The following is a 241,202-nucleotide window of genomic DNA, read 5'->3' on the forward strand; positions in this document are numbered from 1 at the left end:
TCACATTAAGCAGCCATGCATGGCATTGCTGTCCCTTGCTCCCCACCGAGCGCCCTCAGCTCTTCCTCCTGTGGGCAAGAAGCACACAAGAAAACTGCATACCAATTGAGCTTACTTATTTGCTCAGTGCAGTCTGAACCAGTGAATTTAAATGTAAGCTTAATTTAAAGCAGTGGACTGAGAAGTCAACACAACTTAAAGTGAACTCTAGAAGCTGTATGGGTTTCTAATAAATTAGTCAGTCACCAGCAGTCATGGCAGTATTTATGTAAACAATGTCACACTTTTTGATGGAGTTTTCCTTTTCACAAGCATAAAACAGACTCATAGCATACCTGCTAGTTAGAAGATAAACCCAGTAGATAAGAATCTGATCTTGCCTTGCCCCACACTAATCAATATGGTATTATCCTGTCTTCTAATAAATTGGTGAAGAAGTAAGTACAAATGTGAGTATTCTGATCTGGCATATGTTGGGTCTGAAGTGTGAGAAAAAGTGAAAGAACGAACGAAAGAACAAATGAACAGAAAGAGAGGGAAAAGAGAGAGAGGGAAAAGAGAGAGAAAGAGAAAGAGAGAGAAAGAAAAAGAAAGAGAGAAAGAGAAAAAGAAATAGAGAAAGAGAGAGAGAAAGAAATAGAAAGAGAGAGAGAGAAAGAGAGAAAATGAGAGAAAGAGAGAAAACTGGAAGCTGAATTTTTAAGACAGTACTGAAATAGCAATATCTGCAGCCATAATCTATAAGGCTTGCAAGTCGTATGGTTTTGCAGGTTTACTGTAACCTTTGTCCTAGAAAGATTATTTTATCTGCAAGTCAATAGCAACACAAGTTTTTATGAAGCAGGCGACAAAATCTGAGCAAATTCTCCCCTCCCCCAGCCTTACTGCCAACCATGCAACTACGATCTCCAAAGTCACGTTAAGTCCAGAACCATGCTAAATCCCCCCAGAAGTGTGTGAGCAGAGAAGAAAGAGCTGAATGACCAGGAAAGGGGCGTTCCTTGGTTCAAAGAGTCACCGAATCTATTTACAAGGGAGACTGAGAGGTCGGAGCAGGGTCCGTGCAGACATTCAAAATTACCCCGGCCAGAAACAGCCTGCATTGCTTTGCGGTGTGCAAACCTTGTTCTGTCAGTGAAACTATAGTAACTACATGACCACTGAGGATTACTGTGACCCTGGGTCATAAAACTTGATGGCCACAGATTAGCAAAAGATCAGGTCAGAGCTGGACAGGAAGGCTTTTTTCTTTCTTTTAAGGAAAGAGCATCAGAAGCGGGATGCTAATTCTGCTTCGGATCTGCTGTAAAACACACACATGACAAACCAAATGTGTGCTTACAAATATTTTGTCATATTAGATTAAATTATAGCACACAGACTAAACAGAGAAATCTGAAATGCAGGGTCTTATGTTTGGGATATCCTTGGAGCTTTTATACAAAGAAAGAGAGAAGTTTATACTTCGGCATTGCACGGCGCACAGTCATCCCATACCTGCTGCCTAACACAAACACGGCTCGCTGCATGGCAGCAATGTATCTGTCAGGGCAAGAACACAGAGGTTTAACACTCAAAATCCTTCTCCTTGGCTACTAATTTGTGCTGCCCTTCAGCCTTTTGTGGTGCTTCTTGTCCTTTCCAGATAAATAGCAGCCTGCCCTCTCTTCCCCAAGGCTGAGTTTTAGTCCATCTGCCCTTATTTTCACCTTGATTTTGTCTATTTTTATCTCACTTTAGCTCTGCACATACTGCATTGGCCTTGTCTAATAGGTAAGGCAGCCTCCTGCCTTCTCCCTGCTTTGGTCTCTTATGAGTACCACTACTTTTTGAGACCCATCACCTCACCAAGAACATTTGCACTCACTCCTACCAGGCTGGAGTGAGCCAAGGGAAGCCTGTCAGGGCGGGGAGCTGGCAGAGGCAGTGGTACACAAACGAGGTCAGGCAGAGAGCCAGCTCAGCCAGGCAGCAGGCATGGGGAGCCAGGGGCACCCAGGCACCCAGTTCTGCTGGGTGTGCAGTGGAACATCTCCTGGAAGCTGAGATATGGCAGTGCTACCTCTGTCAGGCAGAGGAAACTGCAGGACAGTGATACATTTGAAGTCAACTGGATGTTGGGAGGGGTGGTGGTGTTTAGAATTAGAAAAGAGGTACTAGTCACCATGCTGGTGCCCTGACTTCCTTGTAGGGTTTTGGCCAAAAAAACAAACATACCTTGCTTTTAGAAAAAAACCTCATGAATTTAAGAAAAGGATCTCTCAAATGCAACCTGCCTGCTGAGGCAGGAGTGCCTAGAGTCATTAACCCTGGAGGTCTTTCCCAGTTCTGCATGTCTCTTTTTTCCCCAGAAGCAAGAGGTGAGGAGTAAGGGATCTTGTTGGACTGGTATAGTTTCACAAGATGGAAGGAGGAGGAGACTGCAAAGCAGTGACTGAGCTTCAGGGCTTTTTTTAAGGAGGAAGTTTCAACCTTTTCTTCTCCTTTTTTTGAAAAACCTAATGACCAGCTTTCTGTTCACACTTATCCTGCAAAACAGTATGAACTAAACTCCCAAACAAGCCCTTTGCTCCAACATCTTCTGTTCCTAGGGCTGCTGAAGGATGAAGAAGAGTACAGTGGAGTTCAGTGGTGCCAGCACATCCAAGGAGATAAACTGGGTAGTCACCCAGGCTGACAGAACTGGAGGGGCAGCATTTCTGGGATGCTTTCTTCAGAGCTGCTGACTGGTCAGCATGGCTGACTATGCAAATGTGGAGGGAATAACAACAAAAATTGATTTTGCCAGAACCGCAAAATAATTAGGACAATTCCTGCCCTGCAGAAAAGGTATCTAGGAGAAGTTAATTGCATTGGTGGAGGGTTAAAAGCCTGTGCTAACTGTACCTAGAACAGCATCAGCAAGAGGAGCAGAGCTACACCAGCCAAGCATGTCCAGAAAGGACTCTTCCTCCTCCTGGCTACCCACCACCCAGAACACCCCCTCCTGCCTCCCCTCCACCTCCTCAGTGCCTCCTCCAGGAGGGCACCTCCTTTCCCAGCTGCTGATAAACACAGGCAGGGGTCCCATTCTTCCTCACAGAAAAACACATCTCCGGGCTGATGGTGCAGGGAGGGACAAGGGCAATCAGGAGGTCTCTGGGACTGCAGCACTAATGAGACACTTAACCATTCCCAAGAGGAGAAATAACCCAAAATACATGGGGTATAAGAACTTCCTAGAGGAGGCCCTGGTGGAGTCTCAGCATTTCTTGTCAGCATCCAGCAAGGACATGTGGCCACAGTGCGCACACTCCTTCCTTGACCAAAGGAAGAGCAGTTACCTGGAAATGTTTGTCCCACCACTATGCATCTTTCTCCTTGCCCTCCCTAGCAGCGCTTCTCCAGTCCTCAGTGTCTTCTCTGGTGCCACGCTGCTGTCCCCCTGGCTCAGTGTTTTCAAACCTCCTCCTGCCAGCAGCACCCAACACGGCCACCATTGCTGGGTCTGGGTGCCATGGTCACTGCCTCTATCCCCTCACTACAATTCACAGGAACCAAAGCCCAAAAAATCCCTAAATCTGCCAATCTCCCTCTTCACTTTAAGGCCTCCTGCATGGGTTTGACTTTCGTGGGGCAGATGCCTCCAGCATAAAATACCTTCCCTGCCCCCATCTGCAGAGGTGTGCCGTCCTGAGTGTGTGAAATGGGTCTTCGCTCCCTCCAGCCTTTGCTGCCCACAGCCCCAGGCCCTGAATGCCCACTGAGGAGGGTTTGTGAGACAGCTCAGGCTCCCACCTCAAGGGTACCACGGCAATGCAGACACCCCTGCAGAAATAGCTAATATGAATTGGACCATGCAGTCTCTGGTGTCTGAGAACTTAAAAAAAAAAACCTCTTCCTGATGTCTGTGGTTGAAAAATGTTTGTGCCAAGTGCCATTCACCTGGTAGCTATAGCTACATATATATATTTATATTTAACATGCACTTAATGCCACACGAACTGGCGAGAGTGAGAGGACATTGATCTCCACAGCTTTGCTTCACAACCAAGGCTGTGATGACACAAGACATGGGTGCACCCCAGCATGTCCATGGAGGGCAGTTTGGGCAGAAACAGTTTGTAAACATCAGAAGAAACAGCAAAAAACCATTTGTGCTGTGAAACAGTAACATGTGTCACTAAGAGATGGTTTACTTTTCAGACATGTACAGCGCTCCATATTGTTCCCCTGCTTTTCAAAGGAAATTATTAGTGTTATTAGCACAGCAGTCCCTCCTTTACAAAAGCAACTCTAGGCACAGTTAATGTTTAAGAAGGAATTAAATATTAACTCAAAGGAAAGCACAGAAGTCATGGTTTCAGACCATACATCAGACACGCAAAGAAATATTGCTGTGGAAGCAGGGGGGAAACTAAAAAAAACAACAAAACACCCCAGGTTTGGTTCTCAAAGCTAAAAACAAATTAAAAATAAAATCAGAGTTCTCCTGTTTCATCACCTTCAGGTACCCCAAGATGGAAGGACAGCATTGCTTTTCTGCTTTTCACCTCAGGACAGGTAATTTTCCTCCTGCATTTGGTTTAGCAATGACTCCTTAACAATAGAAGGTGGATCACAGTGACTTAACCTGCTGAGGAGGGCTGCAATTTGATTCTCAGCCTGAGATTTGCAGGTAAGATAAAGTGCAAAGGTGACTAAACATCACAACAAGCAAGGTCTAGCCCCGTGGCTTTGCCTGGAAGGGAAAACGGATTATTATTATTATTATTATTACAGGAGCAAACCTACCAAGATCTGTTCCTTTTCTCCTGTTCCAACTCCAGTACATGAAAATCCTTGCAGCTGTCTGAAGATGGTTTCATAGTGGCAAAATGACTTGTTAAATGAGTTCATAACATGCATTCTGCCATGTTCTACAATAATCCCTTATTCTCTTTCACATCTTTGCATTCACTGCAAACTTATGAGCTGAAAAATATTAATGAATATTAACTAACTGCACCACTATAAATGCACTTTTTAAATATTGCACATTGTGCCGAACTTCCAGAATAATATTCTCATTAATAATTGTGTTTGATCCTAGACTAAGTCTAATGCATACTTTTCATCTTCAAAACTTAAAAAATTTAAAATATATTAACCAATTAATCCACTCAAACCATAATGGAAATACATTGGAAAGGAAACTATCACCATCACGTTGCTGTTAAGTTTTTAGAGGGAAGAGTCAGGGAAATAAAAAAGGAAAAAATATTAAAGAAGAACAAAAGCAGAAAAGGAAAGAAAAGTAGAGGCCAAAGCAGCTTCATAAGGAAAGTGACAAGTCACTGGGACCAACACAACTTCATGAGCTGCCAATTTCAGCCTGGAAAGACACTGGCAAGGACTGGGCATTACCTGAGTGGTGTGTGCTCTTAGTGAGCAAGTGGATGAAAAGTCCCCTTATCTAAGAGATCCAAGAAGTACAAAATGAAATCTCAATCCAGAGGATTTGTTCATTGGAATGGATTTATCTGTGGGCTGGCCCTGAACTCAGAAGGGCTACTAACATGCATAAACAGAAATACTACATATTCAGTTTAAAAGATGGATGAAAAAGCTTCCATGATGCTTGATTGCCCACTAAGTGCATGTCCCTGTGAGGCCCAGAGCCCCTGGAATTTTGCTCTGAGAGGCTTGTTCCTCTTTCACCAGTGAGTTCATGTCACATTTGTCAAGTTTCTTTAATCACTTGTCTTGTAGGCAAACTTAGCAAAACTACAGTTTCTTCCCTACAGTTCACCCTCTGCAAACCAGTACCTGCTGCATCTTGAGGCATGGAAAACTAGGCTAGTCCTTAAAAGCTAATCTTTTAGGAGTCAAAGGCTAAATAAATAATGATTTTCACAGGGAACCACCTATACAGAACCTGGGAATATTTGTCTAGCAAAATAGCACTGAGACACAATTGTTTCTCAGACAGTTGTTGCAAGCTTGAGTAACAGGCACCAAAGTCCAAGCACAGCTTGACATCAATTTTCGCAGCAGGATGCTCTTATATTTTCTCCAAGTGCTTTCTGTGGGCAAGAAAAGCTTTCCAACTACTTTTTTCCCTTGCTGCAGCTCTGTCTAGGAGAACCTTAGCAGCCTAGAAATGCAGGTTTAGTCCCACCACTTGAACAGTTGTAGAATGACAATAACGTGCTATGGGCAGTTTTTCTTTGCCAAGCAAATTGCTGAAACTCAACACCAGCACAGTGGAGTCCACCAATGGAAAACCAAAGTTTGGAACACCACATCATCTGAAAGCATCACTGATCTACAAGGTAAAGCTTAGTGAATTTGGTTTGTTTAGCCAGGAAAAGAGACAGGGTGACCTAATTTGGGGTGACATAATTGCAAAGGGAGCCTACAAGAAAAATGGAGAGGAACTTTTTAGAAGAGCATGTATTGACAGGACAAGGGGTAGAGAACACAAGCTAAAAGAGAGTAGGTTTAGATTAGATATTGTGAAAAAATTCTCTGCTGTGAGCGTGGTGAGGCACTGGAACAGGTTGTCCAGAGAAGTTATGGATGCCTCATAACTGAAGATGTTCGAGGCGGGGTTGGATGGAGCTCTGAGCAACCTGTGAAAAGGCAGGAAAGGGGTGTGACTGTGGGGGTCACAGTGTGGGAAATTACATGATCTTTAAGGTCTCTTTCAACTCAAGCCATGCTATGATTTTATGATCTGTTCACTGCAGACACAATAACAACATCTAACAATTCAATGGATTTCTCAAAATCCAAACAGCAATTTGCAACAATGAGGCAATTCATATGGCTTCAGGTGAAAAGGTCTCCTAGGTCTTTCAGAAATTCTGTGTGCTTCTTTATCTTTTTTCCCTTGGCTTCATTGCATCATGCTTTACAACTGCTCATCAGGTGTTGGCTAACCAGGGTTATTATGACAAGAATATGACATGGCCAGCATTTTAATACATTGCTTCACTATATCTTTCTTAGATATTTTCTGCTCTCAACAGACTGATCCAGCTGCTGTCAGATGATATAATCTTGGGCTTTTTGTTCATTGGAATAACTGTGGGAGACACGCACAACTCCTCCCCTTCGTCTATCCCCTCTTACATGTCTGTCTGCACTGAGTGGCTTGTTCCACAAATCATCCCAGTCACTGCCCACACACTGGCCCATATCTGGCTTGGCTTACTCTCTATCAGGCCAGAGATCTCACAATCTCAGTTGCACAATTTCTTGCTACAACCTCTTTTTACACCAGGTTGGTAATCATACACTCATCAGTCTCTTTTACAGTACTCTGCATTTTGTTTGGAACACTGTTCTCCCCAAAAGTCTTGTGGGATTGCTGTCAGGAGCTTTAGTGACCTGGTTTTTTCTTGTGGCTGATGGTCATTTTTTGCTCAAATGCCTTGGCTCTTTTACTAGAGCTGGGCAGATGAGCAGATCTGCAGCTAGACTCACCAGGGTAGCACCCAGGGCTGCTTCTCGTGCACCTCCCCAACCACAGCAGAAGTGCCAGGCTAAGGCAGGAGAAAGGTACTTCCCAAAAAAGACTTTTTCAGAGAAAGTAGAGTTGTCCAGTTCAGGGAAGACATTTCCATCACTAAAATTCACAGGGCCTAATGTCAAAGTTTCCTGGGGTGCTTACATTTCCTGTCATCATTATGTTTATATTACAATAGACTGCCTTCATATAGATGAATGTAGCATTAGAAAGGGCACAGACAGCTGTCAAAATACAAACGTGAAGATTTAAAAGCCACAGGATACAAATAGTTCAACATCCCTGTACCCAAAATTCACATTTCTGGCCCAAATGCCCTCCCAACTTACTACTAAAACCCCTTTTCAACATGCTTGACTCTTCCCTCTGGTAATCAGAACAGTGTGACACAAAAGCAACTAATTAACTTTTCTCAAGACCATCTCAAGAAGAATCTCCCTGGCACCAAATTTGGTATAATTTCCAGAGGAAACAGCAGGGTCACCAGCACATTTATGTCAGTGATGGTCGTGCCGCTGTCTGTGGGTGGCACAGGTAATTGTATCAGGTGCAGGAAGTCTGGAAAATATCCCATGATACATGTTTGCATCCAGATCTCCAAGTGGCTGCTGAGAAGCTCGGAATAAATACCTCAGGAAGAACCTGAGAAAGGGTAAGAGCTTAAATTGATCAAGGAGGTATAAAATGCCAATTCACTGAGGGTATCTACCATGGCACTGCCACTGCTGAGTCAGGACATCACAAGCTGGAAACTCCATCTTAAACAGATTATTGCAGACAGCCACGGTTTTGTCTTACTTCCATTCTGCCATGGAGTAACATCCCTGTCACTCCAAGGTTAGCTCCAAGGTGAGCTTGAGATTTTGATTTGAAACAGTTTCCACTCCTCTGGAATCAGTTCCTTTGTCAGTCTACAAAAGTATCATTAGCAACAGACCCTGTAAGCTAAAACATCTTACTGGCAGCCCTGTTAACCTTCATTTTACCTTTGATCTTGAATGGCATCCTCAGCTACTTCCATTTACCTGCCAATGGTCAGTGTTTTCTGCATCCAGCAGAAATGCTGGCTATTTCCAGTACCCTCAATTCTCAGTGTCACAGATGGCTGCTTTTCATTTCTGCCATTGGTTCCCCAGTCACTCACACTTTGTAGTGAGTTCCAAGGTGCTCAGCTTCTCAAAATTACAGCTCAGCTGTCTTTCCATGATGGCCATATGTTGATTGCCTGTGTACACTTTACAACTGGCAATGCTACCTTCCCCCCTCCCCCCAATTTTTCTATATCTCACAGTTTTTCCTCCTCATACAGCAATTACTCTCTGGGGCAAGCCTTATAGAAGCTTAATTCTTTAATCTTTTTCCAGGTGCAGAGTGCCTGGAAGAAACCTCAGACTTTCAAAAACATTTTGAAAATCTTTCAGAAGTTTTGATGTAGGGATATCACAATGTATGTCTGCTCAAACTAGATTTTTAGAGATCTTTGTGTCTCTATTATATGAATTACTTGTCTGTCCCACACTGCATGTCACACGTGTTATGAATTTATTGGTATGTAGATGAGTAGCAACACCAGTACTAACTGCACCTCCCCTTGGTGTCTGTCTGGAGTTTTTCATTGGCAAATATTGACTAATACTTGCAGTGCTTGATTATATTTTCACATTCTTCCCTTTAACAGTGCAACGACTTCACTGATAATGCCCCCACCACATGACAGTTCCTGCCTGCATGCAGCTGCCCCGTGCTGGGGTTACATTCAGGTCTACAGCCATTCCACGTTGTTATTGTAGACTTGGAGCACTATCTTGTACAGGCTATTTTTGTCCACTCATGCTTACAAAACTTGTCAATAGTGATAGCATCTGCTACAATCGATGCAGGTGGCACTGCACTTGGAGCATTTTTCACTATAGCAGAATTTCTTCTCCCCAGAACTTCCTTTTCATTTGTTTATCCTTTCCTGCTTTCTTCTATGTGTTTTTTCCTGCAAAAAACTTAGCTTATATTTACTCTTTTCCTCTCTCTGTTTACACTGTGTTTGATGTGAGCTACCTCACTCTCTTGGAACACAAGCTGTCGTGTTTGTCAAGTTGTTTCATTGCCTTCTGTGCAGTCCTGTTCAGAATTACCTCATTTCTGTCCTCATCACTGAAGCACAGTTTGAGATTTGATGCTCACACAAATCATCTGGTTTGCACCAATGATCTTAGTCAAGCACTTCCCAGCAATGGCTGATGGAAGCCTTTTGCATGTGACACTTTCTGAATTTCCTTAGTTTGAAGATGTTTCTGGAGTGCACTTGGAATTTTACAAAGGCTCCTTCAAACTTCCACTCCTTCTGGAATCTATAGCAAGTACTGTGCATCAATGTTCAACAGGATCTGACCCTCCCTTTCTTTTTCCAGCATACTTAGAGCAATGTCAAAGCCTTCCTGGCTCGTACTGTTGGCATTTGGGTTCTTTGCTTGCGTGTATTACAAAGATCCCAAAGCTTCTGATGTCACATATTCACAGGAGGACACTTATTTCTGACACCAAGTTTGAGACTTAATCACGAAGAGATAGGCCAAGGGTGTCCAGCATTTGTTATTCCCTCTGCATGAACTGCCCATAGTCATCAACCTTTTCCTGAAAGTAATTTTCTCTGTTTCTGGACATTGGCCTACATGCAGGGCAACAAGCCACCCTAGCAGTTCTCCAAACACCAAAATACTTATCTCAGCACACTTCAGAGCTGGTCTGCTAGAGAAATCACTTTAATGCTGCAGCTGAGAAATACTGATGTTACAAATTCAAAACTCCTGCTTTGACAAGTCTCATAGTGCAGTCTGTTACATAACAACACATATAGGAGTATCAAAGATATGGCAGAGTGCAAAAGATGTAAGGCAAATTTTAAACAGGTCCTTTTGTAGTAACACAGGATGTCTCTACTCTGCCTTGGGTAACCTGACAGCTTCATGTGTGAAGGCGTGCTGTGAAATGCTGTTTTATTTCCTGCCTGCTTGGACCTGGACCTTGTGTGAGGGGCAGCTGTGCATGAGACCCTGAGCTTGGTCTGGAAAGACCAAAAGCATCATCAAGGAGCTTTCCTGACAACCACAGCATGTATTCCTGTATTCCTGTTTCAATTAATCTAACAGCAGATCTTGTTCATCTGCCTTGAGCAGATAAAGTAAAAGCATTTGAGTAAAAAATGGCCATAAACCACAAGAGAACATGTTGCAAGACTTATTTATAGCACCCCCAAAACTTCTAGAGCGTATTACAAGAGTTGCAAACATACCAGGTCACACATAAGCTCAATGTTTCTTCTACCTGTGCCTGCAGAAGTAACAGACAAAAAGGAAGAGACATGCAAATTTCAAAGTCTTTGCTATCTGATAAGGCCTGTCAGAACGAAAACCAGGAGGTACTGCCAGAATTAAATTATTTCCTCAGGACAAATCCTGCATTTGCAATCAAGCAACACGGGCTGAACAGATAAAGCCCATTTGTATAACATAATAATGGGCAGGCATATATTTCACCAAAATAGTAAATACATACACTCTGTACCAACACAGGGCAAAACCACAGACATGGCAGACAACACTACATCCTTTCTGCTGAGACTTGAACAGCAAGACACAAAGGGAAAGCTAAAAAGCAACTGACTAATAGATATGCATAAACTTTCTGAAAACCCTATGCCTCTAAAAAAATTCAAAAAACAGTCAAAGCTGTCTCCCCTCTCGCAAAAAGGGATTACACTTGCCTCAACATGAAGCTACCTTCAAAGACTACCCAAGAATTTCTAAAATACCAAGGCATGAAATTAAAAAGAAAACAAAAAAACACAATCAAAACCCAAACTAGAAAAAGGAATTTTTTTCAGGTAAATGAGGGCTAGTCAAAACAAACAATTCAAGCATAGAGCATGTTGCATATGTGATGAGACAAATTTTAAGGGACCATAGGTAATATGTAAGCAGCCTTCAGTAATTACATGGAATTTTGCTATCTTGATGGAGACAAAAGGGCTGCTGCAATAGACATCTCTGCAGGAGGGCTTTATGAACAAATAGGGCTGCATGTAGGAACTTGGAGCTCCCATTTCAGAAAATCCCGATAAGGACGGGAGCCTTCCCAGGTACACTGTCTCCACTCAGGAGGGTGGGGCAGGAACCAGGACCCAGGACCCGGCCAAAGGGCTCTCCCAGGCCATCCCCATCACTAAACAAACCAGGGGGGAGGCATTGCTGCCAGACCAGCTCCACACTGCTCTCTGCTTTGGGACAATCACCTATGCTGCAATTCTACTCCTGGTTTGCCAGTCCAGAGAGGTCTTATTTTCAGGGAGCAATGATGTGAAACAGGCAGGATTCACCCTGCTATTTACCCTTCATTTCTCCAAAAGCATCTGAGCTCAATAGCCCAGAGTTCCCCTTGCTCTGCAGTGAAAGTTTAAAGAATGTATTATTTTCAGCTCATGAAAATATATCCTTTCCTGTGATGGGTGATGAAGATCTCATTTTTAAAAGCATGGAGGTGTTGCTTTTCCCAGCTACATGTATATTGGAGGAAACAGTACAGCTGGGGAAAGCAGAAGTATTTACAGATATCTATTCCAGAAACCCCTACAAATTATCAGTGCTCAAGCTTTCTTTTCATAAGCTTACTGCAAACATTCATAACAATTAATTCCATCTTCCAGAAGTTTCACAAACATGGATAACACTGAGTTTCTTGTGCAAGCACATATCCATTCATGAAGATATGCTAAAAAAACTGGCATAACAATTTGCATAGAAAGCATTTGCAGAGCTAATGTAAAAGTTTCTTGTGGCTTGGGAATTCCCAAGGCAGATATCAAAAAATGAAGAGGAAAAAAAGTAGTAAAAAATTACAGCTCATTGCAAGCAACCAACAGAGGTAAAACAAATAACAAATATTCAAATCGAGTACAAGTACTCTCCAGACTCAGCTATGCTCCCTCTAACCATTCACTGAGCAAGATGAAAAGCTGGTTAAAATAAAAAAATAGCTTGCATAATACTGGTAAACAGAAAGGATATATCTGCCAAATACATGTTTGCTGCAGTTAGTTCACCTTTCTTAGCCAGGTTCTTCATTGTTCTGCCTACAAGAACGTCTGCTTATGCTTTAAAGCTCAGCTGCCCACTGGACTCAGCTTTGTTCCAGGTAAATGAAGACAAGGATGGGCTAACAGGGTGGGACCAGCCAATACAGGATGGCAGCATCACCCAGCCTGCAGCACTTCACCCCAGGGTTTGTGTATTCTGGTTCTGACTCGTCAGAAAATGCCACCAGAACACCATGCTTCCAACAGCAAAAGGACAGACAGGAGAAATCCCTGCTGCCTACCCAGACCTTGAGACTTCCTGGGACACCAGGAACCAGGAGCCTTTCCCTCTCTGTGCTGGGGAGGAGAGGTACAGGCCGTGGAGAGAGTTTGCAGCTGCCTTTGCAAACCATCCCAGCCCTGCAGTGGTGGGCCAGCTCCCTCTCTGCATTGCAGGTGCTCTCCCCCTCCTCCTCCTCCTCCTCCCACAGCCCTGGGGGGCTGGGCACGATTTAACTCAGGCTGTCTCTGAGCAGGTCACACCATCAGCACCAGCACACAGCCTGGCACAGCCCGGGGAGCAGCAAAGCCTGACCTGGGACAGGGAGGAGGAGAGCAGGGCTGGGAAATGCTTTCACCCAGGTCCACCACTGAAGCCACCACATAGTACAGCCTCATCCTGCAGGGCTGCAGCAGCTCAAGGATCCTGGAGAAATCATCCTTTGCTGCCAAGACATGTTTCCTTCTAGCAGGGACAGGGAATTCCTATTTCCTGGGAACAAGGGAAGCTCACTAAAAACTGTTGCTTGTGTATGACCTGCTGTCCATTGTAGCTTCTCTAATAAAAGCACCCATTTCAATCAACATTCAAAAGTCAGGGCCTAAAAAATTTATCATTTAACTTGAAATCAGGGATATTTTCCCTGAAAATGTATCAAGAAACCAACTTAGAGCTCTGTGTTTCTCTTTACCTTTAGATTAAACCAAAAGCCAGCCACATCTGTTTAACCTCAGGCTTTGGTGGACTGACATGCCTGAACAGACCTGAACACTGCCAGGGCTGCACATGCTGAGGTAACAGGAGAAGAGCAGAAAGCTCCAGCCTGTTGCTAAGATCAGGCAGCTTCCAAGTCCTAACCATGACCACAACAGACATCCCATTTAAAGGAGGAGCACAAATGAAGGAGAGAGCAGCTGAGTTTATGCTGGATTCTTCAGCAGCACTCCTAAAAGCAAGGAGAAAAAGGAGGGTGGGGAAGGAATGAAGGCAATGGGGTCACAGGGAAAACTCTGGAGAAATTTGATTTTGTTCTTTAGCTGGCAAAAACTTACACAATACACATCTACAGTGACATATGTTGTTAATTGTGCATTGAGATAAAATGGGTTTCAAATACCAAGAATCTAAAATTACAGTGCACAAAAACAATTTGCCCATAATCCTCACAGTTAAGGATTAACAGAGTTAATGGCCTCTTCCTTAAGATGCTAATAGCAATAAAAAAATTGGATTGGGATGGAGTTGTGTGTATTGCAGGAGTGGAAGCAGGACACGTATACAGAGAAAAACATCTGGTTTTCAAAACTTCTGGTTTCTGCCTACACAGGCACCAGTCAGTCCAAAGGCACTTGAAACTGATAGCAAAATTAAAGTTGAGCTATGTTGAAACTGCACCAAGAGGAACTATTTTAGCAGAAAATATCGGTGGGAGGGGAAAGGGGTTCAGCTGAAGGAGCTCCTCACCCCATAGAATTGAAGAAATACACCGTTTGGGTCAAGTGAAATCAAACATTCTTCTCCCACTCAACTAAAACTATGTAAACATTTCAGCCAGATGGAATACCATTTCTCTTTTTTTTAACTCCACAGCCAGCCAGCCCTGCAGCCATGTGCATACATGCACCCCTCCATCCTGTGTTACCAGCTATTCTGTGTAAGACTCTGCCAGAAACCCACAAAAATAAGAAATTGGTGCTGTTTGCTTAAGCTTGGCATTTCTCAGAGCTGAACAGATTACCAGCTCACCAGCTCTCCTGCTGCCCTCCATCTTTTACCTGTACTTAACTCCAGCAGGTATAAAAATATTTACATTTAGAGTGGGAACAAAAATCAAAGCTCATTAGACAAACTGAAGCAGCAGCCTCTGTCCCCAGCCAGTTGGAAAGCTCAGGGAGAGGAAGGAAGCCGGGTGATGCGGAATGGCTCAGGGCAGCTCGGACCAAGCTGCAAACACCTCCAGGGTGCTGAGTCCCCGGGGCCAGCAGCTGCAGCCCTGGGCACACACATGCCCAGCACCCTGCCAGGAGCTCCCCACGCTCCACAGGCATGGCCAGCACCCCTGGATGCGTGCTGAGGGTGATTCACTGCCGAAGCCAAAAGCAGCGCACAATTAAACAGGCGAGCTCCTGTAGCTCAGCAGTAAAATGCCTGCTTGTGAAAGGGCTGGGGCAGGAGGAGCACTAACCTGAGCACTCAGGCAGTGCTGCTGCCCCAGCCTGATTCCTGCTGCATGCCACCCTTCTTGGCCTTCCCTTTGGCTCCCAGGCTGCACCTCAAACTGGGTTATCAGAAGCCTCACTACACCCAGCACAAAACAAACCAGGTCTGAAAAGGGTCAAGGAGGCAGTTGAAATCATCTATCTCTATTAAAATACCAATAACCTCTATGCAGCTTTAGGCCACAGCTACAGTGGGAAAATAACTTGGTTTTTACTGGTCTGTGCTTTGTGAGCAGCAAAATATTGCATATACATTATAACTTTTATCAAAAGGGACTAATTGTATTCAGGAAGGTTTCAAAAATGCATATGCATACTCTCATTGTTTTATATATTGTTTTAGACAGACTGAACGTTTTTAACCAGCATTAACTAAACAAGCCAACCAACATGTTTTAAAAATTCGGTTTCCATGGTCTAAATAAGACCTGCAGGAGAACATGTGTTTAATATGGTTTGTGATGATGGTTAAGCCCTGGCTGAGGTCAAATCTGCTTTAGAAAAAAGATTTTTCCAGGAACTCAGGGAATAGCCACACACCCACCTTAAAGCCCTTTCTTACTGCACAGGAGGTCAGTCACTGCACGAGGGTTTTGCCTCTCCCTTGTAACAATTCTGTAGTTACAAAGGTGGCTCAGCAGGTTCCTCTAATATCATAACTCCTTCCTACTACCTACCCAATTTTCAGCAAGCTTTTCATATGCTAAGTGACAGCAAATCAGATATAATCATCCTTCTAATGTATCCCCTCATCTTCCTATACAAGAGGCATCATCATAGAACATTGTCCTTGTGAAGGAATGCTGGGCTCAGCAGACTGTGCTATCAGATCTTCTTTTCTGCTTTTCTTTCTAAAAGGCATGTTTTGTTTCCCTCCCAGAGCGCTCAGGAACATGGGCCTCTGTGCATTTTTTCATGCTTATTTCTAAGGGCACTTTGAGGCCAGGTGAGCAGCACTGCTGGCACACAGGTCATGCCCACACAGTCCCCACGCTGCTCCCCACTGCAGCAAGAAAGGCGTGTGTTTGTCTCCAGGGAGCTGCTGAACCCGTGTCTCTTAGCGAGCACTGAGTCATGCAGGAAAGGGCTTACCCTGCAACTTCTGCAGTGGTTCCCCAGGTTTCCCTCCCACACCTGCACCAGAGATTTTCACCCTTCCTGCCAGGACAGCTCTCCTGCTCCTGAAATAACAGCTGATCTGCCACAGTTCACAGCCCAAACCATGACAGCAAACCATTACTGGCAAAGGTGCAGCGTCACAGTCCTCACCACAAGCTAAGCTGTCCCCATTTCTCCATCTAAGCCCTCCATGATGTACTGCTTCTTCCAGGGGAGTGGTCACAGAGGGTTACTATGGCTAAAACCTCCTTCCTGACTTAGAAGATACAAATCACAGCTGCAAAACACTGTACCTATGTTCTTTTAACTAAGGAGCTAAGATACAAATCTCTTTTGAGTCACATCACCTAGAGCTCTCTATGTGCCATGCAAGTAAAACAGCATCAGCTGAATTCTCAGTCTTTGCTTATCCCAGGCAGTTAGCCAAAATTGTTTCCATTAAGTGGAAAAATTTATGGCAGAGTCTGTTCTCTCATTGATGCAATAATATTTCTGTAACATAATAATTTCATAGTTTTGCTGTTTTTGAACAAAGACTTGGGAGATAGTTACTTCGCCAAGCTTCAGAGTGAATATTTAGCACATAAACCTTTTTCTGGTTTTTACTTCCTTTAGTGCCATTTAAACAGATTTCAACAGTTATGTCTACCTGGCAATTATTGTTTCCCTCTGGTTGAGTTTCCCCAAGAAAAATCCCACAGAGTTTTAAACTCTGCCCCCCACCCAGGTCCTTCTTAGTTGCTCATACCGGTATCTTAAAGGATAAGTGGCTGGTTTTCATCAGAGTAGAAGCCAGCCTACAAAAACATGCTGCTTTTCATCCTGCTTCCCTACTGCTTCCCTTCAAGGCCTACTTTGTGCTGGCAGTAAGGAAGCACAGGGGTTTATAGCACAGCTCCAGCACTGTCACCCCTGAATGGTCAGAAACGACAAGGTGAGCCCCACAGGACTGTGAATTTACAATGCAATGAAGGCCAGCAACACAGCCAGATGGGCCCTGCTATCTTCTTTCAAACTTTGAAGAGTCCAAACATTAAGCAAGAAAGCGAGTTTGCCATCCAATGGCATGGAAAGGGGCTCTGGCCACTCGGGATCCTCCTCCACACTCTTGGCTTTCAAATGGCAAGCTGAGATCAGGAAAGACACAAGGAAAGGGAAGCTTGGGTTCTTCCTGAAACCCAGGGACATATTTTGCTGACCACCACACAGGACTGAGGTCTCACCAAAACTCCTCCCTCCAGTCTGTTTATGTACATGCAGTGTACAAGATTTTCTCTACTCTCTTTCTAGACTTTTCCCTTCACGTTACTCTCACTCAACTACCCTCTCCTTATAACTGGCTTGAAAAACTGATTTTTTTTCTTTATGGGAAAAAACAGCATTGCTATTAAAAAAAAAAAAAAAGGAAAAAATCAAACACTGCTAATTAACAAATGCATTATTAAAAAGAGCAAAAGTTAAACAGAAATTGAAAGTCCCAGCTAATCAAAATTTCAAAACAGCCTGAATAATATCAAAGACAAAGCTGCAGTAATTTCAAACCTTCAAAGGTAGACTGTAATGTCATGGAAGTGGTTTTCAATCTCTCCTTCTAAATAAGGTTTATTTGAAATTAACACCTTTCGCAAAGGGCTGGATGAATCAGCATTTTCCATTGGAAAAAACCTTCCACCTGAAGATTTTCAGCTCGTTCTACAGCTTTCACTGAACTTGACTTTCCTGCCTTTCCTGCACCATGTTTATTTTAGTATTATTACATCATATTTTGTCTCATTCTTGAAGTTCTCTTTTCTGTTTCTTGCCAGCTTGACAGGATCAATATTTAAATAAGGTTTAGGAAATATAACAGTGAAGGGCTACTAGAAGTAGCAGACAGCAAGGCACAGGGCTCAACACATTCCCCAGTTACATGGGTGTAAATCCCGTAAGAAGAGAGGAATGAGTACAACTGTCCTACTTAAATCATTCACCTTCTGCTGCTAACCAAACACAGTTTGATTGCTTTCCTGAAAACTCCTTCCCCCTGAATTAATTTTATGTATGGGTCGCAGAAATTGACTAGTTCTCTATAGGACAATGAGCACCAGGTGGAATTTCATTTCCTTTCATGTAGCTGTTGAACACATTTAAACGTATGCAGACTGAAGCACCATGTTATGCTAGAGGAAGGAGGAGAAGGGGAGAGCAAAGCAGCAAGGGATAAAAGAGGAGTGATGGTAATCTAGAAAAGAAGCAGGTCTTGTGTATGACAAGCCAGTACCTTCTTCACATAATTATGGATGTTCTTATTCATCTGCTCGCATACAAATGAGCTTCCCTTTCTTTACAGTCTCCTGCTAAAGCCTTGAGGTTTGTGGATTCCTTGTAGCAATAAGATCCCCAGCTTAGTTACATGTCATAACTTGGAATCGACACTAGTCAGCTCTGCCAAGTTCTGTTAAGCCAGAAGTATCAGGCATAGGGAATTTGTAGGGAAGAATGATGATCCTAGAGACCACTCTCGTCACACTCAGGCAGAAAAGGGAACTTCTGTGGCAGGCAGAATATAGTTCTTGCACCTATAATAATTACACTGCAAGATTTGGGACAAAATATGTAAAATATGCAAGTGGCAAAGTGATCTCTGTCTTACAGAAGGCCCTGATTTCACAAGGTCCTTTACAGAGTCCCACTAGAACCAGCAGTTCCTCATGACCCACCAAGGGCTCACACCAGGCAGTGCAGGCCAGCAGCACCGTGGCCTTCAGCCACAACGTGTGCTCCTGGTGAAATCCTGCAGCTGGCCATACTGTGGTCAACACACTCCAGCACATATTAATAATCCAAAGAAATAAATATGTGCAAAAAATTGCAGGTAACACTAGAGAGTGATAAAACATAATAAGCACTAACAAAGACTGATCAATCTAGGGTCTATAGGATAATCTAGGTCTCTCTCCTATGGGGAGAAGCTGAGGGAGCTGAGGATGTTTAGCTTGGAGAAGGAGGCTCAGGGGAGACCTTATTGCCCTCTATATTTCTCTGAAAGTAGTTTGTTGGGGTCAGCCTCTTCTCCCAGGCAACCAGCACCAGGATGAGAAGACAGTCTCAAGCTGCACCAGGGAAGGTTCAGGTTGGACATCAGGAGGCATGGAGGCGATACAGATCTGTAACTTGGCAAAAAACGACAGTGTCTGCAAGCTGAAACAAAAATAGAGCTCAGATTAAAACGGGGCAACAAGCCTTGGACCAGGAAAGAAAGTATCAGTAGAACAGCTTAGCTTGGGCTGTGATAGCACTCCATCACCTGAGCTCCCTTACCATCCAATGCCTTTACAACATTGGAGGCATAATTATTCTCTTACAGAAACAGCCAGTTCCCTTTGGCCTCCCTAATGCAGCAATCCATAGCATGATGTGCCATGATAGCGCCATTAATAATACTAGTGCTAACGGTTCCAAGCAGGAATTACACACGGGATCAGGACAAGCACCCCTAGTGGCACCCTGCTACTACGACTACATTTGATGTTTCAGTCAAAAAGAAGCCCCAAATCAAACAAGGAAAAAAACCATACCAACAAACAAACAAATAATAAAACCAAACAAGTCCGTGACCACCATTTTCCAAGTGTAACCAGCATTTTCCAAAAGCACAAAATGAAAAAAACTCAGCAGATGAATAATAAGCATGGTCAGAACAGCTTTCCAAAAGTCTGATTTGATAAAAGCACAATTTCTTGTTAAAATTCAGCTAATGGTAGGGAAAACCTCATTGGAATAGGTATATAAAATTTACCTGAGGAAATTTAAGGAATGTCATTTAAAATCCTGCTGAATGACCTTTCTTCTTTCTTATTCCTATACTATTGCCTACGACAGGAGCACAGAAGAGCTGAATTAGTTCATGCCTGTGTGTGTTTGTTAGGAATCCTACCATGACTCCAATTCATCTATTGATTGAAATACCATTCCTAGTCTAAGTCAAAATATGAAGTGTTTGGCACTGGAACACCTTGACACTGTCTCAAACATAGATAAGAATTTGGAATTTCGAACCTACGGGAAACGGTGGCAAGGGAGGAGCTCTCAAAAATGTTTCAACTGCAGGGCAGGAACCATTTTCAAGATGTCATGATTCTTCACAAAACTGATATAGAGCTGGCTGGCTCTGCAGGACAGATTTGGTTGGTGTTTTTGCAGGGGGGGGGGTCTGGATGGTTTTTTTTGTGTAGTTAGTTGGTTTGGTTTCTTGGGGTTTTTAAGGGAAAGCTGCCCATTGCAGAGAAAAAGAACATCATTGCCTACTTGATTGGGCTTGAAGAAATATTTGATCCAGTAATGGCTAGCTTATCCCCACTTAGAAAGATAGTTCAGATTCTTCCTCCCACAGAAAAGTCATCTGTGCCCATCCTTTTACAGTCTATATCTATGACTCAACAAGAGAAACAGTGCCTGGTCAAAGGAGTCCTTTCTTATCTTGCATTTTGTGACCTAATCAAAGACCTTTTGTTGAAATAATGCTGAGTGAACTGGCAGACTCAGAAAATTCAGACACATCTCGTGTGCATGCCCAGGAATGCAAAGCTGGTTACTGTCCGACCATAACCACAACCACATAAACACAACTTTCCATTTGAGGGTATGCATGTGCTCTGCTCTCCCTTCTACCTTACTGTGCATGTTGGCAAGATGCTGGGGAGATTGAGCTGCAGATAAAAGCACCAGTCTCACTATTACAAAGGGCCTTGCTGCAGTGTAATAGCACAGATTTCATGGAGGCAGGACCTGACTGAAAACTAGGTCTGGGAGGAGAGACAATCCAGATATGCATGAACAAGGATGGAATAAAGAGAGAGGTGGGTCATCCTCATCAGCATTTGTTTTCATGGTGTACACCCCCAGACTTACTGAAGAACATGAAATAAGTACAGTTTCTTTCATCTATACTATCCCAGAAAATGATCCTCCTAGTACATGGATTACCACAGAGGGGGCAAGAACCGGAGACCTCTCTGCTACACACGCTGTGTCTAATTACAAACCAAAATGGAGCGGGTGACAGCAAACACAGCTTTTCTTGAAACCTCCTAGAATATCAAAACATAGACATTTTGTTATTTATGGCTATGTAAGGGACTTTTTCTCTGTATGTCTGCATGCACGCCTTCCCTTAAATCTCTAACAGACATGTTTATAGAAGGAAGGATAAATATTTTTCCATAGCTTCATGGAAAATTACTATGAGAAACCTTGGAGTAACACAGCTGTGGGGTCCCTCATTACCTCAGCACTAGCAGAGCCTTCTACACACTGAAATTTCATTGTGCTTTGCTGGGCACAGGCCTGCAGTGGCGTGCCCAGCCTTTCCAAACACCTCATCAAAAGGATCGATAATTTTCAGTCGCATTCGTATTTTAGAGGGAACCACCAAGGGACAAAATTGCTTTCTGACCCAGACTGCATACTGCTTCCCAAAACTGTCTGATTTTATAAGTAGGGAAAAGGGATCAGGGAGATGCCATCTCTCAGGTAACACTCAGAGACATTGCACATCCTCCCTATTTTCAGAAACTTTAACAGCCCAGAAATTCACCTCCCAGTGCTCCGTGCTCTGAGTTCAGGCAGATATTTTTGTCATACACTTTGTCCCAAGCTGTAAAAATAACACCTTCTTCCTCAGAGGTGGCTGCGTTTTTGCAACACATTAAAAACTTGTTTGGTGCTTCTCAGTAAATCCACTGAAGGTGTCAGGGATTCTGCAAAGAAGAAGGGCTCTTTATAGAAATAAATTTTTAAAATCCTATAAACAAAGCCATGCAGTAGAGAAAAACCCACACAGAAACTGGACAGTTTTCACTGTCTCTTATCCCTCAGATGAGAGTGACCGAGGCTGGCATGAAGCTGATAGGCAAGCTGTAAAATAAGGAAATGAGAAAAAATAAAACAAAATCTGGATTAAAAAATATTTATCATTACAGGTTTGCTGCCTACTGAACAGTTGCTAACACAGATGAAAAACAGCGTTCACACGAGAGCACACTTGAGCCACTGTTCCTTCACACTGTCCCTGTCAGTGCACACATCCAAACAGCTGACTGAATAACTAGGAGGATATTGAGGTTTATATACTAAAAAATTTATAGTGTGAATATTTTCATTCTGTATAAATATTGGTTTAAGTGGAAAACCGGAAGCTTGAATGCACAAGACAGGCTAGGGATTTTAGGAGTGAATTAGACCTTGATATCTACCTGTAGCCTTCTTTAACAGCTTTGTATGTGTTCACTGACACATCAGCCTCACTCTCTGAAGTGCTGCAACCCTGACTTTGGTAACCTTCCAGTTCTGAGGGGCCCTATGGACAGTGACCTGCTGAACTGGAGATGGATGATAAAAAAAATTGAAAACATTTTTGCCCCACAGATTTCAAATTAATTGGAGATCTGAACAAACTGAACTCCCTTGCATGCTGTCAACATGCCTGAGGGATGGGATGCCATCCAGAGGGACAAGGACAACCCATGGAAATGCCTTTGGGTTTAACAGGGCCAAGAGCAAGGTGCTGCACCCGGACTGGGGAAACCCCCCCACATGGATGCATGCTGTGGAATGAGCAGACTGAGAGCAGCCCTGGGGAGAAGGACTTGGGGGTGCTGCTGGGTGAGAGGCTGGACACGAGCTGGAAATGTGCACTCACAGCCCAGACAGCCAAAGGTGTCCTGGGCTGCAGCCAAAGCAGTGTGGGCAGCAGGGCCAGGGAGGGGATTCTGCCCCTCTGCTCTGCTGAGAGCCCACCTGGAACCCTGCATCCAGCTCTGGGGGCCCAGCACAGGAGACACATGGACCTGCTGGAGAGAGTCCAGAGGAGGAGCACAGAGATGATCAGAGGTGTGGAACAGCTCTCCTTATGAAAACAGGCTGAGAGAGCCAGGGTTGCTCCACCTGGGGAAGAGAAGGCTCTGGGGTGACCTTACTGCATCCTTCCAGTACATAAAGGTGGCTTACAAAAAAGATAGGAAATTTTTAGCAGGCCTGTTGCAACAGGACACAGGTTAGTGCTCTTAAACTACAATAGGGTAGACTCAGACTAGAATTCTTTTACAGTGAGGGTTGTGAAACTGTGCAACAGGTTGGCCAGAGAGGTGGCAGGTGCTCCATTCCTGGAAACATTCACAGTCAGGCCAGACAGGGCTCTGAGCAACCCCATCTAATTGAGGTCCCTGTTCATTGCAGGGAGGTTGGACTAGGTGACCTTTCAACCCAAACCACTCTATGATTCGTCCCCCTCCTGGGTGACTACCTAGAATTCCTATGAACTCTGCTTAAGTCAGAGGGAAGAAGTTGGTGACACTGCATAAACTGATTTGATTTTTTTCCCCTTTGGGACTTTCAAGATGCTCAATTTCAAAAGCCTCTTACTGAAAAAGAAGTTTATAATTACTCCTTTTATTCCTTCCCTTTTAGCTTCTTAAAAGGGAGACAGGACAAAATAATAAATTAGAAATATAAACACACCAAAAAATATCTGTATTTTTTTCATTCCATCATTAAAAGTTTTCTGAAAGAGTAACCATACTTTTGCAAAAACATGCATTCTGTTTTTTAAAAAGATAATTTCTAAAAAGAATGGGTTTTTTACTGACCAAAATTAATTGCAAAGAAAGGATGCTGAACTGGCCATTTGCCCTTCTGCCCACCACAAAAATTAAAAATATTTGTGAAAAAAAATATCCTGGCCCTAAATGGCACAATCCATGAAGTCAACAAGGTTCTTCTGACTTTACTGGAGCTTGGACTAGCTCCTACATGGGAAAAGGAAACGAATTAAGCACACAGATGGTCAGACATATCCCTCCAAGCTCAGCCAAGTTCAGTGATTTGTTTCACCCATTCAAAAGAATGCACTTGACACGTCCCCCCAAATGTAGCTGTACCAGCAGCTGCCTCTCCAGCCTTCCCACCACACAAACCTCAGCAGGTCCCTCCATCTCTCAGTTGCTCTGGGCCTCTCCCAGGGACATCCCTGCACAGCCTGTCCCATTCCCTGACACCAAACCTTCCAGTATCACAGGCACTCCCTGTTCTCCCCTACTCCCACAGGAGCTGGGCAAACTTTTCCATCCTCTTCTCAGCCCCATGGAGGACAACTCCCTCTCCATGCTTCATGCTGCAAAGGCCACCAGCTAGGGGGCTGGCAGAGCCTCTGGCAGTGCTCTGAGAGAAGCCCAGCCTGAGCTGGGCACGGCAGCAGCGATGCTGAGGCCATGGCTGGGCAGGCACGGGGTGCCCACCTGGCCCCTGGTCTTTCCCCTTGGGGGCTCTGCTCCACATCAGAGGAGCACCAGGCAGGGCTGACCCAAGGCCACCAGACCTGATCACCACATGTACACAAGCTGACATCACAGCAAAGGAGCCTTTGCCTGCTGCTATGAGTCACTGCTTCCTCTGCCTCCTCCTCCTCCTGGTCTGCATGCAACTCTGGACCTGCTGCTGAATTTCCTCAGCTTTCATTGCTCTGAGCCTGGGCCTGAATGCTGTCATTCTCTCTTTTCTCTTCCTTCGTGCATAAGTAGCAGGCAGCATTAAAATGATAAGATTGTCAGAGGAAAAAAAAAAAGAAGTTTCCCCTAGAGCCTCCCATTTCAGGCCTGTAATTGAGAAAAGCAAATAGATATTATATTACTTTGATTGGTATTGAGTGAAACAAGCTCTCATCTTCTCTTTCATCTAAGTCTTTTCATGGAAGACTGAAGATAAGCTGTTCTCTGCCTGCAGAATGGGTTGGGGCAGGTTTTCCTATATGCAACTGCTCAGTACACACCTCAATAGAAGGTCAAATAATACAGCAAAAAAAGGGGAAAAAGAGAAAAAAGGGTAAAAATGCTGACACTACTTATCTTTGCTGCTGAGTGCTGCTGTCTTTTTACCTGTAATGCCAAGAGATGGAAATCCTGCCCCTTCCCCTGGCAGAGCCTGGCTTAGGGACACTCTCTTGTCACAGGCATTGGGTTGCCTCGAGCACTTTGATGATCTGGAGCTATAGCTACGGTAACTAAGCAAGTGTTTAAGGCCTGCACTCTGCTAACAAGCTCATTGCTGTAATTTATTACCAGCACAGTCCTATTATAGGCATCAGTGGCAGAAGCTGTTGCTTGTTTGAGGCCCTGGTGCTCACTGTGAAGTGACAGGGTTGCAGAAAGGGGGAAAAAAAAAAGAAAATAAACAAACCAAGCACTGCACGTCTTCCCTTTTCTGCGTGTGCTGATACACATTCACACACCAAACACCCATGAACCAGCATTTAAAATGTCACCCACTCTCTGCTCCCCTTCCTTCCCCCTCTCAGCAGCCCTGGAAAACCAAGTGTGCCGTTGTGCCTGCCTTGCCTCCAAGCCTGGCAGCCCAGCCCGAGCCCAGCTCCTGCAGACGCAGGAGTTTGCTACGCACACTGAGCAGTCAGCTCTGAGATGTTTATGGGGACCTCTCTGACCATTTGGCTGCTTGTTTTATTGCCCTTTGCGTATGCAAAGGCAAGTCCAGCCCCCTCATCTCCTTCAGGGGAAACACCAGGAACGCCTGAGCAGATCCCCCAGTTCTCATTGTGGGGCAAAACAAATTATTTACACAAACATCGGAAAATTCAAGGAATGGCTTTCCACTTTTCTGACCCGCAGGATCTGAAGGAGCCTAAAATTAATGACATGGAATTATTTACTGGCAAAAACAGCCATTTGAACTAGCAATCTTCACCAGCTCGTTTCTTTTCATATTTGAAAGTCTTGTTTTACTAACTAAACAAAAACACTGTATTAATTCAGTTTCCTTAGTCCAAAAGGATAAATTTTTTTTGCCTAACAGGGTATTCTTTTTCTTCCTCTCTGTGGCTACAAAAGTATGGAAGAAAAAGAAAAAAATATACAGCAAAGAAATTATAAAAGGTGTTATATAAAAATAAGAGATAATTAGAAGGTTTTAATTTGTGCATAGAGGTAGATTTCTTCCTGGCATTGCAAATGTGCTGTTCAGTCTAAGCTCTGTGGTATTCAGAGAAGGGGAAAATGCTGAGCATGTCACAGCCCTTGCTGTTTAATTGGGCTGCGGTTGCCACCTCAGCTGAGCTTGGTCTAACAGCCACTGTTGACTAAAGGGACAGCCCTTCCTCCTCACCAATCCTACCACCTCTGCACCAGCCCCCCAGAGCCAGCTCAGCTCACTACACCTGGGGGGGGACACCCAAAAAAAAAAAAAAAATCAAAACCAAAACAAAGCAAAACCCAAAACCCCCAACGTAACTCAGCCCCCTAAAAACAAATATCTTTTTGTTGCTCATCATGTTAACCGAACCAACAGGTGCTAATTCCACTGCAAGGAGGAGAGACCACAACTGCAGGGTGGCAGGGAAGAGGAGGGACATCCCTTTCGGTGGTGAAAAGCCACTGGACTGACACAGTTGTGTCACCACAGAGAAATCCTCTGGCACAACCCCCTGACAAAGTCTGCCTGAGCCACAGCTGCTCGCCCAAGCAGCTGAGATGTATGCACTCATCCTATCCCACCTCCACCTCTACCAGCCTGAAATCTTCAGTGGAAAAGCAGCAACTTCTTCCACTGCCCCATGACCTTTCTTAACCTGCTCGTTTCCTCAAGCACACCAAGGGATCCGTGCCAGGCTTGCTGAACCCATCACTTCAGAGGCATGCTGGACTGCAGAGATGCACTGTGGTGGATCATTTCTGTGCCACTCACAGGTATTTAAGGAAAGTCTTCAGGGGAAAGAGGGAAAAAAATAAACCACAGTTGGCCCTCGCAGTATTTTTACCACTGTTTGCCAGAGGAAGAGGTTTCTGTTGTGTGGTGTTGCACAGGGCCAAGCAGCAGTGCAGGAACAGCAAGTGACACTCACAACTCAAGGCAGGCTTGCCAAGAGGAGCTCTGACATGGGAGACCCAGAGCCATCATTGGCAAGAAGCCCCGAGTCAGAAGCACCACCACCAGCACTTTCTCGAGGCAGAGCTTCTCTTGCTTTCCATGGGGTGCAACGTCAGCCTCAGACTTGAGTGAAATTAAAAAGCTGCCAGCAACACACCCATCAGTGAGGAAAAAAGATGATTTTTTTTTTTTCTTAATATTAAAAACCTGGGGTTTGGTCTCAAAGTGAGCTTCAGGACCACTGTAAGGCCCCATTCCTCTGGGACCATGGAACAATCAGCATCTACACCAGTAGATGCTACAAACAGCATAAACCCAGTTTGGAGCTGCCACATGCCAGCAGCTCTGGCTGATGCTGGCACACCCCACAACAAGCAAGGGCAGAGGGCAGGTGGGGATTTTCCAAGTGCCATTGGACTTGGTGTCAGTAAAGCAGACCCTGATGATACCAGACCACATCTTTTGCTCCAAAAGCTGCCCTGAACTTCATCTGTTCTGCTAATACATAGCCATCTAAAGTTTCTCTGAGATAAAATAAAAATGTGGATGAACACCACATAGAAACAGGAAATGCAAGGTCAGAGACTTCAGTCCTCTGTCTCCTACCCTGGAGCCCAGGAGCCCAGTCTGGAGTCTGTTTGAAAGGAGAGAAGAGATTTCTATGTCTTTCCTTACCAGTTAAACCATTGTGCCTTGCATAAGACAACATTCACCAGGCCAGGGAAAGAGAGCAGGACTGAGACCCACTGCCAGCCCCCATGGCTAAGGTGTGCAGGGAGAAGGGCTGCTGTCCCCTTCCCAAGCCATCCTGCAGCATGATCCTTCCTGGATCAGAAGTGGGACCCAGTACCTTTCCCTGTTGAAATCAGATTAGATGAGAAACTGGGACAAATGCTGTGAGCACTGAGTACAGCACTGCTCTCCCAAAGGGGGCATTGCCCTTCTCCCTCTGGTGTGCCCTGACAGCAGCAGCCACCAAAGCAGCTGTGGCTCACTGCAGGCAGGGCCACCCAGCAGACATGTGCCAGGCACCCAGCTGCCACCACACTGCCACCAAGGAACATCTGGGCACAAACATGACAGAGGAGAGCTCCACGTGCCTGGGGATCCAGAGAGCTTAGGCATCAAGCAAGAAGAAGCTTCCATAATTACAGCTCTGTCTCTCAATCTCCCATCCAGAGTTTCTTCTAGCTCTGACCCAGTCTCCCTAGAGGTTTCTCACTGGCAATTTTTCCCCAGGTATTTTTTGCAAATCCAGGAAAGAGATTGTGTATCTCTGAACAAAACATAACATATTCTAATATCCTAGCAGCTGGCCCTGGGACATAATCTATGGGACTCTGGTTGCTTATGGCCCAGTTTACAGTCAGCTTCCCAGAAACATTTGCATGCTTGGGTAGAGTTGAATACAGCAATTAATCTTCAGTTCCAAGTAATCAGAAACATTTAGTCGGAGGCAAACTTATTGAAAGACAAAAGAGGCTCCAGGACTGTCAACAAAACAGGATAAATTTCTGAAATATCATGCACTTAATATTCTCCATCATTGTTTAATTAAACATGTAAAACAAGAAAAAGCATATTCATTATCAGGAAAAAAGGCCTTGTTTAATTGAGGCCAATACTCCCGAGCACAGAACATTTTCTGGATTGTTGTTATCAGATTATAAAACATTTTCCCAACTATAACTTAATTCCCATTTCACAGCAGCCCTTTGCATTCTAAATAACATTTCTGGATTTCAGAAAGGGAAAAGAGGGATAAATGACCAAGTTTAAAGGTCTGAATCAATTAAAATGGGCCTCCCAGTTTCCCAGGAATAAGTGAAGTCAGAATTAAATTTCCAAGGACTGGTCCTTTCTGACAGCTAAAAGCAGCTGTTTGTCAGGCTGTCTTTGGAACACCAGCAGCACCACCACGATCAAACATTTGGGGAGGAAATTGGCTCTTCTGTAAAGGGTTTGGCCAGGACACAGAGAGCTCAGCTTTGCAAACACTCTTCTCCTCTTTATGATAGCAGCAAGGTGCAAAGCAGATACTGAGGAATTCACAGCTCCTCCAAGTGTGATGGTTCTGACACCTCCCAGATCTGATGCCAGCACTTTATGCATCTATTACCAGATTTTCAGCTCTGCAGTACTAACAGAGAAGCCATAAGAGTAAGACAGAGGGGAAACATCACATTTTCCAAAGCTGTTTGGGCAGCAAGCCCTGTCATGCTGTTGCAGAAACACACCACACTGAATAGCACACCACAGCATGGTGAGAGCTGCATTCTCTGGTGCAGTACATAAGCCAAATGTCTCCTATCAGAGTAGCAATTAGGAAACTTTTACACTGGTTTAAGGGCAGTATTAAGCCTGTGGCTGACACAATATAAGAAACATGACTTTTTGAAGTACAGCTGCTGAAATTTTCCCCTAAGACACAACAGGACAGATTTTTATCTGCCACTAAGTGTGTAGCTCCCACACAAAGCTACACCGATTTATACCAAAAAACAATATATCCCAGTGTCTCCAAATCTGTCCAGATTAGCAAGGTACACCATTTTTCAAAAGCAATTAAATATTACCATAAAAGTGAGAGAATTTTCTCACAGTACAACCAACAACTTTCCTAAAAATTACAACATTGCATGCTTTGCCTTTCTTCCTTTGCAAACTAAAAATGTATCCTGACAGTTTTGCTGTGACAAACATCTTCAGAGGTTTTTTACTGCACCTCTATTCTGTCTCTTTACCATTGCTTTCCTTGAAAGAAAGAAGACAAGCCCACAGACAGATTGCAATTAGCTGCAGTGGAATTTAGGCCAACCTAGATCACCCAGAAGCCTTTTGGCAGTCCTCAGACCTTGTGCCAAAGCCACATGAACTGGAGGAAACTGTAGATAAGGAAAGGATGAGGGCAGGTTACATGGACAGTGTCCACACCCATGTGCAAATTTAAGCAACAGTGATACTCGAGTCTAAAAAGCTGCATGAAACCTTTAAACCAAGATTACAGCCATGATAGCTAATGTCCTACACACCATGGGTTATATTCCTTAATTTCACCCCAGTCTGGCCTTGCCCTTCTGCTGGGCTTCCCTGGAGCCCCTTTGATGAAGTGGAAATGTTGTTAATCTGAGGGTGCAACAACCATCTCCTGTTCAGGGGCTGTGTGAAACCAGCATTGAAACTACTTCATGAGACAGATAACCAAAACTAAAGCAGTCACCTCCCAAAACAGAGGCCACGTGCAGGGCTGGAATAAGAGCAGAGCTGTGCTGAAGGTCTCAGGCTGTTTCTGGAGGGTTTGAGAGCTACTGCTTAGAGCTGCATGTGTGTAAGAGATAAGCAGCAAAAAAATACCACAAGAGCACAGAAAGAAGGCAGCAAGGACACATCAGATATAGCTGGAGAGGCATGTGACTAGGAATACCAAGATGGGACTGATGTTTCCACTAAAAGGTGGAAACAGGGCAGGAACTATGAGAAAAGTCACTTTCCCTGAACACAGTAAGATTCACACAGCAGAAGAAAAAAATTTTAGTAGGGCCCCACAAAAATAATCAGACCCAGAGATACTTGACTAAGTCATCAACAAATGTAACCCACAAAAGCCTCAAATACTGGTTTAAACAAAAAGTGTGACACCTTTTTTACTATCTCTCCCTCCACCACCGCTTTAAATCAGCTTTGTTACTCCAGTAACCATGAGCCTTGTTTGATAAAGAGTGGAGTCCAAGCTGGCAAGGACATGTGGGTTAGATTTTGGTTGGCAGCTTCACAGCTACCTTTATCCTCCAGACTCCTGAAAAGCACATCCAAAAGTACACGGTTACATGTGTGCATCACCACAGACACAGACCAGCCAGGCACTCACAGGTCTGGGTACCACTGCCTAATTCCACTGCAGACCAAGTCAGGAGAAACCTTCCTCATGGAAAGATACTTTCATGAGATTCCTTCATGTAAGCCAGTGCCTGCAAAGAAACAGGAGCCGAGGCACCACAAATAGAACCATCATCCATTCCACTCAGAGTCTCTGCGTAGACACTGGGGTAATGATGACAGGCCAGAGAGAGCTGCCAGAATCAGGGCGAAGCAGCTCTTGCCAGAAGCCGAGGTTCCCATGAGCAGTAGTTCCTTTCAGCAACACCCAGCAGAACAACGTGCAAATTCAGGGCAGCCTCATCCCCACGAGGACCCGGAGAAAGCGAGAAGCCACAGGCAGGATCAGGCTTGCCCAGAGCCCCAGATGGCCTCTGCTGTGTCCTTTGCCTGCCTGCACCCAGAGGAGCTGTCTTAACTCCTTCCCCTTCTCCTCCTCACATCCTGTTGCTTCAGTTCCCACTTTATAAAATTAAAAGCTTAACTTTACTATTTGGGCCCCTCAACCCAGGTGATAACCATAGCCTGACTTCCTTCCAAGGGGCATTCCCCCCTTTTCTGTTAAGGGGGGCACTGCCTGAAGCAGCAAGACAAGTTACTCCTGAGAAGGAAAAACAATTGTCCTGCTGCACTGCAATATCAACAGTGAACTGCAGTACCTCCAGGGTTAAAGGTGGTAGCAAAGCAAAGCTTCGGTCAGCAGACTCTTAAATATATTTATTAAGCATGTGTTTAAGCAATCAGCTAAAACAGGGTCAGAGGTGCCATAGTATCATCTAAGGAAGCTCCTTTTATTTTCCTCTCAATTTGGCCTTTGGAAAAAGCATAGTCATCGCTAGATCTCATATGTTGCACAATAATTGAAATTTTCATAGAGAATTCCAGAGTAAATTGGTAAATTGTTAGCAGACTGTATTGCCACAACCTTGTCAGCATTTCTATTTTCTTTTTTTTTTTTTTAATTCAGTTTAAATTTGTGCTCCATCATCATTTTGTTTCATAATTTGTGTGTCATCAACTCTGGTCATCTTGTGACCCTCTGATTTGAGAAAAGCATTTAAGAAAAGCTATTTCTAAAGCAAACAGGATTTTTCCCCTTCACTATTCCAGGAAACAAATTCTTCCCAAAAGCCATCATTAAGGAAAAGCCAGAAAGAGTTCAGATTTTTATGAGTGAAGCAAATAAGCTGCTACAGTATTAAAAACAACCTGGATTTTAGCTTATGAAGTTCTAGATCTTTTGGTAGAAAAGAAACCACCGACTGATAGTGTTTCCTTCTCAGGAAAACGAACTGTGCTCAAAGCATTCCAAACAGCTTTTGAGCAGATTTTTAGTTAAAGGTATGAAAGCAAGCAGTGCTTGACCTTGCATCTCCACCTGCCATCTGTAATCACCTTTCCCAAAAGCAGATGTCTTTTTCTTGACAATTTTGGTCCTTGTCTGTTCCAAGTGGCGAGAGTCTCCGCCCTTTGGGCCGTGCTGACTCCTCACATGAGCAACCAGGACATGGTAATTTTGCTCTCTGCGGATCAATGCCCAAGTGAGGTCTCCTAAGGAAAATTTGGAGGCGGAATGAGAGCCAGCAGAGGGAGTATCATAATAGCTCCCCTGTGGGAACGTTTCTTGCAGAAGAATCCAGAGACTTCAGTTGGTCTCAGGACCCTATTGTGTTAAGAAACATACATGCCTACGAGTAAGCACGCTTACATTGTTTTGCTACATTTTCCATGCAGGCAATGGATTTTTTGCAAAGGTCATTGGGTCCAAGCCAGTCACCACTGGGAATATAAATTGTGTGTTCTTCACATTGAATCACAGAGAGGGGGTGGGTGGGAGAAGTGAGAGACAGATTTGTAGCTTTCTTCTTTTTCTTATTTAAAATTAATACGGCTATTTCTCTTTATAACACCAATATTCCTGGTTATTCTATAACGCTTGACATCCCCTAGTCTCAAAATATATTAAAAAGAAAGCACTACAGTCCTAGAAAAAAATCTAAGCCCAGAAAAGCACACTGATGTTCATGCACTCCAGCTCATCAAATATGTACCGGGAGGAAGAAGAACTATTTCAAGGATAAAAGGATGATATGCCCTCAAACATCTGAAAACAGCTAAAACTAAGGATAAAACAGTAAAACTAAGGATGCCCATAGGGAGCAATCCAGACCTTCATCAGTGTGGGAACCTGACTTCAGTAGAGTGCCCATTTCACAATGGAGGGAACTACAGTTTACGCTCATCTACCACCTCAGTAACAAGCTTTTCTTTTTTTTTTTTCCAGTAGGTCCACCTATTTTTTGAGTTTCACCTTCCCTCAGAGTTTTGCAGGCACTAACTCCCATTTGATTTCCCTCCCAATGGGAAAGTTAGTGGCTTCAGCTCTGAGACCAAGTTTGTAACTGGGAGAAACTCATCCCTGAGGAGCGCTGCCATGAAGAAGCCTGGCCTGCAATGGGACACAGAATAGCAATTCCACTGCCTATTCAACAAGCTGAAAGCCCAGCTCTTATACATCCATCAAAGTCCATTTTAATTGGGAGCCTAAAGCTATTTTACTCATCAGTAATAAAGGAGCAATTAAGTTCACGGCCAAAAATGAATTAATGAGATACTGCAAACAAGTTAATTAACTCCTTCATGGGTATTCAGATAGAAACCACACAAAAAAAACCCACAGGGTGTGCTAATTACTTCAGGGGTCTGACTAAAACGAAACAAAAATTAGATAACCACAACATTTGGAGCAAAGGCTAGAAGTCTGTCATTAAGCCATCCTCTCTGCCATACAGTGAGCATAGGAAGCTGTGTATGACCCTGCACACACAGAAACGCCCACTTCCCCGTGTACAACTCATCCAGAGCAGCATCAGATTCCCTGACACTAAACCTGAACCCATTTCCTCCATTTGCCTTGGCAAATGCTCCAGGGGGGGCATTCTCTTTACCCTGAGGAGAAGAGTTTGGCAAAAGAGTTGGTCTGTTTAAATACCCTTTAAGGCAAAGTAGAGGTTTAGGAAGGGTGGCCTGGAAAAGACAGCATGAGGTATGTGACGTTGTGCAGTGCCTGGCCGAGGCTGGCTTACGTGGCACAGCTTGAGGAAGAACAAGAGGGTCTCTGTGTATATGTTTAGGAGGTTAAACTGTCATCCTTGACAATTTACATTAACTTTACAATATTTCATTGCCACGAGCTCAGGGATCCATCAAACCATTGGGCCAAATTTGCTCATCCCTGTGTTTTGGTCATTTATGGCCACACAAAAGATGGATAAAATTCTACCAATACAGGCAGAGAAGAGTTTTACTGAGGCTTTTTTGCCCTGGTCCAAACATTACACTTGAAATTTAGAGTAGCAGAAAAACAAGCCCTTTCCACATGGTGGCAAAACACAGCTGCTTTTAAAATCTCGAAACTTGGGCTATTTTTAAGGAAAAAGCTGAAGGTTCCCAGGGCTCACAGTGGAGTGTCAGCCTGCAGAATTCAATAACCAATCCAGGAAACCCATTTTGACATCTAGTTTCAAAGAGGGTATTGTAAACAAAGAGCAAGCCCACAGAACAATATCATTCTTGATCCCCATTTAAGTAGCAGGAACACAGAAAAGCCTCAGAAGTGGAGACATCTGTATTTATGTAGAGTGCTTTCCCTGTCTCTTTGTACTCCATTAAATTGCAAATGGTGAAATGGAATTTCTTTTTTGAGTAGATTAGCCCTTGCATCTTAAACCACCCCAAACACAACAATGCCACTGCTAAAATATGAGAAGGACACTTTCTGCAATCTGCAGAAGCATTACAATATTTGTTTACAGTTAATATCATGGTATTTCAGCCCGGGCTCAGAGCAGCTCTCAGTAGCCACTACTGGCTTTACTGGGGTTTGTTTTAAGTTAGAGAGGAATGAGACCAGAATCAGACCATGAGGACAGCATTCATGCATGACAGTTTGTCCAGAACCTCACTTCAAAAGTATTTTTCTTTATTTGGATTTATTCTGGAGGAAGACTTCTCATTCATATACATGCACACACACTTTTTATTTTTTCCTGTTAGGGTAAGCTAGGGCTAGAGGCTATCACAGAAAGCCAGGTATAACAAACAAAAAGACCATGAGCTGTTATTGACAAGACTGGGAGGAAAAAAAAAGGTTTTCTTTTTTCTCTCTACATGTGCTCAGCTAAACAAAGGCTACCAAGCCTATAAAATAACGTTTTCCAAGAAATAGAGCTTGGGATTCATCTTGTCAAAATGATGGCTAAGTCTTCTGTCTGCCTGTCAGCACAAGAATTACCCATAGATTGAAAGAAAGCACTTGTTAACTAACTTGGTTTTAGTAGAGCAAAAACTATTTATTGCATGCAACCTGCTTTTCTACAGGAAACACGTTAATGCTTATTGTGGTCACTAGACCAACCTGCCTGACACTAAGTAGGTTGGGCTTAGGGACAAAGATGTGATTTTTATTGCTGCAAATCACCTTCATTCCCAGATCAAAATTATTCTGCTTGCTTGTATTTATCTAGTATATTTTGGCTGATTTCAAAGGGAGGTTGGTGAAGTCACCAGCACACCCAAAGCTTATATGTGTTCTGAAAACCAGATTGTGACCCCCCTGTTTGCATGTGTGCATTACTGCAATAACTCTGCACTGTCTCAGTGACTAGTTTGCTGCAGTTTGCCCTGGGGAAGATAAGCAAGAGCATAATCTAGGCACCCTGTAGGTCTTGAGCCTGTTGAAATGCATATGCTATCTTTTGGGGAAGAAAACAAACCACCCCAAAAACACAGGGCTCCAAACTGATCTTCAGCCCTATCAAAACAAAGAAATAGAGGCAAAATAATTATTGACTCCTGTTTTACTATTCTCAAAATTTCTCAGTTAGTGCTACAAGAGGAAAAAAGTGAGTTTTTCTGGCCCATAAAAAAGGATGTGGGACCATTTTTTATTTATTTATGAAGTTGCAAGCCAAATTAATGGCAGCAGGACATTAACTGTAGCAGGACTCTTCTTGGAATCAGGACAGAGGGGTAGGAACTCTTCCCTTCTGCTAAGAGAAATACTCACATGGCTTCCATGCCTGCCTCTTGAGGAGGTGCAGTTATAAAAATATAGCACCACAGTCATGCTAAATAAACACAGCTTAGTGGAAAACCTGTGGAAGTACCAGATGCAGGGGCACGTGGGCTTCACTCCAGTTTGGCCACTGACTTTAGCAGTATGAAGTGACTGCCTCTTTGTCTGCTCCCCTCCCCCACCCTCTAGTAAATAAATTGTTGTCATAACTTCTTATAAATAGCATTTAGGCTGCAGAAATATTACACTGACCTGCAAGCCTACTGTCAGCTCTGACTAACATCTGAAGCACACCCTGAGCAGGGCAAAGTAGGGCTGCTAACAGTCACAAACTGCTGGGCTTTGAGCTGTACTGATATGGCAGTGCTTTGGTCTCAGCTCTGTGTTTTACAGCCGCACTCTTCTGCTCTTATCAAAGTGTGGTCCATAACTGCCAGCCCTGAGGAGTTCCTGTGCACCAGGAGCTCCTGCCAAGCTCGTGCCACATTCCCCACGCAGCATCGCCTCCTGAGCCCTGGCTCTGCACGTAGTACATGGGGCTGACTCTGACAAAGAAAGCACCAAGGGTTGTTTAAAAAGGCTGCAAAAACACTTGCTTTCCTGGCATTCCCTTTGGGCTGAACAGCACTCGCTTCCACTCCCTGAAAGCAGCAAAGATATTCTTTTGAAATTAGTTCCTCCTACTTCTCTGACTAATAAATATACATATTTTCAGATAACTCTCAGGGCTTTCTTATGGAAGGATCTAAAACCTGCGTGGGAATTATAAAGTGTGCTTATCAGTGGTCAGGGAAAATAGGTCTGCTTTTCTCTTGAAGGTGTAGTATTTTAATATTAACACAACATAGACACCCAAAAAGATCTAACCCTAGTCTATTCCCATTAGCAGACCTTCCCAGCATAAGGGCAAAGAGGAACAAAAAAAAAAAAGACAACTTTAAAAAATTAGTAACAGATCAAAGCCCAAGAAGGCTAGCTCTTTTTTTCTTTTCCAAACAAAGCTTTTTTTTTTTTTTTTTCCCCTCTCCAGACCACATAATTCTGAATTTTTCCCTGCTGTGGAAAAAAAAAAAAAAAAGCTTTAAACAAAGTTGGTATTCCAATGGTTTAACATTAAACATCTGAATTTGCATTGCTATACATGCTGATCTTAGGCCATGAGATTAAGGACCTGTACCTAGCATTTCAGTTCTTTCTAGGGATAGGCTTTTGGAGAGGGAGGAAAAAAAACATTGGCACCACAGTTATGTCAAAACTTTGTTAACCTGGCTTATTCAGCATTTTCTCTTCCTGCCTTGCCTCACTCTATCTGCTGTCAAAACCACCACATTTCAGCACCATCCAAGAGAGATCTGCTCCTTCTCACAGCACAGGACCTTTGGTTCTGACATCTCCTAGGAGTATTTTTCACGTTGCAGCAGAGACCTGCGAATCAGCATTGCCTCTCTGCATTCCCTCAGCTGTCTCTTGCTCATAGCAGTTTAAGCAAGATGAATCTCTCTCTGCCTCCCCTGCAGTAATGGTTTATTTACATTGCCTGTCTGACACAATTTAGACTGGATTAAACTGCTGTGCAACCACATCTCAAATTGACTTACACCCCTATGGTGCTGCCACTCCCTGGCATGCTCCTGACCATACAGAAAGCTGTGCCAAGCACCCTGGCCATCAGAAAATTAATTATCAAAATTAAAAACAAAAAATAACTTTTTTTTTTTTTAAGAAAAGCAGCTGGCTTTCTGCTAGCTTAGAGAGCTACATCAGCCCCACACACGGTCGTGGGGCAAGAGGAGGGTGAGGATGAGTGACTGGGGAAGAGCCATGCCAGCCCCCCCCCCCCCGTTAGATCAGCTCCAACAGAAATGGCTCCCTATCCTCAGGTTATTTTGAAAATGGGACTTTGGCTTTAAGTGCATTGTCAGGAGAGGCCAGGGGCACAGACACAAACCAGGTGTTCCTAGCTTAATGAATTACAGCCAGATCATCCATTCAGGCAGAGTCTGCCTGTGCTCTTTGCCCACAGCAAGTACAAGGCAACCTGAGCTATCCTCACCTTCAGGGCTCAGGCTTAACCTTGACACCCGAACACAGGGCTTTAACCCTTCAGCTCCTCCAGCTCAACTCAAGGCACCTCCCACTTGCCAAGGGCAGGCAAAGAGACCTGCTGGCCCCGTGTGCTGTCACACAGCTGCATAACACACCTCAGAATTCCTATTTCAGGAGCAGCAATTATTCAGTGTTCTCTGGCAGACTGGCACCCATCCCTTGAAGCCTCCTGAGCGGGGCAGGAGAGCAGAGACGCTGCACTGGTGCAGCAGGAGCAGGTCTGCAGGGGAGGCACGGACCCACACACAAAGCTCTGTGGCTGAACTTACTTTTCAAAGTTGAATCCAACATTAAATACAGAAATAGAGTATTAAACACACATGCAAAACCTACTTTTGAGCCCTTCCAAGGGATTCTCCGTAAAAATTTAAAGAAACACAATCTAAATATTTGCAAACACACCATTATAAGCAGGAGCTGAATTAATGTAACCATTGAAAGCAGCAGTAGGAAGAGCAGCAGAGGAATAACAGGTTGCACTTGTCATTCTAGAAAGTCTCTCTGCAGTTTATTAAACTAAATCTGAAATACCTCTTTTTTCCAAAACTATTTTGTGATCTCACTGAAGAAACAGACAGTTGCAGTTCAGTATGCTGCTAGAAAAAAAATATATATTTATTTCTCACGTGCTCCATCAGATTATCACAATTAATTCACTTCTAGAGAAGAAAGGAAAGAAATAATTCTTAAGATTATACAAGCTGGTACAGTGCACCACCCTGTAATTTTAAAGACTTTAAAGAAATCCATCCATACTTGAGCTCAAGGTGTCAGAGCTGCCCTCTTCAACAGTTCCCTCACTGTGGCTTGCAGCAAGGAAAAAAAAAATCTTCAAACAAAAATAACCCATATAGCAGCCAACAGATGGGGAAAAGAGAAAGAGGGGGAGCAATATGGAAAGAAAAAAAAAAAAAGAAAAGAAAAACATAACCCAGAGAGCATTACATCAGTTCTCCTCCTAGTTTTATTTAAAACACACGTGCCACCACTCACAGCTCTGTGGTTACTGGAAAATATGACTGTAACTTCCACGGTGTGGGTGTGTGGGTTGTACTGAAGAAAATAAATTAAAAAAAAGAAGACTTTTCTTTGGCACAGCTGACTTTGGCTACTGATGGAAGGAAAAAGGAAAAAGGGTGGCATATTTGTACAAAACCCTTGTGTTTTGGCAGGGAGAACAGTCCTGCATGAGCCACCTAGCTATGTTTTGTTCTTTTGCAGAAGCATACACACCATTTCACTTCAGCACAGAGATTACCACAGAAAGACCACAGCATCAAGCACAGCAGAGAATGTTTCCACCCCATGCAAACAACAATTCCATTAGATTATCAGTGGAAAAAAAAAAACCTTTATGAAATAAATTATTCAGGCCAACATTTGTTTCGGCTTTGACCACCTATGGAGCAAGGATAGGCAGGGTAAAGCTCTCATCCTGAAACCAAAATACCACTGGAGTTTGTGCTCTAAAGATGAGTCAGCAAGCACCCCTCAGACTGTTATGGTACAGGCAAGTTGCTCAAAAGAAGAGCCAAAAAGGAATGAAGAATTTAAAATTCCAGCAAATCCCAGGTGGTACCCCACTTCAGGAAGGACTTGATTTTGTGTGGCACACATAAGAGGAGCAAAGACACAGGGTGAAAGACATCCAGATGATTTTCTGTGCTTATCAACAGCTCGTGGTGAAGCTAATCACCATGTCAGTTGAAGCCTGACTTCAGAGACAAGCATTTTCAGAAGGGCCTGGGCTGACCATTCAAAGTCCTTAGCCAGCTATTTTTGAGAAGGGCTCCAAAATACTCTTGACACTTTAAAAAAACACAAAAAAAAAAAAAAAAAAAAAAAAAAAACCACAAAAAAAACCCAACCAAACAAAAAACCCCACAAACAAACCCCTGTGATTTTCTCCTGCTTGTCTTGCAGAGGTTTAGGGCTTACATTTTCAACTTCTCCAAAGTCAGTGTTTTTAATCAAATGATGAATTTTTTGTCTTCCATCTTTAGAAAAGCACCAGGTAGCAAGAAAAGGCAGCAAGCTGGGCAGCCCTGGGACTCTCCTCACTCCAGCTGCAAGCACAGCACAAACTATCACTGCTCTTGTAGGTTCCCAGGGGCTTTCTATGTCAGGAGTTCAAGCCCAGTTCTGACACCCAAATGAAGTCATACCCACTAACAGCAGCATTTCTGGCCTCTACTCGCCACAGGCTGAGTCACAGTGGTCCATGGAGCATTCCACACTTGCATTTCCAGCACCAGGACTGCATGACACACGGGGGAGAAGGATGGGAAGCAGCTGGCTGCTGCAGAGGGGTACAAGGGTGGATTTCTCCCAGGGGATGCTCTCTTCTGGAGGGCCATGGTGAACCTGCTGAGCTGTCCCCATGCATCTCTAGGGAAGATGGGGGACCAGGTCTTACCTGGCATTCTTCCAGGAATGGCCCTCCTTCTCTGCACCTGTGTTTTGTTTGGTTTTTGGGGTTTTTTTTCAGGCCACAAATTAGGTGATGTAAACACACAGCAAGAGCTGTGGCCTATGATTATCATTTTTCCTCAGTGAGTGGGTAGCAATGATGTCTAATTGAAAGAACAGCTATGAGGAGCAGGGCAGAGTGAAGTCAGCCCTCAACCTCCAAACTCATTAATGCTCTGCACTCTCAGAAACTAATGGAGAGATCACACTAAAGTGACCTTGGCAAAAGGTGTCTCAAGTCAAGTCAGCACTCCTGATGGTGAAGGCTTGGTGCAGGTACTGTCTTCAGCTACAGCTGCTTGCAAGCTGCCCATCGACAGCAGTGGCAGTAAAAACATTTAGCTGCATTAGAACTATGAGGGGAGTTGTCCTGGTGACAAATTTCGTATCTGAAAAAATGGTGGTGCAGGAAAGTGTCATGTGGTTTTAATTCTGTATAGATCTAGGATGCCAGTCTCTTTCACACAACTCTACTGCTGCTTCTTTCACTATTATCCAAGAACACCAGACAAAAACAAGAGACCTATGCATAGGGTTTTTTTTTTTTTAATGGTTGCAACAACCCCCAAAACTTACTGCAAACAGAACACATGAAATGCCAGATCACACACAGCTTTTTAGCTGTGCATTTTCTGAAATGTGATCATGTATTCAGACACGAGTCAAGAAGAACCGTTAATCACAACTGAGCACAGGCTCAGTGAGTTTTAAAACAAATAATGAAAGATAAAATTCCAAGACACAAGGAGGTTTTTCTAGTTGTTTCTTTTTCTTTTTTTTTTTAAGACTTGCCAAAAAAAAAAGCCCGTTCACTCGAGGCGTTCACCACTGGACACTAACCTATTGATGAGCGTCAAGAGGGCAATTATCTCTAAAATAAAGACTTTTGTATATCACGGGTCCTACGTTCTAAATTCAGCCTGAGAAGCAGGAGGAAAAAACGATTCAGACGTCAGGAGTGAATTGGCCAAAGGTCTCAGCGTTACAGATATACCACTGTTCCATTTTACATGGCTTTAGGAAGCGTGGCAGTCATTTGACCCACCAAACAGCGAGCACTTTTGATGCAAAGCCTAATTGTCACTTATACTTTGTCACGCCATTTAGTTTCAATGATTTTCTGAACTCTTCAAGGAACTATGCTAATGCTCTGGTTTTACTTTTGTCAGTATCAATGAGATCCTCGTTAAAAACAAACTCCCAAAATTGTTTTGATGCCGCTTTCCTTGACAACATCTGCTCCCTTTCCCCTGTTGTTTCCTTGACTGTGGGAAATGAGAGAAAAAAATCTTGACAGAAATACCATGACTATATTTTATCTGCAAGAGACATTAATCAGTGGTGGGAATTGAGGTTTGGAGTGCTCTCTTCAAGAGCACAAGTCTTAAATGAGAATTAATAAAATGGTATTCCATAGAGTCCTAATCTAAACTAGATTGCCTCCATGCTGATTGCAAGAAAGGGGAACAGTTTACAAATCATGTCCTCATTCACTCTGTTTAAGGGACCCAGAATATTTTACTTTCAATTCTGTTCCCCATTTTCCCCAAGCAGATTTGGGAAATGGGAAACTGACTTTGCAAACTACTGCCAAAATGCAGTAGAGGTTAACATGCACAGGATGAACTGTTGAGGCTGGGAGGCAAATCTCATCCAGCCAGTGCAGCACAAACACAACAGTCTCAAGGACAGACACACTGCCATTGGGATGGATAACAGCTTGGGCACTTCCAGCTAAATCCACCAGCAGAGGTGAATTGAGCTTCTAAAAAAGGGTGACTGGAAAAAAGGTTTTAGCTATAGTTTGCTATTCCTCTAATGACATTCACCACCATTCATAGGCTTCTACCATCTCTTAACACTGCCTCAAGCTGTGTGAATTTAAGAATGGAACTAAATTTCTCTACATCTCCTAAGAGAAATCAAAATTCATCATTTTTGCAACACCTGATTAATATAACTAAAAATTAAGTCCCTCCAAGAGGGAAAGCTTGTACAGAATCACTGGAAGTTTTCCTGATTGTGACACCCATGAACTCCAGCTTGGAGATGGAGAGAGTAAGAAATTTCATGTATTAGGTGTCAGTCTCTGGTTTCTGTCTTATGTGACAAAGTTGGAAGTCTTTTTGCTAAATTAAAAAATACAAACTAAAAAAAAAAACCAACAAAACAAAACCCACACAATTTTAAGTACAGTTCAGTCACTCGTGGTTTCAATTTGAAGTCTCTTTGTCTAAATGTGAAACAGTACCAGCTTTGAAACAGCACCTTATTCTGTATTTGATTTTTATTGCAGATTTTAAATATGAAACAAAAGGGAGTCTTAAACAGTACTCTTTAATAAGTTAAGCAGAAAGTTTGGCTTAAATGGTTAAATTTCCTAAAAATAATTTTCAAGTCAGTAAATAAAATTTCTTTTTCAAAGGACATTAAATTCAAATGCCTTTTGTTAAAATCCAAAAGCCTAAGTGTTACAGGTGTTCTGGTTTTCAGTGGCCCTCTCCAAAGCAGTATCCAGCCTGATATATCAGCCAGCCTTCTTTTTATACAAAGAGCCTGAAGCTGAAGGTACTTCTCTATTCAAGTCACAGCTTCTGGATTTTTTGTTAATATTCTCAGTTTTCATTTAAAATACAAGCAACATTAACATACTAATCTATATAAGATTTCCAGATAAACCCTAGAAAATTCCAAATGTGCAAACAGGCCAATGACACCCCCATGTCAACCTGCCAAGTTTTTTAACACAGCCTCACGATTTCCAAATGGATCAAATTAGCAATACCAGCTATAACCCTAACCCTTAACCCTGGAGATAGCACCACACCAAACACTGCTGAATCACAAGCCAGCACTCAGCAGAAATTGTTTCCCTGTGTTTTACAACTCCCTTAAACCACTTAGCTCATGTAAGACTACAATACACTAAAAATTCTGATCCTAGTGCTTTCTACAATACTTTTTGCCTAACAACATTAAATTTCTATGCAAATTCAACAGGTCATTCCTGAGGAAAAAAATAAGGACTGTCCTAATGATGGTGCACAGTTGCATGAGCAAACATCTTCAGTGATGCCCCCAGGAGCCCTACAGTGTCTGAGAGGAAACAAGGACAGTGGGATACCCATCACATGGGTGGTGGCCATGAGGAGGTTGAAAATACAGCAGCTTCCTGCCTGGGCTCACTCAGCAGTGCAGAACAGGCTCCAGACTCACAGCAGGGAGGGCTGAGGGAATACCAGGTAGGATGAGCCTTCCAGGGAGCAGCAGAGGCCCCAGTATGCTGTTCTGGTGGAATATGGATTATGCCAGAGGAAGGGTCCCTCCTACTCAATGTGCACAAACTATTAATGCTGCTAAAACATCAGCATTTTGCTACTTTACCTATGTAGAGTCCCAGCTGAAATCATTCTGGCCTCAGCTGGCCCTAGGGGTGCACAATTTGGAAGAGCAGACTGGCATTAAAGTACAAAGGGAGGTGAATAAAAAGGGAACGAAGGGAACCTACACATCACCCAGTCACACACGCAGTGCACAGGCTTTACAGACAGTATGGCCTGTAATTAAGGTCATTAAGGCTTGGCATCATAAAATTCTACCAATTAACAGCTTTGCTAAATTCTTATTGTTTAGGCAGAAGTGCTCCATACCAGGCATCTGCCTTTGGTTGGTATTTCTGTCTTCAAGAGAAAGACAGAAATACCAACTTTGACTCGGACAGCTTAGTGCTAAAAATGTGATTTCAAAAAACTTAATTGTCTCTTTCCTCAGCCTACCATAATCCTTATAGACTTTTTCTTCAAGTAGTACTAAATATCTACAAATTCTGAAGTCAAGAGAATAAACCTGCCTTTGCCTCTTCTCCAGTAGTTCAACCAACTAAAGAAAACAGAAAACAGGAACTTCCCAGAAACCAAACTGAGCTATCCTGCACAGTCATTAAAAGCATATCCTGATTTCCTGGGCAAATAATTCAACATTATGATTCACTTTGCAGAACTGCTGGACACTAAGCTTTACTGAGGTAAAGTTCTGTCCAGTTATGTGTTGGCATTGTCAGTTCTAGCATATAGGGAGCCCAGAGCTAAAGCACTGCTGCAGGGGTTCCCTCAGGAGAGGAAAATAGCAGGCAGGCCAGCCACCCAATTTAGAGGTGTATAACACCCATCTACTCACCTCAGCCTCTGCTTGAGATTATCACCCCTGTTGTGGAAATGAAATAGAGAACAACAGCTTACTTCTTTTTATGCCTCAAATTCAGCCACCTGTAGGTGCCCTGGTAGGATCCACTGCCTCCCTGTCACCCAACACAGCTGCTTGGTTGCACAGAGGGAAGAAAGGGGAGCGTGTTCCCTTCCACCATCATAGGTCACAGATTAGCATCTTTATTCAAACTGCTGGGAGCAGCTGAGATTTGGCCACATGCCATCTTTGTGACACCTCTCCTAGAGGGCAGCAAGCCAGGGCAGAGGAGCAGCTCAGACTGCCAGCAGCAGCACTTGTGGTGCCCTCTCCTATCTAGGCAGCAATTCTGTACCTGCCTGGGGCAGAGGAAAAACCTTGCTCTGGGCCTGCAGACATGCACTTTAACCAGGTGATACACCACAGTGGTGACATGAATGACTTCAGCAAAAGTGTAAACTTCTGCAATGGCCCCTAATGACAAGGAGATTATTTTGCTGTGAAACCAATGGCAGCCAGGAATAACTACAAAACATGGCCATCCCACTCCCTAAGAAAGGAAATGTGCCACTACATGTGCATATATATTCCATATATAGAAAGGTTATAGACACAGGCTCCCTGGCATTTTTTAATTATTTCTTCTCAGTGCCATCACGCTGATTAGACAATGTGTACCATAGGAAAATCATGAACAGAAAAACAAGCCCTTTGAAAATCTCTCAGGATTCATTTCTCCATAATTTTTTTTTTTTATGCATATGGTGCAATTTTGCCTAATTTGGAAATATATCAAGGACAAGTCAAGCATTAAGTCAGCGCTTGCTCCCTCTGGAGTGCCTGAACTTAGCCCAAAGCTCACCTTTGATACCAGGACTGTTCCCTATAGAGCTGGTAGGGAAGCTGAAGGTTCCAACTTTCCAGCAGGGTTCCTGGAAAGTTAGGGAACCTCATTAATTTTGAGCAAGTTATCCACCTCTAAGACCAAGCAATGGTGATGTTTTGATTCAAATTATATTTTGATAGTATTTATTGAATATGCTTTATATTAACATATCTATGCACACATCTATATAATCAAAGAGAAATTTTATTATTTAAATTACAAAGAGTAATTTCTCCAGTATTAACTTAAGATGCAGTTTCTTCTCTTTGGGGATCCTAGAAGTAAAAATTTTTTTAATTTTGAAAAATTAAACCCACCCTCCCCACAAAGCACTGTGGATGCTGGCCAGGAGCTGTCACCTCTCCGGCCAACACAAACATAACTGAAAAGTATTTGTATCTGCTCCTTTATACCTGATTTAAAGTTAATAATGACTCTGCACAAACAGACTGACATAAAGGGCAGTGAAGGTGCATATTTTAGACTCTGGAGATACCTCCCTCCCCCTTGCAATGCTGCCTGCAAGACCTCATACTGCTAAAACATCACCCCCTCCAATCTTACTCAACTGCCTCTACTAAGAGCCACAGATTTTTTTGCTCCAGTACAAAGCTCCACCCTTCAATGTAATTAATGTACAAAATAGAGGAGTCCTAACCCTAACTTGCAACACTTCTAGAGACACTGTCACATTCCCCCACCTCACTGCCATGTTTGGTTTACTTTGAGCATTTCTGACTCTCAGAAGTAAACACCTCCTAAATCTATACAGCAAGATGTTTAGCACCAATTCCATATACACACATCATCCTTTCATCACGCTCACAAAATCCTCTTCCCTGACAGAAACCAGTAACCATTCCCAGACAACACTACTCCACTCATCCATGAGCTAACAGCATGGCATCCACCAGGAATGGATGAACATTCATGGACAAACTCAGCAGGAACATGGTCCAGAACATCTGCCTTTGAGCCACACTTCCAGCAGGACTTCCCAAATGCTGATGAACTTACAGATTTTAAACACTTTGGTGAATCAGCTACAGTTAATGAAGTCACAAACCTTCTAGAAGCATGTCCTAGATTGAATACGTATTGGTACAGAGGAAAATGCAACTTATGAAAACTGCTGCTGTACCCTGGAGGGGAAAAAAAGAAGAAACCCAAGCCCAGGCTCCTGGTTGAAGGTAATGCTCCCACAGGAAGGAAAGCACTTTCTGCAAAGAGAACCATGCACTTGTACAACCAGTGTCATTCCCAGTCCAGACAGGCACTAAGCACCGTGCCACCCAAATACTCACAGCCACAGCGCTGCTGCTGCAGGCTGGCACAGCAGAAATGCAAATGCACTGTTATGTACACAGCCCATGCCAGAACATCAAGGTGTCCCTGCTCAAGTAAGCTTTAAAAACATCCCTACTTCATTATTTGTCTGAAAACAGCGGGCTGACCATTGAAAGGAAGAGGGCAAGGTCATATGCTCAGAGCTTTCCAGCCACATCCCACGTGCACAGGAGCCCCCCCAGGATGGGAACATGAAGGGAAGATTTGCCACCACCCCTCACTGTGCCTGGATGTGCACCCCAGCAGAATGTGCAGCCCTGCAGCAGGGAGCTGGTCCTGGGGCAAGGGGAAGCTGGAGCGTACAGCTGTCTACAGACACATCCCCAGAATATGTGGGGCAGAAACATTGCACAGGTGGCAGAAACATTGCACAGGTGGCAGAAACATTGCACAGGTGGAGGTTTGCTTGGCAGCTTCCACTGGTGGTGAGACACTTGTGATGGGATGTACAAGACTCCCTTATAGCCTTCAGGAGGAGGCAGAGAAGAAACTCCTGGGGAAAAAATTAAAAAATAATCAGGACCCAGATAAAAATCTATTCTACCAACACGTTCAATGACTTTAACACAAATTGCTTTCCAAGGGATGAGACTGATAGATAAGAAAACAAAGGAAGAAGTTTTAGGCACATAAAATGCAAGTGCCTTGTTTATGAAATAGGCATAGGAAGCCCTATATTTCACTTTTCTGCTTACTTTGAGACTTGCAGTGGGGAAAATATATATATGTATAAATGTCCTTTTTTGCATAGTTTGGCTGATTTAGTTACAATCTTACTGCTGCATGAAATTCACATGTGAACAAATGGCATTTGATTTTCAGGGAAGGTAGATCTTCCTACTGGTTCCATTTTCTTAGCATTTCCTATTGATAGCTGAGTTGGAAAACACCTCAATAAGGTTTCTCATGCCCAGGGAAGCTGCTCCACTCAGCCTTTGGCAGTATCCTGCACCCCTTTATTCAAACCACCATGTGAATTACTGATTTCAAAAACTACACACAGGCACTGGCCCAAGCACTTGTGACATAGGTGACAGAGGTACAGGGCCCTTCCTAATCAGGAGTCAGCCTTTCCCAGCTGTACTTGCATCCCGAGATGCCAGAAGACCTCGAAGCAGAGCCAGGCATTGCAAGACCAGCAATAGGGAACGGCACCAACCCAGCTCCACTCACGGTCCCTGCCCCATTCCAACAGGCACTGCAATCCTAATGAGACCCTGGTACCAAAAGTTACTCTGTGTCATCTGTTGGTGACACGGTGCTGCCACCTGCTCTGACACCCACTCCCCCCGAAGAGCAGAGGGCAGGGGAGTGCAAGGAACAGCTCTGTGCTGCACCCCCGGCAGAGCAAAGGGGACACACTCTCTCCAGCAGGGACAGGAGCCACCAGCTGCTGCAGGGACAGTCTATCCCTAGTGGCCTTTTGACATTTTTCTGGGCTGTTTGGTGATCCTGGATACATCTCAGGTAGTGCTGCTCCAACAGCCTTCCCAATCCAAGCCTAAGCCTTCCCTTCCTCTCCAGCCCCACACTGTCACGGGAGACCTGTTCCCACCATGGTCTATTCCCAAAACAACTAGTGCCATTCCAAAACACCATCTTCCATCTCCAGAAGCTTCAGGGTGACCCAGACCTCACTTAAACAAAGCCTTTTAGAATGCCTTTTTCCTCTTTGTACAATGCCTCTTGGAGCACCGGTCCAGAATGGAGATGCCAGCATCTTGCAGGAAGGCAAGCAAACATCTGGGACTGGGCAAGGAAAAGTCTATCAGACACAGACCCTCCCAGCAGCCAGGCAGGAAGACAGAGTGAAAATGGAGAGGGGAGAAGTGTTCATCACCTGGCTGTGCCAAGCTCAGTAAAAAACAATAAGAGGGGGAAAAAAAAAGTTTTAATTGCCCTGGGATTTAGTAAACAAGCAGTTGAGTCTGGGAGTTAATGCCAACACAACAGCTGGCCTTCAGAAGGCATTTACTAATATAGCAACTTGTAATTAACACAAGGTCATCTCTAAAAATTACTAGGCCAATTTGCTGTTAAATAGCTTCCTCCAGGGGACATGTCCCTGCTGGAGGACGAGCTGCTGCATTGTGTCCTGAAGACAGACAGCTGGACAGGAGCCGTGTTTCCCTGAGGAGACAGGGTCACCACACGGGGCTCTCTGTGCTCCCCACGTCAATTCATGCCCAGGCCCCCTCTCCCCTCACTGCCCCACAGACCAAAGCAGCCTTCTGTTCCCGTGCAGAGTGACGTGCTGCGACACCCACAGCATCCGAGCCCACTGGAGGCCTCTGTCAAGGATGACAGCAATGAGCCAACACTTGTAGAATACAATTGTGCAATGGCCTTTGGGCTGGTTCCACCAGCAGTCCCTTGCCCAGGCATCACAGCCATATCGAGAATCATGGAATCACGGAATTGTTAAGGTTGGAAAAGACCTGGAAGATCATGGAGTCCAACAGTTGGCTCAGCACTGCCAAGTCCACCACTAAACCATGTCCCTAAGCACCACATCCAAACATACTTTAAATACCTCCAGGGGTGGTGACTCAAGCACTTCCCTGGGCAGCCTGTTTCAGTCTTTGACAAGCTAAAGAATTTTTCCAGAATGTCACTCCTAAACTTCCACTGGTTCAACTTGAGGTCATTTCCTCTCATGCTATCACTTGTTTCTTGGGAGAAGAGACCAACTTCCACCTCACCACATCCTCCTTTCAGGTAGCTGTAGAGAGTGATATGGCATCCCCTGAACCTCCCTATGTCCAGGCTAAACAACCCCAGCTCCCTCAGCTGCTCCTCCCAAGACCTGTGCTTCAGACCCTATGTGTCCCCGTGGCCATTAGCAGGATGCCCCCACAGGCCATAATGTATTCCTCACACAGCTCCTTCTGCTAGGTCCTTCCCACTGTGGATCAAGGTCTTCCCAAACAACTTCATCTCTGAGTCACTTTATCCTGGAAAACTTCCTCTGGGGTGAAGTCCATGTAAATGGAAGTTCCAAGCAGCCGATGGAGAGGAGCATTTCATTTCTTAGGCAGCAGTTTTTCCGCTTCCTTCAGATACACAAATTTTACCTAATTTTATGCAGAGGGCTGGCATGGCATGTCTAGGAGAGCACTTCCTCTCCCCAAACGTGTCTCTGCTCTTCCTTTGCTGGAGAGAACGTGCCTGCCTCCCTCTCCACATCCTGGCTGCTTGCCTAAACCTTTGCAACCTCACCCCTGGTTTCAATATGCACACTAGAACATCCAATTTGTCAATTATTTTCCAGAATTCAGAAGAACCCTCTTGTGAAGTCAGGCAGCAAAACCAGTCCTTTTTCTGCCCCAAGGACAGAGGCAGCTTGTGCTGCTAAGTGCCTTTTGCCTTTCACAGTCTTTCTTGCACAATTGCTTGAAGGGATGTCCAGCACTCGCTGCCTTTGTGAGAAAGCAATTACAAAGCCACCGCCAGTACCAGGAGGTGGAGAGGTGCTGAGATCCTTGATTGCCATTCCACAGGCAGCAGCAGCATGGAGGCAGGATAAAAGTTTCCACAGGATTTCTAGGTGACTTCTGTTCCTGCTGGAGGACATGGCAGGATCAGTGCCCGCTGCTCGGCCTGACCTGAGAGCAGGATGGCAAAAGAGAGAAGGCAGGAGCAGAGACAGGGCACCTGGGGGGGTTTCACCTCACCCTTGGGGGGTAACTCCCAACTCCAGACTCCTACCTGGACTTTTGCAATAGAAAGGAGCACATTAAAACAGCTATAAATCTAAGCAAATCCAAGACTGGAAATATCATAGGAGAGGAAATCAGAGTCCATCCATTAGTGCCATATGCCAGCAGTCATTGTCCCAGTTATCTTCTCAGCCTTGCCTCATCATCTACCAGTAAACCACATATCAAGGTACAGGTTCATTACCTCTGTACACCCTTATGCTCAGGAGAGCAAATAACAGATGATTTCATATCATTCCAACACCAGCTTTAGTCTTACTCGACTCCTTCCCCTGTGCTTCACTTAGAGGCATTCAAAAAAGGAACAGGACTAGTAGCTCAAAAGATAAAGTTTTCAAAAGTCTTTTATGCTAAAATAATTACCCTATAAATCAGGGTAGGCATGAGGAACTAGACTACTCCAGACCAAACCCTGCCTAGTACCTTTTCTCAAGTAAGTCAGAAGATTTGCAAAGGCCTTTGACTCCAGGGCAGCAGAGTTAAGTATTTTCCAGTTTTGCAACATACTGCACTTTAGGGGTAAATAAACTCCTTTCCAGTTGTCAGTTCAACATGTAAAACACCTCACAGAGATTCTGCTAAGCAGCTCTTTATAGGGCAAGAAAATAAATGATTCTTTTTATCCTGTCTGAAAACTTCATATTCTTGAAACCCTTACAAGTCTGGGAAGGTGGAATTCATTCGTAAATAAAGTCCTGGGAAACACACATGGCAGAACCCCAGCCCTGAATGAGTCCTTTCATTTCCAGCGTGTTTGGTAACTTGGGTTAAAGAGCAAATGGTGGGTTTGATAGAATATTTCTAACACAGAGCTACTAGAGTGCTACAGTCACCTTTCCCTAAAAAAAAAATTAAAAAATCATATAATAATAAATAACTGATTTTTCAAGGCATTCCTCACCGTATCCTCCTAAAGTAAGCAGAGGTGCTACAAAAACACTAACAGCAGTGGCATCATTTAGTTGGGCCAAGTGCAAGGTTGAAAACAAGTGCAGAAAAAAGGAGCTTTGCAGTAGATTAAACAGAACAGAATTCACACAAAGCTGCAAGTGGAAAGGTTCATTCATTTCCTGATTTCTCTCTGTAAATTACCATATATCATTGCTGCTAGGACAAAACTGATGTGCCTACTCGTGAGCTGCACCAAAACCACACAGGTTCATTGATTTATGACCTTTATAATGATTCCCTCTGTACATTTAGAGATAAATCAGGCTACTCCTGGATGCTTGGCTAGAAGAATTCAGTTGTAGCATTGTTGACTGTATTTGGAAAAAAATATAGGAAATACAGAAGGTAATAAAATACTTCAGGCTGCAAATAAAGCTGGCTGATCTCATGTTGTAAAATGTGCTGATGATAAATCCACAGAAGGAACTGCCAGGTCCTGGAGGGTTTGGGGTGTAACACACAGCAAAAACCACTCATCCCCCCAAGTGCCAAATGCCCAATAAAACATTTGCAGATGGGAACTGTGGTGATTCCATCCTTCATTCTGCTTCTTGGAGCATCATTTCAAGATCAGAACCTCACTAATTCAATTGTAGTTCAAAATGAAATCTGAATTTAAAGAACCTGGAAGTGAAGCTCACACACACTAAGAGCTGCAAGTCAAGTGGCCTGCCCTGCAACCTGGAGAGAAAGAAAAAGCAATTCCTGAAAATTATAAGCACAAGCTGCAGCCTGAAGTTTATAAAAATATCAGCATCATGTTAAGGAATGGTCCAGAGATTTTGTTCTTCAGAGGATCATGTTATTTGCTCCTCTTTACAGAATGTTTTTATCCTAGCTTTGACTGTATTTACATATTTTTTTAAAAAAATTATCATTATTATTTAAAGGTATATTTCAGGTCAGCTGTTTGAACTGCCATACATCTAACTAAAGCCTAAACAGGAAGTAAAGGAGAAAAAAATTAACTTTTTCTGGCTAACTTCAAATTATCTCAGGTAATTTTTCCCAGAATGTCAAAGCTGGAGAAGACTATTAATAAATTTAGCACCAATATCCTGTCACAACTGTTTATTCTGGCCAGATAAAACCACATTTAGTGGAAAAAACATTGATTTCCTTTCAGCATCATAGGCTGGAACAGCAAAAGCTTTGTTTATAAAAGCCCAAATAGCTTTTTCTCTCCAACCTGCCCAGTTGGCTTACATATAACAACCCTTGCTGTAGGGGACAGAATGAGCATTTACAGCCTGAATTGCAGACCATCCAATTTCTGCAACTGAATTACACCCCAAAATGCTTGACATGTACTGGATAAAGACTATCAAGGCTTCAGCATCCTTCCCCTTCTAACATGAACTCACTAGATTACTGACTTTAAAAAAAAAATATTACTGTATTTATGGGAAGATGCTTTCCATGAGATACCTCAGATAAACATTTTGTTGCTGTTCAAAAGGCAATCTACATCCAAGAGAGCCACTGGAGTTGGGGCAAGAGCAGCTGCCAGGCATCTGGCAGGTTTGTCAGCATTGGCACACACGCTGGATATCTGGCAGTTGGCTTTTGCATCTGTTCGTCTCAGCCACAGCCATGGCTACATCAAAACCCACAAAGGCATGTCCTGGTTGTTTTTCATGGTGTCTGCATTGATCTAACACATTCTAGGTTCACTGCCCAGGTTTGTTGTTGCTGTTGTTGTTGTCTTTTGGGTTTGGCTTCCTCCTGCCAAAAAAGAAAGTGTGAAAGAAGAGGGAAAGTGCAGGGTGATAGCTGGAAGCAATCCACTATTAGTATACCAGGGCTTTGTACAGAGATGCACATATGTAAATATATATGCTTGTCAAGGTCCTCTAGACAGGGAATGACTGTCTCTCAGAGGCAGTGCTCCACACCACAGTGCCCACCAAAAATAAATGATCCACATTAAAAAAAAAAAGGAACAATTTCCTGGAACGTAATTCCACGTGGTTTAGCTTGTAACATTTTAATTGATTTTGGGCAATGTTATCCTCTATTGGTGTTTAATTAATCTGTAGGCTTAATGTTGTGATGAATGCTGCTGGCTAGCCTAGGGCCAACTAGTGCTCTTCCCTGAATACTGAAAAGGCAAACAGTTCACTAAAAAACAGGAAACCACATTCTAGCAAATCTGAAGTCAGGTTTCAGGAGTATCTTGAGGGCAGTATAAGGCCATACTGATCCTGAATGCACAGTCTGACCTCGTCCAGCTGCTCACCCCACTGCGGGACCAGCACAAACAGCCAGGAGGCCACACAGCAGACCAGAACTGGGAAGATAATCTCAGCAAAAGCAAAGTGTTTGGGCTACATTTGCTGAGCTGGTTTAATTTGGATCAGTTTCCCAAGCTGCCTTCCATGTAGGCCAGTGCCAGGTGTGTCTGTGCACGGGGGCTGCGTTCGGGGTGGGGGCTGCACCTCCGGCACGGTCACAGTCACAGAACAGAAGCACCCGGGGTGGTGAGGGGCACACTGAGCCCTGGGGGTGGCAGAGGTGCTGGGGACCTGGCCCTGCCAGCACCCCCCACCAGCACTTGCTGTGAGCCTGGAGCAGGGCAGTGCCCCTAGTTGTGTCCCAGTCCAACAGGGAGGCAGTGCCAGAACTCAAGCCATGCCAGCAGCACCCTCAGCAGCTGATGGCTCCTCGCTCTCACCAGGGCAAACCCCAAGGTCTGCACTTGTCTGGTGCCCATGCTTGGGCACACTCAGACCAAAAGAGTCCTCACCCTGCAAACGGTGTCAGTGTGAGCAAGCCAGTCTTATCAGGTAGGTCGTGAATTAGCTGAGGCCAAATTGACCTTTGTGCCAAGGCGATGTTCTGCACTTCTTGTCTCTCACACAGCTCCTGCACACAGAAGAGATATCACCAACATACCTGGAGAGAAGCTGGCCCTTTACCTATTCCAGGTGTTTAAAATAGGTGCAATATTTTTAGCTTTCTAGTTAAAGGCTGATTTCTTTCAGAAATACAGACCTTGCTAAGGATACTGCCTCAGCATGAACCAGTGAGGTTCTGGGGATTTTGATCTCTGCCAATATATCCTTGCCACTCATGAATTCTGCAATGCTCTACATTCCCAGAGAAGTTACCTATGGTGGCTATCTAAGGTGATTTGATTACCATGATACTGCATTGCTTGCCATCACTATACTGCAAGGAAGTATTTACAGTCAAATCTATGCTGAGAGAAGTGAAGTTGATTTTCTTTGCTGCAGGATCAATGGGGAACTCATCAGATTTAACACTTGCAAAGAACTTGGAAAACATAGCAAAGACAAAAACAGAAGTATACTAAGCCTGGTAATGCTACAGGATAAGTATAGGTAGGGGAAAACAAACAACCAAACAAGACCTATGCAGGTTTTTTGGGAGTGCTGTTTGATTTTTTATTTGTACTGCAAAGTCAAGAGATCCAGAAGTAGAGCAGATACTCTTTACATTTCTCACCTGCCTCATCTTTTTTTAGCACACTTCTTGTAGCTCCCCAGTCAGTGATCTCTGAGCCACTTCACTCCTGGCACTCTTGGCAGGGACATGAAAGAAACTATTTTTCTACCTTCACTCTTGGCAATCTGAGGCTCTTCAGTCTGTGGATATCTCACCTATTTCTCCCTCTTTACAAGCACCTTCCCAAAAGTTTGGATAATGGTAATGCTCCCTCCAACAACCTCGACCCACTAACAATGCCTGAGCACAGAGGGATGGGGTTTGCCTCATCCTGGTGGTTCTGCCATGCACCTTGACAGGCCTTTGTAAGCCTGGGAATGGGGGGAAAAGCCCTCAAGCCTTAAGTTATACAACAGATAGCATTCAGGGGCAGCTGTTTATACTAGCTAGAGCTCTAGAGCTTCAGGGGAATGAGTCTCAGGCAAGAAAAACAAGGCTTTTAACACTAAGCCACAGTAAGATCACATTCGACAGCTCAGGTTTCAAAACCTGCTCCAGCAAAATTGTGTGCACAGGCACTCGCTGCAGGTGTCCCAGCATTTAACACTTCAAGTGGTGCCACTGGTATCACCTCAAAAACAACCAGCACATTCATCCTGCTCTCAAGCCTGTGGGGGGATTTCTCAAGAAACATCTCCAAAATCTTAGGCACGCCCTCAGAGTCCACTGAGGGAAGCTGACACAACACCAGTTTCCAAGAGACCGTGCTTTCATGGGCAAGCATACACAAGCAATGGCAAACAATGAAGGTAGCTGGGACAAAGTTGATTTACATTTTGCCACTTTTCATCTGTCTCTTCAGTGACCTACAGTGAATCAAACTAACACCCCTTCTCCCTGTGCCACAGGCGCAAGAAAGAAGTAGGCACTGTACATCCTTCCTGCTATTCTCTTGCAAATGGAGCCGCAGCAGAATTCAAAAGTAGTGCACAGAGGCCAAGTGAATTATGCATTTGGCTCCTCTCAAAAGCCAAGGAAAACTTAAATGCCAGATTTTCTTAAAAGCAAAACATCCCGTCAGCAAAACGACACTGACTGTCTGTATTGGGGGCAGTGGGCTTTTTCTTTCCAGAAATAGCATCCATTCATCTGTTGTTGTTTTTTTAATTAGAAAAACTGATAAATACAAAACCAATGGGGGAAAACAAATACAAAAATAACAAAGGCACATTTATCTGCTAAAGCAAAGTGGCAAAGAGCAGCTGTCCTTTAACGATCACCAGGCACGTGAAATTAATCCACATCTTTATTACAAATTTAAACCAACAAAATAAATAAATCTCAAATTAGTCCAGGAACCCAGGTGGGGAAGGAATAAGCAAAGCTCAGTTTACTCCCAGCCTGGCCAGTCATCTCTGCAAAAATAAGTACCTTTGTCTGCTGCCACCACAATTATTCTCTCATCACCCTCGCTGAAGATGAGATAGGAAAGCCACGGCCCCGCTGGAACAACGGCTGCTTTGCGCCAGCCCAGGAGATGAATGGCTCCGATTATTCACAGGAGCTATGGATTCATGCGGCCTAGAAGTTGAATTTTTACATTTCCATGAAATGCATGCTTTTAAATATAGTGTAAGGAACAATAGTGCATTGATCTAGTCCTTCCCCCAAGTCAGCCTTTTCCATTAGTGGGGTCCAATCTGGCACTTGCAAAATTCCCACTGAGTCCGGGGAGATTTGCGTGAGGGAATATTGCATTGTTCAGCTGCACGTTCCCCCGTGCTAGATCCTGCAGGCTGAGGCACCAAACAAGGTCCAAAGCAGAGGAGTGGCTGCTGGGATTAAGGGAAGGAAGAGGACAGCCTTCTCCTCGCTCCCAGTAGCCCTCTCCTGCAGGCAGAAAATTCTTCAGGGAGCACAGGGTGCTCTAGGGTGAGAGCTGCCTCCACATCTCGGCCTCTGCATCTGCAGCCCAGCCTCCCCTCCTGCAGGCACTCATCCATCCAGGATCAGTGTCTTTTTTCCCTAGTGACTGAGGACACTGAATTCACACTTAGCAAAAGCGTATGGGTTGTTTGAGCACCATCCTGCCAAGGCTACTGCACCATTTTATTATTTACGAGTTCCTTAGTTTTTAAACGCTGGCAAAAGAAGCTTACCAAAGTTTTTTTAATGCAGATTCCACTTGTTGGCTACAAGTCAGTAGAACATTTAAAAGTACACTATATACATCTCAATTCAGCATTAGATGTGGTGGGGAAAGGAACAGGATTAGCTTTATTTTGTGAAAAAATTCCAGTGGATTCACGCAAAGAGATGTTTCTGGTCTTTGCCAAAAAAATAGTAAGGTCACTTGTTTCTATAAAAAGGCCTTCAGAATGTACCAGACAAAAGTGTCAGTTCTATAAATCAGTGATTTTAATACACTTTAAAAAAACAAACAAAGAAGACCAACCCAAAATAACCAAACAGTAGATAACTCCTAAAAGCTTTTTTTTTTCCAGTTCTCCTACAGCTTTAGAATCAAGCTCAGAAATTTGTATTTCACTACAAAAGCCTTGACTTTTATTATAGTACAAATGGCAGTTGTAGCTTCCTCTCACTTTTTTTTTTTTTGCATAAGGACACTTCAAGGCAGCAGGACATATTTGTATATGCAGAGTGAATGAACTAATGAGAGGTAGCATTTAGCATCACATGGATCATAAGCTATTCTGGTTACCTCACCATTTTCCTTGAGATGAAAATATCCACTGCCCTCAACACACACTTCTTGTGGAGCAGTACCCCCAGCTTCTACCCAGAGTCAGAATCTCATGCTCAGCAGAGTAGAAGCACAAAAGAACAAAAAACAACAATTAGAAGCTAATCTGTAGTGGTTCTGAAGGGCCTGCAATCTAAATTAAGTTAGAAGACAACAGCATTACTCCATTTAACAAAAGTGGGGCTGAAAACCAGAGAGATTAAGGGTTTTTACACACTAAGGCATTTCACAGTTTTGCTTTCTTCCCTGCTTCGTGTACCCTGTTTATTTAGATTTCAACTCATCAAAACAGGATTATCTCCCGTTTGTGTTTATACCCTGTCTAACACAAAACAGCCATTAATAACTACACAAGAATTGGTTTTCAAGCAGCAACAGCTACAGGTGATTAATAACGACACAACTCCAGGCATGTCTCTGGCAATACGGTGTTTTCTTTTCTGGGTTACAAAGATTAGCACTTGGAGTCATGATCCACTGATACTTGTGTAAACAACCTGCACAGAGAGGGCAGAGGAACACTACAGCCCTGATCCTGGAGCTGGGAGGGCTCACAGCCTGACAGGAGAGGAAAAAAAGAAATAGCTCCGAGGAAGTCTCTTTCTAGGAGAAGAATGTGCTCACCAGCCCTTGCTTCTAGACTTATTCCTCAGGGATATCAGAAAAGGAAGAGCAGAAGGGAAGCTAGTGCAGAGTTAATAAGTGCAAATTAGCAAAGAAACAGAGACAGAGAAGACTGCTGACACCCCATTTCTACAACGCATACTTATATTGTCATCATCAGGGGCTTTTAGCCCCTGTCTTTTACCAGGCTGTTACACTTATTACACATTACCTACACAAAACACCAACATGCAGGCATTCAGTGTCATTTGACCCGCCCTGATGTGTCTGGGGACATTTGCACAGGGCTGACAGATAAGCCCTGAGAGCTGCAGAGGACCCAGCCATTCTGGGGCAGCAGCTGCAAACCAGCTCCTCCAGGTTTGACTGCCCTTACCCCACAACAGGCAAGTAACATTAAATGTCTGCACCTACAAAGCTGCATCACATCCCCACAGAGTTCCTGGGCTTTGGCTGTGCAGCACATGCCAAGGTCTCAGGCAGCCAGCTCCCAGAAAATATAAAGGATGGTCCTGCCAGGATGGTCCATCCAGCCTTGGCCCTGCCCACCCTGCAGGGCCAAGGCTGGATGGAGAAGGCAGCACATCAGGGCAGCACTTCTGACCGTAGAGTCCACACCACTGCCTCCACTGCCAGCCCTGCAACAATCCTAAAGCCCTTGCTTCACTCAAAATGTACAAAAAGGGCTCTCAGAATGAGTGGAATTCTTTCTGCAATGGTCTTCGGGTGCAAAAAAAGCTGTACAAAACAGAAATTATTAATCACATTTAAATGAGTTAAATTTAAATTAGTTCAGGGCACAGAAACATGTATTACACTCCATTAAGTATCTGGATTGAAAACACTGCACCATCATCCCTGCTCAAATTCCCAGTCTTTCCTCACAGAAAGCTTCAAAAGGAGTGAGATAGATATAGATATAGATATAGATATAGATATAAGCACTGAAAATACAGACAAAGAGAATATATTAAAGAATTATATTTCTTATTTACAACCCAGAGTTCATTTACTTTGAAATCAGGACTTGGGGCAGATACTTCAGCATGAGCACAGCCCTGAGGAATGCTGAAATCAGCCATCAATAACTCTTTTCACAAGACAAGCCTCCCGAGGGCAGAGGGATAATACCAAGCTGGGTGGTAGTTTTTAAGCAGCTGGACACAAATTGGGACTTGTCAGTTGTTGTTCCCAGGCACTGCATGTCAAATTGGAATAACCTGTTGTGCTCTTGCTAATTTTTTTCCATGACTGCAGAATGCAGAAGAGGCACCTGTTGACTCCTAAATAAGTTTCCCTTGATGAACAGTTCTTATCAATCATCACTCAACAAAAGATTTCAAAATAATAGTTTCTTCTCATCTTCCCTGCAGCGAGAGACATTCAGTGCACACAGCAACCAAGCTGAAATCTGCTTTTCGGACATCTGAGCTCTGCTGAGGAAGATTCTTCATGGGCTGGTTTTAGGTTGTTGTTGCCATAGCAGGAACCAAGCTCAGGAAGCTGCCTGGAAGCTCAGAGGCCAGCAAAGTGTTTTGTGGGGAGTGCAGCACTCCACATTGTGTGACAAGGCACTGCAGCCAGCAGCTTGGCTCATCTCCCCTGACTCAGGGGTGCCTGTGATTTAAACATTTTGCAGCTAAAGGCTCCCAAGGACACATGGGGACAAGAAGACAACACGAGCTCCAGCACTGCCAACGTGCAGCAACCTCAAGCCACCCAACACACTGGCCAACACTCTCATTTTTAGTTACCTGTGCACTCAGCAACAATGCATCCACTAAAATACAGTGGAAACCAAGCCCAGCACCTTCCTCTGTTCAATTCTTGAGGGTCTTTAATCTAGCAGCCAAGAATGGGATTTTCCTTCCCTCTTTGCAACCAAGATCTGCTTCCAACTTGTTCCCTCTCACTCAAAACCTCCAAGGCTCCTTCACTGAAAATAGGTTCAACATCATCATCTGCTTGAATCTCCCAGCTTGCTCTGAGGAGATCCAACATGGCTCAATAGGCAACTACTAAGTTGATTTTCCCACGTCCAGGGTCAGCAGCTCCTCACTGGTGTGCCAGATATTTGGCATAAATACCTAAACAAATCCTACAGAACACGAATTCCCACAGTAACTTGTGAGGCTGCTTTTAACAATTATCTTTACAACAGACAGGGGCTGTTGCAGCAGAAAACCCTTTCCAGGCCTTGAGCCCCAAGCCTTGAGGATGCTTTGTCAGAGCAATTTACTCCTTTGAGGGGTGGGTGCCCACTCCAGGCTTGGCTTGGTCCAGCTGCTATTTCCCTGCCTACTGCACCTCGGCTCTGCTTTCAAGAGATGCAGGCACAGCCAACCTACTCCAGTATTTAAAGTGAATTTACTCTCCTTGGAAACCATAGCTGGAGAGACTCTCTTGGAAAACTCAAAGGAAGAGTTTTGCTGCAGGAACAACCCACAGATGGAAACTGCCCAGCAGGATAGAGAACATGGACAGCCAGACACTGATGGATATGTGCAGATCAATCTCTTAGCATGAGCAAATACTTCTACTATTTGTGTAGGTGCAATCTATACTGCTTTGACCCTCTAAGTAAGCTCTGTTAGACAAACACTGAGCTGAAATGAGATTAGGCTAAACAGCCCCTTTGGGTTTAGCAAACAGGAGGCAAACAGCCCCTCCCTTTCTTAATCCACCAAAATCCCACATATAAAATATAAGCTCCAATTAACAAAAAGTCAAGGAAGACAAAATATTATTTGAAAGTTTAAAAAGGCCCAAGCACTGATTGCAGCTCACAGTTTGAACACAATTGTTCTGGGTGGTCTGCAAAGCACTGAGCTGGCTGTGCAGAAAAGAGTATTTTAAGAACAAACCGGTGGGGTACTAGAGTGTAGAAAAGAAGAATTCATGATAGAAAAACACTTTGTGAAGTCATACACAGAATGCAAATGTTGAAAAAATAAATAACAGCTTCCCTTACCTATTTATTTTCATTTCTGATGCCAAGGTCATAATTCCTTTTTATGTATTTTGAGGATAAATATTAAGATTAATAGATCATCAACATTACGAAGGCTTAGTCTCTGGGACACAAGGTCATTGGGAAGCTGAGCTCTACAGTCACTGAACAGTGGTAATAAAAGCAGAGAACTCAACAACTTACTTTCATTTCAGACACAAACAAAATGGTTTTGCATCCCAAATGTGCAAAACAGCTTGATCCCTGCCCTAGAGACCCCAGAAGTTTTAAAGACTTTTGCCAAGGCTTTGTAGACTGGGCTTTCTTTCTGCATTAGTGAGTGCATATGTAGATCAAGTTCACCATGTGGAGTGAAAAACAACCAAGAAAAAAACCTGCCTGGATTTTTCTACATCCTTGTCATTGGAGCACAGTCATCACAAATCTAGACAAGGCTTATTCTCCAAAAACTGCCCTACATGCCTTTTCCTCTCACTCACCAGAGCTGTGGCACCGTCCCCAGCAGCAGCAGTGGCTGCTCCAGCCTGGAAATGCAGCTCACAAGGTTCTCGTGGGTTTAAGGGCTGTACAAGTGGATACACAGAATACAGAAGGGTGATTTTCCGTGGCAGAGGTGTTCCTCTGGTCTGTAGCTTTCAAAAGGCTTTGCAAAGCAGCTGTGCATTGGCCCACCTATACTGAGGGGAAATAAACACAAGGAAGGACAAGTCTGTGCAAGGTGACCAAAAAACTAAATATTTAGGAGCCTAGAGTCAGAGTACATGGTATTAAACACCACAGTGCTCTTCAGAAGACATGGAGTATAAGTCCTAAGAAAGTACAGATTTTGACCAGAACTGGCATTAGACATCCTGAGGCAGTACATGAACACATGAGCTATTGTTTTCTCATTCTCACATCAAACCACATCCATTTCTCTTTAAAACAATGCCCACTTCCAACAGAGTCAGCATCAGCAGCTTGGGCAATGTCCCTCATGGCTGCAGACCAAAGGAAACTCCAGGGGCAATTCTCCTCAGAGATGCACCTTGGATGCCAAACTCCAGTTTACATCTACAAGAGTCCATAGTCCCCTAAATACACTAATTGTCCCTGGAAGCAGTAACAGTTTCACAGAAAGGTAAGGCTGGAAGGGAGCACTGGAGGTCCTCAAGTCCCTCCCCAAACAAGTCCCCAGGAAAAAAAGGAGGATTTTTCCTTCAGGTCAGCAGAACAAAGCCCTGTGCACACCACAAGCCATCCAGTTCAAAATGAGACACTGGCACAGAGGCTGCAGATGTGATTAAGTCAGAAAATAGGGCTCCCTCTGGAACATCAAGTTCCCAAGAGCTGAGAGGAAGAGGCAGGCATGATGGTCTCCAGTTAGTTTCTGACATCTGAATATCCTAGCTAAGGACTACTTTCCCAAAACTCAAGCCAGCTGAATAACCTCTTATTAGAGCTGGCATCAATAACAACATCTCTGAGTCCCTCCATGACCAAGAAAATAATCATTGACAAACCACTCAGCAATTACAACCACCAAGTGTTATGGATATAGGAGACACCAAGAACTGAGGAGCCAGGGATGAGTCAGTTTGGGTGGCTGGAAGGGGAGGGAAAGAGGCAAAACTGTGCAACGTCTTCTTGAATTAACCTTGTTTTCAGTACAGCACTTCAGACCGATAGGTGAGTATTTTAACATCACATTCATCTAGAAACTGCCACATAAGAGGCACTGCAATGTCACCTCATCTCAACAATGACAAAGGGATGATTGAATATTAACCATGCCAACCACCACGGCTTCTCCAAACACAAACACACCTAAGTCTAAGCCTACAGCCAGTCCCTCAATTTCTTTCCATAGAGGTCAGTGAAAAGACAGGGATATAGTCTACATGGTGTCTAATAGGAAAACTAGCAAAACAAAAACCCCAAATCCTGCTGTCAAAACTCTGTCCCAATATAAAGCAATACATGAAGCAGCCTTCTTCTCAAAAAGGCCTTGATAAGTACAGAGTAGATTTCAGCATCCCACACCAATGGAAGAAAGAAAAAAGTGAGAACTGAACCACTCAGACTGTGCCAAGCTGAGTCAGAACAGCAAAACAAACAATTGATTCCTTGAGGGCTGCACAATGCAGCACCCAGCACCCCAGGCTAAGTAATTAGTAGATCAGGAAGCTTGTCATTTTGGGGCACAGCACACATAAATTGAACTAGACTAGAAATAAATTACCTCAAGAATGGCAAAGCTGCCACTCTAAACAACGTTTTGATAAATAGTTATAAAAATGCTACAGAGCAGAGTCAGGTGCCTGGTGATTCCCAAATGATTAACATGCCTTCTCTTCTGTTTGAAAACACAGGATATACAAGGCAAGTACACTCTTTTCAGTCATGGAAAGTTTGTTGTGGAACTGCAGAATCTCTTTCCTACTTCTTCACAAACGATACAAGTTCACCTTCAGCAGTGCCTCAGCATCTGCTGGAAGTTCTGCCAGCAGAATAGTGAGAAGTGTCCAGCACTTGTTTTTGTCTCAGTGATGACTCTGAGGGGGGCACAACTGTCACATCCATAAACCTGTCAGACATCGTGCGTATGACTCACCAGCCACACACCCAGGGTGATGAGAGTTCATCAGGCAGCAAAAGTAAAATGCTCTGTTAAAAAAAAAAAAAAAAAAACAAAAAACCCTCCATGACTTGATATCAAACTTTTCAGGAAGAAGAGCTGATGTCCCAGGACACAAAACAGCCACAATTAACTGACCTGTGTGAGTACTGTCAAACAGCACCATGAGCAGCGAGGGGATCTCTCCTCACACAAGGAATTTTGGATACTCTGTGAGTATCCTGTGAGCACGTCATGACCAGCCAAGGTGTCTGTCCATACTGAAGCCAAAAGGATTCTCAAGCTGATATTATTAAAAGCATATACATTATTAACCTACACTAAATAATTATACAGCTGTATTTAAATATAGAAATTATAAATAAATAAGACACATATGCACACGTAAATCTATACAGCCACACATACCACACACCAGCCCAGCTAACACACAGGCACCTCTTTCATTTCTACAATCACAAGACCAATAAACAGCTTTGCACAGCTTGGTACAGGGTGTAGCTCATCCACTACCAAAATCTGCTGTTCCTGCACCTAACAGCAGGCTGCACATTTTCCACGGGGGAATGTGTGAAAAGACAAAAAGTAAGGTTAATGCTGAGAAAAACATGCTGAAGAAGATGATAAATTTTAAATGGGAGGCCAGGCCAATAACCCCATGAACTGCAGCAACTGCACTCAGTTTTTCAGCAACCAGGTCTAAGTCTGGCCTGGGAAATTCAGCCAGCACATGCAAAGACAGACAGCAAACAAGTGCCATTGCACTTATGCATATCTTTGGTCAAATAACGGGGCGGGGGGGAAGCTTCTGCCTTGGTCCTTCAGATATCAGAAGGTAATTTTTAACTGAAGCAGAACATACACAACAGAGATACAAGGCATCCATATTGCTGTCCTATAGCCATAAGCCAGCTAGAAATTGTTAAAGCAATTTTGCTGGAAGGCAGAGGGATTTACAGCACTCTTTGGAGAGCACTTTTTTTTTGAAATATGATACAGGCTCAGTTTGGTGTATTCAATGACAGTGGAAGTGACCAGTGAAGTTGCTGAACATCCAGTTGAAGATACAATTAAACCATTGCCATAACTTTGCCCAGATCAGGGTTCCAAGACAACAATAACAGACATGAAGAGAGCAAACAGCACATGGGAATGAAGGACATTGGCCAGCACAGGACACCTTCAGGCTGTGGGATGGGCAGGTGAGGGGCTTTCCTTTGATTGAAGGAAAACCATGCTGGACTGGCAGCAAGCCACGAGAAGCAGCAGCCAGAGGCTGTACTACTTATTGCAGGATGTGCTGCAGATGAGAGGGGGTGATGCTCATCTCTCCACATTGCTTTGGTGCCACCAGCTTGACCCAAGCCCTGCAGAATGGGGTATTTCTTCCCAGGCCCACCAGAAGGAGTTACAGCTTCCTGAGTGACCACCAGCACAGCCAGAAATGGGACAAGACACATTGGCAATCTCTAAACACAGGCAGTGCCACTGGAATGCTACTAAAAACTGGGGTGGTGGGTGAGAAGGATGAATTCAGCAAAAGAGTTTGCCCACTGAGGGGAATTTATTACTTTTAATTAGGAATTACCCTTTTCCTCCACCTCTCATTCAGAAAGGGAGGTTCTCCAAAGAGCCCAGTGAGACTAGAGAGAAACAGGAGCTCCAACAAACATGGAGAGGTGGGGAGCTCTACCAACAGAGCAGGATCTAGTGTGACCCATTCCACACAGACAGTGTGTGCCTAGGTCATGAGCCAGGATGGACAGCACAGGCTGCAGCCACAGCCACGGGCAAGGAGAGCTGAGTCATGAGGAGCTTTACCTTAGAAGTTTTCACTTTACTCAGCTTTTCCCATTTGTTTCAATTTGGTTAAACAACAAAACAAAAACAAAACCAAACAAAAAACACAACAAAACAAACAACACAACAAAAACTCACAAGGATTAAATTATTCCAGGATTTCCAGAATCTTCCAGATCCCAAACCACCACAGCTCATTTAGGCCACTCCCATCCAGGTACATGGCACACTAGAAATTAAATTTATGTAAAAGTCAACAAGTTTTGGGGGAGGGGGAGTGTGTGTGTTCGGAGACAACAGAGACACCAAAGGCTAAACATGAAAGGTTTGGGCTCTCTCAGGGCAGGGTCTGAGTCCCTGTCAGTGCTCTCAGCAGTGTGCCTGGGGCTTCAACACAACTCCAAGCTCACCCTTGAGAAGGGCTCATTCTTTGAAAGCAGGTTTTCTCTCATTTCACTGAAGCACTTATATTTATCAGGTATCATTATATCATAATATTTACCAACTAAATTAGGACTTTTCTTACTTTTCTTGGCCCTCTCCAAATACCAGCTGCATACCTCTCATCCTGAGTGAAGGCAGAGAGCTCTTTACAAAAGGGCTTCAGGCTGAAGGAGAAAACTTTCTTGCCAACTCAAATCCACCTACAGGAAGCCAGATGTACAGCTGATGTTACAAAACATTGATGGTGGGATAAGAGAGCTCCATCAACAAGGGCACCAGCATTACCCCAAATTCCCCCACTCATCCCAATTAGCACAACAAATTCTTCAGAAAATCAAGACTTCCATTCCTCAAAATTCACAAATTCCCCAGAGAAGATTTTCTAAGAAATCATAAAATGATGGACCATTTGCATCATAAAAGCCAACTATACTAGGAAGTTGTGGGATGCTTAAATGATTTTTTTTTATGTTGGCTGCAGCATGAGAGGAAGAGGAAGTTGCACACAACAGTATTTACATTTTTTTTCTTTTCTCCCCAGAGCCAAGGCAATGCACTGCAGTTTGTAACTCACAAGATGCTGTCCCTCACTTCCGTAAAGCTGGCACAATTAGGACATATTTTCCCATGTTATTGTAATCCTAGCTGGCTGATTTTCACCCTCCCTCTTTTTCCTTTTCTACAACTAGTTATGGAGTTACAGAAAGTGCATTTCCTATAATTTCAAGAAAACTTTTCCAAGGCAGTTAGCATTTGCCTTTCCATCTGGATGGCACTATCTGCTTGGTCTCCATGAATTCCACACAGCTTTAACAACTGCTCTTTCCAGTGAGCTTTCAGAGCTGAAAGGTGACAATATTCCATGTTACAAAGTGCTTTTGGAAGTACTCAAGGCCAGGTTGGATGGAGCTCTGAGCAACCTAATGGAAGGTGTCCCTGCCCCTGGCAGGGAGGCAGAACTGCATGATCTTTAAGGACCTTTTCAATCCAAACTATTCTGTGATTCTATAAATGTTTCTGTGTTCTGAAAAGCTTTGGTAACATGCATTTTAAGAAATAAATCTGTAAATCTCATCTAAACTGCCCATCTCTACAGCTCTTAATAGTGAAACCATTTCTTAATTATCACATTTTATTTGTTCCTACCAACATAACAGCATCTATTCTTTACTAAACTAGAAGGAACTGCTCCCCAGATCAGAATTTTAGTACCCATTAACACACCTATATACCATTGTAAATTCATTATATACACCACTGTCAATGGCACTCCAGTTGCCTCTTTGAGAGCTGGTATTTACCAGTGGTTTGAAAGAACCCCTTTCCAAATCTCTCACCATTATTGCAACAATAGGTTGTACTCACCAGTCAGGCTGCATTTCTGTAATTGCTTTAAGAATAAGGACTTCTTCCATCAAGTCCTACTGATTCCCCAGGTGCTGAGCTTTTAGGACATATTTGTTTTAGTCATAAGAACCCAATTCACACTCATTCCTCACTGTGTGCTCATTTCTGCTGTAGGATGGGAAATTAGAGAGAAACTTTTTAATGAGCTGTTGTTACCTTCTTCTGCAGAGCTGGAGATTTCAGGTGAATCGTCCCTTTCACTTCTTGTGATTGTTCTTTTGTGAAAGTCAAAGAGTTGCATTACTGCAGATATTCACTGTGCTTTGTTCACAGTCATCATTAAACATCTACTGCAAATGAAACAACCCTTAAATGACAGCCTTACATTTTGGCTTGCCTCATATTTGCAGATGGAGATAGACCCCCTGAAAAGAGAAGTTTATTACTTGCTTTGCAATGCTCTTGTAGTGAACACTTTACTCACAACTTTTGTGCTATGAGTTCTAAATTCCATCTCAAATTTTATTTCAAGATACAGGTTAGTATAAGAAATATTTGGAGTAAACAGGAGAGGTCATGACTTGGTGTTTACATAGACCATAGCTGTGTACCATTTCCCAAGGAGTCAGCTCTTCCAAGTTTCTGGGCTTCTCCTTCCTCAACATCATTTCCCCAGCCCCCCTATCCACACGTGCCCAAATGCTGAACAGCAAAACTGAAGTAAAATATTGAGGTTCAGCTCTAGAAAGCTCAACACAGCTCTGCCTCCCCCTGTTCTGTGGATATCATTTGATAAATCCTGGGATTTCAAGTGCATGTGAAGAAACAGCCCCACAGAACACAACTTAGGCTGTGGTTTCACAGGCATTTCAAGTCAATATAAAGTTGCCCTGATGGCGAAAGCAGAGTTCTGAGCCTCACGTAACTCACACACTCCTGCCCTCCATCCTGCTTTTGCTGCACAGCCATAAAGCAATGGGACGAGTCCAGATCAGAGCACTAATCTAGCAGAAAACAAATTCCTGTCTTTTTTGAGTTAGTGCTCATTTGGTTTGGCAAATCACTGCATTCCTCATCTAATCTGACCTTTAGAAAAAGTATCTGTTAACTCTGAATTCATCTCCTAAGATTTATACTGTGCTGCTCAGCACTCTTAACACAGCAGCAGAACCAGCACTCTGGCTGGAACCCTCCCTGTCCGTGCTGCTGTGTCACTTCTGCCACAGAGCCAAGTAGCATCCCGCACAAGGGACAATTTGCCCTCATCCAGGCACAGGCACGGGACAGGCACAAAGTGACCCAGGGCTCTGCTGCCCAAGGAGGAGGTATCTGGGCATACCCTTTGGCAGATGCCCACCCTTCCCACCACACTGCTGGGCAGCAGCAAGGCATCAGCCCAGCTCATGGACACTCCCAGGGCAGGCAGCTGGAAGGGCAAGAGCAAGAGTCCTCTTCTTCCTTCCCCATGCTCCCTCAGCCATGGGAAGAGTAAACCACTGCCCAAAGGCATCAGCAGGAGTACAGACCCTACCCAGAAGAGGAAGCCCAATTTCAGATTTGATGGTATTTAGGAGGTTCAGCACTGCACCTGTATGCCACAGCCAGCCAGAGCTCTGAGATCACTGCAGGGGCCAGAGCTACCTGCCATCCCCACCAGCAAAACAACAATTTTAAAGCAATCAAAAATTAAGGTGAAAAATGTTCATCCACAGAAGACTCAGAAGGTTCACATACATAAGTGAACACAAGAAAGACAAAATAATGACAAAGCCAGTTGTTTGAGCACCCCTACAGTGAGGCAATGGTTTTCACAATGCTATTCAGCTCCCTCTGCATACAGTACAGGGAATCCTTTCCCAACATTTAGGTGCAGTTGAAGGCTAATCAAGATCTCATAAGTTACCAGGCCTCTTACTGTTATTGAATTTCCTTCCATTTCTTATCTTGAGTAGCTATTACGATTCCAGGTATTCAAGTGAACGTCATTCAGAAAAGATAAAGTAATAATCCATTGATATAGGACCCTTGTATTTAGATTTCAGCATACCCAGCTCCCTGTTTATGTTATTAACCATGGTAGAAAAAGGGGGTTTGAATTACCCTGTATTTCCTTCTCAGATGGTGTACAGAATAGAAATTACTCAGCAGATGTCATCTATCCCTCTTCAGCAACAGAGAGGAGATTTGTCAAGGTAATTTTCCCTGGTTTCCTGAGGAATGCAAATTTTGCAGGGTTCACCCCAAAATGCCTCTATTAACACATCCATTATAGCCCTTTGAAAGGAGAGATGAAATGACTCATATAAGTTTGACTAAGCTTTGAAACAAAAAAATTCTTTTTAGACACAAGGCCCTCTAGACCTTAAGGGAAGAACCTCCTTCCTCCATCCTCCTCTCCAATATTAAATTAATTTTAATAAAGGAATTAGACCTATTAACCAATGTTCTTTAGTACATGTGCTGCAAAACTCACACAACCTGCTAAATCTATGTCAGCTGATGACAAGTGTTCCCTTTAACACTGAGACTTCTCAGAAGATGCTGTGTTTTGCCATATAACCATTGCTTGATTTCCAGTAAACCAAACTATTCAGGGATACAGTCACATTAATCATTAATTAAACTCTGTGTTGAAATGAGCCTTCCCTTAAATGCTGGTGTGTGTTCAAATGGCACAAAAAGCACTCAAGGTTCGTGTGAGTGATTTATACCCACCAATATAAAAAAGCAGGTCTAACATGGGCACAGCAAGAATTTCCCAAAGAACTACATGGAAACAATGTTTCTCCCAACAAAACAAATCTATACAGGACAAGGAATAAACCAATTCAGCAGCTTGGTGGGGAGACACCTTGTCCTCCATCCCATCATTCCTGCCTCTGTCCAGGATGTGGGGCTCTTCCTCCTCCTCCTCCTCCTCCCTTGCACCAGCTCTGAAAATCATCAGACTCCTGACCGACCCACTTCAATTCCACTCCAGGAGAAAACATCAGGTTATTTTCTGCCTGGTTAATAAAATGCATCAACACCCAGGCAAATGTGGCAAGCAAGAGAGCTGGCTGGGGGCGAGGGGACATTCTGGTGGCAGTGGACAGAGCACCCAGCCATCCTGGGCCATGTGGTGTGAACAGGGTGCCAGGATGCTCTCCGAGAGCAGCCTGAGCTGGCTCAGGGAATGGGTCAGAAAGGGCCAGGGAGGAACAGAGTGGAGAAACTGCTACATCACCTTGAGTAAGCAACTTTCATCCCAATGCCTCACTTACTTCTTCAGCAGACGAGCACTCAGGTCCCTGGCTGTGGTCATTCAGGATATTCCTGCCCCTCTCTGGACTGGTACCAACCTGCTGCACACTTGGCAAAGGGAAGAGGTAACTGTAGTTCAGATGCAATAAAGAGAGAAGTCCAGTATCTTCACCTTAAAACTGTGAGGATCTGAGTTTAAGCTGAAGGGTCAGAAAATTAGGTTTCAGTTTTCAGAGTTAATGTGCTGCTGAGGTCTGTAGGCTCAGCAGGCAAAACCTGAAATGTCCTGTCTTATTAATGACAGAGCACCACTGCCTGAAGCTCCTTCAAATAATAATCACACTCAAGGTCAGCAAGAAGAGACAGACTACACAGCTGAAAATATATAGTGGAAGTCCTTTAGCTTTAATGCTATAGTAGCAAAAGGAAAAAAATAAAAGCACATTTTGGACATAACTTAAATCTCAATCCTTTGAAAACGAGGTTATCAAATGCACCCTTTCTTTGAAAAAATCACAGCTGCACACCTAATGATGGGATGGGGTGGGGGCAGTAAATGGAAGGAGGGAAATAGCTTCTTTTTCAAAGTAATGCGGAGTTGCACTGGACATTTAAATGATGCTCCAGAAAAAGGCTCCCCTCCCACCTGTGTATTAACCCCTGGTTTGCTGCCTTCAGCAGTACAGCAGAGAGGAGCCAGCTGCCGATCAGCTCCACCTGCGGCCACCAGCTCCTCCTGTGGCCACCAGCTCCTCCCCCCGGCCACCAGCTCCTCCCCTGGCCACCTGCCCTTGTGGACGAGTGACACAGCCCGTTCTGCATGCCCAGGCTCTATGCCTGAAATGAAGGGAACCCTGGGTTTACAGTGGAATCAGCCCATGCTTCAACCAGGATGCAGCTGGTGAGGAGCAGCATCCCTCTGCTCCACGGCACTCTGCTGGGAGTGTGTTTGGTGGTGTGCAATCCCTCCACTCAACAGGAGTCACAGCACTCCACAGGCAAGCTGAGAAAAGCCAAACAAACAAAAAAGCCCCAAGAAACTGAGAGGATCAGGGGTAAAAAAATCAAAACTACTAATTCAATAAATTTGAAAATCCCCTAATGATCATACCAAACCATTTTAAATCAATCCCTATTTCGAGACCTATACCATTACATCAGTTTCTACCAGTTTAAGACTCTGACACAATTCCCTTCAGACTATAAAATAAAACAAACATGCAAGCCTCAGTCCTAACCAATGATTAGTAAAGGCCCCATTTTCCAGACATTTAAAGTAATTTTAAGTGCTCCAACAATTAAGAGAGGTCACAACTCTGATGGGCAACAGCAGAAACCTTAGAGTTCCTTCTTAACACAAAGCTCTTGAAAAAAAAAAAACATTTTATTTTTTACACAGTATTAATCGATTTATTGCAATGTATCAGAAAGTTCTGAATGGCCTGACCAGCTTTACACGCCTTGCTGAATTTTGAAATGAAAGCAAGAGAACATTTGCTTAAGTCAACAACATAAGTCACCAGTTTAAAGGTTAACACTTGATTGTGCAGCACAAGAAACAGACGCTTTATCTTCCCAGTTCAAGGACTCCTGGATTTCTGAACAGCGGAACTGCGAGGGGCCAGGCTGCAGCACACTCTGAGACACACACAGAGCAGGGTGCAGCACAGAGGGCCCCTTGGGCAGGGAGCAGCTTGGGCCCAGCTGTCCCCACTCACTGGCATGCCAGCAGCCAGCTGGGGGACACCGCTGGGCCATCACCCCTCCTGTCCTGGCAGCAACTTTTCAACACACAGAACACTGGCACTGACACCAGCACGGTTGTGATTCATGTGGGGCAGCTGCTCTAAAGCTTCCAGAGCTCCTCTTCCAGCCAGGAGACACCAAAGCCAAGCCCAGCACCCTCACCAAGATGCCGTTCAACCAACAGAAAACCACAGGAAGGTGGAAGTACTGCACTGTTCCCAGATAAGGGAAATATAGAAAATAAATAAGGTCCTTATCTACTGTGGCAAGAAAAAGGCAGGCTCAGGGGAGTGGGTGGGTGAGTGAGAGAAGCAAAAACTGTACCTAGAGAAGAAAGAAAATCTGAAATTAAATGAGGCATGCACTCCTTATATATGCAGTTTTAGTGTGAAAATTAATCTCAAAATCCCAAGAGTGAGTTAAGACATCAGCTTAAGACACCGGTCAAACCAACAGCCACTCTCTGTTCCTCCAAAATACTGGCATGAGCCTGCTCCTTGCAGCCAGAGCATCTGTACCAGGGATGCCTGGGGAAGGACCCATCAATGCTCAGTGCCACTGTGCAGACAGCAACAAAAAGAAGTTTGATCAGAAATCAGTCTAGGAATCAAAGGGAGCAATTCTGAGCCAAAATGTCAGACTGGATCCATTAAAAAAAAGGTGATTGCTGTAGCCGGGCTGTGTTGTCATACATTGCTTACGTTTGTTTTAATTTTAAACTAAGTGTCAGTCCAAGGTTTGTTACACAAACATATGGCACTGGTATTACATTCTATCTTGTATTTATAGAAAGTGCTGTGGAGGCCCAGGCAGCGCAGAAATGCCATAATGTTAACAACATTTATTATTAGTATGACAAAAGAACAAAAATAAGCTGGTAGAAATCGTGACTTAAAAGTTTAAGGGACTGACTGGAATAGGGTGCCAAACTGTGGAGATATTAGCTAAAATTCTTCCAGTATTAATGCTCACACAGTCCCCAGGCTGCCAAGTATTTAGTTATATAAATACAGCCTGGAAAAGGTAATTTGTTTAAAACCCAAGCCCTGAAAACTGATTAGCACATTTAATGCTAGCCCGATTAACACAGATATGCCCTCAGCTGGGTGATGGGAGCATTGAGGCAGAAGTCCGCATTCCTGTGAGTGAAGAGGAACAAAGCTTTTGGGACAAAGGGTAAACCTTAATTATGGCTTTTTATTACCCAAACTGCCATTTCCTCCTTACCCCAAACAAGGCAGGAAGGCTAATGGCACATTCACATAGCCCCATAAGCGATGTGATTGATAAATGCCACTGCTTGATTTTTCCACTCCAGCTGTTACACTAGAAGCAGCAGAGGCTTGATTCTCCATCCTCTTAAAAATAATAATAATTTTTTTAAAAATTAAAAAAAAAAAAAGGGAAAAAAGAAAAGCAAAGCAGGATACAGTACACCGCTGACATTCCCGAACCTTCTGGAAGCATTTATTAACTTTGGCCACCGACCAGCGAGGGCTGCAGGAGCGGCCTGGAGTGGCAGTGCAAACTGGTTAATCTGTAGCCAGACATATCTGTGATTGGGGGGTGGTGGTGTTTAGCAATACTCCTGCCTGGCAGCCAGGGCTTCAGCACTTGGAAGGGTTACTGGGGTTGTTGATTTTTTTTTTTTTCCAAAAAATTTTATTGGGAGAACTACAAAACATTTACAGTACAAAGTTTACAGTCTCACATAATCTGTAGTGAACTGACTCCCGAAAAATATATTACAACTCAAGTTGACTTATCCTTTAGTTACATTCAAAACATACTTCTGTTAAAGTAGTCCAAAAGAGTACATAGTGCTCAATCTGTACCTATGTACAAACAAAACTAAGCTACTGCTCATTCATCCACCGTCCAGGAAACTTTTGGAAAACTCCCAACTTTCTACATAAGGAAAAAAAAAAATTACAGGTTTTGGAATTTAATAAACAAGATATGTTCCTGTATTATAGAAAGTTTCAGATCCAAAGATGGCCTCTGTTCTTATAAAATAGAGTGGTGAAATTTTGCTGTACTTAAAACCCATCCCTACATTCAAATTATCTCAAGCATTAGGAAAAATACTTATTTGGTTGAGAGATATTTAAGGCAAGAGTGGACCCTCGAGAAGGCACTGTGAGACATAATACTGGGACCCCCAATTATTGCTACATACTTTGAGACTATATCACAGTGTGATTCGTGGAGTTAGGCAACAAAAATACTTTTTGGTTATTTTTAACAAGTCTGAATTAGATTTGCCACTTTGAAGTCTGATTGCTAAGTCAGTCTTTTTTCTTCTTTCTCTCGTTTTTCAACTCGGACGGGCTATAACCATTTACATTCTAAAAAAAACCCCATAGAAATTCCGCAAACTACTTCCACAGCATCGAGACCGATTTCTATAAAGAAACCATGCAATCTTTCAGATTTACGTAAACAAAGAAAGAAATTAATGAAATAAATATTACATACCATCTCTTAAATTAAGAATTTTACTCATTTACAATAAAATAACCAAGTGAAAGTTACAAAAAGGCATATATTACTGTGAAAAGAACACACTCCACATTTTGCCGATTAATAATGAAAATCATAATTTAACATAATAAAAGAATATATATCTATTGCTTTTCATCATACCCGATAAATACAGTATGAACAAATTACCAATGTATACTTTTCACAAGATAATAAATAAGTTAAATAGTTTCATATTGAGTTGTGTGCAGTGACTCATACATGCAATCAACTCAAACAGCTAAAAAAAAATTTAAAAAATCAGCAGTTATTCTCCAACAATTACAAACTAAACTCAGTTGAGTGCTTCCAAATAAAGCAACAACAAAAAATTGTTCTAAAAGCCAAACATCCACTAAGTGGTGGCAATGGAACCAATATTAAACTTTGGAATGAAGGTTTTAGCATTTGTTATAATAATAATATATAGATATATATAAAAAAGAAGGTTGTTATCAAGGCATATTCTTGGCAGGATGTTGGATTTTTCTTTTTTTTTTTTTTCCTAAAAAAAAAGCTTATAGGTTTAGTATGTTCTGTGTTTTTATTTGAACTGGATTGAAAGACAAACTAGTTTGTAACTTTTTTTCTGGGTGTCTGCAGGATTGGAGGAGCTGGGCTGGCGAACCGGCGCTCCCCGGATTGTTTGTTGCTTTCTGGTGCTGTCTTTTCTAATGCTGTTTTTTTTTATTTTTCGAACACAGATGGAATGGCTGCTGCTGGTGCGTATCATAACTTGTCTCCAAAGAACGACAACAACAAAAAAACCCCGAAACAAAAATCCCCTTCTTCCAAGGTCTCTCTATAAAAATAGGTTTGTTCAGTTCGTGTCATTTGCCCTTTTTTGCAAAATGCTTTGTTTCTCGTTTTGTTCAGCTCTCGGTGTATAGATAGATAGATATATAAAATAAAACCAACCAAAAATAGAGAGGAAGGAGAGGTTTCGCTTTCTTCGTTCGGTAACTTACTTGCAGGGCCGCCGCGGGGCCCCCCCGGCCGCTGCCCCCTCCTCCCTCAGTCGTCGGAGATGGAGAGGCGGCTGAAGATGGGCAGGCGGCGGCCCGAGTCCAGGCTGGGCGACTCGGAGCCGCTGAGGGAGCCGGAGCTGAGAGAGCCGCTCAGGTAACTCTCCCGGTCGGAGAGCGAGTCCGGCGGGCTGGGCGGCGCGTCAAAGACGGGCGACTCGGAGAGGCGGCGGAGGGGCTGGAAGCTGAAGGGCGGCGAGGCGGGGGGCGGCGGGCAGGCCCCGCCGGGCGGCGGCGGCTGCTGCTGGCAGCGGTAATAGGCGGCGGCGGCCGCGGCCGCGGCGGCGGCAGCGGCGAAGTTCTGGGTGTGGAGGGCGAGGGGGGCGATGAGGCTGCCCAGCTCCTGCCCCGAGAAGGCGAAAGCGTTGTTGGCGCAGGGCGGCGAGAGCAGCTCCTCGCAGTAGGAGGCGGAGGCGGGCGGCGGCGGCGTGCGCGAACCGCCGGGGCTCTCCAGCAGGGCGGCGTCCAGGCGGCCACCGGGCGGCGGCGGCGGCGGGGCGGTGCCGTGGGGGTGCGGGGGGTGATGGTGGTGGTGGTGGGCGGAGAAGCCGGAGAAGCTCAGGCTGTGGTGCAGCTTGGGCCGCTCGCCGCCGCCGCCGCGCGGGTGCCCGAAGCCGCCGCCGCCCAGCGGGTGCTCGCGGGGGGCGAAGGCGCGGAGGTCGCCGGTGCTGCCGGCGGGGTGCGGGGCCGCGTGGTGCGGGTGGTGGTGCGGCCCGGCCGCGGCGGCGGGCGGGGGGGCGGCCGTGCCCCCGCCGGGCGCCGGGCGGCGCTCGTCGGCGTTGTGGATGAAGTGGCAGCGCGGGCCGTAGGGGCAGAAGCCGATGGTGTGGAAGGTGCGGCAGAGCTCGGTCTTGTACTTGGGGTGGCGGGTGAGGCTGCGCAGCTCGTGGAAGCCGTGAGCGAACTGGCACTTCTCGCCGTACTTGCAGGCACCGCTCTCCTCGAAGGGGCGGCACAGCTCCGTCTTGTAGCGCGTCGAGTTGATGGGGGCCCCGCCGCCGCCGGAGCCGCTCCCCTTGCCTGCCGCCTGCTGCTGCTGCTGAAGCTGCTGCATGAGATGCTGGCTGCGCTCGCCGTTCTCGCTGAAGGAGCGGTCCCGGAACTTGTTCTCCTTGTTGAGCAGGGCCGTGGGGCTGCTGCTGCCGCCGCCTCCGCCGGAGCCCGTCTCCTTCAGATTGCCGAACGAGGAGGAGGAGGACGACGACGACGAAGACGAGGATGTGGAAGAAGAGCTGGAGCCGGTAGGGCTGGGGAACTTGGAGCCGCCGGCCAGCGCCGTCAGGTTGCTGGTCGAGTGCCGCCGCAGGAAGCCCGGCGCGAAGCTGGAGCTGGGAGGGGTCACCGGGGTCCCCACGGCTTTCTTGTCCAGCATGCTGCTGAGGTTGGTCAGGGACTTCTCCGTCTGCCGGGGCGGGGAGAGGGGAGGGGGTGGGGGAGACAGCGGGAGAGAGAGAGGGTGTTGCGGGTGACCGCCTGCCCACGGCCACGGCTCCCCACCGCCGCGGGAGTCGAGGCGGGGGTCGCGCCGGCCGACCGCCCCGCAAAGCGGGTCTGCCGGTAGCGCCGGCGGGGCAGGACAGCGCCGGGGAGAAGCCCCCGCGCCAACTCTGCTGCATTCGCAACTTTTTTCAAAAGTTCCTCCTAGCAGCGCAACATGCGGGCAGGGGCTGCAGGGCGGCCCGGCTCCCCCGCGGCTACAGGACCAGCCCTCCCCGAACGCGGCCGTCGGGAGGCCATGGGGCGGCATTCTGGGGCTCGCAGCCTTGCGTCAGCCGCTGTCCCCGGCCGGCTGTCAGACCGTGACCCGCCCGCAGAGCCCGGCCCGGCACGGGCCTCCCGCCCCGCCGCGCTGCCCCGGTAGCCCGGAGCGTCGCTCTGCACATGGCGGCAGCGGCAGACCGCGTCCCGCCCAGCCAAACGCGCTCTTCCCTACCTTGCACAAGAAGTCAATGTCGTAGAAGGCAGATAAAAGTGTCGTCGACATTTCTAGATCCTGTAATGGTCGGATATACAGGAAGGACCGAAAGATCCCGCTCTCCTCGGAGGGTTTGGAAAAGCCACGACTAAATAGGAGAGGGCCGTCTGCTTGAGATCCGAAACGGTCCCGACTCCTTCCCGGCGGGACGGCGGGTGCCGGGCCGAGGCGGCGACGGCGGCTGCACAGCAGCGGGCGAACTGCGGGAACTCGGCGGCTCCCCGCGCAGCTCCCATATAAACGCGGCCGCCGCTGGTCGTGGGGGCGGTGCCGCGCTCCGCCCGCCCCGCTCCAGCTCGCCGGGCCCGCCCTGCTCCAGCCCACCGGCCGGGCCGCCCCGAGTCTTACAGAGGGCGCTGGCAGCGGCGGCGGGGCAGGTTCGTGGGGAGCGCCTGTGCTGCAGTGCGCCCGCAGCGCGGGCGGGACGAGGCGGGGGGAGCGGGGAACCAGCCGAGGCAGCGCTTACGGCGCCCTACGGGCTCGGCCCCTGTGGAGCGCCCCTCGTCTCCCCGACGCCTCCGCGTTGCCGCTGCCCGCGCCCCCGGCCGCGTCCCCGGCCGGGTGGCGGCTGCTACCGAGTGCAGGACGCGCGGGATCGCGGGAGAGGCGCGGCAGCGCCGGGGACACTTCTTCCCCGCGCCCCGCCGAAAATAAACTTTTGCCACGTAATTGCTTGAAACAAAGGTCGGGACCGCGCTGCCCCGGTGCGGCTGGCGGGACGGGGCCGGGCACGGGTTGCGCGCCCGGCCGCTTCTGCCTTCTTTTCGGGGACCTCGGGTTTGGCGCTCACTTTCTTTCTGAAGTTTGAGAGAGGTTGGCGGCCAGGCGAGGAGGCATTATTCTCGCAGCGGCCTGACAGATAAACTACCCCCCACCTAACCCCGTCTGCATCTCCTTCCCGCGCCCCGCACCCCTCCCACGTCTCTCTTCCACGTTCGGCCCCTTCCTTCCTCATCCCCGCCAAGGTCCTGTGAGACCCATCGAGTCCCCCGGCCGCCGCCTTAGGTGCCCGCCCCACCGCCGGGCGGCTGGCGAAGGCAGCGGCCGGTCCCCGCGGCGGGGCGCCCTCCCGGGACCGAGCCGGCCGCCGGCCAAGGCGGGCCGGGAGCCGCCGTGCAAAACACCCCCGCCACCCCCCCGCGCCGATAAGGCCGCGCAAACACGACGTGGGAACGGCGGCGGCGGCTCTTTTGCACCCCTGTCCTCTCCCGCGTTTGCTCGGCCCCGGGACAAATGGAAAGGAGAACAGTGGCGGACGGACGTGTAAAGTTTTATGGCTGCTAAAGCCAGCAGAGGCGTTTGATCCTCTTTAGCTTCCGAGCCGGGATAGCAGTCCCGCGCACTCCAAGGGAGCAAACCCGACCACGTCAGCAGGAGCGCGGCGCTGTGCAAACACATTTGCAAAGGAAAGAAACCTCGGGCTGGGGGGCAGGGGTGTCACAGAGCCCCTCGACACGGGTTTCGCACTCGCCCCCCCGCTGCCCAGCGGCTCACGCGCTCCTTTCCTTCCTCCCCTCGTCCTCCACCTCCCACGCCGCTGCGGGAGGGAAGCCGCGGGCGGGACCCAGGCCGGACCCTGCCACCGCCCGTGAGCCGTCACCCACGGCCGGACGAGCCCGGAAACGGGGATCGAAATCTCCCGGGAAAGACGAGGAGCTTGGCGGTGGAAAGCCCAAACCTCGCTCCCTCCCGTGCCCCGGTAGTCCCCTGGGGCCCGTCCCCCGCTCGGCGAGCGCTGCTGGACTCGGCTGGGCAGGCTCCTGGCCCCGTTCCCGGCCCCGCTCCCGTCCCCGGCCCCTCCCGCTGCCCGCCGGCCGGCGGGGACGTGCCGCCCCCCAGCGGCAGCCGGCTCCTCCGCCCAGCGGTGCCGGGACACATCCCACGTTCCTGCTCCTTCCCCTCCTCCCGCCCTGCCGGGGGCCACAGCTCCCGTCCCGGCGACAGGCGCTACCCCGTATACGGGGAGCCGGCGGAACGCGTATCGCTTCCCATAACCTTCTCCGGGGTCGGTCGGAGTCGCCTCCGCACTGACCCGAGTTCAAACTCTTCCTCCTCCCACACAACTCTGCGATGGAAACATCACCTCGGAGCTGATCCTGCCCGCCAGACAACCGGGGGAAGAGTTTACTGTGACAATCATGCACGGATCAATGTGTCAACGCCATTGGGAGGAATACTTTGATAAATTGACTTTGATCAAACACACGGCCGATAAGTGCTCTGGCATCAGGTTTTGCTAACTCTCTCCTGCAATCGCTCCTCGGGGTCTAAAGGTTCTTCATTGAGTAGTTACACAGTAACCCATGATCAGCACCGTGTGGTGAAATGTATGTGCACTGATATAATTCCTATTTGCTCTCTTATAAACCCAAGCAGGATGACAGAGGTTCCAGTTGTGTCTTAAAACCACAATAAGGAAGACCGAGTTTTCGAGCTGTTTGGTAACTGATTAACCAAGTCCTCAAGGCTTCGCCAATTTTATGGTCACTGTGGGTCTATTACTGTGCTGTCACCTGGCTGCATTTATCGATTTGCCAGTATCAAATATATATGCATATGCATTTTAAATTCTACCCACTTAAAAAAGAAGCCAATGTTACTAGATAGTCTTATGCTACCCACTGACATGAGCAAGGTCTCAAGAACTTTACAGTGATTTTGATATATACAAAGTTCTTTTTGTTTCCTACTACAGAAGCTGTTGCCACACTAGTTCAGAAATGATGGAAAGATGTGGCAGAATCAGCAGCTGTTAATTAATTTTACAGGTCTTGACTATTTTTTTAAGAGTGGCTTCCAGACACAATCCGGGCCATTCTTTCCCCAGGAGCTCAAACCAGATGTATACAAATTAATTTTTATCCTAATTCACAGCATGGCTCATTAAGTTGGATAGCGAGCGTTCTGTGAAACACAATTTCAGATTCCAACATTTCTCTTTTGCCTATTGAAGCCTCAAGTTTCACCACAAATTACTTCTTATATAAGTAACCCTGAATCCTGGAAACTTGTAGCAAATACTAAACATTTAGTCCTAAATGCTGTTTGTTGGGGTTTCTTTAAGTGATGACTCTGCGCAGTGTTCAGATGTCCACTGGACCCAACTCGGCAGCTTAGCTGTATTTACAGCAGAGTATTTAAACTCAAGAGAGCAGCAATGGGCTATGGGGCACCGCAGCGCCCAGCACTGCGAGCAGCGCCGGCCCAAGCCTTACCCTGCCCGGGCTGAGCCCGATCCCGGCACTCCGGGAGCTCGATCCCGACCCCGATCCCCATCCCGATCCCGTCCTGGCTGGAGCGCGGGCCCGGCCCGTGCGCGGCGGTACTGCGGCGCCACCTGGCGGCTGCGCGGCGCACCCGCCGAGCCGGGCCTGGCCGCAGGACGAGCGCTCGGGCAGTACCCGGGCGTCACCGAGATTTGAGGCTAAACTGCGCTCAGACACCATCAGGTGAAGAGGCTGAATGCAACCAGGCGTTCATCGGACGTGTTCTTCTTCCAAGGACACCAAAATGACGGCGTACAGGGCCGCACATCCGTGTTGTGGCGGGCCGAACCACACCACAACCACACGTCCAGTCACAGCCCTCGGCTATGGGAAGGTAACACAACCTTTTCACATTACTATTTATTTTTGATGTCTCATTTTCATACCGAAACCCAATTCCAGTTCGCAGAAAGAAACCATTCGGTGCACAACAAGCTTTTTTGTGCTTTAGACACAGCAAGACCCTAGAGCATTCAGAACAGTCCCTAGAGCTGCCCCGCCTGGTGAGAGAGAGCATTTCCCAGCAGCGAGGGCTGCAGCACAGAAACACCTCTGCAACCCTTCCAGGGGCCCTCCCGCTCCTCGGCTGGACCTCGCTTTCCTGGCCTGCTTGCAGGGCAAGGTATTTGAAGTAAAGATGGAACTGTTTCGTTTGCAGTGGAACAGCTGCTTCATTTTGAACACAGCAAGTCTTCATTTTAGAGCCATTTTATGAAAGCAGTTATTATTTAAAGGAGAAAAGAGGCATGCAGAAATCTAACTAGTGCTGTTTAAAGGTGCAAAACAAGGTTACTACCAAAGTGAAAATCCTTGTCTTCCTCCAGAGGAAAATGCAGTAAATTTTAAAATATACTCTAAAAATTGCCATAAACAAAGAAGTCACGGTTTGTTTTTCTATTAGAAACATAAAGGTTTTTTAAAAAGCATAATAATTTCATAAGTCACATGCTACATCTTGAAATGAGACCAAAAAAATAATTTTTCTAGGTATTAAGATACAGGAGGTAAAAATGTGGAACAAAACATAACAGAACCACAGGTGGCCTGCACCTGGATGAATGGAAAATATTAAGTTTAGCTGCTTTACTTCCTACAGTAGCTGTAATAAACAATGTTCATCTGAATGAAATTAGCAAATGCATTTAAAAGGAAAGTCTTCCACTGCACGTCCCATTTAAAAAAAAAAATCAATGCACAATTAATCAATACAAAAAATGTAGTCCAAGCCTGAATACTGAAGGTACTGCAGGTTTCCTGAAGTCATCACAGCAATCCCTGATTCCTTGAACATTGCTGGAATACAGTCTCCCTGCCCATCCAGTAATCTGTGCAGCTCCCTGAGGATGAAGTTTTAGTAATTTACTTTTCCAGACTTTCATTTTTGCAAGTGTCATCAGGCTTCAGCAGATTTAATATTTTAAGACAGACTGATATTCTCTCCTTTTGAATAGCCAGTCTTGTGAATTCTGGAGTTCTGGAAAACTCTGGAACTGGAGGTAGAGCTCCAAGAAGGTGTTCAATGCAGTGGGCTTGGTCCAGTGCTATTCTTGATAGATGATTAAGTTCCCCATGATCTGGTAAGGTGAGGTGAGTCACTGATACAAGATGTAAAAGGTGCTTACTCAGTTGTCTCACATGAGTCAGCTTCTCTGCCCAAAAATTCACTTCTCCTTTATCAAACAGGGAATCATCTTCTTCCTAAACAAAAAGAAAACCAACAATGATTAGAAAATGACTTGTGGTTTGATAACAACGAGAAAATAATAAAAGATATGAAAAAGGATATATATAGAAGTGATGACTGAGATTGTCATAGAACAGCTTTTTATACTAAAAATCAAGGTAAACATTCATATGCCTTTTCTTAAAGGTTTGGGAAAACACAGTAAAAAGGTTCCTACTTTGCCAAAGAAATTTTACCTTCAAAGATGAGGCAGTTATGGCACAAGTCTTGGGAAATAGTGGAAGTAAATAGCAGCCCTAATCCTTCACATATGCTTGCCTTCCCCTGTGAAACAGTATTATATTTCACAAAGACCTCTGTAAGCATTATGGTAATTTGCTATATCATGGAGCTTTTTGACTGGATTAAACAAAAACTGCATCAGTGAAACATCGGAAATGCACACCTAAACTACAGACTTAAGAAAAGATTCATGACATATTTCATGGGTCATATTAACTGCCAACAAACTTCTCCAGGATGTAGCTGCTCCTGCTCCTTCCGGTTTACCTTCCAGCATTATTTTGACTTTTCCAGTCTTTTCAAGGCAAAAAGAACACAGTGTATTTATACAGTAACAGCTTTCACAGAACCACTGTGGCAAAGCTTTACAGAAACAATCCTGAAGTCAATGACTGATGTAAGCAAGACTGTTTCATGTGTAATGCAGAACCAGTCACATGGATGACGGCATAAAGTTACCAAATATTTAAATGCCATCTCCGGGAAAGCCAGCATTGGTAGAACACTGGTCCTGAATGTCCAGATGTGCCTAGCACCCCCAAGAGCAGTTTAAATTCAAGGGAAGCCATCATCTGCAGCAATACTGAATGTAATTACATTACAGTCTCAGAATGTTTCAGTCGACAATGCCTTGTGAAGTAACTCTTGATTTATTTCAATGTTTGCTTATTGATCTCTTTAATTTTATGCTGGTATTACCAGGAAACAGACATAAAATTCTTTTCATTCTAAATAATATGCATGTGACTTCTTTAAAAGACTGTAAATCAGTTAATACTGCAGTAGCAATTATCAGGTTTCATCAGATGAGACATTTCATTCTATTCCTACCACAAGACTGCAGAACTGTAGTGCTTCTAACATGCTATAGCAACTGCTTGTTAAAATTACCAGGGCAGAAGTCTCCCCATCTCTTTGCAGGTCACTGTCTCCCAAAAGCCACTCCAGAAGGATTGGGACACCAGCATGGATCTCCCCCCACCGCTGGAGCAGCTCACACACTATGCCAAAGGCTAAATCCAGGGCCATTGGAGCATTCACTATCCTAAATACAAACTCTGTTGAGAGAAAATATGTGTAAGAATATAGAGCAAGACCACAAACATTTTCAAATAAAATCAGCACAAAAATGATTTCTTGAAAACAGATGCTGAACTTACACAAACGCATGCAGAATGATAAATCATACTGCAAATAAATTAGATGGGTGTTAACTTCTGTGCCACTTGGGGCCTTCACTCAATTCCAGAATAATACATGAAGCCACTGAAAATGCTGATGCTTTATTTTTTTTCTCTCCTGCCCATGTAGTGACATTTATTAATCTGGGTTTAAATATACATATATGTCTCTTAGAAACATCTCCACACAGTCCTGTCACTATTACATGGTGACTATTTTTGCCAAACAACAGCTATGCCTTAGATCTCATGTAACATTTTCAGTGGAACTCAAAACCTACAACACATGATATGTTTTTAAAGGGCTGGAATATAAAATGAGTAATTATTCAGTGTGTAATCTCTTTATATATAATAAGATATACATATACACACACACATGTAAGAGAGATCAGGCACGAAGACAGGCTTAGAAAAGATGTTTGAGAAGGGAAAGGCAGACACTGTTTATGACCCCCATCACAGAGCTATATTTATACAGGTTTTGGCATCATGCCAGAGCTGTACACAAAGCTATCATCCACACAGTATTTCTTCCCTTAACTTCCTGACTGCTCTCATTTGGGGAGATGCTGATCTAACTCTCTGGGTCCTAGGGCTGCTTTTGATAACAAAGTATATAAAAATGCCACAAGTCCTGTGTTTCCACAGGTAGGAGTTTCTCCACTTGTAATTATAATGCAATTTTTTTTTTCTTTTTAAAAGGGCTGCAGGAAGAGGACCAGAAGAGAAGAGTTAGTGGACAAGCCTCTTTAAAATCCCTATTACTGTAAAAAGGATTTTGGCAAAATTAATCCATGTCCACAGTCACCAGCAAACTGAAAAATGTTCACTGAATAGTCTAAGTAGTGGTACATAAGGACATGCCATTCTTCAAGGCTGTAATCTGGGAGCAGACAACACAGCAGAGTCAGAAGTTGGTAAGAATCTATACAGATATGGAAGGCACACCTTACTTTTTGTGTGTGACTGTATTTAAACATTTCTCCCGAAAGACAACAACCATCTACATGGAAGAAGCACAGCAGTGCAACCAAGACTTCTCCCTCAATCCACATTCAGAGCTAGAGCACGAACCCCTGTGCTGAAACCCCTCCCAAGGCCTCAGGCCAGCTGCAGGTTTTCTGGGGTGCACTGGCACAGCAGAGAAACTCACATTAAAACACCAGGATTAGGCAAATACACATGCCAAAGAGTAAGGAAACATCTAAGGGCATAACAGACCGATGGAAAGATGAGTACATGCACTTGACAGACCAGGCAATGTACTGAGGACATGGGGGAGAATGAATTAGTATTTGAGATGATGAGGACAAAGGACCATAATAAGGAAGGGAGTGAACGAGAAAGAACAGATGGTCCCTTCTTTATCTTGGAGTTAGATGAGGGTAAATGGAAATCTCCTTGAACAAGCAACAGGAAGGCAGGCAGTCAATCTCTTAGTGACACTAATAATGTTACATACACAGTTTGTCTCTGGTAGACAGCAAAATCAAATATTCAAATCTGTGTTCTTCATGTCAGGAATTATCACATTATCAGGACACCCCTGAGTTTCTTCTGTGAGGGAGTGCTTGAGAAGTGCTGTAGTACAACATTTCCATCTCATTTATTTTAGGTATTGGGATTTTTAAGTATTGTTTTTGCTGACACTCCTTTCCAGGAATTTGTTTGGGATTTTTATTTGATTTTTTTTTTGGGGGGGATGTGTTTGTTAGCTTGAGGATTTTTTTTAATTTTTTTTAATTATTTTTTTGTTTATTGAAGAAAAACCTTGCTTTCCCAGTTGCTGTGCCCCATTTGGTACCAGTCTGATACTCTAAATAATGGAAACAGTGGTTGTCTTCTTTGTTTTGGCTTGCTTAGGCTTAGATAGGAAACAGTTTCATTCAAGTGCAATAGGGACACCTCAATAATACTGGTAATCTTCAGAGCTGAAAAAACAGATCAAAACGGAGTGTGGTGTTCTGAGCCTGAAACAAACATCCTGGTTATGAATGCTTACAAAACACAATATTTTAAACTCAGCTCTTTTGAATTCTTATGATATTTTGAGTTTTATGATGATTCCTGAATGCCTAAGATTTTAAGTATTTATATAAGGCCTCTTCTTTATGTCACTTTATTTGTATTGGAATATTTAGCAAATTAAGTGATGCTGGGAGCTAGAAACCAAACATGATACTTCCCACTGCTGAGTTAGCTGTTGCTTTGGAGGACCAATTATAGATAGCACTGCCAGCTCTGGGGCCTTTTTAACATTTAGTCTCCCTAAGTATAAATACATACAGTGATGCTCTCTTTGTGAACGAGAATGCTGAACTGCTGAGAAATGCATCAAGAAATAGATTGGAGCCTCTAATTGTGGTATTGCGTGACCATGCTGAAAACTACCAAGAGGTAGCAAAACAAGTAATGCTGAGGTTCTGCTCAGACTAAACTTGCTTGCTAGCAGTTTTTCAACAGTATGACACAGAAGAAAAGGCAGTTTTGTGGTCACAGAGTATAGCAGTCCAGCAGAGAATCCTACAAGTTGCAACAAAGGAAATGGCGCATCTTTTTTTGTTGCTTTTTTTTTTCCTTCAGAAAAAAAGAGAAAAGAATACAGGAAAACATGCAAAGGACATGTAGCACCCAGGAAAAACTTGGAGGTCCTGAACACGCTGACCACCTTTCTGTGAACTGCAGATGCCATTTAACTGGTCAACAAAACTTGCGTGTCAGTTCTGGTGCTGAGACAAGAGAAAGCAAAGCAACATCACTTTGAAAACACTCTAACTTAAGGGTTCCAAAATCTGGCTAAGAGTCTGCCTACTTTGCAAGGGCTTTGTGTTAGAGAAGCTAGTGTAGCAGCATCTTGGTACTTCAGGTGCTCACAGAGACTCAACAACATACCAATGCCTGCAGATGAAGAATTTTCACTTCCACCCACCCATTCCATCCCACTCCTGCAGAGTATCAGGAATGGCCCCATGATTTCTGGAATGCTCCCTCAGCTGCTGTTACTTACAGAACACCCTGATATTAACTGACTTTGATACCAGTTTACACAAATTTGATGCCAGACTAGTTCAGGATTAGATCTGTGGACTGCCAATGCTACAAGGATAATGAAGAGATGTAGCATATATCCAAAAGGAGTATATTAACTCTCCTAAGCCTGGAGTGCTGAAGTAATGCAAATGGGTAACAGCAAGCAAATTTACATAGGTACCCATGATTTACCAGGTAAAAAACACTTCTACAGGGGGAAAATGCTTTATTGCTTTGATGACCCGCAGCTCTAAAAGTAACTTCCAGGGATGCTGTAAGCATGCACAGAATCTTTGAAGATACCCACAAAATATGTCTGTCTTCTCAAAAGAAATGTACGGTCTTCCCTGTTTACAAGAAGTGCTCCTCACATCATCATCTGCCTGCAAAGGCAGGGCTATTTTCAAGAAGCCACATATTACACATGATGCTGTGTGTGTGACTCATGCTGTGACTTCAGAGAGTGCTCTGAGCAAGATGCAAGTTCACCAGGGGCAAAAAGGGCAGGTGGCTTCCCTTTCACCACAGCCCCCCAGGCCCCTGGGAGCCAGCTCAGGTACTCTGCTGATCACCTGGTAAATTAAGGCTCGGAACAGCACAAAAGGCATTTGTCACACAGCTCTGGCGTGTGGGCTCTTCTGCTTGGCTGGCAAGCTGAGCTGGTTACCCTGCAGTCAGAATTGGTGTAGCTGGGGGCTGGGGAAGGGAAGATCACAGGACAGCAACAGGAAGGAAAGAAGTCAAAGGGAGAGCGAGACCTCCCCGTTCAGCAAGCTGCTAGCCCAGGTCAGCTATCATCCCAAATGTCCCCATCAGAGCCTTGCAAACAAAATGCTGAGGTTATTTAAATGAGTGAGTGTTAATAGCCTTTCATAATGCAACTATTTAAAGTAACTGAATAAAAAAAATTCAAACAGCCAGGGCTCACAGCTGATTACTGCCAGAAGAACTAAACCTGCAAAAACCAAACCTGAAGATGTAGCTAGTGCTATGAACGAAAAATACAGCAGAGCTCCTTCCACAGCAGTTCTAAAGACTGTCAAAACTGTTAAAAATATGAGTTTCTTTAAATTTGAAAATGTGCATATGTTCCAACATGCAAAAACATCATGAGCAAGATAAGCATCTTAGTAAATAAGCCACTACAGGGGTTGAAATACCAAAAAAATTCTCTATGACTTAAAACAAGTAGTTACAAGCAGAATAGTTAATACTACTCATCAAAATGAAAAATAAAGATAAGAATCAGGTACTACATACTTTTTTCATTTTGAGGAATTGAATTTTCATAAAGGGAAAGGGGTTAAGTACTGCAGTGTTTTGGTCTTTGTGAACCCGCCCACATAAAAAATTAGACCTCCCACATACACATTCATATAGTCCAAAAGCTTTGATCATGCCAGATGTAAATATTTCTTCTAGTAGCCTATTACGTGTCCTCCAACTATACAATTGTTCTCTGTTAAAGCCTCGGTGATATTATGGGGAACTGAAAGGATGTATTAAGAGCATATATACACATATTTTATGGACAAATATGATAAAATACAGGCAAAGGAGAAAAGCAGAACATATTCCTTGCCTAACAAAGCATTTTGTAATTTTTATACTAAAAATTGTTAACTGAAGTTCATTCTAGATCAAAGAGCAATCCAATTTTTGTGAACATATATTGTGTTCAGAGGAAACAGAAAGAGAAGTGAATCTGCAAGGAAGCTTTGTATAACAGCTCAGAGATAAAATCTCACCAAGAACAGTGTACCAACAGTAGTCATGTTTTCAAGGAAAATATATAGGGCAAGTTCTTCAACTGAAATTACAGAAAGTATTTTAGGTAGACCATTACCATCTGAACTGGTAAAATATTTTTTACTTTCTTGCACAAAGTGCTGCCCATAAAGTTATAAATATCAGTACATCACTATCATTATGGTACCTCATAACACCCCAGTAAAATGAGGTAGTATTCTTACTTCAGGGGGAAGCTGACAAAGGCATGGACCTTTAAAGCAGCAAATATCACTGAATGATTGCTTGGCAAAACTGGGGATTTAGCTCTTGTTTTCTGATACATCACCGTGAAAGATGATGAGTATCAAGCAAGATATCAGGTTCTCATCCAAATGATGGCAGATTCAGCATCACAGTCACTAATACCTGTAATATTAGATTTGTAAATGGAAAATTTCACCTAAACACTAATCACTTCTTTGTTGTATAAAGATTGTCTTCCTTTTGGTGTTCAGTAATAATCAATCTTATTCTATTCTCAGCATATGAAATATAAGAGAGCTGAGTGAGGCAGTGCTACAGATATATTTTTTACTTAAAATTATATGTTTATGTATGCCTAGACTTCATAAAATTTAAAAAGCCTTTAAATTTAAGAAAGACAAAAATCCCATTGGCCCAACCCAAGAGTTAGAAGAGCTGGTAAATAAAGTAAGGCTAGAAAATGCATTTCCTATGTTGAAATATGTTCTACTTTGAGGTAGGCAGGAATTGTGTAACTCCACAGCAATACAATGCATAAGTGTCACCAGACATGAAATGCTGCCGCTGAAAAAACAGCAGGGAGAATAAAAGTAAGTAAAGGGGTGTTCATACCCACCCAGTCTCCACAATATCACCCTTCTGGGCACTAGGATTAAAGGAAGACAGTTGAGAAGCAAAAAAAAAAAAGAAAAAAAAAAAAAACCAACCAAAAAACTAACCAACCAAAAATAAAAAGGAAGAAAATGCAGAAATGGTAACTGTTGCATCTGGATGGTTGGCAGACGGCTCTTGCAATTGCACTGTGTCAATTTAAGTTACAAACATCAAACTTTCCACTTTTTAAAATGACCATTTATGTAAAATCTAATATATAAGCAGATTCCTTTTCATAGTGTTTCATAAAATCAAAGGCAATTAGATCATTTCTGTCCTCTCGAGAAATACCATTCCCTAGATGACGTACAACTGCTTCATATGTTTTCCATTTCCCTGCCTGAGTCTGTTTTATAGCCATGCTTTTCCAGGATGGCTTTAAAAAGAGACCCTTCCTGACATCATGCAACACGATGTCAAAACACAACACCATTACAAAACAAACTAATCAAAACTAATTTCTTAATAGTTACAGGCCCTGACTAGAGCGGTGGTGATGCTGCTCTCAGCTTTGACTTTGATTATAAACAGATCTGAGTTAATAACATGTCTGATTAGCATGGAAACTTACAGCTCAGGACTGAACAGAAAATTAAAGTCCCTTCTTGTGCAAAAGAGCACACACATACTCATCATCTTTTCAAGCCCTTTTTTGGAATGTGAACCGAACAGTATTTTTCAACTCAGTAACTAGGTTATTTTTCCTTTTTAAATATATATGTATGTATACATAAGATTTTCCCATGTAAGCCATGCTCCTGTACACAAAGGGTTTTATTACAAAACAACCACAGCTCACAGATCTGTCAGAGGAAATGTGCATTTGGACTTTACCTCTTATGTTACCACTTTTGCAAAGCCTCCCCCACTCTGAGCAATTTTCTAATTTAAACAGCAAAAAGACAGTATCCCCTGCCTAAACCCACAGAACTCATGCTTTTCCTTTTTATAAGGTAAAAATATTATTCAGCTAATTTTTAAAACACTGCCAATGAGAACATATTGTTTTTTAAACTGAAATTATGTACTTACTGGAAAAAATGAAGGTAAATACGGCTTCCAAACTAGTATCAATGACTAGAATTAAATTTATAACTGAAGACTTGTTATGCATGTACCAACTATACAGAAGTTTTTGCTTAGCACTGATGAAGGTTACTGAATGTGAACAAGCTGAATGCTACAGCTCTGCTGTAGGAACACAGGAGACACATTTACTTCTGTATCATAGATGGAACTTTAGAGTGACATCTGGGGAATGATGGTAAGAGGCTTATTATTTAAAGGATAAAGGAATAAGGAAAGAAGGGGTAATGAGTACAAAAAACTAAAAAAAATCTTATCATTATTATAATGATGCATATAATTTGGGCAGAGAAAAAAAAAAAAAAAGAAACTATTATAAAAGCAGTAATAGAAAGGCAAATATTGCTATGGAGCCACAGCCATGACCATCACAGCCTGCATGAGAAGTCTACAGTCTATCAAGATCTGTAAGCTGCTGTCCTGTTTACTCACTCACAATTAAAATGCTGATAAGAAAAAGCACATTTAATAGATTATTCACATGAACACTCTGTTTAACATTTACTACTTCCAGACTTCAGCACTGAGTGCATAAAATAATTTTTCATGTATTCTTTCCTAATTTTTCAAGCATGACCTTTACATAACAGTGCCACTGAGTAATTAATAGAGCTAAATGAAGCACTGTCAGTAAATAATCAGTAGCCAGTCTTTGATGGATGAGCTGATTCTAATTCAGTCCATTCACTTTCAACTTTAATTAGAGGCATTGTATTCTAGAAAGCAAACAGTTCCTTCATCCATGTGATGATCTAATGTTGTATAAGTGGGCTGACAACAACTTTTAAGGTGTTGACATAAATTTGGGAATACAAAGTAAAAAAATCACAGTACTTACACATTTTCTATATAATATAATTCTTCAAAAAGATGTAATATAAAGTTCCCCCTGCAAAACCCACTGATTTTAATGAGTTCCAGACACACCAGTAAATCTTGCTAAGACAATTATAAGTCTCAATGCAAAAGTTCTCTCTCCTCCTTCTTTAATTAAGCCAATTCATGTGAATTATTAAGTGTACCTTGGTGAATTTTTTGCAAGACACAAAAACAAGCAAAAAAATGCTATTTATTTCTACATGAGTACTGACACAACACTAAACTTTTTTGGCACTATAACTCTCATTCTAGATGCAAGCTTGACTTAGCTGATGACAACTGCTAAGGAAACTCTGCATTTTTGAATTACTGGAATTTAGAGTAATTTTACATTATTGAAAAATGTTCTGATTTTCAAGGTCTCTTAGGTTACAACATGTTTTGATCTTGTTCTACACTTTCTCCTAAATGTTAGTTTACACTGGTATTTCTCATCCTTCTTCCAGCAGTTCTCTCTAAAGGGTGGAACAAGGCAGATTTGCAGATTCCTGTAAACGGTGGCTATTGAGCACATCTGAGCAGAGAAGACACTTGCTAACTTACCACAACATATCTGATTCAAGTGTATGTGTGACTTACTGAAGGAAGGTATTTTTGAGCAGAATAGCAAAAAAATCCAACTCAGAAACCTCTGTAACTCAGTGTTTGCATCACTTTTGATACCTCCTATAAAATGCTATAAGGGAGACACTGTTAGGATGGTTTATATTTAATTTTTATCTTAGTGTCATATTACTTATTAAAAGAGGGTGACATTCGAAAAGAAGTGGCCATAAAATTGGTCTTACAGAAAGTGCCATAAATCTTTTGTATAATAATGTAAAAAATATTCATAATACAGTCTTAACTTCTTCACTGGCCAATTTTCTAAACCCCTTTCCTCACCATGTAAGAGAATACACTTAAAGAGCAAAATGCCACAGAAACCATTCACTATATGAATGCCTGATGAAAAAAAGCCCAGCCACCCTTACATGAAAAGCTTCCAATACAGTCCAGATTGTCTGCTCTTAGAGAGATGCCATCTAAGGGATGAAATGTGTGTAAAGAACAGCTCACATTATTTTTTGCTTTTTGCTGATATACGGACACAGATACACAATGCTATGAAAATACAACTACATTTGCAAACGTTCTGAAATGTGAGAAGCTACCAGGACCAAAGAACATTCACACTGCAGGTGCTAAGTACAAATGACCAAGAGAATTTTCTTGCTTTTTTTCTGTCAAGATCAAAACGCCTTCCAATGCCAACTTGCAAATTGCTTTCAGTGCAGTATAGCGGGATCCGTTGTACGTTTTCTGACATTCCAACATAAAAAGTCAGCCAGGCTACTGAGCTGCAGTCAAACAGACAGGCAGGTGCTGTTTATCCTATTCAACAACTCAGTGATTACAGGTCACTTAGGGGCAGTGATCTAAGGAGAACTTAGGGACAGTTCCCCTGCAGGTGCATAACAGGTAAACAGCCCCAGGTCTCAATCCTGAATGGAAAATACCTATCTCCAAAGATTTTTTTCAAGAGCATTTTCACTCCATGAGAGAACCACTGGCTCTTTTCAATGGGAAGATGATGCACCAGTGATTTCTCTTGAAAGCAAATTGGTTTTTGCCCTTTCTTTCAGAAATACTTTGAAATGAGATTACACACACATATTCCTCACTCTACTACCACAAGTTTTGATTCACATTAAAGACCTGCTGATCCTAACCATCCTGTTGTGACTGAGGCATTTCTAGAATCAGGCCTCTATGTTTCCTCCCAACATGATGTTCACATTAAAGAAATCCTAAGGAGTGGTTCACACCCTTTTTCCTTCACACAGTTCCTGTCACCTAGGTGACTTCTGGATTTTGCACCTTCGGTGACCCAGGACACTTCTATTTACATGGGCAGGTCTACACCTCTCTGGAAGTCGCATGACTTTCTTGTATCTCTCTGACTGAAATACCTCAGGCTCTGGCATTTCCATACAGCTGTAGTCTGAATGCGTTAACAGCCAGCTCAAGATTTGCTAGGAAACTTCTAGCTGTCATCAGGGCATCCTCTGGCAAGCTCCAAGAGACTTGGATAGTGTATCTCCATCTCAGATATTGGTGGGGTGGCTCCCCGCAACTTCATCTGCATCTTCAGCAGACATGGCATTCCAGAGGCCTTGGCAGGCTCAGGTGGATAAGTAGATTGTAACATAGTCTGTAGTGTTACTTCAAGGACTTTGTCCAAGTAAATTTATGTGAGGAGCAGGAGCTGCTTAGTTTTGCATAAAGTGTAAATATATACACAAATTCTTTGAGTGATAAGTAATATTCAATCAGTAACCAGAGTTCTTCAACAGAAAATCTAACACAGATACCAATATATTTGTCTAATACAGATTTTACATTTTTCTCTTCCATTTCCTTCAAAGTTCTTTGAGGAATTGGTTTGTGCCTCTTCAACTTGAGAAGGAACTAAGTGCTGAGTGCCCTCCCCAATGTGCTGAATGGAAGTGCTCCCCGCACAAGACAAAAATTAAAAACATTTGTGTCTCACATAGTCATGCAGACAGGAACTACGCAACACCAGGGACTTCCCCACCACAGGGAAGAAATCTCTTTCTATTCTCTACACATTTAATACATGGCTTTGAACCTTTCTTATTTAAAATATTCCAAAATATTCTAAATAGGCATGGAAGACAGAATGGCTAAGTAACCTGGGGCTCTCAGTCATTCATCGCGATATGGAGGGCTTCATAAATCACTTACAACCATGTGCATGGAAAGAAGGAATGGCACTATCTATTCTGCAGGAAGAGCAGACAGCCATGCAGATTAAAAAACCTTGACTGGTTTTAGATGTCTGATCTGAGACATTATGACTTGTTTCACTGAGGAGTCAGCACCCCATAATGCTTTAATATTCAAAATACACTTCCCTCTGGCTTCAGCTGTGTGTGCTCTGAACTCCTGCAAATCATGCCTGCAAGGTATCCAGCTCAGCATTCAGCATGGTGACCTCCTTTCCAAACTCTGCTTGGAATGACTTGCTTACCTGCACAAAACAGCTCTCTGGGAGAGGCAGGGACAGAATGCAAAATCACAAGGGCAAAACTAAATAACTTTGGCATGTCCCTTCTTGTGATTCTGGTCTTACTCTCTTTATCACATTCAACTTGCAGCTGAGGTAGTAGTTGAATTTCCTAACTTTTGGATACCAGACCTTGCAATCTTCCAAATATTCTTGGTGTGGGGAAAGGCTGGAGGAGGAAGATGGCAACATATATATATAATTTGCCAAGGTCCAAAAAGAAAAAGAAATCTATACCTTCATAATTTCAAGTATCTAAACACAGTCTGGACCAGAGCTACCTACGGCCACAGTTGCACAATCCTGAGGCAGTGCTCCTGGCACTGAGCATCCTCAGCAGCCCTGGTCAGAATGCAGGTAACCATTTCAGGAGCAGAGACATTTAAGCTGCTCTGTGAACACAAAAATCTTCACAAGTTTTAGCTTTTAGGCTCATTTCAATCTCTATTGAGTGTGTGTGTGTGTGTGTGTGTGTGTGTGTGTGTGTGTGTATATACACACATAAATATATGAAAAGCACAGCATTCTATAGTACTATTTCTCAAATTTATACATATTTTACCAAAAATGCATATCCAAAGCATACATATGTAACAGCATTTAAAGAACAGGCCTTCAATTTTTTTCACAGCCTGCCTAAATATAGTATTTCCTCCTAATTTCCTATGTAGAATCATGTTTAAGTAATAAAACCCAAATAATTAAAGTTTACAAAAAATACTCACAGTATAGAAAAATCTCAGTACCAACTAGTAAGGATTAACACAAGTAGATGGAAACCAGGATTTTATAATGAGGTGTGTTAGGCAACCCTCCTAACAACAGCCCATCAACGCTCCTTATAAAAATATTCAGTTCACACAATTAAATTTACAAAGCAAATCACGAAGAGACAAATGAGAGAGAAAAGCAGAAGGCTGTAAGTTTACAGAGGTCAATTCAAGATATGGTGAAAAGGTGAAAGAACCACGGAGAATGAAATATGAGTGCAGGTAGAGAGGAAGGGAGCACTCGGTGCACAGAAAAAAATAACAGCTCTAGTATATTTTATTAAACCAGACTGGCAATTTGAAAGACTAAAGAGCATCAAAGGGATTTTTTTCCCCCATTTTTAAACAAAATAAGGAAATCATGAGGCATATTTCTGTGTATGTGTTTCCCACTACAACTTGTGAGCCAGTTTCAATCCAGTTTGACAAAAAAGGATACAGGAATATGAAACATTAAGTTTTATTTCTATGAAATAGCCAACTGGGTAAAGAAAAGAGACCCTACTGCAGTCATGCCTATTAAAAGGATGAAACTTCAGTCATCAGACATGAGAAAATCCACTCACCTGCAAGACAAATCCATTAAAAAACCCCACCAAACCTAAGCTTCCTTCACTTCACAGCTCAAGGAACTTTTTACCTATTTTACTTAGTCATGCCATTTGAAGTTACAATCCACACTGTGACTGAAACATGCGTCTTTAACCTAAAGACTTTTTCTGTCCTTAACATCTTATTTTTCCATCTGTAGATTTCAAGTGAGTTTCCTTCAGCAAAGGCCACATTCTACTTAACCTTGCCATGGCACTAGGTGAGCCTTAATCACAAATTGTGACAATCAAGTAAAACCCTTAATTTGGAGAATTTACCCTGTGACAGCCTTTTACAGCGGCACACAGATGTCCATGCTAAAAACCAAAACACATTGCAAAAAAAGGCAGCTAACAAGCAAAGGCTGCCTGTATTGCCTCTATTCCTATGAATTTAAAAAGAAATCACTGTTGAGTTCTACAGACCAGCCCAAAATAATTTGGTCTGTGTGTATGTAAGTAGTACTTCACCCTTGAGATCATTTTATCCCTAGGCTTCTCCCTACACCCACTGTACTTGTACTCCAGGATCTGTGCTGACCTTGCTTTACTCCTAAAGCATGAGGTCACTGACTCCACAGTATCAAATAATCTGTATTTTGGTATATACCCTTAAAGACTATTGCCCACCTGAGTATGATCTTGCCTAATTAAACTGATCTACCCAGCACACGTCCTTCACAGAATCCTCACGGCTGGAAGGGACCTTTGGAGATCATCCAGCCCAACCCCCAAGGAGTTTGCTTTAGGGGATGGAAATCAGTATTTCAAACATCTTTTCTAAAAGGGCCTTCATTAACACAGGTTATGTGATCCTACTGCTGTTAAGCTTCAGAGAACGTGGCACATGCCTGTTTTCCTGATGTTTCTCAGAGGTGGTATGTTAGTATTCTGTATTGCAAAATGGCAGCTGACTGGAATATTTACATTTGGGGAATCAGAATTAAAGAAGAAAGATATTCTGGAAATTCTGTTTTTAGTTGTGCTTCTTAATGCCTGTACATAAGACAGCGAGCTTTCAGTAAGTATGAGAAAATAAAAAAAATTAAAAGATCTTTCTTTAGCTGTTTATAGTAAAGGGAGGTTAAACAGAGCACCTAAATGGAAGAATCTATAGTCTTGAAGATCTACTATAATAATACATAGATTCTGGAATTAGGGAAGGTTAGGTTTGTTTGGGTAGGAACTTTTAAGTACAGCAAGAAGTCTAAAAGTGTAACTGCAGTCTTCAACACAAACATGAAATCAGCCTCTGTGTGTCTGCCCATGAGGGAAAGTAAAAGGGTAATTAACACAGAACATGAAAAAATGAATGGGTTTTACTAGTTCTGGTAACAAGATATTGTAAGTCTAAGCTTCACTGTGATCAAGCAAAGTGTGTAAGTTAATCAAGACCTTCACTGAAGTATTTCTGTTAACACTTTCATCTTACCAGTGGGAATTATTTATAAAACTGTTTTCCACTGGCAGCATGACAAGGTGATCATTAACACAGCACAGACCATGTGAAGGAACCAAATTAAAAACATGCGAAAGTGGCATTACACTGGTACTGTAAGCAGCTGCCATAAATAATTCTGCTCCTCAAGGTAGTTTCAACAGTCTTGCTCTAAATCTAATAAATCAAAAGCCTTTTATAAAAAGTCTAGTTCTAAAAATTTACATTTCTAGGCTTTGCAAGGATGTTTAACTTTACTTTCTCAAGCATGAGAAATCAATTTGTTCAACTAAGCCAGTTCAGAGTTCTCCTTGTAAGTGCTCATTTGGAACTGATTATAGGGGGGGGAAAAAAAAGAGACATTGAGTTTTACACATCTCAGGTTTTGAAGTATGAGCCCATTGTGTCCCACAACTGCTTCCCCCCACCTCCCCTCCACCAACACACCAGGAATTAAAGTAACCAAATCAGTGGGAAGGCTGTGGCACAGGAAATCAGTAATATAATAAAACCAACTTTCATTCTAAGGTGCCGCTTTGACTCTGTCACAGGTAGGAATTACCTTGGTCATTACAAATTTCAAGTGCTGACTTAGGTGAAAACAAGGTGGTGGTTTAGGTTAGTTTGCAAAGGTATTTATATCCTCTACCTCACTCCCACCTACAAACACACAAATGAAATTCTGTGTGCAAAAATCTGCTTGCAGGAATGGATCATCTCCGCACTCTTGTTGAAATACCTCTGGGATCTGACGGGCATTCCAGCTCAGCCTTTACAAGGAACTCCATGTGTGTATGGATGTGCCAGCCCAGGGCTCTCCCAAGTCCTTCCCTGCAGAACTTCTAGCATGCAGTACTTAACTGCACTGTGTGGGAAGTTAATAAGCAAGATCCCAAAAATATCAGAGATGCTGGTCCATGTCGTTTTGGACTCCTGCATTTTAAGCAATGTGAGGAGGAGTGGGGCGGTGACAGGCTGTGGATAACCAAAGCCTTTTTGTGCACTCCCAGTTAGAAAAGCACCCTATTTGTTCTAGCTTTCACCTGTGCCAGGTAAGAAAGGATCAAAAAGCTATCACCAACTTCCATATCCCAGTTTCTAACTATGCCTAACCTCTAGCTGGATGCTCTGAGAAAGTGAGCTCCATTTAAAATGAAACAGTTTTATTTTCATTTGTACACAACTCCCCTTAATTCCTCCAGTATTCTTCTTTTCCTTACTCCCTTTTCTCAATTGCTAACCAATGAACAATTCTTCTTGAAGTAACAAGATTTCTATTGTTGCTTGGCTACTTTTCAATATAATCTAGCTTTAAAAATTACTTTTTAATAGTATCTGTCCTGTATATCAAATTACTCAGGTAGCCATTGTTTTTTCAAAAAGCAATTGATTGGGACATCTTTATCTTTTCTCAGTACCAGTGAAACAGAAGAAGCAGTATCAATAAAAGAACTGCAGCAACCGGTCAGCAAAACAACACAATTTGTGCCCAGACTTCATTTTTACAGATAAAGGACAAGCTACAACCTTGTAAGTGCAAGTTTCATTTCAGTGTTTTTAACTAATAAAACTGGAGTCAATTTATTCAAATAAAACATCTGACCCTTACAAGAGCTGAACACAGTGGCAAAATGCCATAGAGACTACGGGACGGCTGTTGCAAACTTCTTGTATCACAGAACTTCAATTACATCTCTAAATAAATCTGTTGATATAATATTTCACAAGTCTAGATATGATTTTAGAGCTTAACATTTTTCTTGATTATTAGCATGCCCACAATTAGCAATCTAGAATGCCACCTACAAAAAGCAACCAAGAAACCAAAACAGCAAACCCTCACAACTCTTCCTGGCCTAGGTGTATAAAGTAGCCAATGTAGGGTGAATAATACAATTGCTTTTCCCCTGGCCTTCCCTGACAATCTGTCACGCTCTTGTGGAGCAGAGCACGTTTGCTCCAAAGCACTGAGTCTTCTGCACTTCCAGCTTGTTTAGAGAAAGCACAAAATAGCTCTATTCAGAAGAATATCATCAGTCCTTCATTTTTTGTTTACCTCTGCAGAGGCTGATTTCACAGTTTACTGGCCTAGTTTGCAAAATTACTTTTTCAATGAAGATAATTAAGACTGTTGCTTACTTCTTCTATGATTAATCAGGAGAAAAAATCAAAGCAATTTTTGTTAGACTGAAACACCCTATGTCTCTCTCAGAAATAAAGTGAAACGCTTTCAAAGCAGAAGATCATCGTCAATGGTGCTATTTTGCTTATATCAAAAGGGCACACACTTGTTAAGCAAACAGGAACAACACTTTTACACTTTTATCAGAAAACCTGGCTTCATAACCTTAGGAAGTTTCATACAGAACTGCGTCTTCATTAATATTTTACTCACACACAAAGACTCCCAAGTTTAGGAGGTAAGCTGTGGATAACAAACAGCCTTACTCTACACTCGCATCAGAAAGAAAAAAAAAAGGCAGTCAGCAAATTCAGTGATGGGTCCCTGAGCCCAAAAGTAATCACCAAAGAGTTTTCTGAACAAAAACATTTAAGTCATATTTTCAGCCAACTCTTCCTAAGTATCTAAGGAAGATGGTTAAACATTATTCAAGAGTCACCATTAAACCAGGAAGCAATCGTACTACAAATGCAATTTTAAGACCTAATTACTTTCCAGAGAGATCTTCCAAAAGTTTTCATAACAACAGGAGATATTTTAAGGATGCAAAAGTAGAATGCCACACATAACATAAATACTATTACAAAGACACAAAATATACCTATTAGCATAAAAATATTATGCAACCAGGCTATAAGTCAAATCTGTTTCTGAAACAGCCTTGAATTTATTCTAGCAGAAAGACCAGATGAATTCATTTACACTCCCAGACCTCAATTCTTTCATCCTTGCAACTGACATGTAATTGTTACCTTCTTAGAATTACTACAGAAGATGTAAAAAAACCCCAAATTACAGCTTCTAGCCACAGTAAGTGTTTCATAATCTCTACCACGTGTCATTTTTCTCTCTGGAAGAAACTTCTTAAATGAGAGGTCATCACAGTCATCAAGTAGTCACCAAATGGCACAGGTATTTGCCACTTATTTAGTTTGCCAAGATTTAAATGATCATCATTACATATTTGTCTCTCCACATAAATCCTTCTCTATGCAGGTGCATGAGAAGTACTGACCATTAAAAGCTTGGAAAGGATAAAATGATGCAGCCAGAGTCAGGGTCCTTTAAGCAGAAGGTTCAGCACTGAACATTTAAAGGAGAATGCTGTCTTTTTTTCTGTTTGAACCCTATCTACTTATGATCCTACAATTACAGACAGCTTAAGGGTGCCTATCAGTGATGTTCCCTTTCATGGTTTACACTACTCTTCAGTAACATGTGGTGCACTTCACCCTGCAGAGTGTTCTGGTCATTCCAGGCAGCACCCACCGCCTCCTTTGCCAGGGCCCACGTCAGAGCATTCCCAGAATACACACACAGCTGTGTGACCTTCCCCCTGTCCTCAACAGGCCTTATCTAATGGAACTGAAGAGATGTCATCACCTTACAGTGTCTCAATACAAAGTCCTACACCGTGTTTGAACAGAACACTGCAAACTGCTGCCTCTGCTTTACACCTCTCCACTGAGGCCTCAAGACATATTCCTTGTAACAGGGTATCACATAGATTCCCACATAATCTTCTGAAAATAAACCTAAAATTGTAGAAAATCATTCTGCAACAGGAGCAGCTCTGCTTTGCTGTGATTTTTTTCTGCTTTTGACTGTATTGCATCTTGTTCATATTCTCTTCTGCCTGGATGGGTCTTGTCTATGTCTATTCTGCTTTCTACTGCTTAAAGGCCATTTGGATAAATGCCTCCCATTTAAATCCTAACATTCAGCTCAAAAGGCTCCTCTTTCATAGCTTAGAAATTCTGTTTAGTGAGCTGCACATCTAGTTACCAGAATGCAGTTATCAAGAATATTCACAAAGCGGAAGAAATCCTTGAGCTGATTCCAGAAAAAAATTTCATTAACCTTCTTTCCACTTGTCCCCAGTACAGGGAACATAAACATATTTTGGCTAATATGATTAGCAGTTTTCCATTAGTAACCCAGACAACACTGTGAGAACTTCTGGACTGTGCCCAAGAACCCGTGGCATATCACAAGATCTGTCTGGGAGATTTTTCTCACCAACAGGTTCCAAAATTATAAGCAATTCTCAATGCAGCTTGAAAATCATGGAAGACAATAAGTGCATTTTAAACGGTCTTTCCAAAGCGCTGTTTTTACCTACACATGGCATTAGCAAGGGCCTGAAATTCATCCATTTGAAGGAAGCTGTTAACTTTCCACACCATAGCAGCTGTATCACAGCAAGTCACGTGTCTAGAAGGAAAGTGTTCAGTCTTCTGTGTGCAGCTGGAGCCACCCACCCACAGCACTACCAACCACTCCACTCTCAGGCTGGCTAGTGGAAGAGCTCCAGGCAGCAGTATCAGCAAGCTCTTTCTACAGCCAGGTTCTTCTGACTTTATGTTTTTTGTAACCACTCCAGCAAACCTCTAAACAGAGGGAAATCAAATATCAGAATAGAGAAGAAAATGCACAAGTTTGACTTTAATCAAGCAAAGGAAATTTCATCACCCATGACCTTGCCAGTTAATGCATCCTTAAACCAGCCTGCATGCATGCAATTCCCTAGTTTATGTTTGGGCAATTACCACTTATTCCTCAAAGCCAGGCAGCTGCCAGAACTGGTTTTAAGAGCCACAACTAAAGGAGCTGTCTGGGGCCTCAGAGGCCCATTAGCCTAACCTGAACATCAGGGCAAGTCACCTAGTGCATGAGAAAAGTAGAACCCTCCACACTAATCTTTGCCCAGGATCAGAGTAACCTGACATTTGTTTTATTCACCACAGCCCTCCCACCTGCCTCACTGGAAGGTTACACCTACAGCACGGAAGTAGAGCAAAAGGTGGTTAATCTATCCCCTGGCCTGGCAAGAGGATGAACACACAATGACATGAAAAGGAGAGTTCTGAACAGTTTGCTGGCATCTCTTCTTTATATTTCATAGAGGAAGACACAGTGACTTACAACATTTATACTGCACACAGCAGTGGGGCACAGGTTCTAACCCCCAGTCATTTTCCCATCTCCAATCCCACAGCACGGACTTTGCACTTGGCAAGTAAACAGGTCTGGAGAGAGGGGTTAACTTGACATGCTCATGAACTAAATTTAAGAAATCTATATAATGCATTTACTCAATGATACACATGAGCAAGAAAAGCCCCTTTTGCTATGGACAAAGCTGGCACTTACTTTAATGAATAGTATGAACACAGTTTCAAATGCCAACAAGCAAATGAGGCAATGAATAAAGTAAAATATCTTTCTTCACTGTTTCCAATGCAATACGTAGGATGCTTTAATTGTGCAGCTAAACACCACCAATGTTAATGGTATTTTTAGCATTTAACATTACCAAGGTCCATTTAGCATTTTAGGTTTTCCCAGCACTTACTCATAGCTGTTTCACTAGCAACTGGAGTAGATGAAATCTGAGCCACTTGTCCTGAAATGCTTCATAGACTAGTTGTAAAGGACATTTGGGGTACAAGTTTTTGGATCATGCCAGTCACCCATGATTTGCTGATATCACCTGTGGTGTTGATGATGACTGCCAGACCATTGTGCTGCATTAACATCACACAGACTGCTTATCTCTTATCTCTTCCTCAAGTGATTTACTAGATCTTCTAAGGGCACACATGTATGAAACCTTTTGCACAGCTTTAGGTTCAACAAGGAAGATTTTTAGAGGACAGGAACAAGAAACATAAATCCGAGCAGGATTTCTTCTCCCCTTGTTTCTTTCAAATGTTAATATAGCGAGTCTGATTGTCCCTTAACTTCCCCTACCTCTGCTAAGGCTTATTTACACCATCACTGTGCCAAAAAAACCCCCACACATAAACCTTCTTCCACTCACAATCATGACAGCCACACCTACTCTAGGTTCATGAAGATGTTTGGTTTTGGTTGAATTTGCCTTGACTTTTACACTAATGATGTGTGAAAAAGAAAACTGAGGTGCAAGCAACAAGCAGCTTTGCTCTTCTCCATTCTCAGATGACAGCATGGTTCACAGAGAAAGGTTCTACCCAGTCAGATGGTTAGGTCTAAAGTCTTTCTAAGTCTAGAAGAGAATTTAGAGACACCTTGAAAATCTTTAAGCGCTTCAGTCTAATTCAATATTTTTTCTTCCTCCACCACCCCCTCAAGCAGCACATTTTAATTTCTCCCTTTACACACATTTATACTCGCTGGCCAATGAACAAAATAAAGGTTGCTGAAATGCTCCTACATGCCTGAAACAATAAGATAAACCTGAAGTAGTGTGGGCCCCTATAACAGTCAACACCCAGCAGTGAAGACTTCCACAGGAATCTTAACTCCATCTGCTCTGTAGTGCCATCCCCTTCCCAAGAGATGGTGGAAAGTCAGTTCAGAAGGTGGAGTCAGCTTCTTTAAACCAGCCAGCTCATGAATTAATTTTTCCTTGCTGGTAAATCAAAAAACCAGGACACTTGTCACTTTCACTGATCATTTTCCCCAAAGATAAAAAGTAGACTCTATCAAGAAGGGAGCAACCATCAAGAGAAGAAAAGAGAACTTTGTCTTTTGCTCAGAAACTCCTAGCACAGGAGTATCAGCTATTGCTATTTCTTAAGCATGTGAAATGGAACCAAAGAAACTGAGTTAATATATCTGAAATTTTAGCCAGTAGATTAAAGCTGACTACATCGTGCTTAGAATTACTCAAAACCACAGAGATGTAACAATAACATTAGACTGATTTTCAAAGATGCTCCCACTGCACCCAGTGAAGGTGGTGCTCAGAGTGGGCCATTTACCTGCCCTGGGCTGCACAAGCTCTGCTGCAGCCACACTGCTGGGCCCAGGAGCTAATTTGCTCATGTCTGTAAAAAACTGCTATTTCACAACAAAAGTAGCAAAAAGTCCTTGAAGTCCTCCATTATATTTCAGAAGTGTATTTAGGCTGCTAAATCATTCAGGCACTTTCAAAAGATTTCCTCAAGTCTGCAAATCTAATTGCTCATCTAAACTTAATTCAGCTCAATTTTAAAAATCAGCTAAATTGGTGCTAATGCTGATGACACTAAAAATGCCCTTAAACTCATTTAAGGTTAATTTGGTAATTTACCAACATAAAGGTTAAGCTGACTAAAGGTGTTTTTTAATACAGAATTTTATAGGATTTGATTGGCTTGGCTATAATGGTAGAAAAATAGTTCATTCAAACTTCTCTAGTACTGCCAAGCTCGTAACTTTACTTCATATAATTCTTCTCTAGATTAGGAAAAAAGCCATAGAGGAAAAAACACAGTTTTTGTTCTAACACAGATACTTGCATTTTTCAGGATATTTAGCAAAGCGATCACCAGTAGGGAAAAAGCACTCTTGCTTCCCCAACTTAAATCATCTTTCTTTTAAGGAGTAACTCTCTTGTATAAAAAATGCTGCTGTGAATAGGTCTAGACTTTACACAGCCATGGGTCACTAATTTAATTAGATTTCAAAGCAACTATTCTACCTTTACACTGAATACAATACTTCCTGTACCCTCCCTCATACTAAAAGGAATAAAACAATCCGCCAGAGGTTTACACCTCAATGCATGAGGAAACAACAACAAAGTGTACACACAATACCTTGAGTTACAGATGGGGATTATATTGTTCCACTTATTAGGAAACCCTTAACTACCTGCTAAGTTGGTATTTTTAGCAAAGAAAACAGAGGCTTTTCTCCTTTCTGGTGAGACAGGATTCTGTTTGACCTACTCTGCTCAGAAAATGACTTCCATCATCCAACCTCAGTAACTTCCCCTACTGAATATGAACTTTTGCACATACTGAAAACATAAAACAAGCTTCTCTGTATGAATAAAATACATTTTAAAAGTGAACTTTACTGCTAACAGTAGAGGTTCTTGCCTTCTATAAGAAAACAGTAGGGCTGGTAGGGTTTTGCTTGGGGGTAAATAGCAGGGTAGAGTGAGGACAGGGGCCCTGCAGTGTATCAGCGTTTGGTCTTTAGAGCTTTTCTCCTGGGGCTGCAATTTCCACAGGGTTCTTGTATCACATGTGTTATCACACATTTCTGCCTCCACTGCTTACTGCTTTTGTAATTTCAGTGATCCAAAGCTGCATGATTAGTTGCCTGAGGAGACTGGGGGTTTTCCCCTCAACAAAACCATAAGGGAAAAACAAGAAACCAAATTCATATTCTCCTCCAGGAGAGCTCATGTAGCATTTCAAAGAATTACACAAGATAGGAGCTGTTACTGGAAGTGAAAGGACACTGTAACAGACAGGATCATTTGTCTCCAGTTTCACCATCTCTAAATGACATGAAAATATCTATTATTTGACACTATCATCCACGTTTCTGCTGTTATTCAGCAACAGGCATGTAAAGGAGAACCATGCTACAAAAACTCTGTGAACATTCTATGCAAATAACTTTGCTACTGTTAAAAACAATTCAACTCCACCTTACTCTGCTGAACAGGATGATAATTCAGCCTTGGTCTGACTGTAACACACAAGTACATAACCTTTCCCACTCTTCCACATGAAAACAAGATGCCAGCTGGTATTACACAGGAAGGGCAGGGGCAGTTGCCAGGCTATAATCACCAATTCTTCTGGATCTCAATAAAAATGAAGCACTCATGACATTGATTCCCTAAGCTGACAATAAATGCAGATCTGCAGGCAGCTATAGGCTACTCCTCCCTAACATGCTGTGTACACAGTGGGAAAAGGGAATTTTGTGAGGAGTGGATATGAAGATGCTAGCACCAAAATTTCTGGCAAGTCCAGAGCTTGTATTTTGTGAACAGCATTCCTCATCTCTGTATGGCAAATTAACAGCAGAAAAAGATGAAACACACCATAACCCATTCCTACAGTGCAGTATTTCTGGAAATATAATGGCTACTAGGACACAACACTTTTGATGCACAAATGAAGCTGAAATTATAATTGTCTCTTATCTCTCTCCTGTTTCTAGTGGTAATGGTAATGACATAAAAGTGAAACAATTACAGAATGTATGAAAACAGGTTTCTAAACATCCATTCCTATTTCTGATCTCAAGTCATCTTTCTGATCTCATGACAAAACTACTGGGCCACAATACTAATTTATCATTGTATAATGGAAATGAAAAGTCAGTTAATTTACCGTATGCAGTAATTTGTTATAAAGTAAGAATTTTAAAGAGAGCTGTTTCACAGCTTCTATCAATTTCAGTCTGTGGGTTCAGTTATCTTTAAGTCAGTGCTGTGATGAAAAATCAGACTTTCATGGTATGAAAACTTGAAAAAAATAAGCAGATATTTGAATGTAATTTAAAAATTCCCACGACAGAGAGGTCTAGTGATCCATGAAATGTCTAAACCACAGACACAAACACATTGCATACTCTCACACGAACATGAAAAGAAAGGGGGTAAATGAAAGTAAACAAACAACACACAAAGATGAGCTTATTTTAATCTGGTTATAAATAAAAACCACAAGGGCAAAATTGCTCCCCCAAAAGCTTGAAAGGAAATCACAAAAAGTGAAAAGAGTTTAGTGGGGAAAAAAGATCACAGGAAGGAATACCAATGATGAAAAATGGACATGAAAGGAAACTGAATTATCTCTTTTCAAATGCGGCATTCTTTTCTAGTCACAGAAGACAGACATTCATTTCATTGCAAGAAGTTTAAATGAAAAAACAGAAAGGCACAGCTAAGTGTAACTAAGGGGTTAACAGAAGTTTGGAGAGTGGGGTCCCTATCTTTAATTAGGAACATAGCAAATAAAAAACAATTATTATGTTATCTTCTCAATTATGGTCACTTCAGCTTTACAAAGCGGTAAGCTATAAGAGCAAGCACTGAGGTGACCTTAGTATTAATTAGGAGACAGAGGACCGCTCTCATCCAGTTACAGGAAAATATCCCTTGGCACCAGGATACAATAGGGAAGAAGGGAGAAGATACAGGACTCAGAGAGACAATCTAGCACTGTTATTATTCCCAAAGAAAGTACCATCTTGAGATGCTTGAGGATGCCCCCAAAGGCCAGCACTGGGGACCTGAGGCACAGGCACACAGAGCCCCTCGATACTCAAGAGAGCTGTAGCTGGGACTAGAGAAACTGAAAGAGCTGTGGGATTTAACACAAAGATGAAAGCTGTCCATGCCATATTCCTCCTTTTACCTTCTTCTACCCCATAGCTCTGTGCCTGAACAGTCCCAGCTCAAAACCATACCTGCCACATGAGCAGATTCCTGGCTACTTCTATCTATAACAATGGCAAACATCATTTTACTGCCTTTTCTTATTTTTTTTAAACCACAGAGCTGCTTTATCTTCAGCCTAGCAGAAGTTCACATGGAATCTGAGCTGACAGCAGACAAGTTGGTACAGGCATTACTGAGTAGCAAAGACCAGGGACCACCAGAGAGTGATGAGCTTGGTAGTAAACTCTAATTTATTCCCAACACATGGAAGAATGTGTCAGCAAAGACTCTCAAAGTGAAGCACGTTAATTAGTTAAGCCTACTCAAGTTTTGTGGCTATTTTAAAATTAACAGGGTTGAGTAAATTAGGGCAAGCAGACAAAAGGCCCACATCCTTAAAAACACATTGTGGGTATGCTGAGAATTGTCTTTGTTGATCTGGATCTAAATGGATTTCAAGGTCTAATAATGAATCAATGAGTTGAATATTGCTTCCTAGATTCCTATCTGTGAATAGGCTCTCATAACAACGTGGGATTCAAGGAGTATCTTGCACTGCATTATTAGACCAGAGCTGATATTAAAGAACTTTCAAACTGAAATTATGCGAATATTGACTCATCACAGCACAAACCATAAAGCTGAGTCCTGCTGTTGTCTTTTTTACATCGCCACGTAATCATTTGCAAATTAAACCAAGAACAGTAAAAGTAAAATAATAAAGCATGGTGGGCATCAAATTCGGTGTTATCTTTTATGGTACATAATTCTAGGAGATGGATGAAGCACCTTACAGTTAGCAACAAATTTGTGATGAGAAGAGAAACACTTTTGCCTCCAAAACATTTAATAATATTTAAAAGTAATGTTAACGTACCTGTTCCTTCATTGTTTCTTTTTTCTGACTGTGCCACTTGTATCACTTCAGCAGCAGCATCCCTTACTACCAAGTCTTCATTCTGCAGCAGTAGAATCACACATTTCCACAGACCAAGGGTATCAGACAGTCCTATATTTATTTGTGGAGAAAAATTAGAGCTCTATTTCTTATAAGCATTCAAAGAAGTTAGAAAGCTCTGTTTCCACACCTAAACACAAGACATGAAAGGCATTGGCAAACCACCGGGTGAAATACTAGCAATAAAACCAAAGTATTTTCAGCATCTGTGAACCTTATCTAGGTGGCAGACTCAGCTTGGTTTAAACAGTGGGCAACAGATAAGAGAATGGGCCTCTCTATCTGGGTTCAACTTGAGTCATGAGTGCTCTCCATTTTTTACAATTTCTAGGAGTGCAGAATTCCTATTTGGCAACTTCAAAAATTCTGTGGCTGGAGACTGGTCACTCATCAACACCCTGACCATGGATTTGCTGCTGCCATCTGCCTGGAGCAGAGGCTGCCAAACCAAGCTTTCTTCAGATACTGCCAGTGGTGCTGGACAGAAGTGCCATTCCCTCCTGGCAACAGCTACTGACCACACCTTGCAGGGATCTACCTTCACCTCCTTCTCCCACATCCCCAGCACTCACCAGCAGGCCCTGCCAGCCTTACACCCACTCTCTGCTGGAAACCAGTTCAATCTGTGGGGTGATTCCATGTACACAGCTAAGACTGACCAGAGAGAAGTGCCAAGAGGGAGGTGATGAACTGGTAATGCCCAAGCAGGCAGACAGCACACACACACACAACCCCCAGTGCCTCACCTACACCTCACAAGCCATGCTTCCCTTGCAGACCCTCGTGCCATTTACTGCTGTCACACCATGCATGAACAGCTCATGTCACACATCTGTACTCCTAGGTTTGCTGGGGTATTTTTCAGCTGACTTTTCAAGTCTTGTTGAACATCCTGATTAAAGGAATCCACTGGAAGCTCACTTTAAGATGCAGCCAGCTGTGAGATATTACTTTCTGGTGACCACAGACAACACAAGAGTTGTGTTTCACTGCAGGTTTTCCTCTACCATGTTTTCAGCAGATTTGTCAGAGATTTGTATTACAAGGCTAGCCAGACAAATACATAGCTGTATCACTGCTTGGCCAAAGTAAATTGCTCTAGGCTTTACCACACAGGCAGCAGAAGCATTCCTGTATTACCTGTAACTTCCCTATGTGGCAATGGCATGAAGTATAATTACTTCAGAAAGAAGTTGCTTTTTTTTTCTAGCATGACACAGTCAATAATATTATACTGGTACTGCTAGGGCAGAATAATTATTCCCCTAGAGATTCAATATTCAGATTTCCCATCTAAACAAGTTTCTTTTGTATCTCCAGAAGCAGTGGAAGTCTACAAAGGGAATTTGCATAAAGACCTTTTCTGAACCCTCAAGCAGCTTGATGAAGAGATGATGGGGTCACCCAGAATATACAGACTGGCATTCACCCTCTTTCTCTTAGGAACACAGTAATGGAAGCTCTTGGGACTGACTACAACTCCATTTCATACAACCACAGTTTCCTTTAACTCCTGCTTTTTACTATATGTGGTCAAGCAAGTTGATGCAGAAGGCACAGAAGTCGGAGCTGTTTACATGCACACAACCCCTTCAAGGGAATTATCCTGGGTTTATATCACTACAACTAATCACCAGCCCATGCCCTTGATTTGCCAACTCCCCACTGCAGTACTGACAGCTTCACAGTTGTGAAGATCCCAGACTGACAATTCTAGGTACCACGAAGGGTCAGCTCCGCATCTTTCTTCCCCTGCATCAATTTTCAGAGCAAAGAGCTAATTCAGATGGCTTGCCCACTGAGGCCTAGGGGGTCTATTTTCTGGGCTGTTTGGGGAGCATTTATTTTTGTTTACTTGTCTGTTTTCATTTGTTTTGTTAGGATTTTATGCAGGATACAAACTGCTGCTATGTTTTATTTCAGACCTTCACATTAGCCTGACTGGAAAGCATGGAAATCAGCAACTGTTTTGACAAGATCAAAGAGGAAACTGTTGTCCACCATCTATGGACCACATCCAAATAACAACAGATGAGTAGCACAGCATTTGGGAGGTTTTCACTCCAAGACTTCCACTGTCTTCATTTGACATAAAATGGTAATGATGTCTGCATTATGAAGAGCTTTATCTAGATGGTGAAGGTTAAGATTTCCAGAGTTGATACTATAAACATTTAATAGTGCAATGTCTACCTCATATAGATTTAGCTCTGGTGAATGTTATCAATACCTCTTAAAAGGCACATCTCAAAATAATAGCTATTTTTTCCCAAAACCACTATCTACAGATTAAGAAATACGCTGTTTTTGTATAAGAGATATTTGTATCCAGGCCACATGGATGGACCGAAGCTACTTAAACTAAAAACATTTACATAACTACACTGGATTGAAGTATCATGGAGTTAAAAGTATCTAAAACTGTCCTGTTCAGAATGCAAAAGAATTTCTTTATGATCTAGTATTACCCATTCTTGCATATCTCCTGTCCCTTCAGTCACAAAATCCTCCCATTTTCTATTCACAGAAGGCAGGGTGGGGGGGAAGCTAAAAGAAAAACCCCATCTATTCTCCAGAACAAAACAAAGTTTTACTTGGCTCTGTCTCCCAGTCACTATATGTACTGTTGAATAAGGCCATGTAGGCTTTTTTGTTCACCTTCTTTGTTTTCTAAAGAGACAGTCTGTCACTATAGGACACGAAACAACACAAGTGCACACCACTGCTCTCAAGATGAAGAAAAGGGTAAGGTTATTTTCTGACTCCAACATTTATAGTTTCCCAAAAGTGACAGTGGATTGGAGGGTGAAAGTGCCACCTCTCCAATGACACTGGACAAACCAACAGTCCATCAAATTTCTCCTCCTCCTTAAAAGAATGCAAAACAATAAGTTATTTACTGAAAGTGTGTGAGAAAGTCTGCCACAAGAATGCAAACATCAGAAGGCTTGGAAAATCTTAAAAAATCAGGGCGACAACAGTCTAATGTTAACTTCAAACAAAAATCCTTATACCTGGGAGATATAATGTGATCCAATTATTAATTTTTCTTATAGTAGAACGTGTCTCTCATTTCTAGACCGAAAACCTTCATTCCAACATCCAGCCAGCACAGCTTTGCTACGCTCCCAGTGTTAAACTAAACTGTGTCCAGCCCACCAAAAGAGTACTACAGAAAGGTTCAAGTCACAGAACAACTGCAAGCCAGGAATTCTGCACACCAGTGTATAGTGACCTGGAGACATAACAACATCTCATGTGTCCCTTCTGCTGAGTTATTGCCAGAGGCTGGGCACATGTGCTTTTTCTACCAGAATTTAAATAAATCTATTTGTTTAGTAATTAAATCCTATTAAAATTTTAAAAAAACCTGTTTGATGTAATTATGTTTTGACTGTGCATACACATACATTTGAAATCATGTATTAATGGATTTCATCAAAAAAGATCCAGAAAATTACTTTCAAGCTACTTACCAAGAATGAGCTTCTCACTGCTAAGAAGGAATGATGTTATACTTTTAAGAACTTCAGCAGCTGCTAACAGCATCTCTGTCTCTTGCTCATCTCCACAAAAATACATTATCAGCTGAACCCATTTTTCCAAGACTTCTTCTGAAATCTGAAGGCACAGAACATGTGAGAAGTATGCTGCACCTCTTAACCATCACACTGAACCATGGCCTGCCTAAGGGATACTGCTCATTAGTAAATGCCCAGCTTTCCTAAAGTGGTGAAACCCACATGAACATTTAAAAGTTGGGAAATTTTCTTTTAGTTAGAGCAGTATTCACAGGCAAGTCTGACTCTGTCCCTTCACAGCACACTCACCAATTACCACACAAGTCAAAGTGTATTCTTGCATCCTCAGTCCTTCTACACATGCATGCCAAGGACAAATACGCTGGTCCTTGGCTGAATTTCAGAGTGCTCCTCTCTGCCCATCCCTCCAGCCTGTCAAGGTCCTCCTGAAGGGCTGCAGAGCCCTCTGGGGGTATCAACCCCTGCTCCCAGCTTTGTGCTGTCAGTGAACTTGCTGAGGAGGCACCTGCCCTTTCACCCAAGTAGTTGATGAAGAAGTTAAACAACACTGGGCAAAGCACTGACCCTTGGGACACCACAAGTGACAGGGCTCCAGCTACACCCTGTGACACTGCTCATGAGCCTCTGGGATGTGCCATTCAGCCAGCTCTCAACCCACCTCATTAACTGAGGAATAAATGAAACCTCAGTCATACTCTGCCTCATTCTGCCTGGTACAGGGCCATGTACCTGCACTGCACAAAGGGACACAGCCAGAGCGTGTCCTACAGATTCTTTAACAGGTGAAAAAAAAAATTAAAAATCTCCCAAGATGTTACAATGACTCAAATTTCAAGCAGACACATGGATGGACTACACAGAAAAACAGAACTTAACTTTTACCTCATGGAAGAGAAAATCCCTTCCACAGATGTAAATACTGAATGCAAGCTCAAAGAAAGAATTTAGATGGAAATCTGATGTACCTGGCCTTTCCCAAAGCCAAAAGCTCTCTCTGTAGGTGTATCTTAGATCTCCCATGATTTATATGCTTATTAGAGAAAGTTGTTGCAGCATTTCTATTTAAGATTTCTACAGCATTTTTCATTAATTCTGCTTTGTTATGTTAGCTTTAAGTACTCACACTATGCCTTTCCTTTAACTAAAAAGATTTAATATCATAGTTCGTGTTCAATTCTTGTGTGCAAATCTGATTTTATATTTTTTATAATGAGACATGGTTATTAGCATATAATAAGAATCCATTCTGCTGCTCATTCTATGAAAAATAATAGCTTCGTGAGGAAAATAATCTTCCTTTTAAAACAGATCATGAGAGTTTTGTTTGTTTTTAAATATCCAGTAAGTGGATTTGAAAATATTTTTTTAAATGTCTAGCACTAAAGCTGCTTTTGCACTGCTCTACACATACATATGTGACATCACAGACTGACAATTTAAAATCAAAAGAAATCTGAGCTGGCTGGGAACTGCACCCAACCACTGCTTCAGCTTCGTGCCTTCCCACCTGATGTGCTCTCCTGTGGGCTCTCCAAAAATCAAGAACCCACAACAAAGCTGCAGCTCAGCAAATGGGCTGGATTCAGAACAAGAATTAAACACCACAGGCATTTCCCCTTCTACATTATAGTGACCATTTTGGATGAGCTCAGAAGCTGAAATTACTCCATCAAAAATATTTATGTATGTATTTAACTTGAAATTACTTTGAGAGGGATATACTGAGATGATATTCATGGCTGTCACTTTAGAACATGGCAGTGTATTCAGAGAGGAAGACATAATGTTGAATGTCAAAAATGATAAATGAACACAAGAAAACACAAGCTTGGGGTCATTATCTAAAAGAAGCCACGTTGCTGCAATCACTAAAAACTCCAAGATTACAAAACTGTTAATCAGCTCCATTTCCCTTACCTGCTGATGGCTCTGCAAAAGGTGGATAATCAATTTGGAGGCAAATTTGAGAGCTATGGTTTGACTTTCAGGGCTGAGGAAAAAAGGTAAAGGACATATCAAAAAGCCAGCTATTTCTGTCATCATTTCATCTCTAGAAGAAAACCAGCCAGCTCTTAATTATTTCTGATGATCACCAATGGATATTTTCCAAGCTGAGCACTGGAAGCTTTTACATTAGAGATCAAGATGTTAGCTAAGTTCTCAGCTGACATGCCAATGAGACATGCCCTTACTTTCACTTCTCCCATGTTTACTTGCTATTTACATCTCATAGAAGAACACATTTGAAAATGGAACCTGAGTCAAATAAACCAGACATTATTTTAAACTGTGAACAAATGCACCTCTTGAAGCTAGTGTTTAGCTGCAGGAATATCTCTTCTACAACTGCTAAGCAGGATCTAAGGATATGCCTCTTGGCACCGTGGCTGCTGAAGCTTATTCCCACCATGGGGAATGGCAACACCTGAGCAGCAAGGCCTGCTATTCCAGCCACTTCCCTCTAACAGCACAGTCAGTGGTATTTTACCACCAGTACCTTACTTCATCCCAGAAATGACCACTCCCATCATCATCATTTGAACTTGAACAATTTAGTGCAAATCAGCAGCAAATATGCACAGCTATAAAATGCAGCTGTACACTCTACACCCTCTGTATTCAATGTTTGTAACACTGGACTGCAATGTTTGCATGGCTTAAAAAATTGTCAGAAACAGGATGTCATACCCTTAGTCTGGACACTGTAAGGCTGTTTGGGATTCCATTATGAATGCATGGGCACAGCTTCTAATTCAGTAGGACCTACAATCCACATTTCCAGTGCTTTCTGCTGACTTTACAGTCTGTATAAGGAGTGCAAACCCTAAGGATTAGGATTAACCATTTCTGCCAATCCAACAAATTTAATGAGATCTGTTGCTCTTTCTACAAACCATCTGCCCACAAACCAGGATAGAAGGGATGGCAGATTCACAGCAAATGAGTGTAAGGCTGGATCATTAAAAGTAATTGTTAATTCTACAGTAAACTGGGTGTTTCCCAATCACCATTCAGGAAGAACTCTGCTCACTGGCTATCACTGGACATCCAAAGTAGCTTCTTGTTTCAAGAAGTGTACAACTGGACATTTACAGGGGGCTAGTATGACTTGCAGGCCTTTTCAGTAATTCAGATGTAGGTCTTACTTCTCTGAAAAATTCTCATGAACCCAACTTTATTCAAATAAGCCACACTCTCTTTTCTGAAACACAGATTTTTAAACGAAAGTGCAGTCCCAAACCAATATATTAACGTTCAACATTGAAAGTTTTTAAAATGTAAGTATTTCAACATGCATGACAGACCATACCTGCTGGAGATATATGCAAGGTTTAAACTCCAGGTTAAGAGCTCATTTGGATTCATTTTTATAGAGCATTCAGTCTTTGGAAGCACATTTCTGAGATCCATATTGTAAAGAATTTCCAGCACCTGCAGACACAATTCACAAACAAAGAATTTACAGACAGTCTCAACAGGGATGTGCACATTTGAGATCAATAAAACACTGACTTAAGCTCCACTCCAAGAACAAAAGGATTCTCTCTGGACAGTTCTAAGAAAGGAAAAAGGAAGTTCTTGCTTTTACACAAGAACATGTGTTACAAAATTACTGCACGGCTCCTGTTCAGTGTAAAAAAACCCAACTACTATTTAAAAAGCATAATTCATGTTTGAAATATATTTTTGAAAATTACAAATAGGATCTAAAAACCAAAAACATTAATTTACTGAAAACATACAAAATGTCAATTAAAAAAAGCACCCTCTTACCTTGCAAAAACACTGGGGATTTGTTTCCTTCAGAGCCATTGTGAGAAGAGTGTCTTCCAAATCAGCGGGTAAACATAATACACCTCCTCTTCCTTCTGCAATCTGCTTGGAATTTCTTTGTTTCAGGCCCAGCAGTATTGCTTCCAATGCCAGCAGACGCACTTCATGGAACCCACAGTGCAGGAGATGAGCCACTGACAGCCAGGGCTTGGCCATTTCCTTTGCAGCAGCTGAACCACAGCTCTGCATGTCAGGACCTGCAGTCACTGACAGCACTGATATTACAAGCTTGGTGATGCTCTGCAGATATTGTATCAGTCCTGGTACAGCAGATGAGTAGGGAATACCAGACACCAATTCAGAATCTGAAATTACTCTCTTCATCTCTTCCCAAAAGTCAAGGAATTGCATTCCTGCAATGAGAGTAACACTTAGTAAAGTGAACAAGTAGATGATGTTGCCATCTGCTCCAGACCGTGAAGCTGACAAATAGCAGGTATGCAAAAGGTATCATAAGGTAAATGAAATGAAAATCAGAGTTCTCCTTCATTTTAAACTGATTCCAAATTGTAAAAAGCTTTGCTAGATATTACATGTATTCATATTTAAATCAAAAGACAAAAGGACACAAAGTTTTCTGAGACCTATGATTGTTGAACACATGAGTTGAAAGTTTCAAACCCCTTTAAAAATGCTACAATTCCTTGCAGATTGCCTGCAATCTTTACCAATTAGATTTGTTTGGTATTTCTTTCAACCAAGCTAGTAATACAATATTATTTTGTACGAGCTTCCCACTTCTACCACTACAGAAAGTGATTAACACAAATAAACTATTAAATATATGTGGAAAAAATGTGGATAGTCAGCTCTAAAATCAGAGATCAGACTGAACAAAGTGCTGTCTGTCAGACTACTCAGCTGCAACTGAAATCAGTAGAAATGATGACAGAGGCCATTCTGATAATGTTGAAAATTTCATGCCTTCATAGTTTTAGTCAGAAAAAATTGCTATTAAGAAGATGATCCTTCGAGATAAACAGATCTGTCCTGTATCAGTCTAAAAAAATTTACTTACTAAAAAACCCAGGACAAGATACTTTTCCTATTCTTATTAATTTTGAACAGCTAACATAGGTAAGAAAACAAAGGAGCTGCACTGTAACCCCTCTTATGTATCAGCCCAGGAACTGTGACACTTCAGCCATTTACACTGGTGCAACCTTGTCCACATGGCCCAGCACAGCCTGAGAACCTTCTTCAGTGCTTGGCCACCTCCCAGAGCAAACAGAGGCCACTGCCATCTGTGATAGCAGAGGGTTTTCAGGCTTTAGCAGAGCTGGCAATGTAGACACAAAATAAAGAAAAAAGTCATCAATGGTCCTATTTCACACCCACATAGACTGAAATACTCATGTGTCTTGAGTTCAACCTTCTCCACCATCAGCAGGAATAAAACATTTTATAATACTGAAACCATCTTGCCCAGTTCAGTGTCTGTATAGCTTGTACTGCAAGAAAATGAACATGCAATACCCCACAAAATTCAAATGCAAATAGGGGAAAATCACAAAAGAGCAGAGAACAGTGCCACTAGTGCTAGGGGATGTAGGAAGTTTAGGATTTTTTAAAGGTAAAAATGCACTAAAGGCAAATACAAAGATTAAACAAACTTATATTTCTCCAGTATGTGTAAGAAGACAATTCACTGCCACGTAACTTTGCTATTTATAATTAAACACTGAGCACTGCTAAAAACCTGTCCAAATAGTCCCACTAAATTCCTGAATTTGCCAAGAATCCACAGCACAAATATAGATTCATTTTGTTGCCCATGAAGACATTTCCCTAAGCCTTCTATTTACAGTTAAATATCCTGCCCTTTCATATTCAGATTCCTCTAAAGCCATCTTAATTTGTTTGACATTTACACAGAAAGTTGACATGGTTGTACACTGTCTAGCACATAAGACAGAACCATTTCTGAGTAATTCTGGACACACTTCAAAGAAATGTAGTATTTGTAAAAAACTGTCAGACCTATTGCCCAACCGCTAGCTCTGTCATTCACATTTTCGCTACAGTTTCTTTCCTGAAGGGACTTGATGCAGTCAGAGGAACTCCAGTATCAGTGCAAAGCCATCTCACAGCATTATCCTCTACATATGACACAGCTGATTTCCGTCTCATAGCAAGGCAAACTTGTATCTTTTCTTTGCTACATTTCTAAACCTCCTCCAAACACGCTGCTTTTACACACTGGCATCACAGCACAAACTAGCATTAACGCCCGTGTCACACGACATGCATCCAACTGCCAGAATTCCTTAATTTCTGAACTGTCTGGTTGCCTTGGAGAGGGATTAGGCCTTCGTCTCAGTTATTACACAGCCTGAGTCCACAGACAGCAGTTTAACAACAGAAATAATCCCAGGCAGCTGAAAGGAAAAGGTTCAAGGTCAAACACCTCAGTTCAAGAAGAGAAACAGCTTCAGTGTCGGAGCACTGCACCCTCTCTGGTTCCTGCCTGCTCCCCTCCTCAGCTGCCTCTCAGCAACACACACACCCACTGGCTCAGCTCTTCAAACCAAGGGGGCATTTGTAAGTATACTGCAAGAGAAATGCTTTCATCTCCTGTCCACACTGCTTTACATTGCTTTGAGGTAAGCTACACGCAAGCAGTAATGGGAAAGCTGGCAGGATGGAAGGGTCAAAGCTCCAGAGCAGGGAAAGGGAGAGTAGTATTAAGTGCACACAGAAAGAGATATAGAGGGAGCAAGAGAGAGAGAAAAAAATTAGGGGAAGGGGGGAGGGTGTCTTCCATTTTGCTGGTGTCAATGCTGCCAACTTTGCAAGAGCCTGCAACTCAACATCAAGAGAGAGTGGTGACCCTCCCATGGACTCCAGGAGCTGGCCATGCACTGACCTTCCAACTCAGCAAACTTCCATTTGTATTTTGCAAGGCCAGCACAAATGATCTTTATGTCTTCATCTTTAAAGGGGAAAACTACTTGCATATAAAAAACATTGCAGAGCTACTAGCTTGCAGAACTACTAGCTTGCAGTGACTGTGATAGAAGAGTCTTAGGCAACAGATCCTCTTTTTCTGTACATATAAAATACTTCTGCTTTGGATGACTTCTTTTTTTCCCATGCAATTGTGAAAGACTGGACACTGTGGCTCATCTATTTTACAGAAAGTCTCTTTAAAAGTGGATGTCTCAATGGCAAGGCCGTCAGCAAAATAAGACTGTCTGAATATTTGCTTAGCCTCAGCACACCAGAAAGCAAATCCTTCTGCATTCATCTTCTGCTCCACATGCTTTCCAACACTCTTTTTTTCACACAAATATGTACAAAAGGAAAGAATGCCCCTGTCTTATTACAATGCAGTGGAAATAGTCCTGCTTTCAACTTCATCATTAAGAAAGTCTTTCCAGGCTTTCATGTAAATGTTTTCTCATCTGCTTAGCTTTAAGTAAACTCTTTCCTTTGGCTTACATCAAAATATCCAAAATAACCAGAAAATCTCACTGGTTCCCAAAGTAACTGTCAGTCTCTGTTGTTTAGATACAGTAACAGCATACTTTTATTTACAAACAAACATCACTGTACAGTTTGAATGACCAGCTGCTGTGAGAAGGGAGAACAAATTTTGGCTGACCACAGAAGGGTCCTGGCAAACAGCAGTCTCTCCAGGACGCTGACAGATGCAAAAGAGCCTTCAAGAATTAAGTGGATTTAATTTTTTTTTCCCCCCTTAAGGACTGCTTCATTTGTGGGACAGGAAGAATTTCAGCCTGCTTCTAGTACAGGAGACATCTTACACAACCACCTGGTTCTCTTCAACACCCCACACAAGCACCCTCAGTCCCCCACACTGATATATGCACACATCATCTATGTCATGGCTGGATTTTTAATCCTATTTGTGATCAACTGATGTTCTGTCATGTATATGAAGTAAAATGGTCTTTCATCATCTGAAAATAAAGAGGAAAGGAAGAGGAGCAAAATGGAGTTAGTAGACTGGATGAATCTCCAGTCATAAACCTCCTCAAAATTTAGCAGCTCCCAAACCTGCATCCTGCCTGTCTCTCTTCTGCTCTCCCCTGCAGTGGCAGGCAGATCTATTTAGTCTGTTCCCAGAGTAAGCAGATACACAGAGCAATGACAGAAAAATGCCCCAGCTCTGGGAGTAACAAACCATCAGCTGATGGACACCTCAGCTGATAATTCATCTCAGAGGCACAACAGCCTGTTTAAAAGTGAGAGAAGTAATCTGAATTCCTTCCATATTTAAAGCTAAGCTTGCTTCACCTCCTTGCAGAGTTGATACATTTCTGAAGGATTTGGTAATTTCACAGGGATTATTTAGCTACTGCCAAATGGACAACTCTCCTGATCATCAGGTATATTATGTGAGGGGCTTCCTTCTGTACATGTGATTAGTATAGCTCTAAGTATTTGGATCTAAATAAATATTGAGATTAAATCCTGTATGCAGGCCCTTGAGCATCCAAACCATCTTCCGTGTTCCTTCCACAGGCTCCAGAAAAAAAGAACAAAGCAGGGGAAAAGGGGGGAAGTTACTACCAGCATCAGAAAACTTACTGACCCTCTGTAAGGACAGACAAAAATTGCAAGACCAGCAATAAAATGCTGCTTTGCCTGCAGTATATTGTTATGGGAAGGGGCTCTGAGCATCAAAAATCTGGATATTCATCATTATTCAACAAGACCTGCAAGAAAGCGCAACTGTTTATGAACTGAGGTTAAAATCCTCTCTCTAACTACCATCCACAGACATCTGAACAGATCATATGAATAGGGAGTAGGCTGAGAGGTAATCAGTGCCAAGAAGAGATTTTCCTAGACAAATACTAAGGAAAAGTATCTTCTTTCGTATTTTTCCTTTTTATTAAAAGTGGATTAGGCAAAGTCACTGCTAAATGGAAATAAAACCACAAAGAGAACAGAAAAGTCTGTTTCATTACACAGCCATATTAAGGTGACTGCTGATGATCATAAAAAGGCATATTTTAAGCAGGATGTTTTCTTTTAAAGACATCTGCAACTTCTTCAACATCAGAGACTAGGCATCAGAACTCACAATACAATTCAAAACTACAAACATGACTGATTACCAGAATCCATGGATAATTTATTGTTGAGGACACAAGCATCCCACTGCATTTTGTACAGCATAAGGGAAAGTTTCCAAAGGAAAAGAGAAGGGGGGAAAAAAACTCCGTTACAACTGGACACTGAAAGAGTTATTTTTATTTACAGGTATTTTTTCTTACAGCTTCTCTCTGGCCCAGCACTGACTTTTCCAGTATTTTGCATTCATATAAATTTTTAAAACCCCACAGAGACAGTGAAAGTCAGTCAGTGGTACATGATGGAATCTAAAGAGAACCTGGTTTTGAAAGGACAAGCAGTCTCTGTCTTCACGTGGGGACAGAATTTTAACTGCTAACATTAATGAACATGACCAATCCCATTTTCCCTTAGTGTCACCTATCTCATGGAACACCTTTCCATATTCCCTGCTCAACACAGCACTCCAGCAGTATCGTGCCTACCCTCCACAGCCCTCCTCTGACCACTGTCTCTGCCATCATGCTAAAAACACTTTCCTCTTCCTCCACCTGTGTCACAAGTTCTGCCTCCAACGTTTCTCTGACAGCTGTAGGTGTTGCACTTATCCATCTCCTTTCTCCAAAAATTTATTCTTTTCAGCTTTGGCCCATTTTGTTGTTCTGTCTCACACTAACTTTTGGTCAGTCTTTGGATCACTTCAACATCCCTGACTTGGTCTGCCTCTGGCATTTTACTGTCCAGGCAACTTCCAGTCACTCCCTGTGTCTCAGACTTCCAACAATGCCACCCTCAATTTATTAATTCTCCTGCCTGCACTGAATTAGAACACAGAGTACCTAAAAATATTTCCTTTGGACTCATCTAATTTAATGTCAGTAGGCACAGGGCATTTAGATCACCCTATAAATATTTTAAATCTTTACCTTTCTTAACTCAACATAAAAACATTTACCCAGTGCCACAGTCAATATACCAGCAAACTTAATATAATTTCTGATATAATAAACAAAAACTGCCTTCAATGTGTTAAGAGTAATTTTAACTATAATCTAATTAGACCAAATAACCAAAACACACATTAACAAGCCGCCAATGTTTTTATTCAAATAATTCTTTGGCCATACTTCTTAAGGATCTAGGAAAAGAAAATTCAAGTATGGCTAAAATAATCAACCTAGTTATCCCTGTCAAATTTTTGTCATTCAAAAATCATGAGTTTGTAAGTTAGCCTGCAGGAAAAACTTGGCTACCATCTAGCTTCTTACCAAAATAAGAAAAGATTAGGAACTATGATACAGAACACAATGTGGCCACGACCTTCAAATGCTATTTAAAAGACCTACAAATGATATAATTCAGGCAAACATTTAAGAGATTCCTATGTAAAGAGCAATTTTTGCTTGCATTGCAAAGCACTGCAAAGCAACCATAAATTTGATAATCCATATTATTTCTATCAATGTATTTTATAACTTCCAATTAAAAAGGACAAATATAACCAAGAGAATGGTATTTGTTCTGTATGTTAATTTAAAAAATATTTTGTTCTATTTGAGGACAAAAGCAGCAGACAGTTGAAATAATACCTCATGTTTCTCATCACATACACGCACACATGTGTAGTGCACAGTATTTTTTGCAACCATTTCTTTAGTTCATGAGCAGAATTTAAGAATCTTAACCTACATCTACAGATTGTTTAGGTATTTGGAAGAAAGCAAGAAAATGGAATTATGTTTTTGCAAAACTCAAGGAAAGAAAATAAGTTAGAGTAGAACACTGGCTACTCCATTTTGGTATCAAAACACTCTATGAACAGGATTAATCATGTAAATACTAAGTAACTGTTCCCACAGTTAACCACAACACTGAAGTTTGGTTAATTTCAAGAATTTTTATAAACTCTTCCACTTCAAATGGAGAAAGGAAAAATGCTCAGTTCGACTACAAGTGGCATCTTTTCCTAAATCACAGATTCAACCTATTTGACATCCTGTTTAAATGTTTTCTCTTTCCCACCAAACGTGAATTTTGAAGACACCATACTTGACAACAGGCCAAACCAGACTGACAGCATATATACAGGATAAAGCAGCAACTTGGCAGGATTATCTTTAGCAAAATTTTCTTTCCTCTTTTCCCTCTTCTGTTCTACATCCTACTTCACTTAGATTGACAGAGCTCTATCAACAAGTGCCATTTTTTGGAACACAACCCTGGCCAAAATGCACTTCTATTAGTGAAGCGCATTATAGAGAGTTGCATCCATTTTCCCCCTCACAAAATGACAAAATACTACAGGAAAACTTTTTCAAGATGTGAGCAAGAAGGAAAGTGTAACCATTCTGTCTTGTGGCATTCTTCATCTGTTACAGACAGCCAGAGCATGGCAGATCTGAGCTTTCACTGCAATTCAACACTGGCTCCTGTGCTAGCAGCACTGCAGATCACAGTAATGCTCTCATCTTGTTGTTTTGCTGCAAACACCAATTTCCAGAAGACTTGAAGGCAGGAATGTCTATGACAGATCCTCTCAGAAGTTCATAGATTCAACAGAAGAATCTTATTTAGTGAAACAGTGTATCACACCAGAGTCCAGTATTCCATCTCTTGCAAAGCCCATCTCTGAGTGCACAGGAGAGTGTGTAGCCTCAGATGCACACATGGATCTGGAGCTCTACAGACCTCTGCTACCAACTCCTCCTGACCAAAACTTGTCAGTTTGCAAATAACCACATACCCAGCTAAGGCTGAACATAAGAATGTTCCACCTGGACTCGAGGTCATTTTCCCCACCCTGATTTGCCTACAAATGCTACTTTATTATTCTGTAACATTTGAAGCAGGGTAGAAGTGCCAGAATATCCTCTGCAAGAGGACGGCATTGTTCTCCCACGAGAATGAAAAGGCCCTGGACATCTGTGATTTCTGATCTATAAAAACAGTTAATGTGGAGAAAATACATCAAAGAGGTCTGCAAGAACAAATTCCCTGGACACTACTAAAAACTATTAATAGTGACAATACACATTAGCTCCTCAAATAATCCTATACCTGGTAAGAACTTTCTTTACTCTCAATAAAGGTAAAAATAGTATCTCTGTATTTTAACTTTTTTCTTTTTTTTTTAAGGCTTGCTTCCAACCACAATTGATAACAGAATAAAAATATTTTAAAGTTTATATAGACTTGGCTATATGTATTGTCTCAGCATATCTGAAAGCCCTCAGACACATCAGGAGCTGAAAAAAAAGTTCTAGATTTTGCCTATCACCTCAAGGAAAGAAAACTGTCTCTTCCCAGTGACATGAATCAGGCAACACTTCCATCCAGCCCAGCAAATAGGAATAACTCTGGGGTTTGGGTTGTTTTGTTTTGTTTAAGATAAATAATCATCATTTAACCAGCAGTAAATTTTAGCTGGACAAGATGCTTTTGGTATCCATTACTCCCTGCCTTCCTTAGCCAACATTTTAAAGCTGATGTTTTTTGAATTTGTGAAGTAAATTCCCTAAGGGCTATCCTGCACTTTAAGAGACAGATTTTATTAATTGAAAACAACAAATCACTTACAGAAAATAATCATAATGTAGGAAAGGCCTAGGCAGAGCTGTTCTCTGAAAACCTCTTTGTAATTGTAGCCTCTTTGGACAGGCATAATCAATTAGAAGTGGTCTGATTTTAACCAGTTGCAGGCTCATTACATTGCATTCCCATTTCTGTTGATGAAAATCAGTTTCAGCCTGTGGCCTGGAACTCATATACAGCACTTCCTGGGGCCTCTTAGATAAACACATCAAGAAACAGTTTTATTTGGATTTATCCCTCACCCTTTATTCACTGAAACAACTTTACAAATCAAGATTAGAACAGAGAAAATTGGCTCATAACCAGAGATATGCATATATGAGTAAGATATTTAATCTCAGAAAAGTATAACGCTTCAATTAATAATCATATCTTTAAAACATTTAAATGGGAGACTCAAAACATTCAGTTTTAACTGGTGAGTTTAGTCTTTCTCTTACTGTGTCATGGGACACTCAGTTTCTATTTAATATAAACACATAACTCCCTCCTTTCAGAAGACCTTCTTGCCTGTGATATTTAAAATTGTCCCAAATGTATCTTTAGGTTTTCAAAACAGTACTTCCAGCCTCAATTTTTACTCTCTGTAGACACTGCCTGAAATATGTAATTTTAAACCTACCTAGGAATGAAACTTTTAAGCAAAACAATACTGATGAACTATACCCAAGCAGAGAGAGTCTGCAAAAATAATTGCTTTCCTTCTGCAGAAATTGTGCCTTACAGCACCCAGGTTTGGTACAGTCCACAAGAGCTTTGAAAAATAAATGAATTCACTACAGTTGGTAACCCAGCCACAGCATGGTGCAGTCCCTCAGGCTCAAAGGGCTATTCACAAGTTAGGGGCATTAAAAAAAAGGAAGGGAGTTTCCTGGTGTGGAGAGCTCCATAAAAGTCTTTGCAAATGTGCAGCAATTGTTTAAAAACCAGAACAGACAAAAACCCCCAAGGATAACTGAAATAGGAAAGAGACCGATAAAGGAAATGCAATGCCCACTAAGTAAGCAAAACCAGGAGCCCTCCCCTGGAGTACTGGCTGTTCCTTCCTAAAAGAAAATACAAAAATAGAGCTGAAGGGCAAGTGACAAGAATAATCAGAAGTTGAAAAAAAAAAATTCAGATGAAGAGAATACAGAAAAACCAGGATGATTCATACCATAAAGGAGCAGATCAGTGGTAGAGGATCATGCTAAAAAAGTGGAAAAATTAATATTCCCAAAAGGTTCTCTCTTTTAAAAAGTAGTATTCAAAGTAAAAGGGTGAGGAGCCCAAATATTGTTGAAGGAGGTTTTGGGGGTTGTTTTTGTTTATTTTGTAGTTGTGATACACAGCTAGACTTTTTAATGTACTGCAAAGGATTATTTCTAAGGCCAATGGCATATGAGGATTTAAAAAGCTTTATTCTGTAGTAATATATATATAAAAAGAAAAAATATATTTTAATATATGAATTATTGTTGGTAGACATAGCTCAGCCTCAGAAAAAACAGTAAATAGCCAGGAAAAAAATTATCCCTAGAGACATGTTATATTGAAACTGCTTTAGATAAAGAGGTTCATTCCACCCGAAAAAGCATGTGGCCCTTGCCCAGTCACTCTGTAGGTCTGTCCTTCTGTTGTAAGGGCTATTTCCGCATCAACCTGTCTGAAGAAGTTGATTTTAGACATGTTCATCACCAATTTGCTTTCCTAAAAACTATCCCTATTTGAACTGTACGTTTACAAGAAATCACACCAATAGCAATTTTAGAATTAGAATGGAACTACATCAACTAAAGGTCTAAGCAAAAAAAGCAAAAGGAATTTGTTTTAAAATTAAGAGTGCCCACAACATGACTCTCTGAAATAAAGAATGGTTCCAGTGACTTAGATGCAGTGTTAAGAATTTTAATAAAATGACAGAACTATTCAATAATTTCCTTCCTGGACTGACAAGGTAATTTATTACTCACTTCTTCATAAAAAATGAACAAAACAGGCCCACAAGGAAGCTACTTACAGCTGACTGAAAGCTGCCTACACACTGGCACGCTTGAAAGGCTGTCCCTTCCTCCACACCTTTGTTTTTCCTTATTGTTCACAGCTTGTTTTGTACTGTTGCTAACTGTAATCTACAACATTAAAACCACTGATAGTTCTCACTGGTCCTTCAAAAAATTCCCATTGATAATGAATCAAAATGAAAAAAGAAATTGAAACAATCTCTCAGAGTTGTTTTTTCTAAAACTTCTAAACATTAGAAAACCCTTTCCCTGAAACTATTTCAGGTGTCTCACGAAAAAACATTTCCGTGGTTTTCTGGAAAGGTTAAAGTTGCAATAGTCCAGGATGTGGATTTTGGATTAAAAAAACATTTTGGAACATGAAGAGGATTTTTTTTTGTTGTTGTTAGCCATTCTAGGACTAGGAATACTGCAAGATCATCACTTCAAGCCTTGACATGGAACTCTATCTCAGTTTTCTCCTCAACAAAACCTAGGACAAGCTCTTGAGAAGGCAGAATAAAGGGCCTTCTTCTACAAGGCAGCTAAAGGATTCCACAAGTCAGTAGAAACCCTGAGCACAAGTAATACACTGTTGTTTCTCCAGATTGAACTTTCTTCCAGAGCTCAGAAACAGATACAAATATTAAATCTAATGTCTAGAACAGTATATTGACTTACCTTGTTTTTGAAACTTCTCCAGGTGAGTACTCAACATCACAAGGACATCAAGATAGGCAGCTCTGGTCACTAAACAAGGATTGAGCCTAAAAAAAAAGAAAATCATGTTTTTAAAGCTTAAATCCTTATAACCTTATTCTCAGAAACAGCAGTAAAACAAACTAGTTTGGCATGTCTGTTTTAATTAATGAAGATAAACTATTGGTCAAATTAGAATGCATATACAAAACAATTAGGCCAAGTGATGTAAGCTTCATTTCCTAGTCCATTCTGAGTGACAGTCTCCCTTGCAGAATGGCAACACCTTCCTCCTCCAGCCATTCCACTGAATGGCATTTGATACATTTCATTATTACTGGATGAACCAGCTCGTTGTAGCACCTACTAGGTCTTTTTGTTCATAGACAATGTGTGTAACTAAATGCATCAGCAAAAAGAAGTCTTCAGTTCTTACTGTTACAGCTCATAAAAGAGTAACTTTCCTTCCAAGGTACCTGCTACACCTTTTTAATGGCCATAGCTCTCTCACTGTTCTGATGAAGACCAGAGGCATTCATGTTTTTAAAATCAGTTATTTCTTTTTCCAAACAAGAATATTTGGGATTTTGTGTATATAATGGAAATAGGTAATAAGCTACTTTCTGCTCTCCCTTTTGAATTTGCAAGTGAGAAACATCTATTTTCTCTCCAATTAGAAAAATAAAATTAGGTTAAAAATTTAATTTTTCTTTGCATTACTATCGCTGAAACATACTTAGCCATAAAAACTTTTTAAAGATATAACTTAAAATGTTAACAAACAGGAAATCTAGTTCAAAACATAGAGATTATTCTGAAGAGCCGAATGGGACTTGTACTAAAACAAAAACTTTCAGAATCTAGCAACACAAGCTTGAGGTGTTACTCAATCTGTTCAGTATTTCATTTTTATTTTATCTGGCACTTTCTTTGTATGCTTATCTTAATGTTTGAAACTCTTTCAAAAATTGTTAATTAAAAATGTTCCAACAAATATTCTGAACTCTAACATCTTTAAAATTCAAGAAAAAAAAAAAGTTTTTTAAACCAAGATAAGTGATCACAACGTAAAAATGAAAAGTTTGAGGCTCTTACATAGTTTGGCCACTGTATTTGCCTATAGAGAGTTAGCCTGTGAACCTATTAAAAAAGACAACTTTAACCAGAAACATTGCTCTCACCTTCAGTAATAAACTCTGCAAGAAGCCTAAAACACTTATGCTTTCTTTTATACAAAATGCTTTCTTTTATACTTTCTTTTATGCCTACAATATTAGGCATCCTCATAACACACAGCAGAATATGCGCTACCAGGATCTCTCTTCAGAAGAGCTTTTTTCTCCTTCTGCATAAAAAGAGACTTTTTGGATACTTTCTTACTAGCGAAGTGGTCTAGGTTCATACTGCCCAAACTTCTTCATGCTTGCCTTCTACCCCTTGCCTTCAAGCTCAAGAGCTACAAGCTGCCTGCTGAGAAGATGTACATCAACAAGAACCAAAGTCTTAAGAAGCCAAACCAATTTTAATATGGCCTATTTTTGGAGAGTCATATTAGGCAGACTTAATTTCTACCCATCCTGGCTAAGCAAAGATCTTTCCTGTATCTTGGGCATTCAGTTGCTGCCTAAGTTTTTCTTAACAAATGTGAATGAAAACACAGCCAAGGAATACTCATGGAGTTGGGAGCTCAACCCATGAGAAAACAGAGGGACTGATCAGTCAAAGGCTCAGAAGAAAAACAAACCACAAGAGGTCTCTCACAAATGGATGAAAGCAGCCACAACAGTTTCCAGTCAATATGAGGAACCCAATGGGTCAATTGCACTTCAGCTCCTTCAAAAAAATGGAAGACTTGCTTATCGTTCCATGTCTTCAGTGGAAAGAAAATGTCCAGCGTACAAACTGTGCCCTGGGCAAAACATGGCTGATGCAACTTTTACTGAAGAAGATGGAACAACAACACTGGCATTTTTTTAATTCTGGTCCACCTTTTAAGCACCTACCACGTCATTTAAAGTAAATGCACATGCATGCTTTGATTTTGAAATGAGACTTTTCCAGCATAAAACATGCCAAACGTTTGTCCTTGGCTGGTTCTGTTGCTCTGGTGATGCTAGTGAATTCTCATCCATATGTGCCAGACGGACACAACAGGAAACTCAGTCTTCCAAAACCAAGTGCTGTTCAGTGTTGCTCAGAATGTAGCAGAAAGCTCAAGTCTTGAAAACAATCAAACTATGATTTACATAACAGATCTGACAGCCAAAAATCACAATGCTGAACATTTCAAATGATGCACTGCACAGTATTTAACACGACCTGTTCGTGCAGAACTTCAGCAACACAAGTGGGAACAGTACAAGATGTTTCCTTTTCAACACCAATACCAATAAAGTGGTGTTCTCATAAACAAGATTTGAGGAAATCTGTCTCCAAACAAGAAAGTCACAGCAGTAGCAAAAGGTGGGAACTCTAGACATCTGGAACACTATTCCTTTTTTCTGTCCAAAACCCAAAAATTGTTTCCTTTCCCTTCCAACCTGGTTATTAATGGAAACAAATATATCATATGCTCACTTCAGATGATAAACTGTACATAACTCTGAACAGGGTAGAGCTGGAGATGGTTAGAGATGGTTACTCATATCTATGGGTATATCCACTCAGAAAAATAAAATAGCTATCAAAACAATATTCCTACTTTTACACATCTGTACTAACAGCAGGCTAGTGATGCCAGGGCACAGATCCATACCTGATTAAAGCAATGCTTTGTCCATGTTAGCCAGCAGTTTAGTGTAACAAGAGCACATCTGGAAGTCAAAGAGCTGGTACCAAAGACCCAACGGCCACCTGACGTACTGTGTCCAGGTGCCTTAAACTATAATTTTCAGAAGTTGAATTTGTTGCTTTGTGTTTGAATATAGAGCTTATAGCCAGCCTGCTCCTGGAATCTTACTGCACTTAAGAGCTTGCCCCACACTTTTTAGTACTTCTTCATAATGCTCTCACTTGGAGCTTGACTGTCCAGGTGGAAATAAAAATCAGGTCACAGCCACCTGCTGCATTAAGTTTCACTAACAGTTACACTAAATGCTGCAGAATGTTTCAACACATCTGACCAAAGAGAGGTCAAAGGCTGTCTGCCCTGAGTAACATGTGAAAGTCAAGGCACAGACTGGACCTGGCAGTCTACTACCAGGACTGGACCTACCAGTCTACTACTTTGGATTCCTACTTAGCAATAACAAGATGTAGAAAAAACATATTTCTACTTTAATAAAGGCGAAAAAAATGACTATGGGAGGAGCTGCTGTGTCCTTACCAGATCATCCTATGAGGATGGGCTAAGAGAATTGGGATTGTTCAGCCTCAAAAATATTGCAGCCTTCCAGTACCTAAAGGGAGCCTGCAAGAGAGAGACTTTACAAGAGCCTGTAGTGACAGGACAAGGGGGAATGGATTCAAACTCAGTGAGAGCAGGCTTAGAATACATATTAAGAGGAAATCCTTTGCTGTGAGGAATAGGGTGCCCAGAGCAGTTGTGGATGCCCCATCTCTGGAGGTGTTCAAGGGCAGGTTGGACGGGGCTCTGAAGAGCCTCTTCTAATAGAAGGTGTCCCAAGCTCACAGGTCATCTTTAAGGTCCCTTTCAACCCAGGTGATTCTATGATTCTACGACCACGGAACTCCACAGAATATACAAGATCACTGAAAGAACATAAGTCAATGAAGTTAAAGGGACTGAAGATTTTAAAGGGTTTACGCTTTTTTTTTTTTTTTTTTTTTTTTTTTTTTTTTTTTTTTTGGTAATTGCCCAAAGCTCTGGTCTAACAGTATCTTCACTATGATGGAAATAAGTGTCTTTTTTTTCTTACTATTTTAGGTAGGCCTAGCTGAACAGTAGAAAATCTGGAAACATAGGTGCCAGTTTGCATATTATTGACACTTCATAGCAGATTTCTGGATTAGATCCTGAAAATTAAAGTCTTCCAAACTTACTCAACTTCTTGTCATTAATGCTGAACAAGTAATTGGGGATAGAAGAGACAGACCTCTTTCCAGTTGCATTTTCAATTCTGGCATGTGAATATAAAATTTAAGAAGAGTTCAAGACACTTGCAGGAGGAAACCTTTTGTTAGCTGTTAGGAGTCCAGGGACATTTTTTTCCCAAAGAAAAAGGTTAATGGAGTTAAAGAGTCCGTTAAAATTCACAGGCTCCCATTCACAGGCCTTTGAAGAGGCCTAGGTTAAGCACTTATAGAATATTATATGACCAGAGTAACAAAGAGCTATTTGTTTTCAACAAGGAACTGCCTGGTAGGTGAATGAGGAAGCATTCCCTGCAGGAGATGTAAATCAGACTGGGCAGGTTCAGAAGCTCCATGTGCAACACTGGGGTTTGCTCCAGCTGGCTTTGGCTACCTACAGTAGCAGTAGGGCTGCTTTGATTTCTGCTCTGCCTTCACCTCCTCTAAGCACCACTGATTGCAGCTTAGGACTATGCAACTGAAATCAATCCTAGACTATCACAGCTTGGAGCTCTACAAATATTATCTTTAAAATGTTTGATTCACCTTTTATAGTTAAGTCATGCTGAATTTGAGGCAGCCATTGGTTTGCTTATTTTGGATGGCAGATCTAATGCAAACCAAACTGGCATTTATTGAAGAAATCAGCAATATGTGGTCACAGACCTCCCATGTATTTGGCACCCACAACTTCATTTCTTCAACTCTATCAGGAACATATGGCTTAACTTTTAAAATTCAGTTTCTCCTGTATTACTGTTTAATTTAAACAAGATCAACATTAATGAATTGTGGAGCAAATTACCTTCTTTTCCAAGAGAAACAACAAGGAGCAAAGAGAGCAAAGAACATGGAAAGCTCACACATTTGGCCTCAATTCTGTCAAACACTGGGAAAAAGACAATCTCTTGCTTCTGTAACCACTAAGGTTTGCAGAGGCCCTTAAACAGCATTTCTTTTTATTAAAGGGCACCATTTATAATCATCCAAATTTCTGTATTGAAGTCAGGATGCCAACACCCCTTTATAGCAAGAACCAAAGAATTTTGATACACAGCTTCTGCAGATTCTCATTATCTTCCCAAACCCCCAGTTTTCAATGACAGTCAGATGACTTAAGAAGCTGACAGCTATTTTATCCTGGATCATTCCTCTTTTTCCACCTCCCTTCAAGATGAGCAACAACAACTGTAACATTAATTTATTGCATTTGTTACATAAATAAGACAGATACAAGCTAGTGATTATGAAATCAAAGCAATTCGTGTTAATGTTTATTACATTAGCTTTTGGTTATTCTAGAAATTCAATGTTTTCCAAAGAGGTCGTTTATTTTGCTCATATTTTTCCTCATTAGGAAACAGATGTTGGAAAACTACCAGCAGCACAAGCACAATTTAATATACAGCAACTTACAATATTTACTAAAAATATAACAACATAAAAATCAAAGCATATTTCCTCAAACTCACAATGAGCACTAAGAAATTTCAAATGCATCCAGACAATTAATGTCTTTCAAATAAAAATCCATAATATTTCTCTTATGGATGAGGTTAGCTACAGGTATCTTGGTGTAGTTAGCTATCTTAGGGATTCCTAAAACCTTTTATAAAAGGTCTCAGAAAAGCTCTTCATTTTGCAGTCTCCAAGCTTTTAGAAATGTCTAAAAAACTGCAGATTTTTTACCCAGTGCTGCCTTATGAATCTTTTTAACTTTTAATCATATTTCTGAAATGGAAATATCACTTTATTAAATAACTAACAAAACAGAATTTTCTCCTAATAATGTAACATGTACATTACACATCTGGTCACATTAAAACAGTAAATAATTAACAGTGCCTGACAATATTTTTTTAAATACAGTGTTTAAGTGGCTCTTAGCAACTTAGATTGGTTAATCTCAGCTCCAAACTTTAAAAACGGATGACAAGATTTGGATAATGAATAATGAATAATGAATTTGGATAATGAATCAAGTTGATGTAGAACTTTAGTCAAAATTATACAACTTACAAGTTGGCTACAAATCCTTGTATTTTGTCCCAAACCATCAAAAAACACCCTCATTAGGGTAAAGACACCAGAGCTGGCAAGATCACAAGGGTAACCCCTTCAAAGGTCAGTTCACAGTTATCTTGTGAAGAAGAGGAGATTCATCTTAATGACTTGCAAGACTGTTTTTATTTAAATTCTCAAAGTGATCAATTAATTAAATAAACTGCCTACTCCCTCTCTGGTCTTCTTACTGTAATGCTGTATGTTTCTGGAGCCTTTAGAAAGGCTGGAAAGGACTTAAGTTCCTGGAAGGAAGACCTGTTCTTATGACTAAATGTATCAATATCATTTTAGAAAAAGTCCCATATTAAAAGAAACACTGTAATTACTAAACACTGCCCTATTCTTCTGTGTAAATAACATGTCATTGTTAAAGAAATTAATATTTTAGCTGGCAGAAAATAGATCAGTTTACTAGTGATGAATTTAAACCCCAAATTCTCCTACTTTCTAGCCACCAGTATTACATACAGTTTTTAATTCTGACAGATCAATAGAATTTGTTTCCTGAACCTCATATTCAAGTTAATGCACAGGATGCAATTGCACAAATTACTGTATTTCTGAACTGTATAAACATTTCTGACAACTCAAAATTTTAGGAACATTAGAGTTGGAATTTCATCTTTAGCACTACATAAACAGAGGAAAGAATTTTTATTAAGTCCAACGTGTCAAAGCTGGTACCTGGGGATGGAATCTGTGCAACCTCCTATTATGAGTTTCCCACTGTGCCTTTGTCTTCCATAATCTCAGCTTTACACACACACTGGCAACTGGCAACTGTGGCTGGCACACTGGCAACTAAATTTTGGGTTTACAGTATATCTTCCCCTCTCAACTCCCAGCATACTCCTTGCTGATGAATGCCCAATCTCCAAAAGTACTCCTCCTTCTAGAGGCCAGATTCTTCTGATATGTGACCTGCCATTCTATCAGCTAAAATATTTTCTCAACACACCAAAAAGTGATGTCTTGAGTCTTAATCTGTGATGTCTTGAGTCTTGGTACAGTCAACTCTACACAATTCTTGAGGGCTGTCCATGGGGAGCTCCATCCTTGGAGGGTTGCTGATGAACCAGGCCAACCTGGTTTTGTACTGACCACATTTTACCTGCAGCATGATCTGGTAAAGGATCAGCTGTCATTTATGGAGGCGACAGAGCTTATGGAAATCACTCCCACACGTACAGCGAGCAGCTGGTTAAAAGATTAAATCTTCTCCTGTTGTTTTGGTTATTAGCTTTCAAATTCTGCAGTATTCTAAAGACTGAGGTTTTTGGGGGTGTATTTGTTTAGAGGGCAGCATTCATATTTTAATCTGTTTTCTCTCAGAGCCCACATCTGTAGCACTGAATCAACATGCATGGCCTTCCTCTCGTCTTCTTAAGGAAACATTAATAATGGATTTAATTATTAAACTTTGTCCATAGCATTTTTAACCATGTAATACAAAACCAGCACATCAATGAACATCACGGCCAACAGACCTACATTTAATGGAAAGCATTTAAAAAAGTAATAATGAAGCCTGCACTACCAAGTAAACCTTGCTGAGTTCCTGGAAGTGCAGGAACACGCGCATAGAAACAGAAATACAAACATTAGTACAAGTGCATCTGCTTGCCTACTTGGTGCTGTTGAGATCTTCTCCAAGTAATTACCATGTGCACAGTCCCCTCACTTGCCCATTCTATAGGGACAGCTCATCCAGCACTACAGCAGGCATTGTCTCCAAAGGGAGTTGCTAGTCTGGTGATTTAAGTTTTTCTGCCACTCTCAAAGCCACACTATTATGTTGTTATTAGTTTCCCTGGTAAAGACAGAAAATTTATTGCTTCAAAAAGAAGCTACACAAATCATTTTTTCATTGTAATACCACCAAGAACATCCTGAGTTTCAGCTATTAAGAAAAACTAATTTGTGCTCCAGCTGTCCTTGGTGAATGATACTGAAAGACTGTGTTTTGTTGGTGTTGTTTTTAGCATACCTGATTGATAAAATAATCCTGGCTGTTCTCCTTTTTGTTCTCTTAATGAGAACCTCATGTGATCCCTGAGCAACATCCTAAAAAACTTAAGAGGTCAAACTAATCCCATGTGCAAATTTAATGAATTTTACACAATTAAATCAAGGGGCTTACTTGTACAGAAAAAGCTAGGAAAACTCTGATGTTTATTTACTGAAAAGCATTTTCAGATATAAGTGAGAATTTATGTCCAAAATCTGTAACTGTACATTGTTTCTGCCTACTCCAAATGTTGCACTAGTGGAGGGAACACCTTAAACAACCTCATCCAAAACTCAGTATTCCTGGAATGTTCCTAGTTAAGTTAGGAATATACCTATGAACCAGAGTCAAACACTACTTTATCTTATGCAAAGTACATCTTAAACTTCAGCCTGAAGTCCAAACATCTCTACTGATACCCAAAGTGGGTGTTCCAAAACAAGCAATCACCAACTGCCCAAATAAACAGTTTGTAGCCATGTTAAGCATACTGTTATCAAAACTGGTGAAAGAGTGGACTTGGAGCAGCACAGAAACCTAAATTAGCCTGTTAAAAGCACGTAAGATTTAAATTAGTGCCTCTAGGAATACACTTATGAACAATGACGTGCTATGACTGTTCTCAAAAACAAAGAAAAATGAGGCTAAACAAGGCCCATGGGTCAGAACATGAAGATTAACAAATTACTGGTGAATCAGCAACAAGCCTGACAGAGTTCAAGAAGAATTTGGACAATGCTCTCAGGCAGATGGTGTGACTCTTGGGGATGGCCTGTGTAGGGCCAGGAGCTGGACTCCATGATCCTTGCAGGTCCCTTCCAACTCAGCATTTTCTGTGATTCTGTGAGCAGTTCATACTGGTACACTTCATTTTCAGCTGGAACAGGACAACAAAAATTTCCCTTCACATTTTGTGTTTACAAGGGTAAACACAGGAATTATTGCCCCAGCTTACAGAAAGTTAAGTTTTTAATTTGAAACCTGGTAAATAAACTTCTGCAGAGAAAGGCTCAATCATTAAAACTATTTTCAACTTTTGAACTTGGCTGTACAAGACATACACAGACCACTAACGAACAAAGATAAATAACTGCACTTCTCAATGTGTAGGTTTTAAAGATAGAAATTAAAAAGCTGAAAAGTCAGAAAACAGGGAGATGTCAAGGGCAGACATGGCCTCAGAAGGACAAGAAGGTTCATCTTGATGTAGTTGAAGAGGCAAGAGTACCAAAACATGAGGAGGACTTCCCTCTCTGCCAGGGAGGATAACCTTACATTCTCCCCACTTCTTGCTGTTTTGAAAGTACAAAAAACCACTTCCAAGTCCCAAATAAGGGCCACTTCAAAGATCACATAAAAGCTGCTTACAAAGCTGCAGAGAGCCATGGGTGTGTTGTACCTCGGTCTAGGTATGCCTGCATGTGCCCCTGTTTTGTCTGTAATAGTCTGCTCACTAGAAGTCACCACTGTCTCTCCTAAGAGCCATATGAGAAAAAAATGCATATTTTGGTTACAGTCTGAGCCATGAAGTCCTGAAACCACAAAGAGACCACATTCTTGTTGTCTACACAGATGGCCTAAATGCACCTCATGTGAAGGTCCTCCTAGGAAGGACCCAAGACTGCTCATCTGCCTGCTGTCACTCACACAGCGCTGCCAAAAGCAGAGGGGGAAAAGGAATACAACAGGCTTGATGGAGTGCCATGGCTATCAAAACTTGGCGAGTTACCATACTCTGTACAGCTATAAAATACTGATGAGATTTTCCTCATTCAAAGCAGTCATAGCTGGATCATTGGAGAATCAGCCGGGGGAAAACCAAGCAGCACACATCTCAGCAAACAGTGAACCTCATTTTGAGCCTGTGCCTAAAATAACTTCTGCGTGTATTCTTTGTGTGAGCTTGAATCTTGTGCAGGACCCATTTGTATTTTTAACAGTGCCAACCATAAAGCAGAGAGCTGTAAGCAGCAGCACTGCAGAGCACGGGTTATTTGGTTTATAAAAACACTGCAGGTGGCCCATTCCAGATAAACCCGCGACTCCTTGCAAAACGCAAAGCCAACTGCTTTTATACACGGTTGTTCCCCACCAGTCAGTTTCAAGAAAGCCACCTTCTTAGAAGTAAACTCTCCCAGTGCAGACAAGCTCTCAGCTAAGAAATGGCACATGGCTAGAGGTTAGCAGAGTATGTTATTTGACTTCTGGCAGAACCTCAAAGTCTTTTCCCCCTCCTGTGGTCTCCAGTAAGTAGGAAGGCGGAAAAAGAAAATCTGACTCAAAATGCTGAAAAGCAGCATCCTCCAGCAAAGCCATTAGATTTCTCAAATTTTCCAATACCAATACTTTGTCATGCCAAAGGCTACAAATTAAACAAGAGAGATATTTCTGGGACTTCTGTACAACACATTACCAAATCCAAAGGCTGCTCTTCTAACATCCTGTATTTATGAAGCAGAAGGCATCTCAAGTTAGTCTTGTAACTCCCTCCCTTGTAACTGTATGCAGTTGAGCTAAAAACCTTTTTTAAAAAAGTTTTTTTAAATTTATTTAAAAGATTTTTCATATGACAGAGCTTTGAACTCTTTCAAAGATTTAGCTTGATAAACTGATCATATTTTAAAGCTTTCATCAGACTAATTTATATCATTTAGTTCCCTCACCTATGTTCTCCAACAAAACAGATTTTATATATTTTTTTAATTTCTGTTCTCAAACACCCTGCATCTCCCACATTTGCAAAAAATGCAGTAAACTAACACTAGTGTGAAAGTTAAGGAAAGCAGTAACATTACTAAACCACTTTAGACTAACTAACAGGTATGTTCAAAACAAAAAAAAAAAAACCCACCAAGTGAAGCATAAACATACAGTTAAAGTGAAAAGACTCAACCATCACCTTGAGAAGTGAATGAAAGGCAGGTCTCATTCAAAACATCAAAAATTAAAATATTGGTTTTGAAATGTTAATATTTTGAAGGTATAAAAAAAAGCCAAGAAGAAAAAGCAACCATGCCCCATCAGTATGAGAAGTCTGCCTTCACAACAGACAGAAAACACCAGCTGAAAAAGTGAGTGTTTCATGAAATTTGATTTGGGGAATATGACCCATTATATTATTCTCTAAAGGAAAATCAGGGTGTAGCATGGAGAAGAAAAAAGAGATTAGTATATTATATGGAATGTGCAACAGAATCTTGAGCTATTCTACACCAATAAATCCTGATGAAAGGAAATAACATTCTGGCCCTGAAAAGGCAAAGAAAACCCTAAAACCAAAACCCAAACAAAAAAACCCCCGCCCAGTTCAGGAAACCATTGAAAACTATAATCTTTCCTCCAAATACATACACATGACAACTGAGCCTCATTTTTAAGAACTACATATGCAATCCAAAGTTTTGTAATTCAAGATTCTCAGAGAAGTTTGTTCCATAGTACAAAGGAAGGACATAGTTGAAAGAACACCAGCAAGAACTTAACAGAACTAGCACAGAAATGTGATTGAAAATTGATGTTTGGAAATAATTCCCCAGATTCACAAACCACTTTCCTGTTATTTTAACTTTTTTTTAGCCACTTAAGATTAACAGTGAGTGCCTCTTATACCCTCTTTTCAAACAGTCTCTGCTCTGCAGTATCAGTGACATGGTAAATTATCTCCTTATGGAAAAGGCAGAAAAGCCAGATGGGGATGCATTAACTTCTCTCTGTGGTGCTCTTTCTCTTTGCCTGAACAGAAAAAAGGTAAGAATGTCTGTACATAACTGAGGGTCCAGCCAGCCATCACCCTCTCAGACAGCAGCAGATGCATACCAAGATGTCTAACAACAGGGCAAGAATAAAGTGCTGGTTTCCTAATAGGCTCTCCCAACAACCAGAACCCCCCCCCCCCCCCCCCCCCCACACACAAAGTTTCACAACTCAGTTTCCAAGCAACCTTCTAAAACTCCTTTAAAACAAACAAACAAACAAACAAACAAACAAAAAAAAAAAAAAAAAAAAAGGAAAAGGGAAAAGCAAGAACAAGACCCTCACACTCCACTGTTGATCACAGAGCAGTTGTTCAACTTTACCCAATTAACTACCAACAGTAAAGCTGCACACTGAGTGTGGAACACTAAAACAACCAGAAAACACCACTTCAAAATCCTTGTTTGTTTGGCTTGCTTCTTGGAGGTTCTTCCCTTTGCTTTTTTTTTTAATGACACCACCACACTGATTACATTTATTTAAAGCAAATGTTAAGGGAATGATGGATGGATGGATGGATGGATGGATGGATGGATGGATGGATGGATGGATGGATGGATGGAGACCTTAGATCAAAGTGCATAAGAATGTAAAGTACATTAGAAATTTGCAAAAATAGTTTCTGTCAGTTAAAATCCCCATGCTTAAAGTGAGTGTTGCAAGGCTGCATGCTCGTAATACAAAATTTTACTATCTGGGGAGAAAGACATTCTAAAATCCTTTATGTATAGCATTTACTGCATTGTTGAGAACTATGACAAGAAGGCTACAACAATTTGACAAAATTAAAATGTGCTGCTGACAGGGAGTTAATATCAGCACATACAGTTGTGACTTTTTACAGGCAAGTGAAAGAGGAAACACTTCTCTTCAGGAGAACACCTTTACTGTGCACAAGAATTTCTTAGAGATGGGCTGAAAAGCTTTCATTTCCAGAAATGATAATAAAATCATAAAAAAAACCTCACTAAAACCTAACCAGTCATCAATACAACTATGTATTAAAAAGAGTGGCTCTGAAAAAAATACTTTGGAAATAGAATTTATTTAAAATCTGTAATGAATGGAGCCCAGCCTTGACGTATTTGCTGCAAGAGAATGAGGTTTGAATTACGTAGCATGAGTATCTTTCTACTGAATTTGGTCTCTAGTGTTTGGGTTTTTACTCTTTATAACAGTACCAGTTATTAACTATTAAAATTAACATTCTCATTTAAACACTTTAAAATGCTTACAGTGATTCAAGTGAAAAGGTCCACCAAATCCACCATGATGTCTCCAGCTGGGGCAGAGAGCAGATGCACAGGAAACGCAAGCACAGCAATAGTGACATTTGCCAAAACCTCTGCCTCAACTCTCAAGGTTGCCGAAGAATTTCTTGAGCCAGCTGTGATGCCTACATACTCAGTAACCTCACTGGACTTTCCTTCCATGACTCCATTAAATTGTTGTTTAAAAATTCAGACAGGTTTAAAACCAAGATTATCTTATATCACAGGGTTCCATAGCCAAATTAAAATTACATTAAAAACTTCATTAGTTGGTTTCTTTTACATCTGCCACCTCGAACAGAATGCTAATTTCCTGTCCCTTTCTATGTGACTCATATTTCACATCCCTCAGTTGTCCTTCTTCCATTATTAAAAAAAAATCTCAGCCTATTTAATCAGTCCCCAAGTAGAAACTGTTCTATGCTTGTTAGTCTTTATACTGCTTCTGATTCCTGGTGTATCTTCTTTGGGATTTACACAATATTTAAATATACAACATAGACTAATACACAACCACAGATGGGGGGTTTTCTGTGTTTTTCTTCATTCTTTTTATGATATTTGCCCCCTCCCCTATTAGGCATTCCCAAGAACAAAGGTAACTTTTTCAAACAAAAAATCTGCTCAGTCAACCACTCTTTCCCCAGGTAAAGTCCAGACTTTGTTCATGAGAACCATTTTCCAATTATTTGCACCAAGTTTTATCTGCCATACCACCACTATCACTCATTGAGGAGACACTTCTATAATTCCCAAAGATCAACTCTATCCTCATTACCCCAACTCAGTTAACACTAATAGATTTCCCCCACCCATTAGACACCCCTCTTCTCCAAACCTCTAAGGATTTTGGTTTTGATGATCAGAAAATGACTCAGGTTTTATCAGAGATCCACACTAGCTGCAATGGTGGCCTCATGCCACAGCGCAAAATCTGGGATATTCCCAGTTATCTATCTATGCAAGGACCAGTGCTCTTGTTCAAAACTGATTCCTTTAGAGTTTTGGGTAGGAATTCTCCTGGGTAGGAATTCTCAAAAGCAATTGCTGAGACAAAGTAGAGAAGGAAAGAGGGAAAGAAAGACAGAAAGAGGAAGAGAGAGAAGAAAAAAAGAGGAAGAGAGAAAAAGCGAAAGAGAGAGCAAGAGAGAGCAAGAGAGAGCAAGAGAGAGCAAGAGAGAGCAAGAGAGAGCAAGAGAGAGCAAGAGAGAGCAAGAGAGAGCAAGAGAGAGCAAGAGAGAGCAAGAGAGAGCAAGAGAGAGCAAGAGAGAGCAAGAGAGAGCAAGAGAGAGCAAGAGAGAGCAAGAGAGAGCAAGAGAGAGCAAGAGAGAGCAAGAGAGAGCAAGAGAGAGCAAGAGAGAGCAAGAGAGAGCAAGAGAGAGCAAGAGAGAGCAAGAGAGAGCAAGAGAGAGCAAGAGAGAGCAAGAGAGAGCAAGAGAGAGCAAGAGAGAGCAAGAGAGAGCAAGAGAGAGCATTAGTTAGTTATACATAGGTCACCTGAAAATGAGCTTATGAAAAATGTTTCCCAATCTATCTTGGATTGTTTGTAGGCAGCTAAACACTTTTAGTTTAAACAACTGCTATGACATTTCGCCACTAATTTTCTGTAAAGGTCAAAGTCAGAAAAAGAGTAACATAAAAACCTCATATATGTGGCATATTTTTCTTAGCCAAGAAGCACCAGTTATCCTCAAAATGTCAACTTCTGCAGGAATGTTCATTCACAGTTTTTTTTTTTTTTTCTTTAATGACTAGACTACAAAGTTTGGAAAAAAAAAACTTGCTTTTGGAAAAAAAATCACCTTGATTAAAAATCAGCAAGCCAATAAGGCACCTAAATTTTACATATTTCAACACAAATATATCTGTCCACTTTGCTAAAATAATAACTCAAAAAATCAACCAAGTCTTCCACACATTAGTAAACTGTTTATAAATCAGGTATTTTGTGTTTTATCTTACCTTTCAGCCAGCCACAGCTTGGCTCGCACACAGGTAATGATGTCATGCAGTCCCTGCTGAAAGTCCAAACTAACAAACTGGTTTGATTCTAGGTATGACTGCAGCAAGTGAAAAACCTAAATTAAGAAAAAAAAAAAAAATCAAATGAAGAGTTTCTAGCCACTGCTTTTCCTTCAAATAACTGTAAGATGAAACAGTTGCCTGCAAAACGAACAACCATTACTCAAGGAAAAACATGTATTCACTTGGCCTCACTGCAGATAGAATCCTTAAATCCTTAAGTTGCCCCATCTTTAAAACCCATTTTTCACACAAAACAACAAAAATTGCTGGAAGATGTTAACCTCCATTAAGTTAACAGAAGGCAGCTGGATGAACACCACTCCTCTGGACTTTTCCAACTTAAACATCCCTCAACTTTCAGCTTTCTTGCTGGGCCATTTGCTCTGCCAGCACAACTGCCTGGGGAGCAGACTGGCAACTTGGCACACTGGATGGAGCAGGGCTGCTGCACTGTACCAAGGAGACAGGGAAGGGAATTACCATCTATAACCTCTCTGAAGTGCTGACAGAAAAGCATCTTTATTCCTCCTCCTGAGAACCTTCATTCCAGGCACTACAGAGCAGGGAGATACTCACACCTTCCCTTTCTGAGGACTGAGCTCCTTCACTGGGGTTCTGCATTTCTCCTCCAGAGTTTCATGTAAAAGCCTAACAGACATGTCCAAGCTTTGATGAAGTAAAGAATTCAAGGTACCCAAACAAAAAGCAAGACTGTAGCTTTCTGGTCAGACAGTTAAAACAAAAAATGTACATTCTCAGAGACCCTCCTTGCTATTTAAAAACAGGTTTTTCCAAGTAACATGGAATATATAGAAAAGTGTCAGGAAAAAAATTTAAAAAAAAAAAAAAGTACAGTCATCTAAGCATGAAAGGAAAATATTGGGTAGTATAAGAAAGCTGATACCAACTGCCCAGTGGAGAGGGGCTCTCCAAGCCCAGCCTCTGTAGTGCCCATCCTGCATGTGGCAGAGGATGAATGACACACACTTGACACCACCCGTATCATCCCACTTGGTTTCAACTTCCCATTCACACGCAAGTGATCAGGAAACACCTGGGTGAGGTAATTTCTAAAGGGGAACTACATGGAAAAGTGTGTTGCACTAGTGAAGCCTAATGCAAAAGATCTTACTCAGCAAAAGGAATTTTGCCTCACAGCCTCAAAATTGGAAATTCTGTTTGCTTACGCGGCTAAGTTACATTTACAGAAAGGGCTTCTATGCAAATTGAAAGAGTACATCCCCCATGATTTACTGAAACTGACCACGTGCAGAATTTAGGAAGCTTAAGAGATATTATCAGACCATTTCTGAAAATACATATTGTGAGCATTTGATATGGAAACACTCTTGATATGTAAGAGTATTAGCACTTCATACTTGCAAAGTGACAATTTAATGACTAATGGATCAAGCTGGGGCCTTCACTTCACTCTGGGAAAAGAAAAACCTTTGTATGCAGACTTTTCAATCTTAGACCGTGATTTCCCACATTCCAGCTGTCACTTGCTCTGGGGTTTCTATTTTTTTGTTTGTTTGCTTGTTTTGGAAACACAAGCACTGCCACATAGCATTAACTTGACACAATTTCATCTGGGCTATTTTTTGTGAAATCATTCAAGTGGAAAAACAGCTGCAGTCATTTCAAATAAGCACAGAAACAGAAGAGATGTCAAGAGACTATCTAATCCATACAAACACTGAGGCAGGGTCTAAACATTCTTCGATGAAACAAATGCCTGACTGTCCTAATCCCGAAAACAACCAAGAAAGCAGATTCCAGAACACCTGTATGCAACTCCTCTAGTCTTTCACCCTCAAAATCCAAGCTCTTGAGATAAGGTGTTCCTGTCTGCTCCTGCCCTCCCGGCAAACAACTGTTCCTGGACACTATTCAGTCAGTCCAGATTTTTTCCTAGTGAGGCACTTATTAAACACAGAGATCCCACTGGGGCCCTTTGACAGGAACAACGAAATAAACTCCTCTCTCTCTTTGTCAGCAGGTGTGCTGTAGGCAAGACACATCCTGAAGAAGTAGCTTGTCTTTTGGTTTTTTTTAAATCTTCTGAAGTCCCCTGAACTGAACATAATTTTGTTGACACCATCTTTCTACGATGGTCTTTCCAAGATCTTTTGAATCTTTATCTTCCAATTCCAAGATCTTTTGAATCTTTGAATCTTTATCTTTTTCAAGAAAACACTTTGCAGAAGTGCAAGCTTGCAAACATTTTGAAGTGTCACCAGAGATGTCTACCTTGTCCTCTCCTTTAGTCTGCTCTTTCCTGTGCAAGTGTTTGCTTATTATGTAAATACCTACTCAATTAACCTTTTCCATCAAAACCAATGCACTAAGCTGCCACTACTAATAGTTTCTCTATATTTTTTGTGACTTGCCCTTAATGCCTGTTAAGTCATAGACGTGACAGAAGAAGAACGAAAATGGAAAATATTTATGCAGAAGCTCTTATTGCTTTTTATATCCTCTGCTAATTGAAGACCATTTGGTGCCTTAACCTTTCCAATTTTATTCTTCCATGCTTGTATTCATTTCCAGGAACGACAGTGGATTTACCTCTAAGCAATAATATAAAATCTGTTACACAATTATGAAGGGGCTATCATATTTTTTCCTAGCAGCTTAAATTAATTTAATCTCTTCAGCTCTGAAAACAACTCTCAAAATGTCTTCTGTGTCATGCAGAAGTAGTTTGATAGTTCAAACTAAAGGTCTTGAAAGAGAAAGAACTGTGTATACTAAGGAGGTAAAATTGGTGGATTTAAATTTGTCCAAGTAGGAAATTCAGTACTCAAAATGCAATCAAAACTCCTCAGGAGTTAATTCTTTGTATGAACCAACCCTTCAATACTATTCAGATGGTAAAAATCACAGGACATGAGCCCTATCTGAACAGCAGAATTAGAAGACGCAACTCGGGAGAGTTTGATGCACACTTGAAAAGTGTTTGCACCCATTAAAGAAAATGTTCAACTACAATTTAGCCTGTTCTGACTTTTTCTGACATACACAGAATCCTGATTTTCTTGTTATTTCACTGCAAGCCCTCCATCTTTTATTTACCATATTTTAGACACCTAAAAAGCTTTTCCCACAAAGAAATTCTTTTCTCAGCATGAGATTTTAGAATGCCTAAGCTAAAGTGGAAATTGTAATTAACAGCAGCATGTTTTATACAAAGCCCTACTTTGTAAGTGAAAACCAGAAGCAACCAAACAAGCAATGTGCAAAAGTTAACCTCAGTAGCTCTTCACTTCCATCACATATGATGTGTCATTCTTTGGCTTCCATGATCTAAGACTACAAGCCAGGCAAGGAGGAGTTTGCCAGTCTGCATAAGAAGGTAGCAAGTTTTATGAGACTGTTTGATACAGCTAATAAAATAGACAGGCTTTCCAGTGCATGGCTCTCCTCAAGTTGAAAATACTACATGATTTAAAACCCTCTGCTGAATTCCTCACACATAAATGCAATGAGGTCATGGTGTTCCTTGTGTATGTGGCATTGGTTTTTTATTACACAAAGGCAATATATTAAAGATTTTTTTTCTTTTTTAAAGGTAGTTTTACCAAAGATTTGTGCTATCTGTGGAGGGTTTATGCTGGCTGACAGTGGTGTATCTTTAATGGATACAACACTTCACTGAGACAAAGTATTGTTTGTAGCTCTGTGGAATCCTGCATTAAAGATGGTGAGTTCATGGATACCCAGAAACCTTTTCCTCCTCTATGCAAGCTGTTCAGGAGCCAGGATATTACACCAACAGGACAGCAGACACTGTCCATCAACCTGGACAAGAGTTGTTTAAACAGTGCAAGCCATGGGAAGTCCAGATTCTTGGATACATGATGGGACACCTGAGACCATTCAGCCCACAAGGTTCTAACTCTGAGTCAGCATGTCCTAAACTGCTGCAGGTAAAACCACCTGGATAGGACAACTACTTAGGGCAAAACAGACAGAAAACACCCAAACAAACTCCCCAGCCAGCCCAGGTGTGACACTATATCCTAATGAGCAAAACCCAAAGACTCAGCATGCCAATGAAGCCATGTTCTTCCATTCAGCCATTCCCAAATTCCAGTACCTTCCTTGGAATTGTCAGTGTTTCACCCTGGTTTTTCAGCTGTAGAAGCCTCAAGAAAAGGTGAAAAAGCAGAGAAGGATGGGGGAAGGAAGAGAAGAAAAGGAACAGCCAGCTTGGTTCCCTTCTGGTCAACCAGCACACGTATCCTTCTGTCCTGTTCACATCCATCCCCCACCCAACAGTGTGCTTTCAAAGGCAACACTCTGTCCTCTTGTCCTGACATGAGAAAGTTGAGTGTTTTCTTTGTACCCAAGCAGGCCTTAAGACATAACATCTGCTATTTTCTAAGTGTTCGCTTTGGATGATTAAGTGAAAAAAAATGCACATTGCTTTTTTAAAAATAAAAACAAATACTTAAATGGTTAGACATCAGCTAAGTCAAAAATGTAAATCAGCAAGAGATTTTTTCCCCCACACTAACTTTGATATGATATGCAGCAAATCATTATCTTTAGCAGCTCTCATATCAGCTTGAATTGCTGGGAAATACACAATTAAAATAATGAAGCAATGGAGTGATGGAGGACAACTTGTATCAAACACAAAATTTACCTAGTGCAAATTTATTTTGGTGGCAAGAGTTCTCCTGCATACATACAGAGACACTGCAAACACAGCACAACCTTTCAATAGCCACAAAGTTGATCTAGCATGACACACTTTCTAACGAATTAAAATTAACATTTCATAGCATTAGCAATAATTTTATAGGAGGAGCTAAGGTTTCCGAAATTTATTATAAACTTTTAATTTCTGACATAAAACAATGATTAGGTGGACACCTGGTGTACATGAACACGTTTGCATTTGAAAGAAAGCACAGCCTTCAGCATGTTGCTGCACCAAGTGCCTTTTTCAAACAATGAGATTTTCCAAAAACAGGAGGTTTTCCAGTTTCACACTTCTCAGTGAAATAGCAACACCGAGCTTTCCTCCCTCCTTAAGATGACCCAAAGCAACAAAAAGTTTTTCATGCATGCCCTCAGCTATGTTAAGTACCCAGTACAAATATTCACATTCCAAAGTGCAAAACTAAAACAATGCTCCCAGTGTTCATTGCAGTGCTTACTGGGGGGGAAAAAAATACAAACCAAAAAACCAAACTGACATCACCCGAAACTTAACATTCTCAACACATATCCTTTAACTCCCTAAAAAAATACAAAGAATACAGATGTTTTAGCAGCTGAAAGAAAACACTGTGTAAATACTCAGCTTTCAAAAACATGCCATTCACCAAGTTATGAAGGTTGAAGTAACATGGGAGGGCAAAAAGAAAAGAAAGGTTTTTGCAAAATGGCAGCAGTAAGAAGATTTACTGAGCTAAATGTAGGTTTTCTGAAAGGTCCCATCAAAAGCTTTCGCCTGAGTATTAACATGCTGGTAAAAAACCCTCAAACATAAATTTTCTTTTCTTCTCTCATTTAAAGGCAGATAAAATTTTATTCTTCTACGATAAATGCAACTGCCAAGTTATCTCTGTATTCTGAAACTTAGGTCCAAGATTTTTTTTACTACAACCACGTAGATAAAAACTGGCAAGCTGCTGTGACAGGTGAAGGCAATTTTTATAAGTATGATAAAAAGTTCAGTTACAATAATTAGCTCTAGGGAAAAACAAGTTTTAAAAATCCCCTTTTTTTCTTAAAGATGAAAAGCGCCAGTGTGTTAATTACAATGGGAGTGAAAAAAACTCATCTATCCCCCCCTGTTTTCCAATAAGTTATCCATACAAAAATAGAAGGGTGAGGTTATAACTATCTGCTTATCACCCTCCTCTGTTAAAATTTGGTATTTGTGGAAAAGAAATAGAATGTTTTATCACCAGAGTATGGTATGAACACAGTGCCTGCAGTCCATGCTGATGTCCCAGACAAAAGCAGCCACGCACATTGCAGAGTTTAAAACGAGTCCAGAACCACGGGGCACAGAAGTGCTGCACCAGGCACTGCTGGAGGCACCCTGCACTCTGTGTCCTCATGACCCAGACTGTCACACTGAGGTTTAGCAACTCAGTGGATAAATCAACCCTATTACAGTCATTAAGGATTATCTTCACCTGAGGTATTTAATTATGAGAGAAGTTTTTATCTAGAGCTTGTGGGAGAGAGTAAATATTCTGAATTTATTTCCCCATTTAAATGGCAATATACTGAAGAGGAATTTCAAATGTTTATCAATTCTCTTGTCACCCACAAACAAATGTGTTAGAAAAAACCATCATTCATCTCACAGTCCTGGATCATTTAGATATACCAAATTATTATAGCATCACCCCCTTTGTTCCTACCATTTCCTTTCTTCAAAGTCTTTCAATACTTAATAGTAGTTTCAGATTATTATTTCTGCCAGAGATACATTATGTGATTTCATGTGGATATTGCTTCCTTAAAGTTGTTTTTGTATGGAGTAATAAATGCAGTCTGAGGTTCAATAATTTCCTTTTGCAAATAATTTTATGAAAACTGTTTAAAATCTTTTTCTTACTTTGAAGCAACAGCTGGCCCACAATTCAATTTTTCCAGAATTTTAGCTTTGTTTTGTCAGCACATTTCATTATCTAATTATCCCTTTTTGCTTTATTATTCATGAGAAATTATGGAACTTGAATCCTTCTTCCAAATATATCCACCAAAATTCATGAAGCTGGGTTTATAGATTAATTAAAAGTAGTTTTGATTAAAATGAAAGGAAGCATGTTTTGATTGAATTAAGAAGTAAAAAAAAAAAGCTTGAAAACATCTAAATTAATGAATACAAAACCAGTTAACTCTGTATAACTCAGCAAGAATAACACAGCTATTTAATAAGCTGAAAATTATGAATGTGGCATAATTAATGAACGTTAGAAGATGCTTAAAAATAGCAAAGTTGCTTTCTTCTCAGTGACAGACATATATCACAAAACATCACTCATTAAAAATGTGTTCTTCACATTTAAGATAAATGCATTTTTGCCTAAAACAAGCCCAACAAAATGTGAAATTCACCAGTCAAAATTCTTGCAATACAATTTTTATTAGGTTTTTCTTCCTATTTCAGTCTGATGAAACTGAATTGCAGCTTAAAATTTGTGTATGTGACTCAAAATTTTCATTAGAAGAAAACAAAACAGAGATAAGTTTGCTGCCAGGAAACAGCAGATTCATTTCACTTGGAAGACCCAGCTGAATCTTCTCTCAGAAGTGCATGGATTGCCTGTTCACACAGAATCCCAGTATGAGGTCTCACTTCATTATTAGAACTTTTTTACCATTAGGATTTAAGCTACTTTTTAAGCTGTCATTCAGCTAAAGGTATGTGTGCTGGGCAGAGAAACCCAACCAGAAGGACTGGCTGATGAGCAAAGAGAAAACCCCAATAAGCAGGCAGGGCTAAGAAAAGGCTAATCTGCCTGATGAGTCAAAGAAAGAAAAGGCAAACCTGAGTGGGTCTCACACACATCCTCCTAAGCAGCCAGCCTGACCAGACATGAAAGAGGCTACTGTGGAGCTGGTGGCATTTCACACTCTGCAAACCTCCCTATTATCTTGCCACAACATGTAACTAAAACCTGTAAGTCTAGAGAAATGAACAAACCAGGCTGGTGGGAGCAGTTTAGAATTGTCCTCAGCCCGCACTTCTAATCAGAACAAACAGCAGCAAGGATACAATGAAGTCTCTTTTTCCAAATCTATACTCTGTCATCCTAAAAACCTAGCCATCATGGTCTTAATCCAGCTGTCCCAAAGGATATAAAGCCACACACATACACACCCCAACTTTCTTTTACCTCTTCCTTTTATTTGCGGGGTGGCAGTGAAACAACTTGAAATTCTTTTTTCCCAGGCTATGTCTTCATAACAGCTCTCCTGTACATACCCACATGAAGAAAACAAATGCAAATACAAGACCAAGGCCCACATTCCTGTTTACTGAGGAAAATTCACAATTAGGAGGAATATTGTCAGCTACCCCACTGACACAAAGAAGCTGACATGGTAAGAGACACAGTATGAACATGTTTATCAAGAGTGCTCAGAAGTACACTGCCACTTGACCCCGCAGCTCTGCTGGTTTCAGCAGAGGTGATCTTCTGGCTCAGGAATGTCTGTATTAACACACAAGCTGAGAAAATAATTAGAAATAAGCTAAATCAATTTGATGCTTTTAGTTCCCAAATTCACATTATAAAATAAAGTGAAATAAAGCTTGCAGCTGTACAAAATTATCTACTTCTATCAACTAATGATTTTAAACTTACAGAGGAGAAAATAAATACACAGGTCTCTCTCAAACATGAGAAAAATATTCAGTATTTTTAAAGTCTGAGGAATAATTTGACACATGAAAAGTCCCAGTGCAGCTTGCTATAGTCACGGTAATAAAATTGTAAAAAAATAGGTGATGTCTTTAAAGGTTGTATTACAACTTCTGAAAGCATTTCCCCATTCATACACTGTCAGTCATAACCTGTGCCTGTACATGTCTCTGTGCAAGAGGCTCAACTCCCACTGCTGCTTATTTACAAGAATTTTGTCACCATTAATAGCTCCATTGGCATCTGAGGAACTCAATATTAGCAACTGTATTCTTTTGTTTGAAATCTAAGCCAACAATTCAAAGCCTACTGAATTTAGGTAAGATTGATTGCTCTTCCAGCAGGGATTGCTGCACCTCTGAGTGCAAACAATAGGGCAAATGCTTCTTCCTTTAAAGAAAATTCTCACCCAGTTAGATGCATGTAACAAGAGGAACATTGGTGGCTACAGCTCTGCAGATCCATCAAACACCACCCACGCTGGTGCCCAGACCCCCAGCTCAAACGCCAAACTCCTCCAACACAAAGCAACACAGCTGACTGCAAGTAAAACTCACAAGAATTTTCCTCTGTCAAAACTATCCCTATAAAAGGGAACATAAACTGAAACATGCAATAAAAGTAACTTTATGTCTAGACAGCATAGCTGATGGGTGGGTTTAACTTGCAGATAAGTTAAATTGAATTCCAAGCATAAATATTAATAATGAGTTCAGCTTTACAAGGTTTGTACAATAAGACAACTGTAAAAAGAAAAGTGGATTTAATGCAAACTGTTTTCCTTTTTTCTTCTTTTATTACAGTAACATCTAAAAATTAATTTGTGTGAGAGGATCCTACTTAGCTGCAACATGTGGGAAAAAAGACAATCCTCAACCCAACAGCCCTCCTGTATTTTCAGTCTCACTGGACTACAAGGCAGCACTGTTCAGCCCAGGTGTGTGTGGATCCAGCCACCTTCCAACAAGGAAGATCACCTGACAGGAAAGAGGACTGGCTCTCTGAGAAACACATCTCTTTACTTATTTTCCATGAATGATGTAGAAATAAAGCTTTTACTTATGTAATCACACATTGTTTCTCAATATGACCCCGCTCTCCCAAAAAAGATTACAGAATAAAGTCTTACAGGCAAGGAAACAGAGATTAAGTGATTTATTTGAAATACACAAAGGATGCATCTCAGAGACAGTCAATTCAGATCCCCTAAGTTCCAGTTCATAGACAGCAGGCATGTGTATGAGAATTTATGCGAGGAAAAAAAAATGCCAAAACTATGTTTTAAGTATACTTTTTTTGGAAGCACTTGGCTCTAAGTGTCAGTACAATATAGATTCTACAATCAAAACTGCACTGAAAATATCAACAGTATTTCCTCAAAGTTCTGTCAGGTTTGGACCACTGATCTTCCTGAAGTTCTTGAAACTACAAAGTTCATAGAAACATAGAAAACTCCCAATGAAGTTTAAACTACAGCAAATACATGAATCATCCTACTGCTGAAGATCAGCAGATTTTTGCCTTACACATATGGACAAGCTATTTATAAATTTTCACTTCCCATCAGGCTCAGCATGATGTCAGCTTACAATAACAAGTTAATGTTAATGTTTTCCAGTAATTTCCACAGTGCCATTTAACTGCAAGTGCCCCAGCCAAGGTAAACTTAAGGGCAAGGAAAGGGCTAACTGCATAATCAGAGAGCAACGTTAATGAATTTTTCATCTCTGCTTTGAACATTTGGAATTGTACCTGCAATGTATTTGCCTTTTGTTCCCAAAGTTTAATCTCACTAGTCAGCTGATTACATCTCCCCCAAAGGGCTCAAGTATTCCTTCTGATTTTAATTAGTGACAGCGCTTCATCGCCTTGTGGATTTTTTTCCCCAGACAAACAAGCATCCTACGCTATTGCAGCAAGTGCCAAACTCAAAGCCAGCAAACATTTTCCAAGCTCTAGTAAGATCAGGCTCTTTGTTTTACAATCAGCAGCACCACAGCAGATGAACGTTGCCTTTGTGAATTCACCAGTAACAGACAATATCCAGAATAAAATGATGAAATTTCCTGGGGGGTCTTCTCTTCAGAGGAATTAGAAGCTGGTCAGAGAGATCTGCTATTTATTGTTATTTTTCCCCCTCCTCTCTTCCACTTGCATGCAACTGATGTGGTTTTGACATAAGGGAATGTCAACAGCAACAGTTTTTATGCCAGAAAAGACTTTTTTGAAAAATAAGTTCTTCCAACACTTTCCCTTACTCAAGGCCACCTTCTCCATTTGCACATGTTTGCCTTTGATTTTTTTATCCCAGAGTACAGCTGTCTCACTGTCTCTAAGAACAGTTTTTTACAGCCACTTAACCCTCTACTCAGCTTTGGATATCGAACTGCACAGAGGTTGCTGCCTTCTGAACACACTGGTGCCAGCAGCAGATGTTAACATGCCCACCACTTTTTTGACACCACATGCTGCTGAAGTTCAACAATTTCAAACATCCTACCCTGGTTTCTGATGAAAGCAAGCTCCCCATTCCCTTCAGTCACATCAATTAGATGAGCAGAGGCCTGATATTGAAATTGGAATATTTAAATTTATTTAACTAACATCCAAATATTTAAATCTTATTTGGTTTTGCTGAAATGGCTCCAAGAGGATCACCAGCTGATCTGTGGCAGCTGGAACACCCAGCAGCCAGAGGACAGTGATGATCAGCTGCATGTGGATTGCTGTGCACAAGCTGTTTGCAGAGCATGAGTCTACACAAATCCTCTGGCATTAGGGCCTCAAAACTGGCAATGAGAACAAGCAGGCACCCATTTTCACTAAAAGCCAGATTGGCTCAAGGCAGCTGAAAACCACACTGCATCAGTAATGGAAGGGACTACTAGGATACTTCATACCCTTTTTCATTCAAATAAACACCAAACACAAGTGGTAAGAGTATCTCAATGAGTTCCTCACTGTGTTATCCCTTTGCAATCAGTACCAATCTGGTCATGCTTGTGTTCACCTCCACCCACCACTCCACAGGCCATGTCCTGTTGCTTCTGCATTTTACCAGCGGCTGCAATTACAAAATCACCCACTAAAATCAACAGTTTCTTAAGTTAACAGATTAAACACTTAATTTTACTACCTTTACATAAACTAAACCAGAATCCAGGGAGAGCTTGTGGTTTCAAGTCACTTCACAGTCTGAATTTGGCAGAACAGAAGTGAGTGGAAGGCCCTGCTACTCTCACTCATAGCTCCATTATTTGTTCATAATCTCTGCTACAAAGCAGCTAAAAGGTGCCACACATTGAATGACTCCTCAGCACACAGATCTTGTGTGCATCTCCCTTATCACCATTTTTAGAGAGGTGCCTCTTCCATACCCTGTCCTCAATCCTGATCACAAAGCTGGTTATCAACAGATTATGCTGGGGATTGATGGTTTATGTTGAAGAATCATTCCATAAAGCTGCATTTTTTTTGGTTTTGTTTTTGTTTTTTGTTTGTTTGTTTGTTTTTAAGCAGTAAAATTTACTACAGAGCTAAAACTACAATCAAGTAGATATAACAGCATGACTGCTTCAAATATAATCAAACACTAAAAGTATTTCAATTTGGCAAAAAAAGACAACAAAATGAATTATCAAGAACTTTGCAGAAGTTAGGGAATCCACAGAAGTAGTTAAAGAGTCTACCGAAATTCTACAAAATTCCATGGTTTAACTGCACTTGGAAAAACAAAATAACTTTATTTGAAACCAAGCTTCTTCTTCCCCTCTCCAAACACCATTATGCATTTTCTGTGCACTTGATCAGGCTAGCTGGCTTTACAATACATTAAAAATTATCAGCCAGCTGCAAAAGGGGAGCCCACCTATTTATAAATTTATTTACTTGATGTTATAAATTTATTTACTTGATCTCTTCTAGTTACAGATAACAACAAAGAAAACAAGTTTTCTTTGCTGAACAAGTTAAAAGGTAAAAATAAAATACTTATTGGTGACATTATAGTTTTAACCATATAGTCTCTTTGAAGAGATACCTTACAGACAGCACTGTTTACAATACAGTAGCAATAATGAGCATGAAAGTTTTGCATTAGAAACCGTGAAAAAAATGAAAAACAATCCTCAAATTTACCACCTTTATTTTAGTTACTGTACAAGCTGTGAAAATTTTGTACTTGTCACCCCCAACAACCCACTTCATTCACAAGAAACCAGTCTAATTAAAGAAAAAGACCCAAGTCAAGTTTGTCTAATTCAGTTCTGTGACACCACCTCCTGCTCACAGCACTGCAATGGAATGGCATTGTCCAGGGACACCTCCCAAGTGCTTCATGCTTCTGTAATTGCAGCACTGCAACTGCTTTGAGGATTTTTGTGGTACATAATCATGGTGCTGTAATTCTATTCAAAGAAGTTGTCTGTGTAAAACCCCAGGGATTTTTTATGTAGATAACCCCATTACAAACTTTGTCCATGACTGAATGCAAAAAATATACAAGTGACTCCCAACCTCTAAACCTTTTTTCCTGTTGTTATATCCAACCTTTATAAATATCACTGATATAAAACTGAATTAAAAGATAACATGTGAATGGAACATTAATTCCTCTGAAAGGAAAAGGCTGATGGAAAACCATTAGCAAGACTCAACTACTCAAAGAGTTGACAAAAAGTTTTAAAGGCTGTGGTGGTTACAAACGTCTCGCTTTCTGAGGAAATCTAATAGTCTACTGCACTCTGAGAGAAAAAAACCAAGAAGTTACTGCTGTAATAATTTGAGAGCTGGACATGATCAGTCTAGGAACATTTGCAACTTGACTTAAGAAATATTTAGGATGAAATCATTTATTTGGACCATGTGATCACAGAACTTCAAAAACTCAACTTTACAGGAAATTAACTTCTTCAACTGTTCACAAAGTACCACATTACACAAGACTGAAAACAGCTTAAAATGTCATTAGAACTATTAACTCTTGTGTCAAATTAAATTAAATGACAATGCTATATATTCAACGTATCTGTCTGAAAGACTAAATTAAATTTTTTTTTTCTCTCTACAATAGGGCTTTTCAGAAAAATGAAAAATTATGAAAATTAAACAACCCAAGGAGCTACATTACTTTGTAGTTATATTTCCTTCTTCAACACTGTGTCTCTATCATTTTTACTAACACTTTCTACTTTTTTAGAGAAAACAATATTCTCCTTTCATTGCTAAAGGCAGTGTGATGTTTCAAAGATAGCACTTTTTTCCTCACCAGTGATCACTGAGAACCAAGAGGCCATACTGTGCATATTTCAAAACTAGTTAAACATAAAAAGCTCATTTTGGCTTTCATAAGCTTTTTTTCACTTCCAACAACTGAAGATGCTTGATACCCCGAGGTGATTACACCAAGTCCCTTCCTTTTGAAATGCTTCAGGATTTTCCATGGGCTGTAGTTTTATGCTGCAAGACAGCATACACACACAAAGCATATGTTTTTTATTAGATGTTACATCAGGAAATAAAGCCTAACAAAAATCTGGCAATAGGGTGTATATGTGAAGTCTTTTAGAGTGTTAATATGTCCATCTCTACATCTTCAGAGCCTTTTTATGGAAGTGGGTAGTATTCACTAGAAGGGAAAAGAGGAGAATCACCAGAGCACACACATATTTCTATGCTGATATTACTAACTTTCCTATTAACATAATAACCCAAAAAGTATTAAGCATGTAGCATGTTTTACATAACATACTGACAACCTGATTTAATATTTCTTCTTTGCCCTGAGTTGGTTTGGGTTCAAAAGTGACTTCATTCCAAAGAGTGAAGGCTCTACCTTATTCCTATTTCTTATGGCACAAAATAATTCAGTAGATACAAAAATCAAGCATGCACTCAAGCATGGCCCCACCTATATTTTCTGGGGGGGGGGGGGGAAGTGAACACTGTGCTCTTTACATTTCCTGTTCTACCTGCCAGCAGTGTCTGCTTCACCAATGAAATAAGATGGACAGAACCTTGGAGGAACAAATGAAAGATCTTCTGCACTTTACAAATGTGAGATGAGCATTTGTAATTTGCGAGATGTGAGTTTGCTATAGAAGTGTTTCATAGGGACTGAGAGAAGTTGGCTTTTCCTACCTTACTCCTTTTTCTCTTTTAAGACTATAAATTTAATACTTTAAAGCTAAACAAACACATGCATTTAGACTGGTGAAAGGAAGAAAAGGTGCTAAGAGAATTCAACCATACTCAAGTAAAACTCAATATGAACTATAAATGCTCAATATCTTCCATTTACCTCAGATGTTTTAGTGTTGAATTCATAAGCAATTTCTCCTAGTGAAAAGGAAAGTTTAATGTTGTTGATGCACTTGCACCAAAAAAGGATGAATCAGATTTTCAAGATGTAAAGTTTTCCCAATATATATCTCTGTCACAAAGACCTTTCTGCAGCTTTGAAAGCACCTCTGTAATTGAGGGAAAAAAATTAATAACTATTGCTTATTTTTCACAATCAAAGCAGGCCAGAATGAACCACAATCTGCAGAGGTTACCTGCCAAATAGAGATTGAGACATTCATTGCAGATGTGAAGATGCACTGAATCTGAAGTTTACACTTCTGAATAAAATCAATACACAGATACATTTGGTCTTCATTTCTGACAGCATTAATTAATGGTGATTACTCCAGTGCAATATGCAACAAAATACCACAACAGCAGCTATTCTGTAAGAGGATGAGGTCCAAAACACAGATAAAAGGGAGCAAACATGTGAAACAAGAGCTGGTGGGAGAGAGTTGATAGTGAGGGTGCCAGAGGAAACAGGGTAGAGATAACAGAGGCATAAGCAACTAGGGAGGGCAGAATAGAAGCACCTGCTGCTTATCGTTCCTTCAGAAGCCTTATTAATTCTTTGGTTGCTTAAAGCTGTGGGGGAGGTTTCCACACTCCCAAACATCAAGGAGACTCTGATGATCCAAAGACAACTGAATCTTGACAGGTGATAAATTTAGAAGCATCCCTCACCCTCTCAGCATCCCTCCTTGCTCTTTTCTGCAGTTAGAGCACACCCATACTGTTTCCAGCACCTAAGGAAGGCTCTGCAGGGTATACCAAGTCTAAGAGCTGCCTGCAGCTCCACTGGAAGCCATATTTTTTCATCACTCAACTTAAAATTCACATTATTATCACTTCTGGCCTTGCACAGGATCATCTCCAAGAGTCACACCATGTGCTTGAGAGCATTGTCCAAATGCTTCCTGAACTCTCTGTCAGACTGCTGCTGTGACCATTCTCTGGGGACTCTGTTCCAGTGCCTGGCCACACTCTCTGCTGTCTTCCTGATATCCAGCTGAAACCTCTCCCAACTCAGCCTCATCCTGTTCCCTTGATTCCTGGTCACACAAGTAAAGAAACCAATACCTGTTCCTCCTCTTCCCCTCACAAGGAAATCGTAACTCTGCAATGAGGTCTCCTCTCAGAGTCCTCTACCCCAGGCTGAACAGACCAAGTGACTCAGCCACTCTCATATGGCTTCCCCTCAAGGCCCTTCATCAACCTCATGGACCTGCTCTGGACACTCCCTAACATCTTTCTTACCTTGTGTCACCCAGAACTACCCCCAGCACTGGAGGTGAGGCTGCCCCAGAGCAGAGCAGGACAACCCCCTCCCTTGCCCAGCTGGCCATGCTGGGCCTGATGTTCCTCAGAACAGGGAGGGCCCTCCTGGCTGCCAGGGCACTGCTGACTCAGGTTCCACTTGCCATTGACCAAGTGGAACATGAGTCAAGGTCCCAAGGTCCCTTTCCATGGAGCTGTTCTCCAACTTCTCATTTCCCAGTCTATACACACAACCAGGGCTGCCCTGTCCCAAGCGCAGAATTGGGCACGTGACACTGTTAAACTTCACAGAGTTGGTGGTTGCCCATCTCTCTCATTTGCTGAGGTCTCTCTGCAGGGTCTCTCTAGCCTCAAGGGAGTTGACAGCTCCTCCCAGTTTAGTGTCACAGGCTTTTCGTTGAGGTTTTTAGCAGAAATGCCCCAGAACTGGAATCATGTAGAACTAGACAGTGGAAAACAAACTGTGCTTCAGTAGAGCTTTGCTCCTCACACTGCCCCTGACCTAAAAGCAAAACATGCGGACAGACCCTTACAAGGAAGGCACCACTCCTACTCCTCCAAATAAACTCTCCACTACTAGGTACAACCATAACACAGCTTCTCCCTGTTAATCACACACCCACATAAACTTTCTGTCCCGTGTACTTTCTTTATGTCTGTGAAACATCTGTACAACCCTTCCTATGCCTGCCTACCCATTTACTGTTCTGGCCTATGCATAAACACCATCGGAGGAACACATTCACAGAGTATGTTCAAGCTCAGATTCAGCCATTTAGAGCCTCAGTAAATAAAAACACACTTTAAGTCAAACAGCCATGTGAAAAAATACTCCAAGAAAACTTTAGCACAACAGTAACTACTTCAAAAATGCTGGTATTTTAAAATACTTAAATATATAAAGGCAAGAAAAAACAGTAGTAAGAAACACTACTGAAAGAAATGGCTGTGACATAGAAACATTTTTAAAAACCAAAGCAATTAACATGCATTAAATTGGTTAAGACAGAGAAAGCACACTATGTGATTAGATGCATTAACACCCTTGATATCTTTTGTCACACACTGGAAAAGTGTCTTCTTGTTTTGGTTTATTTTGTGTCACTTCCTTAGACTTCCAGGTTTTTCCTCCTTTCTTCCTTTCAACTTTTTTGTTCCACTATTCAAGATTCTTGCATCCTGGCCCTCCCTCAACATTGCTAACTCCTTACTGAGTAGCTGCCCACTCACAAACATTTATTCATCTTCATTTGGTTCTCCCACCCAGCATTCTTTAGAAAGCCCATTTTCCCAGCTTTCTCTCCTTTTCATGGAGAATATTCTTCTCTTTTGTAAACAGGCTGAGAGAGCTCCCAAAAAACACAGAAGACACCTTCCCCTATTTCTCACTATAACCTGAACTTCTGAAAACACAGAATAGTAAAAAGGCCTCACTGTATGCAAGAATTTTTCATACATCCTCAAGCAGTCAATACTTATCATGGATGGGCATTTTTAAAAGTATATGTAGAAAGTGTATTCAGGATTGTCTTTCGTTTGGCTCAAAGTTTTAAAGACATGGTTCCTAGATCAAAAGGAAGGGGAAAAAAAATCCTATGTGGATTGGATGGAAAATATGTTTTGGGAGATGAAAAATGAACTCCATGGAGTACTAAATTAATCCACTGCACCACCTAGGAGAATATTATATCTTCAGTAAGCTTTACAAGTTTCAGCTTCTCCCTTCCCAACTGTAAAAACATCCTCTGCCAGTGACAGAGTGATAGGATTGCTTTCCTGACTAATCATGAGGGATACTTATAGATTCATAATACAAAACAGGTGCAAGAAATATGCACAGAATGGAACACTTAAAAATTCAGACTTCACAACAGTTCAACTGTTGTTCTGGGAGGTCTAAATCAAATTACTCAGCCAGTGCCTAGAATAGTTCAACTCTCTTCAGGAAGATTTCAGTAATGAAAAGTAAAACATTGTGCTGAAAGTTGTTTTTCACATGTCCATCATTTAAAGACAAAATAATGTATCCACTGTGAAAACTGTACCTATAAAGAGGATTTATCTTTATTAACACCTAATCAAAGTTGTTTTATATAACCACACTCACAGATAGTGTTTTCAGTCACTGCACTACTATCCACAAACACAGCTAGAGATGCCAGCTTGTATGGATGGCTGTAACTGAGCACCAGGTAGTGTACCTCAAATGGCCACACACACAGAGGCACCCAAAACTTCTGCTAGCAGGGTTGTAGGAGCTTTTATTCATAAAGCAGTGGAACTAGGTGCACTAGAACAGGAGGGCCAAAACGCTTGCAAACCAACTGCTTACCATAAACAGAGTAACAAGTGTCAAAATCTAGGTATGGGAGAGACAGAAGTAGTGCATCCATCAAGGCATCTCTCCCTGCAGAGAGGGGACAAGTGACATGTTCTCCCTGGCACAACCCAGAGTAATCATTACTATAGTTACCTCTTAATCAAAACAGTAGTTGTTTTCACTGACTGATGAATGTTGCTAATCCTGCACTAAACCATGTCTTTTTTTCACTAGAAAGATGTGACCCCACAAGGTTTCAACAACAGAACCTTTGCACATCCTTAGCAGCTGTAAGAGGGAACTCAATTTTGCAGAAACTGAAGAGACCTAATAGATTTGTAAGAGCTGTGTACATCTATGTCCTTTTGAAAAGTGGTGACATGTCTTAGGAAGTCAGAGACAATATTTGGGAGCATTACTAACTGCAGTTAAAGCAACTTCAAAGCCATGTACAACCAGCAGGGCTGCCCAGTCAATCAGATTACGTGTCTTTTTCTCCATTTGTTTTTTTAATTAAAAAAACAGCTGAAAGAAAACCTCTGGCGAAATCTCATCAATGACTCTCTTTCAGAGACTGCCTCCTCCCATTCCTGGAACTCAGCTGCATTTCTGTTGCATTCATAGATACAAATCTCATTCTCAAATGCTCACTGCCTTCTTATATCAGTGTACCCTTATGGAACAGTCAATACAAATTTACAACATAAAGAAATGAGACAACTGTTCTCTTATTGCCAGCTCCATATAAATGATGTTTCCAACCTGACATCAGTATTTCTTCTTTGTTTGTACTAATCTTAAAAGTAAGGCTTATCTTGAACACTAGAAATTGAGATTAGAAGAGAAACAGCTGAAAGGAAGTTTCACTGGAAAACATTTAATTTTAGCAGGTTTATTTCTTTGATCAGTAGACAATGTAAGGCTTGTTTACTACATTGAGTTTTTATAAGCCAACATTGAAATGCTACACTTCAAACTTTACTGCCAAGACAAATAAAATGTAATTCACCATAGACAATGTTCCTAGGCTACTGAATAAAGCTAAGTAAACAACACACTACTTCCGCATGCGTTCCCTCAGAATCTGGAGATCCTCTGTCTTCAAAACAAAACAAGAAAAAACTATGGTCACTGCCAACACTGCTGCTAATTCACATTAAGGATTTTTAGGTGAAACTCATAAATAGTACTCCTCTCTCTTTTACCCAGCAACAAGGACCAGCATCCAAGAATGACCTTCAAAATGTATTTGACTTGTCTCATATTCTCACACCCTACTCACCCGAGTCTGTGGGGTTTTATTACCTATTCAGTCCAATAAAAGGCAGGTTCAGTGACTGCTTGTGAGTTCTCCTTCATGCATCATTCTTCTCAGCTTTATTTTCAAATTATTTAAACTGCATTTAGTCCTCTGAGTAAGTATTCAAGTATTAAACTCATAAAACACAAGAGTGATCACAATCTGAAATACCTAAAGCTTGACCTTCCTTTGGAGCCATTTCAGCTAAAATCCTCCTCCTCAAAGGAAGGAAAGAAGCATCTGCATTCATCAGGCAGACTCTCATTACTTTCATCAAAAACAACCTGGCTTAATACAATTCTGCCTGATAATTAAACTACCTAACATACTGATGCTTTCATCATGAATTGCTGCTTTTCATCAGTACAACCATGTACTGAATTTTTATCTTCCAAAAAGTCATATCCATACATCTCTGGCTCAAAAGTGCTGGAAGCTAAGATAGCACATGCAGATGTTTCTCCAGCTGTTTTATCTGCCTTACTCTTTTTTTTCCTGGGCTTGTGCTATCAGTCCTTGCTGGAGGGAGCACCCTGACTCAGACAAATCTTAACATGACCCAGCATGGCTGTTATAAGGTTGTGTTCTTGTCCCGATTTTCTTGCTGCTCTAATGAAGGCTCCAACCATCCTTTAAATCAATTATTTCATCTTTAAATCCCTTCTTCCAGCTCTCCATTAAGATTTCAAGAATCAGCATACCCAAAGAGTTGATACACATAATTTAAAGTTCTACCATTGCACAAACTCCAGAAATATTTTAAAACAAGGAAATAGTACATGACTTTCATAGTATTCAATGCCAGACTAGATGGGTTTCTGAGCAACCTGGTGTAGGAGAAGGTGCCCCTGCCCAGGGCTGGGGGGTTGGAACCTGATCTTTGAAGTCTCTTCCAACTCAAACTCCATGATTCTATGATAAAAGTCCTGTACAGAAAAACCTACTATGCAACCATGAAAGTGTTTTAATCATATTATTATTTTTTGATACAAGGGCTCTTGATTCTTCCATTTTAAGAATTTTCAGAGATGGCTCTAGTTCTATAAGATGCTGCTACTTCCTGAAAAGTAACTAACTTCTTGACCCAATGAAGTCAGTAGGAAGTTTAATTTTTACAATGAATGTTAAAAAATGTAAAGAGTTATGAAGTCCAATATCTCCTATAAGTCTAATTTCTGTCACATGCAACTGAGTCAATGTGACTCATTCTGTTCTTCAGATTTGAGATGCAAGTGTTGCTTGTTTCAAAAACTAAACAAAAAAGGTTCAAAATCTCAAAACAGCACTCCTTGCACGAGACGTTGCATTCATATGCCTAACAGAACTGTTTGAATTAGTGACCACAAAAAACAAACAAACAAGGAAAAATCAACCTCACACACACACAAACACACACTTCTTTGAACCAGCTGGCTGCTCTGACACCACAGAATTTTGTGGATAAAAATAAATTTTGGAGAAAGTTTGAATATTAAGCATAACAATTTGTGAAGAGCAAATGACTGCTGATTGCTGAAACTCAAAGCAACATTAAGTGATTTTCCATTTTTATCTTCATGAAGTTTTAACCCTCCACCAAAGCATAACAAATTCTCCATTTCATCTGCCAGTTATATTTTGTATGGCTTTAAGAACAGATCCCCAGAGAGAAGGAATACAGTTTTTCTCTCACAATGTAAAACATAGGCATATGCTCAGGGAACAAATCTCAGGATAAATCAGCAGGAGTGACAAAGTAACAGGAATTAGTGGGAAGATGGCAGCAAAGCAAAGAGAAGCTACCAGCCAGGCCTCAGATGAGAAGATAGGGGATAGGCTGAAATGTCCCTAGAGACCACAGCAGAGCAAGCAGAATTTCTGTGACTTTTGAGTTATAGCAGTGACCAAAACCAGTCACAACAGGAAGGATCCACCTGCAAGAACATGCAAGACCAGCAGAGAATTTTTTTTTTAAATTTTATTCTATGTGGTTATTTGACTGCTTGTACAAAGTACCACCAAAAATGTAAATACTCATCAGGACCAAAGCAGATTCAAGACAGAAATTGGTCTTTAATGATATAAGCAGCTGGGAACTTCTATCAAAAGCTTTATTTTGGACCATACAATCCATCTCCTGGTGAAGGCAGTAAATGGAGGCACACAGACAAAGTCATGTTGCTCCCTCTACATATAAGCAGCAAGTGACGAGGGAGAAGTCACTGAATCCTCCTTCCTCCTAATCCATGCTTTAAAAATTCCAAAGAGATTGCAAAAAGCTCTTCAAATAGAATGGCCAAATAATAGAAGCAACCTTCAACATTTCAGAACAAGGCACAGACAAGTTAATGAAAACACAATGTCTCTTTTAATAACTTTCATTGACCTAATCCCCTGCGTTCTGAAAATATGTAACTGTAGGCTTGCCAAAGTGAATGTGAAGATCAAACTGATAAAACATAAGATAATGAGTCAACTGATGTGCAGATTCATTCATATGAAAAACAAATAAACCTTAACAGTAATTATGTCTGCTCATGATTAATGGCAGCTGCCCAATGGATTCTTCTTGATATGACCAGCATGTAAGGGTATATACACTCTCATTGGAGTACAGATTTTTCCAGTATACAAATGTGAAAAAGATTTCTGGAAACTAATGAGTGCAGAACTGTGACTGAAAGCTCCAGTCATACCATTGCTATTCCACTGTACTAAAAACAACTGGATTCTCCATCTATGAACATCACACAGGCTTTGAAATCCAGCATCAATCATGTTAACTGATTCTCTCAAGATAAAAACAAAAGCTGAAGTCTAACATCTGCTTTGCCTGGCAAACCAATCTGAAAGTTTATGCATTTGGGAGGGTTTTTTAATCATCATAAATAACCCACAGCCAGATGAATTAAAGGTGCTGCCTTGTTTTCTGGACAAATCTTTATAGGGTCCCTGTAACTTTTCTTCACTTCTAAGCACTCAAAGGAAGGGTTTAAAGAATTAGAGGAATTAAAAGGTCCATGTGCAGATGCAGTCTGTGATCTTGCTAGCATCACAGAGGGAAGATACAATAGCTGACATGTTGGGGTAAGGCAATGGAGGGATACAGGTCCCTTAGGAAGGACAGCTAGGGGAGATGAGAAGATGGGGGTTGACCTCTGTGTGGCAGAACAGCTGGAATGCATAGAGCTTTGCCTGGGGGTGGGTGATGAGCCAGCTGGGAGCTTACAGCCAAGAACTGAAGTGGGGGTGACACTGCAGGGGGTGTCTGCTACAAGCTGCCAAACAAAGCAGAACAAGTGGACAAGGGCTTCTACAGGAAACAGCCTTGTGCCCCCAGGTCCTGCTCCTCATGGGGGGCTTCAACCACCCTGGCAGCTGCTGGGTGACCAACTCAGCATCATGTAAGCAACCCAGAGGCCTCCAAGAGAGCACTGATGACAACTGATAAAAGCAGCAGAGGAAACAAGGAGAGGAGCTCTGCTGGAACTCAATTACACCCAAAGAATGACTGATTGAGGATGTTAAGGTAAAAGGCAGCCTTGCCTGGCTCATTCTAAATTTCTCCTTTTTTTTTTTTTTTCTGGAAAGATTGAATATATACTGCAGAAATTCCAATCCAAAAGAGGCAGAAGGTCAAAAGAACATTTGATCCTCTGATAAGGAAACCTCACAAACTTCCCAAATATTTGTAAGTTCCTTGGCAACTGCTAAAAGTCAAAGATACACAAGCCTTTAGGCTTCCCTAGTCAAATTTTGATACTCTTCCAGAAGTCCCTACAAAAAGCTCTGGATGAGCTCTTCCTTTCAGCTGATCAGCTAAAAAGCTGAGATCTTAAAACAAAACAAGCCAGAAAGACTTCCTTATTCAAGAAAACTAGTACAAAATGTTTGCATTTTCTTGTGAATTAGAAACTTTATTTCCTTCCCCCAACCCATGCCAATTTGGTTTATGAAGCAAAGCAGAAACTGTACTCATAAAGGAAACATTAAGCATTGAAAAGATTTTTTTGGTTGCCTTATTTAAGTCAGTGCATTTGCCTATGATGCAGAACTGCTTCTTGAAGAATATCATCAGCTCCCCAAGTGTTACAGAAGCACAGCACCCCCTTGCATAATTCTTGAAAAGAATTGTTCTGTAAAATCTGTAATGCATAACATTATTTTATCCTCATGGACATTCCTATTCCTATGCAAACTGAGCCACAGTTAAAACACTATGGGGAAAAAGACATGTTTTCACATAATGCAGAGGTCTCAAGTTAAACACAACACATCTACATCCACGGTCATAAAAGCACTTCTTGGCAATCTCAGCATTTTGAAAACCAAGCCATGTCTGGACAAGCACTACATGCTGAACTGTTTTTGAATGATTTTTCTATAAATTACATAACTCTGAAACATAACTGAAATATACCTTCACAATTTACTACATCTGGCACTGCCACCTAATTCTGAATAATTCCAGCCTTCCTTTTCAGAACTTGACAGTATATGAACACTGAAATAAAAAGCTCAAGCAATGAACCTATTAGCTTCTCATGTGACTGAACAAATCAAATGACTGAATTCCATTTTCATAAGATATTGGCCTTGTATTACTGGAAAAATGTATATTTTTTTGAGTTTTGTACAGACTTGCTCCTTTCAGTAGAAATTTTTGTCTTGGTTTTATATCAAGGAGGATGATCAATCCTCCACTGTGTCATGGAAAAGCAGTGCAAACAGTTTTGAACACCCAGATCACCATCTCTTCAAGTCAGCCTACTGAGAAATAGTGCTTTAACCAATAGTCCCCATAACATATTTCTAAATTTCAATAAGCCCTACCACCAGATTTGCAAGTCCCAATTAACACTGATAAAAAGGAAACTGAAACCAGGCATCCAGCAACCCCCAAAAAGTCACACGTCAGCCATACACTAAATTAAATTAAGCATTAAATAAAGATTTTGAGTACTCTTGATTCATAAGCAGTAGCAGTAAAGCCCAAGACAAATGTGAGAAACCAAACCACTGAACTGTTATGGTAAGACTGACATTTTTGGAAGAATATGATTCTCTGACAGTATGGTCTCTCCTTGCGCAATACAAATTGAAGAAGTAGCTCCTAGCAGCTGCTCAAAACTGATGAAAAATCAGGTTAAAACTCTGGGAATATCTCCCACCTCATAGGTGTGAAAAGCTCCCTACAATATGCATAAGATCACATTAGCAACACTGAATTAAAAACCAGATCATTCTTTCGGCTCTTTCATATCTACCCTCCATTATTATTTTATTTTTTATCATCTTTCTTCTCCAGGTAACTGAAGAGAAGGCAGTTAACTCTATACACTACTGCCAGTCCATACCCTCACGAGTAGTTATAATCATTCTGGATTGAGAAAGCATTTCATTCTCACTGTTGGAACAACCCTCTCTTCCTAACACTTCAGGAGCTGTGACACAGCAGGGTTGCACAGCCAATGTGAGGATGGCAATCCCCCCCTTCCCATCCAGACACGGCATGTATCCCCTGCATGTATCAGGTGCATCAACTGCTTTTCAGAGCAGGAGCCCATCCCACACCCTGCAAAACCCTTCACTGTGACAACCATCATTCAAATCCAGATTCAGCTGCCCAAAACCCTTTAATAGGTAAAGTTGACATGAACAGCCCTAGAGGGACTTCACCCATTTCCCAGATTTTCCTGAAAGTCTTGATTTTAAAGGGAAATAATATGCCTGAAAAGATACAATTAAAAACCAAATAAAAACAACCATACACACCCCAACACAGAGCTTACAGTGGGAACCTGTCCCTAGAAAGCTTGCCAACTAAGACAGACCAACAGAGCTGATCGTGTACAATGTGGCTTTGTTGGAGGGTTGCTTGTGAAAAACAGGCAATAAAAATCAGTAACTTATTACCGTGATAGCTTAAAAATGAAACACAGTGAACTGACTGCCATAAACCAGGGGAATGATATATGGAGAATGAAGAAATTTCTGGTAAGTGAGCTGTTCTTCAGAATGTTTCCAGAAGACAACAGTATAAAGCTTACCATAACTTGTACAGCACACTGACAGAAAGCTGTTGGTGTAGCAGGAAAAGCAAATGGAGTGATAAATAATTATGTGGGTCAGTAGCAAGTCTGAATATATATACAATGCTATTGGTGCATGGAGTTCAGCTTCGCCTCAGATTTGCTCAGTCGTTTTGGGCAAGTCACAGAGATCTCTCTGTAAATACATTCAGATAGGGATATTTGCTCTTAAAGCACTTTAATCTCTGGAGATGAAACATGATATGAAATGCAAATGTTACTACTTACAGCTTACTGCCTTCAAATGACAGCTGAAATGTGCATTCCACATTTATCATCTGACAGAATAAACTCAAAAGCAGTCTCCATGTATGTTTTGACAACGTGTGAACGTTATGCACAACTCATGGTATCTTATGTTATCTGGCTGTCAAGTATGACCAAAAACTTTTTTAAAAACCCCAACAGTAAAAAAAAAAATAAATTAAAACCCTCACAAACAAAACCAAATGAATGCAAACCAAGCCTCCCAAGCTTACTTGCAGCAGGGTTCCATGAACAGAGTTCTGTCTCATGCCAGGAGCGGCAGAGTCTGGGAGCCCCCGCAGCAGGGCCAGCACCGTGTGCGGAATTTCCGTGGCCACAAGGAAGGGAACGAGGGCCCGGCCCGACATCTCCCGGCAGCGGTACACGGGGCTGTGCCCACACCTGCAGAAACCAGACACACCTGTCAGGTGCCATCCTGCAAGCCACCGGGCTGCCCACAACCGGACAAAGGACAGGGCAATGAAACCAAACCATATTTCTCACAAATCCAATACACAGTCTTCTCACAGTGAAAGGTAAGCCACACCAGAGCTATGCCAGAGGATTTGTTGTCATTTACAAGTTCTGGTGTTTACATAAAGGAAAATAAAAAGGAAATAATGCAATTCTTTCCTTTTCTTTCTGGATGTTTATGTTACTTACTAATCACATTTAAATGTATAATGAGTTTGACTTAAACTGTTAGCTCGATGTAGTCAATCAGATGTTTCCATGAGAACACAACATAGTATCTAGTGAATTTTGGGCCAAACGTCCCTCTGGTTTTTAGAATACCTTTAAAGGCAGGAAATAAAAAAACACACTGGAAAATAATTTCCCATTATTTATAATTAGTATTTAAAAGAAAAACACTTTTTATTTAAAATTAACTGCTAAGATGCAAGACTCTATATAAAGCAAATGCCAAAAAGAATCCTCTATCTTTAGTGCTATTAAGGTTTTCATGACTAGCCAAAATTTATGAAAATACATTGAGAATGAGCAAACATTAACACATGAACCAGTCATCTACTACTTCAGTAGCATGTATAATGAATTGGCGTGGAGTCCCTCATCAACTAAGGTTATGCTAAGTCTTTCAAAGCCAGCAATTCTTGCTTGTGTCAACTTTGGTAATGCAGGTACAATTGAGCCACACAGAGAAAACTACCTGTAGGGTTTAGACATGAAAGGCCAAATGTCTTAGGTGATGGAAAATGCAGTATGGCTGAAGTTATGCTCTGCTACCTCCCAGGTGATTGTGATGACTTGAGAGATGGCCTTCTCTACTCCAATACTCCCATCTCTTTGCTCAATTGCTTCCTATGTCTTTTCAGCTTACACAATCCCAGGTAGATGAGCTTATCCCCTGCTAAAATGATTTTGACCTCTGCTGAAGAAAAACCCCAACAAACCCTGCAGTGTCATGCCTACATATTTAAAAATTAAATGACATTAAACGGCATTCTAAATTTTCAAGTATTTGTATCAGATTTAAATCTAAAGTCAAAGCAGAAGTTTACTTTAGTTCAAATAAAAGCAATACAGAGAACAGGTTCCATCCTGAACCAGCAACCAAATTAATAGGGTTTTGAAGACTAAGAAACTAAACAGTCTCAACTGAAATAGATACATTATCCATTGGCAGACCTGAAAGACACAGATCTCCTTCAGAGGAACAAGAGAGAGGAACTACCCCAGAACAACAGGTTTTTGAAGCAATTTTCACTCTTGCAAATATGGTTGTATGTTCTATTATGATTTTTACAAAGACCATCTTTACATTTCCTTTTCCCAGACTGGCCATCCTTCACAACAGGATGCTAAAGGAGAACAGTCTCAATTAGAAGCTCTGCCATAGGGATAATCTTCAATCCTATACTGACAAGGTGCAAGAAGAAATTCAGTTTGGCTATTCCTAAAAGAATGTCCTTTTTTTTTTTAATAACAAAAGCATTTTAATTCTACTTCACAGTAAACTGAAACCTAAGCAGCAATTGTTTGCAACCATTCTTTCAGCTCTGCTGAACCATGTTCTCTTAATTTTGTTTATGACCTTTTACAGATCCCAAGGAATCTGTCATGTTTTCACAGGAGGAATGGAAAATGGGTAAAATTCCAGAGTTTCCTCTAATTTGTGCAAGGGTACTTTCTAACACTACATGCTTCAAGAGGGATTTTTTTCCTCAAACACAATGCAACGAATTACTACATATTTTTAAATAACCTGTCTTTAACTTTTTTGTCTAGTAAAAACATCAAAGACTTATAACACATGCACCTACATAGATGTAGAAAAAGTATTTTTTATGACAAATTTTGTTCCACTCTATTATTTTATCAAATTTATTATGAACATAGAAGAGACTCCTCTGTGTTTAGAAAGAAGAAAATAGTTTCATGTTATAGGCAAAATTTTCTCAGCTGCCTGGAGTCCTCCTGCAGAGCAACCACACAGGTGCCCAGTCATGGAGAGCTCCCCTAGGACACCGTGGGCCCGGCTCTGCAACCTTCTGTGCCTGAGGGAAATTCGATCCCACAGCTCCTACCTGCCCAAAGGGCAAGCCAGCCACCAGCCTGCCACTGTCCTCACACCTGCTGTACATTCATGCACACTTCTCCCACTCCAGGGTGCAGGGACTCACACCTTAGTGGGAGCTCTGAGAACAGCAGGCCTATGAAGTCCGTACTAACAAAAGTTTAGAAACAATAAAGCATCTGCTTTATAGGAACATGAATGGGAACAGATGGAAGGTATTTCATATCAACAAATAGCTTCCCAAATCTGAGAGGGGTTAAAATTTCTACTGTTTCTTCTCATTTATTTAAAATATTTGTTTAAAAATCTAACACTCAAAGAAAACCAATTGCTTTCAATCCCCATCCCCCAGCAAGAAATAGCACTGATAATATTTCAAAAATACTCCTCCTTTCACATGCATATGCCAGATGTCATGCCAAGTCACCACTAGTGACCTATCCCTGAACTTCTGCATACCCTGAAGGCACTTAGGTGAACATCTCTCATGTTTTGAAGGCACTTGGCTTCATTCCTGAATCATGCAAGAAGTTTGCCAGGACAATGTCAAAACCTACACTAGTTTTTCCATCCTCTAGCAGCACCCTAGAACAGAGAGTTTGGATATTTACTGGATCCCACTTACATTTAACCTCTCACCTGTAAATAAAACTAAACAGGATCAATTCTCAAAAAGGGACAGAAAGACTGAATACAAATAAAACAACTGAGCAACAGAAAAATAACATTTCAACCAAATCCAGTAATTTTTTGCTCATTGTTATACCAAGCTCCAAACCATACACTTTAACACTGAGTCCACTACCTGAATTGGTAAAAATTTATTTTACCTTGAATTCAGAAACCATTAAAGGAAGCGGTCTCCCAAACTGTATCAAGAAATATTATTGCACAATTCTGGCAATCACAGTAACTTAGTTGGTATCTGCAGCAAAACCCAGCAACTTAAGAAGCATTTTAAGGCTATGAAACCATTCAGGTTACTCCTCCTGCAGCAGTTTAGCATGCTGCCATCCCTGAGATGAGTCTCATTTACGTGACAGCAGTTGCCTTGAGGGGATACTGGCAGAAAAGGACCTCCAAACACTGCACTTCACCATCCAGACTCTGAGCTTTACCTGGCAAGAGCACAATGCAATTCTGCTGCAGGCTCTTCCTCTCTGCAGGAAATAACAGCAATGGAGTCTTGCATCCATTTGGACAGCATGGATGTGTGTGCAAAGCTGCATTTAAAACTGCTCCATCTTCTCTGATCTAAAAGGTGCTTGGGGGTGGTGGAGGGGAAGTGCTTCAACTACGTGACACTACCTTTTCATGCAGGTCTGATACAAGCAGACTTTAAAATCTAGGAATTATCTAAAATGTTCTCATATGTAAAAACATACATTATTGCCAGCCTTATTTTATTACACTTCAAAGCAGCAACAAGAACGAAACTTGCAGAACCCTCATGTGATATACTTCTATTCAATCCTGAGGGCTATTAACAACTGTAGTATTTCACCTTGAACTCAGTACTGTTTATCTAGGTGCATGAGGCACTGGATGTAAACATGTTTACTTGAAACAGTCCATGATCAAGAACAAAAAGTCAATAAATCTGAGAAGGTTTCGCTTGGTGTAACCGTAGATTCAATTCAATGCATTTCCACTGCTCCGTTCCAGCTTCAACACTCAGATCCTGAACTACCCTCCCAACTGATGTGATTTATGACCAGCTCTCATAAGGCACAAAGATTCCATACTCCTCTGCACACATCAAAGTATCTAATTTATTACTCTGGCTACAAACTACAGAACACTAGCTGTAAATAATATCTTAAGCTTCTTTTGGGAAAAAAAAAAAGAAAAAACAAACCTGCAGGTGTTTCCTATGTCCTTATTTTCCACCCTTATTTCTCCCCAGTAACAGACTTCATATTACCCAAATTAACTATGCAAATAAGGATTACCTTTTAGATAAAGGTCACAGAAACAAGTGAGTAGAATTAATTTGAAAAATTACACCTGTTGCTGAGAATATGTTCATTATACTAAATTCCTACAGTTATAGGAAGGACTAACAAGGAGAGGAATGTCTACTTCCAGGTTTTACTGGCTGTTGTCACACAATCTGTGCATTACTAACAAAGTCATTGCTAATTAATGAAACAGTGAATGTTCTGCACAAGGGGCCTCTGAGCTTCTAAGTCAAACCAAGTATCCTACCATCATCACAAAGAATTTGGGAGAAGCATACAGCATGAGGTAGGAAAGGCTTTGCAATTCAAACCAATCACCTCTGCCTGCAAGTTAAAGCATTTTAACAGCCACCAGGGCTTTTAAAAGATAAAAGTGATTGAAAAATATAAATAAACAAAAGTCACACACATGGGACTCTTTAAATCCTCATAGCTAGCTGTGCCACAAGGTCGTAACAAATGCACGCTAAGAAAAAATGGTGGTAAATCTTCTGTCTGAATCTGTACAGACAGGGTAGATAGTATGAGAGGGAGATTCTGCCTTTCCTCCATGATGCAGCTGTACAGTCCCAGTTATGTCATCAGTTCTAAAGCAAGAATTAAAACCAAGAAATTAGAGCAGGGAAAAACATGGATGCTGGTCAAAGCTCAGAAAGAAAAGTATTTGGCAACAGATTCAGCTCCTATTACAAGGAGCTGGTTATTAAGATTCAAGAGCATTGTATGCATTCCTCATTATTATATACTAGTTCATTTTTTCCCCTTCAAATTATCTCCTAAAGGAATACCTTTAGCAACTTCAAATGCAGTGTGACAGACTTCCAAGCTAAGTGGGGTCCAAAAATAGAATTAAAAGCAACACTCACGCTTCCACACAATTAAGCAACTTGGACTTCTTACTGTAGATGAATCAGCAGGACACTACCTATTTCTTACTGGGAGAGTAAGGTTTCCTGCAATACCAATGATAATTTAGTACACATGTACCTACAGCTTCTTTTGTTCATTTATTGATTCCCTTGGTTTATGTTTTTCTGATGGAAATGCAACGATTTTGCTTTAAAAAAAAAAAAAAAAAAAAAAAACCAGAAAATCCCAAGACTTGATACAACTTCTCATTATTTACCTGAAGAGTAGGAAAATATTACAGAACTACTAGCAGTTTGCTGGAGGTTTTAGATCTACAGTCAACACATACACATAGCTCAGAAAGTGTGTGAACAAAAACCATGGACAGAAACAAGCCAAAATTAATTTCACATTATTTATGCAGTACTAATCCTATAAATTCTTATCTATTTCCTTTAAAGTGAAGTTAATGGTTGCCCAAACTTCTAGTCTCGTTATACCCAGTGTTAAGTATTTTATTCTTCCAACTTGGGCAATTAAGATAAAACCCTATGTTTTTGTAAGGGCAGTATTTTCCACAAGCACTTAATGAAGCAGAGTAGCCATAAATACTGCAGAAGGTATGTAGGCAAAGTACACAGGCTTTTATTTGTGAAAGCTGTCCACAAGCTCTGCCAGGAGCTGTTTCTCCATGTCTCCAAAGGCTTTTTAAGGAAAAATTATAGACATTTCTCTCTTCTTGTCACCAAGGTCCAGGTTAATGTAAACAAGTGGCCAACTGATACCAAGCTGAATCAACATCAGAAACTTGAATTGTTGTGGTTTAGCAAGCCAAAACACCTAGGATCTCTCACATCTGAGTCTATGAAAACTATTACTAATGCTGTGTATAAACTTCAGAGAAACAGAAATATGTTCTTGTCAAATGGAGATTTCCTACAGAACATGCTGACGCAATTTAAATGGCATCTGTTCTTGAAATCCCATCAAGAAATCTCAAAGTATTTGTCTAGGTAGGAAGCCTCTAGTTTTTTTTACTACCATTGAAGTTACATGAGGGTAGAGCCTCCATTTTGGTTCACAGCACTTGAAAAAATAAAACAGCTGCTCTTAATGCAAGATCATGTAAAAGACAATTTCCTTCACAACCATATTTCTATTTGTTAATTTGTGAATAGTTACCATGATGTTTCACAACTGCAGAATAACAGAAAGAAAAACACACCACTTACTATCCAAACAGTTGGGAAAAAAACAAAACAAAGACTACTTTCTGCCTTAGCAACTCTGTCAGTATTTTGAACTCTGTGAAAGGAAAGCTGAATGGAAAAATCAAGTCTCCGCACCTTGCGATGATTTTCAAAGCTTCAGATGATTCTAAGTAAAACTGCAACATGAGCAATTTCAAAAATATATCATCAGACCCATGAAAACATTCAAAGGATCTGGGTTCGCAAAGACACTTCCCCCTTTCAGCCATCCCACCAAAAATATCTAGCCCATTACTAAAAAGCCTTCCCAGTATTGACTCTTCTCAAACTCAGACTGTTCTTTTTAAAGAATATTGGCTTTTTAAAATATCATTATACTTAGTTCCCCGTATCATCATCTGGATAGTTAATGTATTATTTCTCTCCATTTTCTTCATGCAAATACTTTTCCAGAATAAGCTAAATGTTATTTTTTGGAGACTTATCTTGACTAGCAGAGTACTTGCTGGTTAATTTTAAGCATATAAATGAATAATAAAATTACTTCACCAATCACATGCTGACAGTTCAGCACCCCATCATATTTTTTATTGGATCATGTTTCAAGTTACTATACATCAAATTCAACATACATCAAATTTTAACACAGGATCCCAGCCATTGGTCCTCTTCAGGAGTCTACAACACTGGAAAAAGAGAATTACTCTCAGTACTCATGAATGCCTCTCTGCTAAGTGTCACCCTTTATTTCCCATGAATCTGACAGCTCCCTGTAGTTTGTGCATATTTCATAAATTGCTTCAGACAATAATCTGCCAATGACTGATGAACACAGTGAAAACTGGAATAAGAAAAATAATAACAAATACCTAACACTTGTTCTTTCCCATCAACACCACTTGGATATGACACATCTGTCTACAGTTTCAGAGGAAAGACAGGAATACAGTAAAGAATGTACAAGATGAATAAAGACTTTTAGTAGATCAGAAGGTCTTGAGCAGCCTACTGCCAATCCAGCCCTTTGCATTCTTCTCTAGCATGACAATTTGAACTTAATTAAATTGGAAAAAAATACAGCCAGTTTACAATTTGTTATTTAAAACTGCTAAAAGGATTAAAAGGACTGAAACTCTTCTTATTAATAAATATTTACAGTGACCCATAAATATTTTTACAGATCAGAATTAATCACTACGCAATGAGGATTGCACAGAGAACAGACTAACTAGAAATGGGAGACTTCCAAGACAGTCCCAATTCATTAGTGATAAGCTCAGGGGGGAAATGAATTCCTGTACTTCCCTCCTTCTCCTCCAGCTATGCAAAATTTCCACTTTGGATGTCAAGCAAGAGATTAAATGTAATAAAAAGCTAAAAGACAATGTATGCTTTAGGAGTGCACATTGCTTCTTTTTTTCAAATGTCTAGACCAGCCCTTGTTTTGGGAACCTTGCCCAGAATAAAAAGGATATCTGTCTTCATCTTGCAATGACTGGCCAGCCCCACGAGCTTCCTCAAGAAGGACAGGGCATTCCAGTGAGTCAGAGCCTGCTCCCAGTCTCACAGGGATTCCATATAATGCAGTATCTCCAGACAGTTATTTGCAGCTCAGTTATATTACTGAGCAGTTATACTAAAGAAACATTAGGAACTAAAAAAGCCCCAAAACCAATTAAAAAACCAGAGACCAAATACTGAGAAAATGTGCAAGTGAAAAGAGAAGCCAGTGATATGCTTTCATAAACAACTGTAATCAAAAGGAGCTATTGTAATGCAACAAGGCTGCAACACACAGCTTGTTTCATATTTTAATCTGTTATGAAAATACATTCCCACAAAAGCTCTTTCCCTGTCAGACCCCTGGTAAGATTCCCAGTCTTACAGACATGACAGTTGAAACCAGGGAAGTTTTAATATTAATTCTTCTAGTGCTGCCATGCCACACTAAAATACAGGGAAAAGAGGAGAAAGGCAGAGGAAGTACACTTAGTTAGCACAGTCATCTACCTTGTTTGGCCACTTACCAAATGATACCAGTGCTCAGCCTACAGAAAATCAAATGGCTGCTTTCAAGTCAGATTCAGGATGATATACTAAACCCACACACATAAGTGTATATGTGTGAAACAAAACAAACACCAGCAAATCTGCATTTAAACTTACATAAACAGCAATTGCAGCTTATAAAATATATATACATGAATTATTTCCACCAAGCTCTTCTCAAACAAATTGAGGATATCTTGTTACTACAACTTCACCAATTGCCTCTTTCTTGTGCTTCTCTTCCTAAGTGGCCCATATAGAGTTTTTCACAGGGCTACAGTGGAACAGAACCAGTCACCTGACAGACTGGATATAATTTAATATAATCAAAAACAATACAGAGCAATCAAACTTAAAAGCACAAGTCAATAAAGAGTAACTTTCTCAAATAAGCAACCTACATGCAAGTAACATTACTGACTGTTAAAAATTCAAATTCACACTACCTTCTGCAATATTAATACAACTACATCTGAGTCCTTGTCCTTAAGAAGTGAGCTCTCTCACATTTATGAAACAGTGAGACACAACTGGAACTCACAGAGAGCCTCAGAATTCATGGTCAGCTGCTCTGCTTGCTAGGAAGCTAAAATAAACCCGGAATTTTCTCTCTCCTTCCCTAAACACTCTGTTAGGAAAGGCTACAGGTTTTGGGCTTTTTTTAAATTAAAAAATGACAATGCTCCATCCCACAGAAAATTTTTCCTCACCACACAGTTTTGTTTCCCTTGCATCTTAGTGTCCATCATTAACTAACAGTCACAGTGATCGTCCTTGTACATCAATGACAAGCTCTCAAATGCAAAACCAAAACCTATCAGTCCAGAGTGGTGGATGGAGAAGGGCAGAAAGGGAAAGAGGACAGCTGTAAAGTGCTTCCCTCTGCCACCACCCAGGTCCCTGACTGGAAACAACATCAGGGCACTTGGGAATTTAGCTCCTCCCTTTTGCAGAAAGACACATTACAGATTACAAAATTCTGCCCAAGAAAACAGTGTCTATTTCATAACTCTGTTAATTTCATGGGAAGATGTTCACATTTCTTGCAACATAATACACCTACAACCAACACTGCTTTGAAATCTATTTGCTGAAGTTCTAAAGAGGAAACTTCATGAAGAATTAAGTTTTGTCAAGCAGAAACCAAGGCACATCCAATAAGGTTTTAAAACCTTATACTGTTTGACATTTTAAAGCTAATTTTCAAAAAACTTTCTAAAATGTTACAAAGTCACTCTCTTAAATAGAGAGTGACTATTCAATTTTTTTTCCATTAGTGAAAAAGTATTCAAGTTAATAAAGCAATACCCATTTTACTCCTTCAGACCATTTAGCCCAGAACATTTAACAATAAACAAACACACTGTCAGTGCCATGGTACGAGGACATAAGGTAACTCAATTCTAGATCATTCTGAAGAGATTACAGGTCTTTGAAAAAGGGAGAGGGAGGCAAAAGGGAGGTTATGTTTTTGTTTCATACTTAAAACATTACCTCCCGATTACCTCCCTTGTTAATCAAAAACATGCTGTACATTCTTTCATCTTAGAAAGTAACCATTAAAACAGACCTATCTAGCTCTTTAAAAAAAATAAAAAGTGAGGTAATAAGTTGTGAATCAAAGTGTTCCCTTCCAAATAAAACATCTGCAGGGGGAAAAATAGCTTAATAGGACTGCAGATAGGTAATCAAATGCCCTAGTTCAACAGGGAGTAACAACTATGTGCACAGAGACTGAGATTTGTCCTTGCAGCATTTAATCCTGTTCATATTGTGCAATTCATCTCGGCACGGTCAGAGCAACCACAGCTCTACTCCCACTAGATGGAAAATTCCACTCCAGCCTAAGAGAAACTCTCCAAAAGCCCACCTTGAATTCTTTCTGCTCAACCCAGTTTTGTTCACAGAACTCCTCAGTTACTTGAAAACACAATATTCTGTTCATCTTCTCAGTGCAACAAGTGAATGTCACTTCCCTGCAGGCTCAGCCCTGGAAGGGGTATTAAGACCTTGTATGGGTCACATTCACCTTTCCTCTCTCCTCACCACATGGTTGCATCCCTCCCTGACACTGGTACACCATCCTAAACTAACATCTCATGGTAAGGCATGGTATGGCATAGCAATTATGTGTCATCATTGCACTGGACTACCATGCAATTAATTATATGTATATGCAGATGCTATAGAACACAACACTGCACTGAGAAATTCAAAGAAACAGTTTATATACACGATTTAATGAACTGGTACATGGGGCCTTTGGCACCAGACCTTCTCTTTGATCCTCTCTAAGAGGTTACTTCATTACCACCTTCTGAAGAACAACCAAATTAATAGGAAACAATTTTATTTTTGTTCATTTGCTACAACATAATGAAAAATCGAAAGGGAAATAGAAGGGAAAATAGAAACTTATTTGTTTTACCAAGATAAATCAAATGCAGTCAGAATGAACCAAAAACACTCACAGCATCCAAAGAACAAGGGTGTAAGAACTGCAGACAGAAATACAGCCAGTGACAGCACACTGAGCTATATCATACATACATTTACCTATGCAGAATCCTTGGTATTGTCCCCAGGCAACCAGAAAAACTTCAATACTTTGCTAAATAATGAGACAGAAAATGCATATCTGTACACACACCTACAACTTTTTGTCACAACTTTTTGTCATAAATTTTATGCTAGTTTTACACCTGCATCCCCAGCATTTACTACCAAAATCAACGAAAAGGATATGCAGAAAACAATATCTTTGTCAGCCACACTGTCCCTCTTTAGGAACACACTTAAAGGAAAGTAGGTCCAACAGTACAGTAAATACAGATTCTTAGCTCAAAGATTTTATTCGGGTTCTCCCCCCACATCTTCTGAATGAATTTAAATAACCTCAAAACAATAAGCTAGGTAACTGTGAAAAGTTATTTTGCTGGTGTATGTACCTTGCAAAAAGTAGTGATCATAACAGAAACAAAAACAAAACTAAAAAGCTGTAACCAAAAGCTTACCAAAAGTTAATCTATTAGCAATAACCAAAATTATGCTGAAAGATTGCATTTAAAAAAAACCCACAAACAAGCATTCTCCAGTGCATTAATAAAGGCATCAAAACAGAACCAATTACTGATGGGACAAATAGCTTTAAACATTTCCCAAAAAAGCATTTAGGATCCAGCTACAGCAGAAAGCCAAACACATTTTATTGTTAAATACAGTGTATTTAAAAACTCTTACTATGGGTTTTTTCCTTTCAGAAAAAAATGGTAATTATCATTTATTCTTGAAAATTCATAAAAAATCATAAAAGGCAAGAGATACATCACATCTGATGTGAAAAAGAAGCAGACAAAGATGCTATTTTCTATCCAACAGTAGTTTTAAAAAAATTGAAATATCTGACAACAGCCTTTTCTTGTTTAAATACTAGATGAGCAAGATTAAGCATGGAAGTTTCTCACCCTACTGCACTGAAGCTTTCATATAGATAGCAGGAATTTCTCTCAAATACTGGTGGTGCTCATTTCTCCCTACCCACCACAGCTCTGACTCCCTTATGAGGCTCCCAATCCCTAACAGGAGGCATACAGAGTAGCAAAATGTCTGCTGAATATCTTCTTGTAACCACCATATAAATGAAAGTTACACTGTATAAATATTTGAAAAGTCATCTTAGAAGCACATTAGATAAAGGACAGATCCATATCTTAATCTAGCTACATATATTCATGGATGGATATGGAAAGAGATACATACACACATCTACAAATCTATATATTAGACATTACATTAATGTGTTGCAAACAACCATTCTGCAGGACTGAAAAAAAAACATTAGAAGCTTGTATAGAAAATCTTGCATTGCTTAAATCTGTCAAGCTCATCAGTTTTCATCTACCCTCTCAGTGGCAGCAGTGACACCATACAGCATTTGCAGGTGAAGATTTTCAAACAAGTCATACAATGATTTACATAAGTCAATATTCTTTCTAATTCTCCAAAACAATATTAATATAGGAAAGTACAACCAGTGAATACCAATTTTCCTTTAAGGACTAAAAACTGAAGAGAAGCTTAAAAAGGCATTTTATTAAAAAAATCTGAAGATTCTTTCTAAAGAAAGAATTCCCATCACATAAAAAACCACTACAAAATCACCTTACCTTATAATAAAGGGAACAAACGGTGCTATACTGAGAGCTGAGTGAGAGCCATCCATTGGAGATGGATACAGTCTTCCCAGGATTAAGAGCAAAAGAAACAGGCTTGGATGGATTTTCAAGTCTTCAGTTTCACTAAATAAAAAGGTGTAAGAGGCATTTGATGAAAAAAAGCATCCTCCCTCATGCTAGACTTGAGCCTCTTTCCCACAAAATAGCCTTCTCCATCTCTGGTTCAAGGAGTTATCCTAGGCCAATCACTGCATGGGAGTGCAAACCCTGCTGGGATCAAATATGGCATCCAGCTCTTCTGCAGGGGATCCCTCTAATGAAGACACTCGTGGCTGTATTGCCTTCACTTTCCCACATTATTCCAAGCCTCCTTTATTCCCAAATGTGGTGAGCTGCCTTCATTTTTAAATACTATTAAAAACCTGCAGATAAGGTTTCTCTATGAACCAGGAAACAGAGATCTGAGTTACAAAAAGGTAGTTTAAAAAAAGTACTTTGATCAGTTTGAAAGGAAATGTGTGTTTAGTAAATAACATGTTTTACTAAAGAACAGTTCTTGTCATTGACACCGAGGGTGTACTATTCCTATAGTAAAAACAATCAGAAAACCAAGATAAAATTAATACTTTTTGATTTATGTAACAGCTAATAATAAGATACAGGTCTTAATCCACATTGAAAAAGCATTCAAGACCAACATTTCAGACAGCAGTTTTCAATCTTTTTCAACTAAAAAACTTCCCAAAATTTGCCAGTGATGACACTGTCACCTCTTGTAACGTCAGGTAGAGTGGATTGCCGTGCAGAAAATACACAATCTCTTTTCCTAGAGCAGACACTGCAAAACATGGAATGACTGCTGAAACTCCTGCTTCCTAGGCCCATTAAACAGTCAGCTGAACCTCACCCATAAATCAGCTGCTCAACTTCCACAGTTTATATCATAGCATTTTAAGAAAAAAACAAAGCCAGCACTGGTTTACTTTAGAAGTTCGTGAACCTGGAGGTAACAGTGTCATCCCAAATGGTATCATCTGCATTGATCAAATTGTAGCTCTCAGCCACCATTTGTGGAGTCTTTAAAACAAGATCAAGGACCTTCCCCAGAGTCAGGGTGCCACAGGCTGGGAAGTGTTCATGTGGTGTTACTTGAGGCCTATGACCCCGTATCACTTAAACATGCTGGGAAGCCTCATTGTTAAATGTGAGACACTCAAATACCCAGGCTCTGTTTCCCTGAAAAACAGAAGTTCCTTCACATCTGATCCTAAGAACACAGCTACTCTTAATTAGTCAACAGTAGTTCAATCTTCAGAGACTTAATGCAATGTGCCAAAGTTAAAAGAAAAAAAGCCTTAGCGAAAACATTAGAACTGTATCATTTCAAGAAGCACTGACGTATAAAATGGCACTAGGGTGTATATGTGACACAACTCAGTTTAACCTTTTCACTTCACTTTGTATCTCAAAGTTTTCTCAGACATCATCTTACCTGTTCAAAGTGCTGGTTACAACCTCTAACTGCTTGAGAAGGAAAGGATAAAGGCTTGGAAACCGAGAGAAAAACTCCCTTCCTGTCATTCTGCAGAAACAAATGAAGAGGAGTCATAATTAAAATTCTGCAGTAATTAATTACACTCAAAATATCAGTTTATTTGTCATATTTCTGATGCTACAATGAAGCTGGAGAGGCAGAAGACCCACACACACACACAATGAACTCTCAAGTAAGGCATAATGTTTTCATGAAAAATAGTGATAAGAGTGTAGTTTACAAAAGTTAAGTAACTGTCTCTATGTGTGCTCACTGACACTTTGTCAGCTAAACTGATCAGGCCTTTCTGAGAAAAAGGGATCTTAGCCCCTTAATCACACCAAAAAGAAAAAGATACAACAGTTTAAATTCTGACAGTATTTTAACAACATTCTGGTTGAACCAGAGAAGGCACTTGCTTCAGCATGGCTCATGTCCTAACCAGCTAACAGAATACACTTAGTAGACATGTACTAACAGATAGCTTGCTGATACTAAAAAGCACCTCATAATAGTAATTCATGGAAGATTTGTAAAATGCAGTGTCAGAAGAGTCTGAGCTTCCATTAGCCCTCCTTCCACAGTACTGCTTCCAGCACACAGCAGTAGTGACACTGCAGACCACTCTTCTGCTTCCTTAGATGGAGCAACCATGTTCAAAACAGAGCAATGTACAAACACCTCAGGAACTCCCCCCTAGCCAGAACCAGTAAGGTGGCACAGTTAAAGCTGCAACAGCAAATCAATCCAAGCTAAAAAGATGTAAGTAAAAATCTTCTGTATTTGTTTTACAGTCTTTTCATCAGATAAAGGATGGCTTCATGGTTTATATGAACCCACTCAGCATCATCCAAGCAAGAACCACTTGAATGTTACTGTGGGGAAGCTCTAATTAGACATAGATGGTATGCAGATTAAAAAGACTTCCTTTAAAAATAAATAAATGAAAGGCCATCATTTAGAAAAACAAAGCCAACTGCAGAGTTTGCTTGCCACAAGATCAACCAAGATAAATGTTCCATGTTAGCATGACTCCAATGCAAAGCTTCCAATAAGCAGACAGATCTAGGTTTGGAAAAATAACACAATGAGATGGCAAGACTGAATGTGCATAAAAATAAGCAGACAAAAAAAAAAATCATGCACGAGTAAACGAGCACATGGCAAACATCAGCACAGCTCCTTCCAGCACTCAGCTAACATAACATGCCTTAGCCACAGGCCACAGAATAAACACAGCAAAACCAGACTGTTGGGTGGAAACAAATGTTCAAAGAGGGACAGGAAACTTTCCCAAGGCACTTAAGAAAAATTCTGTGAATATATATATATATATATATATATATATATATATATATATATATACACACACACACAATATAGTGAACTGCTAGAACTAAAAGCAAGGAATCTGCAATAGCTGTTATAGCGACAAAGAAGATTTCAGATTAAAAAATTACATGGAAGCATTAAAACTGAATTAATATAAATTGAAGCACTAATGAGGACAGTTTAAAGACATCAATGTTGATAATAACTGGTTATTTAAGCAGAAGACACTCATGCAATTTTTTTTAACAGTGTCCTCAAAACTACTTCAATTTTTTTGCACATAAAGTATGTAGCAAACTGAAGATGCAAAGCCAGAGACAGCACAAAACCTATGATCTATCAGGTCAAACAGCTCATCCTACTGAATTTTCCTATGTAAAACATTAAGAACTCAGTATTTAAAAAGAAAAAGTTCTGTCCAAAAATGCTGTGACCTCCCCATCTCTTGTGCTACAGAGTGCAAAAAGCAAAAGCAGAATTATGGTCAAGTATCCTATGGAATGGATGGCCAATACTTAGAAATTTAGGGGAAGACTACATCCAAGTAGCACCTCACAAGTACTTTTAACCAGGTTCATTTTTAATGTATTAAAAATTCAGCAGCCACATTTGAATCAATATTTAATAACGGAACTGACTATCTTTACAAAGCCTCGAAATTCTTTGCAATAAGCATGGTTTCATAAATCTTTTTGACAGAAAATTTTAACTACTGAAGTGAGTAACGTACACAACCTACATAACCTCCTATTGCTGTACTGCTCCAGAGTTTATTGATAGGAGAAGGCAGCCTAATCAAAACCACTGACTGCAGAGAAGATGTCCACAGGCATTTTCAGAAAAAAGGAGACACAACTGTCTGAGGAGACTGTTAAAGGGCCTCCAGTTCAGAGGGGAAACAAGAAACACTACACATTATCAGAATATCACAATATTAAAAAGTGGGCATTAATTTAAATGTGAATCCACTGCTTGGGGATGCCAAGGCAAGGAGATGCACAACTGGGAATAAGCAGGAAGCAAAACAGCTAGACAGTAAGGAACACAGGAATTCAGTTGTTTCACTTTTTAATGCTGACCATGCTTTTTGCTCCTGGAAACATGTACACACAACTATTTGTGTACTGTAATTGAGACTGGAACAACAAAAAGTATAATGGTTCTGCTCTTCAAAACTGCTCATGACACTAAGCCATATATTTTATATTAATTTCATCAAAAACCATACTCCTTTAAAAAACAAATACTAGCACTTTGAGATATGTCCCATAAATCTATTTCGATCACTAGCATGCATGCATGTACAAATGCACACAGTGTGAGTTAGGTTCACAGGTAATAAGCTATCCATATCTTTAAAAGAAGACAAATCTCTGACGTAGCTATAGAAGAACATATCAAGTAAATGTGGACTAAAACAACCCAAAAGCCACTGCCAACAGTCTTCATGAAACAAACTTTTTCTTCCTATTCTGCGATAGATCTGACAGGGAACAATAGGTTTAAATTAAAAATACAGATAACTACCTTCCCATTAGTCATTGACATAGTTCAAACACAGATTTTTGGCAACAGAGCTACCATAATTAAATTCTTAAACCAAACATTCTGCAGATCACCAGATTTTACATCTACTCCCCCTAAAATGTGTTTATAAGAGAAGTAACTGAGAAGAGCCTTAAGATACTACTATTTTACCCCATGTCCATCTGGAACTATTTTTATATTGCTTCAGAGTTCATCTTCAACAGTATGTTCAACCACAAGACTCGATAATAGCATTTTCTTTTTTCCTTTTAGTAACTCTAAGAAGCACAATTTCACAATCCAGAATTTCTAACAGGATTGCTGAGACCCAAACAATGAACTGGTAGAAGGTTATTTACTGAGAGAGGAAGTAGAGTAATGAGACAGAAAAGTTATCAATGGGCCCATGATGCTTACAATAAAATCCCTCTTCCCAAATGTAAAATGTCATTCAAGTACACAATTAAAATGATGCTTAATGTAGAAAGGCTGAGAGAGAAACTAATGGTAGCACTTATATCCCACTAAATTCACTTGCAAAAATAATTTGAAGAACTGTATACATGCAGACTACTGCAGTACTTAAGAAGATGCAGTATTTATGTCTCACAGAGTTTCCAGTTTAACAATATGATGTTTTTTCATGCAAGCAATTCTGCGCAAAAGCCAGATGACAGAGTACAGCCCATTCACAAAAGGTTTCATTTTAATGGCTAGAAACAGCAGTCATGGTTTAGCACTCAGAAGAGTGACTGAAAAAATAATGTTTATTTAGAGAGACATACAGTAATTTCTTTGCCATTCTCATTCAGTTCTCCCCACCTGAAAAGATGTTCCGTTAACAAGAAACAGTAATACAGAAGTATCTTCTGTACCATGTCATACAGAATCAAGCTACATCCACTACTCCTAACACTTGTCTGTGTGCCCTTGAGTCAAACTCTTCCTCTTAAATAGATTCTGGAGCAGGCAAAAGAGGGGGGGAAGAAAAATCTTCCACCAAATATAGATGTCCCATCAACTGGCAAGAAGTTACTTTGAAGCATGTGATGATAGGAAGGACAGAATTTAACAGCTAGCAATAAGCACTTGGTAAACAACTGAAACTAAGTTAACAAAAAAACCAACTAGTGCTAGGGGTAAAAATTAAAAAAAAAAAACCTCAAAGCAGATTGTAAGTCCGTAAGACTTCAAGGCAAAGTCTGTTTTAAGCATGATACACAGTTTAGAGTGTTGATAACGCTTCTTCAGAAAAGATGCAAAAACTGGTTTTACTTTTTCTGAAGTAACCTAACTCAGAAGCTCTTATACTCTTGAGTGTCAGCAGTTCTTCCATTCATTTAGCACCAGTTCTTTGGCTTTATCACTTTTCAGAACAGAACCTGGAGTGGCTTAAATTAAGGCAAGAATCATGTGCTTTAAAGTTTTCACGAGCTATGTTTGTGGAGATGTCAATAACACCTAACTTCTAGAACCAATTCATAAATGCCTCTAACAACTGACATCTCTAGAGATTAAACATAGTGTTTGTTTCAGCAGCAACGTGATGCTACACAACTCTAGCATCTATGTTTATTTAACTGATGTCTTTCTAACAAAATACTCCACCTTTATACATAACAAATGGGTGGATTGGTTAACTGCATTTTAAAAATACAGTTAAGAATAAAACCATGGATGTTGCAGTGTTCTTTTTTAAACTATGCTGTACACTTAAGAGAACACTCCAGAAGATGGAAATTCTGCTGTGACACTGGGGCATACATATCATTTTACTGTGACGTGTCAGAGATTACCTGCTTCTGTTCTTTCATTTATTTTTCAGACGAATGAAACTTTATAACCTTGTAGGCTGTTTTTAGTAACTGACACATAAAATAACATCTGCAGCAAATATGTTCACATTTGAGTACAGCATAGGTGAGATTTAGAGACAAACTTCTGAGGGCAGCAAAGGTTTCTGGTGCTCTTTTTGAAACACAAATATTGCTAACATCTCATGTCAGCTGACAAATACATGGTCAGATATCTGAGAGTGAAAAATAATACTACATTTCAAAATAAAAAATAGAACTGGAATGTGAAAAAAATATAGACAAGCCACACTTAGATCAGAACCAAGAATATAGTTTTGATGATATTACAGAAATAGTTTTAATAGTCTCCTGTAAAATCTACTTGTGTTGTAACAATCTTTACATTGGAATCATTAGGCCTATGTCAGATGATCCTTTATGTTAAAGAGCAGTAATGCAGAAATAGAACGCAACGTACTCCTGGCACTGCAAGGACAACTGCTGCTGAAAGAACCTGAAAACCAAGACACACTTTGGCAAAACTGTCATTCAAAATGACAGATTTATGTAGACAATATATGTTTTACATATTTGCATCTTCTGACATCGCTGAATTATGAAAAAATCCCACAATGCAACTTAACTAGGCTAACCTGACTAGACTAGCTTTTAGTTGCTCATTTTAACATTTGTGTTCTTTCCCTGACCCCTTATCTTATCACTTATTAAACAGCTGGATGCTGTCTCAAAATGTAGGAAACCTATTTCCCTCCTAACAAAGACATATTTCAGAAGCATAAACTCAAAATAAATGAGACACCTTTAATTTTTTAACTGCAAAGAAAACACCAAGAAAAAATGTATGGCAGATTGATTTATGCTGAGGTTGTGGTAAAGACCAAAGCTAATTTTGGACATGCTTTAAGAATTACATTAATTTTTGCTCCTTTAATAGGATTAAATTATATGACAATCATCTGCATGCCATGACAGGATGAGTAACAGCAATAAAGGTACAGAAAACAGAAAGGTTCTAGCAGAGGAAGCAAAACTCAAAAGATTTTACTATATTTGACTCCAAGGGTAATTTTATCTTGTACTTTAGAACACAACAAAACAGCATAATATAACTACAAAGGCAAATATATAGCATTTGAAATTATTCAAAAGTGGTAGTAAGGAGAATGATTCACAAAACTACAGACTTTGCACCTGGGATGAATAATCCTGAGCATCAGCAGAGGGTGAAAACCAACTGGATCAAAAACCAACAACCCCAAGGGAAAAAATATATGGGTTAGAGTGGATGCCGAGGGCACATCCTCACTGCTCACAGGGCAAACCACACAGGAGAATGTGTTCATTAGAACAAAAGCAGCGGATCAGTGAGGCTGCACATAGAATCCCCATCTCATTCTGGGTTGCCAAGTCCAGAAGAGATGAGAACAGACAAGAGAGGGTCCAGCAAAGAGTTGCTCAGATGGGCATGGCCTACAGAACATGCCCTGTAAGAAGCTGAAGGAGCCAGGTTTGTTCTGTTGGACAAAGAGGAGGTCCAGGGCAGATCTAACAGCAGCCTACTACCACTTGAAGGAATCAAAGAATAGAGAGCTAATAATCTTCTTGCAGTAGCTGCAGAGAGTACAGAAAGGACCAATGGTCACAAATCATAGCCTGGAAGTTTTAAATTGTGCAGGGGAATGAAGCACTGTTACTCAGAATAGTTATTAAATGTCCTTGAAACTCTGGAGGTTTTAACTCATCCAAAGACACCACTGACCTAATGTAGTGCTTCTAGCACTCATACTCTCAATGGGAATCAATTAAATAGGACAAAGAGATCCCTTTACAGTTTGTATGGTTCCACTTAGCTACTTCCCACTCTGCCACCATGACTTTAACATTGCCTTCTTAAAAGATCAATGTTTTTCTTGTCTTCCTGCATTTGCTGACCATCACAAGCCACTGCAAGTGCAGTAAACAATGGATCCTGCTCAGAACAAAATTCATGTTTTTATTAAGTTAGTAACTTAGTCTTCAATTCAGCACAAACTATTATTTTTGCCACATTGTATGATAGTATTTAAAATACTAACTTGATGTAGAAATAAAAATAATCACTTAAAATTTTATTTCAGAAGTATACATTTATGAAAACTCTTGATTAACAGTCCCTCTGGATGACCACCATAAAACCATCACTATTTTTACTCAAAGACAGACAATAGCAGCAGGCAAGTTCCTTTAGAAATAGAGATTATATACAAATTTTAATTTGCCTTAGATAATTTTGTTTAAAGAATATACCTAAGAGTTAAATTCCTGAAATCACATACTGTTTCAGGACTCATGACAAACTGCTTTCCATAAAACATTTCACACGCAAAAGAGAATTTTAATGCTGCCTCAGAAGGCAAAATGGCCATGTAATTTTGTGGGAGGCCACAAAGTAGCCTGGTAAAAAAAAAAAAAAACAAACTGGTGTAATGCATTGGCTAATAAGCCCAAGAGCAAGGATACAGAAGATTATTGCATACTTGTTTTTCTAGACCTAACATGATACAGGACACCTCTTCCGTGACAAAAAGGCACAACATTTCTGTAACTTCATCAAATCAGTTACAGAAAAGAATTCAGATTTCATTTCTACCCCGCATGAAATGGAAAACACTACGAAGGGGAAAGAAGCATCATCATAAAGATGTGGGGTTTGGACCTTTAATAAAGATGTGGTGACTCTGTACCTTCAATAAATCTAACATTTGTTTTGTTAGTAATTAGAAAACACTTAAATCCCAGAACAGTAAGCAAAATAGTTTAAGTTCACTGACTTGAAAAAACATTCTTTTATGCTACACAGACCTAAAATAAATACTTAAAAGGAACTAAGAATATGCCACTATATCTTGGTTTTCATTTTCCTTCAGATAGAAGTGCTAGAATAAACATGCATACTCGTTTACGCTGCTGTGTTTTTATGAGGTTAATAACTGAACTGCCAATCAAAACCTGTATAAATATAGCAGTTAAATACCTTCTGCTTTAGAGGCACTTTTGTTTACAAGAGAGCTAGCCAAGATTTCTAAAGGACTGCATGGTCTGGTTTGCTTTGATCTCTTAAGCACAAGTTTCTTTATACCTCTTGTTTTGCTATTTATTACACTATTTGTGTGATCAGGTATGGAAAGAGCACCTGCATAGAACAAAAAAAAAAAAAAAAAAAAAAAAAATCAGGAAAAGTGTGACTTAAGAGGAATAATTATGCAACACGCAGTTCAATAAAGTAACTTGTGAAGAACACTTCTAAAAGAGCACTTTTGCAGTGATGTTAGATAAAGAAGTATGCATACAATAGGCTCAGAATAAAAGCAGGGGACCAGCACTTTAACCCAACACCCAGATACAACCTGGCACCTATAGCAACACGTTAATCACACTCAACTTTGATACATACAGACAAAAGTACCTTTATATACATGCATGTATATAAAACTGTATTAAAAACTGAGCTGAATTATTTTACATATAATTCCTTTAAACAAACTTTTTTTAGGACATTGAACAGCACATATCAGTATATGTACTTACAAAGGTATGTACACAAAAAAATACAACTAAGATTAAGAGATATGCATATATGTATCTAGAAAGTTTCCAAAAATTCTGTTCAACCACTGTCTATAACACTATTATCTTTAATCCCTTACCACAAATTTAGCTTTGTAAATTTCAGCTCCAATAATCCATACTTTCTCTCTGGCAGTATTCTGTGAGGAGTAGCTGCTTTTTCCTTAGCACAGTTAATGAATAAGGGATATGTATAATATGCACAGATCAAAATAGAATAATTACCACCATTCATACTAATGAAAACTTTTATCACTACAGCAGAAACTAAATTAGCTACTCATGCAACTAGTTTACATTAATTTTTGTTTTATGGAATGCATTTTATTCACTCAGTAGAAACAAACATTAACTTTATGACCCTAATTTATTTAAAACAAATTAATGAACTGGAGTTACCTTGGGCCAGCATATATAGTTTAAAGATGTTTCACTTTGGGTAAACTTTCATTCAGGTCATTTTACCACGTTCATCTTTCTATTTTCTGGTGCTGACTTAAGACAGGATGTTATGAAGATACTCCCTGTTCAGGAGAACAGAGATACACATTTGCACAGCTATGATTTAACAGTGTTTTAGGCCCCAGAAATGTGACTGGGATTTATGTGGGTTATTGCTTTTCTGACTCTGTAAAGACAAGGTAAGATCTTGAAGTAAAAACGGTTCTGTAGATTTTAGGTATTTCATCAAAAAGAGAAAGACACACACAGCGTTCCTAAAACCAGCAGAAATCATAGAGACAGAGTATCTTCAGCCTTGAGAAGAAAAATCCCTATTTCCTGCTATAGAGGATTTGAGAGTTTTAGTTCAGACCTGCAAAACAAACAGAGTAATTAAGGAAATAACACAGAGGGAAACAGATTTGTTGAGGAGCTTGTTTTCAGTTTGTTTCCGTTTCTGCACAAAACTTTCATAAATTTTACCTTCAACTTACAAGTTAATAGTACCTTATCATCATTATTCTTGCTAGAAAGGCACTTAGGGAGCCTGTTCAAAATAATGTTTAAACAAGCATATTGTTATTGAACTATTAATCAGCAAAAGCTGTAACAGTTATCTGAGTCAGCCTGAACTTTTGCATGTTTTCTTGAGACACTTCTAAGATTAAGTCTTCTAAATCTGTCAAAGTCAATAAAAAAAGGAGAGACAGTATTAAAAACAAAAAGTTGAACAAAATTAATGTGGCCTATTTTTGGCACACAGTACAAAAACAACCCCCCCACAAGGCAACGTACTGCAACAAATCCTTAATAACTACTTTGAAAGCATTCACCAGAACAACTGAGGTGCCATGGAGGGAACAGGCTGCAAAAGGTGATACAGAAGGAGCCAGAGGAAAAGCAGCAGAGGCACTGAAATGGCTCAGTCACCTCACGAAACCTCACTGTCACTGACACAGTATTTCAACTGAAGAGCTGCAAGAGGTCAATGCTGCCAGAGAAAATCCACTAGGGAATCACTAAGGAGATCCAAGCTAAGCAATCCCAGGTCTTGCCCAGCAGGCAGGCCAGAGGCACAGAGGCCAGCGAGGCCGGTCCCGTGAATGGAGCCGTACGTGCACATCCCTGCTGGAGCTGGCACAAGAGGCTCAGCCTTCCTGGAGCCACAGCCCTGGTCACCATCCCTCCCACGGAGCTGGACCTCAGCTGGCACACGGGAATTCTGTCACTGGTGTGTCTCCAAGTTGGCACTGAGCATTTAAGGGTGGGAGTCACTGTGAGCATCCCCTCCAGGGCACTCACCAAAGAGCTATCCCATTTTACCACACTGATGTGCCACTACAGCCTGACCACGTTAGTACCACCAATGTTCCTTTTGGCTTACCCCAAAACACTGGCCCACCCCACAAGTCCTACAGAGCTTAGCATGATAAACTGAAAATGTCTAATAAGCTTGCTGTTAAGGTTGACAAAACATCCTTGATGTCAGACAGACTTTTCAGGTGCTAGGTTAGAAATACTGGAAGTGTTAGCCTGCCAGTAGTGGGATCTGTAACAGGAATCATGTACATATGAGGTAGTCTATGTTTTTGAAGCTACAACTCAAAAGGAGCTTAGAGAAAAGGAACATAATATCAGATTAATTTAATTTAGGGATAATGTTATGAAAAGAGAGGTTTGCATGAGAACATTCACTTTTTAGTGTTTTCCTCTAACTTTTCACAGCATTAAATGTGATTCTTTATGGTCTTAAAAACCTTAACATTAAAGAAAAAGCATATAATTTAGAAGAAAAAATAGACCAACTAAAGTGTTTTCAGAAGTTAATTTGATTTCACTCAGTGACCTTCAAGTGTGCAAGCAACCATTTACTGAGAAGTGCTGAACACTCAGCACTAAACACAATAAAAACAAGGAAAGCAGAGGGCAGTCATGCAGGGCATCTTCATAACCTGTTAACATCTACATAGTTTTCATCTTGTAATTAAAAGGTAAGTTTCTCCCTTCCAGAGTTTGAAGCCATTAACATCTACTGACAGCTATAAATTAAAATAAAGACAAGGAGAATGTAGATGGCAAGAAAAGTTTTCTTTCTTTACAAACAGATCTAAACCAATATGGAAAACATGGCAGCATTCATACTCAAATTCCAGGCATCATGAGTATTAACTCCACAGAAAATCTGTGTTGACAACAAAATATTTTCCTGCATATACATTATCCCTTCACTACACTATAAATACATAGGAGCTTCCCTCCTACCAAAATGCAAATATATACATATATATACTAGTTTTGAAACGTAAAAATCATCAGGTTGCAAAGTACCATCTCAGCCTTGCTTAAAACCCTGCTTTTTAATTAATGAATGAAAGCTTTTCCTTCTTGAAACCTCCTCCACCAAAGGTGAGAAGCAGAGGGAATTCTCCCACTTCCCACTCTTTCTTTTAATCCCAGCCTATACCTGAGGCCATTGGTCACGCTTCCCAAGGACTCTGCAACATTTGTATTCCAAACCAAAAAAAGTAATTTTCAAATAAACCAGGATGATCCTTTTTTATTACCATAAAGACTGAAGCTTGTTCTAGGTCAAATGGCAAATTGCCTCAAAGGCAATTCCTGATCATGCTTATCCATTGGGATGGGGGGAGGGGGAAATTAAAAAAAAAAAAAGTCTGGAATACCAAGGATTTGATAAGAAGAGTCTCATCAAATATCTGATGACAAGTGTCTTGTTCACTAACAAGCAGTAAACTGGTATAGTACTACAGACCAAAAAGATATCTGATATATATACATATATATGTGTGTTTGTGTGTGTGTGTGTGTGTGTGTGAAAGTACCACTATTATTACTGTAACTCCTTTGGACAGAAAAGAACTCCTCTATGATGAGAAACTTAATTTCAAAAATCATTTCAGTTAACTGCACATGTAGGTTATTCTCATTTTCATTTTGATTTTCAGGTCTGCATTAATTATCATAATACATATACAGATTCATATCAAGACATCCTAATTTTTTATGTGACAATGGAAACTACTATCAACTACACCAAAAATCTATTTTAGATGATTTGCAATCTGTAACAACACTAAGACAAAAAAAAAAAGACCATGAAAGAAACAGAACTATGAAGCACACACTACTCTCCAGCTTCCTCAAAAGTGCATGGAATGAACAAATCTACACTGCAAATTGACTGCACAAGAAAAAAATTAGTGGCCTACAGAACTCATAGCTGTCCTATTCAATCAATTCACATTAAACCAAGCACAGTACTCAGGTCTTAAATGGGTGGTGCCTCCAAGAGAGCTGCAGAGGAACTTTTTATAAGGGTCTGTAGGGATAGGACAAGAGAGACTGGTTTAAATTGACAGAGGGCAGGATTAGATCCAGTATTAAGAATAAATTCTTCACTGTGAAGCACTGGAACAGGTTGCCTAAAGAATTTACAGATACCCTGTCCCTCAAAGTGTTCAAGGCCAGGTTGGATAGGGCTTGGAGCAATAAGTCTAGTAGAAGGTGTGCTTTTCTATGGCAGGGGCATTGGAACCAGCTGTTCTTTCAGCTCTCTTCCAACTGATGTCATTTTGTGATGTCAGAGCAGCCAGAGGGAGGATGTGCCTGGAAGCTGGGACCCTCTCCTGAGTCACTGCCTGGGTGGAGGGCAGATCCCAGGGCACAGTTGCTGAACAGCAGTGGGGCTGGGGGACAGCTCACAGCTGATTCCACCTTAGCCAGGCAAGCTAGGATGCAGGAGGCACAGCAAGTATGAAGTGTCTGAGCGCAAGCAAACACCTGTGCTGTGAAGGGCTTGAATAAGAGGGGTATTTTCTCTAAAGCACACCATGATGTATCTGTGCAGAACACACTTTCTGTAACCAAATATCAACAGGCACAATGCAAAGACTTCTTTTCAACCTTCCTCAGTACTTCGAATTTACGTGGCTAAAATTTAACTCCAAGTCTCCTAGATTTTAAATTATCATAGCATTTTAAAAAATTGCATTGCCAAATCAAGTATATAAAAGTAAGTGATAACTGGGCCATTTTACAAATGTAGACTCTCTCAAATTCAGAACATTATTTAGCCAAATACACACCCATACAGACATTATCACACACCCTTGCAGCAGCATTAGAAGTTTTGATACAGTCTTTCTCAGAAAGATAAAAGCCAGAGAAGAGTTCTAACTTTATTTTACCTAGAGGAAAAAGCTCAACATGGGTAATTTCATGGACCACTCTAAAGAGCCTTCACAAAACTCCTCTCTCTTCTAATTGCAAGACTGCCACAGCTGTTATTTTTTTCACAAATTAATTTTCCAACTCATCACCTTTTTCATCCATGCTAAAATTAAAAAGATGTATCAATACTTCATGTTCCAGTAAAGCTTCCTTCTGAAAGTCTACACAAACCACCCCAATTCTATCAGTATTATAGGAACTCTTCTTGAAAAATCAGTCAGAAAGGCCATGCTTTTTCAGAGAGATGCCCAGAATAGCCCAGTAATAACCTAACTCCCTGATATGCTTTAACCTCCTAATCTAGATTAGGAAACCTAGGCAGGGTTCTAATGGGAGAGCTGGTCTTTGGGCAGACTGTCCCTTAATGTAAACAGAACATCCTCAAGGCAACAGAACAAGCAGTCTAAAGCCAGGTGACTTTCACAAAAGCTCCTACAGATTCAAGGTGCAAAAAGGCCAGTGCTTTTGAAGTGGGAAAAAAATGACTTGGTTTTAACACATGAATTTTGCTTGAGCAAAACGCTCCTGGATTTAAAGCTCGCGAAGAGAAGCGCCCAAGCGCAGCTGCACCCAGGGATGAGGCTGCAGGGAGCTGTGCAGTAATGGTGACACCTCGTGGTGCCAAACCACAGAAACACAGATCTCTCTCTTCCCAAACACAGCCCACCTTATACCGGCCTGTGGGGCTCTCCTGCAGAGACAGGAGCTACAAATGAAAGCTTTGCCTGCTTCCACACCTCCTGTATCTCACAGACCTGTCTTAAGAAGTGTCTTCCTAATCCCTGTGCAGTTTTGACAAGCACACATGGAAAACAGCAGAAGTGATTTCATGCAATGTTAAATGCACAACCACTAAATGAACTGATGAAGAAAAGAAAGCCAGCCCACCTTTAACATCTTTGGTTAAAATGAGTACAAAGAAATTACGGTAAACAAAGGTTTCAGAGAAGCAAGCCAACAAGGCCAGTTACATAAAAATTAACATTGTCATTAAACTTAATTCATCTACACAAAAGATTTCTTTCCTTCGTTCTGGTATCTCCCATATCTAACAGAAGCCCAAATGCATTACTTTCTGCAGCTTCACAAACAGAAATCTCAGATTCCATAGATCATCACACTGCATGCATTTGAGAAGTGACTTTGCCTCCCCACTTGCCAGAAGTTAGTGCCATGCTTTTCCCAAAAATACAAGTTTAAAAAAGCAGGGTGTCTCTTTCAGTAAGTGTTTTATATAAAAATTAAAGGAAAAAGCAACTTTAAATGCTGTAATAAAACCAAAATAGGAAGGCAAGAAGTGAAAAGCACTTTTTATTGCTCTGCTTGAGCTTCAGGAGGGTTACAGGAGTGAATTTGGAAGTGACTTGAGTATGTGACAAAACAAGAATAATTTCATGCAGAAGAGCAGCTAACATTTCAAATTGTTTTGGGGAAAGAGTTATTTTCTAAGGGAAATCTCCCTCCCATTTCCCACCTGTATTTCTTCCTCATGTTCATACATGCACAGTAACTAAGTTTTTCAAGAGACACCTGAAATCAACTATTTCATACAGCTAAAATGGCATCTATATAGCATCTAAAAGATGACAGACCAGTATCATCCCAAGACATCTAGTTTTTCAAAGTATGCATGAAAAATTTATTCGTTATACGGATCAACAGTAAGGAACCACTATAAAAAGGGTGGAATTTCTGAAGGTAAATTTTAACAATTGCCTTCTTTCAGAAACTGCATGCCTTGCCTGTGATGTGAAAATCCATTAGGAATTTCTGAAATGGTTACCATAATATCCATACCGTGACCACTCTATGGCCCCATGGGCTTACCCAGGAATACTTTGTAATGAGTTTATTCTACATCCAGGGTTATTTTCACATCCCTGCTAGAGCAGAAACCTCAGTTACAGAGCACAGGCCACGGATACGCTTCGTTTGCTGAAAAAGCTAAAGGAAGAGGCCAAAGAAAACATAGGAGTCCTTGTGCAGTAACTGGAGGGTGCAAAGAAACTGGAATGCTCAGGACTGGGGAGTTTTAAGAGTCAGAGGAGAACTGCTTTTACTTCACTTTTATAAAGTGAAATCGTAAGGGATTTGAAGCAGGACTACAGAATCCCAAGGCCAGTATCCCTTAGAAGAGAAATGGCTCTGCAAGCTGCAATTTTTAGAGCCTGGAGGAAAGATATGACAGTGTTCTAGAGCAGGAAGACTAAAGGGGAAAATCAAGTAAGTAGGGGTGAAATTAACTCCAGGCCTGCCCTAGAAGGAAGTGAACATGTGTAACCACTGTACCTCTTCTCTTTGACCCCCTTTCTCTTTGCTCTCAAGAGCAATAGGTCTGTTTTGTGACCATGAGAGCCCTTGGCTTTTGGAAGGGCCATTGGTAGCAAAACTTCCCAGCAACATTCCACTCCTGTGAAACTGCACCTGAGTATAAATTAACTCTATGTTTAACAGATATTTCTGGCCCTACCATTTACCTCTTGGCAGCATGGTTTAAGCACAGCTAGATGTTCTTGTAACATTGGGATTCAAATATATCCATAAAGCAAGCAATATTTTCAAACTGCTGTTGGCTAAGGTCATGTTTTGCAAATTTCTAACTGATACGAAAGGAAGCTTACCTATTTTTTTTGGAATTTTCATCTTTCCCTCTTTTAACTCCAAAAATTCTTGTAATCAGAGCACTAAAAAGAAGTGTCGAGGAATTTCGTACCTAGAGGAAAAAATAAGAACTAAGCTTGAAAAATCCCTTTGAAATGTGCGATTTTTCTTTAAATACAGCCATTAATGTACAGTCAAAAAGAATAACAGCTGAGTGAAAAGCATGCTACAGGTCAGCACATGGAAACTATGAATTCAGAGCATCCTTCCAGTGAAGATGGTACTACTGGAAAGGTCAGGTTCTTTGGACATGTCTACTGTAAGGAATACATCTGGATTTTTAGTGGTTCAGTGCATTCACCCTTGTGCAGAGCAGGTCATGAAGTGTTCTACCTGAACATGTCATATGGGATCTTGAATTCAAGAACTAAGTAACAGTCAGAAGGAATGCAAATGCACTTCTTACTAGCTAAATGCACTGTCTCAATATTTAACAGCCAGAGAGACTTTAAGGTAATCTTTGTCCCTACTTTTTGTGGATATCAGCACTTCACATTAAGAAAAATTACACAAAACCAAAAAAACAAGACCAAAATTATGACTTTTTTGCAGGTCTACATTTTTTTTTACTCTACCTTCAAATACTACATTTCAGAAATTGTGGTACTGCCATTTATAAACATGACCAAATCTTCACTGAACAGGACCACTCTATATCTTGGTAAACTAGAGAAAGAAAAAATTAAGAATTAACTTACTGCCCAGACAGGTGACATAAAGCCTAGAATTGATGCTTTTATTCCATCTGCAACATAGGGCATGATGTTTTCACCTAAACGTGTATCCCTATACAGTGCCCGGAGGATATTTAAAGCATGAACCTGTGGTGGGAGAAGAAATATATGAAAAACATAAATTTATTAGTATATATCTTATATTTCATTTATGTAATTCCAGTGAAGATGTAAATTTTCACATAAATTTCATTTATGTAAAAACAGTGAAGATGCAAAGCAAATAAAATCTATATACACATCTACAGCACTTTATTCCCACATTAAACACAGCACTATTTTAATGCTTAAAAATGCATTAAAATAGTGCTGCAGTAAATACTGTTAACAACAGTTACAGTTTAAAAATATATTCCTCTAACAACCATAACCCAGGCATTGCAAGTGAAGGCCAACATTCTTTTATCCTTAGCTTATCATGGCTGTAAAAATAACTTTTGAAGTGCAGAATGATCTTTTCCAACATTCTTCATAGGCTGTGGATACTGTGAGAAAAAATAAACTACAGCTCACAGGGGTGCAATATTAAGCTAAAACTGACAACCAGGCTTGTTCTACCATGTGGAGCATTTTCTGACATTTCTCTACCCTCTGTAAGGGAAGGTAATACATGTAGCTTCACAGACTTTGACAAGGCTACATAAATTTATACCAGCAAAAAATCTGGCAGACTCATTAGGACATCCTTCTGTGTATGGGGAACAAATTATGGCTTGCACTTACAGAGAGAAAGTAACTGATAACATTTTGAAGATAAAGGTCTTGCCTTTAAAATGAGGTTTCTTAGTATTCCAAATGTAAGTACTTAAGTTTTAGAAGTTACTAAGTATGACTAAAATCAGTTTTCATGTAGTGTTTTACTATGATTCATGCAAAAGTAACTCATTTATTTACTTGTAAGCAAAGCTTGCTTGTTCATTTACAAACTTTTAAAAAGGAAGTTACTTATCTATCTGTTTTAAAATATACTCTAGGCAGTAAATTGCTCATACTTGAATTCAACTGCTGTACTAGAAAAGAACTATGAAATTATACCCAATCCATTTTTTAGTATGTTTTACAGTAACTCTGTAAGCTCTACACATCCAAAGCTTTTAAAATCTAGCTATAGATAGTAAAAACAGAATATCCTCATTAAAAACACACACTCTCCTTAACTGCTTGAAATAGTTTAAACACACTTTTGACATCTGCCTTTTGATGAGAGGCTGAATTTTACCTGTGGAATTACACTTAAAGATTCATTCAAAGGTGCAGCCAGAGATATCAATTCTTTCATTGCCATTTTCAGCAAATCTGTTTTGCCCTTCTTTGGTTCTGATGCCAGCAAAGCCTATAGAAAGGAGAAAAAAAAAAATTGAAAATCAGGTGCTTCTAGCCATTTTTCTGTACTACCAGTTCATCTCTCATTCCTGTATTTACCATATCACAGCCTAGCTTCTGACCATACAGAATGACTAAGAAAAACTTGCAAAAAATGAAGTTTCAGTTTTAACACAGCTTTGCTCAAAGCTTGTCAGTATACAAATCATAGCATTTTGGACAGCAAAAGTATCTGCTGTACTACACACACTTATATTTCCTAGCATGGACTTCTTTTAAGGTTAATAACACCTATATGACATGACAAGGGCTGGCCAAATAATAAATTGTGGTTTGCAACACAGGATAAAACAAACAGCACATTTTTGAAATAAGGGAAGAGATGCATCCCTCTCCAAACAGTATTTCAGTGGATAGGACATCCAGTTGAGATGAAAATACTCTACATTAGTTCTCTAACCTTCAGGACTGAATTTAGAACAGTCTCTCTCTTTTATCTAGTAGCTCTTGTTGAATTTTTCCAAGCTAGGACAAATGGATAATCACAAATCATTTATTACCAATAAAAGATTATCATCTATTTGTGCTTTGGGGCCTAGAGTCTGTTCAGCATCAGTAAGAACCAAATGAATTTCAGAGTTTAGGCAGAAACCCAGGAGTAGTTTCTGTCAGTTTATCAGTATCTTTAATGACAGGAGAAACAGAGAGGGCAGGTGGGGAAAAAAAAAAAAAAAAAAAAAGGTGTTCAAGAAGTATAAAAGAGAGGAGAATGACCTGAAGACAAAAATTTCATAATGTTAAAGCTGGAAATCATATTTTCCCACCCACTAAATGGAGCTGCACCTTTGCAGTAATAACATTCCTATTTTAAAGAGGTCATGGAATGGTTATAACGTTAAAATGTACATATTCTCATTAAAATAGATGTATTTTAGGTTCACAAGAACACAGCACAGGACGTAAATAGCAAAGAGACCCCACTGCAGTAATAAAATAACCTTCTTTTACTGCTTTTAGGATACACATTACAGCTCATATTTTTATAATCTAAATGGTACATGGCATTGAAGGTTCAACTCATTTTATTGAATCTATGGACACATTCAAAACTAGTTCCAAAGAACATTACCACCTCTCTTTACTATAAAACTACAATATGAAAATAGTTCAGACTAATCCCAATGTTAATTTCAAACTTTCCTGTTAATTAACTAAACTCTGTACTCTTCCAGAGCTGTCAAAAAAGAAGCTTCTGACCCTATCCTTTATCCACAAAGCAAGCTTTGCCCTATGGAGTCAGTAGGCCAGCTGCAGACTACACATGCAGTGGGATATCACTGGGTCTACCTAGTCCTCACAGTAACCTAAATTTTTACATAAAAGACTGATTCAAACATGCTGCTTTTTTCCCCACATTGTCAAGATTAAAACTAGATAATATCCATTAGATTCAAACTGTGTGGTGTGAATGGGGAAAGCAGAAAACATGAAATCATCAAATTTCTTCTGCAGACAACTTACTCTTAGAAGTGAGAAAGATAATTTAAGTGCTGAAACTGAACAGGAAAAATGTCTCTAAAACCAGTGCCCTACTTCTGATCTCTGCTGCCTTGCACACACATCTAGCAAAGCCAGGAGCAGGCTGTAACTGACATTAGAGGTCAGACAGAAGCTGGCTGCCTCAACTTTCTCAGGGCAAACTCAGAGTGGAAAACAAGCAAGATGAATTATTCTGGCAGGGAGAGCTTGCTCCCAGCAGTCCCTCAGATCCTTGGAACATGCTTGAAATTGTACTTCAGAGAGTGGAGAAAGTTACAAACCATACTGTTACTCTTGGACTCCTGTCTTAGAAAACTGGTTGAAAATCAAGATCATGGAGGTTAATTTAGGGGAAAGCAAATATGTCTGCTTTAAGGAACAAAGGAATGAAAATAGGTGAGGTATAATCTGCAAAACCAACTCTGCAGTGACTGACCCCACAAGGACGTAGATGAGGTGCTGCATACTAATGTGGGGCACTCAGCAAGAGGTGACACTTCAAGCAGAGACAAAACACTGCCATCCTGCCATCAGTTCTGAACTTGGCAGAAGTCAGAGAGGCTGGGATTAATGGAGAGAAGGTAACACAGGGAGTGGGAATAATGCAGGAGCACGGCCCCACGTTCTCAGACAGAAGTCTTCAGTAATGTACTCCTTCACTGCACTTGAGACTGCCAGTCAACACCAGTCAGTGTGACACTACTGCTTGTGCTTTATTGCTGATGAGTGGCCTTCCCAAGTTCTTTCCAGTCCTTCATAGGCCACCATTTTACAATTCTGTGAAGGCCTGTTCATATTCTACTACTTCACACTGAAGCAGCACATAGTTAACAAAGCCTTACTTAACCTGTGATTAATCTGTGAATTTGCCAGAATTATTACAGTTGTAACACAAAGCCTAAACACAGTCTTTAGAAACGCCACTGAAATCTACCACAAGCCAAAAATCTCAACAGTCAATTGAACTGAGGTGCCAAACATGGCTCAATTACAAACAACTTCTTGGTTGCACAAAGGCAATAAAAATCTCTATTAAAAAACCAAACAATTGTTTGATCAAAAGGGGCTGAAATGGGAAAAATAAATATGTAATTTCCATTTTTTAAATGCCCTTTCTGGAGAATATATTTAAATCAGAGGAAGTGACATTAGTTGGTACCTGTACATAGAATGGAATTCCTGCACTCCGTCGGGTTGCACACAGCGTGGAAGAAGGATCACAAGATTTGATTTCTTTTAACACACAGCTTAGCCAGTGCTCTGGCATCTTGTGCAGACTCTCACTGTTACATCTTCATCAAACAGATACATAAGAAACATGAAACAAGTGAATAAAACAAGGACAAAGTCAAAGAAAGCACTGAGCAACCTGAATAAGTATTTCTTACTGTATGTTAAAATCTCCAAGCACATATACAGATTTTTATTATGAAATCAGTTTAAATTTAAACAAAAGTGTACATTTTTTCCAGCACTGGTACAAATAACATTAACCCTACTTATTAAGTGCCACTAGCAAAATATATTTAACTGATCAGAAAACAAGATTCTGTGCTTTGTTGCAACAAGTCTTTTCTGCCAAAAATTATTACCATGTTCTGGAGAAAAAAAGCAAGGACATATGCACATCAGCCACTGTGTAGGAAGTGAAACTTCACAAATTCATATCTTTGCTGCCACACAGTAGCTGATGTGTGCACCTTTATACTAACTATTGTTGGTGTTTATAAACATACAAACTGAAACTGAAGCCCCTCAAAGTAAGTACACATTATGCAAATAACCCTGCAAAGCTCAGAGCAATGGAAGGAATTAAAAACAAGACATTGTGCACTTTTCAATCCTAAGTCAGTCAAACTTTTCAAAAAGCACCACAATTGCCCTCCTATCATCAAATACTCCTCCTCTGCAGTTATAAAACTCAGCATTGCCTGAAAGCAAACAACTTCCAAGGACACGGAAAAACTCAAGTCTACTTCAATTACTGGTGCTGTTCAGTTCAATAAAATGTGCCACATTCAGTGTGCAACACCACCCCATTAATCTTATGTCAATTTTCCAAAAGGCTCATTCATTGTTACAAAAATTTCTATTAACAGGACATTGTTATTAAAACCTGTCACACTGGTTTGATAGGTGATTCAGAGTAGAAGAAATAATTAATCACTGCGGGCAATACAGCTGCAACTATCTCAACCATGCAGGACTTGCCTTAGCTAAAAATATAAGCTATAATTAAATTCATGATGAGGTAGTGAGACCTACAGTAAGACTGCAATCAAGTTTTCTACCTGGGTGACTGAAATAAAGAATTTAAAAGCAGAGGTAAAAGGCGGCAGGTACTGGTGTGAAAACCAAAATCTAATGGAAGGTCTATATATATTCCCTTCTTCATCCTCCTCTTATTAAAGCAAGAATTTACATTGTCTAAAAAAGCTGATCATGAACAATAAATGAGGCTCTAATCTGCAGTGAAACACTCTTCCTTCTTTTACAAAAAAACACAGAGAAGTAGTAATGCAAAAACCTGAGGTCACAGGAAGTGCCAGACAGGTCAGCAGAAGACACAGGACACTTCTTACTCTTCAGTAATTCCTGCAGGATTCCCACCACATTTCCTACACTGCTGCCAGGCATTCTCCCAATTTTTTAAGGGCAGCACCTCTTCAAAAGGGCAGTCAGAATGCAAAGCACCAGTCCAGACCTCAAGAGGAACCGGATTTCACAAGCGATACCTCACCTCCTACCAGGGCATTAAAGAAAGGCCTTCCTGCCCCAAGCCCATGACAGAAGCAATCAGAGTAACCTGGAAACTCACAGTGAGTTCTCTTCTCCTTAACTACTCCCTTTCTTTTGCTCACAAGTGTTTGTCCTTGCTTACTTTCAGGATGCATTCCTTGGCTCACTTTTGGGTACACAATGAGGATACAACTCTAGGTTTGAGACCACACAAAATTTCTTACAAATCTCCTCCATGAGTCTCAGCAATTAAGACACTACTTTGCAGTTCTCTTCATCCACATCAACACATTCTGCAACATCTGCTCCTTCTGATCATGGAGACACCTGGTCTTACCTCCCTAGCTAAGCAGAATTTAAATGTCTCCATTCAACCACTCAGAGAACAGTGCTCATCTCTCTTCAGTATGTTATCTTAGTATTAACATGAACACCCCATGAGAAATACCTACATCTGCTGGGGTGCAGAGAAGCACAAAGTAAAGCATTAAGGAAATATTTAGAATTTGCTGTGTAGCACACTGAATATTTTATTCTTAAGTAAACTGAGGGATCCTTCTCCTCTCAGTATTAGTAGAAAGAGGAGAAGCATACTCAAGTCAAATAAACTTCAGACTCCCTTAAAGCCATACTGCTTTGATCTTGCCACAAGTAATTCTACCTTGTTCAGTCACCCACCAATGCACTTTTATTTATTAGAAGGTGAAAGAGTTACTGCTGTAGAGTTAGAAACATTAGAGACTATTGACTTTGCAATGGAGATGACTACTCCCTTCCATTTGGCAGCTCTGACTCCTTGTGGTCTGGCAAGAAGAATATTGTCATAAGAAGCAGGTGGCCCTAAATTTTAAGAATAACGAAGCTTTACAATAAAAAAAATTAAGGCCTCAAGATCAAATGTCATTTTCCAGAATTAAACAGTAATTATTTCTACCAGATCAAACAAATATTGTTGAAAAATTGTTGATAATGAAAATGCAACACAGTAAGTTGATACACAAATTACTTAAGATGCAATACATTAAATGTAATCCACAATTTTCTCCCCGTTCATCTGTCAGTTAAAACTATTTCATACATGCCTCAAACCCTTTCTGTGTTCAGTATCAATGAGTACAAAAGCCTGACAATCCTAAATTAAATCTAAACTCCTCTCCCTAAGTCATATATCTGTATTTTCTCCTATCTGAAATAAATGGTGTGTTAACAATGGGTCAATCTTGAATTTGGCCTTCCTAGATGCAAGTGCCTTGTGGCATAAACATCACATGACCAGAAGCATTTTTCTACATGTGTATATCCCGAATTCAGTGATTCCAATCACTGCAAGCAGCTCCTCTTTAGAGAAAAAGTGGGTTTCTTTCACCATTTTTTTTTTCTCTCTCAACAGGCCTGCAGTATTATTCTTTTTCACACAAGTAATGTGATTCCCATTTTTTATAGACACAATACTGCCCCTGGTACTTTTGAGACCAGAATCTAACCTCAAAAACACACTACTATTCAAGTTATAAGTCTGCTTTTAAGAACAACTCCTCTGAAACTACAAAGCCATTCCACTTGCATCCTCCTTTTCATAGCATCTACTCTACAAGAAACAAAGTTTTCTAGATTGTATAGGTGCAGTGAGAAGGGTTTGAGGTTTCTCTATCAGCAAAGCAGAGCAGAGAGAACCTTGGGTGGCTTCAAAATTTTAGACAGCATCATTACCCCATATCTCTCTCATACCAAGGAGGAAAAGAAATAGGAGGGGAAACACAAACAGTGTTAAAAATTAATACATCTTCAACCTGAGAAGTGCCTTATCATTGTGTTTCACGGTTCTTTAAGTCATGTATTGCCTAACACTACAAGCATCTCAATATATAAGAGCAGTGTTTCCTCCCCACTTTCTTTCTCTCCCTTCAACACTCTTTCCTTCACATCTGTGATTATACTTTTGCTAAAACGTTATTTACCATTTTGGTAAGTTTCACTAGAAAGTCCATTAGAGATTTTTCCATTTTACAAGTGTTCCTGGCAGATCATAGCAGGCTGGGAAAGCAAAGAGCAGCAGTCACTTCAGAGCAAAAAAATGAGATAGAAGCAGAGTTTGCTGCTAAGGACTAGCTTTCTCCAAAAGAAATATTACAGAAGACCAGACACTGACTAGGTACAGATAAGTAATTCTCACTGATACTGACAGATTAAACATTTTTAAAATAAAAGCATGATTTTCATCATGCAGTAAATTACAGCTTTCCACAAAACTGTTATGAACCTAACTTACTGCAGCCCCTAAAATAGTGCTCACCACTATTTAAGTTCCAATCAAACATTTGAAAGTGTTCAAAATAAATTATTCCGAAGTAAACACACTGCACTGTATGACATTACTCTTCCCAAACCTTACACTTGCATTCTGCAACTTTAGTGAAGCAAAGCATTACCACCATAAGTATGCAATACCATTTCAGATTTCCAGAAATCTACCTGATCTCTCAGCAAAGAGACCACTGAATGAAAGAAATGCAAAGCAGGCAAAATGTCATTTGGGACAGAGAAATTGCTTCAGTAATAAGGATTACAGGAGATTCAAGTTTTCAAGTTTAAAACAGATTTCTGACTTGCCTGAAAAACCATGTTATCAGACCAAATGAGCATTTTTTAATTTCTCCAGGCCTTTGACAGGAAATACTCTTTTTAAAAACATATTGCTTATTTCATTGATATGAATGTTGCTTGTTATGTAACTGTATGGCTCTTCTGAAGGTGCAGCTGCAGACAACATTAAGCAGGCATGAAAAAGGGAGCAGTACACTCCCAGAAGGAGTATCAACAGGGAAACAGAGAACGGTAACTTGCATATTAGAGCAGACTCAGCAATTTACATCTGAATTTCAAGACAGATCAATTTCATCAGGTTTGTGAGAAATCTCTGCAGAGGAAATATTTTTCTTTCACCACTAACTCAAACAGGTCTGAATACCATCATTCTGTCTAGAAAAAAAGTCTGCTCTTGGTTCTTATAAGGACTGGTGTTTAAGGGTTGTACAGCTAAAAGCAAGGTCAGTTAAAGACACTGCAGCAAAAAGTCTTTAAAAAGGAGCTTGGCTAGAAATAAGTGAAGAACTATGTTCAGCTGGAGTCATTCATAAATGCCTGGCACAGTCTTAGTGACAGATTTTTCACCGTGTTTTACAGAAAGAACAAATTCAAGTGTCAGGGATGCTTCTGCACATCTACAGTTCAATCCTGTTCAACAAGCTATCAGGCAAGGCTGTACATTACCATAAGCCGCCCTCGACAAAAGCTTTCTCCTCTGGCATTTGTGGACACAGCAGTAAATTAATACAGATTCTGACACACATGCTTCAAGACTGCCCACGAGCCTCTCAGCTATGGAGAGAGGCAGGCCAGCTGAGATTCACTTGCAGAATGGAGCCCCCAGCTGCAGCAGGGGACATGGAAAGACTCCATGACAATCAACAGACCTGCAAGGCAGCTGCATTCACTGAGACTTAATTCATCCCTTTTGGAGGAGAGTCTCAAAATATTCCTCATATCCCAGGAGTACCAAATCAAAGAGTCATTTCCTGTTCTGGTATCAGTCTCCTTTCTCCTTTGTTTTAAATACAAATATAAGCCTTGAGACCCGTAGTTCCTGGAAAATATTGTCTTTCGTTGAAACGAATGTACATCCACAGAGCTGCTCTCCAGTTCTTATAAATCTTTTTTCCCAAAGGAACACTTGCTCTGCTTGAAGTATCTTAACTTTAAAAATGCTAGGCAGTATGGATAACAAAAAAAATTGTAACAGACATCTGCTAATTCAAAAGAAGAAACTTCCTTAATTTTGGAGGGCTTTTGTTTTGGATGATACATACATTTCACTTAATATTCGAATAATTTTCAGGCAAGCAGAGCTCTCTTGGGCTTGGCTCTTCATTTTTCAACCTAACATAAGGCTGCTGTTAAGTAGATTGTCCTCCATTAAATACAATGGCAGAAAGCAGGAGAGGCAACAAACACATCACCAACTTTTCCAAAATCTAGGCATATTGCTCTAGTCTATTTGCCTCAGCTTTTAAAAGGAATTTTAAAACTGAAAATCAAAGAAAAATAGTGAGTCTGCTGTAAAATGACTGCATGTTTTATGTTTTCCATTATTCCCTGCTTTTTACTTTGCCTTTGCTACAAGAAAGTCCTGCATATTGACTGAGATCAGACCAGTGGGGCTGTACCTGCTTGGATTACCTCCTTTCTCCTCCCAAACAGACTCATGGTAGTCAAAGGTCTATTTGTTGGTTATTTTTTTTTTAATAAACTGAATTACTCTGATGGCCAGACTTTCTCTTCACATTGATAGGAGAAAACTTACATCACCTTAGAACTTCCTGAACCAAGTTTCCATGGTATAGAAGAACACCCCAATGCAGGGGAATAAGGAAATAAGGAAACAAAATTTTCCAGATTATATAGGTGTACTGAGAAGGGTTTGAGTTTTCTCTATAGGCAAAGCAGAAACAAAAAAAGGAAACAAAGTAAGTGTATATAAAACATATGGACAGGCAAGAAGATAAGCAGTAAGTTTCTTTTTTTCTTTTTGAGAAAACAACCAAGTGTAAAGCAAAGTTGTGTGAGCACTCAAACTCCCCAAGCCAATTTGAAATCCCTCAGATTGCTAACATCTGAAAGAAAATAATTACCGTGGAAAGAGAGATCACCAAGAGAATCATGGCAAACAGTTTAACATCCCACTGGCACACACAGTCAACACCACCACGTGTCAAATACCACTACTGCAGCAGCGCTGGTACACAGATGCAGCAGCCTCACCCAGCCCCCTGTAGCAGAGACCAAGCCTCAGCTCTGTTGGGAAGATTTTCTGAGGGGGCACACGGTGAACCTGATCAGCCAGCCAGCCTGTACTAAAAGCACCAAAACTGTTTCCAGTATCAAGTAAAGGAGAAACAGATCTGCACCTCAAACTGGCTGAGGTGGGGCCAAAGGGGAGCATTGCTACCTTAACCTAGCATTGGTGTGAAAATACAGGTACTTCAAATTGCAACTCTGACTGGTCTCTCACATTAAAAAAAAAAAAATAAACCCAACAACAAAAAAACCCACCAAACTCTACCTAGTCAAGTAGAAATTTAGAAATTTTAGTTTGTCTTATTAAAACGTGGATAGGATATAAACACTGTATACCACAAAGAAACATAACCAGGACTTGAAATCAGTAGCTAAGCATGTAATGGAAATTCCAATGATCTTGCCCAGACCTCAGGACAATTCTGTTCATTTAGTTCTTCTAGGAAACGATAAAGTTACAAGGAGAAAGAAAAAAGCCAGAGTGCATATCACACCCTGTGATGCACTGTCAGGTAGTCTTCCAAATGTCACAATAACCAACTCCATGACAGGTAATAGAAGTTTCCAAGAAAATGTCCTGGCTAAAGCAAAAAGTCTGGCATACATTATCATAAAGGACCAGAAAAGGGGAGTGAAATGGAAGAACTCTACACTCCTACTTTTCTCAAGAGCTTTTAAGAGCTGTTCAGGAAACTAAGATGCCAGAAATGAAGAAAAATGCAGCAAGCATTATATGCCTGTATCATTTTTCAATGCCTAAGCACCATCTCTAACCATAAGTATTGTAGTTCAAGTCACAGACATCATGTAACTGTCATAATCGTGCCTACACCAAACTTAAATAAAATCCACATGAAAGCAAGGATCTGCCTGCACAGCTCAACTTCAGGGTCAATGCCAAAATTGGTTAAAACTTGTATTAAAAACACAGTAAGTTGTCCATCCTCTACCTGGAAAGCATTTCTGTAAGTTGCACGAAGCCAGCATATGCCAATTCAAATGCACCTCTGTGCCTTGATTGCAGCAGATGATGTTTAAAGTAATCACCAATATTTTTAACCTAAAAAAGAAAGAAAAAATTACTAAGCCATTTGAAATTACATACACATCATTTATTTACATATGCAAAATATTTTGCAGTTCAAAGCAACAATCCTCCCCCTGGTGGGAGGGGTCACTGCTACAAGCAAAAAGCAAATAGAAGTCCTATAATAAACATCCACTTACTTTAACAATAACAAATATTATACTTATTTTTTTAGGTTAAGGGGGTAGTTTTGTGTTCTTTCAAAAAGTCCAAAAATATAAAGGACATTAAATTGGTTGTCTGTGATGGACATACTCAGATTTTAAGAGAAGGAAGGGACAACTCTGATTTTCAGGGGAAACAAATGCATATTACTTTATGTTTGCCTACACTCTTGCTAGAAACCCCAAAGAAAATGCCAATTAAGCATGACAGCAGGAAAAAAAAAATCTTAAAAATATTTAAGATATGAAATTCAAATTCCAAAAATTGTACCAAAGGGAAACAAATCTACACTAGATTAGGTAATACATAGATAAATACAAATTTCTAACATTTCAGAATTCTGCATAATTGCTGTTGACTATTAGAAACAATTTTAAAACGAAGATGATGTTGGAATGTGAGCTCTTTTTAAAAGCATTAAAATTCTAAATGTGATATCTAAACTTTCACTTATAGTTTATTTTCTAGAACTCTATTACAACATAGAGTTTTTAAATCTGTTTGGAAGTTTACAGATCCACACAATCTCATTCCACAAAGGATAGGTTGTTTTCTTTGTTGGGTTTTTTTTTTAATTCTCATCAACTTTTAATGTCTAAATCCAACTTCCCACTTAATCTGTTTACAATGCATAGCACATACTTAATGCCCTTATGCAAAATTTACTTCAGGAGTTTTTCCTGGAAGTTCTCCAGTAAAAGTTTCTTTAAACCTTTTATATAAAAATATGCATAAAATCACATCCAGTTGCTTATAAAATTCTGCTTGTTCTGTTACTTATACAATTGCTCTCATACTTTAATAACCTGACAAGTAATTTAGCTGTCAGGGAAGTTAATGTCATATCTACCTTTATGGTTTTTCAACCTCCTGTTAAGTAATGAGATTGCAATAATTAAAAAACAATAAATCTGAGACCATCTACATATTATTTCCTGAAGCTAAAACTTACCTAATTTGAAACACACAATAACTGGAGATATGGAGATATCTAAAAAAGTTATTTCTGAGCAGATTTTAAGGTGGCTTATGTAGCCACAGGGTTTCATTTCAGCTTTCTAGTCCAAAAAAAAAGTGCCCTTTGTTCACAAGGAACTGACCCACAGACAGGGCAATTCTCCAGGTGTGTAAACAAAACCAAATCAAGAAATCCATACACATGTAAATCAATCTCCCAGCCTGTCCCAGCACCATGCTTACACTTCTAGAATTCATATGCTTTTTTTTTTATTTTGGTTGCATGACTTCCAACTTTACTATTTATACTTCTGAGTTTCTTGCAACAGGCACGCTGACTAGAAGCTTGCATCAAACTGAACTCACAGACTAGAAACAGCACTACCCTAACTCAGTTCTTGGTCAGAAATTTAGAATACAACTTTATTAATTCAATAACTTTATTAATTCAACAATCAACAAGGTACAGGGCCACACTTGCTGCTGAGGGCAAGAATCTGGGTATTCAAGATATAAATTCTCTCCAAGATGTTCCAAAAGATTAGTACAAACCATGGGACAACTCAGTCTTTACTTCTGCTTCCTGTTTCTTTTCACTGTGGCACACAGCTCTGGCAAGCTTATCTCTTAAAACTGTCTTAAAACTTCCCAGGTGAGATAAACAGGAGTTTGAGGAAGAGCTAAATGCTCCTCCAGACCTGGAGCATTCATGATTTGCATGTCATATGACAAAAAAAAAAAAAAAACCCCACACAGAGTCTTTATTAGATGTCATTCTGGTGGTTACATGATACTATTTATATTGATTTCTTTAACAGGCACAGTTCTGAGCCTGCCATCTCTGGACTTTTAGGATCAGATTGAAAATTAAAAGTATGCATTTGGATAGAGAGATTCCTCCAGCATTTGGATAGAGATTCATCCAGCTATACTCTGCTCTTCCTATGTCTATTATTTCTTAAGACAAGGCCACCATGTAAAAATAGCTGATGTTTGGAAGACTGCCACATAAGCCAAATCTCCTACTTAAGTGACAAGGAGAGTGCAAACCTGATGTTGTCCCAACTTCCTACAAACAACAACAAAGTATCATGCAGGAGCTGCCTCCCTGCCTACCTCTCCCCCACAGGTACACAGCACAACAGGAGGCATTACTGCTGCAAAGAGTAGCCTCCCAGCACCACACTGCCTGGCAGGAAGCAGCTCTGCTGTGCCATTTCCTAATGCACACCAGCACTGTAGGACACTGTATTCCCATCTGCCTGCTCAATTAAAAAAGCAGGTACAATCAATTAGAAGACTGTGAGCAAACTCAATGCTCCCTGTGACCTTTGGGGTGAGGAAGTTATGACAGCATTGATCCCTAAGGCACAATTCCATACAGTTACTGACCTAGATGTGGAGCATGGTACAAGAGGAAGATTTGCAACAGCATGGCACATGCTGGCCAAGAGGTGCTACCAGATTTTTCTCAACAATTACTTAGCCTGGCTCAAGGCAAGTTGACCAGGGTTTCTCTCAAAAGTTTTCCATCTCTGTATTCTTAAATCTCTTCCAATAGTTCCAAAATTAAGAAAAGAATGGGCAACCTTGAAGAAAAGTTCTACATGTATAAGACTGCAAAATCCAATTTGCTTATTTGTCAACACTGATAAGTGTTTAATAAGTCTGAAGCCCTAGCAGTTATGATATTGACATTTTTTTGTCATTTCTGATGAAACCCTCCTTTTTTCGTACACAACACAGTAATGACCCAAAGTTACAAAAAGTACAGAGAAAATGCCCGCAATTTTCTTTGTATATTTCCTTGCAAGCCTGAGGAAAATCAGGATTTCACACTGACTTCTCATCCAATAACATTCTTCTGTTTTACAGGAAGACATCTGAAGCACTAACAAGCTGAAGAGGTATCAATAGGAAAAAGAAGGTAGCTTTATAGAATCACAGAAAATCCTGAGCTGGAAGGGACCCACAAGGATCATGGAAGTCCAACTTCTTCCTTAATAATGTATTATTTCTGAAAGAGCACCTATCAATGTCTGCTTTCCAAAAACAGAGATGCTGCAGTTAGACCTGACTCATTTTAAAACAATTCCTCTGTGACTTGGTACAGATTAAGGAACATAATGGTGGAAATGCATATCTGTTCTCTCATCTGCCCTCCAGACCCCAGCAACAATGCAAGCACAGCTGTTAACCAGATGAAAACATGAGGACTGGAGACAATGCAAGAATAAAGACACCAACACTATTTCCATGGCACCACAACATTAGATAAGAAATAAAATCTGGAGTACATAATACTGTGTTGTATTTTAAAATGTAAAGTTCTAACACATATGGAAAAACTAAGTAACAGTTTTCTGTTGGAAAGAAAAAGAGGTTAAAAAATAGTTAGTCTTTCATATTTCAATCTTCTATGCAAACTGGTTTTGTTGAAACATATGTAAATGAAAAGGTCATCAATTAAAACAGAAATTTAATAAACACAAAATATTTCCCAAATAAATGCCTGTGGTAATCTAATTTCTTGCAAACACTGAACTCAACATTCTGCAAGAGACCCAGATGGCATATTAACATTTCTGATCTCTCATATTAAAAAAAAAATCAGAGGAAAAAGATAGAAACACAATACACACAAATTATTCATAACAATGGACAGGAGGAAGACAAGACTAGGACTAGTCAGCACGTTTGACTTCCAGAACTCTTGACTCTGATGCTAATTAAAGAAGGGCTTTAAGCAGAATCCCAATATGTAGAGCTCAAAATGAGACAAAAGAGACTTTGAATAGGAAGTCAGTTTAGAAGATTTTTAGCAATTTGATTAGTGACTAATATATCCTGAGAGAAAGAGACAACAGGGAGGGTGGCAGGAAGGCACTGGTATCCCTAAACACATCACACATCTCATAAATAACCCAATACCATTAGGATTAATGAGTTTTTTAGTAATGTATAATAACTTCTTCATTTATCTGTTCTTAGAGATACCACTGGATCTGAATACCACTGGATCAAAACAGGACTGATAACCAAGTACAGCAAAGAAAACCCTTACATTATGGTAATTAAAAGAAATTGAAATGCACTTTTCCCAAATAGAACACAAATTTAAGGAAAAAAATTTCTGAAAACTGCCTTTGCCTCACCTCCACCAAGTTTTATTACAAAAATTATTTCCCTACCTGTTCTACAGTAATCAACCCCTCTGAAGGTTCAGATGTAGTCTGTGAAGGCAAAAGTTTACACAGTGTCCCTAAGAGCAGAGATACTTCCTTCATGCTTCTCCAGCAACACACAAGAACCATTTGAGCTGTGACATCACACACTTGCCTGTCTTTGCCTTAAAAACAAAAAGACAACAAATGCAATAGTGTAACTCAGGGTTCTCAGATCCAGGTGTGTCATTTAAACTTCACTTAGCCCGTCTTACAAAACACAAGTAACTATGAAAAAATTTCTAAAGTTGCCTGCCCAAAAGATAATTTAATCTTCTTGACCCTAATCGCCTGCTCAACAGTTGCTTTACTTTCTTGCACTTGGAAAAGGCAGCAGTATAAACATTTTACCAGAGAAGTGCTATTATAAAAAGAGTAGAGGTCTTTCGGCTACAACTGCTATTTACTCGCACCTCCGTAGGCAGGCGCTCATTCCGCATCCATCGCTCCCCGACGGGCTCCAGGCGCCACCCGAAGGAAGAAGCGTCTGTGACGCGCCGCCGCCACCTGGTGGCCACTGCGGCACTTGCACGTGTTTACCCCTTCTCCTCGTGAAAGAAAACATGCGGGCCCCCCCACACTTCAAACATAAAAGCAACCGGGGAAAGGAAGTTCAAAAATTTGCATAAACTGTTAAATTTTAAAATGTATGGATAGTCTATACATTTATTCTGGCCCACACTAAAGATGCCAAAGTTTACAATTTCTTTATCGCTGTAAGGTTCAGTTTCATAGCTGCTATTCATTAAAACAGACAAATACTACCTAACATTTTACCACTAGAATCTTTCAAGCTAAAGTTTCTGCTTATGTAATTTCATGCAGCAAGTTGTATTGCATGAACATAGTCTCCACGAGCCTCATATACACTGGACAGGAAAATCACAGTAGCACTTCTCAACAAGAAATACATTAGCATTGCTTGATAGAAAAGGTGCTCAGGATTACCTGCCAGCACAGTTAAGGCAAGAGTCTAGGCCAATATCAAAATAACTAATTTTCACTTGTGTCTTAAGAGAGATTAACTCAATCTTCCAGAAGTGAATTAGTCTTTAAAGCCATGACCATGGATAACTAGCTTCTGACAGGTGAGAACTGAAACATTACACAAGCAAGTAATTTCCAACTGATCATCCACATAAAATGACTCTTCTATTAAAATCCCCTTGATTTAACTACTTATACAGCCTTGGATTTACCTCTCATTTCCAAGCAAGTATTTTTCGTTGGCCTCTGCTCAGCCAGGTTTTCAGATTCTTCTTTGCAGTGTTCTTTCAGAATTTTTGCTTGCATAAAATAATCATTTGTGTCCTGTGGTTGTATCTCTTGCAGAATCATCTGCAGGCGATCTGCACTTTCTGCACATTAAAGAAGAGGGATATTTAAGATAGTTTGGTCTTCTACTTCCATTTCTTTATACTGATGTAATTTATTTTGGGTGTATAAGTACAGAAGAAAGCTATAAGCATTAAAAAAGAAAAACCACAAAGTTCTGTGGCGATCAGAGTGATCAAGGAAAAAAAAACTGAATTTACAGCCCCCTGTTTTGAAAGAGATGCAACAATACATTCTGCAAATGTTTGTGGATTTTTTAGTGAAGAAGTCAAGAAAACTTAATCAGAAATTAAAAGAGTGACCAAAAGTTATGACATAAAATGAGAAGCTGAAAGGGAGAGGTGCTTGGTCTAGTTCTGAATGACTGCAAGACCTTCAGGAGCATCAGATTAGAAAATAATTCTCTTGGGATTCTGTTTGGTTCTTTACCTGGATCACTGTCCATTGGAATAAGACCCTCTGGTGATGAGCTCTGTACTACTGGTGATACCACAGCAGAGAGGCTGTATGACATCAGAATGAGCCTGGTCACTATTTCCTTCCATTCAGACACCAGCATCAAGTTACTTAAAGGAAAAAAAAGTCAAAATCACAACCAAAACACAACATGGATTAATAACAATTTTATATTTAAAAGAAAGAACCAAAATTACAAACACTTCTGCAACAATATTTATGAAAACTATAAATAGGGTAGAGATTGAAAGATTTAGGCTGAGTTTCCCACATACAAAGGAAGTATCAAACACTGCAGCAGCCAGCAAGAGTTCTAAAAGCCACAGGTACTGGGTTTCCTTATAAATAATACTGCACTATTTTCTATTCTCCTTAACAGCTCTTCCACTGCACTTAAACATGGAGTTAGAGCTTTCCATTTAGTATGTTTTCCTTAAAATATGGAGTTACAACTTATTTAGAATGTTTCACTTACTTGAAGGGTAATTGCTGCAAAGCCCCAGTTATACAGTGCACTCTCCCATACATGGGGAATGATGCTGCTGCTTGAAGCAGAGACTTCTTGGCTTGGAATATTTCTTCTTCAACATTCACCAACAAAAGCTTGATAACTAAAATATTTTAAAGCACAGATTTACACTGAACATTCATATACTGATTTTCTAAGAAACAAGTCTGCTTTAAGAAACAGAAATGAAACCTGTGTACACAACAATTGAATGGAATTTGCACAGCAATTTCCATTATTATACTCATCCCTCTTTTGTCATTGAAATATATGTTACCATTGATTTTCAGTGACCTAAACTCCAGCAATATTTGTTATAGTCAATTTAATCTGTCTCTCTGAACCACAACCCACATCCTATGCTCAGGGACAATCCCACAGCTCATGATGAAGTCACAAGGAGTTACCTACTCCTTACTGCTAGTCAGACTTCACACCCTTACAGCCACATTAATACAATGATGAGTACAGCAGAATATTAAAGATACAAAGTTCACAATTATACATTTCAACTTCATGTTTTCCACTAAACAACCTGACCAATTTAAGGATACATGTGCCTATTTTATTTCTGTTTATAGCTTGTGACATCTCAGTGCCAGAATCAGAACAAATTACAGATCCTAACAAGGAACCCTGGATCACCACCAGCAGCAGATGCCCCAGAGCAGTGAGACATGAGGTTACCCACACATTTCCTTCACTTATGGCAACAACAACCATGTCTCAAAATTGTTATTTCACTGCATATCAAGAAAGGATTAACAGGCATCTGTAGAGAAGCCAAGAATGGAACAAAAAAGTATAGAATAGTGAGTTTACTGCAAATTATGTAAAATGTTTTATTACAAATAATGAACGTAAGTATTTTAGTTCCACTGAAGATTACTTAAGATAGAGAAAGCTTGGTTAACAAATTTGCCAAATCTGCCAGACCTAGAGCCCTGTCATCTTGCATCAAGGGGCACTAAACCAAACAAAAATATTCTGTAAGTCAATAAAGCCTCATTACTGTGGATGTGTATTCACAGGACTGCAAATCACACAGAAAAATTAGGCCAGGTGAACAGAGCTCCAAGGGGCAGCATTGCAAACATCAAGTACTGAAACAAAGACAGACCAACTACAGCTGCCTTCCTCCTGGGTGAGTGAGCTCTTAGGGGAAGCAGAGGGCTCTTCCCTGCACTTTCTGCACTCAACTTCACCAGGCTCACTGCTTGGGTCTCCACAGCACTTTCAAATGTCACTGGTCAAAATAATGACAAAAGCCATCTTAACAAGAATATTCAACAGCCTCAACACAAACAGGACTAGATGGAGATCTTACTTAAGAACATGGCTTCTTAACAGCCAAATACAATATATTTAAAATCCTGTTAGAAGTAAGCCTCTCTTACTAAGCCTCCTACCAAAAGCCTTATTGAAAAGCAGCAACCTTTCAACAAATATAAAAAAAACTTTCCCCCAAAATCTTACCTGCCAAAGTGTTCTTCTCCACTGTACTCACTGAAGTGTTTTCATCCAGCTGGGGGTTATGCTCAAGCCATTTTCCTAAACAAATGTGCTGCAGTCCTTTGTGATATACTAAAAAGTTCAACAAATATGAAGCAGTGACACAATCATATGGCTTGGTGCTTGTGCTAAGATCAATTGCTGCTTGGAACAGAAGATCTAGATTTTCAGAACCCTGAAAAAAAAACCAAAGCAGTAATATTGCTCATTTAATTGAGTTTCCAGATTGATTTGATTAAGCTTCTTACCACCCTGGAATCTGAGAACCTGCTTTTAATTAAGTTGGTGGGTACATATTTCTTAAGAAACACTTGTTTTGTGCACTGATGACCTTACACTCAAAACATGCATGTGCATGTATTGAGCAAGGATACAATTACAAAGACATTGAGGATGGGGACAGCCATTTATAAAGCAGTGTTCAATTACACTGCACCTCACAGGAAATTTTTTTTTTCAAATTAATGTGTTTTATCTGCTAATGGACATTAAAGAGAAGCACAGTTTATTTGGTAGCAGTATTTGTTCATCTGTACTAATGAATTTTAAAAAGAATCTATACTGTTTGTTTGTGATAACTTGATGAAAATTTAAAGGGCAAAATTTGTGAGAAATCAAAGAAACCAATCAGATAATGAAACCTGAGACCAACCAGAAAGGAAAGGAAACATGGAGCTGAATTTCCTAAAGTACAAGAGTAACCAAGTCAAAATGCCTCAATCATTTAGAAAGAGAAGTCAGAGCTAAGCCAAGAGCTTGCATTAACTGTTTCTCTGATAGTTCAGTCACACCCAAAGAACTTCCCAAACTCCTTCAACCTGTAGTGAAACAAGCCTCCTTAGGTAAGGGCAGAAGCTGTATAAATTATACAGAAGGTATTAGTGATGAACACTGCTGCAGGCAACTTGGACTGGCTTCTAAGGTTCAGGATTCCTGCTGTGTACCTAACGCAAGCACCTGGTGTACTACAGAACATTTATGTTCCACAAAATTACTCCCTCTAAACTCTTCCAAGTTCATACCTGTAAATTCAACGCAACATCACGTAGTTTCATCAGAAGTCTAAATGCCAGAATTTTTACTTCCTCAAAAGTACTGGCAAAACACTGGATCAGAGTTTGGACACGAGCAGAATCCATCTCCTGATCCAACTGGAAAACTTGTGCCTGGCCTGTTCAAAGAAATTAATGCCTTAGATAATTGTGCTGTAACTCTTTCCAGAATAAGCATTCTCTTCACATTCTGCTTTGCTATACTAGAAGAAGCATTAAATTTTAGCCAAATTATTATTATTTCTCTTAATAGGTTTTAAAATACCACATTTACCATTGTTAAGAATAAAAAAGGCTTACCTTATTTTTTAAAATTACTCTTTGTAATACAGAAAATAACTTACTACCAAAAACAGAATCCCATTTACTCTCTTTCAATTCAGCATTAAAAAAATCTTTTAGTTTTGCTTAAAAACTCTTTCTGTAAGTATGTAATATTAGAAAATAATTCCTTTCAAAAAAGAGGTTGAAAGCTTCAGTATGTTTTGGCACTTGGTGTTTTGAGTTATTTTGTCATAGGAATAATCCCTTAAAATGTAAGCCATTACAATTTCTTTTGGTTTTAATTTAGATATAAATGAGTTGTGAATTCTGGTGACTTAATGCTGCAAAGAAAGCAGAAATTTTAGGATGCAAACAACTGCACCATAATTCAGCACAGAATACGACAGCTGAATTGCCTTTATAGAAGTAAAGTCCAATTTATAAAATCCTCAGCTGCTATTATAAACAACTGAGGATAACTTTCTATTTTTAAAAAAAGCAATAATAATATACTACATACTCATAATAATAACATTAATGTGTTCATTTACCAAGGGGTTTTGAAAAATTATTTAACAAGATGGCAATTTTATTCCCTCTCAAAATCAACTTAAATATTAGACAACTAATTTCTTCTTTAAAGAAAAGGTTCGTTTAGGACTGAAACACATTTTTATGTTGATCATGTGATCCAGAGACAACATTTAACAAGAATATCAATACTCCAAAGCCCTAAATACTTATTGAATTAAGACTGCCATAAAATCATTAAGAAAATTTAAAATAACACCAGCACATCATCATTAACTGGACAATAAAACTGTTTTTTATTTAGCATATTTAGCATAGTATCAGGAGGATATACAATATTTTTCAGTCAAGAGTTTTTGTGAATTCAGCATTTTGAGCAATCAAGATATATGTTAAAGGAAAAAGAAGTGAAGTTACCAAATACATGGACACTTGTCCAGAAGTTTTCCTCATAATAAAAAAATAAGCCTTCCTAAAAAACAGGCTATGCAATAAAATCCAAATTTACAGAAGACATGAAACAGGCAAGTATTAGCATTTACTTCAATATTCCTTTTTCCAAAAAAACTTACCATCCTCCCTTGAAGTAAAACAAAAGCAATCCAGAAAATGCCATAGAAATAAAGGACTAAGGATACCCTTTTACTTTGACAGAAACTGACAAGCTGGCATAAAAGACACTTCTTCAATACCTTCCATTCCTACAGTCTATTAAAGTCTATAAATTAGAATTCTTACCTTTTGGAACAGAAAATATTTCTGCTATTGATTCCAAAATACTTAGTGCACAAAACCTGGTTGGGTGTGATGAACCAGGAAACAATACTTCAAAAAGTCTGGCACATACAGATGACATGAAATCCTGGGGAAAAAAAAATTGCAGGAAAAAAATTAAGACTGTTTACTTGCTGCCCTACAAAGAAAAGCCTAAGTAACTGAACTCAGAACATTCTGCTTTACCCCAAAAATTATGACTTTAGAGTTAATTTTAGAAAAACGGGAAGCCAACATTCACAATGAAGACAGTTTCTTGTTTCTTAGAGTACAGTGAAGGCTGGACAATCATTTGGGTTTTTAAATACAACAGTTTCCTTTCCTCAGGCCCACAAAAAGACACCCATTGTATCTAATCCTGAAAATTAGCTGACCAAGAAAAGCAGAACTCAAGGAACAGACTGGCACTAAGATACTGACGATGTGAGCCTTTAAATTGGATAAAAAGGACAAATACAAAAGAAGTCTTCATGCTGAAGCTCTTGTCATTCATTCCCTCACTCACTGATTATTCTGGAGACCTAGAAAAAGACTGAAGCTCAACTGATCTCTATTTTAAGTCCCAGTAACACACATCATTTAAAGCTCACTACTAAATGGCCAACAGATGACAGGACATTTGCCCAATTTTTTTTTCAATTTTTTTTTTTTTTTTTTGGAATGAGGGTACATCTCCAGCTGTTCCTCCATTACTGCTGTATCCATGCACATCACAGAGCAATTCCTCATAAAATATCCTTTACTGGTTTCAAACAAAATTTACCAAGGCACCCTCAAAATACCAATGGGCATTCAGTTCATCAACAACAGCATATTTAGTCAAAATAAACTTGCACAAGTGCATCAGAGTGGACAAGCTCCCCAGCTCTGTTTGGATTTACAGGTTTTTTTCCTTCTGCACTGCATTATTGCCTAACACACACACACACACACACACACACACACACAGAGTGCCTAACTTACCCAGTGGTGTTCAGGAACAATGAACTCTCAGAAATGCTAATCCACCTGTATTAGCTGCATCTCTAGCAGTCTACTTACTTTGTATTGCTGCAAAATCCTCAAAGGAGGTATTTTAGTTGACTTCTCAACTAACTCTTGCTTGGTTTTATTTTGCTCCAATTTATAAAGCACTTGAGAACTTTCTTGTATCCTGCAAAATAACTTTTAAAATTAAAGAAAACATAGGTGAGACAAGAATCATTGACATTGAAATCAGGGAAAGGCAGATTTTCAGCTTGTTTTCCAAATCACACTGCTTGTAATCTTCTGGAAGTTGGCATACAGCATAACAGAACAGATCCTTCCCTCTCCATTCCAAATCCAGGGTTTTGCTTCCCACCTCTCTTGTGACCAATTTCTTCTCTCCTCCCTTTACACCTCCAAAACCTTCTTCCATCTCCCTCCTTAAATTCATGTCAAGCCTTCTCCTCCTGCCTCATTTTCTGTGGAACTGTGTTCATCTATAAAAACAACTCAATACAGATAATTTCTACAGCCTCAGTGTCCCTTAGAGTTTGACTCTCTTCAGAAGTGCTTCCTCCACCTCTTTTACTATCCATAAGTAGTATTTCCTTTCTTATCACACACCCATCTAGCACGACTTTTCCATTTCATGCTCCTCAGTCTGCACCAGGTAAGAAAAGAAAGAGATGGGATTTCTCTTTTGGTTTTGCCAAACTGACTCCCTCATTTTTCTCCCTTCTCAAATTAGTTTTCTCCTTCCACACAGCCTTCTTTTGCCATAAAAATTTTCCAAGATGTTCTTTATACCTACGTGGTTCCTCATTTTATCCCCGTCCTTCTACCATGAGCTATACGTGACCTTGGCAACTTCCACCAGGTAGAGAGACTCATTCACCTGCAGACTGTAATGGCACAGCCACATCATAGTGAATATTCTTCTACTTTGTTTTCCAGGTCAGGTTTCTGAGGGTGATGAAGTGACTGAATTTGCCTGAGGTGTGACAAGTCCATGTAAGAACAGCTTTAGGCCCCAGCAAAGGCAACACAAGCTTCACTGCTGACTCCAGAGCACATTGCTTTGCTACTGGCAAAGTGTGCAGATGAGCTGGCAGGTCAAGCAACACCCACCACCACCTATGAAGTTACCCTGCCTCTGCCACTTAATATTTTGTTTAAGCTATCCTTGCCTGTTGCAACTTAACACCATTCAGTTGGGAAATACATAAAGCATACTCCTGGCCTTAGAGCTTCTACTCTTTCCAATGAGCAGCTTCATAACATACTCACTCTTTTAAAATGGTGTTATAACTAACATAAGAGGCACGTTAGACACTGCTCATAGTTTGAAATTACCTTTCTCAGCAGAGAAACAATCTGTTGTCTTACAGAAGGAGATTGGTTGTTCAAGTTGTACATCATAAAAAATTGAATTAGTTGCATTTCTTCCAGAGACACAATTTCTGTAGTACGATGGGTTTCACAGAGTAAACCTAAAGCATCAATGCAAACCTGAAAGATATTTAAAAGTTCACCACAAAAGAGTTACTGACACCTATGATAACACCTTTAATACAACACTAACACAGTAATCGGGATCAAAGCAATTATTCTAATTTAAAGGATACATAAATGGTTGCCCCTTTACCTGGCTGTGCTGATGAACTAGACCCTGTTTTATATACTCAGTGGATACAAGACCACTGCTCATGATATTTGAAAGTTCCAGATGTCCATGGGCCCTGGCAGTTCTCAAGCATGCCATTAATGCTCCAAGAGCTCCTCTAGTACTGCAAGAGCCTAAAGAAAACGAAAACCAGTAATAATTACTATTTGATTAACACAAGGAATGTACTATTTGCAGTGCTCATCAGAAACTCCCAATACTTTCAACACTTGACCCACCCCCTTTTATTTCTACTCCATATATCCCAAAAGATAGTGCTGCTATAGATTAAAGCAGTTCTAAATCCCAAAAAGCTTAATCTCAAAGGTGTCATATGACAAAAAGACCTTGTGAGGTCTCACAAGCCATTATTTTAGAGTCACACTACTTAAAAACAAGAGAATCATAAATCTTGTATCCACATATCTACAAGAAAAAGCAATGTGTTACTGGACACACCTGTGTAAGAAATAAAAGAAAAGTAGTAGGAGAAAATACAGAAATCTAACAAACCCTGGTAAAGAGAACCATAGGCACCATAAGGCACCTACAGAAGGATTTTGCTCATGGCACGGAGACACTTAAAATTATTATGACTTTCACCTTGAAATACTAATAGCAATAATAAGCAACTGGAATTTTTCTCCCAAATTAATTCTAACAATAATAATAGACCAGAAATCACATGGTTTAAGATTTTTTTTTAATCCAATCATAATTACAAATACAAAGTTTATTTTCTTACCCAGATTAGCATCTGCAGAGGCCTGAAGAATTCTTATCATGTAGCTCAAACTGTCAGGGTTACATTTGAGCAATTTTGGTAAATAGTAATCTATTATATAAGTAGTTTGGTCATGGTTCCCTTCACACAGTATTACAAGAAGAGGAGAAACCCAGACGTTGTGCCACTGGTCAATCCAGGTGCCTTCCTGAAAACTGGAAGTAAAACGGGCCTTGTGATTTGTAAACATGGTTTCCAGAAGATCACTAGCGTAAGGTGCAAGAGACTGATCACTCATCACATCCAGGATTTGCACTGGAATTGTTCTGTCCAACTGCAGTATACTTTCAGTGCCCACACATTCCACCAGAGAGCCAAGAGAAGCATATTTCCCTTTTACATGCCAATCCAAGCTCAGTAAATGCTTTATCAACCTTGCAAAGAATGGATCTGATTTTCCATTGGATCCAGCAATCGTGGTTTGGTGTATCTGAAGAAGATTCTTGAAAATCAATTTGGTTTGGTGTCTGATGGCATCCAGAGGGTGGTCCCAGTGTGTATAAATGTATTCCAGCAGCTTCCCAATTGTATCAGAGTTCCCATTAAGTTTGATTTTTAGATCTGGAGAGCCTGAAACAAGGGCAGCCAGTGCTGAATTAGTCCAAATAACAAGGATTCTAGACAAAGATGTTGCCACACTGGATTCTTTTAACCTTTTAAAAAGAACAAACACAAAAAAAATTCATTACCTTCATTTATCAGTATTTTTAAAAAAATACATTTTGTATTTCAGAATAACTATTCATCAAATGCATTTACCTTACAAGAAAACAGATTAGGAGACCCAACCCATCCTTGGAGGAAAAGGAACGAACACAGAAGTGATCAGCTGGATGTTGCCAAGTACATGCTTAGTTACCTGATGTGCTATTAAGTGGTTGCAGCTAAACCCCCTGACAATAGGGAAAAGAAACCATACAAGCCCCACAACAATAAAACAAAAAAAAAAATACTATACACCTGCTAACATTTGAGCAGCATTACGTTGTTGCATGCTTCTTGAAAATGTAAGGAAAAATTTTCATTGGCATATAAAACCATTAGAACTGAGTATCCTATGTGCCAAAACAAGATCACAAAACTGATCTCCAAGGCACAATCAAAGGTTGAACTGAATACACATTTTAATCTCCAACCCAATAGTGCTGGTGGGCCCTTAGATGCAATCAGCCAGAAAAAAAAACTACTAAAACTCATATTACTTCAAGTATTCCACACACTGGCACAATTTGCTTTCCTCTGAACTTTCAGAAGGAGAGGACATGATGTCCTGAAACTGAAGTTTATTTGTCTGTATAAGAACTGATACTGACACACCTTACCATAAGGGAATTGATAAATTTATCCCATTCATGTTAGAAAACAAAATTTTAGCATGCAGAAAAGACCTGAAACTTAGAACTACACATGCAACATCATTAAATTTTTCAAACTTAGAGTTTTTATGAATACATTAAAAAGATTGCATGATTTGTGACAAAACCCAGTATCATTACACTTAAAACATCAGAGATATTCCACCAGAACCACAGGAGTCATGCAAAAATAGAATTAGAAAGATAAACCTCTTCTCCCAAACATGAGACAATACAGATTAGAACACAAACTTACTCTGAACTCAATGAAAACAAGACTGATGCAATATCTAACAACAGTTTCTCTCCATTTTCACCCATGCTGCCATTTTTCCAATCCAGCATAGCCAGTGCTCCATGACAAATGAAGAGCAGGACCGGGCCCGGGAGCTCTGCCGTGCACAGAACCCCACAGTTTCTCACAAACCACGCTGGCACACCTGAGTGTTCCACTGTCCCAAGGAGCAAGCCACTGATCTGGAACACCAAAACACACCCGTTACAGCACCTCAGCACAGCAGAAAACCTGGTTTGTGCATAGCTTAGAAGATCTGAAAAGATTTCTTGTAAATAGTGTTTGTCAAATTCCAAATCCAAGTCTTACTACTTCACATAGCAAGGAGAGAAGAAAGGATTATACTCCAGCTAAGGACTGATAGAGAGGCTGGCAAGCCCTGGTATCTGCATCAGCAAAGCCTCCAGACAACACTGATAGCACAGGGTAACAGCACCATGATACTGCACAGTCTTCAGCTAAGAAATACACTTACCAATGAAGGTAATTCCTCAACTGGCTCATACATAGCTCTGGTGAAGAGAATAACAGCCAGTCCTGAGGTAGTCTGAACAGTCTGCAGGAGCGTTGCTACACAGCAGAGATATTGTACATTAGAATGCAGCAAACACTGTGGGCTAGAACTGTGTGGCAAAATTACAAAATATGGCATTGAATTTTGCTAGGCTACTTGTAGTTAGTTATATCATCACAAATCTGTAGTGCCCATCTGGATAGCAAATATTAATAACTTTACCCTCCAGTGTAATAAGAAGCTGCTAATATCTTTAACAGAAATCACAGGACTGCCCACTAAGGCAAGGAGGGCTGTGGCAGAGACTACTGACATGTTAAATTCTACTACATAAAAATGTCTGTATGAGAAGAAAACACTATCAGTTATGATGTGCCCATAAATAGTTCTGACAGCATTATTTCATGGAGGTGTAGATATTTCTGGTAGGCACAGACATTTGGTGACTCCCAAAAGCATTTCTGTTAGTTTTTGAATTATTAATAATAGCATTAATCTTGGTATTTGTAGTGGGACAAGTTAAACTGCACACTCTAAAACAGCCATCTACAAATCATAGCTCACCAAAAACCCAACTACTGCTCCTACTCCCATTAATCTCAGTAGTTCAATTTCCATGCAAGCTAAACTAAGTTTTTATACCTACAGGTTGCTTACTACAAAGAACACAAGTTAATGAAAATATTAGAGTTTTAATGTTATTAAACTTACCATCCATTAGGAAGTTTGTGCAACTTTTCAGTAAACTGCTCAAACTTTGCCAAACAAAAGATTCGCTGTGTTTCCAAAGACTTCCCTGGATATTTTCTTGCAATTTCTGTATAAGCATCATTGAAACTTTAATGGCTATCAGTAAATCGTGCATCAGCTGAGTCTGAACAATACGATTTCCATGATTCTTTCTGTGGGGTGAAAAAAAAAAAGAGACAAGAAAGCACACAAAAAAAAAATTAAAACCATTCTTCACCATCCCCAGAAAACCACATTCTGACAGCTTTAAATAGAATTACTAGTAAAAACTAACGTATTGCTTGAGTTGATCAGATATGTAACTACAGGAAAACAAGAAGCAGATTCAAGGGTAGTTTGTTAAAATGAAGTTAACAAACAAAAATGACAAATTGTGCTGCATTTTCTGCAGGTTCCTGTGACAAACTTTCATTCATGTGATTCTGCCTGAGCAGAGCTGAACTTTTCCAGAAACTTTCCAAAAAGGCCAACAGAAAGTAGTGCTGCTGTTTTATAATTTTTCAAGTAGTTCCTCCACGTATGAAGGACATTTCTGTGATTTGACTTTCTTCTAACATGAAGGCAGAAAATATCTAAACTTTCAGTGCACCAAACACTTCATTAAGTGCCCTTCTCCTCTCAGTTCAGAATCAGAGACTACAATGAAGCCGCCTCACTTAATGAAATGTTGGAAAATGTCAAGTATATCAATACTGAAATGAACCCTCATGGAACATGAAAGAGTTTTACTCTACCTGAATTTTACATCTATTAATTACACTGTTTAGTCACAATTCAGATAGCAAAACCATAACTCAAAGAACTCCCTTAGCAGAAGCTCTAACAGTATCAGTGCTTTACCTCTCTTATATTATCATATTGCCACAAAAGAAAAGCACTAGTATTTATTTAAAATCTGCATCACTGTAAAATGATATTTCCATCTTTCATCAACGTATGGCTACCAAAGTGATATTTTAAACCAAACTATCTTGCAAGAGTGAAATAAAACCAGATAAAACAGAACTTCTCTTGAATTCACTTGCCTGTTTTCTTCCTGTATGTCAAGCAGCAACTTCTGCAGAAACTGAAGAACTAGTGAAAATAATTATGGTATAAATATACTTACAAGAGAAACAGAACAGAAAATTTCCAGCAAAGCAATCACACATACATCTCAATACATCACACATTCCCAGCTACAATGAACAGTTACCCATACAGTGGTAATTCTTCCATCCCACCAACAAATTAAACTGGTACTGCCACACAGACAAACAAAAGCAATGCTAAAATAAAATCTCAAACTGTTTTGCAACAACCTGGTACAAAACAAGCTTCCAATCCACTTGGCCTAATCCTGTGAGACATTGACTCCCCCTACAACAATTGCTCACTGGTACTCAGATTTGTATCAGGGTTGCCCAGTAAAGCAAAACTGACCCATGGAAATTAAAGGTATGAATCAGTCTTGCCTTTCACAAAAAAGTACCATGCAAGAATACTAGTTTATTGAAAATTACCCAGGAGGAATTCAGATCTCTTAGATCTTCATGCCTGCTTCACATCACTTCTCCACACACACCCCTCCCCCAGTAACCTGCAGTGAAGTATATTTTCCTATAAATGTGACTTTACCTTCTTCAAACAAGTTCTTAATACAGGCTCTACCTAGAGGAAAGAAAATATATTTTAAGTACTGAGTACTAGCCAGCACTATCTATTTTACATAACTGCAAATATTACTATCAGGTGTGGCACCAGTGCTGAGCAAATTTAACCAGAACATTCAATGTCACTGGACCTAAGCTGAAGTCCTCCATACAGGAAGCAAGGTTGTCCAGCACTTTTCTGTACAAATACACATCTGTGGTTTTCAGCTCTTCCTGAAGGCAGCACACAAAGCTTTGCACAGCTGGCACCATCAAATGTCCAGGAAGACCATTCAGTGAACTGCAACATGAAGAAACAGCACATTTAGTTTGGTTTTCCTTAGGTGTTGTAACATCCACCAAAATCCATGCCAGCTAGAACTCCAATACACAGATATTTCTTCCTGCATGAAAACATCATCTGTTTCAAAATTAATACGCACATTCTCAGTTTGCAGCTAGAAAACCTGTCAGAGGGGTACACAGCTTTGGGGTAGCTGCAACCAAATCCAGGATGGAAGCCCTGCATCTCAGTGGGACAGTGAATGTTTTCAGACAAAGAAAGGAAGGCAGCTCAGCACCAGATCTTAAAAAAAATGCTGAGGCTATAAAAAAAAAAAAAAATCAATAAAGAAATACAGCAATAATTGTGCAATAAAAAAATATTGCAATAAAAATAGGCACAAGAAACCACAATTTAGTTAGGATTCCTCTGAATCATCATCTGTTGACAAAGCTGAGATTTTGTATTTTAAATTTCTATTCTAACATTGGATTTTAAAGTTCAAACTGCTAATTACCCACTATGTTGTCTTTCCAATAATTAAATAGGCCAAAACAATGCTTCACTTTGAAGTTATTTATCCAATGATATGTTATTTATAATTAAGATTTTTAACTTAGAAAGAAAACAGTACATGTGCACATATTAAGTAGTGCAAAATTTCAGCAATTAAGTTACAGCAATTTACAGTGAATGACAAATTACTGACTTAGAGATAAGGAAAACATTAAAAAAAAAATAAAGGCTAACTACTCAATCTTTTACCTTGCTAATACTTTCTTCAAAGGATTCTTTGCACCCAGTGAAAAATACATCTCTCCCAAAACATCCAAACAAGCTTTAACCATGGGATCACCTGCAGAGTTCTGATCCATCTGCTTCACCAATGGCATCATCTATAATCAAAAGAACACATGATGAACAAAAAAGCTCTGGATATACCATTTTTAACAGTGGCAGACTTCCCTTTTATCCAAGCATATGGTGCAAAACTGTCTCCCTCTTTACCATTTCCCCTTGAGTTTCAAGTTCAAATAATGTTCCAAGAACACCTCTAAAAACAAAAAAACCCCATACAAAATAGTAAACCTGGTGTCACTTGCCTTGCACTATTTTCAGTAACTGTGGCCCCTGCTAATTAAGTACTAGAACTACATTTCCACCTGATGCGTGTGCAACAGCTTTTCCTGTGTTTCTAGGAACATAGAATACATGAGAAGTTTATTTTAGAGCTGTATTTGCCATTAACAGTGCACAGGACACACTCTCAGTTACCAAAAGCCACACTAACAACAGTGAAACTCTACCTGTTTAATACACTGGATCTGCTGGATGCCATTTCTCAGCTCTGCACAGTGCACAAGCAGAGATGCCAGATTTTGCTCTTCAGCCTTTGAAAACCCTACATTTGGAAGAAGAGGATCTTTATTTAAAAAAAAATTACAATAAGCAGTATGAATAACACATAATTTATAGGAAGAAGAAATGATTGCTTGATTCTTAGGGTTTTTTCCAGTTCCAGTAAACCCATTAGTGCCACAAACCCTTTAAGTCCCCTAACAACACCTTAACACTTTTTTTGTTTCCTAAGAAATGTAAAATATCAGTTTCATTGGAACACAGTGGCAAGGGACATCTGGGGGTCATCTGGTCCAAGCCCACTGCTCAAATATGTTCACCTGGAGCTGGCTGCCCAGGACCATGGCCAGGTGGCTTTGGAATTCCTCCAAGGCTGGAGACTCCCCAACTTCTGTACTGAAGCTGTGCCTGTCCTCAGTCACCCCCAAATTAAAAAGTGTTTCCCTTCACATTAAAATAAATGTTTAGAGGGAATCTTTAGTGTTTCAGTTTGTGTCCATGCCTTCCTGTCACTATTCAGCACAGAAGAAATCCTGGCTCTGTCTCCCATATGTCCTCCCTCCTTCAGGTATTTTTTACACATTGCTAAGATCCCCCTGAGCCTTCTCCTCACCAGGCCAAAGAGTCCCAGCTCTCTCAGCCTTTCCTCATAGGAGGGATGCTCCAGACCCTTCATCATCTTAGCCAGAGTCTCTACAGCATGTCCATATTACTCTTGCACTGGGAAGCCAAGAACAGGATCAGCAATCCAGGTGGGACCTCACCAGTGCTCCCTCATAGTAACTTTGGTATATAAATCTTGTATTACTTCATTTTCAGTTTTTTTTATAGTAAATATCACTGGAAGCTTCCCTTATCAAACAAAAAAAAAATCCCCACAAAAGAAAGCACCATTTGAACAGTAGGTTTAAAACAAATTAACTACAGAAAACACAAAGACTGGAAAAGTGACCTCCAGAGAACTCTTCCAACCTCAATCATTCTGTGACTCTTGGAAATTCAGTGTTATCCCACATATTAAGGCTAACACATCAGATACCACTGAATTACAGGCCTGCAAGTAAGATTACAAATAGGACCTTCTACTACCTTCACACCACAGATAAAACAAAGTAAAAAGTTTTCAAATCAAAGCCACAATGCTCTAAGGGATTTTTTTGACTCTGCCAAGGTAAGAAGTCATTGTCATTACAGAATAAAACAAACCACAGCAGAGCAAACACACCTAAAACTCACAAAACAAAACCACTAGAAATAAAACATAACAAGCAAAAAAACAGATCAATTTCAGTAACTACTCAAAGGCAAGAGAAATACATTAGTTCAGGAAAAAAAAAAGCACCCTACTTACTCTGAAGTTTTTCAAGCTGATGATGATCAAGAAAGAATGCATCCACCTGAATTTCCTTCTTCTTCTTTAAAACCATTTTAGCTGATTAAGAAATGCCTGCTTAAAAAACAAATAACAAACAAAACAGAAAATCAAAACAACAGGTCACATGGTTTTAAAAACATAATTACAAACATTTCCTACAATAACAGTCTTCTCACTGTCCTACTGTCTTGAAATGTTTGTTGCATTATCTGAGCAATTTCTGTCAAAGAAACAGCTCTCTGATTTTAACAACTTCAGCTATCTCCACCATTTCATCCAAAATTCACCCAATCTTCACCATGCAAAATGGAAACAACAGAAAAGGGGAATTGCTGTATACATGTCATACTGTCTGAGTTTTCAGTGCACCTGTTACATAGTCTGTGGCACGACGCTGGATCACCGTTTGGAAACATCTTACAGAAGCAAGGAATTAATGCCACAAAACCTCCCTTGCTCAGTTTTGCTGTTCAAAACTCGTTCAGCTTGTATTAAGGTCAAATAAGAACTGCACAGCAAACCAAACAGCTCTGCTATTATGGATGTTGCAAATAGCAAGTTATCTTTTGAATACCAATGGATATTTAGTATGTACCACAGTGTCACTGAGGTGAAAGCACCTCATCATGGAACAGCTGAGGTCGAAAGGGGACTTTGGAGCTCATCCGGACCAACCTCCTGCTAAAGCTGTGCCACTTGAAGCCAGCTACCCAGGCCCATGTCCATGTATCTTTCGAATGTTCCCATGGATGGAGACTCCACAGGAGCTTCTCTGGCCCACCTGTGCCAGTGCTCGGCCACCTCCACTCCACACCGAACGCTTCCGATGCTCTCAGAGACCCGCCGTGTTTCAGTCCGAACCCACGGCCCCCTGTCCTGCCACCGGGCACCACGGAATGGAGCCGGGCCACGCCTTGTCTGCGCCTCCTCTGCACACACCGATGAGCTCTGGGAAGCTCTCCAGATCCCCTATCCCGCCCCACCTACGGGCCCAACGCGGCCGCCCCCCGCGCCTCCGGATGCTCAGAGCAGACCGGAGCCGGCCCTCCCCGGCCTCAGAGGTGGCGGCCGCCGGGCCCCGCTGCCCGCGACTGCTCCGTGCCCTCCCCGCCCGAACAACCCCGCGCCCAAGCAAGGGGTCCATCCGGCACCAAGCGCTCGGATGGACCCCGGGCCCGGCCGGGCCAGGCCACGCCGCCTCCGGCACCCGCCCGGGGCCTCCCTCGCCCCGGTGGCAGCGAGGACCCGGCGCGCCGCGGCGCCCGCCCGGGAAAGCGGCTGCAAATAGAGCAGCAGGCAGGGGAAGCACCGGGGGAACACCGCCCGCCCCTTACCCCAGCAGACCCTCACCCGCGGCGCCGCGTCCCTTCCCGGTGCCCGCTCCACGCCCCACCACGTGCCGGCCGCCGCCAACCGCGGCACGCCCCGCCCCCGGCCCGGCCCGGCGCGGCCCGGCCCGGCCCGGCCCCGGCCCCGGAGCGGCGCTGGCGCCGCCTCACGCCCGGAGCTGCTGGTCCCGGTGCTGCTGCGCGCCGGGCCCGCAGCGACTGTCGCTTTCCGTGGCAAATGCTTGGCCTAACGAAAAGATGAACCTGCCTGCGCCACCGAGTCACTGAATCGATCGGGTTGGAAAATCCCCCTGAGGTCATCGCGTCCAGCCCGTGACCGAATGCCACCACGTAAACAGACCCACGGCACCGAGTGCCACGTCCAGTCTTTCCTTAAACACCTCCAGGAATGGCGACTCCACCACCTCCCTGAGCAGCTCATCCCAATGTCTAATCTCCCTTTTTGTGAAGAAATTTTTCCTAATGTCTAACCTAAGCCTCCCGGTACTGCTAAAGGCTGTTTCCTCTTGTTCTGTCTTTAGTTGCCTGGGAGAAGGGGCCGACACCCACCTGGCTACAGCCTCCTTTCAGGCAGTTGTAGAGACTGAAAATGCCTTCCTTGAGTCTCCCTTTCCTCCCGGGTAAACAACCTTGTCTCCCTCAGCAGCTCCTCGTAGGATGTGTGCTCCAGACCCTTCACCAGTTCCACTGCCCTTCTCTGGACTCACTCCCGCGTCACTGGACTTTGTAAGACACAACTATCTTTCCTTATTTTAAATGTATTCTCAACTTTGGAAAAAATTGGTGGTAACTTTGATGTATCCCATGATGACCTTAGCTTGTGTTTCTTGCCGTGTAGTTACTCCCTCCCCAGTTCCTCAATGTCCTCAGCAGATTTAAATGGATGCTGTGTCTTTCGGAGCCTAATCTGCCAGGTGCCCTTGCTGCACACAGTGGCTGGTTGGCCTCCCTCCAGAGCCAACTACATTTCAGAGCCAGAGGAAGCAAATGCTATTTTGCATCCAATGCAAATCAAGCTGCTCTAGTCACAAACCCTTTATCCAAGGAACTGAAAGAGGCTTGACTACACACTTCACAAAAATCCAATTCACTCATTTGAAAAGCGTGCTCCATTTCTTTCCTCATAACCATACTCTTGATTCTTTCCAGCAGTCCTTAATTCGCCACCACTTCCACATTTTCTAAAATTGTAAAATTATGAACCAAACCCATCTATTTTTTTTATATATAAGCATTTATACATTAGTAAATTTTCAAGTATCTGAAGGGAGCCTACAAGAAAGATGGAGGTAGACTATTTACAAGAGCATGTAGTGATAGGACAAGGGGAAATGGATTCAAACTAGAAAAGATTAGGTTTAGATGAGATGTTAGGAAGAAATTCCTCTCTGTGAGGGTGGAAAGGCACTGTAACAGGTTGCCCAGAGAAGCTGTGGATGCCTCATCCCTGGAAGTGCTCAAGGAGAGGCTGGATGGGGCTCTGAGCAACCTGGTCTCGTGGAAGGTGTCCCTGCCATGGCAGGGTGAGTGGAACAAGATGACCTTTAAGGTCCCTTCCTACCCAAACCATTCTATAATTTTATGATTTTTAGCCAGAAAATATTTTTTTTAAGTTTTCAACTTCTATGTTCTCTGCTTTTCATAATCCTCCCAGGTCCCATGTGAATATAATGTATGTAATAAGTTCATAATTTGCAACTGATGGATTATCAAATGGGGACAGCCTTTCCCAAGTCTGTGAGTTGTATCTAGCAAAGATACAACTTTTGCACTCTGTGAAAATGGTTATTGCAAAAGTGACTACTGTAAAAGGGCAGCTCAACATAGCAGTCACGCTTCCATAAAGATTTAAGAGCAGCAATGTTTAGGTAAGGAAAATATAACAAAACCCATCCCTTGCCAATTGACTTTCATCCAACAGTGATTTTCTTAACAATCTAAAGCAACCAGAGGCCATTAGGGTCTGCTCAGGACTTTCAACAAACTTCTGGATCCCTCTTTAGCACCAAAGGTTCACAGTGCCTTCTGACTTCTGACATGGGAATGGCCAAAGGAATGTGAGAAAAGGTTTAACCACATACAAACACATAAAGAAAGTAATTTGAGTTTTTCACTGTTAGTTCATCAAATTTTCCCTGCTTTGCCTTCAGCCATTTCAAGGAAACTGACACAGTTATTTGGCACTACCTGTCCCAGTGACCTACTCTAGATGCTGGATTATCTTCAGCTCAAAGAGAGACTGGATGCTCTTAAGAGATTTAACCTTCCAGACAAATCAGACAATTACCCTCATCCTCACTTAGTGCAAGCAAAGTCTCCAGCTCCTTCAGCCCAGTTCGATATCTACATGTTTTAAATTCACTGTGGTCCTCTTTCTACAGACTGGCCAGTTTCGGGAAACCTTTCCAAAGTTCCAGCTCTATGTATTCCAACTCATTTTCTGTGACACTATTTCCAGTAACTTTCTCCTTTCCAAAAGAGCTTTGCTCTCCCCAAGTTTTTCCAGTTAGGGGAAACATCACTGCCAGGGAGCTGTCAGGTAACACCTGAAGAATCCACATTTCCTAGTGCAATGAAAGCAAAGAGGCATCTAGAGAAATGAAATTATAACATGCAACACCCACACACGTCAATTGCTCTCTTCTCTAAGAGCACCAAGTTTCCAGTACTCAAAATACCTTACTCAGAACTAGCTCACACACCACTGCTCACCAGGCAGGGGTTATGAGGCTTAACTACCTTAAAAAGGTAAGTCACACCATTTTTATAATATCTGATCTGATGGTAAGCAGCAACAGACCTTTGAATTACTGATGCTGTGGCTGTGCTGTGCTCTGCTGTGTGCCACAAATCTTGCCAGAGACCAAAAAAAAATTTCTCGTAGCATTAGAAATTGCTAGGGAGAGAATAAAAATCAAGCAAGAGAGCATCACTGTGTCACTGCATAAATACACCTACACCTCAAACACTACATGCAGAATGTCATAGGACAGCCACAGGTGTGAGGTAGGATATGAGGGATGGCCAAAGGTAGTAAGGGGCATCTCGCTGTGAAACCCTAAAAGTAAATTCATAACTTTACTCTGAAAGAGAAGATGGAATATGACAGAAATTTCTAAGAACATTTTTCATTGTCTCTGCAGAAATTTAAGGGCATCAAATGAAACAAGCAGGTGACGTCTAAAACCAAATGAATTATTTAAACCATGGAGATCATCATCTTAGGACATTTTGGATCTTGAAAATATGTTTGTTCAAAAGCAACTGGACTGAATCACAAGAGAATAAAAACAAACAAGAAAAGTTTCAAATGACAAAACTTCTGGCTCACAAAGTCCCTGAACCTCTAGTGACTGGGACAGGATTTTGGAATAATGACACGTCCCTGGGCACTGTCTGAGGACAACAATCAAGTGAGTGGGTACTGGACTGGCTGACCAGGTACAGCCATTTTCAGTGTCATTGAGACATGGGATGGCTCAACATATTTCTGCAATTCATCAGAAGGCTTTTTTCCTAAGCACTTGGTTTATGCTCACAAACTTTACAGTTTTGACAAATCAACATCCACCGGTGAAAATTCTCCTCAAAAGAAATAATCTAACCTACACACAGAAACTTTAATGTTTAAGCTGTACATTCCACCGCTCTTGAGCTATGCCTGTGCCAGTAAGTAAAATATTTTATATTTTATGTTTCAGCTGGACATGATTATATCATCATTTGAAAACTCTCAGAAATTGATTATTTAGAGCAATATAAAATTTTGCCACTCTGTGGCGCCAGATAATTAAAAAGAGATTGAGCTTTTAAATGGAAGCCATGGATCTTCTCATAAACTGTAGTTTTCCTAAGTTAAAAAAGCCTTTATTAAAATGTGAAGTAACTCCAGATTCTTCCATCCAAAGGCACCGAAGCACAAATACTAGAGGTTATTTAGAAAAAATGCCACTTTTCTGTCATAGCCTTGAAAAGCAACACTTTAAGTGATCTAATAAGAATAATAATTGAACATCAATGATCCTTCTCCCTTCCTCTCCTCCACTAAAATGATACCTTAAAAAAGAAAGATACTTTTAAATTAATTTGACTGTTGCCTGAAAATGATCAATTTATTTATATCACAGTTTTGTAATTGCAACTAGTGTAAAAAATGGGAACCTTTTTCTCTATTGCAAGCCTCAAATATATATGTCACCTTTTCAAAGAATCCACACAGAAAGGAACTTACAGAAGACACTGTATGATCTAAGATTTTAGAATCATAAGATGTTTCCTGGCATAATGTCCAACTGTAGACACACATACCAATGTGAAATACCTAAACTTAAATGGTTTCAATATTTATCTATGTGAGGAAAGACCAGAAAAAGCTCCTTTTGTCATGAAGGGGTAAGGCCCTGGTCCAGCATGTCAGAATGACGTTCTACATACGCAAAAAAGTCTCATAAACCCAAAAGTTTACATTCTAGTTGCAGATTTGATGACAACTTGATCGTCTCTGGAATGAAGCTGGTGGCATTTTTTGGATTAGCTTTCACACCCTAGAGTAGATGTTTTGCAATACAATGTTCATAATACTTTTTAACAAATGAAGTTATTTTTTAACAAGACAGCCAGGAACTTAGAACTTACTTTCTTGCATTAAATCAGTTTCAGACAGTAAAAAATCTGCAACATCCTCAGCCCATGTGGAGGCTAATATTTAGAATTCACATTACAGAGAGAAATATTTTTTAATGTTCTGACTTTGGTTCACTTCTGCAGCTAACTTCTGCAGCTTCTGGAGCCATCTAACAAATGATCACTCCAAAGTGCAAATACCTTGCAGTTTGTTTCTACAATGTACTATGGACCAGTTTTTTGCCTTACTCCACATATTTTCAGGAATGTGTGCGTGTTTATTACTGCTTGCATGTACCTTCCATCAGCAACAACAGTAAGGAGGAAGAACTCTCTTCCTGAATCTGTGCTTACATGTACAATAGTTTTCTGTGTCTTTGCCTGCAAGATTTATGGTTTTTCCCCTTGCTTTCTATTTACAAAATAAAGTTGTATTTTGTATTTTTGTATTTTGTCCTATGCATCTCAGTTGTTCTACTTGTAATTCTATTCCCTTCAGTAACGGAACACAGATTCTAGCCACCTCTACATCACAGCTTAGAGCAGTTGAGAGAAAATCCTGAAGACCCCTATTCCTTCTTCCAGAATATTTTTTCGAGCCTCCTTCTGTATCCGTATCCAGAGAGCTCCATCACTGCAGAGCATTTTTATTGCTTAGAGGGCAGTGAAAATGTCAGTCCACCAGACAAACTGAAAGAAACCCTCGTTGAGCGAGTAGGCTTTGCTCTCCCTCTTGCGGTCCGAGCACGTCATTCCCGCAGCCTCCCCCAGCTCTGTCACTCTGGATTCAAAGGCTTGGCGCACACTTGGGAGTATCCCGAGAGAGCGAGCGTGTCGCTCTTCGAGGAAACGATACGGACCAAGTTTTCAATGAACGCCAACGCTAAATCATTTTGTATAGCTCTCGTTAGGAACCAGATGATGATTTTGATTCTTTTGGCTAAATCTTGTAATCCAAAGAAAGGGTTTTTTCACCTCATGTGTTTTTAATGCAGCGAACACTGGGCAGGAGGTATCGGGTGGAACACAATGCACTCCTTGCTAAAAACCAAGCGTGTTTTTAACACTCTTTTCAGTGACCAGTGTTTAAAAAATGCACGAAGCACTTAGGAAAGTATCAGCAAATTAAACTGTTTCAGTGAAGTTGTTTGGATACTCTAAGGTCACTGCAAGCGGGTGGAAAACTGGAGCCTGTACTGAACTGAATAGGAAAAAATGAAATTGTGTGTATAACCAGATGGGGAATATTTGAGCTTCTAAGACCTGGGTTTTATTTATCTTTTTTTTTTTTTTTCCAAATGAAAAAACTACACTTTAAATGACTCACAGATGTGAACAAGCAGTTTACTCTGCACACCTACATTATAAATAACCCCCAGAGGAATGATGCAGTGTGGTTTGCTTATGCACCAGATGAGTCTATGAAATATTTTGCCTCCATAAATCATAATCCAAACAAAATAGAATCCATAAATCTGAGTCCAAATGGACGTGTATGAGGAAGATTCCTCTACGTGCCAAGCAACACACTAATTACTTCTTCCAGATACTTTGTAATACTTCAGTCAGTCTCCTAGAAGAGAAGAGACGGCTGGTTGCCCGAGATGTACTCTCAGCTCTTTTCAGCCGGAGGGGACCAAGAGCCTGCCGCCAGCACGACTCAGCAGCTCATGCACCTGCTGCTTTATCCCGGCTGGAACTCAAATGCAAAGTGGGTTGTTACCTATTGGATAGGGCAGCTCAGCGAGACCCATTTAGACCGTAATATCCCCAGCACTGCCCCAGGGAACCGCACGGTTGGAACCGCACGGTTCCAACCCTCCGGTATGTACTTGACAAATGACCTTTCGCAAGACGTGTAATTTCAATTACGTTGAGCTCCAATGCTGGAGCCGAGGAGCTGCAGAGCAAGCGGAATGCTTCTTCCTAACATCGTCTCCCAAACTAAGAGGAAAGATTCCTAATTCACAAAGGAACTTATAAAAACGGCGATGGGAAAGGGGAATGGGCAGGCCGTCTCTTGCTGGGAC

The 241,202-nt window shown here is 40.7% G+C and overlaps 2 protein-coding genes across 6 annotated transcripts; both read right to left on the reverse strand.

Annotated features, from left to right (window-relative positions):
- Positions 1–72,289: 72,289 nt before the first annotated feature.
- ZFP36L2 (ZFP36 ring finger protein like 2) lies at positions 72,290–78,423 on the reverse strand. Its single transcript, XM_059841166.1, has 2 exons — positions 78,145–78,423; positions 72,290–77,613 (listed from the first exon to the last, which is right to left on the reverse strand). The coding sequence occupies exons 1-2, from the start codon at positions 78,193–78,195 to the stop codon at positions 76,201–76,203; spliced, it is 1,464 nt and encodes a 487-aa protein (XP_059697149.1). The 5' UTR covers positions 78,196–78,423; the 3' UTR covers positions 72,290–76,200.
- A 3,374-nt stretch (positions 78,424–81,797) lies between these two features.
- On the reverse strand, positions 81,798–234,608 carry THADA (THADA armadillo repeat containing). 5 transcript variants are annotated; one of them, XM_059841162.1, is made up of 38 exons: positions 234,551–234,608; positions 233,177–233,272; positions 231,774–231,868; positions 231,232–231,362; positions 230,336–230,484; positions 230,170–230,202; positions 229,578–229,626; positions 228,514–228,704; positions 227,764–227,858; positions 227,250–227,470; positions 225,600–226,291; positions 224,837–224,988; positions 224,545–224,700; positions 223,267–223,389; positions 222,190–222,313; positions 220,627–220,775; positions 219,569–219,779; positions 218,060–218,195; positions 217,558–217,694; positions 216,993–217,151; positions 215,761–215,918; positions 211,311–211,420; positions 203,927–204,059; positions 201,125–201,238; positions 199,870–199,992; positions 199,132–199,223; positions 183,495–183,584; positions 181,994–182,125; positions 169,452–169,620; positions 143,194–143,309; positions 128,086–128,171; positions 116,729–117,141; positions 116,265–116,386; positions 114,872–114,944; positions 112,889–113,033; positions 109,332–109,463; positions 84,310–84,476; positions 81,798–83,150 (listed from the first exon to the last, which is right to left on the reverse strand). In XM_059841162.1, the coding sequence occupies exons 2-38, from the start codon at positions 233,250–233,252 to the stop codon at positions 82,812–82,814; spliced, it is 5,793 nt and encodes a 1,930-aa protein (XP_059697145.1). In that variant the 5' UTR covers positions 233,253–233,272; positions 234,551–234,608; the 3' UTR covers positions 81,798–82,811. The 5 variants fall into 5 exon arrangements, 4 of the variants coding, with proteins under 4 accessions (XP_059697145.1, XP_059697146.1, XP_059697147.1 ...); XM_059841163.1 differs by having other exon boundaries at positions 233,177–233,275; positions 234,551–234,569; XM_059841164.1 differs by lacking the exons at positions 81,798–83,150; positions 84,310–84,476 and adding an exon at positions 102,455–102,686.
- Positions 234,609–241,202: the final 6,594 nt, after the last annotated feature.

Source organism: Haemorhous mexicanus, chromosome 3 (genome assembly GCF_027477595.1).
Source record: "Haemorhous mexicanus isolate bHaeMex1 chromosome 3, bHaeMex1.pri, whole genome shotgun sequence".
NCBI classification, from domain to species: Eukaryota; Metazoa; Chordata; class Aves; order Passeriformes; family Fringillidae; genus Haemorhous; species Haemorhous mexicanus.

What these genes read in the sequence shown, in the direction of transcription:
- THADA (XM_059841162.1), bottom strand. Translation starts at nt 233,252, where the DNA reads ATGGTTTTAAAGAAGAAGAAGGAAATTCAGGTGGATGCATTCTTTCTT. An exon ending in CACAAACTTCCTAATGGATG is followed by an intron (nt 227,859 to 228,513) that starts GTAAGTTTAATA and finishes TCTGCTGTGTAG; the next exon opens with CAACGCTCCTGCAGACTGTT. An exon ending in AATATTTTCTGTTCCAAAAG is followed by an intron (nt 220,776 to 222,189) that starts GTAAGAATTCTA and finishes TTCTTTGAACAG; the next exon opens with GCCAGGCACAAGTTTTCCAG.
- ZFP36L2 (XM_059841166.1), bottom strand. Translation starts at nt 78,195, where the DNA reads ATGTCGACGACACTTTTATCTGCCTTCTACGACATTGACTTCTTGTGC. An exon ending in ACATTGACTTCTTGTGCAAG is followed by an intron (nt 77,614 to 78,144) that starts GTAGGGAAGAGC and finishes CCGCCCCGGCAG; the next exon opens with ACGGAGAAGTCCCTGACCAA.